Source organism: Eretmochelys imbricata, chromosome 3 (genome assembly GCF_965152235.1).
Source record: "Eretmochelys imbricata isolate rEreImb1 chromosome 3, rEreImb1.hap1, whole genome shotgun sequence".
NCBI classification, from domain to species: Eukaryota; Metazoa; Chordata; order Testudines; family Cheloniidae; genus Eretmochelys; species Eretmochelys imbricata.
This window is the reverse complement of record NC_135574.1, coordinates 21,284,635-21,529,442: the sequence shown is the minus strand read 5'-3', so window position 1 is coordinate 21,529,442 and position 244,808 is coordinate 21,284,635. Positions and strand designations below refer to the sequence as shown.

Genomic DNA, 244,808 nt, shown 5'->3' with positions numbered 1-244,808 from the left:
AGACACAGACAGACAGAGGCACCTACCAAGTCAAAGATGAAGCAGTAAGATGAAGCTTACACGACAGCTGCCTGTGGCTAATCAAAAGACTTCAGTCTTGGGTGTGCCAGACCTTCACCACCACTATTTTTTGTTGATACAATTTGGCTGACTTTTAAGTGCTGTAGGGAGATGCCTGAGCAGATGTCTGCTGTTCTAAGATTCCAATCTGTTCTGTTTTTGCTGTCTCAGATGGCCAGGTGCCAGCTCCTTATTGATCTAAATAAATTGGATTATGTCGGAAATCAGCCAGAGATAAAAATGCCGCTAAAAGAGAGACTCAGTCAGACACGTAAATATTTGGGGTGTACTTGTGCTTTCCATAGCTCCAGCGCAGAGCTTTATAACCCTTATTACACACAGTAATTTCCAAGTGTTATACCTGGAAAATCGGTGTTCTCAGGGCTGGGAGTTGTTCACCAGTCTGTAGCATGTGGGACCATTTCAGCCAGCTGCCATTGGGCTCATGTCAAGAAGGTTCCAGGGGCAGTGTGGTGGCACTTCTCCTGTAGATAGGGAGAGCTTCTCCATTGACATAGCTATCAGCTCTCCGGGAGGTGGATTAAGTAGGCCGATGGGAGAAGCTCTTCTGTCAGCATAGGAGCGTCTTCACTTAAGTTCTACAGCAGCACAGCTACATCCATGCAGCTGCGCCGATGCCGTGTTTTTAGTGTTGACCTGCTTTGAAATATCCCTGCTGCTCCAAGAGGTTGAGTCCCTACGGGTCAGGTTGGAGAGAGGCTGGTAGAGCAATATGTGTGGAAAGGTTAGCAGGCTGCTGTCCTGCAAGTGACATTGTTCCCACTGCCTGTCAGTCTGACACTTTTCACCAGCACTAAATTCACCCACAACTTCTTTTTTTTAAATTGAGGTTTATGATTCTATACAAATATGCAGATTAGCATCACGGGTACAGGGCTAGTTGCACCTTTGACCCCTTTGTGGGTGCACCCCCTCTCGGCTTCATGCTTTTACCTCTCTGAGGTGGAATTCTGCACTTCACCCACTCCTGAACTGGACCCTGGGTTACAGTACCCTGTGTATGAACTGTTCTTGCCCAGCAGGTCCGACTGTGATGCTTCACTTCAGGAGTCTGCGACCAGTGGCGCATATAATTACCAAACAGTCTTCTTAAACCAAGTATTGTTTATTTATCAGTGCAAAGCATTTAGAGAAACAAGAACTGTAAAACAAGTCCACACACATGGCTTTAGAATCATAGAAATGTAGGACTGGAAGGGACCTTGATAGGTCATCTAGTCCAGTCTTCTTCACTGAGGTAACATTACGTGTTATCGAGACCACCCCGAAAGGTGTTTGTCTAACCAGTTCTTAAAAACATCCAGTGACAGAGATTCCAGGTAATTTGTTCCAGTGCTTTACTACCTTTATAGCTAAGAAGTTTTTCCTCACATCTAACCTATATCTCCCCTGCCGCAATTTAAGCTAATTTCTTCTCGTCCTATCCGCAGTGGTTAAGGAAAACAAAGTATCATCCCATAGGTGCAGGAAGTATGAGTGCTGCCACACCCCCGGGCTTGAAGTGGTTTCCATTATATACAAGGTTTATAGTTTGGTTCAATGGATCTCCCACTATAAAAATTGTTCCAGCACCCCATAGCATCCTCCTGTTTATAGCACCCTTTTACATATCTGAAGAGTGTTATCCTGCCCCCCCTCGATCTTCTCTTCTCCAGATTAAACAAAACCAAGTTTTTCAATCTTTCCTCATAGGTCATGTTTTCTAGACCCATGATCATTTTTGTTGCACTCCTTCAAACATTCTCCAGTTTTTCCACATCTTTCCCAAAGTGCGGTGCTCAGAACTGGTTACAGTACTCCAGCTCAGGCCTTATCAGTGCTGAGAAGAATGGAAGAATTACTTCTCGTGTCTTGCTTACAAACATTCCAGAACGATACTTGCTTTTTTTTTTTTTGCACAACAGTATTACGTATTACCTACAGTCTTCCTGATGGTAACCTAAACAGGCCTGACTTCTTCATATACCCTCGCAGGTGCTTGCATCTTAGTCTGGTTCCCCTGAACAACTACCACCATTGAGAGAGAGTCCCTTTTGAAAACTACTGTAGTCCTTTTGTTGTTCTGCATTCCCGGGACTTTTCCTGTCCTGGCAGTCTCTTAATGACCCTGTCATAAACATACACATAAGGGTAGCATAAAATCCCTCCTGGGTAGCTGTACTGAATCTTTACCTGTAAAGGGTTAAGAAGCTCAAATAGCCTGGTTGGCACCTGACCAAAAGGACCAATAAGGAAAGATACTTTCAAATTTGGGGTGGGGGAGATTTTGTTTGGGCTCTCTTTGTTTGTTCCCCCTCTGGATGGAGAGACAGACCAGGCAGGGACAACATCTCCTGAAAACATACCTGAAATGATTCATCTAAGATTACAAAAATTGTAAGTAACGCAAGGAAATGCGTTACATTATCTTTTGTTTTAGCTTGTGAATTTTCCCTATGCTAAGAAGTAGTTTTATTCCTGTTTTTGTAACTGTGAAGCTGAGTCCAGAGGACAGTCCTTTGTGTTTTAAATCTTTTTATTACCCTGTAAAGTTACTTTCCATCCTGATTTTGCAGGTGTGATTCGTTTACTTTTTCTTTATAATAAAATTCTTCTTTTAAGAACCTGATTGATTTTCAGTGTCCTAAAAACCAAAGGGTTTGGTCTGCGCTCACATTGTTAACCAATTGGTGGGTATATTATTCTCAAGCCTCCCCAGGAAAAGGGGTGAAGGGGCTTGGGGGGATATTTTGGGGGAATAGAGACTCCAAGTGACCCTTTCCTGAATTTTTGTGTAAATCACTTGGTAGTGGTAGCAATACTGTCCAAGGACAAGGACAAGGAAAGGAATTTGTGCCTTGGGGAAGTTGTTAACCTAAGGTGGTAGAATATAAACCTAGGGGGTCTTTCATGAGGTCCCCACATCTGTACCCCAAAGTACAGACCGTCAAGTGTTTGCTGAGACATGGCTAATCTCAGGCCATTCTTTTGCCTTCCTGCTTGTTTTTCCTTACAGCCACCTATTAAACTAAACCAGTACATTCATACACTAGACTCTCAATAAGCAGTGTGACAAACGCACCTCTTTTGTCACATCAGGGCTCAATGTTTCTCCCTCTGGTATTGATTTATCCAAGAACCCCTCAATCCCACTCCAGAGATTTAATATTTCACATTGGTTTATTTACAGGGTAGGCCTTAGGTTTAGCCTGAGAGCTTCTTTTAAACAAAACCAAAATAATTACTTTTCTTAACTCACACTGGAGTACTGCCTCTTCTTATGCTAATCACCAGCCACCCTCTCTGCGCCCAGCTGGGCTGGGAACTAAGGCCCCCTGCCCCAAGCAGAAATAAAAACATGATTTCCCCTTATAGAGTAAAACAACTTTTAAGCTAGAATAAGCTTTTTCCCCTAACTGCCCCCTTCTGTAGCTTGCTTCTCCCATCCCTCCTTCCTTTTCTCTCTCACTGGAAGAGGTTTTTTAAAGGTCATAGGCTTCCCTTAATTAGACTCAGGTGTCCATAATTAACCTAAGGTAACCCCTTTCACTTCATAGGAAAAAGGACATTAACCATTCTGACTGATATAGCTGCCTTCAACCACCCTTTCAGAACTGTCAGGTCTGACTTTGTCACACCGGGTAAGGGTACAGTATTCATTCATAGATTCCAAGACCAGATGGGACCATTATGATCATTTAGTCCGCCCTTCTGCATAACACAGGCCATAGAACTTCCCCAGAATAATTCCTAGAGCAGATCTTTAGAAAAACATCCAATCTTGATTTAAACATTGTCAGTGATGGAGAACCAACCATGACCCTTAGGAAGTTGTTCTAATGGTTACTCTGAAAAATTTACACCTTCTTTCCAGTCTGAATTTGTGTAGCTTCAACTTCCAGCCATTGAATCATGTTATACCTTTCTCTGCTAGATTGAAGAATCCATTATTAAATATTTGTTCCCCATGTAGGCACTTACAGACTGTAACCAAGTCACCCTTAATCTTCTCTTTGTAAGCTAAATAGATTGCCCTTCTTGAGTCTGTTGCTATAAAGCATATGATCGAATGTTTCAATCATTCTCATGGCTCTTCCCTGAACTCCCAACCCCAATTTATCAAAATGCTTCTTCGGTTGTGGACATCAGAACTAGACACAGTCTTCCAGCAGCGGTCACACCAGTGACAATACAGAGGTAAATAACTCTCTACTCCTATGTGAGGATTAGATCCTATTAATACATTATTACAGAGCAGCTCCACATCCATCACACGCTCATTAAACAATTTGCATAAAATATCTGCTCATCTAAGTGTTCCTAATTTTTTCACCACAAAGTGATACCCTAAGACGCTGCAGCCTCAAGGTTTCTTAATAGATGAGGTATAGTGTCAAAAATCCAATGGAGCCCACATAAAACACGGCCACTCCCTGCTACAATGAGCCATAATTGGTTCCATGCCCCAGAAGAAGATTTTGGGTCACATTCCATTCCCCCACCCTCTTTTAAACCGCAGCCACCTGCAACCCAGCTAGTGGGGAAGGGAAAGTGTATCGCTCTCCATATTTCAGCGTTGCCAATCTGTGCGAATCTCTAGCTATTCGGCATTTTTACGTAAAGCCCTGGTCGCTGGAGTCACACAGTTAGGTGAGAATCTCAGCTTTCATTTAAAATAAAACAGGCAAGTTTCTAGCCCTACAGGTTCAGAGAAAAGCTTGACAATATGACTCCTAAATGCTCCAATACCTGAAGGCAAATGAAAAGAACCCAAAATGTATTTTTTTTGAAAATCCCATGGATTTGGGGGGCCTGACTCATGGTTTTTGAATGCTTGAGGGTAGCAATATTGAGATTTTAAAATGCACACATCCACTGGGCAGTGGTCTCTGTGTGATAAATTACAGAGGCATGTGTGATTGACTGACGGATTTCCATCTGTGAGAATTAATTTAACGTTGAGCTGAATTTATTGTTTAAAACAGAGTACAACATGACACACAATTTTGCAAACAACAGATCTAAATATCTTGGAAAAAAAACAGAACCTTTTTTGTGTAGCATTTTATATCTACTCTTACATGTAATGGGATTCACGTAATAAAAAAGAAATCACCTTATCATAATATCCAGTGTTCTCTTAAAAAGACTCCACCTCTGGAGTCAAATGATTAGGTGAGAATTTCCACTTTCATTTAAAAAATAAAATAGCAAGTTTCTAGGCTTCATGGAGGAAGAGAAAAGTTTGAAAATCTGACTACAGTCTAAAAGCTAAAATCTCAAAACCTAAAAGGCTAATAAGAACCCCACATTTTTTATTTTTAAAAAAATCTCATAATTTGGGCAGCGGGTGAGGGGTGTCGCTCCTGATTTTTGAATAGCTGGGGTTGGCATCCGATGAAGTGAACTGTAGCTCACGAAAGCTCATGCTCAAATAAATTGGTTAATCTCTAAGGTGTCACTAGTCCTCCTTTTCTTTTTGCGAACACAGACTAACACGGCTGCTACTCTGAAACCTGAGTACCGGTAAGGTGATTCACGTGCACTGTGACACTGTCAGCAGTGACACAAACGCATGAGTACCAATCTAAGGGCAGTCAGTTAAAAACCAGGGCAGAAACCCCAAATGCACTGTGAGTGCTAAACTTAGATTTCACCAACCAAGTGCAAACTCCTCAGGCTCTTTAACAGCCTTAACACAGAGAGTTCCCTTGGGGACTCAGGCCTGTCTTGCCACCTAAGGGAGTGTATCTCTGTGATAGATTGTCCCTTACACTAAGAATCACATCAGTTTTCTGGTTACTCCTATACCAAAGACCAGTCACTTCCCCCTGGTCTCACCGCAAAGACAATGCTTGTAGCCAATCTTATAGCAAATGGTATGAAGATTTATTAAATAGGGAAAGAAAATTAGAGCGGTATTTGTATTTAAAACAAGCAAACATAGACACACGAATGAGTTACAGTCTTAGGTTTCAAAAGGTAATATAGGCTTCTATAATCAGCAAGCTCTTTGTCCTTTAGGGCTAACCCAGGCTAAGTAGCTGGGGAATCTCAGGCTTATGCCTAGAAACACATTGCCCCTCCCACCCCGAGACCAAGAAGCATAGTGATCCTTTGTTCCTTTGGTTTGTGGTTTTTATCCCCCTCCTGCCATGTGCTCTGAGCTGCAAACCCAGCTGATGGGAGGAGTCCACTTCCATGACTCATCTTCACAGAGAGAGCGGAACAGCAATAAGAGTCTTTAGTCCTTTTGTTAACAGTTTCTCAGGCCAGATGCAGGGAGTTTCCAGTTATAAGATATACCCATTGTCTGTCCAGTATTGATGGGTCTCCTTTTTTGGGAGGGGCATAACAATTTCTGTAGAAGGGCGGCTCTTCATACTAATGAGTCTCCTGTCTGGCGACTCATACAGTCACAGAGGCTCACAATACAACTGCTCAAAAACTGCATTACACTGCAAAACACAGATATGACAAGTAAGATTAATGCAGACAGCAACTCACAGGCACTCAATAGAGGCTAAACACTTTTTTATAATGCTAACACCTATTTATCAATATGAATCCACAAGTGAGCCAGAGAGATGCCAGCTATGTATCTGTCAGTGTCCAGTTGAGACATAGGTATGATGTTGACAAGCCAGCTCAGATCAAAGCCATAGACTAATTCACTTGTGGATGAATATCAAAGAAATGTTAAGTGTACTGGTATCCATGGACCAATTCATTTGTGTGTGGATATCAAAGAAATAATGGTATTGTTTTCACTTATCTATAACCTGTTGTTTACTATTGCATTACATTATGTATACCTGGTTTTTAGATATCCCAAGATTAAAGTGTGTGTTAGTGTTAAGATGTGAATGTGCTGGATGTGTAAACTTCATGAAAACTAATGAAAGATTGTTTCTGGCTATCACATTGTGTTTACCCTCACACAAGATTGGAGCCTTGGAAATGTACGAGAGATTGTTAACTTCAAAGCATGGGTCACTGTCTTCGACCACGGAAATTCACTGACTCTTTGCATATAATCAACAAAGGAAGAGCCCTTGCTGTGAATAAAAACACCTGCCAGATTGCCTTCCATGGAAAGATGGTATAAGAATCTATACAAACGGCTCCAAGGATCGATCCTGTATCTCTGAACTGTTTTGGATTCTAACAGGGTGGAATACTGAACAGACAGAGATCCCAAGAATTACTGACTCACCTGTTGAAATATTTTACCTGCTTTAACCTCTCAGTAACTCTCATTTCCTTTTCTTAGCTAATAAATCTTTAGTTAGTTTACTAGAGAAATTGGTTGCCAGCATTATCTCTGGTGTCTGCCCTGTTTGCTGACAGTCTGACCTGAAACTGGCACTCACAGTTGTGAGCCACTTCAGATAGCGTGACCAGGGCCGGCTCCAGGCACAAGCGTTCCATGCAGGTGCTCAGGGTGGCACTGCGACAGGGGCGGCTGTCCGTGTGCTGTCATGGCGGCACTCGTCTTTCCACGGCAGCGGTAATTCAGCGGCAGTTTACTCTTCTGGCTGCCGCGGGAGGCAATTTGGAGGCAGCTTCTGTCTTCAGATGTCCTACTTGGGGTGGCAAAAACAGTAGAGCCGGCCCTGAGCGTGACATGAGCTAGACTTGTCCTGCCAGGGTCATATGCACAAAGGAGGCAACTGAAGTTTACTGGAAGGCAACTTTAGCTCTGAGTTGACTGCAGTTCAGATTTTCATGCAATAAAATCTCAGCCTTAATTTTCATATTAAAGGAGTTTAAGTAACCAGGTGGGTCTGATGTTTTGAAGCTTTTTGCCATATCAACAGCACAATCTAGCCCTGAAGTTGATGTGTCTGACCCTGGAAGGATCACCCCAGTGCAAAGGGATCCTCTGGTGCCTTGTAAGTAGTGTCAAATGGAGTTACATCCTACGCAGCGGTGGGCAAACTACGGCCTGCGGCCCTGAGCCCCTGTCTGCACCTTGCACCCCTCCTGCACCCCAACCCCCTTCCCTGAGCTCCCTCCCACAGTCCGCACCCATTCTGCACCCCAACTCCCTGCTCTGAGCCCCCTGCTGCACTCTGCACCCCCGTGCACCCCAACCCCCTTCCCTGAGCCCCCTTATACATCCCTCACCCCTCCTCTTACCCAATCCCTTGCCCTGAGCCCGTTCCTGCACACCGCACCCCCTCCCATACCCCACACTCCCTCCCACACCCCAACCCCCAGCGTCAGTGCAGAGCTTCACCCACACCTTAGGAGCAGGAGCAGGGCCCCCAGCAGGGGGACAGCTGAGGCAGAGGGAATGAAGAGCTGGCCAAACTCTGATTTCAAGGGGCCATAGATAGGGGCCTGTCACTGGGGCCAGGGGCCCTGGGACCTTCTGAAGAGGGACGAAAGGGGAAATATGGCGGGGGCTCTACAATTCCCCGCCCCCCCATCTTTCTCTCCTCCTCCCACCTGGGGGAGGGAGATTGTATAAAAAGGTAAAGCTCACATGAAAGGCAGCTTTATGCCACTCGGTCATCCCTGTGCTGTATGCAGGTCAGCTGGCCCCCAGAATTTAGCCATCCTGAATAGCACGTAGATAGTACAGACATTAGAAATGCAGCTAAGATAGTGGATCGGTTGGCTTAGGTAAAATGGACATTAACAGAGCTTTCCACTTGATTCCTTTTACTGTCCACTAGAGAGCACCCAAATACAGCCTACATGAGGGACACATACTTTAGAAGGAACTCAAGATATTTCCATGGCATCCTTGCAGCTAACCTTTTCGGAGTAGGTTGAGCAACCCTCCCTCATGTCAGTGAGCATTTTCTCGCAGAAGTAATTCCACTGACTTCAGTCTCATCCTTAGTTAACATTCAAAGACTGATTCTGGTTTGGCCTGAGGAGTGAACTATGTGCTTGCTTGACGTTTACAATCTATCCCTCGGCAGCTAACCTAAAATCATTTAAATATGACGCAACCCAGCAACGTTCTCTCACCCTCCCTCCTCGCAAGCAAGAAGGTGGACCAGGGGCGTTTGGTAGGGCGGGATCTCTCTCTCTCACTAGCTCCCAGAGGGGGAATGTTGCAGAAATAGCAGCACCCAGCTCTCAAAGGAGCGTTTAACATAATTCCCGCCCTCACCATCGCCACTCTCCAACCAGCACTTGAAGCCAGGTTCACAAGCTGCAGAGCGAGTAACACCCACCCTGGGGCCCAGCAAAGGTCACAATGAAGAGAAGAAAGTCAATAGAGGAATCCTGGATAACATACCTTCTGCCTCCCAGAGTGGCACAAACAGGCTAGGATCCCACTTAGTCTTTCCCTTTCTACTTGAATGCAAGATTCAGGTTATCTAAGGACACTGGAAAAGGTTTTTCAAATTGTGACAGAGCTTGGGGCGGGAGGGATAATCAGATGGCTCTAAGGAGTGGCAGTAAATTATAGGCTTTACAGTCCTAATCCAGCAAGACCAGAAGCTGGCACCATCATTTGCCTGCCTGGTGTCCTGTAGTTTGGTGAACCAGTGTTTGCATTACAAAAGCCACCAACCATCATAATTAGCACATTGGTAGCACCTAGCACAGAGGAGCAAGGGCCGAAAAGACTGCGGTGACTATCCCCGCCTCAATAGATAGTTGAGGTACATACGGGGGAAGCTTGTATGAAAACTGCTTTTCCCATTCCTGCTAGCGGCCAGCAATCTCCAGGCCTGTCAACCTGCCGCCATACACAAGCACTGAATTCACACAAATGTGTAAAGAGAGAGAGAGAAAAAAACCCTCTCCAAGTCCCTTAAAACCATTCGGTGATTTGCAGCCAGTTCTGTTTGCTCAGTTCAGTATCAATGACTGCAGCCGCACTGCTTAATCCTCCTCTGTTCCTCAGACAGACAGTGTGGGGCAGCAGGGGGGAGAAACTCCATCAGAGCACGATTTTGACCTGGTGATCTCATTCCGAGCATTACATTTCTCTCTCTTCTGCAATGCAGGGAGTAGCTCTGCTTAGTTGCCGTGCTCACAGCAGTTGGAATTCCAGAGTTCGTCAGCAGCTGGGTGTGATTCTTGGCAGCTTTCAGGTTTGCTTTTAATCTCCCCCAAACCAACAGGCGAACAACAGTGAGTTCATAAGCCCAGGGGGAATAGTCCGCCAAATTTCAAATCCCTGGCAAACAGCTCTGCTCATAATCATGGTGGGACGTGGAGAAATCAGAGCCCTACTTAGGGTATAGTAAATAAAATGGAAAAAACCAAGAACATAGGAGCATATTTAAAAATAAAATAAATTGGCTATGAAAATACAATTGAAAAGCTGAACATAAACATTTTTTAGGCCTAGATCATATTGAGAGAAATACAATATTATTTAATTATTGGAAAAGGCTAAGCCGGGGTAATAGGATTCCAGTGAGATGACCAGTCACTCTATCATTTATACCTCTGTTTGTTTTCAGAGGACAATTACAGAACCCAGATGTGAACCTGTCGGAGATTTTATATTAGGATTGGGGTTCTCTGTGAGTTTCAAAGGCAGCTGAATTGGCAGATTTAAAGCTCACTGTTGTTATATGATGTGGTAAGGCTGTTGATAGCCTGTCAAGGCAGTCTTTTAACCTACACGCCTTCTAAACGCAGGATAGATTTATTCGGGGGAGAAGAGAGGAGAATTATATCACGTTTTCCATTATCCCTGGTATTTTTTTCCCCTTCAGACAATTAGCTTGTAATATGATGAGTGACATGTCAAGAACAATCATGGGGAAACCCTAAGTAATCCCTGTTGAAAGATAAACCTGCCACTTGCCCTGCTATAGTTCGGGAATTAAAACTCCATGTCTCTGCTAAGCATTGGGGTCCTATGTAAATCATGGACAAATTTCATAGTATCCAGCAAAGTAGAGGATATCACATTTCATGGTTTGCCCTAGTTTAATAAAGCCAGCTCTTACAATGCAGCAAATTATTTATATTACTTTCAACAGCAGCTGTGTCTGATGGAACTTTTTTGTGAAAAAATAAAAGGTGAAGAAAAAGGCTAGTTGATGGGTCTGGGGTGATTAATTCTTTGAACGAATGCAATGAAAGGTGAATCCCTCAATTCAGTGAAAGGTGAAAGAACAGTCAGCAGCTATGGAAGCTTCACAAGTGCACTCCCAGTCTGCTCCGGGGACAGCGCCTCTCGGAGTGAGAGGCACATGCAGTCCGAGCCCACCAAACTCTGGGCTTCTCTGCTGCACCCACCCATCAGAGCGTGATTTAATGCCCATTGGGGTTACAATCCGCCCCAGGTTTTCACTTGGTGAGGATTTTTTTTTTTAATTGGTACATTTTCAATGACATTTTGGAGGAATCCTCCCCTCCTCCCCCATCTTTTAACTGACTCTTGAGCTGATTGAAATTGAAATCTGAACAAAATCAAAATTTTGAAGTGGGGGGAGGGGAAATTTAAAAAATGTGAAATATTTTGCCTTATTTTTTTGAAGAGCTCTAATTATGGTGGTGTCAGGTGGACACTTGAACTAGACCAGAATCATCATCTCATTTCCCGGAGACTGCCAGTCAGGGGTAGAATTACCCATCAATTATACATGACTGGGAGAGGAGAGGTAGAAATACATATCTTCTATGTACTGATGGCAACGCAACCCACATCATCTTGTGGTCTGCCACAGACAAATACAGATCTGTCCGTGCATGGGTACATGTCTCTCTAGAGGGAAAGAGATCAACCAATGACAGTAAAATGTACATGGCATTACATACACCTTGGGCATTGCTCTTCTCAGGTTGTGCAAGCTTTCCCTGCAAAAGAGCAAACTTACTCTTCATTCTCAATGTTATTTGAGGTTACGGGAAACAACAAAAGAAGAAAGAACAAAAACAAGTATTCACAAGGAAGCACATTGGTTGTCCTTGGTCTGTAATAGCCTGGGCCTGTTCTGCCCCCTAACATGACAGCAGCCTTCTAGACTTTTATAGGTGTACATATATAGAGAAAACAAAATCATGGTGGCTACCTACATGCTGCACATTAAGGTGGATTGGCCCTCATCTGTTTTTAGATGGGAGATCTCAAAGAAAGACCCAGAGAGAAATTGGTGGCTCAGAAGGTGCTCTTCCCTGTAAGAATGCAACAGTGAATCAGCTTATGCACCTGTACAAGGGCTGTATAAGACAGTCCCTTACACCTTTATTGTGGGGAGCAGCATGGGGGAGAGCAGGGGTAGTGACTCCGTGGGTGAAGAGTAAATAGAGCCTCAACTCTGCCCCTGCCCTTCCCATGCGCCAGCCAGCCCTGGTCATGAGAGGAAGTAATCAGTAGCAGATACTGCGCTGACAGATTACTTCTGTGTTCCCCCCTCTCTCCTGGAGCAATGAGGGCAAGTCTATGACTCTCAGAGTTCCTGATTAGCCCTGAGGCAGCACAGATATACACGGTCCCTCGCTTAAGGCTCATGGCAAAGCTACAGTTGAGCCTTACATCAGTACTGAACCAATGTCCCAGCATATTGGTAGGGCGTGGGATATGCCTCCTTCTTTCCACCCCACCTCAAAACCTAGGGAACATGTTGATAAGTAACCCTGGTGACCTGCTGAGTTATTCACTAATGTGGAACTGTCCTGATCTGAAGGCAACAAAGCCTGATCAGCTCAGTCTTTCAGAACAGATTTTTGGACTGAGTCATTAAGAATGTGAAATATTTGGCTGCGCCTCTATTCCTGAAAGTCACCTTATTTACTGGAAAACTTTCTCCTAGGCACCTTGTTTCGTATTCAACATGTTAGGCCGAATACTGAGTTCCCGGGAGCGGCACACATCACTGCTGCACCTTGAAAAGTCCTCTCTGAACCTCACCCATGTGCATCCAACCACGCAGGCTGGTTTTCTCTCCCAAGATGCACGCCATCGCTCACCAGACATCTCAGACTCCAGCCCAACCTTTAAAATAAGCCTCTAAAAGAACTGATGGAATACCATTTTACTTGCATGGATGACCGTTGGAAATCTAAGGCCTGTTTTAGGTCAACACCACTGCATTTGTGTTGGCAAATGGCATTAAAATACTTTGGTGTGGATTGAATTCATACCAGCTGGAGAGTTACTGTGCAGGAATAGAGTAAAGGGGTCTTTTCTTAAGGAAACACTGTCTACTGCAGTATCCAGGAGACATAGAGTCAGATTCACTTGCAGTTTGCACCTCCCTAAACCAGCAGGGATGAATCTGGCCTGCAGTCAGGGTTTTAATTGGCTTTGGTATCTGACTATTCCTTTCAGTTGTTATTATTAAAACTGGAAACCCAGAGACAGGAGAGTCTAAATCTGGACTGCAGCGTTAGGGCCCGAACCATTAATAAAGGCAGTATACGTCCCTTCTCCAAGAAGTATAAACCACTTGTTAAAGAATTAAAATCATAGAAATGTAGGGCTGGAAGGGACCTTAAGTGGCAACTAATTTCCAGTCAATAGCTGAGTTTTATATGTGGACTGATAAGATCAGTTATTCTCAGTGTTTCACTTGGATAACATGCATGGAGTGTGAATCTTTAAATGCATTGTTTTATTTCCCACCTAGTTTGTTAGATCTTTGCATTAGTGGAACTGCAACAACACACTGCAAACTTGAAGGGCTAACGATGAGGGGTTTTTTTCAAAGAGAGCAAGTGCTTTTTTAGCATAGACCAATGTTCAGTTTAGAGTGTTCGTTTTCCCTCCTCATTACCTTAACAATTCCCAGTTTGTAACTGTGTGCCAAATGCTTCTGACCTTACCCACAAAAGCAATCCTATTGACTCCAGTAGAACTATTCATGTGAGTAAGGTGGGTAGATACTGAAAAGGCAAAGTAAATACATCACTTGTGTCACAAAGGCACAAGAGGTGGGAACTGTGTCATCTACATACTGATGGCCAGGCAACCCCCTCAGCTTGCAGCCACTCCCCGTATCCAGAAGTGTGTACATGTATGGATATATTTCTAAAAGGAGAGAGATCAGCCATTGTTAATAAAGCATCACATACCCAAATGCATGTCTGTATGTATGAGTATATATGTCTGTCCAGATATATCAGCCATTGGCTCGTGCATGGGAGCTCTGCACGTGCAAGGAACGCAGAACTGGGCCTGTTTTATATATCAGTGTTTCACACACACTATGTCTCCAGACAGAGACAGAAAGAGAGATAAAGAGCCTGATTCTGATTTACACTAAGGCAACTTTATACAGTTCTGACAATGCATCAGAGCCTTGAAGTGGGTGTAAATTACATTTATATCCACTTTACGATCCCTTTACATTGCCATAGAGTGTAATGCAGGATTGGGACCATTTTATATATCTATATTTGGGCCAGGGCCTGCATTCCCTGTACACTCAAAACTCCCATTGACAGTCTGACAAGAATGGAAAAAACGTGCCCACACGACACATTAAAGATCAATCTTTGCTGTCTATTCATTTTATGACCCAATCACTGATCTCTCTCTCGCATATACCACTGAACTGGTTAAGCAGTTTCACAAAAGAAATAAGGCCAGTGAAACAAGAGTACATTTTGCATCCTGCTTGGACCTTCCATATTCATGAATCTGCAAAACAGCTGAAGGAAGATACCCTGTCCTTGAAAGTTTAACCACTATAAATTCATTGACCAGCAGGTGGTGCTATTTTCCTGTGTATGAGCTAAGGTTATGCTCCAGTAAAGGAAACCTACAGCTAAATGGCAACCATTCCTCTAATAATATTCCAGATGTTATTTCTTTGGGGGCAGAGTGGGGGGATGCTTCTTCATCTTATGTGGAGAAGGGATCTTTTCCCGTTCCTCATCCTCTCCTGTAACTCACCCTTTGAAACAGGCAGAGGCCCAGGGCATGAGACAGATAATATGGGCAGTTTGCCCATGGATAAAGAAAGATACTAGGAAAGGGAAATGAGAGGTCAGGACAGAAAAGAACACTGGAAAACAGAAGTCCCCAAAGAGTGACCCTCCATATTAAAATATTGACCTGTAGGGGATCCCAAAAGATGTCCCAATGAGAAAGAAGGCAGTTTGCTACTTCAATCTGTCCTTTTCTGTTTGTTCTGTGAGCTTTTCATAGCTTCATTCAAGTCAATATCACTAGTTTTCCACAGTTAAGGGCACAACCCTAGGTTGCGTGCGGATTTGGTCTTTCTTTGAGACTGGCTACATTTCACGAGTGGGATGATGATACAGGTAATGGGTAAAATCATCCCTTTATCAAAGGATTTTCTTTTTTGTGTGGCTGCCATTAAAACCCACTCAAAAGTAGGAATTATTAGTATTGGCCTTTGGGAAAGTTGACAGGGATGTTAGAGTTTCTTTAGCAATGGGGAAAACCTGCCTAGCAAAGTGATGACATTATCTGTCTAGTTCAGGGGTTCTCAAACTTCACTGCACTGTGACCCCTTTCTGACTATAAAAATTATGACATGACCCTGGGAGTGGGGACAGAAGCCTGAGTCAACCCGACCTCCACCACCCTGGGCATGGGGGCCAGAGTCAAAGCCCAAGCCCCACCACCCCGGGAGCTCGGGTTGGGGGCAAAGCCATAGCCCAAAGGCTTCAGCCCCAGGACTGAAGTCCTCAGGCTTGGGCTTCAGCCCCAGGCAGCGGGGCTCGGGCTTAGGCCCTGGTTGGTGGAGCTTGGGCTTTGGCCCTAGACCCCAGCAAGTCTAACGCCAGCCCTGGAGACCCGATTAAAATTGGGTCATGACCCACTTTGGGGTCCCTGACCCACAGTTTGAGAACCGCTAATCTACAGGCTGAAAATTGCTGATAGGGTTGTGACCATGAGAGTGAATGAGAGCAGAAAAGCACTGCTCTTTGGCAAGGAACACAGAAGGGCCAAAGGAGGAGTGAACACATTTTTAGTGGAGGAAGTCTCAGGACTTTCCTCAGAGGGATACCCAGTGCAAGCACATAGGAACTGGATGTTAGGAGTGAGCCAGAGGTGGGGGTTAGTGGGACAGACTTTGCAATGAGGCAGGGGGGAAAGGGCTTGATAGTGGAATGGAGGGATTCATCAACTAGGTTAGCAAAGGCGACTAAGGAGAGGGCCGGGAGGAGGGAACTGAGAGTTACAGAGAAGTCATAGATGTGAAAGGAGTGGAGACCATGGGAAGACGGGGTGGAGGAGGAGTGTAAAAGGCACGTGCCATCCCTATGCACCCCGTTGTGGTACTGCAACTGAGCCCTCTCTTAGTTTGCCCAAGTGGGTCATCAGTAAGTTCACCAAGGCTTTCATGTATTGAACAGAGCCCCCTTCTGGGCGTCTGACTTATTAACAAAGTTCACCAGAAACACAGGACAGCCCTTCACCCTGGCATCTTGGCAGGGAAGCAGGCTTTATCTGTATTTATCAGTCCCACCTGACTCTATCAATCTCATGCCCAGGCCCTTACTCACCTCACACACTCAACTTTGATTCCTTCCCTAGAGCCAGGCCTTCTGCAGGGCCTTCCTACTGACTGCAGCTCTTCCCACAGCACTATGCAGCTCCTCTCTGACTGGGGCTCCTGCTGCAAGGTCTCTCCCTAAGCCCCTTTCCGTAGGAGCTCCTCTCCCTCAGCACTCCTTTCTCCAAGTGCGCTCTGGTAGCCTTTTAGCAGGCTCATTAGGCAATTGGTTGCCAACCAGCCACCTGGGCAGTTAGTTACTTACTGGTGGGCTGAAATGGGCTCACTGTCCTTAAAAAAGCCCATTGCAGGCAGACAGGGCCTTGCATTTCAGCAAGCAGCAATGATATGCTTAATGAAATATTACCGTTACCAACAGAATTGACACAATTGGGTGTAATCATAGGAACAGCATGGATCCCAGCATATGCAGGGGTAGCAGGCAATGAGCTGGCAGACAAAATGGCAAAAATGCTGTCAAACATGAGCAAATTGATGTAGAGATCCCTTTAAGTAAAGTGGAGCTTTAAAATCTAATTAATGGCAGGAAATATGGGCAAAAGAAACAACAAGAGAAAGAGTCCGTGAAATATGCCAGAGTCAAAAATGCTGATATACTCCAAGGCCCAGACAGAAAGAATGAAGTGGCTCTTTTGAAAATTTTGGCTGGCCAGTGTGGTTTAAATAGTCATTTGTTTCTAATAAACAAACATAAAGATGGATTACACGGGATGTCCAGAGTCCAAGAAACAGCAGATTATCTCCTGGGAGGTGCCAATGTATACCATTGAAAGGGGGTGTATATGAAAAATGTAAAGTTTAAACATTTTTGCTGCAATACCTAGGAAGAGCACCAGGCAAATGGGGCCTGATAAAAAAGTCATCTTGCAATTCTTTAAGAATACTGGGAAAGGTGAAAGACTCGAATTATCTACAGTGTCCAATGCTTGCGTCATAGACTCAGCAAGTGAATCTGCTTCATCATAAAACACAAGAAGAAAAAGAAGATGGGGCCTTAACTCCTCCTAAAGGGGGCAGCCCCCCTGTGACAGAGAAGTAGGGTATCCGAAGGAGATGAGATGGTGGTTGGAGAGTAGGAACTCAGATTTTGAAAGACCAGAGAAGGACTTAGTGGAGCCATAGCAGTGCTGTGCTGCCTGCTACTGCTAAGTAACATAAATGAGTCAGCAATAGCTTGTGGTTGATTGTGTCAAAGGTGCCAACTAGTATAAGCATTGAGCTATGTCCTATGTCAGTTGCCATGAGGAGTTAATTCTGCCCCGGACTGAAGGATGCTGGTGAGGGACCCAGGACATCAGCAGGTGTCACATGCTGGAGCTTGGTTGCATTGCATTCCCAGTGGTTATATCTAGCAACGGGAGGTTGAAGATGGGAGGATAGCTGAATAAGTTTTCTGTGTTACACTAGCTTCTAGAGGATGGAGCAGACTATTGTGCTGTCAATGGAGTTGGCAGGGTAACCTCCCTGGAAGAGGGGTTGATAATTTCCATTAGCAGTGGGCACAGTTATTCTTTGCTGACTTTCCCGAACCAGGAGAGGTATAGGTCTGCTTCACAGGTGATGGTTCATATATTCCTCAGAGCTGCTTGAACTTCATTATAGACCCACTCAATTATATTTGAAATGGTGAGATCTCTCTCTCTGTTTCTTATGAATAATCTTCAAAAGGTTAAGTTGCCTGTAAAAGGACTTAAGGCCAATAAAGTATATTTGAAACGAATGCAGTCATCAATATGTGAGCTAAACTTAGTTAGAGTGAGTTTTCTGATGGTGCCTCTGTGCTTCAGAGTATGTTACAGCAAAGCCTTTTGCCAAGACCTTGAAAAGCAGATGCTGCCAGTCAGTTTAGAGGACTGCAGCAGAGTACAGTAGCGGCTTCTTCCGGCCAACAGAGTATGATTGTTCCCTCCCTCAGATCCATGCGTTAATGTTTTGGTGCTCACTTCCAAGGTTCACAGTGAGCTGAAGTATAACAAACATTGTTAGGGAAAGGAGGATTTTTTGGGATGATAACTCAAGTTATCTGATTTCTAACATGATTATAATGTAGACACTCTCCGACATCTGTACCTTGTCATGGCTGAGTCCTAGGGTGAGCCATGGCAAGAAAAAAAATATTTGTGAATAAAGATTTGCAGGTGTCTATATTAACATTTGCAAGCGTATTACTTACGATCTTACCAGCTTATTTGTCCCCTTCAATTGAGTGTTGAGAGACACTCTAGCTGGCACAGAACAGCAATCATGAGTGAAAGAAGAAAATGCCCCTCTGGGGCAGCATTCAGAAAAAGAAAGAAAGCAAAGGAAGCTTTTCTATCTAAGCAGGAAGGAGCTCTCCTGAGATACATAGACACAAATATTCATGGTGAGCCTTCCGGCCCCAGTGAGGATGTGAGTGGTGAGGAGATGCCTGATCTTCCAGTTAGTCAGAGTGCAGGTGACCTGGCAGCTACTGCAGCAACCATATCTCCATCTCAAATGGATGTAACCATGCACGTTCCTGAAGAAAAGTGTAGATCAGAGAAGAGTGTGGTGGAGGTGCAAGAAACAGCTGCTGCTGAGTTTAGTTCCTTAAGTCTAGATGATCCAGGACTGTGGACCCACGTGAGCAGTAGCCTGAGGGACTTCCTTCTACTGCATGGGCCACAGCAAGTGAAAAACTTTATGTTCCCCAAAGACAATGAAAATAGACGTTTCCATCCAACACATTACTGGTGTGATATCACCAATGGTGACAAAGAGGAGAGGCCATGGCTTATGTACTCAAAAACCCAGAATGCTGCATACTATTTTTGTTGCAAACTCTTCCAGTCTAATGTTTCAGCCACATTGGGTTTTACAGGAACAAACGACTGGAAAAATCTGGCTAGAAATCTGGCATGCCATGAGAAGGCGGCAAATCACCAGAGAGCATTCCTTAGGTGGAAAGAGCTTGAGATGAGACTAAGGTTCAAGGCCACTGTCAAGGTTCCTCCCCCACTCTGAACTCTAGGGTACAGATGTGGGGACCTGCATGAAAAACCTCCTAAGCTTATCTTTACCAGCTTAGGTCAAAACTTCCCCAAGGTACAAAATATTCCACCCGTTGTCCTTGGACTGGCCGCTACCACCACCAAACTAATACTGGTTACTGGGGAAGAGCTGTTTGGACGCGTCCTTCCCCCCAAAATACTTCCCAAAACCTTGCACCCCACTTCCTGGACAAGGTTTGGTAAAAAGCCTCACCAATTTGCCTAGGTGACTACAGACCCAGACCCTTGGATCTTAAGAACAATGAACAATCCTCCCAACACTTGCACCCCCCCTTTCCTGGGAAATGTTGGATAAAAAGCCTCACCAATTTGCATAGGTGACCACAGACCCAAACCCTTGGATCTGAGAACAATGAAAAAGCATTCAGTTTTTTACAAGAAGATTTTTAATAAAAAATAGAAGTAAATAGAAATAAAGAAATCCCCCCTGTAAAATCAGGATGGTAGATATCTTACAGGGTAATTAGATTCAAAAACATAGAGAACCCCTCTAGGCAAAACCTTAAGTTACAAAAAAGATACACAGACAGAAATAGTTATTCTATTCAGCACAATTCTTTTCTCAGCCATTTAAAGAAATCATAATCTAACCATACCTAGCTAGATTACTTACTAAAAGTTCTAAGACTCCATTCCTGGTCTATCCCCGGCAAAGACCCAGCATACAGACAGACACAGACCCTTTGTTTCTCTCCCTCCTCCCAGCTTTTGAAAGTATCTTGTCTCCTTATTGGTCATTTTGGTCAGGTGCCAGCGAGGTTACCTTTAGCTTCTTAACCCTTTACAGGTGAGAGGAGCTTTCCCCTGGCCAGGAGGGATTTCAAAGGGGTTTACCCTTCCCTTTATATTTATGACAGCCATCATAGATGATCAGCACCAAGAGAAGATTGCATCAGAGTCTCTTTACTGGCAAAATGTTCTGAAAAGGCTCATTGCCATTGTGAGAATGCTTGCTACCCAAAACCTAGCACTGCGTGGCACTTCAGATCAGCTGTATGTGGCAGACAATGGAAACTTCCTTAAAATTGTGGAGCTGATGGCTGAGTTTGATGCTGTACTCCAGGAGCATCTAAGAAGAGTCACCACCCAAGCAATGTACACACACCACTACCTTGGAAAAACAATTCAAAATGGGATCATACAATTACTGGCAACAAAAGTCAAACAGAAGATTGTGGCAGATCTGAAGTCAGCAAGATATTAGTCTATTTTTCTGGACTGCACACCTGACATCAGCCATATGGAACAAATGACTTTAATGGTGCGTTTTGTAACAACAACAGAACTTAGTGAAAATGTCCCTGCAATGGTGACTGTCAGAGAGCATTTTCTAGAATTTATTGACATTGATGATTCTACAGGAGCTGGTATGACAAATGTGCTTCTTAAAAGGCTGGAAGATACGGAAATTGCGATAGCTGACATGAGAGGTCAGGGCTACGTTAATGGTGCCAACATGAGAGGAAAGAACAGAGGAGTGCAAACACAGATCTGAGAGTTAAACCCTCGAGCTTTTTTTGTCCCATGCAGTTCATTTATTGACATTGGTGGTCAGTGATGCAGCATCAGCTTCTAGTGAGGCTGCTGAATTTTTTAATGTAATTCAAAGCATCTATGTATTTTTCTCTGCATCAACTCATCGATAGCAATTTTGAAGCAACATCTGGGAACATCCTCTCTGACACTGAAACCACTGAGTGCCACACGATGGGAAAGTCGAGTAGAGGCGATAAAGCCTATCAAACACTAAACTGGGAAGATAGATGATGCCATAGTTGCCATTATGGAGGATAATGTTATGACAGGAACTGTTCATGGGAGAACAATGGCAGAGGGAAATGGAATCACTAGAAACATACATAACTTCAAATTTCTGTGTGGCTTAGTGTTGTGGCATGACATACTGTTTGAAAAGCAGGAAGCAAGAGACTCCAAGCAAGAGACTCCAAGGTGTTGACCTTGATATATGTGGAGCAATGGAACAACTGGACAAAGCAAAGTCATACCTACAGTCTCACCAGTCAGATGAGGGATTTCAAAACGTTCTGAAGAGTGCACAGAAGTTGGCAGAGGAACTTCACACTGAAGCTATTTTCCCACCCATTCAAGAATACAAGAGTCGCTGAAGAAGACATTTTGATTACGAGGCACGGGATAATCTCATAAGAGACCCCAAACAAGAATTCAAAGTTGAATTCTTTAACCAGGTGCTAGATTGTGCAGTACAGTCAGTTGAAGAACGTTTCATGCAGCTCAAGGAACACAGCAGTATATTTGGGATGTTGTATGATATTCCAAAACTCCTCTGAAGAAGACCTACACCAGAAATGCAGGGCACTAGAGACAGTGTTGACACATGATGACATGCGCAATATTGATGCGAGTGATTTAGGTGATGAACTGAAAGCCCTTTCAAGCTACATTTCAGCAGGATCAACTCCAAAGGCTGTTCTGGAATATATCTGCACAAATAAGATGACCACCCTCTTTCCAAACGCTTTTGTTGCTCTGCGCATACTTCTAACACTTCCTGTAACAGTTGCCAGTGGAGAACGCAGCTTCTCCAAGCTGTTTAAGTTAATAAAAATACATCTACGCTCCACAGTGACACAGGAGAGGCTGGTCGGCCTTGCTACCATCTCAATAGAGCATGAGCTGGCCCAGACTGTGGACCTTCAGCAGGAAGCAGTTCAAATCTTTGCAACCAAGAAGGCACGGAAAGCACCATTTTGATTATTGAAACAGATAAAAATGCCAGTGTTTACTATGCAGACAGAAAAGTTACATTAGCTGTTCAGGCATTTGAAAGTTAAGTGTTACTTAAAATTTTTGAACAAGGCATTTTAAGTTGTTAGTTCTCCTTTATTGGGGTAGGTAGCAGAGCAGTATCATGAGAGGAGAACAGGAAGAAGGCAGAATGGAGACCTTTCAAAGTTTTGGCCCAAGCGAGGGGGCATGGGGGTGTCATTTGAGCTCCCCACCTCAGGTACCAAAATGTTGTGGCCTGGCCCTGCTGTATCCCTACCTGGGGTTTACCTTGACTAGCTGCACCGAGGTAAAAATGACACCGCCTTGTCTCCATCAGGAATTTATATGGAGACAGCTACCTTGAGTTCACCAGCTTGATGTAAAAACATTTTTTCCCCATGAAGACATGGCTTTATTCGGATTGCTCTGTGAACGAAGGTTTTGTAAATTGGCGGCCTGAACCAAGAAGTTTACTTGTGATGTTTTATTGGGGCTATTCAACATGCTCACAGGGGGGACACGATGCCTTGTGCAATCTAGCCAGGTGTTCAGCCCTCAGTTTATTTTTATCTAGTAATCAGCAGCTAATTGGAAGGTCTGTTTTTTTCCCTCGGAGAGCAGCTCAGCTCAGCTGTTAGTTGAAACAAGTGACGAAAAGAGGCACTGGCAGATTTTTGACACAAAATGATGATGCTGCTCCATTGCCAGCAGAGCTGCCCAGGCGGTAGTACAGAAGTAGATGATTAGCTGGTGGTAATCAACTTGGCTTATGAGGTTTGAAGGGTAATGTCAATGCTGTTTGTGTTTATTGCATTAATAGCGGCTAATGGCAGGAAATCTCAACATGTGTGGCGATAAAGGGCTGTGGGGATGTGGCTTACCACTCCGGCATCAGACGTGCTGCTGCTGGCTTGCAGTTTCTCCTGGGCGCCTCAGTTTCTCTCCTTGGGAGATGGTCTTCCTTGGGCTGGTAGGGTGATTTTATTATTTGGCCCTGTTGTCAAATCAAAAGACCTCCTTTCCTGGGGTTAACCAAAAACCAAGCTTTCTCCCCTTGGGACAGTGCCTCTACAGACAACTCTTCCATCAGTGCAGCCCTCTCACTGGGATCTGCAAATAATCCTCCACTCTGTGCCTCAGGGTTGTCCCCATCCAGGAAATCCTGTGGTATAGGGGAGACAATGCCTTTTCCCTCCTCTGGGCTCCAGTCCTAAGGCCCTAAGTAATGGAGCAGCCATCTGCTCCAGCCTCAAACATCTGCTTCACTACAGTGTGTGTGTTGATAGGGGCAAATTGATTAAAGGCGGGGACCAGAGTAGCATTTTTGGGATCAAGACAGAGGGTTGTGGGAGCTGAGTCAGCAAAGGAGGGCTCAAATCAATCAAGTGGGGTGGAGGTGCTAGAGAGCGCAGTGAGATTGTGATGGAGTGGTTGAGAGAATGTTCAATCAGTTGGAGAGTTGCCAGCACAGGTGAGAGTGAGGTCAGAACAGGAGATGTTTCCTCTGAGGAATGACTGTGGGTTTGGGTGGGAGAGGCTGCAGATTGGCCAAATCTATGGGAAACGAGGACAGTGAGGGAGTTAGAAGAAAGAGAATCAATTGCATATAATGAATAAATCCAGGCTTAATAAGAATTCCTTACCCTCGCTCCAGCTAAATCACTTGGTAGCTTGATGAAGAGAGGAGGGGTTACCCAGTTAGGCAGGAGGCAATACCTCAGAACATCTTCGTTTATGCACTCCAGATTGTGGCCATTTACTGAAGCTAAATAATGATGCGATCATTCTGACTTCATCTAGTTTGCATCAGGGTAGGATTTGGCCCATTATCTTTAACTTTGATCGGCGAAGGGCTAAGGGGAGGGACAGATCTTTGTATGATTGGCAATTGAGAGTGCCCTCAAGTGGAAAGAGATGTTATTCTCTATTGGAACAGATCTGTTTGCTGGCAAGGTCCAATGGATATAAAATCTCTCCTGGTTGTAAGGGTGTTTTCTCTGTATAAACTCACTAATTGAGTTGTAAAATAAAACTGTGGCCTTTCCTCTCCAATTTCTGCTGCTGCCGTGTGTTAATTTGGGCTTTGGAAGGGGGCTGGTGGGGGTGGCCACCTGCCAGCATGAAGTTATGCGCAAAAAGTTTGCACTCCTAGCAAAGGAAGGAAAGCAGATCTGTCCAAGGAGCAGGAAAGAGCTAGAGGGTGAGAGGCTGCACTTCAGGAACCTCTGGGCCACTGCAGCTCTGGAAGGTCCTGCAGCTGGACTGGGCTAGGCTGATGGAAATTCAAGAAAGCCCAAAAGGATTTAGCCAACGCTGCAATGCAGAACAGATGGGAAACTCTGCACTTTTGTTCCTCTGATAGATGCAAATTGATAGAGAGGACAGAATGTTGGATTTATAATGTGCATCCCTTAGCGTTGGGCAGTCAGGATTTGTCCCTGTATGTGTGTGTGGGGGGAGGGGAGGGTTGATTCTTATTTTCACTGGCTTCATAGCAGTACAGTACAGTTCCATCAAACTCAGTGGAGTCACTCCAAATTTACATTGCAGTTGTGAGCGGAGAATTAAACTGCTGGGGTCAGATCTCCAGCTGGCGCATATCAGCATAGGTCCCTTGTGCAGCCATGCAGATTTACACCATCTGGGGAACTGACCCTACCTGTTTGTTGCTCAAATCGCTCCCCCACCCCCCACCCCCCACACAAAGAGCAAAGCTGGCTTCCTTTGTTTTTATTTACTATGATGATGATAAACAAACCATGAGCCACACAGCCTGGTTAAAGCATGAGATGTCTGTGGCTCTTAGGTGGGAGGGATAGCTCTGTGGTTTGAGCACTGGCCTGCTAAACCCAGCGTTGTGAGTTCAATCCTTGAGGAGGGCTGTTTGGGGATCTGGGACAAAAATCGGGGATGGATCCTGCTTTGAGCAGGGGGTTGGACTAGATGACCTCCTGAGGTCCCTTCCAACCTTGATATTCTATGATTCTTTGGCTACTGTAATGTAGCAGCAACACAGCAATTCAGATGATGAACTCAGGCAAATAAACACTCAAATCTCTCAATAAACCTTGCCAGAGCAAGTTACTCAATGGCAGGGAGTGAGGGTTAATATTGTTTCTGTTTTAACCCTGAGACTTCAAACGGATTAGAAACATCCCCCCTCTCCCCCCCCCTTTTTTTTTTTTTTTTTTTAACAAAACACATCAGTTAACTGGGTTTGGCCGAGTGCGGGTTTTGTACTGTGGCTCTTTTCTGAAGAAGGGTGGGTTTTCATGCAGTTCTCACGTGATTCCTTCCAGCAATTAGACAGCCTCTGACGTCGATCCTTAGAACTTTGCTAACATCAGGCAGTGGGAACTGTTGAATGGGGGGGGGGGGCGGTTACTCGCAAGAATGGAGGAAAAGCGCTAAGTTCCCACCCATGGTGAGTCCCGCTCCCTCACCTTGGGGCTGAAAGGACAAGGAGCAGCTTTGTCCCCCTGGAAGTAGGTCCCTTAGAACTAGCTGGGCGCCCTCTGCAGCCCAGGGAGCAAAAGGAGAGAGGAGGATCCTGCCTCCTAGAGGAGAGGGGTTGTCTCTGGAGCCAGGAGAGAATCCCTTGGACTGAATGCCTGGAGCTGTGATCCCTGCTTTCCTTGGATCAGAAACCAGCCCTAGGGGTCCCACCTCACCACCACCCGTCCCCAAACTCCGACCCAGCGCGATTTGCCTGCGTGGCCTTCGGACCTCGGCGTCCGGGCTCTCTCTGTGCCAGAGTTAGGCGTGTGATCCGCTGCCCAGCCAAGGCAGGCGCACGAGTGCGAGCGAGCGCACTGGAAGGTGGGAGGTGGGATCGTACCGAAAGCCAGAAGCGCTGGGATAATAAAACACCTTGGGGGGGAGGGCGGAAAGCATGTGCGAGGCTGGGCGCGGACACCCGGGGATTGCACTCAGAGGAGGGGCTTGGATTGAAACGAGCTTCCCCTGGCACCCCGGGCCACCCAGAGCACCGATCGCTCAGCCCAGCCTCTAACCTCCTGCTGGGGAGACACTAAACGCCGAAGTTACTCAGGGATTTAACCACGGGCTCCGCCGTGTATTAAATGCACATTGTTCTAACGCAATGAATGCCCGCGATGGTTGCCGCCTTCCTGAGCTGAGCTAGGAGGATTTTAATACATCGCAATATTTTAGCAGTCCCCCCCCCCCCGAAAAAAAACCCCAACAACAACAAAACTTCTCTCCCCACCGACACACAATCCTCTTCATGTTAGGGAAGAGCCGATGCAATCCTCTTGGCAGATCCAGAAATACTGAACCAAAGCTATGTACTGCTCTGAGGCATTTCTGTCCTGTTGGGCTGGACAAAGAACACCCTGGCATTGCAACAGGCGGGCACATCCTCGCAGGACTCGGCAGAGCTGGAGACCTCGAGAGAGATGGATGGGGGGGGGGGGAGGGAAGACACTTTCTCCCGACTTCCAAATCAACCGTTTATCCTGACTTTGTAAATTACAGCAAGACAAAGTATAACAAACCGAGGGGGAGGGGGAGACACAAAGCTTTCGATCCAAACCCCAGAGAGATTATGCCAACCGATGAAGGATGTTGACAGATGCTTTTTAAAGTGACCTTTCGCTTTTGAAACCGCGGCAGTCCCGTTATAATAAGTGTCTCACAGAAGAAAAACAGTTAACCAAGTCTCCCCCTCCCCCCCCGGACTATTATTCTCAGTGGCTGTCGAATTACACAGCGAGAGACGCAGAGAGCAATGCAGAATCAAAGTAGTGTATAAATAGTCCCGTTTTAAGGAGATTTTGTACTTTATTTAGCACGGACTATAATTTCATCAGGAGGTTGTCACTGGAACTGTTTCTATTGCATCATGCTACTTGTAAGTACAGAACAAATCTAGCTGCCTGACATAAAAATTTGCTTTTAATTTAGTGACAAAGCACCTGTAATTTTTTTCTAAATCCTAAATACTTTAGTGACAAATGCTCTTGATAAACGATTGTTTGGGGGGAGAAAAATGTTTGGTTTGGCTAAACACCTACATTCCTTAAATAAATCTTTGCAGCTCTTGTTTTTGTATTTGTTGAGAAATCGCAACAGACATAACCAGAAAGCCGCTGAAGAAAACTTGAAATAACATCCTAGTAAATATCGCAGTTTGTTATTTTAATCAGGATCCAAGGAAACATCTGAATTTTACCAAGGAAACCCTCAGTGCAAGGGAAAACATTCACACTCATGCAGACTTAAGTTTTGTTTTGCTTTATTTTTGTCTTTCAAGAAAGAATTAGAAACGAAGATAAACTATCTCCACTTTAAATAATCACAACCTCCACTTTGCATTTGGGCCAGTTTCAAGTCTAACGCTAAATGAAAACGGCAAGATGCTTCTTTAATGATCCCCTTCTCCTGTTGTTTAAAGTGGTTTCTAAACAACTATACAATCCCCAATATTAGGAAAAAGAAAAAGAAATGAATTACACTGTGTTGCCACGCAGCAGTCTAACAAATCTCTCTGCATTTAGGACACGGCATTGCTCTGCTTTTCAGTTTGTAAAAACTCGATTATTGTCAAGAGTTTCTGCTGCTTTATTTCCCATTCTTTCATAGGCTGGGTTTTTCAATAGGACATTTCTGCTTCTCTTCTAAACACTCAGCCCGTTTGCTGCTATTGTAACATTTCTATCTCCAGTTATATTGTCTTATTTTTTTTAAAAAAATAGACTTTTCCAACATCAGAATTAAAGTCGAAAAGAAAAATAAGAACCCACTTTAAAAGCAGATTAAAATCAATTACTCCACGGTTTATAACTCAAGTCAATACTAGGTTTCTCCTGCCCTTGGTTAATGCGTGTCACCCTTTTGGGGGACCATGGGTTTCTCCAGAGCCGGGGTGAAACCCCTTCTTCCCATGTCTGTTCATCGCACAGTCCACTCTCCTGAGTTTTCGGGATCTGGCTAGTTTTAAGGATTAATGCCAACTGGGGCGGGGGGGGGGAAGTTGCCTACCTGGAAACAAAGCATTAGCATTCGTGCAAAGCCTGGGGCATAACAGAATCGCCTTATTTCCGACGGATTCCAAAGGAAAAGGGTGGGGGGGGGGAAGGGGAGGAATTTTAAAAGAAAAATAAATGATTCAGTGTTTGGGTCTCCCTTTTGGCGTTTGCCAATATACTGTGGAGCAGCAGGGTGGGCGGTAGGAGAGCTGGAAGGTGCGTGTGTGTGTTGGGGGGAGGGGAGGGGGATGCGCTAACCCCAGAGAGCTCGGCAGGGGGCGCTGTGCAGGGGCTGCGGATCTCACTCGCTGATTAACACAATGTTAAAAAGCAACCGGGGAGTTTCCAAAGCCATCAAAGCCCCTGCACAACGCTCTCCTCGCCGAGCGGAGCCCACTGACAGCATGGATCTGAGGGCGGCCGCGGCCCTTTGCCTGTGGGTGCTGAGCGCCTGCCGCCCCCGGGACGGGCTGGAGGCGGCTGCGGTGAGGGGCTCGCCGGGAGCCGGCAGCTCAGGGCCACTTGCCGCCGCCTCTGCCTCCTCCTCGCAGGGGAGGCTCCCGAGGCAGAGGGAGGCTGGACGCCGCGGCGGAGGGGCTCTGCGGAACGGCACGGTGGTGCCCCACCAGTACATGGTGTCCCTCTACCGGAGCCTGTCCGCCCCCGAGCCGCCGGGGGCAGCCGCCAGCAGCGGCGGGGGCCGGGCCGATACGGTCACGGGCTTCGCGGACCTGGCGGCCGGAGGTGAGTAGCGGAGGAACAGCTGGAGCAGCGACGCAGGCACCTGTGCGCTTGGCCCGGGCAGAGGCAGGGTCCCTGGGGGAGCGGGGGGAGCAGGGCGGGCTCCCCTGGCCCGGGGCAGCTCCTCTGCTCACCAAGCAAGCGAATGAAACTCCGGGTGTGCGCAGTGGGACATCTGAGGTCTCACAGAAGAGGGGAGGGCAAGGGACGTGGCTGTGTCAGGCCATGGAACGGGTTCATCCACATATTTAATCCGGAGCCTTGTAATCCTAATCTAACAGCTCGAACTACTGCTGAGCTCTCTGCTCCGAATCTAATAGATCCAGCTACTCCCGAGCTCTCTGCTCCTAATCTGATATATCCAGATAATTCCGAGCTCTCTGCTTTCAATCTAATAGACCCAGCTAACCCCGAGCTCTCTGCTCCAAATCTAATAGACCCAGCTACTTCCGAGCTCTCTGCTCTCAATCTAACAGATCGAGATAATCCTGGGATCGCTCACCCTAGTCTAATAGCGCGCGCTAATCCCGAGCTCTCTGATCCTAATCTGAGCGATCTAATGGCATCCTGATCTAACCGACCCTAATCTAATACATTTATGTAACCCTAATCTTAAACCAATCTATCTCATCCTAGTGAGTCTAACAGATGTATCTGCCTGCCTAGATCTGTTTCCTTTCACGCTTTATTTCCAGGGCAAGGTGTTTCAAACACAACCTCCAGAATAACCAGCAGGGCTCTTTAAACAGCTATTGAAATGAAAAGATTTCAGGGTTTCCTGTGTCCCACCGATTGCCCCCCACCCCCACTGTCCACACTCTGGATCGGTTAAGGGGGGGGGAGGGAGTGAAGAGAAACTCAATCCTCCGCCCTTCTCCCTCATCCACCCACTGCCTCACTTTCCCAGAGCATCCGTGTAAACCGGCGAGTGGACACGGCTTCTAGAGGGAAGGGACCGTGCGGTGTCGCGGGGTGGGCACACGGGAGGGCCGCTGACGTGCTGCCAGCCCGGGAAGGAGAGTGGGAGAACTGCAGGGTGGCCGGCTCCTGGGCTGGAGGAGGCAGGTGTGCCGGAGGAAGAGGCGGAGGCAGAAAGGAGAGGCGTCAAAGATCCCGGGGGACCCTGTCTGGCTGCTCTCCTTCTGGGAGGAAGGCGGGGGGCCGCGGGAGGGGAGTAAAAGGGGACACAGCCTCCCCTGCTCCGGGCTGTGCGGGGAAAGGGCCAGGGTCTCCCCGACTCCCCCGTGGCTAAGCAAGGAGGAAACTAGGGAGACGCAAGCTGCCCCCCCACCCCACCCCGAGACTGACCTGCTACCCAGCTCCAGACACGGCCTTCCCGGGTGGGACACCTCCTCCAGCACCACGCAGAGCCACAGACCGCTCAGCGCCTTCCGCAGCGACTCGCCCCGCTTTGCCATCCACCCCTCGCTTGGGGCTGGCGCTCAGGCAGCCCCGGTGTACGGATGTCTGGCCCCCGGTCTCTCCAGCGGGCGGCCAGTTGGCCCGTGGGTGAGTATCTGGCCGATTGTTGCTCTTTCCCCTTGATTATTAATTATTCTTATTCTTATTGGCATCTCTGATTCCAGGGGCGAGCTCGGAAAGGCAGGGACCTCTGCAGACCTTTGGGTTGCTGGGTTTGGTGCATTTGTCATCTGGTTTGTGTTAATCTCCGCTGCCGTCACCGCAGCGGAGATGGAGACAAATGTAACACGCTGAAGCTGGAAAGGCAAGCCGTTTGAATCGTCATGCCCTGGGCAGGGGCATGGGGGTGGTGCCGGGGCAGAGCCGGGGTGCTCTTTAACAAAGCACCCACGTGGTTGGGGACTGAAATCGACAAGTCACAACCGATTGCAATCGGTGATGCTTCGGGCTCGAATGAGCAGCTCCCCAGGAAACAAAAGTTGGCCGCTAAATGCCGCAGAAAGCGTTGTCAAATGATCGATGTTCGCCCAAAACGGCAGTACAGTTTTTGCCCAGGTGTATCGCAAGCGAATTTATTGCCCTGGGGTGGGCTCAGTAAACAGCGAGTAAGGCAGCTAAACGCCTTCCACTTGGAATAAAAAAGAGAGCGCTTTAATTTTTATTTATGATGTAACGAAATTACGGTTTTGACTGGTCTGGGAAGTTTGAAACGGACAATCTGGGCTGTAAAAAGATATTTAGATCAGGATGAAAGCTTTTATATATATATTAAATATATTTAATTATATATTAAAATCGTGGCAAGTTAAAGCGCTCCACACAGCAAATCTCTAAAGATAGCTCAGGAATCGCTGTCTGGACTTAGCTGGTATCTAGCAAATGCAATTTTCCCTAACGAAGACAGATCTGCTGGAGGGTGAGTGTCAAATGAAAACTGTCAAATGAAAGAAGCTTAATCGCCTGGTTTTATTCTGACATACAGATACAAAACTGTACAACCCTTGTATTCTGAGGGGGCCAAGTCTCCTTAGGGAAGCCTCAAATGTACACATTAGCTCCTGTTAAATAGTAATCAGGATGTGTATCTAGTATTACTTATTACTGGACAAGATAGTGCCATTGATTTCCCATTTATATTGTCGTGAGTTCTGCTTGGGAAAAAAGACACAATCTGGTATATTTATATGTATAAAATATAACTATATTAATATAATCTTGAATATTATTTAACATGAACTAAAATACGCATTTTAGGCTTCCGTAGATATAGGACCAGAAGGCACTTGAATACGCATAAATAGACATCCCTGGTTTTGGGTCTGTTTGGGTAAAGTCATTGGGAGGTTTGGCTTAAATATAAATGTCATCGTTCTGTTCTTAATTCTTAATTATTATTATTATTATTATTGAAATACGTATGTCAATAGGCCATGCCGCGCAATCAGCTTTTAAACGGAAATCAGGATTTTCTACTTAAAACCCGATGGCTCAACCTTTTGAAACGCTCAACGAGCGGATTTAAATGGACAAGCCGTCCCCGTATCACGCGCAACAAAGACCCCTTAAGCCTCCGATCTGATATTTATCGAGGAAACTTTTCTGCGGCTCAGCCGGGCTGTGAGCGCAAACCGCTTAATGCTGCGAAAAGTCTGCACAGTATCTGGGAGTTTCAGAGCAAAACGAAACCAGATGAGCGCTTCAAAGGGCTCTCCTTATCTGCCTCTCGCAGGAATTTTAAATCTGTTTTTAAAATGACGATAAGAAAAAAAATACGGTATCAGAGAACGCACCAAAATGGGTTGGTTTCCCTCTTTGGAGAAAAGATCCAGGGGTTCTCCTCCTCTCCAATGGTGAATCAAAACAATACTCAGATTTTCTGTCCGCTACCGGGGCACTGGTTTCGAAATCAGTCGTCCTCAGTTTAAGAGAAGATATAAAAGTGCAAATACTTTACACAATTAACCTCGTTGCTAGGACCATATTCACTACCCCAGCAAGTGGCTGCTGCGTGAGGCGAGGTTCAGAACTTGCAACATTTGAGGATCAGATTTCGGGGGGGAGCTCTTAGGGGTTCACTGCCATCTCCTTCTTTTTCTCCCCCTTCCTTTTAATTTTGTTTTCTTCACATCTAGGTCCTTTAATTATACCCAGTAAACGTTCAAGTGTGGCATGGAACAGGAGTTTGGGTTTCAATCTGATTTACAAGGGATACACACACACACAATTCAAGGTTTCAGAGTAGCAGCCGTGTTAGTCTGTATTCGCAAAAAGAAAAGAAGGACTTGTGGCACCTTAGAGACTAACCAATTTATTTGAGCATAAGCTTTCCTGAGCTACAGCTCACTTCATCGGATGCATACCGTGGAAAATACACCATTCAAGTTATCGCCTTTTTTCTAGCTAGTAGATATGAGTTAAATTGTCCTGACAGATTTCAAAATGTTTAACTTGGGGAGGGGGGGACACGGGGACACACACTTTAAATCCTTGAGAATCTGCTAAATGGGCATCGAATTACAGATTGTGGCTTTCGCTCCAGGCTTTTTATGGGGATTGCAGTGCCTGCTGGTTTCACAGCCAGTGTCCCACCCTCGGGAGGGGAGGCTGCTGGGGGCTCCCCCGGGGCTCTGCAGCACCCGGGAAGCCCGGTAGATTGCTAAAGGCGTTCTCAAAAAACCCACCCTCGCGCAAGGACTCCGCGGTCGCGGAAGGGCCCTTCGCGGTCGCAGGAAAGGAGCCGCGTGGAAGGACGATGCAAACCCTCCTTCGAAAGCAGGCGGCTCCATCCGCCCCGTGCCCAGCCGGGGTGGCCATTGCGGCAGCGAGGGGTCGTTTGCCTGCCCCATGTCCCTGGCAGGCCCTTGCTGGAGCTAACCCCCGCTGCCTCTGTCATCCAGGATCTCCCTCCCGCCCTAGCCCTGCCTCAGTTTGCCTTTGCTTTCTCTCTTCCAGATGACTCCCCGGCAGAGGCCGGCCAGACGTTCCTCTTCGATGTCTCCAGCCTGCCGGAGACGGACGAGGTGGTGGGCGCTGAGCTCCGGATCCTCCGGAAGCCCCCCGCGAACCGGAGTTTAGCCCTGTCCAGACAGGGAGCCCTCCACCACCTGCTGCTCTCCGCCTGCCCCAGCGCAGACCGGCCGCCCCGGCTGTGGGACTCCCGGGCTGCGGACATTCTGGACTCAGGCTCGCCCCGCTGGGAGGTGTTTGACGTGTGGGAAGCCATGAGGGACGGGAGAGAGAAACCCGGCTCGGGCCAGCGGCTCTGCTTCATGCTGAGGATCGTGTCGGATCAGTCCGGGAGGCCTCTGCCCCCGGGGCAGCTGGGCTTCGGCAAACCCCAGCCCCAGCCCCACGAGAGAGCCCTCCTGGTGGCGTTTTCGCACAGCAAGAGGAAGGAGAATCTCTTCAAGGAGATCAGGGATCAGGTGAAAGCCCTGGGCAGCCCCCCGTTCTTGGAGCCCCCAGATCCTGGCCAGGAAACGCCCACTAAACCCAGGAGGAGGCGCAGGACCACAATCGCCGCCCGGGCTGGGGGAAAAGGGCAGGGCAAGAAGGCAAAGACACGGTGCAGCAGGAAGGCCCTGCATGTTAATTTCAAGGAGCTGGGCTGGGATGACTGGATAATCGCCCCTCTGGATTACGAGGCGTACCACTGCGAGGGGATCTGCGATTTCCCCTTGAGGTCCCACCTGGAGCCTACCAACCACGCCATCATCCAAACGCTGATGAACTCCATGGACCCCGAGTCCACTCCTCCCAGCTGCTGCGTGCCTTCCAAACTCAGCCCCATCAGCATCCTCTACATAGACTCCGGAAACAACGTGGTTTACAAACAATACGAGGACATGGTGGTCGAAACGTGTGGCTGCAGGTAGCAATTTCTGCAGCCCCGTTACCCCAGCAGCCAGCCCTATATATATAGATATATATATATATATGGTGTCTAAGCAGCCTGGGTCTGCTACTTAACACTCTGCATACAGTATCCAACGTGCATGGAAAAGATGGGACATTGGAAGCAGGATCATTGCCTGGGTGCTGCTGGCTGTCCCCAGAGACAGTATATGTGCATCCCAACTTGATCCTAAATATTGTGCTGAAACATCACACAAATGGGCACTTTAAAAGGGGAAAAAAATCCGTGACTGTTTTTCCTGGAATTACAATCAAGCTCTAATATACTTACCCAAACATTTGCTGTCCCGCCCAGTCTAGAAGGTCAGCTGAGGAGAATCCGTTGTGGTAATAATACAGGGTTTCTTTCTTTCTTTCCTTTCTTTCTTGTTCAAACTGCCCCAGCGTCTGTTCAGGTTGCTTGCCGACATTAGGTTTTGACACTTCTCTGTTGACACAAACGACAGTGTTTGCCCCCCCTTCCACCCAGATTATACCAACATCTAGGGACAGCCCCCCTCCCCCAGGATTCGCTTTGATTAGTCAGTTTGAATTTAAACTCCATTCTTCAAGATTTTGTAACGTGGCTGTACAAAATTACCTTGGGGAAAAGGAGCGTCAGTTTTTACCCTCGAAGCATTTTTCTATATACTCTGTTATGAGGTTTAGATCATTTTAACCCCTGCAGGGCACTGTATGCACACCAATGTACAATGTCTGTTGAACAAGTGATAATATGGAGTCATTCCATGGAAGTGGATGGAGTTCCTCCAGATTTTCACCCATTTAAACGAGAGCAGATTTTAGTCCCAAATTTCTGTCATATGGTGCTATAGAATGGAGAAAGGCTAGTAGTACTTTGCTCTCACTCCAGTGTACAATAGGAGTAATTTAATGGAGTTAAACTGGTGTAAAGTTGATGTAAGTGATAGGTGAATCATGCCCATACATCTTACTGACCTATTCAAACAATGGTGCAGGTGAGGTGGAACTGACACAAGTGTTATGAACATAAGAGAAATAGACATTGACTGGCCTGAGATGCTTTCTATAATCTCTTAAAATTGCAACAATTTCCAAACTATGTAACTTTGCAAATGATTTGTCCGCAATGGGACAAAACTTACCCAGTCTCTTCAGTTGAAATGGGGCTACTCACATCAGTAAGCACCTTTTTGCCATTATAACATTCATTCTCAATTATGTGCTGAACAGTGGACACATAATCAGAAGCAAAAATGATAAATTGTTGAGGAGCCCCTGAAGAATTTTAACTATTGAGAACCTGCTTGTTGGGTTAAGGGGATAGAAACTAGACTTCAGGCCTCATCCTGCTGCCCTTTTGCAGGCAAAACTCCCATTAAGCTTCAATCACATCTTGAATTTATAGGGCACTGGTGGGGCTAAGGATACATTCCCAGGGTTTGATTCTGGTTTTACATTAGTGTAAATTACACTTGTTGAAAAAATTGGAGAGGATTCAGAAAAAAGCTACAAGAATGATTCAAGGTTTGGAAAGCCTCCCTTAAGTCTCTCACTGTAAGAGCTCAATCTATTTAGTTCATTCAAGAGAAAGTTAAGAAGTAACTTCATCATGGGTTACAAGTACCTACAAGGGGAAGAGATTTCCCAAAGGAGAAGGCTCTTTAAACTAGCAGAAAAAGGCATAATGAGATCCAATGTTTGGAAGCTGAAGCTAGACAAATGCAGAATGCAGACTAGAAAGAAGGTGCACATTTTTAACAGTGAAGGTAATTAACCACTGGAACAATTTACCTAGTGAAGTGATGGTTTCTACATAGATTGAAGTATTTAAATCAAGACTGAGTATCTTTCTAAAAATCTGCTATAACACAGGAGGTATGGGCTAGATGGAGACATTAGTGCATGATGTTCTCTGGTCTGTTACACAGGAATTCTGACTAGATTGGTTCTTAACATATATCAATAATGGTTCTTAACATATATGAATCTATGAAACTTTAATGAGTTGCTTCTGATTGACACCAACATGAGTGCACAATCAGGGCCAAAGACTTAAAATACCTGTTTTTAATTTTTTTTGACAGAGTTAAAACAAATGAATGGCTCCTGGAGTTCCTCAGAGAAAATCCAACCATTTAATTAGACTTTTAGTTTTTCTAGCCAGTGCCTTTATAATGATTTATAAACAGTTTGAGTCCCATTTTGGCATACTCACACAGGGGCCAAAAAGCACTTGAATGAAACATTCACTAATATTTACACTCTGACCATAAAAGGTGAACAGTTTGCTTGTGGCTACATATAGGTTTGTAGGAGACTAAACTACAACCTAATCCCCCCCACCCCACCTCTTTATATATAGTTAAATAGAAGTGCTTTGTACTACTCCAAAGTAATGTAAGCAATCCAGGACCTGAATAGCACTTATGCTCTTAAATCTGAGAAACTCATGCCTCAGTGAAAGGGCAGAAATGGACACCATGGACCTGACATTGGCCTCTGTTACATCTATGCAAAAGAGGGCAGCAGTTGGCCACAAATTCTGGATTTCTTAGCTCTGTTGGCTGAGATTAGAATCTTGTTTGCACATCTTTGTGGCAATTTAATAGGTCTTTGAGAAAATACGATATATTTTCTAGTACTAGCTAAAATATTGCCAAATGAATACCAATGCCTGGTAGCTACAGTCATTTGCTTTTGTAGGAGTTAAATCAATTTTGTAACTATATATGGGTCTAAGTGGCAAAGTTTGGGTCTAGATCTGAAGCCAAACTTTTCCAAAGATCAGGAGTGTTTGGACCTGATTTGATTTGTGCTATTGTAGAGAGAGGGAGTAACCTCAAAGAACTAGGTTGGGATCCAAACTATTTCAAAGTTCAGAAGAGTTTGGATCTACAAGGTTGGTTTGGGTTCAACTCTAATTATAACAAATACCCTGAGAAGATAATACAGTTACAGAGAATAAACTAGGCAATATTAATAATGACAAAACAGACTCTGGGCTAGATCCTCAGCTGGTATAAGTTTGCATAGGTCTGTCATTATATCACCTGGGGATCTGGTCCTTTAAGTCTGCAAAGCTAAGATTCAGTGGGGCAAATTCTGCTCCATGTAAATTTAGTTTAACTCCATTGACTTCAATGGAGCTACTCTGGATTTACACCAGCATAACAAAGGACAGTTTGGCTCCATATATCAGAATGAATGTAAACAAGTGCTAAATATGGCATATTCTTACATTGGGATTACTTCAAGACACAGAGGTTAACAGTGTAAAGGAAGACTTGACTCCTTGCCAGTGGTGTGTGGTGTGTGTTTTCTATTTTGGATTTCATGATTTTTTCAGCTGGACCTGACTCTCAGTGGTTTGAGGCTTGTAAATAACGCTAGCCAGGTGAAATGCATTTCATGAGGGTAAGCCTTAGCAAGTGCTTCAGTAAAGGTCAGCTGGAGAGTTCACAGGTTTGTTTCAAGTTTCAGTGTTATTAACGATAAAAGTTAGAAGAAGTTATTAAAAACAAGGAGGCTGACATGAACTTCTCTGAAGCAATTTGTCCTGGAAATATCATGTAATTTACAATGTTGCTGAGACTTTTAAGTGCCTAATTTTTCAAACACTACTGGCTGCTTGATAATTTTCTCACTGCTCAAACACTCTCCCCCCCCACCCCACCCCAGTTCTCTATTTTCCAAAAATATTAGTAGTGGCAGTTCATAGCTGGTTCAAACCTAGCTGAGCTCTATATACAGGAAGTCATTGCCAGCTGATGGCTACCTTGTCAAAGAAGTTGGTAGCCTCTAGCCAATTTCTAAACAGACAAGGGTCTGTATTGCCAAAGGCCACTGCCACAAGTGACATTAATTGACATTTCCTGTTGGCAAAGAAAGAATAGGCCCAGGAAACTGAACTCACTTCTCAATACTACAGATGGTACCTCCAGACAAGGTTAGACACTATGGCGACAAGTGTAGAAAAACCTAAGGATATGGATACACTGCACACTAAGGCTGGGTCTGTGGGACTTGGTCTTGAGGACTTAGTATTCCCAAGCCCATGCTTGAGCATCCACACTGCATTATAAACCTGGGTTTACAATTGCTGGACTTAGGTCTCACAGCCATGCTAGCACGTCCATACTGCACAACTCAGACCCTCTGACTCGGGTCTGTGGCTTTTCTTGTGCCCACACTGCAAAATGGTAGGACTTGGACTTGAGTCACAGTGGGACTTGGCCTCTGCTGACCTGAGCTGGACTGATTTGTGTATGAACAGAAGGAGGGCTTGGGCTCAAACCCGAGTCAAAGCCCAGGCTTGCTGTGCAGCGTAGACGTACCCTAAAATAGACTGAAATGCATTGGCAGGACAGTGTAGTGAAAACCTGCATTGCTTTGCCCGTAGTGAATACTTTGCTGAGCCTGTGGATAAACTGTAGAATTTAGGCTCTTGAGTTCTGCCTGGTATCTTTCATGATTGCTACATTTAAAAAAATGGGCCAAGTTTAAGGCACAGTGAGAGTCTGTGATGACACCCGTTGTTTGTTTATATTAGAACCAGTCACCAATCTGCTGCCTGTGGCTGCCTCTCTGTTAGGTAGGGGCGTTAGGGTTTTAGACAGAGAAAACTACAGCTGCCCACCCTTCAGAAAAGCAGCTTTTCTGCCCTCTCGGAGAATTTCACCAGAATAGCAATATCTGGGCGAGAAAAAGTGGGGAACAAAAACACATTTATCTTTTCATTTTAAAATGTTGCTGCTCTGGAAGAATCCAATTCCCCTTGGCTTTCTGCAGCGGCAGAAGAGCTGTCAGTGTGTTTTGGCCACAAGAAATTTGTTGTTGTGTTCCTCACTGAAGGCCAGGACTTGATCTGTTCATTAGAACAAGATCTGCAAAAATGCTCATGTTCTAAGCATGGAGCAAGCAAAGAGAATTAATCTGTTTGTTCAACGGGCCTAGAGGTGGTTCTCTGTTGTACCGGAGTAAATCCCAAGTGACTTCACTGCAGGTAATGGCATTACTCTGCATTGGCACCCAGCTGTTTTGAACAGGGTAATTATTTCTGTTCTCAACAGGAATATCTCTTATTGCAACACAGAGGTGTAAAGAGAGAGTGAAATACGTATTTGTGCAAATTACAGTAAGAGCTGCAAGTACATGAGGCCACAGCTTCTTGTGATTGTTCTTCATATGCCTGCCCTATAGATGCAGGATTTAAACACCAAGGGTGAAATCCTGGCTCTATTGAAGTCAATTGCAAAACTCTCACTGACTTTGAGGGGACCAGGATTTTACCTTTGGGGACTAATATTGCTTTCACTCACATGAGTATAAGCCAGGATGAACTTCATTGCAGTTAATCAGCAAAAGATGGGTGTAAGTGAGATAGAAATGTATCTATCTGGGGTCAAATGTATCCCAGGTGTAAGTCCATAAAGAAGGCATGGAAGGCAGAAACAGGATAAACTGGAGCTGTGTGTATAAATGCACTACTGTCTTCTAGTGGAGGGAGCATTGCTCAACATTATTCCTGTAGATGCAGATTTTGGAGCCAAAGGTCATGAGTTCTCTTCCCTTAGTTCACCTGTTTGCAACCTGTTGCCAACCGTCTCTCTGTGTAGAGTTTTACAACATCACTCCAAAGCAGCTGCAAAATACTGGAAGGAGCCAGGGAAAATCTGCTGATCGCCTCTGGAAAATAGGGACCTAAAATCCTTTTATCCCCAGAGCCCTAATAATCCTTCCCTGGCAATATTTGAAGATAAAATGACATGCCCATGCTGATCCTGCAGTCCCGCGCTCTCCATCACTCTAAAGGGGTGGGTGAAATTCCCCTGGTGCAGAGAGACTGCACAAGGCCTCTGTGTTACTTATGTCCCACCCAAGTCCTGAGGTTTCAATTTCCTCAGGCCTTTAGTGGGACATAAATACCGTACGGCCTGGCTTTCACTCAGTGTTTATAGATACAACAGCTAATGACATACATCAAGGCAAGCTGTGTGCTAGGAAGAATCACTATCTGTGGTATGATGTGGTCCTTATCACTGTAGTATCTGAGCACCTCACAGTCGTTAATGTATTTATTCTCCCAATACGCCTGCCTGGTAGGGCAGTGATATTATCCCCATTGTACAGGTGGAGAACTGGTGCACAGAAAGAGACTACTTGCCTTGCCCATGGTCCCGGAGGAAGTCTGTGGCAGAGCCAGGAATTGAAACCATGTCTCCCAAGTCTGAGGCCAATGCGCTAACCACTCTCATTTTCCTTTTAATCAAAGCCACAACAATAACATTTGAAGGAATAAAAACAGTCAACTAAGAATGTCTTTTTGATCAGATACTTCTTGCCTGGGCTAACTTTTTGGGCACGTCTAAGCATTATAAATAGGATAGTGGAGTATGAACATGAACAAATGTGAATTCAGTAGGGTTAGAGTGATTTCAATGGATAATTACAGGTTCTCAATCTGCAGTGTTTATACAACCTTTCCAATAAAAAAGCCACAGTTTCCATGCAGAGAATATTCTACAGCAGGATTTATTTGACCTTCAGCACTGTTTTTATCTGCAGGATATAATTACAGCTAAGCTAGAAATATTAAGCATTTGAAAAGAACTGTGTATTTACAATTTGTTGGCTCCGTTCTCCCCTCCATGGGATATAATTCACAAAGGAAGAGGAAACTTGCAAATTGTTACCATTTGATTTGGAGGCACTAATGCTTGAATTCAGGGAAGCCTCTGCATTCAGGAAAATGCTAATTCATGTGCCTAACTTTAAGCACATTGAAGCCAACGGAACTTAAGCATGCGCTTAAGCACGTTCCTGAATGGGGTCCTAAAACCTCATGAGTATCGTTGTGTACACAGGCACAAGTGTTCTATGGAATGGCAGGGTAGGAATAGTTGAAGGCAAAATGGGTTTGTGCCAAAGTTAACTTGCTAATCATTATGATGTCTAAGCTGATTACTGGCAAAAATCACTTTTTCCAGAACATTTAAACCTTTTTTCTTCCTCTCACAGATTTTTTTTTTAAATGTTCTTAAAGAAACAAGACTATCATAAAAACTTTTTACGTGAAATAGAAAAGACAAGCATAGAAGGAAAAAGTGTAATCACTGACACAGACAAAGATTTAGTGGAAAAATCTATAGTAACGGATTATCTTACAGCAGTTTTACACTGTTAGAGCTGTATGGACTTCAGCGAAATTATTACTAGTTGACAGTGGGGTAGGTGGATCAGATTCAGGCCCAAAATGTATTCTTTGGCTAGATCTATGATGCCTGGAATTCTCTCAATGACTTGAACCAGAACTGGATAGATGCACCGTCATAACAAACCACAGAGGCTCTGACTACACTACAGAGCTTGCAGCCGACGGGAGAGAGCTCTCCTGTCGACCTAGTTACTCCAGCCCCTGTGAGCGTCAGGAGCTACGTCCACACTGGTGCTTAGGTCAGTGTAACTTACATCGCCCAAGGGGGTGGCTTATTCACACCCCTGAGTGACATAAGTTATCCTGACATAAGTGGTAGTGTGTACACAGTCTAAGCTCCTCAAAGCCTGTCTAATACTGAAATGTGACATTGAGACAAAAATACTGTGGATATTTGCACACTATCAGCTTGATTATGTCATTCTCTCTCTCTCCCTACAGTGTTACTAAAAAGATAATTGGATACTCTGTAATGTTCATATTTTGCTGTATTCTTCACTTTCACTTTCCCTTTCCAAAGCAAACCAATCATCTTTCCATTTACAGCTTTAGGCCCCAAGCCTGCAAGCTCTTGGGCACATGCTTAAGTTTTGTACCTGAGTGGTTCCACTGAGATCCTCATGCATAAAGTTTGGCACATGCATAAGTATTTGCAGAACTGACGCCTTACAGGAAATCAGAGATAAGGGGGTCTGATTCACCATTCTCTTGCTCCAGTTGCTTGCCATTTCATGGAGTTACAATTGGACTAACATAGTGGTGAATCAGTCCTGAGAACTGATGTGATGAATTAGGGGTTGCTTCTGCCAGCTGAAGCTAATGGGAGTTTTACCACTCAGTTCAATAGAAGCAGGATCGGTTTCACACTTTCACGTGTAATATTGAAAGAGGAGAGGCATCTACCTTTCATTTAAAATCAGAATACAGAACTCCACTTCTAATATGCCTCTCTGACACAGGCATCATAAATGCTAATCGCTGTGGCATTAATGAAGGGTCTGTACCTACTTTGGAGCGAGTCCATCTGGAAACATGGTGGTTTCCTGTTGTCCTTGTAGCTAGCACTGTAATAACAGTGGCTATTCTTTTATTTCCATAGGGGCAATGTGGCTGTGTTGAGGAGAAAAAAAGTCTGAGCAAAGGAGAAAACAATGACCATCTGAATACTGTACTTTTCAAACCTCCCTGTTCTTCAAAACAGGGTTGGTGTTCCCCAGCTCCCACTAGCTACACAGGGGTCCAATCTGAAAGCCCATGGAAGGACTCCATTTGACTTCCATTGGGTTTGACTCAGACCCCCAAAGGCCAAATATACCAAATTACCCATTATCCCCATGACATTTGTATAACTGAGGTTGGAATGGGTTTAATTTTTTGCTTTGCAATAGCACCTCGAGTTGTAATAATGGCTGAGCGCTCCCAAAGCTTGCCTTTGTAAAATGCCAAGTTCTGCCTTTCCAGTCTGCCAGCGTGACTGTACAGATCTCTCTTTAATCCCCAGTACTGAAAAAGTGACCATTCAACCCTTTGGGCCAAACGCTTTGCTTGTGTAAATCAGCATAGCTCTATTGAAGTCAAAGGAACCACTCTGGCTACAGCAGCTGAGGATCTGGCCCCAGTGATTTACCTGAAGAGGAAACAGCTGCCAAGGGCCCCAACCTGCAGAGCATGTCATCATATTACTAGCGAATGATCAAGTAAACTATGAAAAAATACATGGTGGGAGGGGAAAAAACAAATATTCCGCTGATGGGATGTTACTGACCGTTCAGAGCCAATGAAATGGGGCAGGAAGAATTTTTTTCGGCTTCCCTCTCTTCAAATAAATCACTGATAAAAACCGAGGATATTACAAAAGGATTGACATGTTACATGTTATACTGTAGCCTAAGCAGTTTTATGTTTTCTATGACAAATAATCTGAATTCAATCTCTTTTATCCATAATATGGTGCATTACTAAGCACAAGTCAATGCACATTATGCAAAGCTATCTATGTCCTATGCCAGTCTGCCTGTTCGGGACCTTAAAAAAAATTAAGAGTCAGATCTTCCACTGGTGTAAATCACCAGTTGAGGATCTAGCTCTACATCTCTAAAGGTATTTTTACAGCCTAATACTTAAAGACTATTCACAGGTACTAGGGTTGATTTGCTCCTTACCTGCAGTGATTTTACACCAGTATAAATTTACTTACTTTATTGGAGACAGGCCTGACTCAGACTGGTGCAAAGGAGATCAGAATCAAGCTCACAAGTATACTGAAACTATGACCAGATGGAACAGGGTAGAAATTTGGGAATTAAAAATAGTATTGCAAATCTAGATGGCCTTTAAATAGTTTGGTTTTGAATGGTGTAAACCAAACCTTGATCTCAGTAATGGCCCAAAGTCATGAACGGCATTTTATTCTCAACATCTTGGCTTTGCTCCTTGTCTTTCTTCATCATTACTTTCTAGTATCTTTTTATATTTTGGGGGCCTGATTTTTCAAGGCGTGGAAGGCTTCTCATAACCAAAGAGAGAGGGTGGGTTAGAACTCACAGAGCATGCTAAACAGGAACACTATGACCCTGAGCAGCAAGGCACTTAAGCACATGCTTAACTTTGAAAAAATCTGACATCAGTGGGATTTAAACGTGTTCTGAAAATTAATCATTTGCTTAACTGCTTTGCTGAATAGGGATGCTCTGCTGAACTGATTCTGATCTGACATCAGTTGTACCGTGGTGTACCTCCATTAACCTCAGCAGGGTTACACTGATTTATACCAATGTAAGAATGATCCGACTCAGATCATGGGTTAAAATCCTGGCCCTACTGGGAGTTTTGACATTAACTTCAAGAAAGCTCATATGCCCTATACGGTTGGAAAGTCAGGTGGGATTCTCCAATGCATCATTCATTTTCTCTCTCTTAACTTAAAAAGAATAAAGGTCAACATTTCTAAGCATACACTTAGGGCTGGTTTATTCACAAGCCTTCCCCCATTTAACTAAATCTGTTTCGTAAAACCAATTTAGCTATTTTTGGTGTGGGTCTGTGTGTGGACACTCTTATTTTGAAATAAAAGTGGCTGAAGTCTGTTTGTTACCAACTTCAGCTGAAAATGTTGGGGCAAATTTCATGCTGTTACCTCTTTGAAATTCTGGACTTTTTCCCTTAGCAAGAATTTGATGCATTTTTCTTTGCAGAAAACACCCCTCCACCTGCTCCATATTTCTAATGACCCCAAGAGAAATGTTCACAAAACGTGTTCACCCAAGCCTGTTCCATTACTGACTTTACTATCATTGCAATTGCATTCTTTCAAGTACGAACACAATATTTGCAGCTCCAACAACAAAATAAGACTCTGTCTTGATCAGCCATAGTTTTATTTATTTGTTTTTTTTTTCTCTGAATAAAGAAGGCCTAAAAAACAACCTGGGAGGTCCTTGTTCCAGTATGTACTCATGTATGAAAAAAATACTTTCTTACATATCCCTGTACATGCCTACAAAACTATACATTAATTTTGCTCACCTTTTCCAGGTCTATGTGACATGTTTCTACCGAAGATAGTTCTGTAACTGATGGTGTAAATGCATTGTGTGTATGTATTCTAAAGTTTAAATAGAATTGTACATATTGAATTGTAAATGAACTGTAAACAGCAATCTATATTTTCTTGAATATATTTTATAGCAGTATATATTTGTTAAATAAGCATTCTTGTATACTCCTCATTAACCTTTTTAATATTTTGTACAGCTAAGTTTATTAAATATTTTATGGATATGTTTTTCTGAAAATTTTTCGTCCTTCTGAGGATTTTTGCGTGTTGAAAAATGGAATATGTTTGGTTACGAACATCCTTCACTGGTCTAGTCATATCGCTAAAGCGTCTGCACTTCCTGGTTTATTTAGGATATTAAAAGAAAAAACAAATGCAGTGTAAAATTAACTACTTTTTCCTTTCTAATCCAAACTCTGTTCTGTATAAATCTGCAGAGTATGTGTCACATCCCTGCTGTCTGGTCTGCGACTAATAAGGGCCCACCTACTTTGGCTACTAGACAAGCAACTCCCAGAATCAATGGGAGCTTTTCCACTGACTTTAGTGGGAAGTGGCTCAGGGTCTCAAGGGATTACTCCTTTAGTTCAAACAGTAGATGGTTGTGCTGTGGTGCTGACTGTCACCTGTTCAACTCTGATGACCCATGTGAGGGTTCATCTTGTGTGCTCTGGGGGGTGTAGTTACACCCCATCTCTTATTCAGGGCAGATTGGAGAGCTCACGCTAGCCAGCTATGAGAAAGGGTGGCAAAAAAGGAGTTAACGGCCCAACTCCATTGTCTTTCAATGGGAGTTGGGCATCTAATGCTCTGAGGCACTTTGGAAAATCCCACCCTTGAACTGGACTCTACGCACCTGGATACTCCTCCCACTTACAGGAGTTTTCCACCAAAGTAACTCTTGTGATTTCCTTGCGGTTACTGTTGATTTACACAAGTGTCAGTGAAAATAAGGCCCTGAGAGTAAAAATGAGTTTTTCCCTGTCACCCATTACCAACCTTAGGCCAAGTCATGCTCTCACTGAAGGCTTGATCCTGCAAGGTGCCAATCACATTGACTCCTATGGAGCAAATGACCAAGTACGTCATTTAATTTAAGCATGAATAGTCCCCCTGGTATGAAGTTATGTGCCTAGATCTATTAGGCCCAGGATGACTATCACTTCACAGAAAGAAAAGGAGTACTTGTGGCATCTTAGAGACTAACCAATTTATTTGAGCATAAGCTTTCGTGAGCTACAGCTCACTTCATCGGATGCATACTGTGGAAAGTGTAGAAGATCTTTTTATATACACCCAAAGCATGAAAAATACCTCCCCCCACCCCACTCTCCTGCTGGTAATAGCTTATGTAAAGTGATCACTCTCCTTACAATGTGTATGATAATCAAGTTGGGCCATTTCCAGCACAAATTCAGGGTTTAACAAGAACGTCTGGGGGTGGTGGGGTAGGAAAAAACAAGGGGAAATAGGCTACCTTGCATAATGACTTAATAAAGGATCTACAACCTATCCTGAAGGATGACCCAACACTCTCACAAATCTTGGGAGACAGGCCAGTCCTTGCCTACAGACAGCCCACCAACCTGAAGCAAATACTCACCAGCAACCACATACCACACAACGGAACCACTAACCCAGGAACCTATCCTTGCAACAAAGCCCGTTGCCAACTGTGCCCACATATCTATTCAGGGGACACCATCACAGGGCCTAATAACACCAGCCACACTATCAGAGGCTCGTTCACCTGCACATCCACCAATGTGAAATATGCCATCATGTGCCAGCAATGCCCCTCTGCCATGTACATTGGTCAAACTGGACAGTCTCTACGTAAAAGAATAAATGGACACAAATCAGATGTCAAGAATTATAACCTTCATAAACCAGTCAGAGAACACTTCAATCTCTCTGGTCACATGATTACAGACATGAAAGTTGCGATATTACAACAAAAAAACTTCAAATCCAGACTCCAGCGAGAAACTGTTGAATTGGAATTCATTTGCAAATTTGATACAATTAATTTAGGCTTGAATAGAGACTGGGAGTGGCTAAGTCATTATGCAAGGTAGCCTATTTCCCCTTGTTTCCCCCCCCCCCCAGACGTTCTTGTTAAACCCTGGATTTGTGCTGGAAATGGCCCACCTTGATTATCATACACATTGCAAGGAGAAAAGGAGTACTTGTGGCACCTTAGAGACTAATCAATTTATTTGAGCATAAGCTTTCGTGAGCTACAGCTCACTTCATCGAAAGCTTATGCTCAAATAAATTGGTTAGTCTCTAAGGTGCCACAAGTACTTCTTTTCTTTTTGCGAATACAGACTAACACGGCTGTTACTCTGAAACCTGTCATTGTAAGGAGAGTGGTCACTTTAGATAAGCTATTACCAGCAGGAGAGTGGGTTTGTGTGTGTGTGTGGGGAGGGGGAGGGGGGTGAGAAAACCTGGATTTGTGCTGGAAATGGCCCAACTTGATTATCATACACATTATAAGGAGAGTGATCACTTTAGATAAGCTATTACCAGCAGGAGAGTGGGGTGGGAGGAGGTATTTTTTCATGCTTTGTGTGTATATAGAAAGATCTTCTACACTTTCCATAGTATGCTTCCGATGAAGTGGGCTGTAGCTCACGAAAGCTTATGCTCAAATAAATTGGTTAGTCTCTAAGGTGCCACAAGTCCTCCTTTTCTTTTTGCGAATACAGACTAACACGGCTGCTACTCTGAAACCTATCACTTCACAGTATCAAACCTTAACACCTGTTAAAGTAGGAAAGGGGAAAGAAAGAAATGTTTTTACGGCTGATTGACAAAAGCAACTCTCTGAGACTGCTCAGAGTCTAGTAATGTTAGTAGCTGTCCCAAAGGAGGGGGCAGAGTGCAGGTGACACAGTAAAAAGTGACTGACAACTGCATCCATCACATAGCTCTGCAATTTATTTTTCACACATACAATGCCAATGATATCCAGGTGACAAATATGCATGATTTAAATATCTGATCAAAACAAACTGAATTTGAAAATGTTGATGAAATTTTGAATTCAAAATTTGGAGGAAAAAAAGGAAACATTTTGGAAAAAAAAATAATGAATTGCTTTGGGATTTTTTTGACCAGCTCTAGTGATAGTTGGTAGACATTAGATCACATGGTATTTAGGCAGCAAATTTTGTATTAAGTAATTTGTATAACTAAGCATCCTTTGGTTTTTGGTCTTCCTTCATTATTTCTTCTTTCTTCATTTTTATTTTTTGAAAAGTCAGCCTCCTTTTATACATAATAAAAAAGCTATTTTGGTAAAGCTCTTTAAAAAATCCTTTTTAGGTTAACTTTTAATGTCAAGGGATGCATGAATTAGGAAAGGTTTTTGTAGGATTTCTTTCCGTTTATGGGGACTACATTCATTAAGGGATTGTCCAATATCTATGGGAGAATCTTTGCTGCATGTGTTTTCACTGGGACATTTGTATTTGGTGAAACAGTCACATAAACACAATTGCCAGAAAAATCAAGGTGTAGAGAATGAATTGTTCTAACCTGTGTTCATAAGATGACCACCAGCTAAGTGATTTACACAAGATGAAAGAGTGGTGTATGACTAAGAATGCCCCCTGTTAGAACTCTACCATCTACAATATTGTAAGCGTGTTTATCTGGAGAAGGCACATTTGGGAGCATGGAAAAATCCTGAAAGGCATCAGATACGTGTTTCATTCACAACAGACCAACATCACTTTTCAAAGCCAGAGAGAAACATATGCAGATCAGACACTAGAAGTTTGCCTGAAGTATTTAACTCTTACAATGCTGGCATTTTCCAGACTGCAGCTAATTTTAATGGGCTTTGGATCAGGCTCTTATACCCATCTAGAGACTTACCTGGAGTGTTTCCTGTCAGACCCCATGCAGCTCTATATATTTTAGTAAACTCCAAGAGATATTTGGGGAGATGATTTGGGAGTGCTTTTGTACAAAGCACAGCATAGGAGGTACGGCTCAGTCTATGTTCACTAGTTAAATATTACCTGGGCATTGTTTCATTTATGCAAGTACTTCAATTTTCTCTCCCACAAAGTGGAAATTTCCAAAGGAATGTCGCTGTGTTTGGCTCTGTCCTGTTTTGGAAATTGCCTGGTGCAAGCCCATAGGGTTATGATAACAGAAGGAAACCCCCATCTGGTGAGCCACATCACTTGTTTTCCTTTTCTCTTAAAATCTTCACTCATGTCTGCTGTAAGTTAGAGATAAGAAAGATTAGCATGTAAAAGGACTTTTACACGGTGCCACCTATCCTGGGCCCCACTTCAGGAAAGCACTTAAGCACATGTGTAACTTTAAGCACTTGAATGATCCCATTGACTTCCAGGGGGCTATTCATATGCTTAAAGTTAGGCACATGCTTAAGTGATTTGCTGTATTGGGTCGTTGACCAAGAATCTGCACTGGAAATCCCTCTGACTTTCACACTTGTCTGATCTCTTATGTGTAGACTCACCTGTTTTGCTAGTGAAAAGGGACCCATACAGAAGGAACAACAGATAAAGTAAACATTTATATAAGACAGCCCAAACGGTGAACATTATTCCTCCTAATAACAAGCGTAGTTGGCACAAAAACACGGTTGGCAATTTTAAAAGGTTTCTCCCTTCAATAAAAATGAGAAACTGAGCACTGGCATTGGGAATGCCTCTACTCCCCCTCCCCCTGCCAAACTCCATTCCATGTGGCCTGCATACGGAAGGATTTTTGTGAAGATTGGGTATAGTGTAGTGTATTTGAGAGGTTGGGGGCTTTAAAGGACGTTAGATTGAGATTTTAGTGAATCGGAAAAACAAGGGGCATTCCCCAGCTGTCATTTACACTCTGAGTTTCTTCACAGAGGGTAGTGGAGAACTTTTCAGCAAGGATTTGAACAACAAACCTCACACTGAAAAATGAGTCATGTTTTAAACAACATGCTATATTTATTAGCCTCTGCAAACTGGTAGGAAACCACAGCACAATTATTTTCTTGCAAGTACTTTTGTGCAATATACGAAATGGAAAAATCCAGTTCACTTAGCATCAGCTTGAACACTTGAAAATAATCTCTAATTGAGACTCTCTCAGGGCAAAGGCAGTGGCTTTTTCTTACTGTGTCCCACTTGTGCACGAGCATTGTCCTGTTTCATAACTTCTGCGTGATGCTGCCCTGAGCAACAATCACTTCTGGCAAGTGGATTGTATTTACTGCTGCTACAGTTTTTGCTTTTACCAAAATCCCATCAGTTGTTCTAGCAATAGATGCTGCTTTTAATGGTGCCTGGTCACTCGCAAACTCTCCCTGGATTCTTATTTTGTCTAAACGCTGAGAAAGAGAACGGTTTGCTGAGAGCGAAGAGCCCCAGAACCTCACTGTAACTGTGAGCCTGAGTGTGACCTGTGACACTGAGAGTAACACGACAGTCTCCTGGGTCCAGCAGGTTTACACAAATCCAATAATGTTTTGAGCAACTGTGCTAACAATAAAACTTTATCTCTTGTTCAGAGTGTTTGTTCACAGGCTAGCTAGGCTTTGGGGGCGGAACCTCACTAAACCACAGACCCTATAACTCATACAAAGAGGTGGTTTCGGCAGCAAAGATTAAATAGTTTAGGTGATTCAGGAGCTTAAATCCATTGATGTTCACTGAGATGTAGACTCCTATGTGCCTAAGTCACTTCTAAAAATGGGACTTCGGCTCCTAAGTCAGGTAGTAGTTTTTGAAAATTCTGCAGGCACTAGGTTATGAAGTAGGATAATTAAAACCAAATAATTGATGTCAAAATACAAGCAAGTACATTTTGCTAGAAATGTTTGTACTTTTCTCACTGTGTTTGCTCACTTGCTCCAAAAGACCGCAACTGAGCAAAACACTTATCTTGAGTTTAACGTTAGATATGCAACATCTCCTACTTACTCAGCAAAGCACTTAAGCATCAGCTGAAGTCCCATTGAAGTCAATGGGGCTATTGACGAGTGAAACATGAGCTTTAGTGCTTGATTGGATCAGGGCCTAATTCACAAAATTAATTAATTTACAATTGGTCACCAGTCATTACTGCAAATTAGCAAGGTTTTACTGTATTCTTACAGTAAACTGGCATGTTTGGCCCATGGTCTCTTTTGAAGTTCTGTGCTTTGGATCTTGGCTAACCCCTTAGCACCAGAAGAGTTGGATTTTCCTGGTGAAAAGCCTGTTGCACTCAGCGTGAAAAGAATAATATTTCTCATACTGCAGATGAGATCTGTCAGCACAGTACATAGAGCTTGATTTTCAGAGGTGCTGATTAGTTCCCATCGGCTTCAACAAGAGGTGCGGGGCGGAGTGGGGGGGGGTGGGTCAGCACTTCTGACAACTAGGCCCCTTCTTGTTAGCACTGAACAGAGTAGCATATTTCTAGACTTCAACCATGCGGAATCAGCTCCCAAGAGGAAGGAATTGATTGATTCATAAAATTCTCATTAGCCTTAGAGCAAACAGATTTAATAAAGTCATAAGGGATTATTTAGCAGCAGATCTGGCTGTTACTGACCATCTCTACCCACATGATAGGTCTCAGTGCATTCAGTGCGATTTACTATCATTGTTTAACAGGGCACAAGAGAGGAACAATATAAAAAGAACACACAAAGTTCATGTATTGTGAAGTCAGTTCCCCATCTTCTGTATATGAATAATACACTGTGAACAAGAGTACACCATAGGTTTTCAGTTTCCAGGCTTCAATGGTTGCTTGTAGTCTCTTATTACTGCAAGATTTTCTACCTCTGGAAGGACCACTTAACACAGCCGAATGTTTACAAACTGATTCCATACCCAGCTATTCAATTCAAGGAACTGCAAGGAATGAACAGTTTATTCAATCATATCAACAGGTAATTACAGAAGAATCTACTGAACTCAGTGCTGACATTTGTTGCTAACATACATATATATGCTTCACCCTGCACATGAGTTCAGAAGCCGTAGCAGAAAGAACATCTAAAATGACTGCATATCAGCATCTGGGGGCTGTTTCACCGCACATAACTGTAGATTTCAAAACTGAGCACAGTGATTTTTGTTGTTGCAGTTGTTATGACCATATAAGGCAACAACATATATTCTATTGCCACTATGGTCCTGCTGAGGGAAGGCAGCTTCTATGAGCTTGTAATAACCACGACCAGGTTAGTTTCACAGAACAGTCTGGGACAATTGCCTCACACACATTCATCTTATGCCACCACAGATTGCCTAACATTTCAACCTTAAGCATCATCTTCTGTTTCATTAACATCATCCACAAACATCATCCACAAATTCATTGGTGTACCAGCTGTTTTACAATCCTGGAGTTCTGAAGACAAGTCCACAAAAACCTGGAAATTGGATTCCGCTACAGTTTGCCTTTAAATACCAGAAAGTAACAAAGGAACTTAAACAGAAATGACCGTGTGCGTAACCATATAAAGGAACAGCAAGAAGAGAATTATGGGGTTATCCAGTCTGACCTCCTGCATCATACAGGACTTCTCTATCATCTCCCATAGTGCCTTATTTAAATTCTTAATGGATCATACAAGTCAGAGATGAAAAAGACATATTAGGTCATTATCTCCCTGCCAGGAAAGGACTGCTCCTTACGCTATATTATCAAGTGCTTTTTCTATTTTTAAGTGTCTCTGGGGATTGGGCTTATATCTTTTCCTTTGAGAGACTATTTCACAATCTCACTGTTAAGACGTTTTTCCTGATTCCACTTGTCTCTCTTGGCAATTTCTGCTCCCAATGCCTATAGAGTTTTCATTCTTAGCTTTGAGTCATTTTCACAAATGACAGATTTTTTTTTTTGCACTGTTTGCAATCTAGATTGAAGTGAAATAAAAGGGCGAAGGAGTGCGCATGATGATGATGAAGTGTATTTATTAGTAATGTATTAGAGTAAGGACCAGATCCTCAGCTGGTACAAACTGATGGAGCTATGCATATTTACACCAGCTGAGGATTTGGCCCTATATGTTTTAAAATGGTTCATGAAATTTCATATGCACATCCAGTTGCGACAGAAATGTTGGCCATTTTCTTATTGCGAATTCATTCAACTTGAGCATTTGGGTCAAAAGTTTTAATCTTGCATCCCTCTAGACTTAGGGACTTAAATCTATATTTAGGCACATGACAAAAGTGGCTTGATTTTTTAAAGACGCTGAACACATGCAGTTCCCATTGACTGCAGTGGGTGTGCAGTACCTCTGAGAACCACGCCACTTATGTAAGTGGATGAATATAGATTTAGGTATTTAACTTGAGACATTCCACTTTGACACTTCTGACCTTGGGCCTGTCCTTTTTCTGCTCTCATTTTGAACTTCTAGCTCTTCTAGCACTTACCAGCCATGTGTCCAGAGAGAGGTCTTGGTGGTTCTCATACCAATTTGTGGACAGTACTATCAGCTGATAAATATTTCATACTCTGCAAAGTCCTGCTCTATATTTGATAGAATCCCTGAAATGCCTTGTAGAGCACTGCTGGAACAGCATGGGGATCCAAAATTATTGTGTGGATGGAGCTATACTTTAGACCAGTCAGTGGGACTTTATCCTTCTGTAAGATGTCTCAGTAGAAAACAAGCCATAATCTATAACGCACAAAAAAATTAGGGTCAGAATCTGAAAGAGAATTACACATTCACCAAAGGGTAACTTTTTTTTCCTTGTCATTATTCACTGAATGAGTGTTTATAATCTGGTCAGAATGTCTTGTACCCAGTCTGTAATCATGGCCGCCATCTCTCTGCTGGCATCTAGGACAAAAGCATGGCGGATTCCCTTCTCACAGAGCCGAATGTCCCCATCTGGAAAATCCATCCTGATCTCTTCAAAATACTGTTGTGGGCACCAGTTGTCTGCAACTCCATAATAAAAAATCAGCTAGAAATCAAAGCATAGAGAAAACATTCATTTGAAAAGGGAAGGGGGGAGCAATAGTCAAATAAAAGAGCAATACAGAATCCTAGAACTTAGGGGAAGTGGCATGATCCAGCAGTCCTGCTACTAATCATGATAAAATCACTTCACTTCGCTATGCCTGTTTCCCCATCTGCAAAACTAGGGATGATGATACTTTGTAAAGTGTTGTGAAATCAAGTGGACGAGTGCTCAGTAAGGGAGAGGATTTTCTTTATTATTTGAGATTGAAAACCCTGTTAAACCCGCTAGATCATCAAGTCCATGCCTCACCAGGGCAGACTGTAGGCTTCTTAACAGCATCTAGTTAGCGTTTTCTACGTTATTAAGGGAGAGTTTTCCAATGATTCTGTCTAGTAAGAAATGACCAGTTAGGTTGGGACTGGATACACATATTAAATATTCTTTAACACTACTGTATATAAAGAAAAATTAAATCTAAAGGCCAGATCCTCCGCTGGCACAGCTCCATTGAAATCAATTTACACCAGCTCAGGATCTGGCTTGATACAATTTACATATAAACATACCACCTTCTTTCTCCCATACACCAAGAAAGATGTTGAACCACCAGAAATGTTGTTCCAGTCATCACATTGGTGATGAAAGCAAAATGACCGCTAATCAGACACTGTACAGGTTCTTCATTATTTAAAAGGAAGTGTAAGAAGGAAAAGGAATTAAAAAAGGCCTATTTTTTCATCCTACCATTTTATATTTAAATATACAGTGGGATCATCAAAGGACAATGTCCACAAGTCAACAACTACGACATGTTACCAGAGGTAGATGCTTATACATTTGGTAGAGAAAATGAGCTACACTCTGTTAGGAAAATAAAAATGGCAGCCCCCATTATTTTATCCTCCTGTCTTCTCTTTGTGCTCTTAACGGAGGGAACTACGAGGATGGATTCTAAAAAAATACCGGAGCTGATCTAGAAAAGCTCGATTGCCGGGATTCTTTGCTAAAATGCTTCAGCAACTGTCAAGATGCCGTTATCCAACCTCTGCTGCAACTGTCAGGGCAACTGCATATGGAAAGAACTGACCAGAAAAGTTCCCCCAATTATGAGATCTCTAGCAGAAGAAAACAGTTGGTTAGACTTTTCTGGGTCCCATCACTCACTCATGCTGCAACAGCTACATACCAAAAACATCAACGTAATTTAAGTCCTGAATAGCAAACACCGAGGCCCGTGCAATTTCAGTTGCACGAGTTATCCCTTTACAGGATCGAGCCTTAGAAAGCATTACATTTTTAAAGTGTACAGTAAGACAACACTAAAATGGCAGGGTCTGTTCATCACTTACCTAGCCCAATATGGATGGGAAAAAAAATAGGTATATTGGATTCAATCTCACTTAATCTGCATGTTAAGCACACCAGACTGTTGTGTAGCAACCAGTTGTGTGTCTGGAGTTAATTCATTTCTAGCTTAGAAGTTTCTGCTTATAGAGGTCCAGAAATCAAAGAATGTATCCTATTCTATTTAATTTAGGTATTTAGAGGGTACCAATCACTGTACTGCACAGGTACTGGCATATCTCTGTGTGGTACATATATACTGACTTGGCAGCTCATCCCAGCTGCCTTGCAGCCCAGGGTTTTACCTAAAATGACAGGAGATTTTGCTTTTAGCTACTATGCGTTGCTGGTAAACACTACCTCATCATCATCATCCAGTTGGAACTAGACCTTGTAATTGGTGCAAACCATGCTACATGTTGTCTGTCTATTTTATCTACTTATTCCATACCTATTATCATAGTATCTGAGCACCTCAAAATCTTTAAGGTATTTATCTTCATAACACCCCTGTGAGGTATTATCCCCATTTACCGATGGGTAACCTAGGCTAAGAGATGGTAAATGAGTCGTCCAAGGTCACACAGGATGTCTCTGGCAGAGCAGGAATCTGAAGCCAGGGCTCCGAAGTCCAAAGTTAATGCCGTAACCAATGGACCATCTTCCGCTCTACCAGGAAAGTGAAAATGTCTCTTTCTTAGAAATAATTTCATAACTCTTCTGGTAATGTCTCAAATTTTCATAACCAGCTTTTTGAAGGGGTTATGGACGGCAAAGTCGTAAGATTTTGAAAATGTGCAAGAATGGGTCCAAAAATGATGCTTTGTGCTAAAATGCCTCAATGCAAGTACGAAAAATATGCTGATTTCTCAATGGGTCACATGTACAGCTTGGTCCAATTACATTAATTACATTTGTTGCATATTTCATTTCTGAGCTTCAGCGCATAACTGAGCAACACAAACAAATCAGGAGACAAACAAGATTGTTTTTAATCACAAAAAAGCTTCAATTGTTTTAATTTTAAACCATTCTGCAACAATTTGAAGTAGAAATAAATGCACCTCATTGTATACTGGAGTAGAGGTGGGCAAGGGGCCAAAATTTCATTATGGATGACATTTTACAAAATGTTACATGTTTGTGTCTCATTTGTTTTTCTGACATTGAAGCTCACCAACTCAATTTTTGGATACAGTGGAATACTGGCTGTATCAGAACGGTATGTCTTTAGTGGACACATAACTAATACAAGTTATACATCTCGGCGCACACGACATGTGTTTAACATAAACACAACTTAGCAACTGAACACAGAGTCTCGCAATGGGCAGTGTTATGTAATCTTAATAATAGGTGGGATTAGCAGCCATGCCACTTTAATATAAATAAAACTTATATTCACATATATTCTAATTAGAAATTCCTGAACTTTGTTAGAATCCAACTTTGTTTTCTGATAGTCAGTTCTGCTACCTGCATCCAGGTGTTGAATGGATTGTGCCATACAATCTAAAATGTGGGTCACAATTAGGGGGCGAGATTTTCAAAGGCATACATGGAATTAAGGCACCAACAAAAGTCAATGGGGGGTCGGTATCTAACTGTCATTTTCAGCTTTGAAATTCTCTCCGTAAAGGGTAAAACAGTGGAACTCTTCACCTACACACTACATGGCCAAGAAAACTGTAGATGAACTTTGCCATTAATCCCAACTCATTCAAACCTTATTTAAACAACAATAGTTTTCTCCGCAATTCAAACTTGCCCTCCTTTTAAGATCAATCGCCTGGCTCTGGCCCACTTTGTGGCCTTTTACTCCTTTCCCCAATTCTTTTGCCTATCGGGCCTGCTGCTACTCTGTCCCTCCATACAATTTGGTGACTGTTTGAGAATGAACATTCTCCATTGCAGCAGCTAGCACTTTATGGAAAAGACTTTCTTTACCTCCAGGCTGCATACAGTAAAACCTGCCAAGAGCGACACTTCATGGGAGTTAGCAAAAGTGGTGACTTGTAAGAGGTGGTCTCTCTTCAAAGGTCTGCTGTAAAACGGGCACTTTTACGATGTAGAAAAAGGCTACTATTGTTACCCATGTTTCATGTTTAATTTGAATCGCCTTCTGAATGAAGATTACATATAGTATACAATACAGTACTGTACTGTATTTGAAATCTCTTGGTGGGTTTATTAATACAGTAGTACAGCAGAGTATACAAAAGTACACAGCATTTCTCAAATTGGGGGTCCAGACCCAAAAGGGGGTGGTAAGGCTATTGTAGGGGGTTTGTGGTATCGCCACCCTTCTGTGCTGCCTTCAGAGCTGGGCGGCTGCAGAGCAGGGGCTGCTGGCCGGGTGCCCAGCTCTGAAGGCCGCACCAGTGCCAGCAGCAGCAGCAAAGAAGGGTGGCAATACCATGGCAGTGGTACTGCCTTCAGAGCTGGGCATCCAGCCAGCAACTGCTGCTCTCTGTTCTGCATTCAAAGCTGGGTGGCCAGAGAGCAGCAGCTGCTAGCCAAGCACCTAGCTCTGAAGGCAATGCCGCCGTCAGCGGCAGCATAGAAGTACGGAAGATTGTTCCTCCTACAGGTGTGTTATTACAGAAGGGAGTAAGGAAATGTGGTTAGTAGTCACAGATGATAGGTTGTTACTCTTCACAGATTCTTCACAGTTAAATTATAGGGGGAAAATGTTCCATGGCCTCTGCAAGTAGTCACTCATGACAGGTGGTCTCTTTTCAGAGGTGGTCGCTAAGACAGGTTTTACTGCATTTACATTAAGTAGCTCTGTAATTAATGAAACATAAGTAGCTGGAGGCACATGGACTCTTCTTCATCAAGAGTGGGGAACGTTGGCCTTCAGTATGCTATTTGTGTAACTGGGAATCTGTAAAATACATCTTTTCCTCTGGCCCATGTGTGGCTGTAGAGTTGACCTGAGTCAGTACAATCACTATACCATTATGAGTACACTATTGCTAACCCAAGCATTCAAAAAACATGAGTCAGGCCCCAATAGTCACAAGACTGGCTTAAAAAAATCATGAGATTTAAGGGGAAAAACAATACATTTGGGATTCTTATTATTTTCCTTCTGGTCTTGGAACATGTAGGATTCCCATTTTGTAGCTGACACCATGAGAGCTAGAAACGTACTTTGTGAGAGCTGGTAATCTTGTGGGTAAGGCATTTTAGCTTATGTGATCCCTCATGAGAGGCACCTGTTGCTTGTGAATGAACAAAGTGGTCTGTTTTTTCTCAGAATTTCTCTACACAGACAGACTTAAGATTTTAACTGTGTATTTCAATATTTTTAAGTTTTGGGGGTTAAGTTTAATCTTAATGCTGAATTTTTTGAGTTTCATATAGTAGTAACTACAATGTTCTTGTAAGTTGTTTTACTCTGAAGTTATTATAAGTATTTTTAACTTTAACTCCTTAAATGTTGTCTGCATACAGTATTATCAGCTCCTCTGCCAGACCCGGCACAATGATAGCAGCTGCTGTGTAAACACGAGGAGAATCTGAGATTGATATCAACAGGATGTTTACATTTTAAAGAGTTTCTAAGAAAACAGTAAAGATTTCCTGCAGTCGACTCTATTGGCATTTATTTTAGTATGTATGACAGTTCAAAAAAAGTATTAATGATTGAGGGTGGAATTTCCTTATGGCTCTCATAGGTCAATACCGAAAACAAACAAACAAACAAAAATAGTTAAAAATATCCATTGGGTTAAGCACAATTTCCTTTATCTTTTTGGAATTCGGTACACAACACAGGGTACAACTTTAGACCCCTGCTCCTGGGGCAAGCACAACTCCAACCGATGGCACAGAACAAAGGACTGGCGCTGAGTTGATATAAACTGGTTGCACACGTGCCACTGCAATCAAGCTAGTATCAGTATCCTCACTGAAAAATCCTGATGTCAGAAATGCTAACTCTATTATTACGCCCGCATGAATTCACCGGATAAGGCAGCAGCGTTCCTCCCTGAAGGGTCGCGCCACAGTAACGAGTCAATAGTCTAATTTGCTCTTGGGTGGAACTTGGTTTAAAAGACTTCAGGCCAGGATTCATTTTTGTCTCCGTCAAGATGTGTAAAAACTGATTTGTGGAAGTGCCTCCTTCTCCTGCCAAGAGCATAATGTAAATGAGACAGAAATGGATTGGTCTGGGATGCTCTTTTCCAGTTTTGGATTTGCCTCAGCAGTGCCTTGGCTTCACCAATCCGTTTCTGGGTGGAATTCAAAGTGTTGGCTTTAACGTATAATACTCGAAACGCTTTGGGACCTGGTTCTTTGAGACATCGCCTCTCTCCCCCTGCGGTATTGCTGCAGTCGAGATCAACGGGTGTGATGGCAAAGCCTTTGGACCTTGCTCCCTAGCTAGCTTTGCCAGACCCCAGATTTGTTCACTTCCCAGGCACACTGTAAAGCAATTTTTGTTTGTTTGCTGCGACTTTGCAAATGGGCGGGTTGTCGATCTGCAGAGCAGGACATTATTTTTAATAGTTACTTGTCTGGCTTGTGGTAATGTTGTAAGGGGACAGGTCAATTAAGATCTTAATTATTTGTATGGGTTTAAAAAAAAAACAACATTAAGGAAAGCGCGAGGGTTTGTGAAACCTAAGTAAATAAAATCAGCTTCTCTGTAAAAACTGAGAGCTGAAAGGCAACTGAAACCCAGCTTTCAATGTGAGGAAGGTGCTGAGTTCTGAAAAGTGGGTTCTGTACAAGTTGGCTACATGATTCTGTAGGCCGTGTGTTTCCTCTGCATTCTGCGATATGTTTCATGCTACGGAATACACTGCATATAGTAGACTCCTTGGTGTTCATGCCTAATCCCCACCAGGGTTTATGGAAAGTATATGTCTGGACAACAGGGAAGTTTGTTCACTCTCTCTTTGCTTCAGTGCAACCTCATGCAAAAATATCTGTTAATAATGCTAAAGGCAGCTATGCATGTGGACCAAAGATTACACAGAGAACTATTTACTTACAGTGCCTGAGACTCAAAGACTATGGGGTAAAAATATGCTTTTAATAAAGGATGTATAGGATTTGTTCATAAATAACAGCCCTTTACATAATACAGATTATTTGTAAAATCTTAATTAAAGTGCTTTGCAATATATATTTAGCCATGTCAGTAACGTGCAATCTCATACGGAAAGTCTGGCTAAACATCAAAATATAAAACCAAGGATTTGAAAACCACTGTTGAAGTTTTAGAAATATATGATCAGATTCTGCAGCCCTTGCTCACTCCAGACCAGATTCTGACACCCTTACTAACATTCAACAGGACCTCACCTCCCCTAGGTCATTGGGATTGCCATGGAGTAGGGTGCTACTCAACTTGAGTAAGGCTATCAAAGTCTGGTCCTTGGTGAGCAGTTCCATTGACTTCAACATGACAACTGAAGGGGAAAAATGAGCGAGGGCAGCAGCATCTAGCCCACTGTGACCCACAGTGAAAAAGGCCAGGCCAGGTAGAGCAAAGCTGAAACCGACCTAGTTCTCAGCTCCTAACACTGGGCTCTATTTTTCTTCATCTATGACTATGGGTACATCTACACAGCAAGCAGGATCCTATGGCAGTTAGTCTCAGAGCCCGGGTCTACATACTATGGTGCTAAAAATAGCTCTGTAGATGTTCAGGCTTGGGCTGGAGCTCAGGATCTGAAGCCTAGGTCCGGGGGTGGGCTCTGGATCAGGTCCAACAGGAAAAAACAGCCATGAACCACTGCACATGGGGTGTGATGAAATGGGACAAAAATTGGGAGAATTTCTATAAAACCAGAGTGCAAGTATTTACTAAATGCATCCTCTTGGAAGCCCTAGAAGCAGAGATATTAGTCCTTTTTTAAGAGTACATTCCCACTGAGGTCACAGGACTGCTCCTGTGAATAAAGATACGTCACAAGTAAGACTTACAAGATCAGGCCTTAAAAAAAGCCCAGGAGTATACTTAAAGGAGTTAAACATAATTTGGGGATATTATGCAGTAATGTTACTGCTTATCACATCTACCTTGTGGAAAATCTGCTACAGCCATTTACCCTTTCTTTTGTCTTTTCCTTACACTTGCAAAGATTGCGATGTTCAGTGTTGATTCGTCTTTTACCAATATTGAATTACAGCACACTTCCTTTTTTGTAAAAATCACAATAAACTTCCTCTAGTACAGTATCTGTGCTTCCAGTTTCTGTTAGGAAAGGGAGTAGGTGTTATTACAGTGAAGGAACTCAGTTCAGCTGGCTCAAGAATAATCAGCTAACAATAATTAACCCCCATAGCTAAGTTAGTCTTGCATCACTAAACCCTACCTTATTTGTCTGGATTTTCTAATTTAACATAACTCTTGATGGTGCTGCAATACCGAGCCTATTGGACATTCACTCACTGCTTGGTTTTCATTAACAATGTTCATGCCCCAATTTTAAAAAATCCACCATAATTATATGGGAAAAAGGAACTCTCCATTTTCTGCACACAATTCCATTGCCACTGCCATTGAATGTGCATATTTTCCCTCTTTAGAAGTCTGCAAGTGAAATGCCTCAACTAATGACCCAAATAATGTTCCAACCCCCACAAAACACACATCTGATCAATTAGCATTGTTAGACTGGGAACCTTAGGTCTGAAGAGAAACATATTTTCTATTGCTCCCCAACTACTAAGAATTACAATTAAATCTGGATGGAGAGAGACTGGAATAATTTAGTGTCTCTTCTCCCCTCTCCTTCAGAACACAACATGAAAATATGATCCAGAAATAACTTTTCTATTTCACAGCAGCTGGCACAGTCAGGTGTTAAGGTTGGCTTTTAACTTATGATCACACTGACTACTAAACAGTATAAATTTTTTGAAGCAACAACTTGCCAACTCTATAGCAACTTGGACTATAGTTCCTATTTTTATAAACTTCCAACCTTTATAAATTAAACCCATTTTTACTGTCAATATACTTCCAATTCAACTTAAGGCCAACTCAGATTTTTCCCCTAATTCTCACATTCCCAGAAATTACTAGAAGGAAGAATAAAAAAAGAAAGGCATTTAACCTCACATTTGTTTCTGCTTCTTCTTCAGCTTGCCAGCTGCCTATAACCTCGCCTCAGCGTTTCACTTTCTTGGGTACATTTGTCATTTTAGAAGTGTGACGACACAGAGGAATCAATAAAACAAAGTTAATACAGGGTTTCAAAGGTTCCTGCATGCCAAGGCATTGCATAGATTGACAGTGTCAAGAAAACACTTACTAAAGCAGACAAAGGCACCTGCAAACAGTTATCATAGGTTCTGATGCCGCAAGGGAAAGAAGCATGTGTGTAACCTGAAGCATGTGAGCAGTCCCACTGAACTCAATGGAACTACATAGCTATAAGTAGGGCCCTACCAAATTCACGGCCACGAAAACGCATCACGGACTGTGAAATCTGGTCTGCCCCTGTGAAATCGGGTCTTTTGTGTGCTTTTACCTTATACTATAAAGATTTCATGGGGGAGACCAGCATTTCTCAAATTGGGGTCCTGACCCAAAAGGGAGTTGCAAGGGGGGGGGGTTGCAATGTTATTTTAGGGGGTCACTGTATTGCCACCTTTACTTCTGCACTGCCTTCAGAGTTGGGTGGCTGGAGAGCGGTGGCTGCTGATTGAGGGCCCAGCTCTGCAGGCAGCAGCACAGCAGAAAGGGTGGCAATACCATACCCTGCCATTCTTACTTCTGCTCTGCTGCTGGCGGCCGCTCTGCCTTCAGAGCTGGGCTTCCTGCCAACAGCCGCTGCTCTCCAGCTGCCCAGCTCTGAAGACAGTGTCGCTGCCCGCAGCAGTGCAGAAGTAAGGGTAGCAGTACCGCAACTCCCCCCCCCAATAGCCTTGTGACCCTTTTTTACCCCTACAATTACAACAGTCAAATTTCAGATTTAAATAGCTGAAATCATGAAATTTATGAATTTTAAAATCCTAGGACTGTGAATTGACCAAAATGGACAGTGAATTTGGTAGGGCCCTAGCTATGAGCACTGTGGCTCTGACCCAGCAAAGCACGTAATGCACATTGATAGTCTCATTGAAGTCTATGGGCTACTCATGTGCTTAAAGTTAAGCATGTGATTAAGTTCAAATTTTCAAAAGTGCCTAAGGTCCGATCTTGCAAATCATTGCTTTACTTTATTACTGTGAGCAGTCCCCTTGTAATCTGCAAAGCTTTACTTATATGGGGTGTGATCCAAAGTACACTGAAATGAGTGGGAGTCTCCAATGGCTTTAATGACCTTTGGATCAAGCGCACGATTAGTTCTCTTTAAGTCAAGTCAATGAGACTACTTGCAAGGATCAGGCCTTTGGTTTCTTCTTTAAGAATCTCTCCAAGGGAGACAGGACAATTGTCCTTCCCCCAGAGGCAGAGTTAAATAAAATCAAATCATACAAGCCCAGTGCTCCGTGATGAGAATGTCATGGCAACTTTTTGGAACATCAGAACTGGAGCATACCCTTTTGCAGGATTGGTTGAGAGAGATTGCATCTTGTACTTTTTCTGTCTGCATCCAGGCCAAAACTGTCTGGGCATCTGAAGGGAATAATTGTGTTGAAAGGAATGACAGACAACATTGATAATGGCACTGTTGACTGTACGTGGAGATTTTTGGTTACCCAGCCCAACTAGCAGTATTTTATTTCCAGTGCTCAAAATATTAAAATGCATTTAGAAGCGCGCAGCAGAAAAGTGACACATAAAATCAAAATCTAACCTTAACCAACTGACAGAAAATACATATGGTTGGATTCTATGATGTGTCAAGTTCACCTTGCCCCGCTTACATTGCATGGCACAGGGTGAGCTACAGTAGCTGAAGATTTACACTGGAGAATCCCATCCTGTGGAGAGGCAATCTCTGCCACTGTCAAGTGCTGGAAACCACTCTTGCAGGTGCAGGGAGGGAGAGTGTGAAAAGCATGGGGAAGGGAGGAGGCGTGGCTGAGCGAGTCTTTGCCATTCCTGATTTCCCATTGGTATAAGGTCCCCTCAGTAGAGTAAGTCAAAGTTGCCCCTCTCTGGCCTTAACTTATACCAGAGCCAAGCAGCTGAAGATCAGGGAGTCACTATTGTCTCCCTGACCCCTCTGCACTGTGCCTGGGCTGTTTCAGGTGCAGTGGAAAATCAAGCCCACAGAATCTGATTCTGTACAATAAGTTTCCAGGATTGGCACTCTGAAGCCTACTGTGTCTGTGGAGTCAGCGTGAAGCACTGGAAACAGCTACAAACAAGGCTGAGAGCTCTTTTTATTCAGAATATCACCAGGTTCAATCATCATTGGATTTTGCAGTCTGTCACTATCCAATTTTTAAGTTCTCTGCCATTTTGATTTTACAAATTACACCTAAGGGCAGAGGTGCTGGAACTAGGGGGCTGCTGCACCCCCTGGCTTGAAGTAGTAATAACAACCCGCATAGATTTGGTTTCTGCCTTCGGCACCCCCACTCTAAAAATTGTTCCAGCACCACTGCCTGAGGGACAGCAGGGCATGTATATATGCCATGCCAAGAGTTCAAGACCATTGTGATGTCAGAGGTAACTCAACCAATCATCACACTTACTCTGCAGCTTATTTGCATGGAAAAAATTCATTGGTTCTGTGAGGGAGACTGCTCAGATGGTGGATTACTTGGCCTAACTGCCCACACCCATGCACCAAACTGCAACCCACACAAATCAACATAAATCCTCCAGCACAATCCCTCAGACACAAATCAGCACAACCACCTATACTCACAAACACCACCACAACCAGTACACACAATAACCCAAATATGTAGCTCCTCACCACACACCCCTCGCTTTGTCACCCACACAAATCTACACAATTCTCCCAGCACAATGCAACTGACATACAAATCAACACAACCACTGACGCAACAACCCCAAACATCACTCTGAAGCCTAGAATGTCTCTTGAGTTACTGTGAAGTGACAAATACAGCTACAAGTATGTTTGAGAGCTCTTTTTGTTTAGCATATCACTAGGTTCAATTATCACCGGGATTTGTGGTCTGTTACTGTCCAATTTTTAAGTTCTCAGACATTTTCAGCTTTTTTACCCACAACTTTACGCATTACACCTATGCAATAGCATGGGTTTTCAGCTACTAGTCTAATAATAATAGTTGATCTTACGTAGAAAATATCACAGGCCAGATTCTGCTCTCAGATACAGTGGGGTAAAGCCAGACTAAGTAAACAGGTCTGAGTCTTCTTTTACATTGGTGTCCATCAGGAATAACCCCTCTGAAGTCAATGGAGTTACACTGGTGTAAAAGTGGTCTGAAATCAAAATCAGATCCAGTGGAATTCCTCTGGATTTACATTGGTGTAACTGAACGCAGAAGTTGTCCCCAAGTGATTAGGCATCTCACAAAACTCTGAAGATTAAATGGTTACCTTCTTTAAATTTTGTTTTATAGTTGTACTGTCTCTCTCCACAACCTTCATCATTTCTTGGCTTGCCATATATAGGACATTCGCTGAAGAAAAAGAAATGCACAGTAATGGAATTAGAAAGCAAATCTCTTACACTTACAGCAAGCTATGGGTGCAATCTTGCAAACAAATACTTCCGGCTGTGCACTTATTATCCTGCACAATTCACGGAAAGCAACACAGCTGATAGAAAGTGTTCGCAGGACTGGGCTTTGGGCCCTAAAATATCATGCAACATATCAGATAATTTTCAGTGAAATTCACTTATCACTATTCAGACGACGCAGCCACTTTGCTACTGACTTTCTGAGAGGGCTACCTGACCCAAAGTACTAGTGAAGAAAAAGGTGCAATGTATTAATTAATTATTCTTATATTACTTGGTGTGATCTTTAGTATGCTCTTTGGGAATAATCAGAAGTAATGGATGGAATTCTCAGCACTCAAAGAGCATTTTTTCTTTTTCAAAGCACTTTGCAAATACACAGAGTAATTTATTTTCTCAATACTCCTGTAGATTAGGTAATTCTGAGTTAATGTTAATTAATTATTAATTATTCTTATTCTATGGATTGTGATAGTGCCTAGAGGTTCCAATCACAACCCAGGACCCCTTTGAGCTAGGTACTGCATAAACACAGACTCTAAATGGAGCTGCCTGGCTGTCAGAAGCAATCCTCACCAGAGGAGGGAATGGTCAGATATCCATGATGGCTAATACTGTGCTGGCTGCTGGTTTTTCAGGAAAGACTTCCTAAAAACAGGGTCCTGTCTGCTCAGTATGGACATAAAAGACCCCATGAAGCCCTCTGTGGATTTAGCATGGTGTACCTGGCCATGGCCCCTCCTCCCAACCATGTCTTCTTGGCTGCCACCCCCAGGGTGGTTGGTTGCTAGCAGTGCTTTGTGTCTAGTCTGATCTGGCTCCAGTTGAAGTCCATGAATTTGCAAGAGCACCAGAAGCCGCCTGCTGGGATTGGGATGAATGGGGCTGTATACATTAAAAAATTACTGACCACCAATGTGGAACTTGACAATCTTGCTAGCGATACTGCACGCAATTTCCTGTTCTCAGCTCAGCCCAACAGTGAGAGCAAAACTGAGTTAGGGCAAGGACAGACATCTAAAACGTCTTCTGCCTGCAGCCTATTTAGAGTCTCCTGTCTCCCCTCTTCCCACCTTAGCCAATCCTCTCTCCCATCTCTGCTTTAGGAGGTGACAAATTGCTCACTGATGGGTTTTGTTGAGACATACTGGGTTGCTGTTGCGGTTCTTGCCTACAAGGTGTGTTTTTCCTCTTCAGGGAGCACAGAAACAACCTCTTGCACAACAAAAAGAAAAGAGTCAGGGGCTGCCCAATTCCTACTGAAATTCAGTGGGACTTAGGAACCAAACTCCCTTAGGCGCCTGCAAAAATCCTAGCCATGGGCTGCAACTTTCATGTGCTACTGATGATTTTGGGTGCACAAAATGAGACACCTTTAGGGTTACCATATTTCAGGTTCCCAAAAAGAGGATACTGCTGGGGCAGAGGGTGCAGGTGGGGGAGCTGGAGGGATGTGTGTATGTACTGGGAGGGATATTTGGGGGTGCTGGAGGGGTGTGTGTACTGGGAGTGGGTTTGAGGGGTGCTGGAGGGATGTGTGTACTGGGAGGGATATTTCAGGGGCTGCTGCAGAGGTGAGAGAGTACTGAGAAGGGTATCATGGTGGTACTGAAGTGGGTACCTGCGGCCTCACTCTGGAGGTGAGGGGGCAGTGTTCACTCCCTGTCACAGTGATAAGGTGGCTGGCGCAGGCCTGGGGTGCAGTGTCAGCCGTCAGTCAGCGCCTCCCTGCCTCTCCCTCTCCCCAGGGCTGGGGGACAGGGCCTGAGTGGGCAGGATCTGGCAGCTGTGGCTGCAAGGAAGGAACCAATCATCTACAACTGCAGGAAAGGGACCAGTTGGAACATGGAGACAGCTCTTTCTGAGCTGCCAACATCTGCTTGCAAAAATTCCAGACACTGCCTCTTATCTGAAAAGTCCCCCCGGACAGAGGACCAAAAAAGAGGTCATATCTGGGAAAACCAGGATGTGTTTAGACACATTGAGCACGACTTTCAGAAGTGCTGAGCACCTGCAGATTCGGCTGGCTCCCAGTGGAGCGGTGGCTGCTCAGCACCTCTGAAAATCAGGCAGAAGGCACCTCAGATCAGAGGCCATTTTTGAAAACACTGGCTTTAAAGTGCACTGAAAATTAGGAAATGTAGTAGAATTGATATGGGTACAAACCCCGAGCTGTGAGAATGTCTATATAGCACTAGGGCTACACTACCGGCCTCTGGATAAAGAAAAAGAAACTGAGTGCACTGTGGTGAAGGATTACAAAGTGGCAGCAAAATCTAGCAAAATGGTAATGAAGGTGGAAGTCAACTATCTGCATAAACGGGTTAAACAGCATAACAGGACAAAGTTTAGAAAAACAATTTCTTGCCACTTTAACACTAGACACTTTCAGTGACTGCTTGGAATAGCCAGTTCTAGAGCACACGAAAGGAGAGATTATTCTTGATGTCTTAGGAAACACATAGGAGCTAATCAAGAAGTGAAAATGGCTGTGCCACTAAGTAACAGTGACCACAACATAATTAGCTCAAGATGTAAAAACAAAGAACAAGAAATTCTTTAAGTATATCAGCGGAATGAAGCCTGCAATAGACTTGGGAAGCCTGCGGGAGCATCAGGGCTAACGGGAACAAAGAAGGAAGATAAGGGCATTGCTGAGAAGCCAAATGATTTCTTTGCCTGGTCTTTATCAATTAGAATGTTGGGGAGATTCTTACTTCCAACGTGCTCTTTTCTGGTAATATGGATGAGATGCGCTCAGAGTCTGAGGTGCCAGAAAAATTACTGCTGAAGCAAACTGAACATTTAGAAAGCATGTCACCAGGCCCAGATGGTGTATCCAAGATTTCTGAAGGAGCTTAAAAAAGAAGTGGCTGAACTGCTAACAAAAAAATTGCAAGCTCATTAAACATAGCCATCCAGAGATTCAGAGACTAGCAAGTGTTGTATCTATATTTTAAAAAGACCCTGGGGTAAACCAGGGAATTATTGACTGGTAAGTCTTGCATCTGCACGGTAAATTGATTGACATAATAACTGAAAACTGAATAACAAAACACCTGGAAGGTGTCTAACTAACATGGAGTCTGAAAAGGAAAATCGTGTTTTACTAATCTCTTATAATTCTTGAATGTGTCAATGAAGTAGTGGATAAAGGAGAACCAGCTGACATAATTTATTTAGACTTCCAAAAGGCTTTTGACAAAGTTCCACAGAAAAGGCTAATAAAGAAAATAAGTAGTAACAACATGAGAGGCAAAGTGTTGCCTGGATCAAAAACTGGAGACGAGACAGAAAACAAAGGGTAAGATTAAATGGCAAAAGGTTAACAGCAGTTGCCTCAAGGTTCCATACTAGGTCCTGTGTTGTTTATAAATTTATTAATGACCTGGAAAGGGGACTGAGTAGTGAGAAGTAGCAATGTTTACAGATGACACAAAGTTATTTAGGTTAGTCTGGATCAGACAAAACCTAAACAAGTTAGGTGAAAGGGCAACACAATGGCAAATGAAATTCAGTGTCAATAAATACAGTAATCCATGTGGGGAGGAAAATATTTACCTATTTGGACACCTTACAGGGTTCTAACTGAACAGTATCAGCTCAAAGAAGGCCTGGATGTCACTGTAGACAGTTCAATGAAAACATCTGCTCAGTGTACAGCTGCAGTTAAAAAAGCAAACGATATTAGGTTGCCTAAGGAATGGGATGGTGAATAATACAGAGACTACTAAAATGTCTTTATATAAATCAATGGTGCAGCCTCATTTGGAATACTGTGTGCAGCATTGGTCACCCCATCTGCTATAGGATATTGCAGAACTAGGTGGATTCAGAGAAAGGTGGCGAGAATAATCTAAGACATAAAAAAAAATCACACAAAGAGAGACTGAGAAGATTGGGATTGTTCACTTAAATAAGGCGATAAAAGAGAGAGGATATGATACAAATCTATGAAATATGGTATAGAGAAGATAGACTGGGAACTTCTGTTTTCGCTATCTCATAACAAGAACAAGAGGGCAGTCAGTGTAATTAAAAGGTGCAAAATTTAAAAAAAAACACACTTTTTCCACACACAGTGTGATTAAACCTTAGAACTCAGTGCTACAGGAAGTTGTTGAGGCGAAGAACTTAACAAGATTCAAAATGGGATTGGACATTTATATGGAAAACATATAACCATTTTTTTGGTGCAAGGGATGTTAAACCTCGTGCTTAAGGGCTTATCCTGGTCTCTAACTATTAGAGATCTGGAAGAGACCTCATATAGAGGGCAGATCACCCTACATCTGTATACTGAGGGGTTCTTACATCTTAATCTGAAACATCTGGTACTGGCCAATGTCAGAGACAGAAGGGTGGACAAGATGGGCCTCAGGTCTGATCTAATCTGGCAATTCCTAAATACAATGCTTTTGGAGTACATCGTGAAATTTACTCCTCTTCCTAATTATTATTTTATCAGGGCCAGTGGTGATATTTTAAAAAGCAACTTCTCCAGATTTTTATGTAAAAATCGAACCTGAAAATAACTCAAATGCTCAACCGAAAAGGAAAGGGTTCAGAAAACATCCATGTACTGGGTGAATGACAAATATTCATCTTTTATTTAAAAACACCGCACCCCCACCCCTATCCCAACCCACCCCTCTCTACAAGGGACCAACCAAGTAAAAATGCCTGCAGCTTGGGCTTTCAAAGATACTGAATAGCCACAGCGCCCACTGATTTCAATAGGAACTGTAGGTGCTCAGCACTTGTGAAAATCCGCCCCTTAATTTCTTGTGATAGTAAAAACTGATAACACCTTCCTACTGCTATTTCTCCGGTGACCAAAACAACAACAGAATAGAAAGGGTTTTTTTTATATTTGTATAATTAATATTCTTTTTTGTAGTTTAAACGCAGTTTAAATGCAGTAGTGCAGGTATAAATATATACAACAGCAATAAAATACATGCACAGCGCAGATGTACAACAGACACGGACATCTTTCATAACAGCTTACTACTCTGGAACAATCTAAGGCCTGATCCTGCAAAGACTTATGCATGCAAGCAGTCCCATTGAAGTGAACTTGTCCACACGTGGACATAAAATTAAGATGTGCTCATACAAAGGGAAGAATCGAAGCCTTAAAGAATGTTGTGAGCTAGATCATACTTCCATTAACAGGTTAAATCAAATGGAAAATCCCAACGTTTTAAAACAATGTACAGTCAATACTGCACTCTGTTTATTTATTAGATATTTATATTGTGAAGTGGCTAGTGAATGCATAACATTGGCTGCACAGACATACTCTTTTATGGCAGGATCAGTGGCTTTCTCTCCCCTTTGCTGTTACAATACAACAAATTGGGCTCCTTCACAGTGATTAATTTTTTCAAAAACAAAATCATAAAGTTCAGGGAGAAATCTCTCTCTGCCACCGCTTCCTAGTTCTGTACTCTGCTAACCTTGACATGTTGTCCTGTTTCCTTACTAGGAGAACACTGAGCTTTGTTGTCAAAGAAAATTATTCAGAAGTATCCACTAAATTTTGTGCCCGACTTTAGGCCTGATTTTCAACAGGTTCTGAGACTATCCAGCTCTAACCAACGTCTATGGTAGCAGAGTGCTTGGCCCTTCTGAAAAACTTACTGCGAGTTGGACACCCAGAATCTGAGGCACACAAAATTAACAAACGCTTCTGAAATCTTCTGTCAAATTGGTCAGTGGGAGGCTCCCCACTGCGGTCATATGCTAGGTGCTTATTGTCACTCATTTCTGCAGGTAGGACGGTGTGAGACAAGAGCCAAATGACTTATTCTGTCTGAAAATTTCTATGAAACTGCCTAGAATCATTATTGGAGTCCTGTAATCTGGAACAATACTTATTGTTTGTCTTGACTTCTGGTATGATGTAAACAAGCACTTTGTAGTGTACCTCTCTTGTTCAAAGCAGGGCCCATATCATGTGGACATATGCACATGCTTAACTTTACGCACTGTGAGTAATTTCATAGAAATCAATGGGATTACTCACACTGTGCAAAGGTAAGCACGTGCATAAGTCTTTGCAGGATCGGAGCCTGGGGTAATCACCTGAAGTATGCCGCTAATTTAGGACTGTGTCCAAGTTACATCGGGGTTGTGACTTTAACACCCAACTTGCAGTTTGAAACCCTGAGCGAGCAGTGCCACTCAGAAATAAATTGCATGTCTCAGTTCAGGGAAATTTGGTTTATTAAAGGCAAACCAAAGTTAAAAAACAACATTTTTTTTTAAAAAACCCTTACATCTTTAGTAGTGTGAAGGAATAATTATCTTTTAGATAAAGAGTTGGATGAGGAATCAAGAGGTCTGGATTATCTCCCCATCTCGGCCACAGAATTCCTCTGTGGCCTCAGAGCGGTCACAAAATCCTTGCGCCGCAGTTCCCGCATTTGTAAAAACCTGATAATAATACAGGGTTGCCTGACGGGGGTGATGTGAGAATTAATTAGTGAATGTTTGTAAAAAGCCTTGAAACAGTTGGAAGGAAAGCATTATATAAGCACAGATTACCATCAATTAGGATTTATAAAAGATAATTTAAAAAACAGTAATAAAGTTTGTGAACTTGACCACGTCCCTTTAAAAATTTCCACTACTGCCTCACATACGGCATGTTACAGAGACCAAGTACAAGCGGACTGAAAGTAAACAGCTGTCCTGAATACTAAAAAGCCCTGCAATAGCAGGTCTAAGGGCCAAATTTGCAAGTGCTCAACAGCACCCAAAGTCTGGGCTCATCTACATGGAAAAGTTGCATTGGTTTAACTTAAAGTGCAATTTTAAATGGATTTAGTGAAACTGGTGCAAATAGACTGTGTGGATACTGTTAGGCCCTGCTTCCTGCATATCCTTGTACATGTGCTTAACTCCGCTGTCATTAGAAGCCTTAGGACCGCTCACAGTCGTTACGTTAAGAACTTGTGTGTTTTCAAGATCAGGGCCTCATTTTGGTTTAATTCAGGATTAGTTTGGTTTATCTTAAATCAATTAGAAATTGGTGTAAGTTGAACTGAAATAAGCCACTTTTACTCTGAAATAAAGGTGTCTACACAGGGGTTTCACCAGCATAACTCAACTGGTTAAAAAACAGATGTAAGTTTAACTGGCGCAACTTTCTCATGTGGACAAGGTCTCGGCTGAGATTTAGGGACCTAAACAAAGTACCAAAGTACTCAGCAGCTCCCGTTGTGGCACCTGTACAATCAGATTTTTCAAAACAAGATCAACATGAAACATACCAGGCTCTTTCGAAACTCTGACCACTTATTTTGGTGCCTAAATGGGAGGTAAGCTCTTTTGAAATTGAGGCCCTTGGTCCCCTACGTATTTTACAGACATTAAAGAGGGGTGCACTGTAAAATTAAAAAACACACTTATGTCTGACATTTGCTTTACCTACGCTTGTTATAAGTAACATCCAACAGTACTAAAAAAGAAAAAAGATAGCAATCCCTCCGACATCCTCCCCCAAACTATATTTCTACTTGTCCAGTTTGTTTATTTTGTGTACATGACAGTGATTTGTGCATAGCCAGCTTCACTGTTTCCTCTGCATAATCGGTTAGGCCATGATCCTACAAAAATGTGCGCACACATTTGTCTTGACACACTGTAAGTAGTCCGGCCTCAATGAGACAACTCACAGAGTATAAAGTTAAGAATACATCAGTCTTTGCAGGATCAGGACCTCTGTCAATTTCCTCTGATTATGTAGGTTTTTCACATAGCAATCAGAGCGAAAAACATTTTTAAAAACAGGACAACGTAGTTATAAACTCACAGAAATTGGCAGGAGTGATCAGAGACAGCTGTAGCAGTACCTGAAACAATTTTAATATATTTTATTAAATTTATTACTTTGCCACAGTTGTTGGTGTCCCTTTATATTCAGAACCAAAACTTTAGGTTTTAATTACGCCCCCCCCACAAAGCTAATAATAAAGTTATCATTAAAAATTACATTTCACTTTTAAAATGTAAAGCCATTTTGAACTGGTAAATCCTGTCTATTTTCTTAAAAAAAAAAAGTTTGATATATATATCCTTTATATACATCATACTGCAAAGGTGAAGGCACCGGCAGGAGTGAAAATGGAAGTCCTTCGTTTATTCACAGGTCAGGTATAGTGCAGTTAACTGCAGTGAAATTTTCTCCACATGATCCTGCCAATGACCTTTCTCCTGACCTGGAAGGATCACTCTCTCTCCATGAATTAGAGGTGATTAAGCATCAGTGTCAATTTAGTCTCAGGCCTTTGCTAAGCAAAGACGGCTAACTGTGCCAAAATGTGTCTGATTTATTCACGGTGGTTTTGTGACAGAGGAACACTGATTAGACTCAAATCAAGGACCCAGAAAAGACTGCTTTATATCATTGGTAGTTCTTTAACCCAAAGTGTCACAGCAAGGGCTTAATATCCATCGGCTAAATTAATAGTTTTCACCAACCACAGTGACTGAAATCAATCAAGCTTTTCAGTCTTTTGGGCTATTTAATGCTGATTCAATTAACCAATTGTCAGATGAATATCTGTATCTACTGAGCTGTAACTACTGAGCTGAAATTCAAACTCCCCTCATTTATCCCAATATACAGTAAGGCAAGTAAAGTACAAAATAAAAGATTTCCCCTGCTTTGATGGCACGAGAAGTCCAGTAGCCTTATTTATTTCTCAGGTTTAAGAGCCAGATCCTCTGCTGGTATATCTGTAGTGCAGCTCTATAGTAGTCAATGGAGCTACACTGAAGATATGGCCCTAAAACTTTAAAACCTGTACTAGTTTTCAGCCAGGACACATGATTTAGGGGTCTCGAACACATGACTTATGAGGAGAGGCTGAGGGCACTGGGATTGTTTAGTCTGCAGAAGAGAAGAATGAGGGGGGATTTGATAGCTGCTTTCAACTACCTGAGAGATGGTTCCAAAGAGGATGGTTCTAGACTATTCTCAGTGGTAGAAGAGGACAGGACAAGGAGTAATGGTCTCAAGTTGCAGTGGGGGAGGTTTAGGTTGGATATTAGGAAAAACTTTTTCACTAGGAGGGTGGTGAAACACTGGAATGCGTTACCTAGGGAGGTGGTAGAATCTCCTTCCTTAGAAGTTTTTAAGGTCAAGCTTGACAAAGCCCTGGCTGGGATGATTTAATTGGGGATTGGTCCTGCTTTGAGCAGGGGGTTGGACTAGATGACCTCCTGAGGTCCCTTCCAACCCTGATATTCTATGATCCTATGATTCTATGCTACTCAGCTCGGCTAAGTTTACATGTGACATATCTGACATCAGGAATCATAACATTCAAAAACCGGTCGGAGAACACTTCACCCTCTCTAACCACTCAGTAAAAGACTTAAGGGTGGCAATTTTGCAATAGAAAAGCTTCAAAAACAGACTCCAGCGAGAAACTGCTGAGCTTGAATTAATATGCAAACTAGATACCATTAACTTGGGTTTGAAGAGAGACTAGGAGTAGCTGGGTCATTACACATATTGAATCCATTTTCCTAAGTTAAGTATCCTCACACCTTCTCGTCAACTGTCTAAATGGACCATCTTGATCATCACTACAAAAGTTTTTTTCTCCTGCTGATAATAGCTCATCTTAATTAATTAGCCTCTTACAGTTTGTATGGTAACTTCCACCTTCTCTGTATGTGTGTATATATATATATATCTTCTTACTATGTGTTCCATTCTATGCATCCAATGAAGTGGGCTGTAGTCCACGAAAGCTTATGCTCTAATAAATTTGTTAGTCTCTAAGGTGCCACAAATACTCCTGTTCTTTAAGCAATTTAGTGATTTCCTTTGACTTCACTTCCATAGTTTGAACAGAATGTGCGTGTTTTCTTGAAATTCCCTAGCTTTTTGCTTGATGACTGAATGTTGCAATCTGTAAATACCACTAGGTTACTGATTTGCAACAGGAAAATTGTATTAGCAGGAATAGTTAATTGCAAACTCCAGTTGGAAATTGAAGAGCCACATTGTGTTACTTGTGGTGATGGATGGCAAGTTGGAAACATGTCTGTTGAGAAAAAACAAGTCTAAACAAATGTGGTCTAGCCACGTCAAACCAATTTATGAATACAAAAGTGCAACTTGGTTACATTTTGAGATGGACGTGAGCCCTGAATTAGGTAAAAAACAATAGCACTTTGAGATGCCATGACTTTAGCTCTTGTCCCCATTGTCTAAACACTTAGCAACGTAAATAAAGTAATGTAAAAACAATACTGTGTTCTCTTAGTTTCCCAAGCATCTGGGCTCTTCTGTAACATAAAAACTAGATACAAAGCAATGCCACACTAGTGGAACAATAGAGAAGATCCAAAGAAAAATTGTTTTCCACTTTTTTGACCAAGCAATTAAGGAAATAAATATGAAGACTCCTTTTCCAACAAAAAATGAGCGGCCATGAAGACAGCCCTGGCCTTCTTCATGGCCATTTGTTCTTCAGGCTACAGCAAATGTGGGAATACACAGAGCTACCCACGCTCTAGAGAGCACTTAATTCCCCTCATGCTTGTTGGCTCTGCTCAGACTATCCTCCCGCCTACAGGACTGACTGAGCCTATAAATTCTGCTCATTAAAGATGTCTCAAAGTTATGTTATAGGTCAGTAATGAGGGAGAATAAAGCAACTTTGATAGGCAATTTACTGGTGCCTGGGAAGCAAACGCTGCTCACAAATGCGGAGGTGTCTCAGAAAGAAAGCTTGAGGAAAGGCCTAATCTGCTCAGCCACTCCTCTTGGAAGTTCCTTAGTTTGATCTTCTGCTTGTACTAACCAATAGCAAGAGTGAGGGGACAGCCCACACTATGCATGAAAGTTTTTTTTGTTTTTAATGGGGCACATGCAATCTTTGGATCCAACTGTGTGTGTGAGCTCCTGGCTGCATTTGGCAGGAGCCGGGTAAGGGAGTACAAGAAGGAGCATCAGGGAAAATGTTGTCGGACTCAGACAAACTTCCTCCTCAGGGTGTGCGTGGCAGCACTCCCCCCACAGCAGCGGTTCTACCACCCACACAAGGGCCAGATCCACAGGGCAAGGGGCCACCGCCCTCCCCCCACCATGCTCCTTGCTGGGAGGTTAGTGCCACTGCTCGCCAGACAGGTTCAGACACACTACGTGTGCAGAGGAGCAGAGGTGAGGGAAGGCTTCTTGCGCCACTTCATCCCCGACCCTTCTCATTTACACACCTGCCCAAGCCAGGCACAATCCAACCCATGGAAATTGGCACACAGAGTTCTTGCTCCCTGTGCTATACTCTCCAGTCTTTCGTCTGCTCCATGACATGGTGTCTTTGCATTGCGTATTTTGACACAATATCACATGGCAACCTCCTGTCAGATTGCTGCCCACTATCACTCCCAGTCACTTCTGGCACTCCTGCTTTCCAGATACCCGCCTCCTTCCACTAAGTATATGTGTTTAGGCTTTTTTTCCCTCTTCCACAGATGTACTTTATTAGCTTGCATTTTTCCAGGCTGAATCGTATTTCATTGTTTGCTGCCTGCATTTCCAGCCTTTTCTATTACGTCACTGTCCTCACTGGCATTTGCAGTGCCTTCCCTTTCAGTATCATCTCTACTTCTGGATAACGATCTGAAATACCACCAGGCCTTAGCAGAGCTTCCTTCAGTACACTCTAGTGATCATCTGCCAACCCATTTCCAACACAAAACAAGGGGACGTTCAATGACATTAAACGGTGGAAAATTCAAAACCAATCAAAGGAAATATTTTTCACACAATGTGTGATTAAACTGTAGAACTCGTTGCCACAGGAAGTTGTTGAGGCCAAGAATTTAACAAGCTTCAAAAAGGATTGGATGTTTCTATGGATATCAAGAACATCCAGTGATATCGTAATTAACGGCAACAACAATTTTGGAAGGGATATTAAAACCGGTGCTTCAGGGCGCAAGCCAGTCTCTAACTATTAGGGTATGTCTATGCAGGGAGCGTCTCAGAGCCTGGCTCAACAGATGTGGGCTTGCGAAGCGCTGAAGACAGCTGTGTAGACGCTACAGCTCGGGCCACTCAGGGTCTGAAGCCCACCTCTGGCTTCAGAGTCCCAGCTCCAGCCCAAACATCTACACAGCTATTTTTAGCACCGTAGTGTGAGTCCAAGTCTGCCGACCCAGGCTCCAAGGCTCGCCACTGCGGGCTATGTAGACAAACCCTTTGAGATCTATGCTGAGGGGAGGATTATCCCACACCTGCCTTCCATGGCCTTCTTGCAGCTTCCTCAGATGCACCTGACCTTTGCTAAAGGCAAGATACTCGACTAGATGGACCCTTGGTCTGATCCAGTCTGGCAATTTCCCTGTTCCTAGCAACTCAATGCTGTACCAGTCAGCATGAGAAATTTACATTCATCCATGACCAATCCACTCTGAACTAATTTGTCAGCAATATCTTGTGAGGCATTGTATGTTCCACCAACCTAGACAAAATGAGAGTCCCCGTCTTTCCTGGGCCAGTCTATGGAGTTACAAGAGACCCAACTTGGGTGGGTAGGGGGAAATAATATAGTTTCTATCCCACCAGGTAAAGATTTACAAGAGTGGCTAGACCTAGTTTTCTGGGTCTAAACCTATTGGGTCAATATGATCACTTCTTGATGTTTAGCAGCTGTTCTCTGCAGCTTAGCACAGTTTGTACATCGCTTAGCACAATGGGGTCCTGGCCCATAACTGGGGCTCCCAGGCACTACAGTAATAGATGTATGGTATCACCTTAGAGACAGATAGTGATCAGTACTGACTGAACGGCCTTCTGCAGAAGCCAGTAGGAACTAGGGAGAGGGAAAGGGCTGACATGAAGTGGAGGATAATTGATTGTGTATGGTGGGAGGAGCTCCTTCATTCATATGTATTATTTTTTGTATTAAAGTAGTGTACAAGGGCACCAATCACGATCAGGGCCCCATAGTCCTAGGTGCTGGCAGTACTACGAACATGGAAGTCTGCAATGATACATTCTTATTCAAGTCTAATGTCATAAAGGGGATGCCCGCAGAGCCTCTCAAAAGTTCTTAGCCTCCCTTACTAAGGTTGACTGACCACGTGATCATTTCATAATACCAGATTGTTGCAAACTCTACAAGAAATATGTTTCAATAACTAAGTTCTTGAAAGTGTACTTCCCAACATCTGGCATATTTAAAGGTAGAATGAACAATATGCTAGAAAATGTACAAAAGGGGAAAATCCTGCAATGGCTTGGAGATGGACTGGGTCTTATTGTAATTATGAATTCTTTGTATTCAGAGTTTGTGCAGAGGCACCAACCAGGATTCTGGCCCCACTGTGCTAAATCCAATCTCTGCCCCAAAGAGTTTACAGTTTGTCTCTGGATTCCATAACTGTGTAACACCAAGTTGCTCATAAGCACTGGATTGTTGGCCACACTTTCCCTGAGAAAGAAAAAAAAAGATTAGAGTCCGAAGTATGAAAATTATTTCCAAAGGGGTGGAAACAAAAGACCCCTCACTCATTTGTACTTTGCAGCTTATCTGCATATTACCGTTTGCCTGTCTCTTAAACGTCCTCTCACTACTGAGACAGTATTAGCCAAATTACAATGTAATTAATCAAATTTAGGTTGAGTTTCCATGTCAAATTGAAATGACCTGCAAGGAGTAGATTTAGCCTTTGAAAATATGTTTTCCTCGGGGAATGTACTACCATCTGGTCACATTTTTTCCTGGTAAGTTGCCCATCTTATTGTAAGGTTCTTCAGAGGAGTGTAACACTAGTTTCCTTTCCAGTTTATCCTTTGCTCCCAAGGAAGCAATCTCTGTCATTCCTTAGAAAAGCTCAGAACACAGTGGTAAGAAATAATAATACCAAACAGCAGTGTAATTTCCTAAGGGGAAAACATATTTTCTATCTGTAATTATTGCCAACAGCAATCTTGGAAATTTTGTATAATTTACTGTTTAAAGCATCAAACAGAAGGAACTGTTTAGTACCAGGGATGACTGAAGTAGGAATGTGAGAAAAAAATAAAAGTAAAAACAAAATGTTGATGTTTGGAGATTTACATGATGTAAACGTTTGCTTTGGCTTCCTTGCTGGTTTACACATGGGTCTCAAATGAAACCAGTTTAATTAGTGCAGAATAATAATAATAATAACCCCCCCAACCCGCATAATAACTGCATTTAATATAAACGTCTTCTCCAATCTGCTCGATATTAAAGTTACAGCAAGACCACAACTGTACCCGAAAGTTAGCCGGGAGCACTCGAAAAAAGCACAGCAGGGCTGAAGGCAACAACAAACAAAACATTATTCAACAACTATATCCAGGTGCTTTAACAAACAATGGATGCCTTGTCAGGGAGCGAGAAAAAAAATTCATTTGCTTTGTGCATTGTGGCATGTACCGCCTATGTGGGGTGTGTGACGGAAATTGAAATATCTCTGCTCTTATGCCTACTCTGAGTTACTTGGATTCAACTCCCATTGACTTCAACTGATGGAGAGATCTGAGTCTTAACCAATCAAACTCACCTCCAGTTCAAACTCTCGCATACTCTGCAAGACGGCCCTGATGATGGAAATTCTGGTAGAGGGTCCAGGTTTTAATAGTGGAAAGTAACTGCAACCTCACTTTCTGTGTAGGAAGGTCACATAAAGGACCTCAAAAGGATGTAGGGCTGGCTACAAAGTAGGATGGGCAGAGTGTGTTCTAATTTAGCAGCTCCATGCAGAGGCTCCTGCCAGCACTCTGATGGGAATCAAGGCCCCATTCTAGCCAACTATTTCAGCATGTGAGTAGCTCCATTGAAGTTAATCTCAATGCTTTTGTGGATCAGGGCCTAAAGTTGATCCTTCCTCATGATGAACCATGATGGAGGGCAGCACTTGGACCACCATTTGCTTTCAAAGGAGGTGAATTCCCACTCAGGCACAGTGGATTTAATTAGCATGGGAAAGTGAACCTATACCTCCCTGAGTCAGCTTGGGCTGATTTCACTCCCATGTTCTGTAGCGTTGAACCCCCACCCCCGATTGCCTTACATACAACACAATTCTAGTGACGGCTTGGTACTGCTGTCTTCGAATACCTGTTCACCTGATTGTTGCAATTAGCAGTAACTGAAATCACCCTTCCAAAACTATACTCATGACATATGGCAAGGCTGGCTTAAATACTCTTTTAACGTGTCACTAGAGGTACATCTAGACTAGAATCTGGGGACCTGTTGCAATTAACCAGTATTTAACTCGAGTAAGGTAGCGCCTTTATAAATGCTCATCTAGATACTTCCACAAATGTTTACTCCAGGACACAGGCCTTTGTGGTTTACCCCTGAGTGTTGTTAGCTTTGTTGGAACCATTTTACCCTAAAATAAGCGGTACATGTTTGTGCCCTGGAGAAAACATTTGTGGAGTGTCTACTGTCAAAGCCGTTACCTAAAGCTGTTACAAAGCCATTATCTAAATCAAGTTAATTGCCAATTAATTAACTCAAGTTACAACATGACCACAAACTCTATTCTAGACGTACCCTCGTGGAACTGAGAGAGAGGCACAGGAAAAGGCCTGTTCCAAAGCCTGTTGAAATCAATGCGAGTTTCTCCACTGAATTCAGTGGGCTTTGGGTCAGGTTCAAAATGAACAAAGCCCCACTATGCAGATGACTGTCACTACTGCTACTGTCTAACATACAAAGTGACCACAGCTGCTAGCATTTAACCAGCAGATACCTATTTTCAACACCACCTCCATGCTGCAGGTTTTTCTTCTCCCACTTCCAGTCTGTTAGCAATGTATCGCCTGACTCATCACAAGTTTGTCAAATTAACTCAGCTCCCAGGGATGACACCCAAGCAAGGGTGAATACACAAACCCCCAAACAAATCCCAAACTGTGCTGTGTACTTCTTGGACATTATCAACAGGCCCATTCTCAAAACATTCAAGACCTATGAGTAATATTTATGATGGGAATAAAACTGACAGTATTTTATATATATATATATGCACAGGACATCTGTTGGAAAATAAAAGCTTTTACAAGTAATAAAATGCCCTTGTTAAACTTTTATCTCTCTTTCTTTTGGAAGTGGGGTACATTTAGAAAGCAGAGTGACTTAAAAAAATAAATAGGACTGTAAATATATAAAAGTCATTCACCTTCCTCCAATAATTTAATATGAGCATCCTATTCCTAAATTGGGGAAACTTTAGTTCACTCACAGAGAGAATAAAGCAGATGTGGGATTTTTCCGTCCGTGTTTAAGTGCTGTCTTGGGAAGGTGAGTTGTCTGACAACATTAAGCAAACATTTTAGTCAGGCATCGCACAGGAAAATAAACAGTAGCAGAGGAAGCATGAAAATATGAAAGGCTGTTATTCTTTGGCCCCTTTTCCTGGAAGGCAGGTGATAAAATATTACCGTATTTCCACAGGTAAGGAAACACTCTCTTAAGTGCCTCGCAAAAATACATATTACAATAATAATTTAAAATGTCATGCTGTATGAGACTCAGCTGTGGTAGCACAGAAGGGCTGGTGGAAGCTCTGTGACTGCAGGAGCAAAGGAGAATAGGATTTGCCATTCTGGGTGAGCCCAGTGGACCACCTAGTCCAGTGTCCTGTCTCTTGACAGTATTCGGTAGCAGCAGATTTAGGGGAAAAGTTTAAGACACCTTGCAGTAGGCAGGTATGGAATAACCTGCTCCTAAGGAAAGTTCTTTCCTAACTCCCATTAGTCAGAAGGTAAGAAGAGAGGGAGATCAGATGCTGTGCCACTTTGTCTAGCATCAGCTCCAACACTACAGTAAGATCTGTGGCATGCAGAGTACATGTAGCTATATACAGAAGCAAAAGGCAGGCTGCGTCCACACTGTGGTGTGTGCTACACACAGCAGTGAAAGACTGGCAGGTCCCCACTGCCAGAGCCTTTCCCTAATTGCCTCCCCTCTACCAGGGCCTTTCCCTACGCTAGCTGGATGTGCAGTGTCTGTACTCTACACACCATCGTAAGTGTAGACCTGCCCTTAGAGAAGCCTGAGGGTTGCCACGGTGGCTAGCACTTGCGTGAGTGCACTAGGATGGAAGGGAAAGAGGGAGGAGACCTCTCTCCATGGCCACACTGGTTCCCACTGTACAGCTGTAATAATCTGGTTCATGCTATACAGATGTAACTTTCTAATCATGCAGGCAAGATGCTGATTTCACTGACTTGACTTGCAACTAAATTTTACCTTTAAAATTCAGAATCTCTAGCTATCAAGGCAAATGCAAATTTTGGAAAGGTTTCTCCATTATAATACTGGAATGGGTTATTTAAGGCTTACAGTATTATCCGAAGAAACTGCCCTGCTGTGTGACCTTGGGTGACTCACTGTACTTCTCTGTGCTTCTGATTCCCCTCCTTATTCTTTGTCTTGTCTGTTTGTGGCCAGGATGGTTTCTTATTATGTGTCTGTACAGAGCCTAGCACAATCAGACCTTGATCGTGATCGGGGCTCTAGGCCCTAATGTAATGAATAATAACACCATCACCACCACCACCACCACCATCATCACAGGAAAACTATTTCCTTGAATCAAGGTGAAAGGCATTAGCAGAACACTGCAGGCAACACCCTTGTAACTGTACAGAGGATTTTAGTTTCCAGACTGTTACGGGCAGATCAGTGCACTTCAGTGTAGCGGTGCCCATTTACAAGCTAATGATTTTGCCCGTAACCTTTTAGGAGTTAAGACTGTCATTTCAATGCAAGCAAATACATTCTGTAAATGCTACTGTCTTCATTTTAAAGCAAAGGTAAAGCTTAAAAGTAATATAATTTAGGTGCCTAATTTTAGGTTCCTGAGTCTGAAAACTGTCATTGAGAATTGAAGGGGAAAGTATTTGTATTTCATCACGTAAAATGACAGACTTGTAAATGAACGGCCTAATATACTTTCTAAAACATTTAAAATTAATAAAAGGTCTGGGGAAGGTGGGTGTTAAATCGTTTTGAATAGTTTTCACAATGCTCTTGTGTGGTAGGCTGAACTGGATGCTGTCATACAATTAGCACTTCTGTAATGTTTTAATTTCAAAGTGCTCCAACATTATCAGCAAGGAAGCTTCCCATTTTATATATAAGGAAACTGAGGCAGAGAGGGGAAATGACTCCTTCAGATAAGACAGCAAGTCAGTGGCAAAGCTGCAGTTAGAACCCAGGAGTCCTGACAGCTAATCCTCTCTAACCACTAAATGTTCTGCTTTCCTAACTGGCAATAAAGGTAAAGCTTTCCCAAATAATCACAACATGTTGTTTTCTGCTGAATGCAACAAAATGAACCATCTGTAGATAATATGCCATTATTTAATGTCTCTTGGTTTTAAAGAGAGAGATGGATCAAAAACAAAACCTGGGATCTGAGCATTCCCAAACTTTCCCAGATCCAGACTCAAACGTCCCAATTGCCCCCAGGGGTAAAATTCTCAAAATGACCTAATTGCCTAACTACCTTCAAGTGCCTAAGGGCATGGCTACACTGGAAACTTCAAAGTGCTGTCACAGGAGCGCTCCTGTGGGAGCGCTTTGAAGTGCGAGCGTGGTCGCGCTTGAGCGCTGGGAGAGAGCTCTCCCAGCGCTCCTGTTCATCCACCTCCACGAGGGGATTAGCTCCGAGCGCTGGGAGCGCGGCTCCCAGGGCTTGGATACTGTCTACACTAGCGCTTTAAAGCGCACTGACGTGCTGCACTCAGGGGGGTGATTTTTCACCCCCCTCAGCCAGCCAGCAAGTTAGAGCGCTATAAAATATAAGTGTAGCCAAGCCCTACAACACTTTTGACAAATTTTACCTTCTAATGAGCCAAACCCAAATCCTGGATCCAGAAAGCTCCAAACTTCGGAGAAGTTTTGATTTGGATCTAAATTCTGTGGCTCAACATATTTCGATGTCATTTTATATCCTCTCACAGCCCTCTAGAATATAGTGAAAGGAGGATTATTGTCTCCACTCTTCATTTTTATGATGTTTTAAAACAATTTCAAATGCTGTTTTCCCAGTTATGATTTTTTCACTCCTCCCCATCCTTTCCAAACCCCATAAAGCAAACTATCCCCTCCCCAGATTTTAGCTACTCCCCTGGCCTGTAAACAGGTTAAACAAACAGGGAGATTCCTCAAGAGAAGTCACAGGTTCAAGATCACAAAGGATGACCGGGCATATGGGCCATTTGGAGGTTTTTCTTCCTATTGTGCTTATCTGTATCTTTGCTGTCATCCAGACGTTAACCTCTGACCTACAAGCCTGCCTCTCTAAAAAGCCTTGCAGTGTTTATCCATTATGTAATGTCTGTGCTTTTGTGGAAATTTTACAGAAACAAATGGAGGAAGTTTGCCAGTCAAACTAGTGGACAATAAATCCTGTCCCATGTAGATAGAGTGGTTTACTGTCACCATAAACCCCATACTTCCATGTCACAGAAGAAATGTTTTCAGATTTCAAAACATTAAAGTGACATAAATGTTCCAGTACTGAAGAACAAGGCAAGTTTTATATTATCATTATTTTTATTAGATAGGAGAATTTACAAATTAATTTTTACTTGCTAACCTAATGATTGTCTATGTTTCAGATAATGGCAAGGCCAATAAAGTCCCATACTTAGTACTGTAACATTTTTTCTGTCTCTTCATTAGTGCAGGTCTGAAACACTTGGTTCCAAATCCTAAAATGAGTTTGCAGTTTATAACATTTTCACTTCAAATGCCTTTCCTCAAAAATACTTCATTGTAAGTCTCTGATTATTTGGAGTCAGTCTTTAGCAAACTGCTTTCAGGATTGTAGATTGCATCTTTATAGGTACATTATTTTGTTATCTTGTTCTCCCACCCTCCCTCTGCCCATTTGTCTGTTTGTCCTCTTGCTGCCTCCTGTCTGCACGTACATTGTAAGCGCCCTGGGGCAGGGACTATCGTTTTGTTATCCCTATTTGTCAATACAATGCCTAACACAATGGGGTCCTGATCTTTGAGTGGGGTTCCTAAATAATAAATAAATAAATAGTAACAACAACAGCAACAACGTGTTGTTTTAGATCACATGTAGAAGCAAATACATTTTCAATCAGTAGTGGGGTGGGCAAAAAGAAACGCAATCTTCCTGTCTTCATATACTCCTCTTTTTGGTTGACTCTCCTCATTAAGGACCTCTTTCTGCTCCCTCTGAAAGGAGATTTACTCTTGACGTTAGTGAAAACAGGATCGGAACTCAAAGTCTTGTTATAATTAAGTTTTATAAATCTCATTTCCTTTCAGCGGAGAGAAAACACATTGTTGTGACTAAGCTTTGGATGTGGTAACAAATCCCTGGCAGGTTAGTTTGTTTTAATGGACACATTACTTTTAAGGAAACTTTTACCATTTTTTCTTGCCCTTAATCATAGCTTTTATTGCAATTGCAGTAATTCAACAGATGTATGTGCCAAAGGTAATATGTGTATTTTTAATGAGTCGACACAAACTTCCTGGAGAGGAGAAACAAATTCATTTTCAGAACATTTTTGAATCATATTTAATAGCTATTAAAAGGACAGGGGAGTTGATCAGAACAACATTTATGACAGCTTCATATGCTACACTAGTTTACAGATGAGTAGGTACATACAACAGGATTTAAATAGGCCAGATTGCTGAGCTAAATATTTTTTTTGCTGAACTGATGACCAAGCTATGGTCCTTTTTTCTTTCCTGCTTGTGAACCTACAAAAAAGACCTACAGGTTTGATCCTGTAAAACCGAACTTGTTCGGGTAGCGGTAACCTATGCATGTAGTTCCTTTGAAGTCAGTGGGCCACATAGTGCCATCAGTTTCCAAACTGCTGAAATCAATGGGGAATTCTGCTTAAAAACGGATGGCGTGATGCAGCCCACTGAACAGTCACATGAGTAAGACCCACTTACGTAAGGGCTTGCAAGACTGCCTTCAGAGGACCACACCCACAGCTGGTTTAAATCAATAAAGTGAATGGAGTAACACCAATTTTACACCAGCTGACGAGCATGTCTTAAAGCTATAAGGTTGGACATCCTTGGCTGCTTATATCTAAATCGTCTCTTTGCATGGGAAGATGTTAGATAAATTAAAGCAACTAGTGCACTTAGCACGATATAAACTACTGTAATACAGAGATGTTCGCATCCTAGAATTGAGTTCTTGCCACTGCTGGAGTACTGAGGGAAGGAACACAAAAATATACTGTGACCTTATATTTACTTCCTATGTTGATAATAACTCCTGTAAAAGATGACATGCCCCTTACCTAGAGAACAATGTTTAGTAACTCTGAGCCTAATTCTGTGAGGTTCCAAGTACTCCCATTCCCCTATAACTTGATTTATTTAACTGCTTACTTGGGACTATATATTACAATTTGTTGTTGAGGACAATGCATTCAGCACTGTCCAGAACAGACAACAAAGACATTCCCTGTCCAAACACTTTACGATCTAAGGCCGTGATCCTGCGAATGATGATCGAGTGCAGACTCTTCCACCTGCACAGAGTTGCACTGCAGTGGGACTCGGTCTATCCTGGTACAGCTCTTTGCAGCACTGGGGTCTAAACAATCTCTTAGAAGGCAGGCCACACTGGGAAGTCTAGGTGTCAGATAAGAATGTCTCTAAAAGATTACTATAAAAAATCAGAATTCACTTCTTTTGATCACCGCATGTCAGCTTCTATATCAAAGTGTTTTCAAGCGTTAATGTATTGAAATAATGTGGGAAACACCACAATATGCTTTGATTTTCATTTTGGAATTCTCAGCAGAATTTGGGTGAATAATTCCCTACCTGAAATCTGCTTTTGTCCATAGAAGATGTATAAAGTTTATATATGCATTTTATTTTATTTTATAGTATGCCACAACATATGAAGAATTTTGATTTTCTATCTTTCTTTGGAGAATTTTAAAATTCATATGTGTAAAGCATCAAAGAAATTCCTCATGGGTGTAAAGTTACTTATGTGTGTAAATGTCAGCAGGATTTTCTTTTCTGCATTTAATAGCACCCCGTTAAGGACTTTGTAATGTTAATTACAGCCAGAAAGAAAAAAATTGACCATCAGTGTCAAATGTCCAAATTTTCATTGTCCAAACTGCGTGAAGTGAAAAAAGTAAACAAAAACTCAAAAGGTGTAAAGTAAATTATATTTTAAAATGCATTCTTTTTAATAATGTATGGTGTTAATAGTACAGGTAAAGATATTCTTTTAAAATATATTTTGGGGAAAATATAATGTTTAACCTAACAGTCTCCGTTTAAGAAAATAATTTTTCAAGACATCCAACCACTTCATTCACTCCCCGGTTCTGAAAAGGTCCTTAAAACTCCAAATATTGTGGATCATTTTATGGATCAATTCAGAGCACTGTTTTATGACCAGCTTCAAATTTCCCTGTATCCTGTCCAGAATTCTTAACTTGAGAAGAGAAAAGGACTTCAGGACACATACAAATCGTGCCTCTCTTTAAAATTTGTTCAGAGATTTGTTCCTGTTTTAACATCAAGTTCATTTGATGCCCTATACAGCATGCTAGGTTTGTTGAAGCAGTTGGATAAAAAGTAGATATAGTAAAAAAAATATTCTGCTCACCAACACAATCCACACTGAAGAGATTTAGGGAGGTAACTATTGAAGCTTCATCAGGACATTTCAATCCTCGCAGCACAAACCGCACCATGGAAGTTTTGACTCTTTCCGGGAGAAATGACAGCAGGTAGACTGGCATGTACAGAATGTACCGAAGCTTGCACAGCACAGGTGTCAGGAGCTTGCCTTGCGGGGACTGAGCCATGCGCTCTATTGTTGGAAACAGCAGCACAGAGCGGAGAACCTGTACAGAAAGAGACTGTCAGGAAAGTCCTCTAAGCACCGTATCAAATTCTGGAAGAGAGATTTTTTTTTTTAATGAGGCTTATTTTTAAGTAAAGTGAAGTTTGTCAGATGCACTATTAACTTGCAAAGATATTTATGTGCTACATGAAATGCCAGTTTTTTTGGAGGGAGCAAATAAGGGCCTGATTCTGCAAGATACTGAGAGGTCTCAACTCCCATTGACTTTAGTGGGACTTGGAGGTACTCAGCATGGTGCCAGATCGGGCTCGAAGTACAATTTAGAAGCGAGTGCCCAATGCTTTGAATGTAGTCAATTGTTACGTAGAGATGACGGTGATACCACAAGAGGGCAGTACACAGGAAAAGTCTTTTTTTGTGTGTCTATGCAGGTTTTTTATTCTCATAATTTTATTTGATTGTTTCCTATGGGAGAGAACTGATTTTTCAAAATCATAGCTATCACATCATGGTCTTTTCAGTGGGTAGTGCAACTACAGAAAGGTTGATCAAACCATAGTAAAGTGGGGCTATGACTACAGTTAAAACAAGATTATTATAGTTATTTATTAGTTTTACCAATAAATAGCACCTAACAGCCATGGTCATGGCCCAGGACTCCACTGAAGAATGTTGCATAATACAGGCCACAATATTGTACTGTAACATATGTATCTTTAAGCTGCATGGTGATTTGAGCTCATAGGGACTGAAAACACTCTGATCTCAAACTAAAGAGAAAAAACAATATGAACCAACCATTAAGTGGAAACATTTAACTTATGCCTATTTTTAAATTCTATTTTATTGAGGAGATTGTACAAATATTCTTAGAGAATATATGATAGAAATCTATTATGAGATGTTACTCCCTCTACAAGTGCTTTGGACTATCACATAAGCTTTCATTTAGGAAATACCTGTAAAGATACACAGTTGCAATAGCTGGTAGTAGTATGAACAAGGCAGACTAAGACAAAGATGTTATGGCCATTAAAGTGCTAGGTAATTATGGGAGACTTGCTGTGTTTCACAACATACTCTGCATAAATGCAGAAGAGGCAAACAGTTACTTCTGCCCAGTTATCAGACTGTCCAGCTTTCCAAGGATTCTTTTAATTATTCCACATATTGTATGATTTAGGCTGGGATTTTGCTTTTAAATTAATTATCTTCCCAGTCTATTAGACCTAGATCCTGCAAACTGCTCTGTAAGGGCGGATGCCTAGCCTACGTGGAGACCCACTGACTTCAGTTATGGCTTGATGGTCCAGCCATGCAGAGTAACTTGCAGGATCAGGGCCTTATAAGGTAACAAAAGAAATATGGAAAATGCCAGTAATAGCCTACAATATATTTTCTATACTATATTTAAGATAGGACTTTGAAAGGGTTATTTATGTCGAAGGCACAAACATTTTAAGACTCCCTACACTTTTTCAGCTGAGACTACCTTGATTTCAGACAAAGGAAAATATAGTCTCAGTGAAAAATCAATCCTGGGCCTCTTTTTATTAAAGGCAACCAACAGCTGGCGTATAGGAATGCAACTTGTACTAAATTATGTGGTAGTTTTGTGATATTTCAGCTAGGCGCTGAACTCAAACTCTTGTGATCTAAAGCAGATTTGACCCATGTTCTCAGCCACACATTAATCCTATGCCATTACAGTTTATAGATACAGGATTAGCTGCTTTGAGAGAAGTTGCTAAAGCTTAGACACAAGAGAAGGAAAAACCTAGAAAGCAGTTATGTCCCTTTCTCTCCTGTACTGTGCTGCTACTGATATATATATATATATTTAAAAAATTGTACTGTATCAAGTTTAAAAGATGGAGCTATGAGGTATTTAAGGGCACATTTCTTTTTCTTTTTGTGTGTGTTCTGCACATAATATAAAGAGAGCTTTAAAATATATGTATTTCTCAACCACTCATCAACTGTTCATTAGCTCTCTGCTAGCATCCAGAATCCCAGATTTGTTTAAAGGCACAGTTCAATTTTAACTTACTTGCAGATAACATGAGGATAAAAATGACAAAAATATAAATGATGATTTAAATTCTTATTGTGTTGGTACAAATATTCATAGGAGTAATATGCTGCTTCTGTTCCATGCAGAATCTGCATTGGAGTATACATTTACCTTTATTTTGAATGTATACTTACTGCAACTAATCAGAATGCAAATATCTAATATCTACCGTGCTTATGATATTTTAAAGTGTCAAGAACACATCTCACACTATATACAGAATACTACATTTACACAAGTAGAATCTACTAAGAAGAAAAGATATAAATACTTTTTATGCTACTAAAATAACTAAAACTTACAGAGCCAGCTTTTAAATGTCAACCAGGCATTTTGACGATATAAAGCACTGTATAAGTGCTAAGTATTATAATTACTATTATCAGTATTAACTAAAGCATATAGGTTAACTTGTCTCTCAGTGTAAGGAAATCATTCTGCATACTTTGGGAAACAGATTTCTCATGGTACCAAATCAACCAAGACACACAGAAAATATTATTACATAAATAGGCAGTAAGTCTAGTGGTTAGAGCAGGGGACAAACATTCAGGACTCCTATGTTCTATTCTAGACTCTGCTGGTGACTCTGTGAATCTCCTTGGTCAAGTCACTTAACCCTTCATGCCTCTGTTTGCCTATATGTAAAACGGTCATTATACTCTCACACTTTATTGGAGTGTCATGATAATAAAATATAAAGTGTTTTATGGTCCTCTGTTGAAAGATCCTGTGAAGGTGCACTGTTTCAACACTAGAAATGACACATGCACTTGCAAATTAAAAGTAAGTTATGTGAAATTTTAAATACAGATTTTTCTATCTGGTTTTGCTCCCAGCCAGCCTGCTGTATGCGTTCACCATCAACTTCTCACTTAAATAGCTAAGGCTCAAAGACCTGGATGGTTCAACGGATTGGTAATAGGATGCAGATCCTTTCACCTTCTGGTGTCCAATATAAATCTTGATAGCAACTGCAAGTTTTTGCCATCTGTCAGCTCTTTCATGGTATATATGAAATGGACTGATTTCCTAGTCCAGTTCCTAATTGAGTGGTGTGCATATCACTAATAGAAGCAACTGGCAACCTTGCTGGTAGCATGAACTGGGAGGCCAAGGAATGAACTGGCATAGAACCTGATTATATTTCACCATATGTCCCTCCAAAACAGATTGACATTAGCAGGGAAGTGTGGGGAGGTTTCTACTGCCACTGCCTATGAGATCTGGTGTTTAATACTATCAGTTCATAGCTTTTCAAGTACATGTATGTCACATTCCAGGAAGCAATCCAGACCAGTGAGAGGTTGTGTTACCACCTGTCCTGTAACCCTGGGTGCCTGATAATGCTTTGCTGTGGTATATCCCAAGCTGGGACACTCACAAACAGCCAGACTGCATGCTGGTCACACCCTGAGTGTCTGTGTATAGCTACAGTCCTGGCCCAGCAGTTCTGACCCCAGAACCTGTTAGCAACACTCCAGTCATACTCTTACTTCCACCAGCCTGGGTTACTACTTACAGGGTGGCCACAACACACCCCCAGTCCCGAATTTTCTCCAAAAATATGTGTTCTTCACTATCCAGCCTTCTTCTGGGCTGTTCAGATATTAAAGGTCTGTTGTCTCTCTAAAGGGTCAATATTCAACAGCTTGCTACTTTAACTGGAGTTCCCAAACAGTTCAGTTTAAACACAACACAGGATTGGTTTAGATTAAAATATGAAACAAGTTTATTAACAAAAGAAGATAGGATGTTAAGTGAATTCAAGTATCAGATATTAAAGTCAGAAAGAGTAACAAGAGAAATAAAAATAAGTTTTAGCTACTACAAAGCACTTTAACAAGCTAGACTTGGTTCAAGGTAAAATCCTTACCACAGGTTCCCAGCAATACAATACGGCTGACCAAATTCTGAGGTCAGGATTTGCCCCCAAAGTCAAAGGGCTGGTTCCTTTATCTTCTCAGGTCAGTGAGTCAGAGTGAGAGATTGGGGTGTTTTTGCCCCTTCAGTTTTATAGTCCACTCACCCTTTTGAAATGCATTTTCCTGGGGTTTACCCCTAAATAAAGTTCATTCCAGCTGTGAGGACAGAGACATGGAGTCTTGTGGTGAAAGAGGTTCCATGTTGTTTGCTAGAATGCAGAACAATCTGTTCCTGCCCAGCTTTGTTGCCAAAGAATGGACACTTGACAGGTTATTGCCAATCAACTTTGATGGCACCAGGCTAGAGCAGTGGTTCCCAAACTGGGATTTGTGAACCCTTGGGGGTTCGTGAAACGTTACAGGGTGTTCTCAGGAAAAAATTCCCTAATGGCGGACAGAGGTGTCCCTTGGGACCCCGGGCAGCATGGGGCCAGAAGCCTGAAGCCCCTGGACTTCCAAGAGCTAAGCATATCAAAGCAAGCATATCTATCACACTGAGGAGATTTAAACTTCAAGACTTCTTATAAGAAATGGAAAGGGAGGTGGATATTTTTTGTGGTTTTTAAAATTAAGTAGGCAGCTAGTACTGTTTTTAAAATTATCATGAAGAACAAGTTTAAGTTTTGCTGTAACCTGCGTTGTTTGCCCGGACTGCTCAAGACCTGAATGCTTGTGTAGGAGGAACTCTTTGATTTGGCTTCTTAAATAGCTTCATGCTGTTTCACATCTGATACTCCTTGATGAAACATAGGAGCCTTGTCTTATAACAGGCTTATTCAAAGTGATACAGTACAAGCTATGAAAGTGAGATCTTGGAAGACTGCTGCCATTCTCATAATGTAATAAAAATACTGTAATGATTAATAATAGTGTGTAATAAGCATGTCATAAAACAAATTTTATATTTCCAAGATCACTGCTTTTATAATTTATACTCAGGTAAAGGAGAAAATCCCTGAAAATATTCATTTTTAGGAGGGGGTTTGTGAGACTTGACATTTTAGTGAAAGGAGTTCACAGGCTGTTAAAGTTTGGGAACCACTGGGCTAGAGGCATCAGCTTGTCTTTTGTCTTTGGGAAACCGGTTTACCCCCCTTCCCAATTGTCTGGTAAACACTTTTTAGTTATCATTTCAGCTTATGTTCATAACTCTTAATACACATATCGTACATACATTATGCAAGGATATTGATGATCAGTGAGTTATTCATTTTAAATGATACCTCACGAGGCATGTTTTGCACAAAGAGTATTACAATAATGTGAATACAGGTGTGTGATAGAGAGTGAGTACAGTGATGCTATCGGTCACAATGTAATCCCTGAGCTCAGACACATGGTCAATAGGAGATTTTATAAAACAGATTATAGGGAAACTAGATATGTAAGGGCAAGAGTGACTCCTCAGGGCAGAGAACAGTAAATCTCTTTTTGATATCACACAGACAGGTTAATTTCAAGGGTTTTTTTCAGGCAGGGTCTATAAATGCCTGACTTTGAATGGTACAACTGGCTTCATGTGATCATTCAGTATAAATTGCTATCCTCAGCGTTTGGGTACTGGTCTAAAACAATGAAAACTGATCCTGCCTGTAAACTACGTATAAACAAAAACATGCTTCTCTATTTCTGTAGCTTGACTTTCCGAGAGAGTAAAATGCAAACAGTACAATCTACCTGGGAGAGGGTAAAGTGCAAACAGCTTCAAAAATTACCAGGGATGATGCCAACTTAAAAAATAAATAGAGCTGGTTGGAACTTTCATTTCACTAAGCCAAAATGTTTTATGGAGTTTCCTTACTGACAGAATTTTATCTAAAAGGTTTTTGGTCGAGAGAGAGAAACAGACAGACTCTGGGCTTGTCTTCAGTGCTAAAGAAGGTGTATTTTTTACTTTTGGGTATCTAACATGCATGAGCTATCCTGAGATAAAAACCACAGTGAAAACAAGGCACTCTAGTTTTATTACAGTGTAAACTAGGCGAGGTCAATAATACCCTGCTTGGTGTTGCAATTACACTACAGTTACACTAGCTGGGTTAGTATCATACATGCATGCACATGCAAGGGCTTATTTTACTGATGTTTCTACAATTTCTAGAGGTCTGGTGAGGAGATCAGAAGTTGAGGTTGATTTTTTTTTTTAAACAGAGGGGTAAGTTGCACTACTGATAGGTTAACACCAGTGTTTTAAAACTTGAGTGCCACTTAACTTTAGGCACCAAAACAAGTGACATGGTCTTCAGAGGTGCACATTCCCCACACGTCCCATGGGAGCCAATGGGAACTAGGGATGCTCAGCTCATCTAAAATCAGGCCACTTATTTAGGTGGCAAATTCAGTCACCCAGGTAAAAATTGTACGTGTGTGTGTGTGTTTTTATACATATATAAAGAAGGGAGGGCAGGGAGAAGAGTGTGAGAGCACATACACGGATACTGAAGAGATAAAAAGGGTTGTGATACTTTTTTTTTTTCCAAGGAAGAAACCTGACTTGCCAGAGTAGGTGAATTCTGTTCTAAGCCCATCCGGATTCATCTGTTATGTATCTTGGCTGTAAATGGACAAGTTATCTCTGTGTATATCATTTCACAGAGTTGCTGCAGTTTTAAAACAGCAATGTTCTAGTCCATTGACAAAACTGTGGTTCCCATACTGTCAGAAATTGGAACTGGCTCGGAAATGACTTGCTCTCTCTATGTTAGTGACAGAATCAATGGCGGTTGCGGTTCACTTCCACTTCTAAGGCAGAAATATTCTGAAGCTTGTCTGGCTCTGGCTGAAGAACCTGTTTTAAATTATTTGGGGTGTACAAACAGTTAATGTAATCACCGTTAACCATAAGAATGTAGGATGCAGATTCCATACCAGTTATGTAACTCACAGTTTACAATGAACTTAGAGATCAAATCAGCTGGCAGAAACAGGAAGCAATCCATTACTCTTTATAACTGATCCATTACAGTGACCCATGTTCAGTAAAGCGGTATCCAAGTACGATACTAAAACTCACATGCAGAATCTGCAGCCACACACCATCGATCCATATAAAAAAACATTAGCATGTAGAAATAAGGCATACTTTGAAATCACAAGACTGGAAAGAAATACAGTAAGGAAGTTTCAGAAAGCATTCTTAATAGATCACTGACTCCTTCAAGAATTTGTGGAAACCTAAGGCTGTTTGTCTGTCAAAAATAACACTTATTTTGATATATTTTAGTTCATCCCATGTATTAGTTTATTATTCCTCTGTTGCCTTGGCAGAGGAAAAGCCATTATATGTCAGGTGAAACCCACTACATTTTTCAAAGATAACATAATGATGTACTTAACGGTAATCTACGGTCCACATTTGACTTGAGAGTGTCACATTAATCAACATTTCTTTTACTCAGCATGCAGGAACCTGCAGGCAAAATCCCTAGGGTCACGGAAATATACCCTACTTTATTAACACAGCTGTGCAGAGAAGGTATCCAAGTTAAAGCACATGACAAAACAGACATTTTCTTATGTTTCTCTCTCATCAAAGCAAGATTTTCTAGACTCACCAATTCCGTTTGCTCTCTCTGTCCATATTTTAAACACTTGCACTCTCATTTGAAATCGACACACGAGAACTGCTGAGATACTGTCTTTTTCTCTGAATATAAAAAGATTTTTTATGCTCTAAATGAGTTTTCCTTGCACTGTATATTTAAAGTCAGTATTTTGTTAGTTATATTAGCTAGCCATTTACCTTCACATTAGATAAATACAACCACAGTATTATGTGACAGGGAACAATAGAATTAGGACAAAAAAAGATGCCAGGAAAGTTTGTGAACAAAGATACAAATATTTAAAAAATATTTCACTACAAGGGCTCCACCGCTGCTCCTGTGGCAGGGGCTGAGAGCTGCTGCTCCAGCCCTTAGGAGGCTGACTCAACCCCAGCCACTTTCCTGGCGGCCTGGGGTTGGCCACTGGTTGCTGCTCTAGTGGCCCCAGGGCTGACCGCTGGCTGCTGCTCTGGTGGCTCCTGCTCCAACAGCAACAGGCTGACCCCCGGCAGCTGATTCAGACCTGCCACGGCTCCAACCCCAGCGGTGCTGACCTAACTCTGCTGATGCTTCAGCCCTGGGACTGCTTCTCTGGCAGCCCCGGGGCTGACTGTCGGTAGCTGCTCTGGTGGCCCCAGGGCTGACCGTTGGCCAGCTGTTCTGGCAGCTTGGGGGCTGCTCCTCCGGCAGCCCCGGTGCTGACAGCTGCTCCTGTCCTGCCCCAGAAGTAGTCCCGGAAGTCCTGGAAAGTCACAGAAACCATGACCTCCGTGACAGAATCATATCCTTACTCATTATACCTATTTTACAGACGGATAAACCGAAGTACAGGGGAGCTTAGTAACTTGCTCGAGGGTAGTTTCTGTATACATGAAAGAGCCAGGAATACAGACACAGGCATGCTAGCTCCCGGTCCCCTGCTGTAACCACCAGATCACACTCCTGAAGAAGTGGAACTGATAGAGTACAAAGTCAGCAAACAATTTGAAGGAGAAAAAGCATGTTTGTGTAATTAATCCAAACTTTGGAGGGAAAGAGGGTTGTACTGTTCAGGAGTGCCAGTGTGTATTCTTGTAGTTGGTTAGTTCAAATAGATTCTTATGTTACCAAATGTAACCCGCCTGTACGTGCTGTTACATGGGTCAAGACGATCTCCCACTTAGGACATATGTTTTTTATACATCCAATTTTAATTTTCTATATTTTGCATTTAATAATAGCCCAGTTTCCATCTTGGTACTGGATCCTCCTCATTTTCATTATTCTCCCCTTCCCAAATCTCTCATTGTACAGCATGCAACCTATGTTAATGAGTAACGGTTTAGTGTAAGTGACAGAAAGAGGCACATTGCACGAATTTTCCATGGAAGTCACTGGCACATGAATAGCGACCTCATGCAGAGCATAAATTGTTTCACAAGTGAGCTTAACTAGTTGGACTATGCAATTCTCAGGAAATGCACTGTTAGGAAGTAAGTGTCAAAACTGTAAATTATACACTTGACTCTCTTCTAATGGGATTAAGGAATATTTGCTCCCCAGAAAATGTAAACTTCTTTGTGTGTATTTAACTGGCTGATGGCAATGCTTGTCAGTGCCACTTGAGTAAAGAGTCTGTCCCCGTTACTCAGTTTTCAGAACTCAGAGACTAATCCACGACTCATCACAGGGCCTCCTGGCGTGATTAGTTATAGGAATTCTCAGGATAGTGATCCCTGTGCTCAGCGTTAACTATTGGCAGGATCAGAGTGAAAATGTACTCATGCGTGGCTCTGAGCCCTGCAAGTCACCCATACACAACTCCAGCGGGAGAGACACAAACACTCTCAAAAGCAGAATTTATCTCCTAGCATCTGGGGAGTTTAGGAAAAGACAACAATTAATTGTCTGGATGCATTTTTAAGAAACTCCCTCCCTGCAAGCAAATCAGTACTCTGCTTGGGAGCAGTGGTGTGAAGACAGCAGTATAGCAGCATACAGTAAAGTGCTTAGACAAAGATGAAAATGTATTTACAAGTTCTGGACAGTAATTTTTTTTAAATGTACATATATACACTAATTCAAACAACTGTGCCCCAGGTACAACACCAAGGCATAAAAGCAAACCATCCTTAGATGAGGATAAAGAGTGGTTGACACACAAATTGCTCATAATCCCAGTTTACCAGGTAAGTTTTGGATGTAAAAACACTTGATAATTTCTGAGATGTCTGCTATATGGTATTAGGCCTAGGGATGCTCCTGGGCCCCAGCCAATTCACCCCCAACCCAGATGCAAACCTACAATTCTTTGCTGGCTAGATTTAGTAAGGGCAACAGATCCCAATGCAGAGCTGTGTTGGATTCAACCTTGGATTCAAGGTTCAGCGTGTGGGTGAACCTCAGCCCCTATATGTGAATGAGTGGGCATGTGCTAAGGTTTTCTGTGAAACGTGGAAACCCGTGAGTCCCCTTCCCTGCATTCCCCTCAAAAGGCCCAAGACCATCCTTCTAACCGTAGACATTATCAGGAAGAGAGTCCACCTCAACTGCTTTCTCCAAGACCCTGGTTGACCTCCTCCAATGCCAGTTCAGCTACTCTATCCTCAAGAGTCTGTACTTGGTCTCTCAGGCCTATGAGCTGTTTGCACTGTGTGCATTCATACACCACCTGCCCAAAAGGAAGGTAACTGCACATGCAGCATTCAGTGCAATAAACTGGGTAGCCCCCATCCTGCTGCCGGACTTCTGCCTGCATTATTTTTACTCTTGCAGGGGTTTTTGTGGGGGAAGGACCAAAAAAAATTCCACCATGGCTAAACAGCAGAGTAAAAGAGGTGGTTAGAGGCAGAAAGGCATCCTTTAAAAATTGGAAGTCAGATCCTAGTTAAGAAAATAGAAAGGAGTATGAACTCTGGCAAGTCAAGTGTAAAAGTATAAGACAGGCCAAGAAAGAATCTAAAGAGTACCTAGATAAAAACACACAAACTAACAGCATTTTTTTAAAATACATCAGAAACAGGACGTCTACCAAACACTCAGTGTGGTATTGGCAATTGAGGTGCTAAGGGAGCACTCAAGGAAGACAAGGCCATTGAGAAGAAACTAAATTAATTCTTGTCAGGGTTCCCTCCCCACTCTGAACTTTGGGGTACAGATGTGGGCACCCGCATGAAAGACCCCCTAAGCTTATTTCTACCAGCTTAGGTTAAAACTTCCCCAAGGCACAAATCCTTTCCTTGTCCTTGGATGGTATTGCTGCCACCACCAAGTGATTTAGACTAAGATTCAGGAAAAGGGTCACTTGGAGTCCCTGTTTTCCCAAAATATTCCCCCAAGTCCCTTCACCCCCTTTTCTGGGGAGGCTTGAGAATAATATCCTCACCAATTGGTACAATGTGAGCACAGACCAAACCCCTTGGGTTTTAGGACACTGAAAATTAATCAGGTTCTTAAAAGAAGAATTTTATTAAAAAAAAAAAGTAAAAGAATCACACTTGCAAAAATCAGGATGGAAGGTACTTTTTACAGGGTAATAAAAAGATTTTAAATACAGAGGATTCCCCTCTAGGATCAGCTTCAAAGTTACAAAAAAAAAAAAACAAAACCAAAAACAAACCCAAAAACCCAGGAATAAAACTCACTCTTAGCATAGGGAAAATTCACAAGCTAAAAGAAAAGATAATTTAATGCATTTCCTTGCCATTACTCACAATTTTTGTAATCTTAGATGCTCATTTCAGGTATGTTTTCAGGAGATATATTTCCTGCCTGGTCTCTCTCCCCCCATCCAGAGAGGGAACAAAGAGAGCACAAACAAACCCTCCCCCCTCAGATTTGAAAATATCTTCTTTCCTCATTGGCCCTTTTGGTCAGGTGCCAACTAGGTTTTTCGAGCTTCTTACCGCTTACAGGTAAAGATTCAGTACAGCTACCCAGGAGGGATTTTATGCTACCCTTAGCTGTATGTTTATGACAATTCTTTACATTGATCTTCACTGCAGAGATGTGGGAGAGATCCCACACCCGATCCATTCTTTTCAGGTGATAAATCTGAGGAATTGTCCCAGACTGAGGTGTCAATAGAGGAGATTTTGGAACAAGTTGCTCAATTAAACAGTAATAGGTCACCAGGACCAGTTGGTATTTACCGAAGAGTTCAGAAGGAACTCAGATATGAAACTGCAGAACTACTAACTGTGGTATGTAACCTATTGCTTTAATTAGCCTCCGGGCCAGATGACTGGAGGATAGCTAATTTAACACTTATTTTTTAAAAAGGCTCCGGACGTGATCCTGGCAATTGCATGTTGGTACGCCTAACTTCAGTACCAGGCAAATTAGTTGAAACTACAATAAAGAACAGAATTATCATATGTGCAAACACAGTATGTTGGGGGAAGAGTCAACACGGCTTTTGTGAAGGGAAATCATGCCTCATCAATCTAAAATCCACCAGAAAATATAATGATGTTATATAATCCCATGGTATGTCTATACCTTGAATACTGAGTTCAGTACTGGTCATCTCATCTCAAAAAAGATATATTAGAATTGGAAAAGGCATAGAGAAATGCAACAAAAACGATTAGGGGTATGGAACAGCTTCCATAGGAGGAGAGATTAAAAAGACTGGGACTGTTAAGGGCGGAAAAGAGATGACTAACAGGGATATGATAGAGGTCTATAAAATCAGGAATGGTTTTGAGATAGTGAATAGGGAAGTGTTATTTACCCCTTTACACAACACAAGAATGAGGGGTCACTCAATGACATTAATAGGCAGAAGATTTAAAACAAACAAAAGAAGTAATTCTTCACACAACACACAGCCAATCTCTGGGACTCATTGCCATAAGATGTTGTGAAGGACAAAATTACAACTGGGTTCAAAAAAGAATTAGATAAGTTCATGGAGGATAGGTCCATGAATGGCAATTAGCCAAGGTGGTCAGGGACACAACCACATGCTCCAGGTATCCCTAAACCTCTGACAGTCAGAAGTGGGGACTAGATGACAGGGAATGGATCATTTGAAATTGCCCTATTCTATTCATTCCCTCTGAAGCATCTGGCCACTGTCAGGCAGCGGGATACAGGGTTAGATAGACAACTAGTCTGACCAAGCATGGCTGTTCTTATATATAGCTTAATTTATATTTAGGGCTGTCAATTAATCAGTTAACTCAAGTAATTAAAGTAAAACAAATTAACTAGATTAAAAAAAATCACAATTAATCGCAGTTTTAATCACACTGTTGAACAACAGAATACCAATTTAAAGTCGTTATAAATATTTTTGGATGTTTTTCTACATTTTCAAATATATTGATTTCAATTACAATATAGAATACAAAGTATACAGTGGTCATTTTATATTATTTTTGATTACAAATATTTGCATTGTAAAAAAGATAAACAAAAGAAACAGTATTTTTCAATTCACCCCACACAAGTACTGTATTGCAACCCCCTTATCGTGAAAGTACAACTTCCAAATGTAGAATTATTTTGGTTTTTAGGGAAGTCATTAATTGCAGTCAACACACGATTAACACAAAACAAATTAACGCTTTTTTTTTTAAAAAAGTGTTAATCGCACGCCTCTGTTTTGATCATCTTCACTTGCTGTACTTCATTGCTTCACAGATATTGGCACCGTTCTACTGTGTTCTAATGATCTAGAGTGATTAAATATCAGAAAAAGTTAATGGAGCAAAGCAGCAAAAGTTCAGGTCTTTTGAATGGGAAACGTATTTTTAAAAAACTTCCAGAAGGTTCTCTGGATAAAAAGACGGTTATCGTTAGCTGAGTTCCAATACTATCGAAGTACTTCAAGTCTGCAGTACCACCTATGTGCTAAATATGCTTTTGCCTCCAGTTCTTGTGCTACAAAAAACCCACTGACAGCAAATGAATCCCACCAATCGTGACAGAGTAGGCTTACAGAGTTTCAGGATTGCTGCACACCCATGGATCAAACGAAGTACAACACCGTAACCAATGCTACTGCAAAGTGGATAGCTATGGACTGCAGACCACTTAACATTGTAAATGACAGAGGGCTAAGAGATATTATTCAAATTGCATCTTCCAATCAGTCATACACCTTGCCTTCCCAAGGACCCGTTGCAACACAAATACATGACCTATATCACAATGAGCACACTACAAATTTGGAGCTTCAGAAAATGCACTAGCTGTTGCTTTGACTGGTGATCATTGGACATCCTTGAGCAAGCAACGCGATCTTGGATCACGGCACACCTGACTGACACTGCAGTTTGTTTAACAAAAAGAAAAGGAGTACTTGTGGCACCTTAGAGACTAACCAATTTATTTGAGCATGAGCTTTCGTGAGCTACAGCTCACTTCATCGGATGCATACCGTGGAAACTGCAGAAGACATTATATACACACAGAGACCATGAAACAATACCTCCTCCCACCCCACTGTCCTGCTGGTAATAGCTTATCTAAAGTGATCATCAAGTTGGGCCATTTCCAGCACAAATCCAGGTTTTCTCACCCTCCGCCCCCGCCCCCCCACAAACTCACTCTCCTGCTGGTAATAGCCCATCCAAAGTGACCACTCTCTTCACAATGTGTATGATAATCAAGGTGGGCCATTTCCTGCACAAATCCAGGTTCTCTCACCCCCTCACCCCCCTCCAAAAATCACACACACAAACTCATTCTCCTGCTGGTAATAGCTCATCCAAAGTGACCACTCTCCCTATAATGTGCATGATAATCAAGGTGGGCCATTTCCAGCACAAATCCAGGTTTTCTCACCCCCCCACCCCCATAAACACACAAACTCACTCTCCTGCTGGTAATAGTTAGGTAATAGACCATCCAAAGTGACCACTCTCCTTACAATGTGCATGGTAATCAAGGTGGGCCATTTCCAGCACAAATCCAGGCTTTCTCAACCCCCCGGGAACACACACACACACAAACTCACTCCTGAAGAGAGACATTATAGCTCAGTGATACTGATTTTGAAAATGTGCTGGCAAAATTTAGACAACATGTGGGTCATTTCAAACACAGTCCAGCTAACAGTACAGAGTTAGAAATACAACAAGCTGCAAATAGGCAGAAACAAGAACCTCTTGGACAACTGATTTCAACCAGATGGAACTCCGCATTGGGTATGGTTCAGCGCCTGCTTAGAAATAAAGTCGTTATCAGGGCTACATTCGCTCTTCAAAAGCACCATCTACCAGTGCCAACAGGTAGAGACTTTGAAAACCTGCAAAAGCTAGAAACGCTACTTGAACCCCGCAGATTTGTGGCTGAACAACTTGGGGAAGAATTGGATGTCTGCGGCTGCATGGTTTTACCCGCATTCTGCCATATATTTTGTGTTACGGCAGTCTCGGATGGCAACCCAGCATATGTTATTTGATTTAAAGAACACTTTCACTGCAGATTTGACAAAACACAAAGAGGGCACCAATATCAGATTTCTAAAGATAGTTACAGCACTTAGGGTGGTTTAAGACTCTGAAGTGCCTTCCAAAATCGGAGAGGGACGAGGTGTGGAACATGCTGTCGAAAGTCTTAAAAGAGCAACACTATGATGCGGAAACTACAGAACGTAAAGCTCCAAAAAAGAAAATCAACCTTCTGTTGGTAGCATCTGACTCAGATGATGAAAATTAAGGTGCGTCGAAGCCCACCTCTTGGTGCCAGCTGGTAGAGGGCACAGCGTTATAGGGATCTCCTGGCTCTGGTCTCTACATAATGGTCATCAAAGAGTGTCCTGTAAGAATGTGTCACGCTGGTCATCATAATCATTGCAAAACTCATATGGATAATATTTAAGGAGTTGTGTACATATATACTGAAAATTATGCTCTTAAGGAAGAAGTCCCCAACTTTCTCCATCATATCCACCGTTACCGGTAATGAAATCTATTCATACCCCCAAGGAGCTGCAGGCGGGAGCTGGGGTGGGCATGGAGCTAGGGCCAGGAGCCGAGGCCGGCGCTGCATCTGGGGCCACGGCAGGGAGTGGGGACTGGGGCCCGGAGGCGAGAGCCGAGCTTGGCCTGGGGCTTGGCCTGACTTGGCAGAGCTGGACTGGGTGGCTCTTCTTCCCCACCCCTCCCTCTGGGCCCCACTCGGGGGGGTGCGCCCCACAGTTTGGTGACCACTGTTTTAAGGTCCGTGAATTGGGTCTGGTTACCAGAACGTGACAAAAAAGTTTCTTTCAGGCAAGGGACACTTATCTACCTGTCTGGCTACATGTAGACTGAGTATTGTATATTCACAATGAACTCCTGTTTAAATCTAAGCAAAATGCTAATCAAGTGATTGCAAAGACTCTAGGTCAGGTCTATACAGGAAAAAACAAGTGAAGACTGTGGCTGGTCAGATCTACATCTGGGTGAGCACAGGTACACCCTGTGCACACCCAGTTATCCTTCACTGAGAGGACAAGTTGCCAGCTGACATGTCTTATGAACAGAGGATTACAGCTGGGCTGGCTGTTTAATGCTGGGAGAGACACTTCGGGTGAGCCAATCTTTATAAGTCAGGGGAATGTCAAGTGAGTTAAATTTAGGCTCTACAAACCATATATAAACGTTTCCATTAATTCTACTTGCTTCTTTTCAAATCTCTTCTCTTTATTCAATAAACTTTTACTTGTTTTCACTATAAATACATCTAAGTGCTGTGAGTGGGGTGAAGCGCTGCTCCTAAGGTGAAACTGGTCAGCTGGTGTGTAGTGTCCCATTGGGGAACAGCAAATCTGTGAAGTCTATGAGTGTCCAGTGGAACAGGAGCTGGAAACTCCAGGGGGATGCTCTGAGGACTTGGGGGTTGGAGTGTGCTTATCCCTGCAGAGGGACAGCGGAGCCTGTGCTGACTGAGAGAGGAGTGCTTGGGTTGCCTGCGGCTGGTGGAGTCAAGGAGCTGATCCTGGAAGGCCTAGACAACTTTTCCTCACACTAAGGGCAGGTAGTAGCAAGGTTCCTAACAACTCTGGGTACCCTTGGGATGGGTGGCAATGTGTAATGCTTCCCAATTCCTCACTGCACTGCATTCCAAAGCAGGCTGCTTTCCTCCTCCTCCTCGCTGCCCAGGAGAGAGCAGGAGTTGGGGAAACAGAGCACAAGAGAGACGGTCTTGCTGATATCAGTTCTGAGCGACAATAGCCTAGAGCAGCAATTGCAGGTAAAGTCCTGCTCGGTCCCTGAAGTCCCAGGATGGAGCCTCAGTTTCTCCATGCAGATGGTACACATACAGACTGATATACATAGCAAAGGACATGAGCATGCTCAGTGCAGATGGAATCTTCAGAGAATTTAGCTGCTAGACTAACAATTCTCTAATATTGTGGGACCAACATGGCTACAAGAATACTGCATACAAGCCTCTACTGAGCATGTACGAACTGAGATTTTTTTTTAAAGGCTCATAATTTGGCCAAATCCACATAATTTTTCATGGGAAGAGCAAAAGACATGTCTCTGACAATAGGGCAACCCCACAGCCAAATTTCAAGTCCCTGCTAGAAAGCTAGAAAGTTTAAAAAATTCTTACAACCAATTTTTAACATTTATGTTAAACATGTTAAAACTATGTTTCCTCTAATCTCATTCTCAGAAATGGCTGAAGCATTTTCGCGGAAATAAAAAATCAGCCTCAGATAGACACCCAGTCGGGAAAATTTCAGTCTGAATGATTAAAGTTAGCGGTCGTTATGAGCAAATGAAAACAGTTCATATAATGGGAAGTGTAGGGCAAACTGTGTGTTGCTACTTGTGCCACTCTTAATAATAACCAACACCATAAGAGTGCAATGAAAGCTAATTAATGTTTGTAATGAATTTTAAAATGTAAACACTAGTCAAATACTGAGTATTATTAGTATTTGGCACCTCAGGCCCAATCCTCCAAATATTTATGCATGTTCTATAAGTAAGTAGTCTAGTTGAAGTCAATGAGATTACTTGTATGAATAACATTAAGCATGTCTGTTTGCAAGATGGGAGCCCAAATTATCTGGACTGCAAATTCTTTTTGCAGGGGCCTTCTTTTATATGTGTTTGATTATATGATGGGATTGTCTGCAATAGAAGAGGACTGAACTCTATGACCCAGGAGATCCCTTCCAGTATACGTCTACCACTGTGCAAATAAATAAAAGCACCAGCATCCTACAATCATATTTGGCTATCACTACGTGGTACTAGATCAACAAAACTGCACTCTTATGACAACTGATCCAAAAGTAAATCTGTTCAGACCATTTTCATCCAACTACAGGCATTTTTTGTTTGTTTTTCAAATCAATCAGGAAAGGTTTCTGTAAAACAAAAAACATTTACTACTGTTAAATAATCCAAGCGGGTTACAAAACTATCAAAATGTATTGCGCTTAAATACTTTGGCGTAATTCTGGTCGTTGGCTTTAGCGAGCAGGTGCTGGGTGGTGTCAGTGGCCTGTGACATACCGGCCATCTGAGCAAATGATCTGGTGGTCTCTTCCTGCCTTAAACTCTATGACTCTATAAAATGTACTCATTCCCAGTCGTACACCCAGTCTCTCTTCTTGTTCCTCTGGAAGGTAATACTGTTTGGTTTCATTTCAACTTTCCTCTTTGTACAGAAGGGAGACCATGGATTGTATCTCTTGGGATATCCTTGGGGTATCGGGTATATACACATCTGCGATGAAGTGGTCTCCTAACATTACTACAACTGCTCTACACTACTGCAGCTGTACTTTAGCACAACTCTCTACTTCTCCCCTACACCCAACTCTCAAAGACAACCGTATAAGATAGCTAAGATTTATAACACAGAGGTAAGAGGCAAGTCTCTCAATTGGAAAAGGTCTCCAAATAAGTTTTCTATCAAGATGAACCATATATACCATCTTTCTTATTGTATACAGTTATTCATTGTGTAAGGTACTGAGGCTCTCGCAGTCAGCACTCCTGTCGCTGATGAGAATATTTGAATCCAGTTGGGCTGAGGCTAAGGTACATCGTTCAAGGCAGAGTCACGGTCAGATGTTGGTCACATCTGAACTGGAACCAGAAAATAGGCTCTTCCTGATTTTGGATTGGACCTAGACATTACATTGTAAACAATTATACAGATCTATGAATTTATTAATATAAATAAAATAAATTAACAGGTGGTTTGGAATTGAAGCTCTGATTTGGGTCCATCTCTAATTATAAACTTAAATAAAAATAGTTTCCTCGTATCCATAGAATGCTTTCAGACATTTTGCTTTGGAACTTTGGGATCTGTTATTGACAAATACAGGGGATCAGACTAGTGACTCATCTTGTCCAGTCTCCTATCTCAGACACTGGCCAGTACCAAAAGCTTCAGAGAAAGGTACAAGAAGGTTCACAATGGACAATGATGGAATAGTTTGCTTCCAGGTGAAGTTTCTTCTTAACTTCTGTCAATTATTCATTGTCTTCTGGCCTGAGACATGAGAGTTTACATCCCTATTTTTTAAACTTGTCTGCTGTAACTGTGGTGTTCTCATTAGCCACATCAATCTGTGTAATCCTTTTTTGAACACTACTAAGCTCTCAGCCTCAATGACACAAAGAAACATAAGACAGGGTTTTTCATCATACTAGGAATTATCTTGTGACTAAGCAATGAAACAGGCTGCTCAGTTTACAAGCTTCCTTTGGGTTGACTCACATTTATTTGTAGTTTTCAAGAAAACAGGAGCAAGACAAATCCTGGACAGCATGAGGCTAAAACAAAGCCATTTGATTCAAGAAATTTACAATGGGAATCTTGAGATCTATCCTTGCGTCCATTGACCCAGGGGATTTTCTGGCACTAGCAGAACTAAGAGACCTATTTACCTGAAAAACTGCAACTCTCCCCTTGTCATATTGCCACAGTTAAGATCAGGACTCAAAGAGATGGTTTTGTACACTTAAAACAGGTCTGTCAACTCCTTATTTTAAGTCTCTTCTTTTGAAAAAGCAAAAGTATTTGAAAGACAATTATACACATTTGTGGTAACAGTGTAAAACAACAAACTCTGGAAGTTAAAAATGCTGTTTATCCTTTACCGTTATTATAGTTTAGCTTCAATAAGGAGGGCTTTTTCCCTCAGAGAGAAAATTATTGCTTGTTATTCTCTTCTCCAGAGAATCCACATCATTGGCATGTCAGAGAAAAGAACAGACAATTCATTGGATGATGAAAGCTCAAGGTAAAGCGCCAATTAAACACTTAATCTCAGTAAATTTTGCTCATTTGCACAGGATTAAGGTGATGGCCAAAACTGGGGTACAGGAAGACATTTTCCTTATGACATATTGTTGAATACATAGCACAGATTTTTCCATGCGCTGGAGCGCTCATTAGGGACTGTTCTTTAACACTTGGGTGGGTGTTTCCCACACTATTATATACAATTGCAAGGATGTGGAAGTGTTGGACCATGTTGCTTTCCATCTGCTAAATCCATGGTTCTCAGTTTGCACTGTAGCCTCAGTGAGATCTGGCCATAGTATATCCAAGAGTCTTACCTTTAGAAATAGCCTCTATTTTGATAGCTTTATTAGCCACTGGAGACAATACTCAGCAACACAGCCCTATCACGTTATTGCACTATGAAGAATTCTGAAAGCTCTGAATAATGCATTGCAGCTACTGTACATGTATAAAGAAATAAGTTCAGAAATTGAGCACTTGTCTGGGTTCTGGCCATGAGTGACTAAGATTTTTATAAACGTCACTTTATGAACACAGTTGTAAACTATTTAATGCATACCAACAAGAAACTGAAGGTTAGCACTATTATCTCTGGGACAGGGTGTCTGCTCATCTATTATATTTAATTTTTAATTTCTATATATTTTCTCAATAATTTTAGGCTATTTCTGACATTAGAACAGATTAACAATGTTGTCATTTTATTGGCAAATGTGGAATATTATCCTTAATAACCACAGGAAAAAATCATCCAAAACACAAATGGGTGGGAGAAACCTAGGAAGTGATTTTGCTGAAAAAAGAATCGAGGTGATGGTGGACAGCAACCGAAACATACATATGTAACAGGATGTAAAAGAAAATAAAAACTGTCAAAAGGAGTTCTCAGTACAAGCAACAAAATTGATAAAGGGGCTGAATGGACTTATTAATGAGGAAAGATTCAGAGAGAGAAAAATGAATAATTTGACTAAGAAACAGATAAGAGGGATACATTGGAGAATAACTAGAAAAATATTTTCAGGATGTAAAGGCACCAAGTTCTAATAGTCTAGAAGTAGTTTGTGAACTCTAGTATATTTCAGTGTACAATTCAAGAGACAACCTCCCTGCCATTAACATGGGTTTTACTGGTATAACTCCACTGACATGCACTGGCAATAAAACCAAGGTAGTGGAGTGAAGAATTAGTGTCCACTTCTTTTGAGACCATGCTACACACACACAGTCAAAATGCCTTATAACTTTATTTTCAGCCTCCATTTATGTGCATGTAAAATTGTCATCCACATATCTACACATATACTTTACAGGTGTAAACACCATCATTCCTGATTGTACAGTTCTGTCACCTACACAAGTGATAGATTTTGCACCCACAAAACCCACAATTATTTGCACAAAGTACAAGCATACATATGTAATTTCACAGTTTTGCACACACAGATGTGGAGGCCTGGCAGAAAACTCAAACAGGGTATTTAATACATAATGATAATAGCTACTATGACTACGTACAAATATTTGTTCTTACTCAGCGTTCATTCTTCCTCTATGGTCTTCAAGCCATACTTGTTACCTTACTGAAAAGGAGCAACATTTTGCTTCAGTTAAGACGCACAGAAGAAAGAGATGGATTCAGTTTTGGCATCAACTTTTACCATCAACAAAACTCTCAGGTTTTGAATATGGAATCTTGGTGGTTCTGGTAGAAAAAAAAGACAGTTACCTGTTCCGTAGCTGATATTCTTCGAGATGTGTTGCTCAGGTCCATTCCACATTAGGTGTGTGTGGTTGCCACCTGCACTGGTGCCGGAAGTTTTTCCCTCAGCAGTATCCGTAGGGGAGCGGCTCTGGTGTCCTGTGGAGTGGCGCTCGCATAGCTCCCCTCAACCCTCAGTTCCTTCTTGCCGGAAACTCTGACAGTGGGGAAGGAGGGCAGGTTGTGGAACGGACATGAGCAACACATCTCGAAAAACACCAGTTACGGAAAGGTAACTGTCTTTTTTTCTTCAAGTGCTTGCTCATGTCCATTCCACATTAGGTGACTACAAGCAGTTCCCGGGGAGTTCACAGCTGTAATTGGATTGCAATACAGTTCCGCCGAACCAGTGTCGTCTCTAGCCTGCTGAGTGGCGGCATAATGAGACATGAACGTGTGGACCGAGGACCACGTCGCAGCTCTGCAGACGTCCTGGATGGGACGTGTGCCAAGAAGGCTGCTGAAGATGCCCGCACTCTAGTCGAATGGGCCCTGACGACTGGTGGCAGTGGGACCTTTGCTAGCTCCTAACAGGTCTTTATGCAAGAAGTGATCCAGCTGAAAATCCTCTGCAAAGAAACTGGAAGGCCCTTCATCCTATCCACTGTAGCGATGAAGGGCTGGGTCAATTTATGGAAAGGCTTGGTACGCTCCAAGTAAAAAGCCCAGGCCTTCCGGATGCCCAAGGTGTGCAGACGCCTCTCCTCAGCAGTCTTGTGTGGCTTGGAACAGAATACCGGCAGGAATATGTCCTGGATCATGTAGAAGAAAAATACCACCTTTGGTAGGAAGGCCGGGTGGGGCCACAGCTGGACCCTGTCCTTATAAAACACTGTGAAAGGCGGTTCTGAGGTCAAAGCCTTAATCTCTGAGACTCGTCTCGCTGACATGACCACCACCAGGAAAGCGACCTTCCAGGACAAGTAGGAAAGGGAGCAAGAGCCCAGCGTCTTGAAAGACGGCCCGGTGAGCCTGGAGAGGACCAAGTTAAGGTGTCCCCCCCAAAAAAAAGCCTCTCGAGGCCCCTCAGGAACCTGACAGTCATGTCATGAGTCATGTCTGACCTTAGATCAGCTGATGGAACGCGGAGATGGCCACAAGGTGCACTCTGATGGAAGAATGCACCAGACCCTGGGTCCTGAACTGCAGTAAGTAGTCCAAGATGGACTGCACTGAAGAATGTGAGGGAGAAATGCTGCGTTCCAACACCCAGTGGGAAAACCTCATCCACTTGGCCAGGTAAGTAGGTCTTGTAGATGGCTTCCCACTTCCCAGGAGGACCTGCTGGACCTCCTCTGAGCAGGTACGCTCCTCTGGGTTCAGTCACAGAACATCCACACCAAGAGGGGTAGAGACTCGATGTGGGGGTATAGGAGCCGACTGTGATCCTGTGACAGAAAGGGAGGAAGGGACTAGGGAGGGGCCATTGCCATGTGCATAAGTGCGCTGAACCAGTGCTGGCGAGGCCATGCAGGGGTGATCATGATAACCTGTGCTTTGTCCCTCTTGATCTTCACTAGGACCCAGCTGACCTGGGGGATCAGAGGGAACACGTACATCAGACCCTCGGCCCATGACAGGAGGAAGGCTTCGGAGAGGGAGCCCTTGCTCAGGCCCTGCTGGCAGCAAAACTGATGGCACCTTCTGTTTTGCCTGGTGGCAAACAGATCTACTTGGGGAGTTCCCTACCTCTGGAAGATCATGCGGGCCACCTCTGGGTAGAGTAACCACTCGTGGTGAGAGAAGTCCCTGCTGAGGTGATCTGCTAGGGCATTCCTGATGTCAGGGATCTGACCTGCTTCCAGATGGATACTGTGGCTGATGCAGAAGTCCCAGAGATGGAGAGCCTCTTGGCAGAGAGCCAACGAGTGCGCTCCTCCTTGCCTGTTGATGTAGAACATTGAGGTCATATTGTCCGTCAGGACTCTCACCACTTTGCCCAGCAGGTGTGGCAGGAAGACCACGCAGGCCAGCCGGACCACTCTGAGCTCCTTGATGTTTATGTGTAATGTTGCCTACTCTGGGGTCCACATCCCCTAAGTCCAGAGATGTCCGAGGTGCACCCACCAACCGAGGTCTGACGCGTCAGACACCAGCTTGACAGATGGGGCGGGACTGTTAAATGGGGCTCCTTCCAGGACCTTCTCACGATCAGTCCACCACTGCAGCGAGGTGAGAAGCACTGGGGGAATGGTGTTGATCTTCTCCGGGTGGTCCCTGGATTTGTAATAGGTCGACGCCAGCCATTGCTGCAGGGGCCTCATGCGGAGCCCGGCATGGTGGACCACGTATGTGCAAGCTGCCATGTGGCCTAGCAGGCACAGGCACACCCTGGCCATTGTCAGGGGAAATGCGGACACTTCCACAATGAGGTCCATCAGGGCCTGAAACCTGACTAATGGCAGGAATGCTCTCGCCCGGGTCGAGTCGAGCACGGCCTTGATGAATTCTATCCTTTGAACTGGAACTAACGTGGACTTTTTGTGGTTGACCAGTAGTTCCAAGGAGCGGCACATGGCTTGTAGTACATCATCATCATGTTGGACCTGAGCCTTGGAGCTGCCTTTGACCAGCCAGTCATCGAGGTACGAGTAAATCTGGATACCCCGACACCTGAAGTAGGCCACGACTACCGCCGTGCACTTGGTAAACACCCTTGGTGCTGCAGCTAGGCCAAATGGAAGGACTGCAAACTGGTAGTGGGCCGAACCTGCCGTAAAACGGAGAAAGCGTCTGTGTCCTGGGATGACTGCTCCCCTATGGATATTGCAGATGGAAAAACTTCCAGCACCAGTGCATGTGGTGAGCACACCTAACGTGGAGTGGGCATGAACAAGCACTCAAAAAAGAAACCACCTTTTCACATGCCACATGGAGATGTCAGAATAATTTTTTTTTTTGATTTGCAAACAGTACATTTTAGCAGGAAGCTGCAGAGAGAGAAGCAGTATGGAAACCCATAATGTCTTCAATATACTCACTTTTTTGATTATAACTGCACTGTACTGAGATATAAGAACTTAAGAATGGCCCTACTGGGTCAGACCAAAGGTCCATCTAGCCCAGTATCCTGTCTTCCCACAGTGGCCATTGCCAGGTGCTTCAGAGGGAATGAATAGAACAGATAATCATCAAGTGATCCATCATAAAGATGTATAATAAATTAATAAATTAAGAAACTGGAATAAAGGCATAGCAGCCCGGTTAATTGAACCTGGTAGCATTTTTCCTTCATTTCATTTTAGCTTGTGTTCACTATTACCACACTAACTGCACTCTGAAAACACCTTTGGGATTTACAGTAAGATGACAGAATCTTTGCAGTGTGGTTATGCCCAGAAGAGAGAGACCATGAATGACATCTCAGTAGACTATGTTTACCGTTGGTTACTTTCCTGCCACATTTTCTCAGTTGACAGCACAGTAAGGTCAGTCTGCTGTCTGAGGTGCTCAGATTATGGTGATGAGGGTCAGATAAGCCCCAAAAATAGACAGACAGAAAACCTGGTGCTGTATTTTCTACTTTATACGTTCTGCAAAACTTAACCTGCAACATTTTTGCTGCATAAAGCAGAATACATGCAGCTCCAGGGACGCTTCTAAGTCAGATTTTTGGGTGGAAAACTGTAATTTGCCTTAGTTATAGGGACTAATTGATATGCACTTTTGCAATTATCCTCATTGCTTTGCTATGGTTGCCAAGCTGTTCAATGAAGTGTTGCTCCTACAATTGCTTTAGAGCCCTTGTTGAAACGTGCACTACACAGTCTCTACACATATCCCTTACGTAGGTAGAGAAATTCAGGGGCAGTAACAGCAGTGACTGTTGCATAAAACTGGGATGACGATAATTTTACTTTACTTTGATATTATTTCTTCATTTTTCCAAGTTGGGTCAGCGCCCCAGCTGCCTGGAAAGCCTCAATCCTCTACTGTGATTATTCCCCACCCATCAATAAACTAAGAATAAACTCAGATACTGTATACACTGTACCAAACAGGGAGCAGATACAGGCAATAACAAGACATTATATTTTTTTCAGTCACTCTCTTGACTCTTATCTATGCTTAGAAAGCACACACCTAGCCTGACACACAAGAGGCGTCTGACTCCTTAAAGTGCTACACTGACATGGCTGTCTTCACAAACTTCTCTGTGTTCAACAGGACTGTCACTTATGGGGCAAACTAGAGAACAGTCAGCGAGAGCTGAGGCAGAAGGCAGGCGGTAGCCAGGGCTCCCGTCAATGTCGCCTCTAGAGATTTGCAAAGCAAAGCAATTTGGAATTCATAACGTTCTTTAACAAAACAATATTACCTTCATATTGTGTTGCATATGCATTCTAAGCTCAGGCTGGCTGTGTGACAAGGGCTGTTTCCTGCTGGAGTGCTGCCTTCCGTTTACCTTTGTCCCGTGTCAGGGATGTCTCTGCTTTTTAGCATCTTATGCATTCTCTTTTGCTCATACTTAGCTTCATGGTTTTATATTTAAAAGATACTTGCGTCATATTCTTGCCTACTAGTTTGGAGTCAGTTCAACTTCAACGAGGCTTTATTGGCATAAAGAGTGGTGCAAGTGTTGCCAAAGTGTGAGAAAGAGATGGATCCTTCAGGTATCTCTCAGAGGCAGGCACTACCCACCTGGGACAGACTCTCAGCTGCTGTAAATCTGCATAACTCCACAGACTTCAAAGGGGCTACATTATTTTACATCAGTTAAGGATCTGGCCCCATTACTCTGAGTTAGAGAAAGATCCAAATACCTCAGAACTTTGGGGAAGTTCGTATCCATACCTAAACTTAGCAGCTCATCCTATTCATATAATGGGCTGGACCAAAACAATGGACTCAAACATCTCTGTATTCAAATTTTTAGGTCAGGCCCATTTCAATTTTTAATTGGGCATGCTTACAAGGGATCTTTAGCCAGGTGTGTTGCTTAGTTCCAATGTACACTGTGGGAGATGGTATTCATAAAATTTTGTTGGAAGACCTACACGTTATCCTCTTCAAATGGGTTCCAAGAGCACAAATTGTCTTCTAGAGATATGCTTATGTACCTGCCTAAAATTACTACCCCCTCTGTGAGACTGCACCACTCTGTGTTGCCCTACATCCCTTCTCCCTTTTCTTAACAGTACTTTCAAACTACAAACAGGCAGCAACACTCTCCACCTGTGGAACTTATTGCCGCAATATATTCCTGGCAGCCACATTTCAGACATGCATGAGTGCTAGATACTAGGCTAATACTTTTTAGAGGCAGGGAAGCAAGCTGGAGACTCAAGAGCAGATCCTCAGCTGATGTAAATAGTCATTGCTCCATTGAAGCCAATGAAGTGATGACAATTTACATCAGCATAGCATCTGCACCTCAGTCTGGCAGGGTATCCAGGATGGCTTAACTTATAAACTATGGGGTAGGAAGAAAGGAATTTAGCAGGAAGAGCAACTAACAGGAGGCTTGAAGAAGTTGTAAGTTAAAGTACCCATTCCACACCCATTTTAATTTACACACTCCTCAAGTACATTAGGCATGCTAATTTACACTGCCTTACATAGGGTTGCCAACCCTCCTGGATTGGCCGGAAGTCTCCTGGAATCGATCTCCTGGTGGCTACTGAAACCAATCTGGGAGATTTTAATAGGCAGCCAAAAGTCCAGTCGGTGGTGCAGCAGGTCTAGCCCTAGCTCCGTGTGACTCCTGGAAGCAACTAGCACGTCCCTCTGGCTCCTAGGTGCAGGGGCAGCCAGGGGGTCTCTGTGCACTGCTCCCACCCAGAGCACCGACTCCACAGCTCCCATTGGCTGGGAACTGCAGCCAGTGGGTGTTGTGGGGGCGGTGCCTGCAGGCAGAAGCAGCACACAGAGCCACCTGGCCACCCCTGAGCTTAGGAGCTGGACATGCCAGTTACTTCTGGGAGCTGCCCGAGGTAAGTGCCACCCGGCTGGAGCCCGTACCACTCACCCCCTCCTAACCTCCTGCCCCAGCCCTGTAAAACTTCCTTGTCAAATTTTGCATCAGTTTCCAAATCTAAACAGTAGAGTTTAGTGAAAGTGTGGACTGAACTCCACCCTGCTGCTCTGCATACCTCTATTAAAGGAATAAGTCTAGAAAAAGCAATAGAGGCTGCTTTTGATCTAGTAGAATATGCCCTAATTCCCTCAGGGTGAGGTAAACCTAGCAATTTATAAAATTCACTAATACATAAACTCTATCTAGATGGGTTAGATTATGTGAAAATCTGAAACCATCTTTGGTAAAAACACTGGATGTATACAAAGAATTAGTTTATGAAAAACAGTAAATGGTAGATCAGCCATGCAATCCATTTATGTGTCTTGCTTAATAGACCAGATGGAACAATGTATAGGTTTACCTAGGCTCAAAGTGAGGTTTCATCAATCTTGAAAGCACTATGTTCAAATCCCAAAATGCTGTAGGATGCCTGACTGAGATTATTAAGACTGTTTATGAACCTCTTAACTACATCAGGAGTAAAGACTAATTTACCATCTGAAGATAACAAAATACCCGCTCTCAAGATACAATAAGTATCCTGTATGTAACTAACTGGTGTCATAAAAGGATCTATATTATACATGGACACCCCCAATAAAAATTTTTTCCATTTATGATGATCATATTTTTATGTGGATTCTTCCCTTGAATTTATCAGCACATTTTCCACCTCTAAGAGCAAGACTTTTCTAACAATCCCAGAGTTTTATTCCCCATGCTATTAAATGAAGAGATTTAAGATCCAGGTGATAGATCTCCCTCTGTTATGTCAACAAGTACGGATGGTAGGGGTTTGATTAACCCTCTGGACATGTAAAGCAAGTCCAGGTACCACTGTTATCTGGCCTAGGCTGTTGCTATTCAAAAACCCTGGCTCTGTCTTGGTTATTTCTCCCTGACTGAGGGGAAATGCATACATGAGGGCTTGACCTCAACTTCTTAGAAACACATCTGATATTAGGTCTCTGTCTTTGCCTGCCCTTGAGCAAAATTTCTGACACTTTCATTGCTGCTGGATACAAAAAGATCCATTACAGGCTTCCCTCACCACCTGAACAGGTGTGTTACCACTTTGTTTTTTAAAGACCATTTGTGTATTTGAGAAGTTGATCTGCTCAGATGATCTGCAAAGGTTTTTTCTCCTCCTGATATGCAGATCACTATTGGGTGAACACTTTGTTCTACACACCAATCCCAAAGATACCTTGCCTCTTTGGACACTTATAGAGAATGAGCCCCAGCTGGTTTGTTTGGATTATATAATGCTGTCATATGGTCTATTGGCACCCAGCCAACTCATTGTCTGACCTGAAGTAGGAATGATTTGAGAGCCAGACTGTTTACTCTCAGTTCTAACCCACTGATAAGTTTATTTTCTCCTGGTGACCAGTGCTGCGTGACCATAAGATTGCTGTTTAAATTGGCCCCTCATCCCAGAGCAGATGCATCAGAGGTATGACTGGTGGCATAGGCAAATTGAATGGCATACCCTTCATCACATTTAGACAATGTCCACCACATCAGTGTTGTTAACACATGCTGTTGAATTACCAATTTACAATGCATATTGTCTATACCTGGTTTGTAATTTCTTGCTAATTAATGTTGCAGACTTCACAATTAAAGACTGATGCGAAGAGACTCATTAGCCAGAGAGGGGAATGGGGAGGAAGATTATTGACTGCTGAGAAAACTGTAAAGACTATTTTGTTTTTATAATTCTTTTTCCAGAAGAAAGACATTTGCTACAGTTAAGTCCAATTTGGCCCCTATGAAAGGGAACCTTTGAGTTGGATTTAAGAGTGATTTTTCCAAATTTATGCATAATCCCATTTTGGCAAAAATTAAACATATTTGTTTTATACGTAACAGGATCTCTTCCTTAAATGACATTTTTATTAACTAGTCGTCTATGCAAGGATATACATAAATCTCATGTTTTCTCAAATACGCTGCTATGACAGAGAGGCATTTTGTAAATACTCTTAGGGTTACAGATACATCAAAAGGGAGGAACTTGTACTGAAAATGGTTTTCTCCTACCATGAAAGAGATATTTTCAATGATGTGGCCATAATTAAATGCAGAAATGTGCATCTTTTAAATCCAGAGCTGCAAACCAATCTGAAGGGAAAGAGAAGGAATTATAGAAGTTAGAGATGACATGAGGGAACAAAAATGTTTTGTAAAGGTGTTTAATCTCCAGAGATCCAAAAAAGGGTAACAGCCACCATTTTTTTTGAATTAGAAAATAACATGAGTGGAAATCCCTCCCTGTGTATTTGTGATGTACTTCCTCTATCACCCTAATTATAACAGGGGCTGAACTTCCTCTCTGAGTAAACCCAAATGAACCAGGTCCTTGCTTGATGATAAAATGGGGATGGTTGGAAGGAAGGGATCTGAACTCTAGTGAATAACCACACGCAATAATTACTTTTCCTATGTGATTAATTCCCATTCATGGCAAAAATAGGCAGGTGGTTCCCAAACAGAGGGATAACAAGACTGGTTTGTAGCTCTTTGTCCTTATGTTGAACCTGAGATCTTTCAGGAGTGAGATTTTCCCTTTATTACTGTGAGGTTTAAATGACCTCTTCTGGTGTTCTAGGGAGGAATGTTGCTGAGGCTGGTGATAAGAGCAAGGAAACAACAACGAAGAAGGTGGGTATTGTCTCTGGTACAGGAAAAATGGAACTGAAGGTGATCTTCTCATTGGATTAAATTCCCCCAAAGATCTAGCTGTCGATCTGATATTCTTCTCTAGCATATCGTCTGCCTGTATGTTAAACAAACCGTTTCCTTCAAAAGGAAGTCCCTCAATTCTCATCCTTGTCTCCTAAGACCCACTGATCTCAGCCAAGCATGTTGTCTTAATGCAATAGCTGAAGCTATTGCTCTAGCTGATGCATCTGAAGAGTTAAATGCTGCGCTCAATTAGTATTTGGCCTCATTTTGCCCCTCTTCTAAAAGAGCATTTGCTAATCTTTTCTGTTCCTCCGGTAGAGCAATCAGGAATGTTACCATTCCCCCCCATAAATGATATTGATATCTAGCCATGACAGCTTAATTTGCTATTCACATGCTTAATAAAGTAGCTGAAGAAAATATTTTCCTCACAAAGACATTCAGTCTTTTTCCTTCTTTACCAGAAGGAGTAGAGTGAACTTGCCTATCCTCTGACATATGTACTGCAGCCCCTTCTACTAATGAAGTAGAGGGATGGTATGTAAGACCTTCGTGAGGAAACTGGTACAATCTGTTAGTCTTTTTGGATGTAGGCTGAAAGGCTGAGGGGGCATTCCAGGTTGTCCCAACCAGCAACAGCAATCCTTCCAATAAAGGGAGCATGACCCCTCTCAGTACTGCATCAGGGAAATTCTATTCCCGTACATAGGAACATCTTCATAAGAAGCAGGAGATGGCCAAAGAGACCATTGAACCCAAGGAGCCAAAAGCCCATATTTGAAGCCAGATGGAAATATCTTTGTCCATACAGATCTGAAGCAAATGTATGAGATTGCTTGTAACAGTCTTTTTCCAGATCTGATCTCTGATTCGCACCCATTCTGCGATCTGAGCCAGATGGGTTCGGATGGACCTGGAGATATCAATCTTCCACGCAATAAAGTAGAATGGAGAAAAATTCTTTTCTGGAGATCCAGGAGTGTCGGATGGTGGGCGTAATGGAGAAATCCTGACTTCCTCAACACTCCTTCTCTTCCCTGGGAAAGCATGCAATTGAGATGCTCAATCACAATGCCTGGTTAATCACCAACAGAGTCTGAGACAGAGCCAATCGAAGTACCTGTGCCGTAACTACTATTTCTTGCAGTGTCATGTCAATATCTGTTATTGGATCTTTATCTTTCCCTCACACCATTAATTCCTTAGCTTTAATTTTCAGAAACTGGATCCAACATGAAGAAGAATGTTTCCTGCCTCTACCATGAGAAACTGTTCTCACCATGGGTTCCCTGAAGATCCTCTATCCAGGTAGATCCTCCTCTTGTGGATTGTCTCTTTTCAAATCCAACAAGAATGGAGCATTCATGCTCCCATAATATCTGAGTCTATGAGAAAAGGATTGGTGCTAGAAACAGGCTGACACAACAGTAGGAAAGGCTTTCCTCTTTGAAACCTTCCTGCTACTGGACCCTTTGGTGCTGCATATCAAGGGAGAGACTTTATATTTCCAGCATATCTTTTCAGGCCTGACATACTCACTACACCTGACACATTGTTGTCATAATATATACCCCAATGGTAGCATGTAACATAGCACTGAAAAACTAATAACCCACTAATCATTAATATTCTTAAGTAATTTATCTTCAGGGTGTGTACAAAGAACTATGAATATGTGCCAGAATTATATTCTTAAAATGTGTTTGGTTCCAAGGCATAGGCACAGTCTCCCCTAGACAAAGGAAATGGGTATTTGCTTGTTGACCACCTTGGTCATCAGGTAGAAACAATGAAGGTACATTTCATAGAATCATAGAATATCAGAGTGGGAAGGGACCTCAGGAGGTCATCCAGTCCAACCCCCTGCTCAAAGCAGGACCAATCCCGAACTAAATCATCCCAGCCAGGGCTTTGTCAAGCCTGACCTTAAAAATATCTAAGGAAGGAGATTTCACCACCTCCCTAGGTAACTTATTCCAGTGTTTCACCACCCTCCTAGTGAAAAAGTGTTTCCTCATATCCAACTTAAACTTCCCCCACTGCAACTTGAGACCATTACTCCTTGTTCTGTCATCTGCTACCACTGAGAACAGTCTAGATCCATCCTCTTTGGAACCCCCTTTCAGGTAGTTGAAAGCAGCTATCAAATCCCCCCTCATTCTTCTCTTCCGCAGACTAAACAATCCCAGTTTCCTCAGCCTCTCCTCATAAGTCATGTGTTCCAGTCCCCTAATCATTTTTGTTGCCCTCTGCTGGACTCTTTCCAATTTTTCCACATCCTTCTTGTAGTGTGGGGCCCATAACTAGACACACTACTCCAGATGAGGCCTCACCAATGTCGAATAGAGGGGAATGATCACGTCCCTCGATCTGCTGGCAATGCCCCTACATATACATCCCAAAATGCCATTGGCCTTCTTGGCAACAAGGGCACACTGTTGACTCATATCCAGCTTCTCGTCCACTGTAACCCCTAGGTCCTTTTCTGCTGAACTGCTGCTGAGCCATTCCATCCCTAGTCTGTAGCGGTGCATGGGATTCTTCTGTCCTAAGTGCAGGACTCTGCACTTGTCCTTGTTGAACTTCATCAGATTTCTTTTGGTCCAATCCTCTAATTTGTCTAGGGCCCTTTGTATGTTATCCCTACCCTCCAGCGTATCTACCTCTCCTCCCAGTTTAGTGTCATCTGCAAACTTTCTGAGGGTGCAATCCACACCATCCTCCAGATCATTTATGAAGATATTGAACAAAACCGGCCCCAGGACCGACCCTTGGGGCACTCTGCTTGATACTGGCTGCCAACTAGACATGGAGCCATTGATCACTACCCGTTGAGCCCGACAATCTAGCCAGCTTTCTATCCACCTTATAGTCCATTCATCCAGCCCATACTTCTTTAACTTGCTGGCAAGAATACTGTGGGAGACCGTGTCAAAAGCTTTGCTAAAGTCAAGGGACAACACATCCACTGCTTTCCCCTCATCCACTGAGCCAGTTATCTCATCATAGAAGACAATTAGATTAGTCAGGCATGACTTGCCCTCGGTGAATCCATGCTGACTGTACATTTACATAAATGGTAAACAAAGCCATCAATCTAGTAAGTGGGGGAGATCAGACCTCTGCAAGAGGCTAACTGCTTATGCAAAACAAATGAATAAGCTGATTGTATGCAATATTACTGTATTATAAAAGTGTATTGAGTAACATCTTCTATGAAAGCCTCTGACACATTGGTGATGAATATCATTGGGAAATGTATGCATTAACACTATGTGAGGAATTATGGATACTCGCTAATATTATGCTTTAAAGTTTGTGACCAAAACCACAGGAAAACAGATTTTCCACCAGACAAGAGGGAAGGGAGTTATCTACCTGTCTCTACTGTAAAGCAAGCATTATGGAATCAAAACATTGGAAGCCCCATTTACATACAAATCAGCGGGGGGGCTTGGAAGTCCACAGGAAGGGAAAAACAGCATGAGATCACCCTGCCTATTGAAGATTTACTTGACTACAAAGAGAGGGGCAGCATGCCCCTAAAAGATCCTTCACCTAGGAAGAAAAGGGAAACTAGCACCTTGTACTTCTGTGGAAGGTCCTGACTGAGAGAACGTGAGCCATGACTGGAAAGAAGGCAAATTTCTCACCGACCTACCTTGAACACAGACAGTAGCTTGTTAAGTCCCAGACACTACAAAGCAATTTACTTTTATTTGCTTGTAACCATTTTTGTCATTATCCATTTTACTTGAAGTCACTTAAAACCTCTCTCTTTTTGTTAATAAACTTGTTCTACATTTACTCTAAACCATGCAGTGCTGTGTTTGAACTGAAGAGATTATGAACTGCAGTTAAAATAATGAGCTGCACTTTTGTCTCTTTAAAGGAGCAACAAACCTTATTAATTCTCTGAATATCTGAGGAGAGGGCTGGACATTTCATGGAAGATGGTTGTGGGGAAATTTGGGATTGGGAGTGTGTTGGGGTCATCCCTCAAGTAGTAACCCAGATTGTTGTGGTGCTGGGGTCAGAGCGTTAAACCAGGGCTGCACAGCACACGGACACTCTGGAACTGCATACTTGTCTTCTGGCTATTGGTATCTGGTCTGTGAGCCACAGCAGCAGAGCCATTTAACACACCCAGGGTTACAGGTCAGGTGATAACACAGCCCCTTACTGGTCTGAGTTGAACCCTAAAACTTCACAGAGCTGAAGCTAGTCTCTGAAATTTTTCTGAACTTTGCACTCCTTCGGTTCGACTGAGCCTCTTGTGGTAAAATTGCTTGAAGCCTGTTCTGCCTCTCCTGATTTGCTCATATTGTGAAGGTTGAGCAAATTAAGCATTTCAGCCGTGAGAGTCCCTCACTCAAACATGCCAGGCATCTGGCTTGTGTGTCAGACACTGGGAACACAGACAGGCATGACATGCACCTTTTAAATCTAGGCTTTATTCTTTGGTTCTGCCCTCCTTTCACTGAATAACTTATAATTACTCCGATCTAATACTAATATTAAAACTATTTAACTATCAAACTATGACCTAGCTCCAAAACCAAACCAGCTATGGGTCCAGGAACATCCCAGAGTGGTTCCTAATCCATTCAGATGGTTGTAGCTGGAAGAAACTGAGCTGGCTGGAGCTCCATACTCTTTTTATACTCTCACCCTGGAACATTCGATGCTCACTGAGGGGAGGGAAGAAGGAGGCATGTGAGCTAGCTAGAATTCGATTGTTCAGAATGAACCGGTTGGCGCAACACCAAGACTGGGACTATACAGAGGACACACACAGAAGATCACCACCAAATTATTCAGCTTTATTTCAAGTATGTCTTTAATGCCTTATGCCTACAGTACTTCCTGGCAGTTCCACCTGGATAGAAACAAACCTCAAGAGCAAACATTGTTTTTAAAAGGTATTTGTATTTTAGACTGCTGCTTTTCAGTATAATGATGAATATTGTGCAGCGCACAATGACTACATGCTAAGGCAGAATACCAGTTCTTAATTCTGTGGGTCTGATTCTCATTTCCGCTAAGATGAGATAAAAAATTTATGTCCATTTTAAGGTTGCTTTCTGCTGCCTTAGTGTAAATGTGAATCTGGTCAGGAAGGTTGGAAGCCTGGGTCCTGATTCTAATTTACTGCTCTGACAGTGTTAAGAGGCCTGAGTGTAAATATGAATCAGGCCTCTGGAGTTTTAGTTCTTATGCTGTTTTTCAAACCATTATTAAAAACATACCACAATATCCACACTACCTGCCCCAAACACCAGGGTAATACTTTTGTACAGTGGTGTTTTGCACCAAATCTGTTGAATACCATCGGACTTTTCTGTTTACATTATCATGGAATTTCTAATACTTTATGAAACATCCATTTTGTGTAGCTCAGTCATCTCACAGAAGATCCAAGCTTAAATGAGCGAGCATCAGTATCCATGTGCCTTTCGAGACAAGAAAGCGGGACGCAGAGAAATCTTACGCTATGTCTCATTTTGGCTTCTGACAGCAGAGAATTACTTGTTGCCAGTATTTCTAATCACAACAGAATAACAGTAAGTATTCATATTTATTGACTTTACATGGCCAAGTTGTAGTCAGAACACTAAAGACTTTATGGTTCTGTGGGGTGCTTCCAATGTTACACAACTCTTTGTATGGCGGTTATGGGTGTGATCCTGCTCCCATTGAAATCAGCAGCAAAACTCCCATTGACTCCAGTGGGTCAGAATCAAGACCAATATGAATAAAATATATTTGAAAGAATAATTTACCAGGATAATACAGGACTTACCATCTAGGATATTTTATAGTCAATATAGAGCTCACCCAAGTCAAGAGGCTGACTGCACCAGAGGCAAAGATCTTCTCTTTATCCACAGAACCAGTATAGAAGGGGCAGCAGCAAACCAGGTTTTGCCCATGCTCAATTACCACCTCTTGTAGAGGTGTGAGTACTTTAGTCTATGCTGATGTCAGTGGACTTTGAATCAGTTTCCGAGTCCATGGGCTCTCAGATGCAGCTCCCGACAAGGCTGTCAGTGCCAACTATGGCAATGGTTTTGCAATGTGGACATCTGTCTAATGGAAAGTGAACTGCGACCATCAACTCATTTCACATGGGTCATCATATGACATCACAGGACAAAGACTTTGGTTACAATGGATGAGGGCTGGATTCTGTAGCCCCAGGGAAAGAACTTGTACCCCAATACCAGTCACCTGAGGGTAGGAAATTGCACTGACTAAGAGTGAAAACCTACTTATGTACATGAGAAACCTAACTCAAATGATTAGTCCTCACTGACTTCAATCTGATTTGTTGTCAATCTGGAGGGAAAGCATATGATTTAATTAGAATATTCTGTGTGGGAAATTTAAGAGGAAAAAAATGGTCATCTGTATTTTGAAATTGGTTGATTTCCCCCCCCCCAAAAGCACGTACTCATAACAAGAACTTTGCCATATGGAATGTGGAATTGCACTATGCAATTTTGAGTTCTAGCCCTAATGCAATTTATAGACAGTACAAAATATTTCTCCTTTGGTTAATACTCTATGGGCTAACACTATATACAGAACTATTTGTGAATTATTAAAGTATGTATTTTACAAATATTAAACTCACAGACTGTACGTTACATTTAGAAGTCTCGCAGGGCTGAAATGCAAATTATTCTGTACTATAAATATTTGGGTAACTGAAGACTCGCCTAAATACATTTAAAAAAAGCTTTTTATGTGTTTTGGTAATAATGAGAAAACTGTTCTCCCAAAAATCTGTATCTTATTGTTGGACTGAAAAGTTTAATGTAGAAAATATTCACTGACAGAGCAGTATTTTACCCTCAGAATTAAGTCCCATCAAAGCGGGCAATATCATCCTGACTCTGAGGAAAGTGCCAGAGGTGACAGCCAAAATTTGTAACGGTATGATAATGCCGGCAGGGAAGGATTTGTTGCTATTATGATTAAAACACATAAACAGCAGAAGTTTAGGAGGGGAGAGAGTGAAAAGGGAGGAAGATTGGTTGGAAGAAGGACAGGGAGAAGCTTATGTTGGAATGCAGTGTCACAGTTACACACCATAAAGCTTTCACTTCTCCCATTACATGAATGTCAAAAAGCAGCTGCCACTTTCCAGGAGACATTCTTTCCATTTCATTTTGAAAATGTGGGGTGGGATAGTGTAGCACTCCCACAAGATCACTTCATTGTGTTTGCAAGGCACCCATAAGGTATATGCACTGGTAAATTCAATCCTTGCAACCCATATTCTGGTAAACTTCCTGTTTGGGATGAACCTACAGTGTGTCCTTAATGCTCACAATAGAGAGAGGGCTCTAAATGAAGAAAACATGAAGGGTCAGATTCTTTGTTGCCCAGTACCAGGTGTAGTGCAGAGTGTAAAACACTAATAAATCACAATGGTAATGTATTTACTTTATACTGGTGTAAATGAATACACAAAAATTAAGGACGATGGAGAATACACAAAAATTAAGGACGATGGAGAACCTGACCCTATAACAGTGTTCCCCAAATTGTGGGGCCTAGAGGAATGTTTGTGGGGCGGGGAAATGGGGGGGGATGGCGGGTTACAGGTCAGCCCCACCAAGGGGTGAGGAGGGAGCACCACCCAGCCCCCAGCTCTGCCCCGGCCATGGCCATGGCTCCACTCCCAGCCCCAACCCCTCTGCCAGCCGCAGTCCTGGCTCCCGGCCTAGTCATGGCTCCAGCCCCAGCCTCAGTCCCAACTGTGGCACCCCTCCTAGCTGCAGTTCCTGGGGGGGTGGGGGGAGGGGAGGGGATGGAGAGCATGGACAGGGATAAGGGGGGGTGCAATGTAAAACGTTTGGGGACCACTGCCCTATAATTTGAATCTCCTGAAGCAGCTAAGAAATGGAGGCCAAGATTTTCCATAAATGAGCAGTGATTCTAATGCCTCAGTTTTTAGATGCCCAAACTGATACATCTTGAAAGGACCTGATTTCCAGTGAGCAGGTGCTCAGCACTTCCTGAAGATCAGGCCCAGCTGAGGTTGGTCACCCAAAATCACTAGTTTCTTTCAGCCATAAAGTTTAGCAAGCTGATGAGAAAACATTAGCTGAGAGCTTACAGAAGAACGAGCTTAGTACATTAAGATATTTTTTAAATTTAACTGACATGGGGTTTTATCCTCCAGTCAAAGGGCAAAACAAATCCTGACTAGTGAAATCTGTGATATGATCAGATGAGAGAGAGAGTGAAGTGTACATTGAGAATTAAAGGAGGGTAAAAACCAGAACTTTGTGTCATTTTCTGTTTTTCAAGCAGTTTGTTCTAGGGAGAATGAAAACAAGAGCATGGACTGCAGCCTAAGACAAAGTTTACGCCCTAAACATTGCCAGCACCTGAAAGAGAAAAAGGAGGGACTGCATTGAGGAGCTCTTTTAAGTTGCTTTTTCCACCCCTCCATTGACTTTCCCAGGACTGCAAGCATTGCACGCATGAGAGAGGAAAATATAAGCTTGTTTCCTAAGCAAGTTTACAGACTACTCAAATCTTCAATTATTAGGTTAAATGGAAAAGGGGCAGCACAGGCTAAAACAGCACATCTAAATTCACTGTTTGAATTAAAATCACAGTCAGTCATACAAAGGTTTTGTGCCGAATTCACTTTTTGCTACCCAAGCTAGGAAAACAGGAATAACCTACAAAAAGGTTTGAGCTCTATATGTTCCAATTTAAAAATCCACTGTTTAACTTTTAAGATTTATCAAAACCTTGATTTTGTACTTCCTTTTTCAGGAAAATATCTACTTTGACTAGTCACCAGAAGGCTCTTTAAATTCTATTAAAGGGGAGGCATTCATGCTAATGCTTTCAAGAACAATTAGGATTTAGTGCATTCCACTTCTATAAAGGGTGATGCTTCATTGCAGAAGCTGAAATTAAATGGAGTGTGCTTAGAAATTTTCCAGTGACTAGAAATGCTATGACTGTTATTAGAAGCATATTTTCATTAGCGTTAATTGAACTTTCACACATGATTCCAAAGTTAACAAGTTCATTAAATACATTTGTGGTTTCTGGATTTCCACTTAAAAGAATATTTCAAGCTGTATTACACATTAAGGGAAAATGCTAGCGTTTTTCAAAATGTCAGAGTTAACTAGACTTGTGTCCGAAAAATAGGAATTGTCATTTGAAACAAAGCAAAACAAAGTAATAGCACACTTAAAGAGAAAAAAAATAAGCACTTACTCAACAGAGGCTTCTATTTTCCTGCTACCAGGCAGGAATTAAAGAGAAGTTGGTAGAGGAGGAAATGCACTGCATTGTGCATTGACATTCTGTTTTCATATGACAGTACCATTGGAACCCTGACCGAAAGAGCTTACAGTTAAGTACCTAGCAAACCACTGGGTGTTAAAAATTAAATAATAATACATTGGAATCAAAGGGAAAAACATAGGACTTATATTGCCATTTTTGTGGCAAGGTTCAACATGTATTTTAAATTATTTTGAAGGTAAATACATTTCTCTTTTAATTTAACTTATATTTTCTTATTTTATGGCTAAATATGGAAGTGGCACCAGATCCTCCCTGGTGCAAAACCTGTAGACATATCTTCACTGCTACAATGATCAAGTGGTGTTACCACATCCAGGGCACTATATGTTCCAACAACTACTATGTGGGCTAAACCAGACAATCACTATACTCTTGAATGAACCCACAAAGGAAAACGATAAAAGACAAAAACACCCTATCATCTGTGGGTGAACATTTTTCACAAAGTGCTCAATGTCTGATCCATTAGTCATCATCCTCAAAGGAAACCTGCACAACATTTTCAAACAACAAGCCTGGGAGCTTAAATTCATAACTCTGCTAGACACTAAAGTCTTGTTTACACTGTACAGTATTGTCAACAAAAGTCAGGTTTCATCGACAAAACAGTGGAAGTGTATGCACTGCCATGCTCCTTCTGCCGACAAAACTCTCCTGCTTCACCGACAAAATAAAACCACCTTGACGAGAGGCGTAGAGCTTTTTGCAGCAAAGTTATATCAACAAAGTGTCAGTGTAGACACCGCACTTGGTTATGTCGCTATATATGGCCTCCAGGAGGTGTCCCACAATGCCCATCCTGACCACTCTGGTCAGTGGTTTGAACTCCGCTGCCTTGCACCAAGCTCTATAGGCTTCTGTCCCTTTAAAGGACCAGGAATTTTTGAAATTCCACTTCCTGTTTGCTTGGCATGGAGAGCTCATATCGCATCTTCCCAGCTGATCATGGTGGCTCCATGCAGCAAACGCTCCCTCGCTTGGAGCATACCTGAGTTGTTAGATCTGCTAGCACTGTGGGGAGAGGAGGCTGTGCAATCCCAGCTCCATTCCAGCCGTAGGAACTTCAATATCTATGGTCAGATGTCTCATGGTATGTCGGATAAAGGCTACTTATGGGACATTCATCAGTGCCATTCGAAGATAAAGAATATGAGGCAGGTGTACCAGAAGGCAAGGGAGTCAAACCACTACTCTGGTGCTGCGCTGAAAACCTGCCAGTTCTATAAGGAGCTGGATGCCATCCTCGGCCATGACCCCTCCTCCACCACCAAGAGCCCTGTGGATACTTCTGCGGGGCTGGAGGTGGCAGACAGACAGTGGACTCCCCCGAGGATGAAGTCATGGACGAGGAGGTCGAGTTGGAGGATGATGTGGAGCCCACAGCAGGTTTGTCTGGTGGCACAGCGAGTCAGGACCTCATTTCCACTCTAAATAGGTCTAGAGCCAGTCCCAGCATTCCATCTCTGGTGCGCATGATGTGGAAGAGGAGAGCCCAGGTAAGTGATCTTTTTTGAGTTGTTTCTGCTCAATTATATGAGGTAGAGCTGTCCTTTGCTTTGTATATTTTAGAAGTGGGTGATGGGCTAGAAATGTACAAGACTAGCTGTGTTTGCCTGCGCTTCACATTCCCCTGTGCAGCTAAACAGTGCAGTGGAACAGTGTGTTAACGCACATCAAGATTTCACGGGAATCCTCCAGAGAGATCTTTAGGAAACTTTCCTGGACGTACTTGCCAATCCTCTGCCAAAGGTTCCTTGGCACAGCTGTTTTCTTCCTTACCCTGTTGTAGGAAACTTTCTTGTGCCAGTCAACAATCACTTGCGCAGGGACCAAAGTGTCACACAGGCGAGGAGCATAGGGACCAGGTCTGAAGCTGCACACATGCAGGAGATGCACACTTGCTTACCCTCAGTAGTGAGATATTGGCTTCAATGACCCCTGCCTGTGGAAATCCTGCCTGTGGCAGAATTTACAACATTGTCCCTAGTCACCTGCAGTGACCCCCTTAAAAAAACACCTGGACCCTTTGCCCCATCTTGATCGTCCAGCCCTGGCCCTGGTTCCAAACTCACCCTAGTTTAGGGTGTTCACTGAGATGTGTGCTTACCAAGGAACAATGAGAAAATGATCCGTATGTAAAAAGAGGTGTATTTTATAATAATGATTCAATGCTATGTGTGAACTAATAATCATACTTCTGTTTATTGTTTATTGCGCTTCTGCAGATGTGGCCTTCAGAGGAACCCCCTACACGCTGGCGGAGCACCTCTACCAGATAAGGAAGCGACCAAGTCGGAACAAGGAGGACATGTTCCGAGAGGTGCTCCAATCCTCTGAGGCTGAAAAAAAGAGAACGCAGAGAGTGGGGAGAGACTTTAAAGAAAAAAATTAAAACAGACAGGCAGGACAGAAAGCAGAGCGAGGAGCAAACTGTGAAGAACAAGGAGCAGATGATAAAAGTGATGGAGAAGCAAACAGAGATGCTGAAGTCCCTAATCATGCTCCAGGCAGAACACAATGTGGGCGCACGGTAAACAGGGGCTGTTGAAAATGCCGCAGAAATGAAGTTGGAAGCCCATGGAATGATGGAATAGAAGAAATTGCATCATGGGACATTGAGCCCACACCCATGATGCACTGTGATCCATTCCACCTTCCCACAACTCCTAACTGCAGAAGGTGGTGAGTAGCACCGTGGGATAGCTACCCACAGTGCACTCCTCTCTCTGTCGAAGCTACAGCACCAACTGTGGAGACACTCTGCCGACAAAATCAGTGTTGTGTGAACATGCACAAATGATATAATTATACCGGTTTTTGTTCGTCGGTTTAACTTGCGTTGACAAAACTCTGTAGTGTAGATAAGCTCTAAAAATCATGGACTGAAGAGAGACACTGGATTTATGGATTACAGCAATCTGTAACCCACTCATCCCTTCTTTTGCTCTATGACTGCAGGGGTGTTAACAGGCTGCTCTACCTTGAACTGTCCCTTAGAATGTGTGCTAACTACTTATGCTAAACAATCTGCTCTATCTTGCATTTAGTTGTGACACTTGGGAGTACCTTTCCCAGACATGAGAAAGAGCTCTGTATGGCTGGAAAGCTTGATTCTCTCACCACCAGAAGCTGGTCCAATAAAAGATATTATTTCATCCACCTTGTCTCAGAAATTTCAGAGAAAGGTAATCAACTTGCACCCCTTCCCAAGAAACAGCATTCCTTTGATGTGTTTCCCCTACTGTCTCTGCAGTGCAGTAGGCCTAACTGCTCTCACAGACCAAACTCCCCCTAACAGCCTAAATTCAACACTCCACCCATCCTCAGCACTAGATTTTGCCTACTCTGCTCACTCTCTCAAGTCCAACATTAGTACTCTCTCCTCCCACTTACCCTTAGAGAATACTGAGCTGAAGATTCAGGGACAGAAGAGGTCAGAATCCAAAACATAAAGACAGGATAGCGTTCTAAAACGTGTGTGACGGGTTCGGTCACAGAGACCCCCTTGGGACTGTCACCTGATGTACTGAGATTACCTCTCAGCCTGTTTTCCCTGCCATCTTGGGACTATAGAATCCTGCCTTGTTGAGCCAGACACACTAGCCTGCTGCGACACAGACACAGGTCTGGTCCACGCCCTCAAAGCTGCAGGCTTTAACCAAAAACTGCTCAGTAGGTCACCTACCTCCAGCACCCAGACACCCAGTTCCCAATGGGATCCAAACCCCAAATAAATTTGTTTTACTTTGTATAAAGCTTATATAGTGGGGAAATCCCCACTCCTTCATCTGAGGAAGAGAAGGGATTTGAACTGGGATCAGCCACCTCTCAGGTGAGTGCCCTAACCACTGAACCATGAGATATTCTGATGCACTTCTCCCTCAGTCTATCTTGTTGAACCTGCTCCATTGTGGCTAAACAATGAAAGAGTCATTGAAGCTGGGGGAGTAAATCCTGGGTCTCCCACATTCTAGGTGCATGTTCTCATCAGCAGACTACAGAGTCATTCTCATACTTGTGCTCTCGCTGTCTCTCTTCGCCCCCTCAGATGACTCCCACATTGCAGGTGAATACCCTCACCACGGGGGGGGTAAAAGATCTGACGGAGATGGTCCTCCTCCGAAAAACAACATGGGCGCCTAATTCCAAAGACAGATTTCAGAGTAGCAGCCGTGTTAGTCTGTATCCGCAAAAAGAAGAGGAGGACTTGTGGCACCTTAGAGACTAACAAATTTATTTGAGCATAAGCTTTTGTGAGCTACAGCTCACTTCATCGGACGCATCTAAGTCTTTAAGGTGCCACAAGTCCTCCTTTTCTAATTCCAAAGAGGGATTCTGGCTAACAGAGATAGGCATCTCCGTGCAGCCTGGATTTAGGCACCTAACTCAGAGAGAGGGGTGGGGCAGACTAGCATGCTGGCTTTTGTGAATTGCAGTCTCTCTCTCCCCATTCATTGCATAGGAGCCTGAGTGCCTAACCAAAGCTTTGTGAATTGCAGTATGTTCCCATGATTCTCTATGGGCCCTAGTACTTTTTGTGCCTGAGGATCACATGTGTTAATAGGGATAATGGTATTCCCCTACCTCACAGGAGTTAAGTGTAGGGTTACCAGATAGCAACTGTGAAAAAACAGGACAGGGGGTGGTGGGTAATAGGTGTCTATATAAGAAAAAGTCCCAAATGGGACTGTCCCTTTAAAAACGGGACATCTGGTCACCCTAGTTATGTGAAAACTCACATAACTCCTGTGAGGTATTCAGATACTGTGGGGGCCATGTTAGTATCATAGATAAACACGTACAGGAATTACTGGGTGAAATTCTATGGCCTGGATTACGCAGACTGTCAGATTACAGAGTCCTAATTATCCCCGTGGCTTTAAGATCTATAAGAGAAAGAGGTAAAGGTCATCCAAAATTCCTGGAAATCAGGTAGCAATAAAGGAAAGAAATACAAGTTAGTTTAAAAGAAAATGACATTTGCCTGAAAAATTTCAGTAACATTAAAATTTGCCTAAATGCAACATTCAAAGTCCAGAGCTTTTCTCACTGATTTCTATGAAGAATAAGTTTGTTCCCGAGTTTCCCTTGCTTCCTACTGGTAAGTGGGAACATGCCAGCCTCCGTGGCAGAACCTCAGAAACATTCACAGAAAACTCTTTAAACATGAGGAAATGTTTCTTCAATAATACAGAGATTAATACAATTGAATGTGTCCTGACAATTCATATAATTCAATCTTGGAATCAATTCTTTGTGTTCTTCGCTATGCCATGCTTGTTTTCTTCCTAATGAATGAAGCATGTTCAGTAATAAGCAGATGTGAACAATCTTCATATTTTTTTCTCAGATTCCTGGCTTACAGTACTATTAGTGCAACATCCTACCACACCTTGAGAGAATTATCTACAGTACTATGCCCATCCTAAAGATCCCTACCGGCCAGCAGATCCTGGACAGGTCCCTGTGCACAGCTTAAGTAAATGGGTTGTCTGAAATGGAACTCAAGGCTGAGCATGAAGCACCGGTGCCACCTTTTTGGTGCTGACTCAGGGCTGCAGAAGCAATCATGGTTTCATGTGTGGCTTCTAGGCACAGGTTCTGGCCTGGGGATTCACTGGCCACAACGCTTACGCTCAGAGGCTACGCTCCAGGAGCATTAAAATGAAGAGAGAGAGAGAGAGAACAGAGAGAGAGTGTGTGTGTGTGTTCAGTGTCTGGGAGAATTTTGTCTTAATTGCCTTTTCCCCCTTCTCTTTAAATCAATTTGAATTTCATATAAAAAGTGCAGAATGCTGGCGCTATCCGATTTCTGTGAAAACATATTAAATGCAGAAAAACAACAATTCCCAGACATACATAGCATGCCTCAACACTGAATTTTGGGCATTTACTAGATATAGGGCCAGATTTTCAAAAGAGCTCAACACCCAGCAGTACCTGTAGTGACACTTCTCAAAAATGCTCAGTACCCAGCATAAGCGGTAAATCTGGCTGCAATTCTGGGGGCTGTACTCTTGAAAATCTTGGCCATAAAGTTCTAATTGTTTGTCACATTTACTCACCTCGTGCTCTGCGTTTAGGATACCTTCATTTTTTTGTGGAACTATTTGATTTAGTTATTAAAATATGGATCCAAATATTTGGAGATCAAAGACAACAAGGTTTGATGAACAAATCTGTAAAAATCTACAGGCCTTAATAAATCCTGTTTTACCATTTGCCATTCTAGACCTCTTTTTATTTTCAGGTCTTCATTTCCCCTTCAATACATAAGAATGGCCATACTGGGTCAAACCAAAGGTCCATCGAGCCCAGTATCCTGTCTACCGACAGTGGCCAATGCCAGGTGCCCCAGAGGGGGTGAACCTAACAGGTAATGATCAAGTGATCTCTTTCCTGCCATCCATCTCCACTCTCTGACAAACAGAGGCTAGGGACACCATTCCTTACTCATCCTGGCTAACAGCCATTAATAGACTTAACCTCCATGAATTTATCCAGTTCTCTTTTAAACCCTTTTATAGTCCTAGCCTTCACAACCTCCTCAGGCAAGGAGTTCCACAGGTTGACTGTACACTGTGTGAAGAAGAACTTCCTTTTATTTATTTTAAACCTGCTACCCATTAATTTCATTTGGTGACCCCTAGTTCTTATATTATGGGAACAAGTAAATAACTTTTCCTTATTCATTTTCTCCACACCCCTCATGATTTTATATACTTCTATCATATCCCCCCCTTTAGTCTCTTCTTTTTCCAAGCCGAAAGTCCTAGCCTCTTTAATCTCTCCTCATATGGGACCCGTTCCAAACTCCTAATCATTTTAGTTGCCCTTTTCTGAACCTTTTCTAATGCCAGTATATCTTTTTTGAGATGAGGGGACCACATCTGTATGCAGTATTCAAGATGTGGGTGTACCATGGATTTATATAAGGACAATAAGATATTCTCCGTCTTAACTATCCATGATGTCCAAGATCTTTCTCCTGATTAGTTGTAGCTAAATTAGCCCCCATCATATGTATTGTATGTATAATTGGGGTTATTTGTTCCAATGTGCATTACTTTACATTTGTCCACATTAAATTTCATTTGCCATTTTGTTGCCCAATTACTTAGTTTTGTAAGATCTTTTTGAACTTGTTCACTGTCTGCTTTGGTTTTAACTACCTTGAGCAGTTTAGTATCATCTACAAACTTTGCCACCTCACCGTTTACCCCTTTCTCCAGATCATTTATGAATAGGCTGAATAGGATTGGTTTAAGCTGGATTTTTCATTATTAGGTTTCAGGTGGATTTTTGATGGATGATCACAGATTCTGGTTTTCAGTTCCTATTTTACTCCTTTTCTGTTTTTCTGTTTGGTTATTTCAGTGTCTTGTAACATTCCAGAATTATTTTTTTGAGATTTATTTGAAATCAGAGGTTTCCCGTAGCAATGCAACAAACATAAATGTTTTCAAAAATTAGATTTTAAGAGGCTCTTAACAGTATTTTTCCTATTTTTCTACACTGTGTGTAAGCACACACACACAAATATCTTGCTTATCACATTGCTTCTACACACAAATAAATGAACCATAGCCATGATTACAGGAAGTATACAGGTTGTAATTTAAAGTGGGCAGGGTGAAGAGAGGGGGAGGGCTCTGAGTTACTACAGAGAATTCTTTCCCAGGTGTCCGGCTGGTGGGTCTTGCCCACGTGCTCAGGGTCTAACTGATCACTATATTTGGGGTCGGGAAGGAATTTTCCCCCAGGTGAGATTGGCAGAGAGCGTGGGGGGAGGGTTCGCATTCCTCTGCAGTATGGGGCATGGGTCACTTGCAGGTTTAGGTGGATTCTCTGTAACTTGAAGTCTTTAAACCATGATTTGAGAACTTCAGTAACTCAGCCAGAGTCTATTATAGGAGTGGATAGGTGAGGTTCTGTGGCCTACAATGTATAGGAGATCAGTCTAAATGATCATGATGGTCCTTTCTGACCTTAAAGTCCATGAATCTAAGACAATTCCCACAAAGTCCTTTTAAATAAACCTCTCTTTCTGTTTTTTCCAGGGTTTCTTACCAAAGGCAGCCTGATGTAAATTAATGAACAGATTACTACTCTTGACCTTGCACATTATCTCTTAAACATGTTATCAATCAGGGATAAAACAAAACCTTGTACTCCCATGCTAGCTATCTTCTAATGGATACAACTGTAGCTTTCTGTTAATGTTTTACACATTTATCCCTAACATTCAGCATCACCTTTATATAACACATCAAGCATTGTCTTCTATTACCGCCCTGTCAGATATCAGTTTGTTAGCAATAAGCTTTCCTAATTTGGGATCTGATCATGCAAGGTTCTAAGAGTACTCACTGGGAGTCGAGGACACTCAACACTATAGGAGGTGTTCACTACCTTGGCAGGATAGGGTACAGGTTGAATGGCTGTTTCACCAATGTAAAAATCATTCAAGAAGAGACATTTGGCAGCGTAGGTTAGAAAGCAGTTACTGTCTTCAACTGTAGGCCCAGAGCAATATCTAGGAACTAGTCATTTAACATTTCAAAATTTATTTAAAACACCCATATCCTTTTAATCCTGATTCCACATTATTGTAACCTTCTCCTGGACTACCTTCTTGGTGTTCAACAGAGGTGGGCAGGAGCTAGGTGATAAGACATATAGTTGTGGTTCTTGATCTGCTTCTCTCAGAGCATTGCAAGAGGAATGGATTTAACATGAGGGGTCTCTAGTTTACTTTTAAAAATATCTATATCTATATATATATTTTCTGTCCACTCATTTACAATCATTTTGCAGTCTTCATCCTCATTGCTTTTCTATCTAATTTTTTTTTTGTTCTGGTGCTAAACGCAACCAGGCAAATACAGGACTAAATTGCTCACCTCAAGTGTTGACGACATGATGAACTGCAGCTTCCATTTGGACAGCATAATCAGAGCAATTGTGTTCAGGTGATGTGTAATGGAAACATAGCTTGAAACATTAGTGAGGAGAATAAAACAAATCATTCTGAGTCAAGATTAATTTTAAGAAAACTGTCTTTGGAACACAGCATCAGGAAGGAACTCCTGACAAGTAGCCTGAAGAACTCCAAATATTACCCAACTCTTTACTTTATGTTTAGGGGGACAGTGAGATTTGGGTTAGTAGTTTAAGATCTTGTCAGCCAAGACTCAGAGGGTGTACAACAAAGGCACAGTTGAAGCAGGTAATCCCTTCTTAATATGAAGCTTTAAGAGTTCTACATACTCCTAGTCTTAATGGTTTGTATTTCCAAACTACACTGAAATTTATTACAATGGTCACCTGACCCTTACGTTCCACCGCTTCTAGCCAACTACCCAGTTCCAGGCAAGAACAGATTTAGGTCGTAGATACCTATGCCTACTAGGGTCTCTACAGAGAACTGTTTGAACCTAAGAACACAGAAAGTACTACTGCCACTCAACAAACAGCCACTGAGTTCCAGTCAGCTGCATGGATAGCATGAACAACAAATCCGCTGCCTAGTGCCCAGTCTGAGTAACCTGACTGTGAGCTGGGCAAACTTAGCGCAGGTATACAGGGAAACATTCTCTTGCTGGGTTTTAGAGCTACCCTGTGGAGGATACTCCAGCCATTCCATGACGCAGCAGTCCCTTCACCATGGGAAGGAGGGAAAGGTGGAAAATCCAAAGACTGAAGGAAACTCCAACCCTGTAGAAGCAGCTTAAAGCAGGAAGCCTGGGAGTTGGGCTGACAAAACTGGGTTTTACCAGGCTAAAATCTGTGTATTCCCGCCTCCAGAAGCATGTGGATGGAACTACACAGTAGTTCTCTTTGCACTGGCAGAGCACCACTTACTGAGAATAAGCCCCAAATTAGCATTTTAAGCAGTACTCAAATAGAAAGGAGACCTGTGCCTCTAAAGCTCTCTGAGCTACAGTTTGCCACAGCAGAAAGTGCAAACCTTTAGGCAACAGCATTGGTTTAAATTCTTTAGAAATTTTAAAGCCAACAGCCTCCTGTACCATTTTAGAAGAAATCAGATAATATACCAGTGTGCATAATTGAAATAATAGGGAGTTAAATACAACTGGCCACAGTTTATTTGTGAACTCTTGCCTGTGCTATGTTTAGTGACTAGTGCTTGCATTATATATCAGCATGAAGTCTTCTCTCCCCACCCAGAGATAGAATTTGTGAGCATTAAGGACACCAGTGAGCTGCTATGCAATGTTCTTACACCTCCATAGAGAACAGGTGGGAACTGTTCTCAATAGGCTTAATTTCCTGACTGACAATGGATCGTGTGACTCAGGTTTTGAGGACAGAAATTTCAACTCTGGATGTTATTCTTCGGAGTCTCAGGAGTTGGAGCCACACCTATCCCTAATGAAAGCACTAGGGATAGATTTGGCTCTCTAACTCCATCCTTAGGCATATTACATTGGTAAAATATAGTATCAGTATGTATTCGTTTCTCTTCTAAACAGGTCTGTCTATCTCTTGCCACATTTGGAGTCCTCTGAAATTATTTCATGTACTTGAAGGAGTTCACTGACTTCACATTCTTTTGTCATCTGACTGCAATTTTTTCATTCCTTTGTAAGGGAGAAAGTCTTTTCATGGAGAGAACTATATAGAGAATGTGGTAATTTGGATGAGTTCAGACTATGCATATTCACCCAGAGAGAGAATCTGTAGTCACTGACGCTTACATAACCAGCCCTGCATGACTGCTGATTGTGAAATATGAGAAAACACAGCAAATTCCTTGACACATTTTTTAGTTCAAGGGAGTAGGATTGAGGCCTTCAAGGTTGCAGGATCTACCATTTAGTACTATTGAAAGTGTCCGGCTGTAGGAGTCTGTTGAAGGTACTGATAATCTCATCCATGATATTGCTGTTTGCCTTTCACTTATAAAGGTCTCTTAGTTCTTGTGGGATTTTAATTTAGCTTTGAGAGATCTCATAAATTTATCTGTTTTGGTCAACAGGTGGTCTCTCTCTAAGAAGTCTTTGCTCGCTGTGAGCTCTCGAAAGCTTGTTCTTGCTTTCTGCCTTTTCCCCAAATAGGATAGCTTTATGTTTGTCCTGGATTTTCGTATGCAGGTTGTTTTCCCTCATCTTCCATAATATTTGCCCAAATTCCTCCACAAACCTTTGCAGGAGCTTTTACTCCGTAGATGCTTCAAGGATCTTAACATTTTATTTGTTATATTTGGGCAGATTTAATAAATCACCTAACATTAGTTCTTGCTATTTCCAGATAGATGAAGGATTGCACTAGGATCTCGCAGCTTGGTTGAATGTCTGTTCCTCTCAGCACCTACTCTGCTGCTTATGGGCAAAATAAACAAACTGAAGTCTGTGGGAGAATATACTCCTCATACCTTTGTCAAAGTAGATTTTGCAGCATCTGCAGATGTGATAGTTGGTCACCAACTGCGCTAAGTTTTAGTGTAATGACAGGCTCAGTCCACCTGCACCTACTTTCAAGGATTCTCAAAGATTTGTCATTTACCCAGACTTGATAACGGGTATTGCTGAAAAGTGACAGATATAAAGTTTCCAATTCAGCAACATTCTTAAGCATGTGCCTAAGTCTCTGCTCAAGTGCTTTGTTGAATCAGGGTGAAATTGTGTTAGTTTCTGTAACCTCCCCTTTTCCTCATTCAATTTCCTACTGGCTGCTGATAATGGGAAGGGGATGGGTATATAGCAGCCCAACATTAAAGTTTTAAAATATGCTGAATTTATCTGGCATGATGGAGAGAAGGATTATAAAAATGCTCCTTTCCTTTCTCTAGCTTTACACTATGTTTTGTTATGGTTTTTCCAATTGCAATTTTATTTGCTATTTTATGCAATCCCCTCTCTTGAACTGTTTGTTAAATATTATTTCTACTTTGATCTGTGAAACAATTCTGTGCCTGCTGTCACTGGGTTTACGTTAAACTATTCCTTATTGTTTTCTGTTTTTCCCTTTCATTTAGTGCTTTCTTTCCCCCCCTGTTCATTTCCTTAATTTTTTTTTAACATTGCAGTAACATAAATTCGATATGAAACTACAGTCTCCTTATCTATTTGCCCTATATTTTCAGACCATGGCTTTCACTATAGTATCTGAGCACCTATGGTCAAGTCTCTTTCTTACCTATCAGCTATGGTCCTTGGTTAGGAGTCTCTCACTTCTCATTTCGGTATAAATCAAATATAACAAGTCTGTGTAAGCCAAGAAAATCTATTAATTTATTTCTCCCATGTCAGTGTTCCAGCACATGATGCACAGATCTACACAGTACAGCCGGCATGTTCCCCCAGCATAAGAAGAGATGCTTCTTTTGAGGAAATGCTTACCCAGAACTCTTTGCCATGCTTTAAGTCTGAGACAGGCCTACTCCTGCAGAGACACCGTTCAAAAGGCAGTAAAAAGGGCAGAGATAAATGTGTTTTGTGAGTGCAATAGAAGCTTTGTAACCATCAATCAAAAGCAAACCTGTCAATGAAGTCTAAGTTTCCTGAAAGTGATCATTACAACTGACTATGGTAAATGTTGATCACCATAACTGAATTAGACTCTATGCAGTGACTACAAACCCCTTGTACGAAGTGAAAACCTCAGAAGTGGGATCAAAACCTGTGTTCGTGTTTTCTGTCAGTCATGAGCTTGCTTTGCCTCTTTTGCAGCTTTTCAGCTGCTGTCTGGTTCTCAAACTATATGATTCATTCAGAGAACTCTTACACTGGCTAAGCTAAAGTTTCCTTTCAGAAAATGTTTTCTATAATGATGGCACCACGTGCCTGTTGGCTTATGTTCACAGGTCATAATCTCATCAGAAAAATAAAAACCCCATGACCCTTACACTCTTTCCGCCTATCCTTCCATGTTGCTGATAACATTCTGTCATTATTTCGAAGGTCAGACACTCACATAAGGATAATTCTAGCAGTTCACGTATTGTTAATAAATTTCCCTCTTTTGATCCTGTAGTCCCTCTTGGATTTCCAGCAATTCTATACTAAAGAATTTTGTTTTCTCATAAGAGGCCCTTATTTAATATTGTGGTGACTTCTTTCTTTCCTGTCATTATGAAAATACTTCCCAACTTCATAATCAGGCTTTCAACACAATTGAGTCTAAATTATTAACTCAAGGGGTCAGTGGATTGAATTTTGTATCATAATACATCACTTGGCAAAGGAATTCTGACTAACTTTTTATTTACCTCTGTTATGACCCAATCCTGCTCCCACTGAAGTCAATGGGAAATTTGCCACTGACTTCAATGGAAGAAGGTTCAGGCTGTTACTGAGGAACAAAAGGAGCAGTTCTGTGTGTAGAGACAGAAGTAGGTCTGTCAATTCACCTCTCAATCTTCTTTTTGAGAAATTAAACAGCATGAGCTCTCTCACTGCAAGGCATTTTCTGCAGCTCTGGAATAATTTTGTGGCTCTTTCCTGCATCCTCTCCAGTTTTTCAACATCTTTTTTAAAATGTGGATACTCAAACAGTACACAGTCGTCCTGTATTGTTTCATCAGTGACATATGCAGAATTAAAATCATCTCCCTTTTACTCATTATTCCCCTTTTTTACATCCAGGGATCACATTATTCCTTTTTGCCACAGCACAACTGTGGGAGCTCATGTTGAGTTAATGTCTACCATATCACCTACACTCTTTCAAGACTCACTGCTTCCCAGGATACAGTCCTCCTGTGGGTATGACCTCCCCTGTAACAGAGGCCATAGAACATCCCCAAAATAATTCCTAGGACCTATCTTTTAGAAAAACATCCAATCTTGATTTAAAAATGGTCAGCAATGGAGAATCACCATGACCCAGAGTAAATTGTTCCAATAGTTAATTATTCTCACCGTTAAAAATTTACATCTTAATTCGAGCCTAAATTTGTCTAGCTTCAATTTCCAGCCACTGCATTATCTTACACCTTTGTTTGCTAGACTGAAGAGCCCATTTTTAAATATTTGTTCCCAGTATAGGTACTTACAGACTGTAATCAACTCCCCCTACAACCTTCTCTTTGTTATACTATCCTTGAATCTATAACGATAAGACAAGTTTTCTAATCCATTAATTATTCTCATGGCTCTTCTCTGAACCTGCTCCAATTTATCAACATCCTTTTCGAATTGTGGATACCATGTCTGGACACAGTATTTCAGCAGTGGTTACACCAATGCCAAATACAGAGGTAACCTCTCTACTCCTACTTGTATTAAACAATGACCACCTGGGCCTGAAAAAAGGCCACCAGGGCTCAGTTGCAGGGAGGGTGCTCAGAGAGAAGGACAAGCTCTCCAGGGAGAGAACCCTTCCCAGAGACCACAGGCCTCAAGGAAGAGGGCTGTGCGATCCCTGAGCCCAAGGGTGGGGAAGACTTTATTTCAAGGTTATTTTGGCATTTAATGAAGTAGAACCCCAGCAGGAAACTTTTGTTTCACACCCATCTGGATTGTGTGGAGTTCTTAAAGGGCTCTGTGAGAAGGGAAACCAAGGCAGGGAGTGCTTGCAGCACCCCAGTAGGTAAAAAAGGGGACTCTACAGGACAGGCACACCCCACAACAATCCTCATTTGATGATGACTTTGCACACTGACGGCTGCTTTTTGAGAACTGTCAGTTAACCAGTTCTTAATTCATTTAATGTGTGCCGTGATACTGTGGAGTGCTAAATCTTAAAATCAGAATCTCATGCAGTATTAAGTCAAATGCCTTACAAAAATGCAAGCATAGTACATTTAAGTCGTTACCTTTATCAGTCCAACTTGTAATCCTGTAAAAAATGAAATCAGGTTTGTATGACAAGACCTATTTTTCATGAAACCATGTTGACAGGCATTAATTATATTCCTATCCTCTAATTTATTATAGGGCTGTCAAGCGATTAAAAAAATTAACCGCGATTAATCGCACTCTTAAACAATAGAATACCATTTATTTAAATATCTTTGGATGTTTTCTTCATTTTCAAATATATTGATTTCAGTTACAACACAGAATACAAAGTGTACAGTGCTTACTTTATATTTTGATTACAATTATTTGCACTGTAAAAAAACAAAAAGAAATCATATTTTTCAATTCACCTAATACAAGTATTATAGTGCAATCTCTTTATCATGAAAGTTGAACTTACAAATGTAGAATTATGTACAAAAAAAACTACATTCAAAAATAAAACTACGCAACATTTTAGAGCCTGCAAGTCCACTCAATCCTACTTAATGTTCAGCCAATTGCTCAGACAAACAAGTTAGTTTACATTTACAGGAGATATTGCTGCCCGCTTCTTATTTACAATGTCTCCAAAAAGTGAGAACAGGTATTTGCATGATGCTTTTGTAGCCGGTGTCGCAAGATATTTACGTGCCAGATGCTCTAAAGAGAGTTCATGCTTCATCCACCATTCCAGAGGACATGCATCCATGCTGATGATGGGTTCTGCTCGATAACAATCCAAAGCAGAGCGGATCGACACAGGTTCATTTTCATTATCTGAGTCAGATGCCACCAGCAGAAGATTGACTTTTTTTTTTTTGGTGGTTCAGGTTCTGTAGTTTCCGCATCAAAGTGTTGCTCTTTTAAGATTTATGAAAGCATGCTCCACACCCTGTCCCTCTCAGATTTTGGAAGGCACTTCAGATTCTTAAACCTTGGGTTGAGTGCTGTAGCTATTTTTACAAATCTCACACTGGTATCTTCTTTGCATTTTGTCAAATTTCCAGTAAAAGTGTTCTTAAAATGAACATGCACTGGGTCACCATCCGAGACTGCTATGACATGAAATATATGGCAGAATGTGGGTAAAACGGAGCAGGAGACATAGAATTCTCCCCACAAGGAGTTCAGTCACAAATTTAATTAACACATTTTTTCTAAATGAGCATCACCAGCATGGAAGCATGTTCTTTGGAATGGTGGCTGAAGCATGAAGGGGCATACAAATGAAAATGAACAGGTGTCGGTCCGCGCTGCTTTGGATCGTTATCAAACACTTGTATGAATGAATTGAAAAATACTATTTATTTTATCATTTTACAGTGCAAATATTTGTAATAAAAAATAATATACACTTTGATTTCAATTACAACACCGAATACAATATATAAACGAAAAAGTGGAAAAACATCCAAAATATTCAATAAATTTCAATTGATATTCTATTGTTTAGCAGTGAAATTAAAACTGTGATTGTGATTCATTTTTTAATCGCAATTAATTTTTTTAGTTAATCACATGAGTTAACTGCAATTAATCGACAGCCAATTTTTTATTAATAAAACCGTGTATTGCCTGGAAATGATTTCACACCCAGATCATCCTACTTGCCCCTTTTTAAATATTGATTTAACATTAGCACTCTTCCAGTCTTCTGGAATTTACTTGTTATTCCAAGATTTATTAAAAAATTAATATCAGCAGATAAGAAATCCTAAGCCAGCTCTTTTAAGATTCTTGAGTGAAAGTTACTGGGGCCCTCAGATTTTAAAATATTTATCCTTAGTAGATTATGTTTAGCATCCTTCTTGGTTACTGATGGACTAGAAAGTACTTCATCATCTTCACGTGATACAAGCACATCATTCTGCTTTTCCAAATACAAAACAGAAATATTTACTGAACATTTCTGCCTTTTCTGCATCTTTTTACCATCTCCATCCAAAAACAGGCCTAAACCATTGCTAAGATTTCTGTTGTTTCTAATACACTAAAACTCCTCTTTATTGGCCTTAGCCTTCCCAGCCATTCATTTTTCTCTATCTTCAGCTTCCCAATTTTCTATACTTTATAGATTCTAATTTAAATTCATTGAATTCTAATTTAAATTAATTGCTGTTTCCCCCTTTTTCCCCATCTGCTTCTTTTATTTCTAATTGATGCTTTCACTTAGCTGATGAGTGCAAATCTATACATATTGTTATGCAAACCATTTATTTTCTTTTACTATAATTTTCTCCATATTTTTTAATAAAGTCTGTTGTACAGGCAATTTGCTACAGTCTGCCCTAAGAGAGTGTAAAACCCTACACCACTAAAGAGAGTGGCAAAGGCTAAGGAGGTTCTGGAGGTCTCATCAGAAGGGGCATGGGCAAAGGTGTCGTCTTCCAATGAAATGTGTCACAAAATGGCCGTGAGCAGGCACATACAAGAGGAAAAGATATATCGAGGAGGGACTGAGATTTGAAGGGAATGTAGGTGACACCGGGCATTCTGTCTTACATGGCAGCTGGACTGGCCAATCTTTGGATACAGAAGATTTCACTTGAAAGAATTCATTTTGGTTGCCCAAGTTTGATTTTAATCCTAAATGCTCTCAAGAACTTTAAGAACTTCTGGATTCCTTGGGCTTAAAGGCAGATTCTAAACTGGAAGAATGGACAGTAATATATATCCCGTTATTAGAAAAAGAAAAAAGAAGATAGTAGCAACCTTGGAATTGTAGACCAATAAGCCTTCTTTCAGTACCAGGTAAATTAAAGGGAATGAAAAAATATCTATATGAGCATAATATGATCATGAATAATCAGAGAGTGACTTTTGTAAAGGAAAATTGTGCCTCTCTTATCTACTCGATTTTTCTGGATGCACTAAAAATAAATAAAATACATACATAAATAATGGACACAGGAGATTTGGTTGAAATGATGCATATGGATTTTCAAAGTCTTAGATACAATCCCTCCCTCTGTGACTATTAAGTCCCCAAGACTGTGAAGAAAAGTAACTAATAATGGGGTGAGAGGCAAAGTTCACTCATGCACTAGAAACTAGTTAAGAGACAGAAAACAAAGAATGGGCATAAAGGATCAATTTTCAACATTGCAAAAGGTAACAGTGAGGTGCTCAACAATCCATATTAGCTATGTTTGATATTTTATTAATGATCTGAAAAAGGGGATGAACTGCAACAAAATTTGCATATGGCACAAAATTACTTAAGTTAGTCAAGACTGGAGAAACGTCAGAGAGACTCAACAAAACAGGGTTATTGGACTGCATCAGGGTGGGTGAATTCATTGTTGACTACTGTAATGGAAGATACATTGGAAGAAACAATTTGAACTACTCAGACATGCTGCTGGATTCTAAATGAGCTGTAACCACTCAGGATAAAGAGCGGGGTGTACTTTGCACATGGAATGGGATAACAGTGTTTTCAATCAATGATGCCCTCAAACTTGAGTTCAGTTCTGGTCATCATCATCATCTCCTCTCTCTCTCTCTCTCTCTCTCACACACACACACACACACACACACACACGAGAGAAAAGACTGGGTCTGTTTTGTCTGGAGAAGACTACCAAGAAGGGTCATGGTAAAGGCATTTGTTCTAGTTCAAAGAGAAGTTCTATTGTCTGTGTCACGCAGAAGGTCAGAATAAATTATCACAGTGGTTTCCTTCTGGCCCTATAATCTATGAACACCAAGGAATGACTGGCACAGTGAGGGTAAATTAGCTTGTCCCATTTTCTCTCTCCCCCCCAATACAAGAATATAGGGCCATCCAAATAAAAAAAAAAGAGGCAGCAGAACAAACTGCTAAAAGGAATCACATTTTTCTTTTTACCCAGTGCACAATTAACCTGTGGAACTCACCACCACAAGGTATCACTGAGGCCAAGAGATTAGCAGAATTCAAAACAATATTTATTTGTTTAGACTTATACGTACATCCATTAACAAGGAAAGCCTATTCCTTGCTTTGGGTACTCTTTGACTATTCTTAAATACATACCCATAAACCAGGCCATTCATTTAACTGTCTATCCATTTATACTGATACTCAGCATCTAGAGAAAAGGGAAAAATGCAGTCATTTGGAGGGTTATTCCCACCCCTGCAATGCCCCTTTTCTCATTGGAGATACCATTGGCAGAGTCTCCCGTACTACACAGTAGCAGTCACACAGAGGACACAGAGAGAAACTCCTACTTGGAATTCTGACAAGAGGACTGAGGCCAGCAGGGGATGCAGCTGTGGCGATAGGGTGATCCCTGACAATATCCCCATACCATTCCTAGCTCTGATGTCAAACTCTAGCACAGCTCAAAGCCTCCAGAGTTCTGGCTGAGGGGCAACCATGGAGTGCAAGAGAGGCTGCAGGACAATGCTACTGAGATTTCACTTCTTCCCTTTCATGCCTGCCAGCATATTCTATCAGGTTTCTCCCATCACTGTTCACAAAGAGGACAATATTTGATTAGATTATGACAGTGTTTTAAACTAAGTACCAAAAATTAAACCTGCTAAATATTCACTAAGGATATAAAAACTAGTGAACTGCTAGAATATATACAACACATTAAGCTCCAGATCAGAACAGTAAAACATGAGCAATGAAAGGTTCATAAAAAGCAGTGAATTTAAGACCAAACCAAAAACTTATACAATAAAGGAATATCACAAAAGAACTATACAAAAATAAAACCAAATGATCTAGCTACTAAACTACACATATGTGCTTGAAATCTTGTGGGAATCAAATATTCCAATAAAAATAAAAAGGGAGATGGAAACACAAGTTTCTTATTATCACACTTCATACATTATAAAACATAAGTTAACTTATTTTTGGCAAAAGGACAAAGGTTGCACAACACTCTGGCTTACACAAATATTTTTTTTATTGTTAAATGCATCTTAAATGTAGCATGTCATAGATTAACTTCAAGCACACATTGTACAGTGCAGTTTCAGTGTCCTAAAGATACCTACGTTTCAACACATTGACAAATATCATGCTGCCAGTATCCACCGGGCCAGGTGTAACAAAAATTACTCAACAATTCATAGTTAATGGAAACCAGATAAAACAATTTGAGTAATAAAATCATACATATGGAGAGCAAAGAAAAGTTGATATTTTTGGACAAATTACTGCACTTGATATTTTCTAGAACACTCCCTTCTTGCAAAACAAACAAACAAACAAAAAAACAGTTACACAAGTTCCTTCAGAAAACTTTGTTTATAATCACAGAATGAGTTATGCCTGTGGAACTAGATTGGGTTAAGTTAAGGTTTCAGTTTTTGAAAAAATTGCTGTTTCTTTTAGAGGGGGGGAAAAGCTTGAATGGGAGGGGACATGGTTACGAAGAAGTGAATGGATATATATATATATGAGCATTGCATTCCTGCTCCCGTCCTGGTAGGGAGTTAATATAAAAGAAGAGGTGAATATTTGGGAGGAGGGGGAAGTGAAGAATCTCACTATTATTAATTCTTGTGATTTATTGCTAAGAGTTGACAGTGTGCTAGGCACTCACATTCAAAGGAATGTCCCTGCCTGAAGTCACTTGCTGTCTAGAAAACATTAGACACAAAGGAGCTCACTGAAAATGTTGAGATATAAAGGAAATGTGAACACCAGATATGAGATCTTCCCCCTCTCACACATCCAAACTTCTCTGCTTAAACTAGGTCTATGCCAGAAAAGCAAGAATTTTAGTACATTTGCATTTCATTTAAAAAGAAAGACTGTCCTAACTCTACTACTACTGACACTTTATATAATTAAAAATGTTTAAATCTCCAATTCATTTTTCACAATTTATGCTTTTTTTCATTTATATTTAGCATTTTATTCATCTTCAGACAATAAGAGCAGATTGACCCATAACACTTCCCTTAAAAAATGTCAATTTTTGTTATTAGTTAGTTTGAGTTTTGGGTTCTCATGCAATAACACAATGCAGATATCAAATATCTAGTGGTCTCAGCACAGGGTTATTAGCAAGGAACTCTGGAATTTCAGTCCGAGTACCATCACTACCTCCTTCTAACCTTGTGCAAATCAGTAACTATTCTGCCTTTGTTTCTCTTTCTGTAAAATGGAAATATTTACTTTTCTGGTTTACTAGGATTTTGTGAGGTTTAATGTTTGCAGATTGCTCTGACGTTATGAAAGCACTATGGAAGCCCTAAGTATTCTTATTCTTAAACATTTATATTACAGTAGCAATTTGAGACTGAATCAGGCCCTCATTTTACTAGGCTATTATTCTATTGGTTATTATTTGAATTCATGGCACTGGTAGTGGATGTTTAAATAATAAATAAATATTCAAGGAAATTTTGAAAAATTATGCAAACATTTTGACACATATTACCATAGGCTTTTCAAAACACATTAATTAGGTGCATGTTGATCCTGAAACTAGCTAGTAGTATCCCTCTTAATGAAAAAAAAAACACCTTATCCATGACATGCAGCAGCATATATGTTATGTGATCTTCCATTCAAATTATATATTGCATAATATTATTAAAATGTAAACATATCAAACGGCATCACTGCCAATAATGACATTTACTACTGAATTACCAAACCAGATTACTCAAGTTAATTAACATTCATAGCATCCTTTGAGATAGATCAGTCCTGCACAAATACCTACCTCATCTCACAAATAGGGAATTCCTACTATTCTGAGTTGGCAGCAGTTCCCTATACCTCTTTTGCAGGGGTGTAAATTGCTACGCATGGTGCTTTACAGTGGAAAAATCAGAGCATATATTTCTGTATCACTCTCTTCTTTTCTGGAGTCAGACACTCACGAAAAGTAACTGAATGTCATTTACTTTAATAAGACTTGGTCTGAAAGTAGGGGGGATGCGGAATCATATTATTGTCTTTGTTGATTAATCAAATGCAAAGCGTGGGGGATGCTCTGCTTAGCAACACCACTTCCCTTCCCCAAGGCTGACATACCTGGAGTTCCGATGCCCGCTTCATCATTTCAAGGGTGATGTAGCAACCGATTGAATGACCAATCAGCACAAGCTTCATATCTTTTGGCACGTTCTTTCTGAGGAAGTCCAACTTGTGCTCAATTTGTCCGTGAAGTCCAAAGACATCCTCTAGCTCTTTAATATCCGTGTCTGAAAAATAAAACAAATACACATTCTTTTATTTAAGGGCATTTCCACGAACTCATCTCTCCCCACTTCTCTAGGAAACTCTCTGAAATGAAAATAATTTGTAATTTTGAGTGATCACCCACTGATAAACATAGACCTTCATTATGACCTGCACAGGATGTGAAATGTTGCGTCTAACTGAGGAAAGGGAAGGACTCAGCAACCCAGGGAGCTGGGAGCACAACACCCCAGAACGATGCTCTCTCTTCAATGGCTTTTCATTCAATTCAAGATCAAATTCAAGGCTTTGGTCCTGATCTTCAAAGTCCTCTATGGACTGACTCAGGTTCCTCAGGGACAATTTACCCTGTGTGATCATGACCTACCACAACAGCGGTGTACCACATGAACAATGGAACCAGAAACCTAAGGATCAAAACTAACACACTCAAGATAGAACTTTTTCTCCAAACAGACCACAGTTGTGGAACTTGTTTCCAGAAAAGGTCAGAAGAATCACGAACCTTCGGGCCTTCAGTGCATAATATAAAATCCACTTCTTCAACATCACGCTCTCCACCTTCAAAATAACCCTACCAAAATCTCACATTTAAAAACACAGAGGTGCTTGCGCACACACCAAGAGAGAGGTATACACAGATTGTTTTGAGTCCACTTTAATAAACTTGTAAATATATTTACACAAGTTCTTAGAGTTCACCAATCACTGCATCCGATGAAGTGAGCTGTAGCTCACGAAAGCTCATGCTCAAATAAATTGGTTAGTCTCTAAGGTGCCACAAGTCCTCCTTTTCTTTTTGCGAATACAGACTAACACGGCTGTTACTCTGAAACCAATCACTGCTAATTCTCTGCTCCACCAAAGACTTTGTGTAAGCCCAGGCAAGCGTCTCAGTGCCTCAGTTCCCATCTGTAAAATTGGGACAGTAGCATCTCTCTACCATGAATACATAAATACATTAAAGACTGTGAGGCACTCAGATATATTTAAGTACCAAAGAGAGAGAGAGAGAAACGTAGACAGGGCCAAATTCTCATTTACAATACTATACATAGAATAAATGACATTTATACCCTCTCTTTAAAGGCCCTTTCCACAATATAAAGGGGGTTGAGCATAAATGAGAATCTAGTCCACAATACTGCTAATGCTGACATCAAAGTTTTAAATCCATGTACAGTAAATTTCTTGCCAATCACAGTCAGCAGTTTTAAATACTAAAATTTTTTCACATTAATGCAGTAGCCACTTTCCTAGATGGAATGAGCTGGTACTGTACTAGACGACCTTTTTGGTTGCCTATATAAAATGACCTTTTGATGCAAAATGATAATTGTTAAAAGAAAATAATGTATCCGAATATCTCTCCCCCCCCCCCGCCCCCACCACACCTCAAGCAAATTACCACAGAGTTTGCCACAGAAAGGGCTTTGTTCAACCAAACTAATACTCCTAGTAAAACTGTTATTGGTCACGTCCTGGTATGATTTATATTAGGTTGCTTTAAATGAAAAAAGAAAAAAGGTTTTATTAAAACACATGTGAGGGACAGAAAATTAGATGAGAAGCAATGTTTTGCCTATGAGGCTTTCTGCAGGTAATGGAAAATGAAAAAGCTTGTTCTGTTTTCCAAAACTTCAAATAAGGGCCTAAGGCCAAAACATTGTTTTTCATCTTAATTTCTGTTTTTAGCAAAAATTGTCTTTACTACTTTTTATTTGTTTATTTGGCAGCCTAACTTCATGCAGGAGATAGCTGGCCACCTCACTCATCTCAGTAAAAGTACACAGAGGACATGTCAAATTCAGAATAGCAGTATGGTTCGGGCATGACACTTCACTAGAACTCAGTAGAGTGGAGTTCTATTCTAGGCTCTTCCACTAACCTACTGTGGGACCTTAGGTGAATCAGTTTCCCTCTCTAAGCCTGTTTCTGATCCCATCCTTTATTTGTCTTGTGTTGCTAACTCTCTGGATTTTATTGAGAGTCTTGTAATATTGGACGTTTTACTTAAAGCCCCGGTACCTAGAAAGAAGTGATTTTATGGGAATCTCAGCTTTCATTTTAAAAAATAGAATACAATAAAAATAAATCTGTAACTCTCATTATTGTAGAGAAAAGCTCAAAAATATGTACCACAAAGTTAAAAAAACAGATGGCAAATAGAAAACATGCATAAATAATAACAACAATAAATTTATCTCATGATTTTCTGTGGGGCAGGAGTCATGGTTTTTGAGCATTTGGGGTTCAGATACTGTGTCTTTCTACATTACAAACTTCAGGTTAGGGAAAGTTGCTCACCATGCGTATGTACATTACCTGACACAATGGACATACTAAAAACTCTTGTGTAATACATCAACAACTATGGGCAAACATAGTGCCAACATTTTCAAGCTAGTCTTCCTGAAGATAGGCACCTAAATCCATATTTAGTCACCCAAATAAGTGACCTATAAGCTTCTAAGGTACCCACAGCTCTTATTAATTTCAGTAGGAGCTGTGGCTGCTCAGAACCACTGAAAGGATGGCCACTTATTTAGATGCCTAATTGTAGACGGCAAGCATGTTCTTTTCTTTTCTAACACTGGTATATTGTGAGGCCAAATGACACAAGTATGACAAACACTGCATGGGAAGATAAGCATGTATTTGAGTTTTGTAGGATCCATATGCTAACTTTCAATAAATTATAGATTATGCTTTGATCCTGCACTCTTTACTCAGGTAAAACACCTATTAATTGCAATAGAAAATTGAACTGTGACCTATAGAACAATCCAGTTTGAAACTATGAGATTTTCTTCCCTTGTTTAACAGCAGTGATTATTCTAGTAACTTTCATCTCTAAACATAATAGTACAAGAGAGAAATATGAAACTGCTTTCATCGTGGAAAATAACTATGGCCCTGATCCCACAAGCAGATGTGCGCCAGTATGGAATCCTGCTGATTTCAATAGCTGTTTTCACAGATGAATAAGAATGGCCGCAAATCAATGGTTAATAGCATTTGAATAAATAAGAGATTTACTGGATTGGACCCATAAAACCCCTACTGGCAGATGCTGAAATCACTTGCGGCTTTGCCAATCATGAATAATCCACACATTCCAAACTCCAAGACTTCTACACCATCCCACATCATCATGTATCCCCATATATATTGACTTTTTTTTTTGTCCCCATATAAAATTGTCCTTATCTCATGTTATCTCAAAGTGTCTCTCCAGTGCAAACGTTACCTTTATAATGGAAAGAAATCTATGGGAGCAGGCTTGTGTCACTGGTTTATATGATTATTTATTTATTTTTATGGAATAAAATCGTCCAGGGATTCTCCAAAATCAACATGAGTTTCTTGGGTGGAGATGTTTAAATGGGATCTTTATATAAGCAAATAGATTTGCACAAACACATTGGCAGTTCCCTCTCTAATGGCTCTACATCAGAGAAGAGAGCAAAGGACGAGCTACTTCACCTCAGGTGTGGAATAAATTGCACGGCTGAAATGGAGCTCATTTAAGCTGAATTTTTAGATAGCAGAAGTTACATGAGTTGTACCTTATGCTGAATACACCCTATCTGAGCCAAGCCATGTAGTCTTAAGACTTTATTTAGCTGAAATGTATTAAAAGAAATACTGTATTTCTTATTTTCTTTGGCAAAATGTTAATCTACTGATGTGCTTTTGGAAAAATAAGCTTGTGATCGCTTTAAAGAATCACTTTTTCTGACCTCTATTAAACCCAGAGTCAGAAAACAATGATAGATGAAATTCAAGTGTTTGTTCAGAGATTAGTTGTCTGGTTAACCTTGCTAAGAAGAATGGGACTCTGGGTGTGAGAGAAATAGCCTTTTTGGAAGGGGAAAGGGGGTAGTATTGTATGTGAGTGAAAGTAGATGAGAAGAAAATCAATGGAAGGAACAGATGGATGGGTATCTCCAGCCAGGAGGCTGTGCACCCTCAAGATGGGGGCAGGAGACAGATAGCTCAGTGGTTTGAGCATTGGCCTGCTAAACCCAGGGTTGTAAGCTCAATCCCTGAGGGGGCCATTTAGGGATCTGGGGCAAAAATTGGGGATTGGTGCCCCTTTGAGCAGGGGGTTGGACTAGATGACCTCCTGAGTTCCCTTCCAACCCTGATATTCTATGATTCTAATACAACCATATGAGCAGACAGTAACAACTCCCATGAGACTAACAGGGACATATCATTACAAAGTCTACAAAATCCCGGATCTCTTTTAAACTAGTTGCTCATAAAAGACACCAAAGGTGAGATTTTCAGGGATGAAATCGTACACTTACCTTTGTACATGCCTAATTTCTGCATGTAAATCCCTGAAGTGTGCATGCAAATAAGGGACTTTCATGCACACATGGACAGTTAGGCAACAAGATTTTGAACACTTAAGTTGGGTACCTATGAATATTTCTGTGCAGTTGCCAGGGTCAAACTTTGAAATCTGGCCCAGGATATTTAATCCTAGTGGAAGACTTCATAAAGTAATTCCATAACCCCCAAATTTTAGTCATGGTCTGCTAAGACACAATATAGACTTTCCTTTGAAATAAAGGGAAGATAATCTGGTGGAGTGCTAGAGGCAGCCATTAGCGAGAAAAGTAATTGTTTCATTTTTTTTAAATAGAAGAGTAAAGAGTGTCAGCTATCAGTTACCTTATTTTTAAGATAATAGACCAGTTCAGCCACCCATTCAGTTATGAGTCTATGTATATGGCCTTTGTCATTGAGCACTTCCCATTTTTCCAAAGATGACTATATTCCCTCGTTTCCTTCCCTCCTATCAAGCAGGCTTTGGTTTTATTTTTGCTTTGGCTTTTGTTTAAAGAATGACTCTGTAGAAATGGAGGATACCAATGTGGGCAAATAGGTGGAGTTTACATTTGGCTCTGAACACACTAAGGTGTTTCAACTAACAGTGACTCCCATATTCTTTGTCTGGCTCTGGTGAAGGGTCTATTTCCCATGATCACAAGCCTACCCCTATAGGTCAATGGTAGTATGGATCCAGAAGAATGTAGCTGTGATGGAGGGCTGGCAAATCAGGGAGGAAAAAATGTACTACTTTTGAAAGGTGAAAAAGGGTTAATTCATCACTGTGAGAAGGGAAACAAGAACTTGGAAATAGGTCGTCCTATAGCATAAGTATAGTATATTCACATCTATTTGCAAATATACTAAAGTAATAGAGGGCTGTGTTACAACGTGTGGGAGGAGCTAAAGTTGCTCCAAGAGCCACTGAGTTTCAGAGAGGGACAGTTTCTCTAGAAGTTCAGAGGGATGTATGTCAACTCCACTCTCTTTGAATATTATGGTGTGTTCCCCTTTCCATGCTTTATTAACCAGTCCAGTGTGAGGAGAATATAACCTTGGGCCTGCCTTTTCTTTGCTCCTGTTGGGATAATTTGAAACCCGAGGTTGCTAAGAGGGCAGGGATTGTGATGATGACTGGCTACGGAACAGAAATGTACGTGGGGTTAAGTTTTGCCCCCCCTAGTCCCCGAGTAGCCCTAAATATGAATTACATGGAGAAATACATCAGCACTGTTTGACTGCATAATTAGATGCCCCGTTCAATGACCCTAACCCTTTCCCTTCTGATCAACCCACCACACAGCTCTTGCTCTTATTTAGTCATACAATTATTACAATTTACCAAGGGTCATGGTGGCTTCCCCATCACTGACAATTTTTAAATCCAGATTGCATGTTTTCCTAAAAGATGTGCTCGAGGAATTATTTTGGGAAAGATGTGTAGTCTCTTATACAGGAGGTCAGACAAGATGATCACAATGATCCCTTCTGGCTTTGGAATCTAGGAATTTTTTTTTTTGCCACTGAGAAACCCAAAATAAAAATGTTAAAAGCCATGGAACTGTGCACTCAGAAACTGAACTGCAAGTTTTTGCTTTGCACATGAAATACAGGTAAATTTTTGGAAAATGTACCCCCAGAGATCTACTGCTTAAAGCCTGCATGCTTTACCCAGCCCAATTCGATTATTGAACCCTAGCTAATTTATATTAGCAAACTCCAAAATGGGGGGAGAGGGGAGAGGAAGCATGTAAGAATGTTCAATAAATATTTTAAAAACCCCCATTGACACTAGGAACAAGTTCTTAAAGCACTGTGTTTTAGATTAACCTTTAGACCTTAATTTGGGCCCTCCTCCCCTAGGGAACTGTTCATGAGACATTTAAGATAAATATACTATTCATTAGTGTTTATTGGAGTAATTACTTTTTGTAAAAGTATCCTCCACAAATAAATTGCCATTTTCTCAGGCTGCTGGAGTAATTCATGTGCATTATTTTCTTTATTAGAAAAATAACACAAATCTTAATTTATAAAAGACTATCTATATTTTGTTCTCAAATATTTGCTTTCCATATCTGCAATAATATTCTTTAATGCCTAATTTGTTTTTCAACAGGTCTTGTGTTAAAAATAAATCATATATGCATGATCACAACAAATGCAGTAAAAAACAAGATTTGCTTTTAAAATAAAAATTAATTACAGAAAACAAATTAACTAGACATACACATTAGTGTCTATTTTGTTCTGCATACCCAAAACTTCTCTAAGCAATAATCAGCAGAGATCTACTTCTGCTGAGATGAACATCAAGACCTAAGAGATAAAGACACAGACCTTTGGAGCACTAAATCTTCATGAGTGCCCAAATGGGAAGTTAATACAGGTATTGTTACATATGTTTGGATGGTCCAATTCTGAGCTTCCCTACACCTTGCATACTCACTTACCTGCATGTAAATTAAGTGTGATGTGGGTATAAAATGTTACCACCCACACAAGAGTTATAGGACTACATACAAGCAGGAAAGTGCTTGTTTAAAGATGTAACCAAGTCAGTGAGGAAGGCTGGCAGCAAGACCATCAAGATGGGAACTGTCTCTTACTATGTGTACACAGCACCCAACACAATAGGGCTCTGACCTCAGGACTACCCACAATACAAATAATATATTACAATTATAATAATAATAATAATGAGGAAGTCACATGGTGGAAATCTTGCAATTTTCTGGCATCACTAACTCGCTGAGTCTACTCCATGTGATGAGGAGGATCCGCCTGCTTGGCAGAAGTCATCTTCATTTGGTTTCTCACAGAGAAAGTCAATGTTTCAGCTGAGCAATCTGTTTGTGCTGTAAAAGGCCCTTCCCAAAAGTTCTCCCAGCCCTAGCTCCTGAGTTGGACTCTGGCAGGCAGCAATCTAGTACATTTCTTACCTTATGCATTTCCTTTAGGAACTGTCTTATTTTTATTGTGTATTTGGACAACGTGAGTACTGTTCAGTTTTAGAGAGAGAAAACTGTTTCACTGATATCTGAATTCTGTTGTGTCACCAGCCTGAGGTGTGTAACGTAGCATTCCTGGACAGAGGCTTACAATATGGTGTGTTCATTCTTTAATTCTTTAGACATATAGTGGAATAATCATCATTTAATATTTGACCAGACATAAATATCTTCCCATTTTACAAAGGGAAATTTGTGCCATCAGATTCAGGCAAAGTTTGACTGGGGGAAAGGCAGAAAAACTTCAACTCACAGTCCATTTTAATAACACCTTGTACTGTATTTCCATAGTGACTTCCATCCAAGAGCTATTATTAATTCTAATACTTTGTGCACTGTTTTTATAAAACCGAGGCTATCCCTGCACCCAAGGGATTTGTAATCTAAATTAGGCAGACAGTATATGATGACAACACATAAAGGAAAGAGGCGGGTAATCGGATAAAGGTTAAAACAAAAAAAAAGTAACATGAGTGGCATTACTCAGGACAGAGTCAATGGGGTAACTCAGTCAATAAGGTACTAGGCAAACAAACACGATTAGCAGAATCTGACCATAAAGAACAAAGCTTATAAGCTTTGATATGTTTGAATAGATGGAAATAGGGAAGAGGGGTAGAGAGCCCAAGAGCAGAAAGCAAAGTGAAAAGTGTGAGTATGCAGGTTGGATTTGAATGAGGAAAACAAGACAGCAGGAGAGGTGAGAAAAAAGACGAGTCTCCACCACAAGGGAGTGGAATAAGAGGAGTCATGGCGAGAATGGGAAAAGGCGGCAAGGACAGCAACACTGTGAGAAGATAAGAGCACAGGGGTAAAGGCAGGGATGAAGGAGAGGAGATTCAGGTAGAGCTGAACTGTGCAGTGCCTATAAAGGGAAGACACAGAATTTGAACTTTAAACAAGACAGACAGGAAACTAGCAACGGACTGAGAGGAAGTCGATTCAAGGCCAGCATAGCTACTGCTGACACCTCTTTTATTAGTGTTTCACAGAACTCTAACACTATACTCATCTTTGGACCTGTGACATGGACTACAAAGATCCGAGTCAGTAATGCTCTGTCTATATAATAGACTGTGATTCTGCAAGACCACAGGGAATGCCTAGGAGTTTGCAGTGAACCATGACCATGGAAGTGTGTGCTTATGTGAATGAATAAAACAGTCTGCATTTGCACAAACACAAACCTGTTCAGATTTACAGCTTGTGATTCATAGGTGAATTCAACTGAGCTCTGTGTAGCACACCTCACCTGGGTAGAATGAAAACAAAAATAAGCCTTTATTTAAGTATAACAAAAGATCAACTTTGCAACAGTAGCACTTAGGTCTCTCTTTCAGCCATAATGCAGAATTCCAAGAAAAATAAATCCATCCTAATGTCTTTGGCGCATTGCCATACCTGCAGCATTATAGCTCAGATAGAGGACGAAGAATCTTTGCAGACACTTGAAAGTCACCAGCTCTTTCTCCATGAATGATGAAAGAAGAACGGAATTCTTGATAACAGGATGGCAATCTTCTCAATTACACTGCCACCTTATTTTAAAACTATTGGCAGTAGAAGAATGTATATTGCACTGTCCTGATTGTTAACATAAATTGCTCTGTTTCCCAAAGCTACATAATAATTTGAAGGTTGGAATGCTTCCTTGTTTTAAATGGCATAAACAGAAGGCTGATAAAACATCAATAAATAAGCCTACATTGTTTAAATAAGTTACAGGGTGGAACCTGAGCCCCACTGATGTAAATCGGAATTCTGACTTCGATTTTGAGGGAGCCAGGATTTCACTCATAGACTCCAATTCTCCACTGCCTTGCAATATGTGTAGCCATTTAAACCCTGAAAAGTGATCACAAAGTGAGTGTAAAATGCTACCAAATCAAAACAGGGGTTGTTCCACTCACTTTGCACAAGTATCAATGACTACACAAAGTATAAAGCAGAGATTGGACCCTGAGAGCCAGATTCTGTAGTCTGCTCAATTCACTTTGTGCCACTTTTGCCAAAAGTGAGCATTAGAGCAGGCACCTTAGGGGAGCAGTGGCCAGGAATCAGGGAGTCCCAGCTGTCTGACATGCTGCGCTCTCTGTCAACATCAGTTTACATGAGCTGAGGATCTGAGCTATGGCATTTAGAGACTCTGTTCCCATCCCACCAGTACTGAATAATAGCAAAGGGGGGGGGGGAATGCATCACCTGCAAGAGCACATGATGGTCCCCTGATAAAAAAGGAACTGATACAATACTGTATAACTAAATAATTTTTGCATGATCCATTATTATTACTGGAGGCATCTTCTTAAAAGATAGGATTATCAAACTAGTGTCTAAATACCAAATACATGTAGATGAATGAGGGAACTATACCACTAACCTTTTTTCTGTATGATTTTATTAATATAATATTGTCCAAGATTAGTATTTAAAGGAATTAAACATATACTTAACTAAATTAGGTACCATACTAACTGTATTAAAGTAGCTAGTTAGCTACGCTTAGTTTCATTTACATCACTTCAGGGTTTTCACAGCTAATTTAAAAATTCAATTAAGTCCGCTATTCAGTTGTCTGCAATTTTAAACAGGTAAAGTTTCAGGTAGGATTTTCAAAAGGGCTCAGCATAGGCCCAACTAACTGGGAGTTTTACCATTGCTTCACTGGGAGCAAAAAATTAGGTGACTATTGAGCATCTTTGAAAATGCCTCCCATTTAGCTGACACCCCCAGCCCCCAATACTGTAACATAGGGGTCGGCAACCTGCGGCACGCAAGCCGATTTTTACTGGCATGTTGCTGCCAGCCGGGGTCCTGGCCGCCGCCCCAGCTCAGCCCGCTGCCGGCCTGGGTGAACGGAACCCCGGCCCGGCAGCGGGCTGAGCGGGGCCGGCGGCCAGGACCCTGGCTGGCAGGAGCCAGCGGACGGAACCCCAGACTGGCAGCAGACTGAACCGCTCGGCCTGCCGCCAGTCTGGGGTTCTGCCCGCCGGTGCAGTGTATTGAATGTCTCCCTGTAAGATTGTGCTGCTTGTGGGGCACCAGGACCGGCAGTCATAAGTAGCACATTCCTACGGGGAGACATTTAATGTCCTACACAGGGGTAGGGAAGGCTGTGCCTCCGCAAACAGCTGGCCACTTCCGGCTCCCTGACTGCCCCCCTCATAACTCCTGACCCATCCAACCACCCTCCCCCTGCTCCTTGTACCCTGACCACCCCCTCCCCGGGACCCCCTGCCCCCTGACTGCCCTCCTCAGAACCCTCCACCCATCCAACCCCCCACCTCCCCCTGCTCCTTGTCTCCTGACAGCCCCCTCCTGGGACCCCCCTATCCACCCCCCCAGGCCCCACTCCCCCATACAAGCCCCCCTGCTCCCTGTCCCAACTCCTATCCACACCCCTGACAGGCCCCCCAGAACTCCCACGCCTATCCAACCACCCCTGTTCCCCGTCCCCTTACCATGCCACTCAGAGCATCAGGACTGGCCGCCATAAGTAAGTAGCACATTCCTATGGGGAGCAATTTAATACACTCCACCTGGCCCCGCACAGCCTGCTGATGGTCTGGAATTCTCAAAATATGTTCTCGCACCCCTTTTCAAAAATTACACTACAAGTAGCTTAAAAACTTGAAAACTTTGTTTGTATATTACAGTGATCATTAAAAAATGTAGAATGTTAACAGACACATCCGTTTGATGAAACAAAGTAGTTGTACTTATGTCCCTGTGCTTAATTTGTGTTTTCAATGATTTACCTCCTAAAAAAAATCTCGCATGTCTCACACCCCCAGAAAGGGCATCTCACGCCCCCAAGCAGTACGTGCACCCCAGGTTAAGAACCACAGCATGAAATTGATAAGATCTGCATTTTAATTTAATTTTAAATGAAGCTTCTTAAACATTTTAAAAACCTTGTTTACTTTACATACGACAATAGGTTAGTTACATAATATAGACTTATAGAGAGAGACCTTCTAAAAACGTTAAAATGTATTACTGGCACGTGAAACCTTAAATTAGAGTGAATAAATGAAGACTCGGCACACCACATCTGAAAAGTTGCTGACCCCTGCTGTAGCATATGAGCACCTCACAATCTTTAAAGATTCTGAGGTGCTTCTAGTACATTAATCATAGCACTGGAAGGGACCTTGAGAGGTCATTTAGTCCAGTCTCATGGCAGGACTAACTATTATCTAGACCATCCCTGACAATTTATTACAGTGCTTAACCACCCTGAGAGTTAGGAAGTCTTTCCTAATGTCCAACCTAAATCACCCCTGCTGCTATTTAAGTCTATTGCTCCTTCTCCTACCCTCAGAGGTTAAAGAGAACAATATTTCTCCCTCCTCCTTGTAACAACTTTTTATGTACTTGAAAACTATTATCATGTGCCCTCTCTGTCTTCACTTCTCTAGACTAAACACCCAATTTTTTCAATCTTCCTTCATAGGTCATGTTTTCTAGACCTTTAATCATTTTTGTTGCTCTTCTCTGGACTTTCTTCAATTTTTCCACATCTTTCCTGAAATGTGGCTCCCAGAACTGTACACAATACTCCAGTTGAGGCTTAATCAGTGCAGAATAGAGCCGAATTACTTCTTGTGTCTTGCTTACAACATTCCTGCTAATACATCCCAGAATGATGTTTGCTTTTTTTTGCAACAGTGTTACACTGTTGACTCATGATTAGTTGTGATCTACTATGACCCCAGACCTCTCTCTTCAGTACTCCTTCCTAGGTAGGCATTTACCATTATGTATGTGGTGAGCAACTGATTGTTCCTTCCTAAGTGGAATATTTTGCATTTGTCTTTATGGTCCTTCCCTTCCTTGATGGACCCCATCTCTGCTTAACAGTCCTTCCTCCCAGAACAGCATCTCTTGGTTAAGGAAGCTAAAGCCCTCCTGGTGACACCATCCTCGCAGCCAGGTATTCACCTCCAGGATGCATCTGTCTGTGACTGGGCCCCTACCATTGACTGAAAGGATCGAAGAGAACACCACCTGCGCTCCCAATTCCCTCACCCTTACTCCCAGAGCCCTGTAGTAATTTCTGATCTGCTGAGGGTCATACCGCAGAGTATCATTAGTGCCCATATGGATGAGTAGCACAGGGTAAAAGTCAGAGGGCCAGATGATCATCGACAACTCCACCATAAGATCTCAGATACGGGCCCCTGGCAGGCAGTATACTTCCCAGGATGCCATGTCAGGCTGACAGATGGGTGTCTCCATCTGCCTCCAAAAATGGTCACCAACCACCACTACCCTACATTTCCACCTGGGAGTGGTGGCTGCGATCCTCCCAGCCTTGGGACTATATGGCTTCTCCGCCTCCATCTTTTGGGGATGATTCCTCATCACTCATTGCCAGGGCAACATAACGTATCCTCACAGTATCTCTCTGAGGTAGGGAAGTGCTGTGATCCCCATTTTCCTGGGCGGGGACACCAACGCACAGAGAGGCTAAGTAACTTGCCGATAGTCACATAGGAAGTTAGTGCCAGAGCAAATAAATGAAGGCATGTTTCCCACGTCTCTGCCTAGTGCTCTAACCACTGCGATATCCTCCTTCCATCTCCAAACTCTCTGCACGTTATGGAGATGTTTGTGGAGACAGACAACATAGCTTCAACAGAAACACTTCTGAAGTACAGTTTCACTATGAAAAGTGGCTAGAATAATGGCATTTCCAGATTCAATTTGCTATGCATGTAATGGATGTTTGTTTGTTAAATGCCAGTCATGCAAAGTTATCTGACCCAGGAAGTCAAGCTCTGGGTTTTTTTCTGATCATGCAGTACCACAACTCAGATGAAGTTTATTCTAGGCTCTAATGCACAACTGAAGTGTACGCCTTAAAAACTCTATGTAAACCGAAGCCCTGATTCAGCAAAGCACATAAGCAAGTAACTTCATGCATGTTAGTCGCTCTGTCAAGCATCGGAAAAAAAAAAAAAAAAAAAAAGCGCCCAGGCAGAACAGCAACAATATCAACCTGCTCAGTCTGAGCCTGGGACATGGTTTCCATTTGTCTTCCTGCATCCTCTGACAGCAGCCCTGCTGCCAATATGTCACGACTCTGCTCCAAAGGAATCCCCTTTCGTAGTTTATCTGATTAGTTTTTAGTAGTAAGAGTAATTAATAATTGGAAGAGACGACCAAGGGATGCGATAAACTCTCTGTTACTCGGAGTTACTCCTTCAAGCGTGCTTTGCTTTGCATTGGTCCACATTTGAATTTAATTTGCAACTCCATGACCTCCAACACACATATGCATACACCCCAAACAGGTTATGGATTTATATTCATAGACATAACTACCAAACAATTAGATCAAGCAATGTTTCTTGCACTAACAGATGGAGATTTCCAAAATTCATATTGTAATGGTTCTTGACACCATCGATCAGGTGGAATAAAAAGAAAACCACCATTAGCAGTCGTTGAACTGATGCCATCAAAGCTCTATAACATTATTTATTCCCAGTGCCAACCTACCAGGTAACAGGAAAAAAAATTCTAAATGTCCTAGTCACGAAGTGGAAACTTTACGCTAATAAGTTAGAGTTCTTGGTGAATGATTCTTATCTTAAACCTAGACTGTGTAAGGAATGAAGAGCCAATGGTTATAACAAAAGCAGTGTATTTCAGGCACATGGAATGATTCTGAGTAATGGGGATAGTCCAAGCTCATTCTGCTTACAGATGGAAAATATATTGTACAAATTGCCTTGGATTTCTGGTAGAAAGTCCTCCAAATCAAAATGAAACAACATGGTTTCTCACCAACCCCAATCTCTTGTTTACTATATTTAAACCAAATTTCATCCTTAATCCAAACAACAAGAAGACAGTAAAGGCACAAACAAAATATACTGAAACATCACACTGTTGCTCAACTCAGTGAACTGAGGCATATTTTCTAAGGCAGGACACCACAGACACAAATGTTACCTTTTCATGGGGTTCCTTAGGGTTCAAACTGTTTTGTGTGTGTGCAAAGAGCCATCTGCATCTAATTAAAGATGATGGTATCAGCTGGAGAACATACCTATGTCATGGGGTGAAAGGCTGAAAACAATCCATAAACAATCCTAAAACTTAGCTCCAAAGCTCCGTGGAATGCAATCAGTGAAGGGTTTAAACTCCGCAATGGGTGGATATCAACAAATTTTAACATGTCTCTTATTTTCTACACAAGAATCTAAAAGGATATTTTAGGGATCCAGCAATTGTCACTTTCAAACAATTCTTTAAAAATATAAACTTACTAAGCTCATTTGTAATTTGGGATGGATAGTGCAGGTTTATTTTAACAAGAAGTATTAGTGAAACATTGAATAATGAATTAGAAATGTACCAGTGGACGTTCTTTAAGAAATAAGCCCTAAGATACTATGGTGATGGACACTGTAGAAAACCTTGACATAGACAGCTCAAGAATGCAAAGAAACTATCATGGCAACAATACAAGTGAAGACAGTCAGATTCTTTTCTCACACCAGTACAAATTGGGCATAACTTCACTGAAGTCCACAGAATATCAAATAATATCTGAATCAAGTCTGTAGCCTTTCAATTCAAGTAAGTAAATAACTGCATACACAACATTGTAAGATCTGGCTTTATCATTAAAGTTACTAAACGTTTGGATGGGATGCTAAGAAAATAAACAGGAAAACGTAGATACACATTTCCTTAATGCATGCTGCAAAATTCTATTTCATTCATTTTGACCATTATTGAGCAAGGTTCTTGAGCACTTGCCTAGCTTTAAGCATCTAAGGGGTCCTGTGGAAGTCAATGGGAGTTTTGCCATTGACTTTAATTGAGTGCCAGGAATCACCTTTAGGTCTACTCACATGATTATAGTTCAGCATGCGCTTAAGTATCTTGCTCAATCAGGGCTTTTAATAATAATTTACTGCATGCGGCTCAAAGGAAAAAAAATGTCACAGTAAATAAAACATTGTAGCATCTCTAGGGCTATTTGCTTTTCACACATTTCAATTTAATACATTCCAGTGGGTCCATAAAATGAAATGTACATTTGTTTCCCTAAAATAAGCATCCAGTAATAAAACCATAATGTGAAATATAAGTATTGCCAAGCAATGACAAAAATGTCAACATTTATATCAATACTAATGATTCATGATGTACATTTAGGATTTAAACAGTCCTCAAAAGGCTGAGATGTACACGCTTTTTGAGCAACAGAGATTGCAGCATCAAGATAGGCAGCATGACTAGTCTGTGTTGAAGCAGTTCCTGCCCTGTCCTGAGAAAACAACCAGTTCCTCTGCACAGGAATTGATGTGGGATAGCTTACTGGTGACGAATCCTATGTGAGGGACTCAAAGTGAATCATCACTTGCAGTAGCTAGCTACATAAACAGGAAGCTCAGCGTCTACCTATATTTAAAATCCATGCTTACAAATGAAGCCTGCCTAACTCTGCCTGGATAATAGGTTCATGATTTGGTTCTTTCTTTAACATAGCCAAAAGTTGCCAATATTCAAGAATTGGGTCCTGACTGCATTTCTTTGTACACGATGCTACTCACAATTCTAAGAATAAGCAGCTTTCATGATGACCAACATCAGAAAAGAAAAAACTGTCCTAATATAAACTCGGGGGACAAATTTTGCAAGCTAAATCGAGCAATAAATTAAGTTGCAGATATATAACTTGGTGTAAGGGAGTCTATCTGGGTCTCAACTGTTGTAATTCGTATGCGAGGGGGCAGAAGTTGTTGTAAATAGGCATAAATTAAGTGTGTGTGTCAGGCACTGTAGTTTAACTCAGGCCATGTCTACACTACAGAGTTAAGTTGACTTAAGTTATGTTGAAGATCATAAGACGCTTTAGTAACATTGGTTGTGCACGTCCACGCAACAGTCCTTGTGTTGGTGGACAGAGTCCACAGTTGGTGCTCTAGCATCGAGAGAGAGAGAGTGTTGCATTATGGGTAGCTACCCCTCGGTGCAGCTCAGCACCCTGTGTCGCAGTAAATCATAGAGACGTGCTCGCTGTCCTGTGATGCAGTTCTTCCCATCCCATCACTCCACAGGCTTCCTACTTCGTTTTGTGTCATTTTTCAGCTGTCCTTGTGAACTATGTGCCCACCATCTCTGCCTGACAGCATGGATCCTGAGAACACAACGTGGCTGGTCCTGCAGTACTTCATGAGCTGTGAAACAAGAGTGTGAATGGAAACAAATAATTCAAGATTGTGTACCATGGAAACACATAATTCAAGATTACTGCTGGCATTCACGGAGCAGCTTGCCACAGTGGACTGTTGGTACTGGGCTAGGGAAACAAGCACTGAACGGTGGGACTCCATCGTGATGCAGGTATGGGATGACGAGCAGTAGCTGCAAAACTTTCAGATGCACAAATCCACCTTCATGGAGCTGTGTGCTGAGCTCGACCCAGCACTGCTGCACAAGGACACCAGAATAACAGCTGCCGTCACTGCTGAAAAGCAAGTTGCGATTGGCGTGTGGAAACTGGCAACTCCACACTGCCGCCGGTCAGTCACAAATCAGTTTGGGGTGGAAAAGTTCACCGTGGGGGTTGCGATGATGCAAATGTGCAGGGCCATTAATTGCCTCCTGCTATGAAGAATGTGACTGTTGGTAATGCACAGGAAATAATTGATGGCTTTGCGGCAATGGGATTCCCTAACTATAGAGGGGTGATAGATGGCACGCATATCCCAATTTTGGTCCCCAACCATCTTGCCGTGGAGTACATCAACCAAAAAGACTACTTCTCCATGATCTTACAGATGCTGGTGGATCACCAGGGCCATTTCACTGACATCAATGCAGGGTCGTCAGGGAAGGGCATGATGCATGCATCTTTCAGAACACTGCATGCTGGAACTTTCTTTCCAGACTTGAAGAGCCCAGTGCAGGCTGTGCACATGCCCACAGTGACCTTTGGAGACCCCGCTTACCCCTTGCTCCAGTGGCCCATGAAGCCTTACACTGGGAACCTAGACAGCAGCAAGGAGAACTTCAACATCAGGCTTAGCAAGTGCCAAACAACCGCTGAATGTGCCTTTGGCCAATTAAAAAGTCGCTGGTGGTGTCTTTTTGGCCGGTTAAACCTCAATGAGGAAAATATTCCAATGGTCATTGTGGCCTGCTGTACTCTACATAATATTTGGGGTAGACTGCTGAGGCTGATCAGCTGGCTGCTGATTTTGAAGAGCCAGATACAAGGGCAATTCGAGGGCTGCAGCAAGAGGCTATTCGAATCAGGGAGGCTTTGAAGGAGCATTTTGACAATGATTCTCAGTAATGTGTCTTTATGTGATGCATTAGGCCAGGCAATGATTACTTGCCGCCTTGAATTACCCCTGCTTCCTGAGAGTTAATTGTATAGCCAGCGTGTTTCAAAGTTAGCACTAATGGATGTGTGTTTGTCACAAATACTCATTTTAATAACAGGACAAAACACAAATTTTTGGTAAACTAGGGGACACGACAATGAAGAACAGTCTCATGGTTAGGGTTTTCACAGCTGTAACTCCAGCTTTCTATGGGAAACCAGTCCCTAGGTGTGAAGTGCATGGGCGGTACTGTGAGGGCCTGGGAACACACGAGGACTGCGGTGGAGGAGTTTGGGGAGTGTACAGATTGGAGTTCTATAATAGCTGCAGGGGGAGTCACACACAGATGGGCTCAGATTGCAGGGTAGTGAGGGATTCCATTGTCTCTGTCCGGCCTTCCAAAAGCTTTATCATCTGCTCCTACCCCCGCGGCCTTTCCAAGCTATCCCGCCTCAGTCTTTCATTAATTTGAGGTCTCCCTCTTGTTTCACTATGTGCTGCATCTGTTGATTGCAGCACTTCATGAAATATATCCTCTTTACTCCCCTGGTTCGCTGCCTTATCTGACGGAAGCGCTCTGCGGGTGTGGAGGAGGGGGACCTCAAGGGCACATCTGCAGAAGCCAAAGAAACAATGAACAGAGACAGTATTGTGAGTGTGGTCACAGCCGTTAATCACTATAGTTACACACAACTATTTTTCACCATCGCTGGGCTAGCATACAGGTCGGCTCGAGTCCCCAGTACGGTGAGTTTGGCAGGGGTGGGAAAGAGGCGGGCAAGAGGGTAGAAGGGACAAAGGGTAGTTTGCGAAGGGGGTTACTACAAGCAGCTAGGGAGACTATTCTGAATATTACGAGGAGTACTTGTGGCACCTTACAGACTAACAAATTTCTTTGGGCATAAGCTTTCATGGGCTAAAACCCACTTCAACACTTCCTGGGTTAGTGTTTTTGTTGTGTGGTGTGTAGTTGCTGGTAAGTCTTTGCTTCAGGTTGGGGGGTTATCTATAAGCGAGAACTGGCCTGTCTCCCAAGGTCTGTGAGAGTGAGAGATCATTTTTCAGGATAGGTTGTAGATCCTTGATGATGCGTTGGAGAGGTTTTAGTTGGGGGCTGAAGGTGATGGCTAGTGGCGTTCTGTTATTTTCTTTGTTGGGACTGTCCTGTAGTAGGTGACTTCTGGGTACCCTTCTGGGCTCTGTCAATCTGTTTCTTCACTTCAGCAGGTGGGTATTGTAGTTTTAAGAATGCTTGATAGAGATCCTGTAGGTGTTTGTCAGAGAACACCTCAACCTCCCTGGACATTAAATAACAGACTTAAAAGTGGCAATTCTTCAATGAAAATACTTCAAAAACAGAGTCCAACGAGAAACTGCAGAACTAGAATTAATTTGCAAACCAGACACCATCAAATTAGGCCTGAATAAAGACGGAGTGGATGAGTCACTACTAGAACTAAAAAAAAAAAAACCACTAGGTTTCAGAGTAGCAGCCGTGTTAGTCTGTATCCGCAAAAAGAAAAGGAGGACTTGTGGCACCTTAGAGACTAACAAATTTACTTGAGCATAAGCTTTTGTGAGCTACAGCTCACTTCATCGGATGCATGCAGTGGAAAATACAGTGGGGAGATTTTATATACACAGAGAACATGAAACAATGGGTGTTATCATACACACTGTAACAAGAGTGATCAGGTAAGGTGAGCTATTATCAGCAGGAGAGTGGGGGGTTGGGGGAGGAACCTTCTGTAGTGATAATCAAGGTGGGCCATTTCCAGCACTTTACAAGAACGTGTGAGGAACAGTGTGGGGGGGGGCGGGTAAACATGGGGAAATAGTTTTACTTTGTGTAATGACCCATCCACTCCCAGTTTTTATTCAAGCCTAAAACTAAAAAAAAAAAAACTTCCCCATGCTAATTTGCCCCAACTGTTACTCACACCTTCTTGTTAACTGTTGATAATAGCCCACTTTAAGTGAACTGTCTCAACCCCTTACTTGGTAAGGCAACTCCCATCTTTTCATGTACTGCTATATATATATCTTCCTACTGTATTTTCCACTCCATGCATCTGACAAAGTGGGTTTTAGCCCATGAAAGCTTATGCCCAAATAAATTCGTTAGTCTATAAGGTGCCACAAGGACTCCTCACTGTTTTTGATGATACAGACTAACAGGGCTACCCCTCTGAAACCTATTCGGAACATTGGTACCCTTTTCCACAAGCTAGGGTAATCAAACCCAATATCTCAGTCCTAAGGGTAACCCTATATGCAAGGGTACATATCCTGCATGCGTGTGGCTTCAGACTGGCTTCGTATGCTGCTCGCCTGTGTGCTGCGCTGCTCCCTGCAGAAATAATTGACGGGTGGCGCAGCAAAGTTTCCTACAGTGGGGGGAGAAACAAGGCTGCTCTACCAATGAACCTTCTTCAGCAGAGGATTGTAGAATACCTACAGGAAAGTTTCCTAGAGATCCCTATGGAGGATTCCAGGGACATCCCTGTGTACATTAACAAACTTTTCCCCCATGGACCCACTGCATAGATGCACAGGCTCTGTTGTTAATTTCTGTCCCTTATTCCTCTTCTACCATACAACAAAGTACACGAGAGCTCAATCTCCTTTCACCATTCAGTATCAAAACAAAATGAGCACTTACTGGAGCTCCCCATCCTGCGTGCCAGAGCCAGAGTGTTGGGACTGGCTAGACCCCTCTGGAGTGGAAAAGAGGTCCTGACTTGCCACGCACCGGAGGACCCTGCCGTTTGCTCCACATTGTCCTCCAGCTTCACTCTCATCCACCACTTCGTCATCAGGGGGTTCAGTCTGCTGGTCACTGCCTCCAGTCCCCCTGAAGTATCCACAGGGCTCTTGGGGGTGGAGGTGGGGTCACTGCCGAGGACGGTATCCAGCTTCTTATAGAAGCGGGATGTCTTCTGCGCTGCATCACAGTGATGGTTGGCCTCCCTTGCCTTCTGGTACAGCAGCTTCAGCTCCGTGATCTTAGCACGGCACTGCTGCGCGTCCCTCTCATGCCCCATCTCCTGCATGGCACGAGCAATCAGCCTGTAGGCATCAAATTTCCTACAGCTGGAGCGAAGTGTGACTGCACAGCCTCCTCTCCCCATAGACTCAGCAGATCCAACAGCTGTGGTATGCTCTACGCAGGAGAGCATCTGCTGCAGAAAGCCAGCATGGTCAGCTGGGGAGATGCTATGAGAATTGTGCACACCGAGCAAACAGGAAGAGGAATTCCAAGGCCTTTAAACGGGGGAGGGACACATCCTTGTGTATCTTCAGGGCAGCAGAGTTCAAACTGCTGACCAGAGCAGTCAGGATGGGCATTGCGGGATACCTCCTGGAGACCGATTAGGGCAACATAACTAAGCGCAGCATCTACACTGATGTTGCGTCACTCTAACTACAAAAAGCTCTATGCCGCTCATCGAGGTGGTTTTATGATGTTGGCTTAGCAGGGGAGTTACATGGCTGGGAGGAACATTTCAGTGTGTACACCTCCACTGTTTTGTTGATGAAAGCTGACTTTTGCTGACAAAACAGTGTAGTATACACAAGGCCCTACAATTTTACACTCTTTAGTTGCTTCTTCTGCTACTTCCCTGTCTTCTGCCCACTAAATATACAAATCATCCTCCTACAACTCTTTTACACCTACCTACCACCTTATATTTAGCCTTTGAATCTGGCCATGTGTTTTTAATACTGCACCTGCTATCCAACATCTCAAATATACTCTTTGCTGAAGCACAGGAGGGGAGTTACTAAATTTTCAGGAGCTGTCTAGAAAAATGCCATAGACAGAAACCTGGAGCTGACTTATTTCAACACTGGACCCACAATTTGTCAATAGCTCCCAGTTACCCCAAAGAGATGGTATAAAGTACTTTTCAAAACAAGCAAGCATTAAAAACATTTGACATGCTTCTAAATAAGTTAAAAACCATCAGGTCGCCAATGTACTCTGACTTCATACACTTTTACATAAACTCCCTCCTTGTTGCTTATACGGAGACAATAATGAGAGTGAAGTCAGTCAGTTCGTATTACAACTGAGTTACCATTTAGATTTCCCTGTAAGATGACATTTCCATTGGATTACTTCCCTTAACATTTGCAGGCCACAATCCCATTAGCGGTGGCACAGTGACCACCATGGTAATTGCTTACACACACAAAAATATTATTAGAAAAGTACTGCATGTATTCTTAGCTATCATTACTACATCTCAGCAAGTAGAAACAAGTGTGAGAGCCAACACTGCCTGATCTACCAGCTCTCCACAGACCGCCAGCAAGTGCCTGGGAACCACCAGTGGCCCACAGACCACAGTTTGAGAATCACTGTCCTAAAATAATATGCAACCCTCTTATTATAGCACACAGTGTTCCTTGTCTTCTTCAGACTACTATTTTAGCCACTTTCCTAGCAGAATAGTTAATCATAGGATTATACAAATGAATGGCCCTTCTCTGGCATTCATGCAGACCCTCATATTGTGTCATCTGGCAGACAAACAATGATCCAACATATTACACAATAGGCCAGATTCTGCCCCGATTTACTCTAGTGTAAATCCAGAGTAACTCTGTTGACTTCATTTAGGGTTAATCTGGATTTATATAATTGTAACTAAAGGCAGAATCTGTCCCAATGTTAGTTACACAGAGAGGATTTGCAAATGAAACCATAAACTCCATTTTGTCAGGTAGTAAATCCTAAAACAGAGCCAAGAGGCAATTAACAAAAGAAACAACATAGCATAGAGTTTCCAAATGTCCCCACAGAGTGAGAGAGAACATACATAGCCATTTCACCATCAATGTTTTACACTGATAAGAACGTTACCATTTTGGATGATGTAACCTGAAGCTCTCCGTGCCTTCACATGCTGTTTGTCTGCTTCTCCCACTACCCTTTCCTGGGGCTTCTTCCATGCTGCCACTTAAGCATGCAACCTACTTTCCGAATGTGTTGCACGGCCACTACCCTCTCTGTATTAAGGGCCTGACCCAAAGCCCACTGAAATCAATGAAGAGATGAGATTTCTAGTAACCTTCAAGGGCTTTGGCTCAGCCCTTAACATGCTTGTGAATACTCTCTTCCACCATGATGTCTAAATGAAATTAACTGCCTGATCATGACTTCATAGATTGTAAGGCCAGAAGGAACCATCATGATCATTTTCTCTGTCTTCCTGCATAACAGAGGCCATAGAATTTCATCCAGTAATTCCTGCATCAAGAATTTCACCCATAACATCTGGATGAATTAGAGCCTATCGTTTACAAAGTCAATCAGTCTTGATTCATAGCTATCTAGTGATAGATAATACAGCACATCTCTAGGTAAATTGTTCTAATAGTTAATTACACTCTGTTAAAAATAAACATTATTTGTAGTCTGAATTTGCCTAGCTTCATCTTTCAATAGAATAGTTGACTGGAGATAGCCTATATATAAAACCATTATGTTATCAGACATTGTTTTACCAATAACCATTTTGCCTATTTTACCTCCTTGGTGTACCACCTGTCCATCTGTCTACTTTATGTCTTATAAACTCGTTAAGGCAGGGATCATAACTTACTTTATATTTCTATAGCGCCTAACACAGTATGGGTACTACCATAAATTAATAAACCAATAATAAAAAGCTAAAGATTTAAAATTCAAATAGAAGTTTTCTGACCTTATAATGCAACATAGAAAAGTATCTGTAGAAGACAATTTCATTTAGGGTTTTTTGAGGAAGAAACACTGGATTTTTATTCATATTCTGGCCTGGGACACTGTAATCCTTATTGTTGACTGAGTCATCAAAAACCTTTGTGGAACGTAATTGTAATGCATGGCTGCTTATGTGCGTCTAGTTTATTTATACAAATGTATCTGGAGATAAAGACAGAGTTAAAATCCAAGCGGTGGAGTGTTTCAAAAGAATGAACAAGCACTTCGTTTGAATGGTTTAGAAGAGACTTTTTTTCCCACCAACCCTGATACTGTCTGCACCTTTTGTTATTACTTATGTAGCACTATGGGCACTTTGCATGCAGGAGAAAGGATGTTCTGTGGCAGAGGCAGTGGGTTGGGACTCTTGAGATCTGGTTCAATTCCCAGCTCTTCCACAGATGTCCAGTGTGACCTTGGACAGGACTCAGTGCCCCAGTTCCTCACCTGTAAAATGGGGATGGTAATTATCACAAAAGACCACTAAACTACTTAATACGGCATGTATTCAATTTCTAAATAAATGAATTCATCTCTCATTTTCCAAACAATATGAGTTCATCTGAAGAAAAATAATGGAGGAGGAATTTGACTGCTAAGACTATTTTAAGCCAGACTGTCATCTCAAATAGCTTTTACACTATGGAGATGCTCCTGAGTTACAATGTTCTGCGATCAGAATCAGACTGTATTTCTTGGTAGTAGCATGGACATTTCAAGATATAAATACAGAGCCAGTTTCTGCCACAACTTACTCATACGCAGTGGTACCTCATTCCTCAAGCAATCCCCATTTGCATCTCTGGTGAATTTTTGGAATTTTTTTAAAAGGAAGTTATTTGAAAATAATTACATGTCTACAAAGTTACACTAAAGTATCTCTACTATTCTCTTTCAGTAATTAACTGTTTCCTGGAGAAACATTTCCCTCCATTCTTTTCTTAATTACCCACCGCTCCTTTTCAGAATACACATTTTCCATATACCAAGCACTGCACATTTTTACTCTATTTGCTCCCTAAATGCCAGTCATACACCATCATTACCCGCATTTAGTCTTGCTAATAACTCAAAGGCCCACCTATTTAATCCCTATGAAAATACAAACTGACATCCATTCTCAGGCAGTAGCCTCTGTTTTGACAGCCAGGGCACTGAGCTGCAATGTATTTTTAAAAGCCTCTTATAGGAAAAGCACTAACTTGTAGTTTAAATAAACTTTCTCAATGCCTAACATGTTACTCTGTGAGCTGTAGAAGATTACATTTCTCATCAACATGTGACCGGAAATCTCAAAGAAAAGTAATGCAAATCCCTTTTAATAGTGATATGCTAAAAGAAGCCCTACAAATTGGACAAATAAACTAATTATGGGTATACTTTCACTGTTTATTTTAAATTAAAGGCAGACATTGCTATATTGGAATTATGATCTGTTTGGGTTCATACTTTTCCCCCCTTTGTTTCTTACAAACCTGTATTTTAAATTGAAATTAACCAACTGATGTCCAAATACTCACAGCTCATAAAGGCAGTCACCAATAAAATCATAATACATTTCACGTAGCAGACAAAACTGCCAGGATAAATAAGTAGTCAGTGTTTATGACATTATAAAAGAAGCCGTTCATAGGTAGCATCTGTGTGACTGACTCAAGCACATTAACCATTAGGAAAACTATGAGTCAAAGTGTCAATATTAGGCACTGCAAAGGAAAAAGCAACACCTTTAAGATTCTGCAAACGTTTATACAGCATATATAGATTATGTTGATTTTTAAACAGAGTGTCCAAGAAAGTGTTCATAAGCTGCTCTCCTTTTTGCAATTTTAAACACGTCAGCATCAGGTGTTATATATAGTGAACAATCACAGCAGTGTTCAGCCTACAAGGATTTTTATAACAGTTGAGCCGGAAGATGAGCCACTCTTTTTGACTAAGGGGCAAGACTGATTTTTGGCTAAGTGAAGGTCAAAATTATGAATAATTTATGCACAGCTGGTTGCTAAAAGTAGAATTATAATACTGAACTGCTGATAAATCAGTTAAAACTCAACATATCTACCTCCGAACAGGGGGCAACATGCAAATTGGTGAGTGCTAAGCCTCTTTGCTTCAATCCATATCAGGAGACAAGGATGACAGGAGAAAATTCCTTTACCAGATGCCATATGATTACTTCTTTACATGAAGCCACAGCAGCAAATGGTGAGTTATTTAACATCCCATTCACAATCAAATTGCTAAGCAACATACACTGCTAACAACAATTTTGTTACCATCGGTGTCTCTTATTCAAAAGCACAGAATACTCGTGCATCCCTCAGCTCTCCTTAGACGATTAGGAAAACAAACACAGAGAATGAAACTTACAGAAGGGAAGAGAAAGTTCCTTACCTTATATAGCAACCGGAGGTTCTTCGAGATGTGTGGGCCCCCCCATCTGTATTCCACTGGGTATATGCAGGTGCTCTACATGCCAGGAGCCACAGAATTTTGAAAGCTGTGTCCAGTGGTCCGCATATGCATCCTCACTCACCTTGTGCCTCCAACCTAGGAGATACAGGAAGGGGCAGACTGACAGCCTCTTCAGTTCCTTCTCAGTCACGAACCAAAAGATGGTCCAAAGCAGAGGGGAAGGAGGATAGATAGCAGAACACAGACAAGGACCACACATCTCAAAGAACCTTCAGTTGCTATAAGGTCTCTTCTTCTTCAAGTACTGGTCCCTGTGGGTGACCAACAAGCAGTGCTCAAGTAGGAGGAGGGTGTGAGGACACAAGCGGCAGAGCTGAAGGAAGGACCACCATTCCAACGGATACATCAGCGGAGGAATCTTACACCAAAGCATAAAGTCTTACAAACATGTAAGATATCAAGTAGATGAACTTCTTGAAGCAATATCATAGATGTTGCTTCCACTCTTGTGGAATGGGGCCTTGCCCCATGAAGGGGAGAAAGATTAGACAGCTGACGACAGAGCAAAATACAGCCTTAGATCCTTTAAGAGGATACAGCCTGACCATAATCTCTTACCGCTAAGGCAACAAATACTCTGGTAGACTTTGTTCTCTACATGTAAAAGGCCAAGGCTCATGGAGCAACAAGGGGATGGAGCCTCCTTTCTTCTGAGGATGCATGAGGTTTTGGAAAGAACATATTTTTTGTACTACCCTAAGGCTCAGATTTGAAAGACTCTGGAATCATAGGTTTAATTACTAGCATAATCAGTTTATCCCTTCAACCTTCCCAACTATTAAAATTGGGTTTCCTGAAATTCTTTGTATGGGTCTTTCAAATGAGACCTTAAAACCACAGGATGTTGGTGCTTATTGGGGACGTGAAAGAGTCCATGGAAGAAAAAGATTTGAGCCTCAGTATTCTTGGGCAAACTCTCCTTTTCCTCCATTGTTGTGTAGTGTGCCAGTTATCCACCTGGTTTCCATCCTCCTGCAGCATTCACATAGCCTCAAATTCTGTTTCTAGCACTTCACCCTCCAGAAACTCAGGGCCCAATAAGTACGAGCAACAGAGAGCAGGATCCTTTCCCCCGTGCCTACAGATTTGTGTTCCTCAGGGGTTTTATCATCCAGAATGCTGCAGGATGTATGTTGGGGGCTGACATAGGAGGCATAGAAAATGGGTCCATCACCTGTACCCACCAGCCAAACTTCTTTGTGAGGGGCAGAGAAGATTTAGACACTATATAGGCGACTGCAGCCACTTTGACCCACAGTCTACGGAGAGCCTTCCATTCCACTGGGCCAAACAAGGCACCTTGCTACTTGAGCCTTACATGGGAAGTCAGGATTTGCCCCATAATTTGTAATGGGCTTTTAGACCCCTTTGGAAAAGAGAAAACTTAATATAAAATATTGTTTTCTGCAAACTGAATGAAGACAATGAAGAAATAGCAGGGATGTTTAAGTCAAACTCAGTATCAACTGGAAAAGTCACCCATATCCTAGTGTTGAGAGAGGAATGCGTTTGCAGATGTGTGTTGCAGTGAAGACACTTTTTTCTTTTCGCATCCTGACAAATGAATAGGAAACTTCATTCTTCTGAGGTTTCCCACCTCCCTCAGTTTTCAACTGTATTGTGTAACATGAGTGTACTGTGTAACATGAGTGTTTTATATTTTTGCACTATACACTTGCAGGTGTGATCTGACTGCATTTTCCTTGTGCTGACTCTTTAAGGCACTTTGGTGGGTTATTCACACTGCAGCACCTCATAGATACACTTCACAAATAATTTTTTTAGAGAATCATTCTGGTTTTCTCTTTTCTTATTCCATCTTTTGAGGCTTTAGTTTGCAGTTTTCAGATAAAGCATTTGCAATTAATTCATGCTTTTGTTCATTGCATTTGTTGCAATGAACATATGCAGGAAAGGGGATCAGCTTCTAATAACTCAAAATTTACTTTTTTGTTATTTCCTCTTCTCCTCCTTTCTCCCAACACTGACCAACATCTGTTCCCTCAATTGCACTCAATTTATTATTATGATAATGAGATATAACTCGAGGACTTCTATCTGTTTAGCATTTTCCCATGGGTTAATAAGAAATTAACTGAATTCTTAACGTGTTATCACAGAGTGTAGCTTGCTGCCCTACTCAAGAAATCAGTTTAGTAATACTAAATTTTTAAAAATTATTAAATTTTTTGGATTTCCTAGAAGACTAGTTTGAAAAGCTGCCTGAGGAATATTTTTAAATAAATTCTAAATTCACACTGACAGGACTTCAACTTCCTGCTCCTAATAAAATAAACAAAAAGTTACACCAAAGCCTTGCATCGTTTCACTAATTTTTTTCTGTAGCTGTCCCTCAACAGTTTTCTATGTTTTTATTAACTCCATGGTGCTGCAGACTTACCAGCAAGTGCAGATCCTAACATATATTATGGTATGGCTAGTAGTTGGAAGCATGGGGACTTCTCATCTCCCATGGCCAAAGTGTTAATGTTTGCCTCAGAGTTTGACATTTGACCAGAATGATTTGTAGCAATTTGACAAAAACACCATTAGATTTCAGATTTCACTTTCAACCTTATACTAAGGCTCAAAAGCTCAGGTGCTAATGCTATGGTAAGGAAAGTGACCTTAAACATTTCTGCTCTTAAGCCCCCCTTATCCTGAAAACTGCTTCGTGTAGGTGTAAATGCAAAGAGCAAATGCTTAGGTTTGTCTAAGAGTTAAGAAAGTAATTTAAGACCAGAGAAGTACCATTTAATGGTCAGGGTATAGGCCTGGAAGCCAGGAAACCTTGTCCTGGGTTTTGGATATGGCCACACTACTTCCATGGCTTTGGACTGTGTCACTGTGCTCCTTCTCCCTGGCCCCTCCCTGCATCTATAAGACAAAGGTCTTGTCTACACACAAGTTGCACTGATCGATTTAAAAACAGTTTTAAGATAAATCTAGTTACACCGGTGCAAATCAACATATAGACATTTTAATTTTGGTTTAAGACCAAAATATTTCCAGTTACCTTAAATCTATCCCTAACTGATTTATGCTAAACCAAAATAAATCTGCTAAAAATCAGTTAAAATCAGTTCCAGTGAACCCACAGCAACTCTCTCATGTAGAGGAGCCTACAGATGATAATAAGAACACTCACAGTACTTTCTGCCTCACAAGGTTGTTCTGAGGGAATGTCTGAGGGCATTCCAAAGATGAATAGTACCATGGAAGTGTTAAGTGATATTATTAATAAACATAGGTTTTGCAGGACAAATCATTGCTATGGTAAAATCTGTGTATGTTACAAATTACAGTACAGTACCTTCTGTCATTCCCATGCCACTAGGGGGCTTGCAGTGCCCAGCATGGCTCACAACCCAAACTGGATATTGCCCGTTTAGTCCATGGTATAATGCCCGTATGAAGGTCCTGTAATAGCCTGCCAGTCCTGGGTTACCTGACAAGAGAAACACACAAGTGTGTTCATGTTGATCTTACAACAACTGACAAACTACAACACAGTTCTGTATGAAACAAACATTTGTTGTGTCTTCTTATGTCTCGTACCTCTGATATTTTTACAGATATGTACACCTTATTTCACTACAGTATCAAACTGCTTCAATTCTACTGACCCTGGGTACTGTGTATCTTGACAAGCTGAGAGTAACCACAGTGAAAAGTGCACTGCTACCCAAATGGAAAGCAATAACTCTTTTTCCATTGAAGGTCAAGCTGCTTTCCCTGTCCATCCTCTTGATTTCTGTTAACTGTGTCTGAAAACTCATACAAATTATACCTACCTTATGTATTAACAAATATCAATGACAATATAAAGTTAGCTCTGGGAAAACCCACTGATGAGTGCAGAATGAAAATATCACAAGGATTTCTCCATATCACACTGATGTAGATACTAGAAGTTCTGCTACTCCATTCTCTGAAACTTCATAATATTCCTTTATCTCTTCAAAAGCTGATTTGTGTCACATTGGGAATGTGAAGGTATTGCTTGGTCCAGCAAAAGAATGAGACATTTTTCTACCATGTCCACACTGGCAGCTCATTAGATTGCATGAAATCTGTTGTGCATGCAATCTCAACTCTGGTATTTCCTGCCTTTTCAGTGATTAATTTTCCAACCTTCGTGTTAAATTAACATAATCATTTCACACGAAGGGTTATGCTATTTGGATGAATGTAGCTGCATGATGATGGCAATGCAGCATCACAATGCCTACAACTTAGAAGCAGCTTTCAAGAATATTTCAAGATGAAGCACTGTAATATATTTTTTTTAATTATCACCAATATTTATTTAAAAAATACAGGCTAGTATTTTCAAATACTCCAAGAGACTAACTCCCATTGACACTGAATGTGATTTAGATGCCTAACTCCCTGAGGTGCCTTTGAAAATTCCATTCATAATATGTATTGTTTTTAGGGACATATCATGAAACCCACACTCAACATTCACTAATTCCATTTCTCAGGCTAAACTCCCAGACTTTGGAAACTGACTGAGGAATTCAGAATATGGCCCATTAAAAAGGCGCAGAGAACACCATTACATTAAGTGTATATCAGCAAATCTTCCTTCAGTAGCACTTGAAGTGTGGATGCTATCCGTAGAACACCACTTGGAGCTCCTCTGCACACAAAAATTGTACAGCAGTAACTATACCATACAGCACTATTTTCGTAGATGCAGTCATGCTAGTATAAAGGCGCCAGAAGGGAAATAATCCTGGTATATGGCTCCTTTAGATCAGCATAACGGTGTCCACACTAAGGGTTGTGCCAATTATTCTGATAAAAATACCCAGACCCCTAAGCAAAATAGTTATACAGGTACAAAAATTGTGTGTAGATCACATCTAAGTTTATTCCACCTCCTTCTCTTTCTGTGCCGCATATTTTCATTTATTTTAAATCTCTCACTTTAGCCCTTTTATTCTTCAGGTATTATACAGTAAATACAGTGCCCTGCAAAGAGGTGTTCTCTAGAAAATATGTCGAACGTGCACTTTCTTCTTCACTTATCTATAAGCTAATTGCTTGTGCTAGGCCTGACTGTTTGAGGTTTAATAGAAGTACTATTCTAAAAATAAGTGTATTGTTACTAAACTGTACAGATCTAACCAGACTTCCCTCAACACTATTTTCTGTATTTCAAGCCCATTATGTACATTAGCAAAATTACAATGCAAACAGATAAAAATATTGTGTATATAATCAAAGGAGCACTACAAGGTTTATATTAGCACCTGGGAAAAAATTAATTAGGAAAAGTTAAAAATGTGTCCATTTCTCAATGTCTAGATTCTATACAACTGAGCTATATTGTACGTGTCAAATAAAACAAAAAAAATTGGATTTTTGATGAAACAATTATTTATGAGAAAATAAAAACAGATGCAAAAATATATACCACAAAAATGCTTTAATTATACAGCACTCCTTAAAAATGCTTCATGTAGAGAGGTAGAAAGATATTGAAAAGGACTCTAGGCACCACTTGACAAACATCTTGAACTCACGTTACAAAAAAGGAAGTCTGTCTTTCAGCAAGATGGAAGATGAAAGTAGCTACCCAAAGATATAGTGTATCTGGTCACTGAGAAATGTTCCTGCATTATACTTCAACTCTGAAATACAATGCATTAAGGTGTTTTATGGTCAAGGAATCCAGTTAACCTCAAAGCAGATATTTTCCTCTCTGAATGCTTCCAATATCCATTTTCAACCAGTTTCTATTTTCTTTATTAACTCAAAAGCAACCAAAGAGGAAAAAAAAAAATCTGACAATGTCCAGAGCTTTTACACATTCTCTCCCATCATCAACTAGGGCAGCTAGTATGAAAGTATTCTCATGCTTCAGTCACCCGCTGAAGAATAGTGAAAGTTTGAAGTGTTTATAGGGTACTTGTCAGGCTTTGTGTTAAATCCTCTATATAGCTCACGGCACCTGTGACTAATGCCTTTCTGAGACAAAGGAGATTTCTATCCTCTGATAAATGGAGTTGCTACCTGAAGTTTATTTTAGACAGGGAAGAGAGATAAGATCCATAAAAAGCAGGCAACTGCGCCCCATGCCGAACCCTCATTATAAGCACCTGCTTAGGATAAAAGAAATACTGTGCAGTCAATTATTAAAACAGCTACTGATACTTAAAAATGTCTTGGAAGGGTAGAAATGAGAACCGTTGCCACAAAGTGACCTTCTTAATAAGAGAAATTAATAGCATGTCAAGGTTTTAACCAACAAAAAGCAGTGGAGAGAAATTCCATAGCGAACGGAAGAATAGTTATAAACAAATTGTTTATTGAGCTTTCAGTTCCACTGGAGTTACTCCAGATTTGCAGCTGTGTAACTGACAGCAGAGTATAGCACCTCACTCACCATCGAAAAGCCACGAGGCCGAAGCCTTAGAAGTGCAAAATGGAAGCTTCTCAGGGTATGTCTACAATGCAGCTGGGACACACACGGGGTATGCCTATAATCTGAGCATGGGTAGATAGAGACACAATAGCTCTACTCAAGCTAGCATGCTTGAATACAGCAGTATAACTGGGGTAGGGTATGCAGTAACTTGAGCTAGCTGCTCAAGTGCACAACCAGGGGGTCCGGGTGGGCTTGTACTCAGATGGCTAGCCTCAGCTACCACCGATGATACCCCAGCTACACAGTTATATTTAGCATGCTAGCTCAAGCAGAGCTAACATGTGTCTGTCTACCCACACCGGGAAGCACACCCCCAGCTGCGCTGTAGACAAATTTAAGCATCCACTTGAGGGTAACATTTGCAATCCCCAAGCCCAGTGGAGTTTACTACCTATTGCATTTCTGCACGCCAGCATAATGTTCAGCAGCTTTACATGGTCAGTCTGAAAGACACAAAAGGTGTCTGTCAATAAAGGAGACAAGGGGGTGGGTTGTTGTTTTTAGTGCAAAGGGAATCTAAGCAAAGCATTTCCATGCATTACAATTACAAGGTAACAAATGTTTCCTAGGCAGGAGTATCGTATCAATGAAAGACAATGGGTTTTAGTCTGTGCATTGGTTTGGGACCAAAATACGTAGTTTTAGGAGCTCTTCTGTTGCAACAAAAATATTACCTAATTAAACAATTTAAATTGTATCTACCTTGTGGGATGAACTGCCAAGTTTATCACAATGGTAAATGCCCCTGGAGCAATGCACTACTGCTCATTTGTCCATTCTACAGATTTCCCAATAGCATCAAAACAAAAACCATGCAGCATATCTCCATTTCTTTATCTCAGCAAGTAACTGTTGAAAAATGGAAACCCTGAGTGAATGCAATACGCTGTATCAACTTTCACCCTTTGCAGGGTACTCAAGTTTATTGGAGCAACACATCATTTCTCAGCCACCTCAGGGCAACTGAATCATTCATGTATGGTAACAGTTTCAAGTTCCAAAGATTAATCAATACGAAGAAGCACATATTAAGCAGATGTCCCCAACTGTGCTTTCTTTGTTATGGTTTTTATATTTTCAAAAATATCAAATCAATTATTGATAAGGAGTGAACACAACAGAAACAAATATTTTGATTTTGTTTTCTTGGATTAGACTACAAATTTGATTGATAAAGGTAATCCTGTTCATGGGAATACTTAGACTTCCATAAGGTGTTTGATTGGGTACAGCACAACATTTTGATTAATAAATAGAATGATATAAAATTGACACACATTAAATGAATAAAGAGCTGGCTAACTGATAGATCTCAGAATGTAATTGAAAATGGGCAATCATCATCTAATGGGTGTTTCCAGTGGGGTCCTGCAGGGATGAGTTCTTGGCCCTGCGCTATTGAACATTTTTATTAGTGACCTGGAAGAAAACAAAACCATTGATAAAGTCTGCAGATGGCACAAAAGCTGGGTGAATGGTAATAAACTCACAGTTTCACAGGATTTATGGCCAGAAGGAACTATTTGATCATCTAATCTGACCTTCTGAATAAAACAGACCAGAGAATTCCACTCATTTACACTTCCATTTAACTCAATAAACTTTTGCATGGCTAAAGCGTATCATCCAGACACACATCCAATCTTGATTTAAAGATCTCAAGAGTTGGAGAATCCATCAAGTCCCTGGGTAATTTGTTCCAAATTGTTAATCACTCGCGTTGTTAGAAATGTGTGCTTTATTTTTAATTTAAATTTGTCTGGCTTTAACTTTCAGACATGGGTTCTTGTTATGCCATTCTCCACCAGATTAAAGAGCCCTTTGGTATCTGGTATTTTCTCCCCATGAAGGTACGTAGCTGTGAGGTATGACAATTTACACCAGCTGGAGTTCTGCCCCAATGTTTCATTGATAAACAACAGCAATGCTGCAACACAACTTGACATTTCCTCTAGAAAGCTACACAGAGGCAAACTGCAGGTTTTTTCCAACACACATGCACGCACACACACACTTTCAAAAGAACAAGCTATATATATAGTGAGTAAGTATGGAACTGGATATAGTATCACCATCCAAGTTAATTACGTGGTTGAAGTTTTTGTGCTTAAAATATAAGTAAATAATAATGTTCATTTTAAAATCACCGTATCCCCTGCACACAGTGAAGCAAAGACAGGTAGCTTTTCGGCCTACAAGACTCAATCATTTTGAATTTTTCTGCAATTTTTTTTTTTTAATATGTAGCCTGAACTTTAGTCAGGAAAACAGTGGTAGCAGATAGCTCTGCATACTTTGAAATAATCCCCAGATTTACTGCAGGACTCACAACATCCTCAAAATCAAGGTACCAATAAATATAAAAGTGAAATGTTTAGGTTTGTAAAAAAATGAGTGTACCATTAAATATAGCAGTATGGACATGACACAAAAACAGCACACAGAGGGCTTGCCTTTGAAACAGGAATAGATTAAAGCGCACTGTGGAATTTTTAGTGCATGGCAGCAGGGTCCACACAGACACTTAGTGTGTGACACACTAGGGAGGGGTCGATTTACACCCATTTGCCAAGAACTAGGCATTCGTATAGACAAGCCCACATACCGCAAAATCCAGTTCCCACCAAAAAAAGGGGTAACTCAGGAACACATCTCGTTTCACAGCCATGTTTCCCAACCTAGGGAAACCTGACTACTCCAGAGGGAGCACAGAGTAAAAAAAAAACGGAACAAAACAACTCAAACAGTTTTGGAAGGGATATAAATACCTCTGCATCAAGGCATAAGCCACCCTCTAATTTATGGAAGTTAGGAAAGAAATTTTCACCATGTGTACATTTATTCTTCAGTTCCCAAGCAAAACAGAACGTGACACAAAGATACAGCAGGAGGAGACTTACACCCAGCCCTCTCTCTCCTCCAGCAGCTCATCCTCTGAGCTCCCCATAACTTCCTTTTCCTCCCAAATGTGTGTGTGTATATATATATATATATATATATAAAACCACCTAGCTACTGAGCCAAATGTCTCATTAGCCCAGCAATTACAACCCAGGTGTCAGTCATCCCCCCCTCCCCCCCAACAGAAACTGGTTATTTGCTCCCAGCTGACCCGCAACTTTCTTTGTGCTGCAGCATGCTCAGTGCCAACGGTGCTATCCTAGCACCCTGTCCCAGCAGGTTATTCCATTACTGCCAACTATAAGGTTTCTTTCACCTTTTTCTTAAGCAGCTGGTATTGGCCACAGTTGGAGACAGGACACTGAGGTAGCCAGACCACTGGTCCAATTTAGTTAGGAGATTCCTATAGACACACGAGGTCTCAATCTGACCCACGGGGTAGTAAGGAACTGTGAAGAGAGCAGAGAATGAGAGAAGCTCTCTGAATAAATGAGGGGAGAAACACAGGCAGCAGGGGATTTACAAAGAGCTTTAGAATTGCTAGATATAATCAACAATTGCCAGAGATTTAATTTTAGAAACATTCCAGTTTCAGAACTCAGAACTTTTGCAACAAGGTTCACATGACAATTTGTTTCGACAAAATCAAAATGCTGAACGGTATTTTGAAATGAGCAACCATAAATGAAAGTTTAAATCCGAGGTGCACAGCAGGACCCCACAGATTTCATTTCTGTCGCATGGATTCCAGTTGCCCCCTTCCAGGGCTGCCATGGCTCCCAGTTCTGACTTGAGGAATCACAACGACAAGTTTCTTGCTCACAGAAACTTAATCTGCCCTTGGCTGCAGTCCAGCAACCAAGGAAGGCAGAGATGTAACTCGCCCATGTTCATGCATGGAAAGCAGCCCACATAGATGTCAGACAGATTTAAATGGAGCATATACAGAACACAGTGATGTTCTCACGCATGGGAAAGGCTTAAGGAGGCTGACACACACACACACATATCAAACAAACTGAAGATCAGGTCTTAAAGGGAAACATAGGTTTCCGTGACACGCTGGGCAAAGGACTTCCAAATAAGATATATCGAATGTATATTAAAGTTATACAAATGATCATCATAATTAGCTCCTGTCACTTAACTTTCATTTCTTACTTGTGTGCACATTCAAGGGCACAATGATATCTCTCCTTTATTCTTTCCCTTAAACATAGCCAAAGTGCAGGCAACTGCAAGTATCTTAAGCAGAAACACATAAAGCGGGCTTCACTTTGACACATCATAACTACGGCGCTCTGAACTCGGCTGAAGAGCACCTTATAGTTTTTGCCCCCATTATGTAAACAGAGGACCGAATCTGCATTTTGCACTTATAGTCACTTGTCCACATTTACAGACTAGTGGAAAACTCAGAAGAATTCTGTGAGGCACCTGCTGTAAACAGCTTATTATGTCCCTGAGGTTCCCCAAGCCTCGCTTCTTCCCCTCCTGAACCCTTAACATATTGAATTTTTGCCCAGATAGCTATAAGAATCAGGCTATTTTGTGTGTGAAGAGGCATGTGGAACCCACATGGCAAAGTAATCAAAGAACAATGGGCAGTCTTAGGGTTTCCAACTTTCTACTTGCACAAAACCAAACACCCCTGTCCTGCCCCTCCTCCAAGACCCCACCCATGCCCCGCCCCTTCTCTGAGGCCCCGCCCCCACTCACTCCAGCCTCCCTCCCTCTATTGCTCGCTTTTCCCACCCTCACTCACTCGCTCATTTTCACTGGGCTGGCTCAGAGGGCTGGGGTGAGGGCTCTGGCTGGGGGCAAGGGGTTCGGAGGACAGGAGGAGGATCAGGGCTGGGGCAGGGGATAGGAGTGTGTGTGGGGGGGGAAATGAGGGCTCTGGTTGGGGGTGCGGGCTCTGGAGTAGGGCTGGGGATGAGGGGTTTGGGGTGTAGGAGGGTGCTCTGGGCTGGGATTGAGGGATTCAGAGGGTGGGAGGGGGATCGGGGCTGGGGCGGGGGATTGGGGCACCAGGGGGGGAAAATGAGGGCTCTACCTGGGGGTGTGGGCTCTGGGGTGGGGTTGGGAATGAGGGACTTGAGGTACAGGAGGATGTTCGGGGCAGGGATTGAGGGATTCAGTGGGCAGGAGGGGGATCAGGACTGGGGCAGGGGGTTGGGGCCCAGGAGGGGGTCAGGAGTGCAGGCTCCTGTCGGCGCTTACCTCAAGCAGCTCTGAGAAGCAGTGATATGTCCCCCCTCCAGCTCCTACACAGAGGTGCAGCCAGGTGGCTCTGCCCACTGCCCTGTCCACAGGTGCCACCCCTGACAGCTCCCACTGGCCACAGTTCCCGGCCAATGGGAGCTGCAGGGATGCCACTTGGGGCAGGGGCAGCGCTGAGGAGCCCCCTGGCTGCCCCTATGCATAGGAGCCAGAGGAGGGACATGCCAGCAGCTGCACGGCACGGAAGCTAGCAGGAAGCCTGCCAGCCCCACTGTGCGGTGCCATCAACTTGACGGTCAATGGCCCGGTCAGCGGTGCTGACCAGAGCCGCCATTATCCCTTTTCAAGCGGATGTTCCTGTCAAAAACCAGACACCTGGTCACCCTACATATTTAAATTCCATCTGTAGGATGAATCAGGTCTGTACCGTCCTGTGAGAGATCTCATTGCCAGCCTAACTAACATGCCTGAATTTAACCAGCTAACCAATTGTGCCCATGAATCAATTCCACGGACTGAGGGCTAGAAATCACAACAGGACAGCGCATCCTCATTTTCCATGTATGAGTAAGAGAATATGCCAGTGTAGGCTACAGATAATTAAAGTTTGAAATCCCAGATGTGCCTCTGGATGTAGACATTAGTAAGCAGTACTGCAGAGGTGCATTACATTTATCAAGTGCAATGTCATATTTCAATAATTACCTCCAATTCACCCAGATTTTAAATGTACATAAGCATGGCAGGTCATGGGATGTAAATTTATTAATAAATTGATTCCCTATGAAACTTTTGCAATATTCCTAATTCATATTTATTAGAGGCAGAAAAAAGTTAAGAGGAACCTTTTGAAAAAAGTTAAGAGGAATCAGATTGACAAACAGACAGCATAAAAGTTTAGCAGGATGCAGTAGTCTCTTAAGGTGGTCCCCACAACTTCACATGGGTTAAGCTTTATTAACTTTTTTTCCTTTTCCCTCCAGAGCAAATAAACAATTTATAACCTTTAATTATGTTTCTTGGTACAGCAAAAGGTTTGTTAAGCAAGACTGCAGAAACGACAATGTCAAAAAGGGCCACTGAATGACTTAATATGTAAACACTCAAAAGTCAGATGGTGACACTAAATAGTACTATGTATTTTAAGTAAAAAGATATAGGACCAGATCCTCATGAGGTGTAAATGCAACATTCAATATGGAGCTACACTGATTTATACCAGCTGAAGACCTGGCCCAGGATGAATGCTCTTTTATGGACACAAGAATAAGGGGAAAATAGTTTAATAAATCCTAGTATAAACTTTCTTTTCCTTGAAATTAATGAACTTGAAATCTAAAACCATGTCAAATTCAAGTCTTGTTTTCATATAAGCAAAGCACCATGCTGAATGACCACGGTATTTTTAATATCAGTTTCTGCATTACTTTTTGAGTCAAATAATATACAAAGATAATGAAAGAGAAAAAGAACACATAACCCAAAAAACCAACAAAACAACCCAGATATTTGATAAAAAATATATACAAAATAAATATTAGTCAATCTGTATTGAGGTCTGTTTTGAGGTAATCCAATTACTTTTCTATTTTATTCTCTGAAGGACAATGATCAGCCCATGATCTTATGAAATTTATCTTCCTTATACAGTAGAACCTCAGTTACAAACACTTCGGGAATGGAAGTTATTCGTAACTCTGAGATGTTTGTAATTCTGAACAAAACATTATGGTTGTTCTTTCCAAAGTTTACAACTGAATATTGACTTAATACAGCTTTGAAGCTTTACTATACAGAGGAAAAATGCTGCTTTCCCTTAATTTTTAAGTAGTTTACATTTAACACAGTACTGTATTTGCTTTTTTTTTTTTTTGGGTTTCTGCTGCTGCCTGATTGCACTTCTGGTTCCAAATGATGTGTGTGGTTGACTGGTCAGTTCGTAACTCTGGTGTTCGTGACTCTGAGGTTCTACTGTAGCATTCTGGAAAAATATTCCAAATGGCCAATTGTGAATGCCCTTTAAACATTTCCAAATAATCTTTTCTAGGTTTACTAGTCCTCGACCAAAAAGCACAGGAACTGACTTCAAAGCTAGAACTCAGTTTGATTTATCTGTTTGTTTTTTAAAATAATATAATCACACAAAAGATAAAATTAGGAGGCCAGTAAACGTGATGTAGGATGTTACTTAGGATGTGGCTAGATTCTACTCCTTTCAAACAGCCTGATCCAAAATCCACTGAGGCCAATGACAGTCTTCCCAAACTTGGTTGGGTCCTAGGCCAATGGGAGCATTGCCAGTGGCAGAATCAAACCTAAGGGGAAATCAATCTTCTTGGGAATGAAAGGTATGAAATGAAGAAAAGAGACTCACAAATGGCACAAAAATTAATATTGGGCAGAATCCGGTTATACAGTATATCAATAATTTGTAATAAAGTGTATGGAGCAAGTTGGAAAAAAATAACCCAGTGAAACAAAACTGGTAGCAGCCAACACAAGGAAAGATGGCAACAGAAATCCAAATGGAGATGGACAGACTACAAATGGGCAGACAAACTCTTATGCAATTCAATGGAGAGAAATATAAGGCAATGAAGTTATGGCTAAAAAACATTAAAAAAACCAATCTACTCACAATATTATTTGAATATGATACATTGCATACCAAGTGATTCTATGATTTTATCCACCACTCATGTGGAATTCATGGTTAAGTGGAGGTGGGGGAGAAAGCAATTAATTTTTTTGCATCTTTGAACTTAAAAGTTTTCAAATGTAAACTGAAGGTCTCCCAACCTTGTACCAAGGGCCTGAATGACAAAAACTGGAAAGTGTGTGTGTTTTTTATAGCTTCAGTATAAACCACTTTATAGACATAAAATAAGCATATGCATAGAAGAACGAACTTTAATAATGGAAGAGAATTAGAAAAATTTTGTCTGCATTTCTTAAAAAAAGAGAAGATTCCTTTAGTATATTCAAAGCTTTCAAGGGACCATGGCACTTTACAGAGATGTTAAAAGGCAATTTGACATCCTTTCTCACTCCTGAGTCCTAAAGAAAAGATAATACCTTAGGCTTTGCTCCCTAAAGTCTAATAACGGACTCACACCTGTATTCCTTACTGACTCTCAACTCAGTCAAAACTCCCACTGACATCAGTGGTTCAGGCAAAGGACTGGGGGAAGGATGGTTTCTATTAGTGGCTCTGCCACAGACTTCCTGAGTGATCTTTTTCATCTCAATCAACTTCTCTGTGCCTCGGTTTTTCCATCTGTAAAATGGGGGTGATAATACTGCCCTACCATGCAAGAGTGTTGCAAACCTAAACTCTTCAGTGCTTGTGAACTCATTAGTGCTTTGACCTGATGAAGCCTGGGTACTAGAAATGGGCACTAAAACTTAAAACTGAGAGATGGAAACACATGATGAAAATGCAAGTTATTCTTTATTTATTATGAGAGTTTTTACTTCTTTAGGAATGACTAAGGAGTGGCTGTCCATTATATATACTAGCATACTCATTGGAGAGCACTGCAACACTCCGGTACAGGAGAAGGAAAGAACAGATTGGCAGCCTTGACTTTGAATTTTTGGCTTGGTCAGTTTTTCACAATTTGAACATTTAAAAAAAAAATAACGGGTCAGATTTATCCCAGACTCCTACAGGCTTATACCAGGGGATGAATGAGGCCTGACCTATGCGTTAATTAGATTCAGAGAGTGGAAGACATGTTTACTTTCTGTGACTTAAAGAGATCAGCAGGTCAAAGTATTAAATGTCACTTCAGATCTATATCAGGCTCAGGCACTTCCAGCAGCAGTGACCAGGAAGGAAGAACTACATTATATACTGATGCTGCAGTTACTAACATTTTAAACTTCTTATGTATGCAAGATGTTGATTCCACCAAAACTGAATTCCCTCCACAGCCAGATCTAACAGCAGGTAGTTTCCTCTTTCCTTCTGCTTCATGGGCCACCTGATGAGAAACATACCATTATTTTAAAAACATCTCCCTGGGATGGCTCGAAAATTCTTAACGTTTTATATTATAATAAACGGGCTTTTCCCACTCCTGTCTCTGCTGTGTTGCCCAGCCAATCCTGCGGGAGCTATCCTTCTAAAAGGTTCCCCACAATCAAGGATCCTCTCCATTGGCGGAGGCAATCCAAACCGCAGAGAGAGAAAGTGCATTAAGTTTTCAATGCAAAATGTCTATCCCTCTGATTTGGTAGCAGGAGAACCTGGCAAAGCACAGATGTCACTCCCCTTCCGGTCCCTGCCCTGCCCTCTCAAACTTGACAAAGCCCACTCCCTGCAGGGCCCCATCAGAAGGATTTCTGCAGCACTGGGGAAGGAAACAAAAGTAGCATCCCAAACTCAGATTTGACATAGGCCTCTCTCTGCCCGAGGAAGAAGAAAGCATGGAATATGCATAGTCTATTTTTAATGAAAGATTTTTTTCTTCTTCTCTTGAAACGCAGTGAAAGCCGGTGTAATGACTCAGCTGGAACAAAGCACAGCAACAGTCAGATTGTACAGTATTACTCAAATATTTAGCGCTCTTAGGACCTGATCCAAAAGCCAATGAACTCAATGGGAGTCTTTCCACTGAAGCCCATACGGTGCTTATCATGTGTAGATCTCAAAGCACTTGATATAGGAGGATAAGTGTAATTATTCCCACTTTACTTACCTGTCCACCACATCACAAAGCTTAATAAGTTTCAGCAAAGCGAGTACTGTCTCATTATAATTATGCAAGTTATGTTTACCTACAGTTGTACTGTGGAAGTGCCGATCAGAGAAAGCACACTGTTTTGATTAAAAATATTATAAATTGGCCCAGAAAATAGGTACAAGATCATGAACTGCTCTCCTAATGACTCAAAAAAGTCTAGAAATTAATAGAACCCAAGGCCAGAAGGGACCATTGTTATAATCTAGTCTGATCTTCTGTATAACATAGATGAGAGAACTTCCCCAAAATAATTTCTCGTGCAGATCCTTTAGAAAAACATCCAATCTTGATTTAAAAATTGTCACTGATTGGGAATCCATCATGACCTTCGGTAAATTGTTCCGATGGTTAGTTACTTTCACTGTTAAAAATTTAAACCTTATTTCCAGTCTGAATTTGTCTAGCCTCAACTTCCAGCCCTTGGATCATGTTATAGCTTTTCTTTGCTAGACTGAAAAGCCCATTATTATATATTTGTTCCCAATGTAAGGACTTGGGGGCTGTGATCAGGACTCCCCAAAACCTCCTCTTTGCTAAGCTAAATAGATTCAGCTCCTCTCTGAACCCTTTCCAAGTTATCAACATCCTTACTGAATTGTGGACACCAGAACTGGACACGGTATTCCTGCAGCAATTGCAACAGTGCCAGATATAGAGGTAAAATAACCTCTCTAATTCTACTCAAGATTCCTCTGTTTATGCATCCTATGATTGCATTAGCTCTTTAGGCCACAGCATCAGTCTGGGAGCTCATGTTCAGCTCATTATCCACCATGACCCCCAAATCTTTTTCGGAGTCACTGCTTCCCAGGATAGAGTCCCTCATCCCGTAAGTATGGCCTACATTCCTTTTTCCTAGAGATATACATTTAACATTTAGCCATATTAAAAGGCATATTATTTGCTTGAGCCCAGCTTACCAAGTGATCCAGATTGCTCTGAATTAGTGACCTGTCCTCTTCATTATTTATCACCTCCCAAATGTTTGTGTCATCTGCAAACTTTAGCAGTGATGATTTTATGGTTTTTTTTTAGGTAAGTAATAAAAATGTTAAATAGCACAGGACCAAGAACCACTGTGGGACCCCACTAGAAACACACCCATTCGATGGGGATTCCTCGTCCACAATTACATTTTGAGAGCTATCAGTTAGCCAGCTTTAATATGCACCATGTTAGTGATGTATATTTATAAAAGATGAAGCGTTGCTGCTTGGGGGCAGACGGAAGACTTACACTGGCTTTTTGTTGTTGTTGTCGTCTGTTTCCCTTCATTTATAAGTTTGCAAAATTCAGTCATTTGCAATGCATCTCAGTTAGCATGGGAATCAGCAGGATGCTACCTGTACGGTATCTCTCACAGGAGCAGAGAATTGTGTTCTTAATAACTTAACTATCTATTTCCCTCAACTTGTAATTCTGGGAAGGCGGGGGGAGTTATTTTGCTCTCCAGGGAGGTATTTTCCCTGCATGAATACGCTGGTCATTAACTTGAAGCTGAACTGCGCGGACTCATCTGTTCCCTTTGGTTCTTTCATTTAAGTACAAATATCAAAATTGCCAGAAAACAGTAGGGGTTCTTTTCCCGTTGTCAATCAGTCCCTTCCTCTCGCTGCTCCACAGTACAAGTTATGGCACGTTATGTTTAAAGTACACAAGAAGAGCCACATTCTGATATCAGCAAAGCCACTAAAGCCAATGGACTAAATTTACCCCAACTTTCTTAAGGTCCACAAACATCAGGAAGTCTGCTAAGGGGCAATTGGGGCTGCATAATATGGTCTCAACCTCTCTGGTGCCCCACAGTGCGTCATGTACTAAGTTCAGCATCCACTAGCAAAACTGCTCTGGAGCCCTGGATGGAAACCAAACCGAAGCTGACCTTCTCTGGCAGAAGCCATGAGGGATGGTGGAACTGGAGCAATCACTGCCTTCCTGTGGGATGCTGGAGTGCTATTGTGCCCCCCCATACCTTCTAGATGTCTGGTAGTGTGCTCTTTGCACCACAAGCGCCAAGGCAAGCACTGTAGGTGCTCCAAGTGCTAGGATCTAGCATCAGCTTGGCCCCACTATGCCAACTACTTCCAAATGCCACATTCCTCCCAGGGCCACCAGACCCTTTGTGACCCACTCCTCCCCACCTGGCATGGAACCTCCTTGCTTCTGAAGAGTATCATCCATCCCCGCACAGCAGAAGAGATTAATTCTTAGCAGGTTCACCACACTGCCCTCAGCCGATCTATGACTTCTCAACAGATTAATCACAGCGGAAATACTAACTGCCCTGAACTCTACAGTGTGGAGAATCCCCTCGCCAATCCCTAACATAATTCTCTGGGTATGCAGTAACCACCAAAAAAGTACCATAAGAACAGCCATACTGGGTCAGACCAAAGATCCATCTAGCCCAGTATCCTGTCTTCCAACAGTGGCCAATGCCAGATGCTTCAGAGGGATATTAAAAGAACTGAGGTTTAGGAGCTGAGTCAGCCATGTTTAATGATGGAATATCTATGCGGCAGTCTCAGCGGTATAGCCAGTCAGGAAGGATGAACCAGCAGCTAGGGTGCTCATCTGAGAGACCTGGGTTAAATTCCTTTCTCTGCCACAGATTTCCCTGAGTAACAGTCGGCAAGTCATTTAGTCTCTCTGTGCCTCAGTTCCTCCAGTGTAAAATGGGGATAATAGCACTTCCCTTCCTCAGAGGGCTGTTGTGAGGATAAATACATTAAAGATTGTGAGGCACTTGGATATGACAGTAAGAGGGGTCAGTACTTAGGGTAAATACAGAGAGCATGGTGCTGAGACATCAGATAGCACATGTCCATACAGAAACAAGCTGGGTCCTTTGGCCTCACGTTTTACTCAGCCAAAGATATAAAAATCTGAACAGAACAGGACATTATTTTTACCCTGTAAACACAAAGCATCCGTAAGTTATTTAAACATCAACAGCAACTGCACTGATCTAGATTTCATCAGAGAATCTCAGCATCACCTTACAAACATTATTTAACTCAGCCACACAGATGAATTATTATCCCTATTTTACACATAGAGTAGTTGAAGCACAAAGGACTGTGATTACTGCTATTTTACTGAATGCCTTTAGTGTATCTGGTGTTGTTCAAGGATCTTCTGCTACTACAACAAAAAAGTCAGACAATACACTACAGCTTCATGAGAACTTGGGTGATGGTCCAATCTTGGGATCAGCAGTGCAGATGCCTTTGGAGGAGGGAAGAGATGTGTTACTGTTATATTTTACTGGGGGAATTGTTTTTATTTTTAATTTGTTACTTAATAGTCACTGAATATTATTATTTACAACTTAGATACCACACTTGAGAATTGGGCAATAGATTAGATATGCTTTGCAAAAAAGCATTTTTTAAGGCACAATATGAATAAAGGAAGGAGTCCGTTTGGCATGATGAAATAGCCTGAAGCCAATCAACCATTCTGCTAATTCAGCCTCCTTACACTCCACTGATAATGTCTGAAAACAGATTTTCATGAAGTACAGCTATTACCAAAAGAGTTTGATTAAGTTTATATATGCCTTCAATGACTGCTTGCACCCCATGTAGTGCACTCTGGAGACGATTTTCCCTTTGTTTGCAGCAAAAAAGTTTTCCAAAACGATAAAACATATTTATGCTAATCTTTCAAACAGCTCCATCTTCTGGCATATCCATTCAACACTACATTCAAAAATCATGACTCACTTATTATCAGTTGTTAATTCTGTTTGATTTGTAATAAACGGTGTCTGCAAAACATATGGTGAGAACTGTGAACAATAAACATCTGACTGTGAGCACTTTTTGTAGCAATCTCTGAAGGGAAGGAAAGAGAAACTTCACTTTCATCGCTCAACACCGAGGGTTGATTGTACAGACAGTTGTCAGAACAACAAACGCACAAGAAAAAAATATTGATATAACTTTTGAATAGCACGAAGGGGCGATTCTGCCACCCTTACCCTGATTATTATTCACTTTTCTATGGCCCTGACTGATGAAAATACTTAAGCACATGCTTAACTTTAATCAAGTGATAAAACAATTTTAACGTCAATTGAGCTTAAGTGCCTTGCTGAATCAGGGACGACAGGGCCCTGATTCAAAGTGCACTAAAGACAACTGGAGTCTTTCTATTGACTACAATGGGCTCTGGATCACGCCCCAAGTGAGTTGTCCAAGTGAAATCCAGAGGACTAGCATAGAGAGGTACTACTCAGCAATGGGTAATGGTGGTAGAACCTAGCCCTAAACTATTAAAATTAGAAAAGATATAATAAAGAAGCTGCTACAAAGCTTTACATACCAATTTAAAGATCTAAACTGCTGATTTCCAATGCCACTTGCATGACTATGACGAAGAATAAACTGAAATAGCAGACAGAATTACCTCCTAAAGAGACTGTACAAAACACATAGCTAGAACAACAGATTCTTAACAGAGGAAGATTATAAAGGCCATGTTCTGGCCTCCAGTTCTGACTTTAATAAGAGTATGACCATTCACATCCAAAGTTGCAAGATCAGAGAGATCTTTCAAATACTTCCCTCTGGACTTCACTGTGACTATTCACAGCAGAAAGCACTATGTCTGATAGGTAGGATTCAGCCCACATGCTAGAGAGCAGGATTCAGCCCAGCTTCAGCAAAGCACTTAAGTATATGCTTAAAATTTAAGCACATCATTTAAACACATCTTTAAGGCCTACTAAAGAACAAAAAAGATTTAAACAGGTTTAAGCTCTTTGCTGAACCAGGAAATAGAACTTAATTCATTAACGGTCAGACTACAAAGTGTCTGCTCACACTGGTGAATAGTTACTTGAAAAAGCAGCTCCTTCAGTAGACTTCAGTTAAACTACTCATTCAAGTAACTGCTCACCAGTGTCAGGGGCTCACATTCCAGACCTAGCCTTCCTGTATCTTAATAGGAGTGAAAAAACAAGAAATCATGTTTTCGAGTCCATGGGTCCAACAAATTAATTTATAATACAAAAATCTATTTATGTAGTCATTTCAAAAAAACTGTAATAAGCCCTTCATATAATGACTAATTTGTGAAAGCAGCTGACTGGATTTTATCCAGCAATCTCTGATATTCCTTACGCTTTCCTCTTTGACAAGTTGAAATCCAGAGCGAGCAAAAATAAAAGGTTATTCAAATTTTATTGAAATATATTTCCATTTTTGTACATTATTGAATGGAAGTGAAGGCTTTAAAAAGTACTTCACTTTACATTAGAATTTACTAAAATTAAAAACATTTTATTTTGAGGATGACAAGTGACTAAGGCCCTCAATCCTGCAAACACCTAAATTCTACTCACATGAATATTCCCACTGACTACTCATACGAGTAGAATTACACACATCCCTAAGTGCTGGCAGAATGAGGATCTAAGCCCCCAAAACATCTTTGCAGTGCATGTCAATCTTTTGTTGTACAGAAAACCATAAGCAGCTGCCATGTGACAGTCTTAAAGTAAGAAGAGCTCCCTAAAAGGCTAAATCTTACAATGAAAAAAGAAATCTAATACTACCAAATCACTGCATGTACTGGTAAAACAATATGATGATCCAATAACCTAGAAACAATCCAACTGCAAACAAGCAGATCAGGAAACTTGGCCAGTAAGAGAGTATTCTACATGGATAAAAGAATAAAAATCTGAAAAGATTCTTGTATATTAATGCATTAAACTTGTGCAAGCACACCTTACCACAAAAAATGTTATGATTTACATTACGCGTTATCAACCATGAACTAAACTTCCTGGTATAAAACCACAAAGATGACAAAACTGCCCTATTTACATCAATGAAATCAAGAGTTAGGATGTTTGGAATGGAGCTATTACAAAGTACTCCTGCAATGAGCTAAACAGCATAGAGGTTATATAAGTCTGTACTCTATTTATTTACTAAGTTGCGTGTTTTATAAATACACAGACATAAATAGACAGATTTTCTTAAAACAGAACAAGAAATTTCCATCAAACTCTGTGGGCCCCAGTTCAATGAAGCCAAATGATGTTAAATATTGCTATTGTAGATTGTACACGCCACTGCTAATTTTACACTAAACCAACACCGCAAAATAAAAAATAAATTTTCATGACTTTGTCTGATGCTATTCCCTAGAATGAGGTATAGCCCTGATCCTGCAAATATACATAACTTTACTACTGTGAATCTCACAGATTTTAATGGGACAGGTATATGGTAGTAAAATTGAGCATATGCTCTAATTGGGTCTTTTTTCAGAAGAGTATATGGCAGTAAAAGTGTTAATACTAAAACAGTCCGGGCTTTGCCTACAGTGGGGAAAAGTAATGAGTTAGAGAATGCATTAACTAACCTATTCTAACTAACATGATGTTAAACAAATTTTGCACCAAACGTGGATAAGCACAATTCTATTTAAAAATGCATCCGCTGGTCATGGTTACATTAGGATTCACTCCACTAAAGTCTATGCATTTTAACAGCTGTAAGACACTGCCCATGGGCTTAATCCTGCACCACTGAAGTCAATGAAACCTTTGCCATCAACCTCAATGAGTGCAGGATCAGGCAGTATTTTTGAATCACCTTCCATATTTACAAGTCAAAGCTGGGAGCAATTTGACCCTTTATGTATGGTTTTGATTAAACAATGAAAAGGAAATAAATATACAGGACATATTCCCAAATCCCCTGCAAAGCTTGGGCCTGTTGCCATTGACTCTGGTGGGAGCAGGAGCAGGGTCCTTAGCATTTTGGTATCTTTCCTTTCTGTACTCTAAAAACAGTTTGATTTGATTACACATAAAACAAGTCATATGCTTGAAATTTATTAGACTGGAAAAGTATGCACCAGATCACTCTAATAAGCAGAACAATGAATCATCATCTACATTAAAACTAACTATAGTCGGTTCAGACCAGTGAGTGCCTGGCTCCACGTCCTCTGCTTCTGGGGCAAGACTCACCCTTCAGCTCTTGCCTGGATTTTCCTTTCATCAACCCACTACTCAGCCACCCTTTTGCCCTTTCTTGCACTGCCTCGCCCTATAAAAGGAACAGAACTATAAATACAAACCTTTCAAGTGTGAAAATTCCAGCGCTCAGAAATAATTATTTATCATTTTGTGACTCAAACAGTTTACAAAAGCTAGAGGGAGAATGGGCTGGAGGGGGGAATCCACCTAATTCTGAATGTTTGTGTCTGGGAATATATTGCAAGGTGATCAGAGATCCCAGATTTTCTCAATGCCTGCTCCATTATCTTAGATGTTCCACAGTTAATAGAGTTTTTGTTGAATTATATACATAGGCCAACACCAAAGCAGAAAACTTACAGTGACAGAAAGGTTGAGTTATGAAAAATAAAACTGATATTACTTTAAATCAGTTAAACTACATTAAACAGGTGGTCAGAGCAAGGGGTGTGTGTCCTGTTCTTGGCTTTGCCACTGACTTACCCCTCCATGTCTCAGTTTACCCATCTATGATATGGATATAATACCATTTTATAAACTTCCCACAGGAAATTTGTGATGTTAATTTATGTTTTTAAAACCTTGGCTGACAGGCATTATAGAGATTGAAAATTAATGCTACTAGAGCATTATAAACAACAAAGTAAAGAAAATAATTCAGGGAGGAAAAGTTATAAGTAGAGCTGGTCAGAACAAAAAATTAGATTACAAATGTTTTTCAATAAATTGGAAATGAAAAATTTAGCCATTCCCTCACACACACTTTTTTCTTTCCTCCTGTCCCTTCTCCTCTTACCCCTCTTCCAGCCCCACCCCTACCCCCTGTTTTCCTGCTGAATTCAACAGAATGAATGATGGTGGGAAATTTTTTTTGTTTCTTTTTCTTTCTTCCTTTGCAGCTTTTGAAAGTTTCCTCAACTTTGGACAACTTGCAGTTTGTTAAAAGAAGAAAAAAGAAAAAAGCCCTGGACATCGTTTATTCTATTGCATCCAACACTAAAATGAAAAAGAAGGAAAGAGGAAAAGCAGTGGGAAGTGGAAAAAAACAAAACAAAACAAAACTGAAAGACCAAAAGATCTAAATATTTTGAGAAAAATCTTCAAGAAAAGTTGCAGGACCCAAAACATCATTCCATTTCTAAATCCATGGAACAAAGATGACTCCAATATATTCTGCCAAGTTTTTTTCATTTTTCTACCTGCTCCAGTCTGTAGCTAATGGAAATGAAGAATGAAAACCATCCTAAAAATAAATCATAGATAGGACCACATGCTATATTTCAGATTCAAAGTAAAGCTTTCCAAACTTTTGGGGTATTCTAATCTCTCACAGATATGCATATGACCCCAATACTGTAGCATCTCAGCACTTCTCAGCCTTCAGTATATGTTCAGAGCAGCCCTGTGAGGCAGTGAAATGCCTTTATCGCCATTTTACAGCTGGTAAATGGAGGCACAAATTATTAATTACTATTATTAGTGTACTATGAACTATAAGAAAAAGTTATAAGTAAGACTAATGCCCAAATCCTCATGCTCAAATAAATTGGTTAGTCTCTAAGGTGCCACAAGTACTCCTTTTCTTTTTGCAAATCCTCAAAGGTATTTAGGTGCCTAATGCCCATTGAAATCTATGGAAATTAGGCCCATAACTACCTTCTGAAGATCTCAGTTTAAGTGACTTGGCCAAAATCACGCAGAGCAGGGAACTGAATCCAGGTCTCCAAAACCCCAGGTAAATGACTTAAAAGCAGACTACCCTTCCTGATCCAATTTGCATGTTTAGCAGTGCAGACATCAGCTACCAAGAAAATGTTACTAGATACACTTCCAATTTTTAGAACATGACTTTTCCAAAGGTAAGTTAAAACCAGTAAATGAAACATCTACTTTGCAGAGTAGTAATAAATGAAGATATAAGAAGCTAATATCCAACATTAAACATTCTAAGTAGACATTAAAACTTGGTTTTATATACATTTCAATTTACATTTTCAACAGCGTTAACCCATTCTCTCTTCACCATTACTTCTCTGCCACATGGATCCCACCTAAAAAGAGTCCATGGATTTAAGGCTTTTCCCTAATATTCTCCATTAATTTATCATCATCATCATCATTGCAGTTGTGCTCAAAATCCCCAACGTGGATCAAGTTCCATTGTGTTAAACAGCATACAAACATCTAGAAAGATGCAGAATCTGCCGTAAAGAGTTTACAATCTAACTTGTAATAAGACACAGCTACAGATCACAACAAACTATAATAGGTGGAAAGAAGAAGAGAGGATAAGAGCTCTCCTTTGGAATAAAGTGTGGGCAAGTACCCCAAGCACTCCTTTCCTGGGGTTTTGCTTTATTAAACAAAAACAATAAATGCTCTTCCCAGGGATCCTCTCGCAGGACTGCTCAAACCATACCCTAGATCCTCCTTCCCCTAGAGAGAAACATCTGCCTAACAATTCACATGCCTCAGTAGGTCAGTGTGCTCACTTAGCCCTGTATCAACCGCTGCTACCAGACTGGGACATTTCATGCTAAAAATGCCAGTTTGTTACTGTTAATTACAAAGGGAAAACTGTTAAATTTCTTAAAAGTTTACAGCCATAATGGAAAGATTTCTAGCTATTTCAGATTATTATTTCTGCAGTGCTACCAATTCTCATTGCTTTACTATGTCTCTCACAACGTTTGGTGTTCGATCCTGAAGGGATGAATCTCAGCTCATTAAAAAAAAAAAAAAAATCTTATGGTTGCAGAGAAATGCTTGACAGCATGAAATCTCAAGGCCCAAGAATCAGAAGGCAAATCAAAAGAACCCATTAAAAATAAATTATTAATGATTTTTAAGTTGAGCTCGTGATTTGGGGTGGGGGAGGGTCTGCGGGAAGGGCTGACTCATGTTTTTTGAATACTGGGGATTGGCAAGTCTGGTATTGCAGCAAGCCATGGATCAAGGGTCACTGTGCTAGTGGAGCTACAAACAAGAGTCAACAGGTAGACATTCAGAACGTAAAATCATCCATATAATACGGAGTCCCATTACAGGCACTGCACGCAGCAATATCTATCGTTAAAGTTGCCTGATACTTTCAATTATAAGACCGTTTTCAGTTGCATACATATAAAATTTTGCCAAACTGTTTGGGCTGAAATTTTTCATGTCAGTCTTCGGCCTAAGGCACTTTCCAGACTTTTTGGAAACTTTCAGCTAAAACAGTTCAGCTGCTTCCGAGAACGAGGTGAGGGGAAAAATGTGTTGTTTTGCCCATGTTAAAAACCTTTACAACTACAATTGTTTTGGCAAGAAACTCTAGAGCCTCCATGCTTTGCAGCAGGGACTTGAAATTTGGCAGGGGGGTCATGCTGGTGTTAGCGATGTGCCTTTTTCTGTCTTTTTTTTTTTTTTTTTTAAAAAGAGCCCAAATCATTCCTAGTTATAAACCTCTGAAAAAACTGCACTTTACATATGCTCAGTATTAAGAATCTGGAGGACAGTTTCTCTAAAGATTCTGTTCACACCAAGCACGCGCTCTCCCCCTCACAGCCTCTACATGCTAACCAAATGGTACATGCACCATCCCCACTGACCAAACGGACATGTACCATCCCAGGACTGAGCAGGGCTTCTCCTGCAATTGCTCCTCTCCGCTGCTGTGTGCCAGAGTGGGGCTAGGTGCCAGAACTGAGAGCAGGCGGATTGTCTCCTCTGTGCACTCAGTGCTCCCCCTGCCAGTGCCCAGGCAGAGAAGAAGAAACACCTTGACTCGTATGCACAGGGGTGAGGGAACGGCACAGGAGAATTGAACTGGTGGAAAAGGGGTCGAGAATAGAGCTGATTGGAAATTTTCAGACAAAACTTTTTTGGGAGGGGGTGGGGTCACAAAATGCTAATTTGTCAAAACCCCAAACTCTTCATGGGACTGTACTGGAAAAACTTCCATTGGGAAAGGCTTTCCAGGTCCAGGTCCTAATTGCTGGTTAAAGCCCACCCCAGAATAGGCTGGGATAGAGGAAAGCAGCACAGAGTGAGTGTCCCACATCCCAGGTGAGTGCCCTAACCCCTGGCTATTGGCTATTTTAGGGCAGATCTCTCTCTGTTTTTTTCACAAAAACCTTTGAAAGGTCTTGGTTTCATTCTGATGTGGAATGGGAACATTTTTGAAAAATCCGAAAGTTTCATGGGAGGGGAAAACTATTTCTTGATCTAGCTAGGAGCTGGGAAAAGGAAAGGAACACGGACGGGAACAAGAGAGGCAGGAGACGGGCTAAGGCTAGTGCTGAAGGGGAAGGCAGTAGCAGGGGTGAAAAGGGGCTTGGAAAAAATAGCATATAATCACGTAATTAAAGACTACCATAATACTACTCACAAGAGGGCCGAAAGAAGGTTGCACAGGAAACCTTACTCCTGGCATTTCCTAGCTTTTGAGTGCTTGGAGGAAAAACTTGACATCTGCTTTGCTTCAGTCAATATTTAACATCTCAGGTAAAAAAAAAATATTAACTATCACCTGAACAGAAATTAATACATACATACTTAATCAGAATCAAGTCTTGGTTGGTTACTCTACAGCTGCTAACTGCTAGAGCAAAGATTAGCCCTGTAAACAGATCACTGTATCCATGGTAAAGTGTCATTCAATGTTTAACTTGTTAACAAATAAGAAGGTACTTTGTTAACTGCTAGGAACCAGGAGGTCATTATAGCTACTATAAACTGTGAAAACGGAAAAAACAATCATCTGGTTATAGGACTGCGGGAGAGCCAAGGGCTCTCAGCTCCTCCAGCTGGATACTGACTGCCAGGAAATGCCCTCACCATCATTCATTATTCCTTAGTCCAACATTTTGTTTAGCAACCTGTTTCTTTTTAAAAAAGTTATTTTCACAGTCAGGGGAACTTCCAATTTGTACTGAAAATAAACGGCAAAAACGTGAATCAGCTGTTAGTAAAGCCTCCCAGACCGCAGGACAAATGTTGCTATGAACATTTCACTTTTGCTCCTTCTGGGTGCTTGTTTGGCCAAAAGATGTTTACAAAGTTTTTGCAGAATGGTTTTCTCGGAAATTATATCTATGTAGTGCTGCCACTCCACTGCCTCACACATAACAATTCTTTCCCTGTCTTCATCACTTCAACGCAGAAGCAATGTTCAGGAAAGCATCTACAATATGGGAGAACACTTGTTTAATTCAGCAGGTCTCTTCTGGCCTTCCAGAAGTACATCCATTGAAAGCAGACTGCATGCTACAGACTTTGGTCCCAATCCTGCTCCTCTGAAGAGCTCTGCTGACTTCAGCGGGGGTCTGCCCATACAGCGGTCACTGCAGGAACAGATTCTGCCACCCCTATTTGTGTTACCTGGTGCTTACTTCACCAGATGTTCCCTTGAAAAGGTGGCCACAGCTGATTTTTATTTATTAGGAGCAGTATTTCTCAACTATCGGTTAAACAGTGATAGGTTTAACATTAGCTGATGTGTTAAAATGACACGATCATCCAACTCCAGTAGGTATCGCACAAAATGTAGGGCCCAAGTCCCAAAGAGAGATGCCCAGAAATATCAGATATACAGAACTTTTGGGGAGGCTTCCAAAACCTTGCATAAGAATCCAACAACGGAATCTGCATGCTTTTTTGCTATAGAAATGGACACAACATTTTTAAGGCATTGGGTGTTTTTTTAATATACAATATGATTTTCACCAATCACAGTCCAGAAGTAATGCATATTTAATGTATTTTGACACAATTAACATTTACAGGCCTGATGCTAAGAGGCCAACTACCACTGAAGTAAGATCAGGGTATTTATTTTTAATGATGGAACTAGTGTCCAAATACACCATACCCCCAAACAATTATTAATTTTTTGGACTTGCCCCTGAGTAGTTATTTATAGCACCAGAGTATACTTACAAATAAAGAGATTTTTTAGTCAAACACATGAAAAGGAACTGGAAAACCAGAAGGGTCATTCATTGCCTCACTGTTTCTCAGTCAATTAACATTATCTCTAAAGTACAGTACTGTGATGGAGAGAAGAAAGTTAAAAGTACCAAAATAGTTGGCCCCTAAGCCCAATATAAGCAATCACTATTGAAGTCACTCAACATAATTATAATTGTTGTGCTATACTGGATCATTGAAGGACAACTCCTGCTTCCACTAAAGTCAATGGCAAAACTCCCGTTGATTTCAATGAAGCTAGATTTTGGCTCTTAAATCTTAACTCTATTTAATCAGGCAAGTGTTAACAGTTTTGTATGTATAAAATGTAAATAATTTAAGTAATAATCTTGGATATTTGTTAGATTAGTTGATTTAAAGGGTAATTTAGGCTCAAAATCTACGATTTTTTTAAAGAAGTCTATTACAAAGCTCACATTAAAAGAAAATAATTGATAAAAATAATTTCTTCTTAATTGCAACTGAAACTCTTCCCTGTGAATTTAATCATTCAGGGGACATGTATGCAGGGCTGATGAGGCAGCATTACCCTAAAGGACAACAGCTGCAAAGTGAAACTGACGAGGAAGAGAAGCAAAACTGCCCTGCCTGCTTCAACTGTTCAAGATAAATAGGATGCAGAAAGCAAGTGAACAGCATAAGGAGAACATCAGACTTTGTAAATTTTCAGTTTTATGCATGTAAAGCACAACTTGTAATGCAGATTATAAAAAACCAAATGAAGGATGATTTTGTGATTAAAGTATCAGGAGTTTGGGTTCTATTCCTGCCTCTACCTCAAACTCCCTGTGTGACAAACTGGGTAATTTTGTCATATTTAATTTAAACCTGCCAGTGTTCTTTTAATTAGAGCTTTGCATTTTTTCCAAACTTACCTGGAATAATCAGAAATAAGAGCCCGGGGAGAGTTTTACTTTCAGTTTCCAAGAGGTCTTTCCAGGGCCCACACTTTAAGACCTGAGTAGCTGCTCCACAACAGTAAATAAATTCTTCATACAGAGGGATCTGCTCTTCTGATCCTGGTCTCGTGCTCTCTGCTAAACAGAACAAGAGGCTGTTATAACATATCAGTAAATATCTATGTACAATTAGCACCACAGCACTAAACACCCCATCAGTAAACAATAAATAACCAAAGAAACCCAGTTCCCATGTCCAGTGTTCAACTAAACAACGACCTGATTCAGTAACTACTGCTTTAGTATATTGTAGACATTGGTATAAAGATACAGAGGCCACTAAATTGGGGGCACATGACTCTGACATATACATTGATCAATCAGGCCATAACACAGTACAATCGTTACACCTGCTACACCTCTGGGCCCATCCATCTTGCAATACATCTCATATTGCAAAGCTGCTAGTGCAAAGACTGACTGGGGTTTTCTGGACAAGGAGAAATCACCCCCAGAGCTATATATTTACAGTTTTTACTTTTGGTCCAATAGCAGGAAACAGATAACAGAGAAGGATTACTTTATATTTACTAAAACAGGACAAGGAGGTCCTCATTCAACAAGGTAAACGTTCAACAATGTGAGTAACCCCACTGACTCAGATGCTTAAAACTAGGCATGTGTTTAAGTACCTTGCTGAACTGTGGTCACAGTAAGACAAAATGGGTTCTACACTAATGCACAGAAGATGCTTTGCTCCAAACTTCCTATGTGACTTCTTGCGCAAATCATGCAATAACTTATCCGTGCCTCAGTTTCTCACACCATAAAATGGTGATAAGGAAAGTTAAGGAGAGCTGTGACAAATGACAATGTTTATAAAGTGCTTTGAGAGCCACAAGTGGAAGACTCTAATACTGAAGATGCTACATGCTGTATAACAAGACAAGACATGACTGCAAGTGGACACTATTGACAAAGGAACAGAGCATCACCATTAAAGTGAAGCTGTCAGCATCAAATCTGATATTAAGTACTTTAAGTTACTGCTTCTGTCTCCGAGTTCCCTTTGTCAGTTATTATGATTTTTACATGATATATTCCTAACTTTTTAAAGAAAGTTTTCCTCTCCCCTGAAACTGAATGAAAAGACCCAAAACAAAACTAACAGGGGAAAACTGACTAGCTAAAAACCAGATCCTGCATTCAGATCCGAGAAAGCAGGCCATGGAACTCCAGGGAGCAAGGTTCTACCCAGGTGGCTGTAATGGGCAGATCCTTGTCTAAAAGGAAAGAAACAGTTCACTGATTAGGCACAACTGCACATTAAAAACAAACTGAAAAAAAGAAAAGAAAAGAGAATATTTTCCCCCTTAGGCATTATAGTACATGCAACAATGGTAGAGTAATAAAAATTGTGTTCCCGCTTTAATCTCAATAGGAATAACAATGACTCTCAGCAGCTCTGAGATGGGATGTTCACCCCACACTTACCCTGAAGAGGTTAATGGAAGCCAGTTAGGCCAATTAACCTATTAAGCTACAAACTGGAAGAATTAAGGCTGAGAAAAAATGCCCTAATTAGGGGAAGTTCACCTGTGCAGGAACAGTCAGGGCTTCTATAAAGCCAGCGAGCTGATAGCAGAGAGGGGCCTCAGGGAAGTATTCTGCAATCGCTCCACGGGAGAAGGGTGGTCTGTTTGGGGCTAGAGAAGCAAGTAGCCTACAGGGAGGACGGAATTCTGGGTCTGGCAAACCTAGGGAAGGAGGGAAGCCAGAAGGGTGGGAAAGGCTCAGGTGAAAGGCAGCAAGGTCCAGAATGGGACAGACCTCAGTTGCTCATTAGAGGGTCTTTGAGCTGGAACCCGGAACAGAGGGTGCGCCTAGGTTCCCCTACCAGCCGCTGGGGAAGCGGTACCATGGGGCAGTGAATGGGAAGACTGCTCAAGACTGCTGGTAAGGAAGGCCTTAGTTACCCCGGAAGGGGGAAACATACATAGTGAGAAGAAAAGGAGTACTTGTGGCACCTCAGAGACTAACCAATTTATTTGAGCATAAAAGCTTATGCTCAAATAAATTGGTTAGTCTCTAAGGTGCCACAAGTACTCCTTTTCTTTTTGCGAATACAGACTAACACGGCTGCTACTCTGAAACCATACATAGTGAGGTGACTGGAGGACCAAGTCACAAAGAGGGAGCACACAACCTCAGAGAGTGAAAGAGAAAGCAGCAGCCAGGCATGCAGTGAGCAGCAGAAGGGGGCCTCACATCTGTAAAGCGCTAATCCCCAGAGCTCCACCTGAAGCGAGTGGACCCCATGACAGGCTCAACAAGACTAACATACCAGCCTCACTAAACACAGAATGGGAGGTGGTATCAGCATGGCATACTGATGTGTGTTACCACCATCGTCTATAATTTGTATTCAGATAAGGCCCAACTGAGATCAGAGCCCTCATTGTGGTAGGTGATGTCCAAACAGATAGTAAAAGACAGTCGCTACCCTGAAGACCTTATGATCTAAATAGACAAGTCAGATAAAGGGTGGCAGAGGAAAGCACTGGAGAAGTTACTTGCCCAACATCACAGCCAGTCAATGGTCAAACTGGAAATAGAATTCACATTTCTTAGGCCACAGTCCAGTACCCTGCCTCCCAGCCTTGTTTGTACTCTCAACCTCACTTCCACTATAATGTCGTTTTTGTTTGGGAATATTTATAGGATGCAAGGAAAGGTCTTCATCGTCTAAAGCTACGTTGGCTTGTTCAAATTATATATCTGTGTCAAAATTTAATTTCAGTGTGTTTTCTTAACTCTTTAACCATCTGAATACAGCAATGAAAAAGAAAACAATGCACTATAATATGAAAATATAAGGGCCACACAAATATAACAACAAATACGTATATTCATCATTTAGAAACTTTCTAGTATCCAAGTGGAGGTCACCTGGGAACTGAATAATTTTGCCAACCAGGAGCTTTTGTTCACCTCTAGACACATCTGTAATATTAGTCAAAAAGGTGTGCATGTTCATCAACTCACTAGTTATGAATAAAAATGTCATCAACGTGAACTATGACACACATGTGAATGTTTGCCAAAAGGATCATTTATCAAGAAGTGGCAGGTGCATTTGTCAAACCAGAAGACTTGCAAAGTCATAAGCGTTGGCCTTGTTTCAATGTTATTTTATACATATATCATCTCTTGGGGCTGTGACCCAAGAAACCCTTACTACCAACTGGCAAAGAGGTTACAGGAATGTCCTGATTCTGTTATGTACATTCTGCTTCAAAGAATGCCATGTGAGGTCTTAAATGTATCAAGGTACGAGTCACCACAAGAATTAAAAAAAAAACAAAACAGGTTTTCTCTCAGACAAGAGATCTTTATTCTCCTCTCTCTGTGTCAGATGTAAACCAAACACTGAAAACTAACGTAATGGATACCCATTTACATATGAAATCAATGGAGAAGGAGCGCTCGGGAAAAAGAAGCCCTGGGTGGTTATACTGTCTCTATGTAAAGACAAACTTTTTCCAACACTTATGAAGTAAATGGGCAATGCATTTACATTGATGAAAATGGGAGATCAGCCACCCTTGGTCGAAATGCTGCAGAGGACTTTTGGAGGTGAGATAAACTTATTGAGATCAGAAGTTAACCTGTTAAAGTTTGGTCTCTAGAAAGCAAGTTATGATTTTGTTTTATATGCAAGCCTTTGTTGCCAATATTCTGACTCATTAACATTTAAATCTTTGATAATAAACATTCTTATTCATATATCTACATGCTGTAACATTAAGCAAGGTGATGATCCTGAGTTGAATTCTACAAGCTGGTGTGCACAGTGGTCCTTTAGGGACAACAGACCTGGTATTTGTGTCTAGTGGAGAAGGGGATGAACACTACAGGGAAACACTTCAAAAGGACTCAGGGACTGGAGTGCACCTACTGTTAACCCACAAGGCAAAGAAAGAGCTGGCATAGCCCAGAAGAGTGTGTTTGGGTGATTAACACGCTGGAGGTGTCAAGGAGCCAACACCAAGGTAAACACAAGCAAGACCCTCTCATGCCATAGGCAGCGGGTAACAAGGTGACAACCCTCAGTCTTGGGTACCCTGAGAACCATCACAGGGGCTACTGTAATAAATAGGCCTACATGTTTACCCTAAACATAAGCTCAACTGTGAAGAACAAGTGAAAGTTCATAAAGTGTCACAATTACTTATAACAATGAATGTTAATGGAAATAGGTGCAAAAACGAGACAAAGACTGAATTAATCAAAATGAAAAGGCATACTGAGATAATTCAAGGACTGTGTTAAGATGATGTCTGGTAAACAAAAGAAGTGTGGAACTGGAAATCCAGGAACCAAATATGGTGAGTCGGAAATGAGGCCTAACTGGTGAACAAAATAATGAAGGGATGGGAAATTCCAGCCGTCACTCCCTTTTGGGGTCCTTTAAAAAAAGAGAGACTTTGGAAGGCAAATGCAACCATTAGCAAAGCTTTTTACATGGTCTCCCACAGTATTCTTGTCAGCAAGTTCAAGAAGTATGGGCTGGATGAATGGACTATAAAGGTGGATAGAAAGTTGGCTAGATTGTCGGGCTCAACGGGTAGTGATCAATGGCTCCATGTCTAGTTGGCAGCCAGTATCAAGTGGAGTGCCCCAAGGGTCGGTCCTCGGGCCGGTTTTGTTCAATATCTTCATAAATGATCTGGAGGATGGTGTGGACTGCACCCTCAGCAAGTTTGCAGATGACACTAAACTGGGAGGAGAGATAGATACGCTGGAGGGTAGGGATAGGATACAGAGGGTTCTAGACAAATTGGAGGATTGGGCCAAAAGAAATCTGATGAGGTTCAACAAGGACAAGTGCAGAGTCCTGCTCTTAGGACGGAGGAACCCCATACACCGCTACAGACTAGGGACCGAATGGCTCGGCAGTAGTTCTGCAGAAAAGGACCTAGGGGTGACAGTGGATGAGAAGCTGGATATGAGTCAACAGTGTGCCCTTGTTGCCAAGAAGGCCAATGGCATTTTGGGATGTATAAGTAGGGGCATTGCCAGCAGATCGAGGGACATGATCGTTCCCCTCTATTCAACATTGGTGAGGCCTCATTTGGAGTACTGTGTCCAGTTTTGGGCCCACACTACAAGAAGGATGTGGAAAAGTTGGAAAGATTCCAGCGGAGGGCAACAAAAAATGATTAGGGGACTGGAACACATGACTTATGAGGAGAGGCTGAGGGAACTGGGATTGTTCAGTCTGCGGAAGAGAAGAATGAGGGGGGATTTGATAGCTGCTTTCAACTACCTGAAAGGGGGTTCCAAAGAGGATGGATCTAGACTGTTCTCAGTGGTAGCAGATGACAGAACAAGGAGTAATGGTCTCAAGTTGCAGTGGGGGAGGTTTAGGTTGGATATTAGGAAAAACTTTTTCACTAGGAGGGTGGTGAAACACTGGAATGCGTTACCTAGGGAGGTGGTGGAATCTCCTTCCTTAGATATTTTTAAGGTCAGGCTTGACAAAGCCCTGGCTGGGATGATTTAGTTGGGGATTGGTCCTGCTTTGAGCAGGGGGTTGGACTAGATGACCTTCTGCGGTCCCTTCCAACCCTGATATTCTATGATTCTATGATTATCAACAGAAAGAATAGAAAGGAGTGAATTTTCCATTATGACTGCCCACCTCATCCCCCAACATCTCCTGTGACCACAGGATCCAGCATAACATCACTGGGCCTTCATCATTCTAATCCCAGGAGATGTCCTGACCAGATCGGAATAAAGAGAGAACTCATTTGACATCACCAGCTCTGGCTAAATCCCAAACACCATCTCGCATGTGAGGTTTAGTCGCTCTCCCCACCTTCACACCTTGTGTGTCCTTTTCCTTCCTCATCTTATTTTTTCCTCTTTCCTATCTCTCTCCTTTTGCCTCCTGTTTAACAGAAGTCCGGTTTAGCCAAAAACACCTGTATATTTTGCAACATTGCTGTAAGCCTATGACCAAAGAGGCAGTTAAAAGCAATGTCTTAAATAGCTTGATAATGGCACAAGTTTGCCAGGTCTCAGAATGGCTGATAAAACCATGCACTGTGCCGGTATTTTACTAGATCTTCGCTGCTTCAAAGAGTCAACACCAGGGGCAGAAGCTGCATTTTCTATCTGTGCTGTTCTGCTTTTTTCTCTCCCCTCTTATGTGTGTTTGCCTCGTTCTATCTTCTAGGAAACGGAATCAGACTTTAATCAACAACCGTGATAACAATAGTTTCGGCCCATCTCAGCTAACTTTTTCTCTTTTCCCCCCAAAAAGGACAGTTATTACTACCTAAGGGTTTTTTCCCCATCTGAAGACTCTCTCCAGCTAAAGAGAAAGGGAACAAGGGATGTTGTTAAAATAAAAGCCTTACTTTTAATACTCTATATTTCAAATGCTTAACCTTTTCTCTCCCCTCCCTCTTTTTTCTGTATCCTTAATAAAGGGTTTTAAATATTTTTAAGGGCATATTTGCCATGACACTGAGTAGGCTGAGGTCTCTGTATACCAAATGCTGAACCTTGGTTAAAACTGTTTAATGTTGGACAGTTACAGAATTGTGTTAATACCTTTAATACTGGTCCTATACATTCCACTGAAATACAACAGAGCTCAGTCAAGGGCTCACTGAAATCAATGAGCAAACTATCATAAGCTTCAATGGACATTAGTTTAGGCCTTACACTCTTCCAATCTAAAATCCAGACCTCAGGCCTTTCTTAAACCATTAAGGACGGGTCTAAATACAGTTGGAGTACTAAATCAATGTATGTGAAATTGGTGGAGCCACCCTTTGTGTGGGCACTTTTAATCTGAAATACGAATATCTATACCAAGGGGCATTGCATCAATTTAACTACATCCATTTCTAAACTGGATTTTAATTGAATCAGAGTTCAAACTGTGTGTAGAGAAGACCAAGATCTGGACAGAGGAAAAAAAATACTTTTTTTCTACTTTCAGGTATATGTGATACAGAAATCATGAAGTGCTTTTTCAGAGTACCAAATTACTGTATATAAAGCATAATATCAAAAGAAAATGAGGGTAATAAATAGACAAACAGATTGTAGGCTGCAATTTAAATTGAAACAATGAGTCAGCAATACAGATTATATGAGGTCCAGAGTTCCACCAGAGCTAGACTGTAAACAAATTAAATTTTCATTGCAATGAATGGGGCGGGGGGGGGGAGGAGGAGGGAGGGAAGGCAGTGTTTTCTTTTAAATAGCATTAATGAAGAGTTTCTGGTAGCTCAAGGGGTATGGGTGGCCTGCATACTTTTGCTGCAACGGCATCTCAGCTCTATTCCCCACTGCTGTCCTAAATTTCTATGTGGGTGTGTTCAGCAGCACAGCGATAAGCATGAAGTCCCAAGGGGTTACAGATTTATTGTATATTTCACTCTCATACATCTTCTACATTAGGATCTCAACGCATTCCACAAATATGAATGAATTAAGCCTCACAGCACCCATAGGAGGAAGTGGTGTTAGTTTCTCTCTCTCTAAAATAGAAGACAGACATGACTTTCTAAAGGGCGGAAGAATCCTATATTAAAAGACACACATAGAACCCAGGGTTCCCAACACCAGGCCCTGATTTACCCACAAAAGATAATTGAGTTGATTTTAAGTATCCAAGGTGCAGGGAAAGGCACAGTCAACTCTTTTTCGCTTTTGTTTCACTGTTTACTTTAAGGAACCCTAACAGATTTGGTAGGACCAAAACCTGATTTGCCCAGTCATTTTCTTACATCTCCTCTATAGTTTGAGTGCAATGCTTTGCACATACTTATTTTAAAATGAACAACTGTGTCAACACACATTTTTCTAAAATAAAGTTGCAAGACACAATAAGCAACTGCATAAGACCAAAAGAAAGAGTTTGAGTGAAGAAAAACAATTTCAGTTTTAAAAAACAGTTCAGTTTAAAACTTCTGGGTTTGACTTAATCATTAAGAATTAAAACAGATCTTACGAATTCATTGTAATGATTGGAAGTCCCTTTGCAAATTACTGAATTTTGCAAAATCTGTGAAAAAATGGGGGAAGTGGAACAAGGATACTGCACTATAACTTTGCTCATTTATTTTGACAAATATACTTATGTTTTAATTACAGCAGACCCTTGCTAATCAACATTTGGCAAATATGCAAATAGAAATAGTAATTCCTCCCCATTCCTCAAAGATTCTTCAATAGCAGAGTAACTCAAGTAAGGTCTTATTCTTCTGCATTATTTTCAAATATTCTGCAACTGAGTGACATAAATAATTAAACCTAATGATTGTCAAAATAAAGGATGCATTACCCTTGCTTTGTTAAATTGCTCAATATTCAAAAAAATCTACAAACTTCAGTAAATTGTATTTGCTTTGTTAGAAAGTCAGTGGTATTAGCTGGGATTTACACTTGAGCAACAGAGTTCAAAATCTGGTCTAACTACCTTGTTCTGAAGAGTTTACATATAATCTGATCCTACAATATCTTATTCACAGAAGCAAGTCTCGTAGGAGCAGTGAAATTCTGGCCACAGTGAAGTCAATTGCAAGACTCCTTTTGACTTCACTGGGGCCAGGATTTCACTTGAGAACTCCAGAGGGACATGAATGAGGACTACTGACATGAATAGGATTTGAAGGATCAGTTCATAAATCAGACAAAAAATGAAGGAATGCAACAAATTTAGTTTGGATTCATAGGCCAGAAACATGTCTTGTTGGTTAAGGTGCCTTTTCTTCCTATAGTTTCAATACAGCAGGACTTTGATTTTATAGCACATGTATGCTGTAGTGTCAACTTGGAAGCACGAATGGATGCTAGAAGGAAAGACAATTAAGCAGATAAGAATTTATACCAAACACTTGTAATTAGTATCTAATAAAAACTGCCTGTGAAAAAATCCTCAGTAATAATATTGCATGAGCCCAGGGGTTTTAGCTCCAGGCTGCTGAATTTTTCCCCCCTATGATAAATCATAACATAAACTGCTGAAAAATATTATCAGCAAAGAAGTTTGGGTGATTTTTTTAAAACCTGGTCTGTAAAACAAAACAAAATCAAAAACTCAGGGCTACATGTTCAGCTGGCATAAATCAGGATTGCTCCATTGACTCCACTGTCTCTAGATGTCAGATTATAGTATTTAGGGGAATCAGTGCATCCAGTTATTCACCAGGAGGAGATTGTCAATTCTATTATCTATGCAGTTCTCCTCTCATTTACACTGATGTACCTTCAGTCTCGTCCAAATTACAATACCGTAAGTGAAATAAGAATTATGCCCTAACAATCTCCCTTTCCACGTACAGTCACTGCCCGTCTATCTGGCGATATTTCTGATATAACAGTCAAGCTGCTATGTGATGCCATTACTTGGCTGCAGGCTTAACTTGCAAGAATCACTCAGAGGATTTTCAACCAAATACAAATTCTTCAACTTTCAATTATTGGTTCACATCCAACCAAGATCAGTGGTGAATGAAATGAAGCCATTATTATCAGGGCCATAACGACTAGCTGGTCTCACTCCAGTTCTTGTAAACAAATGTCCATGTGAAAAAAACTACTAGTGACTCCCTTTGAACAGCAGAGGCCAATGTGTGAGTGGGCACAAAAGCACTTTGGCAAAGCAGCATGGGGAAGCTCGCATTGTTGCTGCCTGTGGACAAATAGGGGATTTCTTTCTGCACAGCTTTCAGTCCCGCAACTACAACAAGAGGACCGGTACTTATGAAGAAAGACTTAAAAGTTAATCATTTTTATTTTATTTTTATTTGTGTGTGGGATACAACATAATTTGACACCAAATGTCAACCAAACACCATGAAAAGCAAAGAAATAAGCTGCAAATGCATCCAACACTCCCCTCATAAACCTCAAATAACTCCCCTTCCACCACCCACAGCCCACATATTTCCACTCTCATCCCAAACACGGGCATATTCTTGCTGCTTACCATGCCCCTCCTACTTCCCTCCCAGCCTCAGTACGTACTAGAGTCGATTGGTTTAAACGTTTAAGAGCTAAACATAGGAGAAGAGTGTGACTGAACAGCCCCATCTGGAGCACCCTTCTGTGGCAGGACACAGCATGATACGCATCAATGCCTCGGTTTCCCCTCTCAGGGAACCCAATAACTCCATGCAAGCTTATCCACTAGTCCATCAGCACAGTTTATTACCAGACACAGTTCATTTAATCCTGAATGAAGTCTCAACACATACAGTTCATTTCTCACCCCAGTGCAGTCATTAAGATCACCCAACATCTCATCCAGTAACACCCCATATATCACACACCGGCATCTTCAAACATGCTCACACTAGAGTCAATCCTCCCCTGTCCTTGTACCAGAACAGCCACCCTTATACTTATAACTGGAGTGCAACCACACTTTTCCCAATGAGAACCCACACAGCCTCCTTGCCAGGGGAGCATCTCTTACCTCCCCTGCTCTCTCACAGTTCCTCTGGATTCAGCTCTCCGCCCCTGGAGAGGTCAGCAGGTGAACTCTTCTGCTGCTGCCCTGCATTCAGCCCTCTCTGGCCCTTGGTTCCAGCTCTCTGGCTTAGAACCACAGGCATATCCCTCTGCTACTGGTCCTCCTGCCTTCATCCCTCTATCTCTATGACTTCATAGAATCATGGAATATCAGGATTGGAAGGGAACGCAGGAGGTCATCTAGTCCAACCCCTGCTCAAAGCAGGACCAATCCCCAACTAAATCATCCCAGCCAGGGCTTTGTCAAGCCTGACCTTAAAAACCTCAAAGGAAGGAGATTCCACCATCTCACTAGGTAACGCATTCCAGTGCTTCACCACCCTCCTAGTAAAAAAGTTTTTCTTAATATCCAACCTAAATCTCCCCCACTGCAACTTGAGACCATTACTCCTTGTTCTGTCATCTGCTACCACTGAGAATAGTCTAGATCCATCCTCTTTGGAACCCCCTTTCAGGTAGTTGAAAGTAGCTATCAAATCCCCCCTCATTCTTCTCTTCCACAGACTAAACAATCCCAGTTCCCTCAGCCTCTCCTCATAAGTCATGTGTTCCAGTCCCCTAATGGTTTTTGTTGCCCTCCGCTGGATGCTGGACTTGGGGACCACCACCCAGCAAATGCCTCTTGCTGCTCTCCTACCTTCAGCCTTCTCCTGGGTCCCAAACATACAGTCTCTGGAAGCCCTCAGCTGCCCTTTCCTTACTGATTCCGATTCACTAGCTGTGTCTCTGTTCCTCCATAGACCACAGGTGCTGCCCGCCCTCTTAGCTGGCCAAATGGGAGAACTATTCTGGTACAGGGATGCTGGACCTACTTTATAGAGAGGGGCCAGCCACCCTGTGACAGGGAGCATGATGAGTAGCAGGGATCCTGTGGGGTGGCTGTGGGCCCTGAGAGAAGTATGATCATAGAATCATAGAATATCAGGGTTGGAAGGGACCTCAGGAGGTCATCTAGTCCAAACCCTTGCTCAAAGCAGGACCAATCCCCAATTTTTTTTTTTTTTGGGGGGGGGGGGGGTCATCTGCTTGGAATTATGGAAAGAGGAAGCACGATGTGCAAGTGAAGCGGTGAGGGAGCACAGCACCTAGCCCAATGGGGTATTGGTCCATGACTGCAGCTTTTAGGTACTACCAATATACAGATAACAAATAGGGCTGTGTTTGATAGAAATGTGAGAAAAATGAGATATGAGATGAAGAGGGTGGTGTACATGAGAGATGGAGGAGAGAAGTTATTTGATGATCCATAGGTGAGGGCAAAGGGAGACTGTATGTGGCAATACTGTGGCTGAGCAGGTGGCCTGAAGTAGGGAGTAATTCAGTGCTTCTGTACTAAGCTACTGTTGCTTGAAGGGTTTCCTTGGCATTTCAAGGCAGTAATGTCACTGGGAGTTGTTGACATGCCACTACTTTGGCAACAAGACTCTCAACTCCTACGACTTTGCTCCTGGGTGCGATATAGTCAAGCCCAGGTATCCATGCTTGAAGCTGATGACTCAGCTCCCTAGCACACCAAGCCAGCTGTACTGATGGAGAGCCCTTTAAGTACCAATATCTTGGCACAACCACTGGGCTCCTCCCATTACAGGGACAAAGCTCTGGCCACCCCAGTTCAGTCTCCAGCGCGCACATACCTCTACCTCTTCAGCCTCGGCCCCAAAAATGCCCCAATCACGTAATACGATGGTCACATCTCAAGACAGTGAATGTTTTTCATTTAAGATAACACTTTTTCTACAGGGAAATAGAAATGAAAGTTTCTATCAGAGAAAAGTGTGTTTGATGGAGAGATCTGAGTGAAAGAGTGGTCAATGCTTTCAGAGAGGGAGGAAATTCGGAGCACAAAGGACAGAAGACAATTCTTCTCTCACTCTGTCTCAAGAGGGGATGGTGGTTTACAAGGAGTAGCAGGAGAGGAAACAATTATCATACTGAAGAGTTATAGACACTTCAATTTAACTCTTACTTTTGGCCTAACTTCCATCCCTCTTCATTAGCAATTATTTTCCTGGTAGCAAATCAATCTCTCCTATCTCAGGAAAAGAGAATGTGTCCCTCATTCTCAACCTTAGTTTTCATTCCTCCTTTCTCAATTATCCTCTATTTGAAGCATTCTTCCCTCTCTACTACATGTTCCACTCCCCGCCCTTCCCTTTGAGCACAAACCCGCCCCCGCTTCAAGACTCATGCACTAATTCAGGGATCGGCAACCTTTGGCATGTGACCCGTCAGGGAAATCTGCTGCCGGCCAGGATGGTTTGTCTACCTGCAGCGCCCGCAGGTTCGGCCGATCACAGCTCCCACTGGCCACAGTTAGTCATTCCAGGCCAATGGGGACTGCGGGAAGCAGCATGGGCCAAGGGATATCATCTTAGCTATGCTTTTTATGTAGCCTGTTGTAAAAGTAGGCAAATATCTAGAGAAGTTAATATACCCCGTGGAAGACTTCTGAGTAGCCCCAGGGGAACACATACCCCTGGTTGAGAACTACTGGCTTAGGACACATCCCTGTTATTGGTGTCTCCCATTGGCTAGTTTAGGGAGTTCCATATCTAGTGAGCAAGATTTTGTGCATTGCATTCTAAGTTGCCTATCTCTCCCTGAGCACTGTATATGGAGTGTAGACTCCTGACTTGGCTTAGAGGATCTCAGAGCTGATCCTGTGATTTTCTAGGCATCTAAAAGTATAATGCTGTGTGATGCTCAGCATTGCAATGCCTAAGTCCCTTTGTCAGTCCCACCTTTTGTATATAAAAAGAACAGGAGTACTTGTGACACCTTAGAGACTAACACATTTATTAGAGCATAAGCTTTCATGGGCTACAGCCCGAAGCTTATGCTCTAATAAATTTGTTAGTCTCTAAGGTGCCACTAATACTCCTGTTCTTTTTGCAGATACAGACTAACAGGGCTGCTACTCTGAAACCTTTTGTTTATAGGGACTTGGGCCATGGAGTTTTTCTTCTTACTTGTATTATAGAGTCATCATGTAAATTTAAGAGACTACTTACATAACAAATATTCTGAGAGATTTTACCTGAGAATTAGTAATATCACAGAAAAAACATTACGACTGGTAACATTATTACTATATCGATTTTACTGAATGCATAACTGCATAAACTTACTTCTTGCAATATTGTTATAGCGTGAGAAATTTAATGCAGTATTATTCCACAATTAGTATAACTGCATCATCATTGCGTCAGAATTACTGTACACAATATTACCTATAATGTATTATTCCAGCACTATTATAGTACGCAACACTGTGCTACAATTAGTATTTTTTCTTGCGCTATTGGTGCACGAGAATACACTGCATGCAACATCATTCGGCAAGGCAGTGCTGTTTCTTGCGCTATGATAACCGCCTACATGCAGCACCAGCCTGCAAAGAAGCGCCGCTCTTTGCACGAGCAGCGCTTGGCGTGCGAGGTTCTTTGGGCATGATCTTGGACAGGAACTGATCTGATACCGGGAGACCAGCAGCAGCGTTATCCCTTGCACAGCTGCGGAGCCCTGCACTGACAAACCCTGCAAGCAGCAAGGTCCCCTGCCCGGCAGCTCCCGGGCGGGCAGGCGGCAGTCCCATTGCCTCACCCCCCTGCACGGCACTGAGGGCCGCCGCCGGGAGGCCGGGCCCCGCCCTAGCAGGAAAGCGCCGGGCCGCAGCTCCGGAGCAGGGATGGAAATGCCCGGGCCGGGCCCCCGCGGCACGTACCTGCCCCGGCGCCCAGCATGTCCGCGGTCATTGGGCTGCACGCGCCGGCTGCCGAGCAGCGTCTGCCAGGCCGGGCGGAAGGAGGGCGCGTCCCGGCTTCTTCCGCCCGGCAGCGGAGGCCCGGAGACCAGGGCGGGGCGGGGGAAGCCTGGCGCGCCCTTGTGTCGCGGCCGCGCGGCGCGTCTCTCCCGCGGCGCTGGGCGGGATCGGCGTCCCGGGCCGTGATGGCGCCTGCGCATCCCCCCCCCTCCCCGCCCCGGGCGCCCTGGAGACCGCTGGAATTCGGTCTCCGGGGTGGGGTCCCCATGGTGGCAGCCTGCTGGCTGGCGCAGTCCTGGGGGACCGCAGCAGGCACCTGGCACCCTCCTGCATACCGCACACAGGGGCACGGGCACCCCCCTGCGAGGAGCCCTTGGCAGCATGGCCTGACTGCCTGCATGTGGGGGGGAGGAACCCTGCTGCTTGTCCCTTTCCAGTAGGGTGACAGCTAGCAAGTGTGAAAAATCAGGATTGGGGGCAGGGGGAAAGAGAACAGGTGCCTATAAAAAACAAAGCCCCAAATATTGGGATTGTCCAATCTGGGTGCAGGCAGCTCAGTGGGAGATCTGGGTATGGGGGGAATTTGGATGCAGAGGGGTTTGTTGGGGGGGTTCTGGGTGCAACAGTAATGGGACTCTGCAGGGGGGTCCAGGTGAAGGTGGTTGGAGCTCAGCGAGGAAGGGCGTCTGGCTGTGGAGGGGGGAATAGAGCTTGGAAGGGGGGTCTGGGTGTGGCAGGTTCAGTGGGGTGGGGATCCAGGTGCAGCTGGTTGGGGGTCAGTGGGATGGGGACCCAGGCAACTCATTGGGGTGGTCCAGGTGCAGGGGAAGTGTGGCTTGGCAGGGGAGGTTCTGGATATGGAAGGGTGAGGCTCGGCAGGAGGGTCTGGGTATGAGTATGAGGGGGTCTGGATGCGCAGGGGTTGGTCGGATGGAGGAACAGCTCCCTGTACAGTGATCCCCCTCCCTGCAGCTGTGGAGTGATGGGTGCAGGAAGTGGGGGGAGTTTGCAGAGCTTCCTGGAGCCAGGGGAGAAATCTGGGGGTGGGTCTGACACAGCCCTGGATGCTGTGCAGGGGAAGAGGAAGTCCCTTCTTCCCCAGTCCAGCTGTGACTAGCAGCTGAGGATGGGAGCCGCCAGCTGAGTCTTCCCCAGTCCCGACCCCAACTCCACAGTGATTTACATCTCTGCTGGCTGCCCTAGGCACCCAAAACATTCTGCTGGGAAGGGTCACATGACCGCTCTTGTGGCTTCCCTCTGCTTCCCTGTCAGAAAGTCATTTTTCTGTAGGGAAGCAAAGAAATCTGCGGGGACAAATTCTGCACACTTGTAGTGGCGCAGAATTCCCCCAGGAGTAATAGAATATCTAACACATACAGAGAATAAAATAGTTTCAATGTAACATGCCTATAAAGATCCCACATACACAAAGGCTTTTAATCTTAGGGTTTCAATCTAACCCCATACTTAATACAATGTGGTATACGTGGCCTCCACATATACATGAGAAAACATTATCATATTCACAGCTTAAAAATAAAACATTTACTTAAACACTAACCATTTAACAAACATTTAATATTTAACATCTTGTGAGTGGTGATCAGCCAGTCACAGGATGGGTAGGGGAGATCTCATCCAGAGGCAGGCATCCACTTTATTAACAGACACACCCAGGCTCTCTTAAATAACAGGTAGAAAGAAGATCAGACTTACACTTCTGCTCTGTCAGTGTTAAGGATGATGACGTCAACGCCTGGAGATGATGGATGTTACTGCTTTCCTGGAGCTACTGCTGCTGCCTTAGAAGCTACTGCCTGTGTAGCAGCGGTTGCTGCTGGCCGCTGCTGCTGGCAGGTAGCTGCTCTGAGGGCCATTGCCAAGGCAACCTCAGAGTTGTGTTGCTGCTCTCAGGAAAGTTCCACCTTTGCTGCTGCTTTTCTTCTTTGTTTTTTTCCAGGTAGCATTCTCCTCCTCGGGTGTCTCGCCGTCTCTGCTCACCCAGGAACCACAAATCCACTACAACTCACCCTGCTAGCTGTCGACCATATAGGCTGCTTGCTCTGTCAATGTCAGCTCATCTCAGCCAATCAGCTTCCAGATATTAGCAAAATTCTAGATCTTTCCTATTACATCATTCCTATTTTTAGATAGCTAAGCTCCTCCTTCTGATGCCATCTTGGGTAGAACTCCTTCCTCTCACCTATTTTTAGATAACAGAGCTCCTCCCTCTGAATTGTTGGAACCTTCCGCAATTTTCTCCTCTAAATTTAAACTACATCATCCCTGTCTCTGCTGTTTTGACATAGTGAATGCCAGTGAAAATGAGGTAGGATCAGAGGCTAAAATAGGAAAAGAACAAGTTAAAAATTACTTAGACAAGTTAGATGTCCTCACGTCACCAGGGCCTGTGAAATGAATCCTAGAATACTCAAGGAGCTGACTGAGGAGATATCTGAGCCATTGTCAATTATCTTTGAAAAGCCATGGAAGATGGGAGAGATTCCAGAAGACTGGAAAAGGGCAAATATAGTGCCAATCTACAAAAAGGGAAATAAAGGCAACCACGGGAATTACAGACCAGTCAGCTTAACTTCTGTACACAGAAAGAAAATGGAGCTAATAATTAAGCAATCAATTTGCAAACATCTAGAAGATAATAAGATGATAAGTAACAGTCAGCCTGAATTTGTCAAGAACAAATCGTGTCAAAGCAACCTTATAGCTTTCTTTGACAGGGTAACGAGCCTTGTGGATGGGGGGAAGCGGTAGACATGGTATATATTGACTTTAGTAAAGCTTTTGATACTGTCTCACATGACCTTCTCATAAACAAACTAAGGAAATGCAACATAGATGAAGCTTCTATAAGGTGGGTACAAAACTGGTTGGAAAACCGTTCTGAGCGCGTAGTTGTCAGTGGTTCTCAGTCATGCTGGAAGGGCATAATGAGTGGGGTCCTGCAGGGATCAGTTCTGGGTCCGGTTCTGTTCAATATCTTCACTAATGATTTAGATAAGGGTTCGGCAATCTTTTAGAAGTGGTGTGCCGAGTCTTCATTTATTCACTTTAATTTAAGGTTTCGCATGCCAATAATACATTTTAACGTTTTTTAGAAGGTCTCTGTCTATAAGTCTATATATTATATAACTAAACTGTTGTCATATGTAAACAAGGTTTTCAAAACGTTTAAGAAGCTTCATATAAAATTAAATTAAAATGCTGATCTTACACGGTCGGCCCGCTCAGCCTGCTGCCAGCTTGGGGTTCCGTTCACCTAGGCCGGCAGCGGGACCCCAGCTGGCAAGGGGCCAGCAGCCAGAACCCCAGACCAGCAGCGGGCTGAGCGGGGCTGGCAGCCAGGACCCCAGACCAGCAGTGGGCTGAGCAGCTCAGCCCGCTGCCGGTCTGGAGCTCCATCCGCGGGCTCCTGCCAGCCAGGGTCCCGGCTGCCAGCCCCACTCAGCCTGCTGCCGGTCGGGGGTCCCGGTCCTGTCCACATAGAGTAGGTACCTACCTTCTCCCTTGTTCTAGCCATTCTCTTCCTTTCTCTGCACTGAGATGAGGGTGGGAGTGCTCTGAGAACAGGGCTGGTGGTGAAGGAGCAGACTGGGGGTTGGGGTGCAGGGTCTGGCCAGGAGCTAGAATGAGGGAGGGGGCTCAGGGTTGGGGCAGGAGGTTTGGATGTGGAGCGCTTACCTGGGCAGCTCTCATTTGGTGCAGGTGGGAATGTGTGTGGGGGGTGTGTGTGCAGGAGCTCCCGTTTTGTGCTCAGGGTGGGGATGTGAGGGGTGAAAGAGTCAGGGCATGGGGTGTGGGGGGGCTGGGTATGTTTGGGGGTGCAGGAGTCAGGGCTGGGGTTGTGTGGGGGTTCAGGGCAGAGGGCTGGGGTGTGTGAGGGGGTGCAGGGGTCAAGGCGGTGGGCAGGGGTTGTGGGGGTGCTCCCAGCCCCCTGCCCTGAGCGGCTCATGGCAGGGGGCTGGAGGGGATATGCTGATTCCACCCCCTTCCCCAAGGTGCCCAGAGCAGAGAGCACACTGCTGCTCCGCTTTTCCCTCTCCCCTCCTTAGCAAGGGCCGTCAGCTGATCGGCCACAGGGAGGGAGAGGAGGAGAAGCAGGAACATAGCATGCTGGGGGAAGAGGCGGGGTGAGGGGAAAGCTTGTCTGCCCTGCAAGGAGAGAGTAGTGGGTGGGCCGCGCAGGGCAGGATTTTTAATGGCAGGCTGCTGTCTGCCAGGGTAGGCAGATAGCAGCGTGCCATTAAAAACTGGCTTGCGTGCCGTCGGTTGCCGACCCTTGATTTAGATAATGTCATAGATAGTACACTTATAAAGTTTGCAGATGATATGAATCTGGGAGGGGTTGCAAGTACTTTGGAGGATAGGATTATAATTCAAAATTATCTGGACAAACTGGAGAAATGGTCTGAAGTAAATAGGATGAAATTCAATAAGGACAAATACAAAGTACTCCATTTAGGAAGGAACAATCAGTTGCACACATACAAAATGGGAAACGACTGCCTAGGAAGGAGTAGTGTGGAAAGGGATCTGGGGATCACAGTGGACCACAAACTAAATATGAGTCAACAATGTAACACTGTTGCAAAAAAAGTGAAGATCATTCTGAGATGTATTAGCAGGAGTGGTGTAAGCAAGACACGAGAAGTAATTCTTCCTCTCTACTGTGTGCTGATTAGGCCTCAAGTGGAGTATTGTGTCCAGTTCTGGGTGCCACATTTCAGGAAAGATGTGGACAAATTGGAGAAAGTCCAGGATAGGACAAGAAGCAATGACCTTAAATTGCAGCAAGGGGTATTTAGGTTGGACATTAGAAAAAACTTCCTAACTGTCAGGTGGTTAAGCACTGGAATAAATTGCCTGGAGGTTGTGGAATCTCCATCACTGGAGATTTTAAAGAGCAGGTTAGACAAACACCTGTCGGGGATGGTCTAGATACTACTTAGTCCAGCCATGAGTACAGAGGACTGGACTAGATGACCTCTTGAGATCCCTTCCAGTCCTATGATTTTGATCTGACATGTTGGATTCTCTATTTTTAAACTATCATTAATTTCTACTTATTTAGAGCCTTAATCTTAAAATTAATTATCGTTTTATGCAACTCAAAGTGTCCTGATACTGTCACCATCTTAAATATGTCAATTTGGAGAAGTGAATTTTATGGTGTTTTTAAACCCCCCTCTGAGGTTTTCCTGCAAGCCTCTGTTAAGGTGCTGCAAGATAGCTCAGAACATTCAAAGCAAATATCTCTTGTTACAGTCCCCTTCTTGCTTGGTTTGCACCCACTTGTTTATAAATCCAACATTTCATAATTTTATGAGTCCGATAAGTGTGTGGTCTTGTCCAGTGTTGGTTCAAGAGTTTCCTTTATAGGAAACCGCACCAACATGTCTTCGTACTGGCATGATTCCTCACCACTCTTGATTCTCACTTGATTCTCACTCACCTATGTGCCACAGTAATTTCTTTTAAGACTGAGGGTCTGCATATGCTTTAGCTCCCTGAAATTCTGTTTGATCCAGCCCACCAAAATAAGGAGCATAATAACCATTATAATTTGAAATGCCAATATTATCACACTGGGATGTGGAATTATTTTCAAAAATCCTATAGTTGTTGGATATCATCCCCAAAACACTTCCCATCAGCTGTGTTTAGCACTTCTTAGATACTCAATTATCTGGTCAATTTTCTTAGTGGATTGGTGAACAGTAATCATAACTATGCATTTTCTTGAGCTTTTTGTAATTATTTTTGCAATTCAGGATGACTTATCAATTGCTTAACTAAAATCATATTTAATCCTAATTCAGTTCTTTCATATAGCTTGTATTGATCTTTAATTTCTTCATTTTCAATTTTGGGTAATGTGATCTTGAAATTGCAACCAATAACTGAGGTAATGTTACACAAGCATTTGTTCTCATAAGGATTATGAATTATATTGTATATATGATTTACTTAAAACAATGTACACCAACTTCTGATACATACACATTTTCTTCTGATGTATACAACAATTGATCATTAAACAGAAAAGGATCTAACTGATAATGGCATTTTCCTCTCTCTTTATTTAAACATACATCATAAGGTTGGATTGCATCACTATTGCAAACATATCCAATTCCACGTTCCTCCATACAAGCCTCAAGTTCAACAATCCATGTCTGATTTTGTTTTATGGCCCACAATTTGTATTTTATTGGTTGCATTAATATTTAACCCCAGTGTTACGATAGGAAATATCCATTAAATTTGGGCACTAAGCACCATAATTATATATGTAGTAACTTGATTTAATTGAGGATTGTATGTGGAGTTCACCATCTTCCATCAGGAACAGAACCTCTTCTCAGCCTCAGTGGCATATTTCCACATTATACTTCTTATTTCTAGAGGTAAACTTCCACTCATTACATCTTGTATAATGTATTTACAATGCCATTTTCCATTTCCACTGACTACACCATAAAAAAAAAAAATGTAAGCAAGGCTTCTCAAAAACATTCATAATCAAAACCCTCATTCAGACCTTCACATTCCAAAGGAAAAATAACATCACTGCAAAAGCCCATTATAATATCATTCTTTCCATTCTGGCCATCAGTGTTGCATACTGGAACCACACAAATTAAATTTTGATATCATAAGCCCAAAAGTGGGACATAGAACAGAGTCAATATCAAAATATTTTAAAGTATGAATATTTTTGCTTATTAGCCAACATGACTTTCAATTGCTAAAAGCAGACAGAAGGTGAAATATGTTGTCATAAATATAAAGGGAAGGGTAAACCCCTTTGAAATCCCTCCTGGCCAGGGGAAAGCTCCTCTCACCTGTAAAGGGTTAAGAAGCTAAAGGTAACCTCGCTGGCACCTGACCAAAATGACCAATGAGGAGACAAGATACTTTCAAAAGCTGGGAGGAGGGAGAGAAACAAAGGGTCTGTGTCAGTCTGTATGCTGGTCTTTGCTAGGGATAGACCAGGAATGGAGTCTTAGAACTTTTAGTAAGTAATCTAGCTAGGTATGTGTTAGATTATGACTTCTTTAAATGGCTGAGAAAAGAATTGTGCTGAATAGAATAACTATTTCTGTCTGTGTATCTTTTTTGTAACTTAAGGTTTTGCCTAGAGGGGTTCTCTATGTTTGAATCTAATTACCCTGTAAGATATCTACCATCCTGATTTTACAGGGGGGATTTCTTTATTTCTATTTACTTCTATTTTTATTAAAAGTCTTCTTGTAAGAAAACTGAATGCTTTTTCATTGTTCTCAGATCCAAGGGTTTGGGTCTGTGGTCACCTATGCAAATTGGTGAGGCTTTTTATCCAACATTTCCCAGGAAAGGGGGGGTGCAAGTGTTGGGAAGATTGTTCATTGTTCTTAAGATCCAAGGGTCTGGGTCTGTAGTCACCTAGGCAAATTGGTGAGGCTTTTTACCAAACCTTGTCCAGGAAGTGGGGTGCAAGGTTTTGGGAAGTATTTTGGGGGGAAGGACGCGTCCAAACAGCTCTTCCCCAGTAACCAGTATTAGTTTGGTGGTGGTAGCGGCCAGTCCAAGGACAACGGGGGGAATATTTTGTACCTTGGGGAAGTTTTTGACCTAAGCTGGTAAAGATAAGCTTAGGAGGTTTTTCATGCAGGTCCCCACATCTGTTCCCTAGAGTTCAGAGTGGGGGAGGAACCTTGACATATGTATTAAGATATAAAGTTAAGTGTCTGGTCTTAAAAGTAGCCATTGCCCACTGGTCAAGTTAACAATGGGAATTACGAATACTGGATCAGGATTTTTGATCTGTTTGACTAATTAAGCTTATAAATCAGAAAATCCTATATTAGCTTTCATTAGAATTTTAGATCATGAATTTGACGGGTACAATTGACCAATAAATATTGAAAAAGCTGGTTACATCTTTGTTCACCAAAAATTAGGTGAAATTCTGCCTTGTATTTTTGCAATTCATATTCTCTGTTCATGCTGTTGTACTGGGCCCTATAGATCCCAGATTCATTTGTTAACTTAGATAAGAACAATGTTGGCACCAGTAAGTGAATTAAAATTGGACTTGACACCATAAAGTGTAAATTTTGGAGTAGCTATTTCAAAAGTTTGAAGGTCATGGTATATTTTATAGAGAGAAATTCTATTATTATTTTCTTCCTGTCCATCTTTTACCAAGAATATTATGCTAATGCCAGAGATATATTGCTTTGTAACACCTTCACTGTGTTTAAGATGACTAAATGATGTGCCTTCTGTAATTTTTCCCAGCCAGGTAGTAAAAGTGGCTATAAGGTGATGGCTAGTACTTATATCATTTAAAAAGGTGTTGTTAAAGGTTTGGACACTCATGGCGATTGGGGGAGGTCCCGGACGGTTGGAAAAAGGCAAATATAGTGCCCATCTTAAAAAAAGGTAAGAAGGAGAATCCGGGGAACCCACCTCAATCCCTGGAAAAATCACAGAGCAGGTCCTCAAGGAATCCATTTTGAAGCACTTGGAGGAGAGGAAGGTGATCATAGAATATCAGGGTCGGAAGGGACCTCAGGAGGTCATCTAGTCCAACCCCCTGCTCAAAGCAGGACCAATCCCCAACTAAATCATCCTAGCCAGGGCTTTGTCAAGCCTGACCTTAAAAATATCTAAGGAAGGAGATTCCACCACCTCCCTAGGTAACGCATTCCAGTGTTACACCACCCTCCTAGTGAAAAAGCTTTTCCTAATACCCAACCTAAACCTCCCCCACTGCAACTTGAGACCATTACTCCTTGTTCTATCTTCAGCTACCACTGAGAACAGTCTAGATCCATCCTCTTTGGAACCCCCTTTCAGGTAGTTGAAAGCAGCTGTCAAATCCCCCCTCATTCTTCTCTTCCTCAGACTAAACAATCCCAGTTTCCTCAGCCTCTCCTCATAAGTCATGTGTTCCAGTCCCCTAATCATTTTTGTTGCCCTCCGCTGGACTCTTTCCAATTTTTCCACATGCTTCTTCTGGTGTGGGGCCCAAAACTGACACAGTACTCCAGATGAGGCCTCACCAATGTTGAATAGAGGGGAACGATCACGTCCCTCGATCTGCTGGCAATGCCCCTACTTATACATCCCAAAATGCCATTGGCCTTCTTGGCAACAAGGGCACACTGTTGGCTCATATCCAGCTTCTCGTCCACTGTAACCCTAGGTCCTTTTCTGCAGAACTGCTGCCGAGCCATTCGGTCCCTAGTCTGTAGCGGTGCATGGGGTTCTTCTGTCCTAAGTGCAGGACTCTGCACTTGTCCTTGTTGAACCTCATCAGATTTCTTTTGGCTCAATCCTCCAATTTGTCTAGGGCCCTCTGTAGCCTATCCCTACCCTCCAGTGTATCTACCTCTCCTCCCTTTAGTGTCATCTGCAAACTTTCTGAGGGTGCAATCCACACCATCCTCCAGATCATTTATGAAAATATTGAACAAAACCGGCCCCAGGACCGACCCTTGGGGCACTCCACTTGATACTGGCTGCCAACTAGACATGGAGCCATTGATCACTACCCATTGAGCCCGACAATCTAGCCAACTTTCTATCCATCTTATAGTCCATTCATCCAGCCCATACGTCTTTAACTTGCTGACAAGAATACTGTGGGAGACCGTGTCAAAAGCTTTGCTGAAGTCAAGTAACAACACGTCCACCGCTTTCCCCTTATCCACAGAGCCAGTTATCTTGTCATAGAAGGCAATTAGATTAGTCAGGCATAACTTGCCCTTGGTGAATCCATGCTGACTGTTCCTGATCACTTTCCTCTCCTCTAAGTGCTTCAGAATTGATTCCTTGAGGACCTGCTCCATGATTTTTCCAGGGACTGAGGTGAGGCTGACTGGCCTGTAGTTCCCAGGATCCTCCTTCTTCCCTTTTTTAAAGATGGGCACTACATTAGCCTTTTTCCAGTCGTCCGGGACTTCCCCGATTGCCATGAGTTTTCAAAGATAATGGCCAATGGTTCTGCAATCACATCTGCCAACTCCTTTAGCACTCTCGGATGCAGCGCATCCGGCCCCATGGACTTGTGCTCGTCCAGCTTTTCTAAATAGTCCCGAACCAGTTCTTTCTCTTCAGAGGGCTTGTCACCTCCTCCCCATGCTGTGCTGCCCAGTGCAGTAGTCTGGGAGCTGACCTTGTTCGTGAAGACAGAGGCAAAAAAAGCATTGAGTACATTAGCTTTATCCACATCCTCTGTCACTGGGTTACCTCCCTCATTCAGTAAGGGGCCCACACTTTCCTTGACTTTCTTCTTTTTGCTAACATACCTGAAGAAACCCTTCTTGTTACTCTTAACATCTCTTGCTAGCTGCAACTCCAGGTGTGATTTGGCCTTCCTGATTTCACTCCTGCATCCCCGAGCAATATTTTTATACTCTTCCCTGGTCATTTGTCCAATCTTCCACTTCTTGTAAGCTTCTTGTGTTCAAGAACAGTAAGGATTTCACTGTTAAGCCAAGCTGGTCGCCTGCCATATTTACTATTCTTTCTATACATCAGGATGGTTTGTCCCTGTAACCTCAATAAGGATTCTTTAAAATATGGCCAGCTCTCCTGGACTCCTTTCCCCCTCATGTTATTCTCCCAGGGGATCCTGCCCATCAATTGCCTGAGGGAGTCAGTCTGCTTTTCTGAAGTCCAGGGTCCATATTCTGCTGCTCTCCTTTCTTCCCTGTGTCAGGATCCTGAACTCAACCATCTCATGGTCACTGCCTCCCAGGTTCCCATCCACTTTTGCTTCCCCTACTAATTCTTCCCAGTTTGTGAGCAGCAGGTCAAGAAGAGCTCTGCCCCTAGTTGGTTCCTCCAGCACTTGCACCAGGAAATTGTCCCCTACCCTTTCCAAAAACTTCTTGGATTGTCTGTGCACCGCTGTATTGCTCTCCCAGCAGATATCAGGGTGATTGAAGTCTCCCAGGAGAACCAGGGCCTGCGATCTAGTCACTTCCGTGAGTTGCCGGAAGAAAGCCTCGTCCACTTCATCCCCCTGGTCCGGTGGTCTATAGCAGATTCCCACCATGACATCACCCTTGTTGCTCACACTTCTAAACTTAATCCAGAGACACTCAGGTTTTTGTGCAGTTTCATACTTGAGCTCTGAGCTCTGTTTCATGTCAGAAACAATCAACATGGATTCACCAAGGGCAAGTCATGCCTGATCAGCCTGACTGCCTTCTATGATGAGATAACTGGCACTGTGGATATGGGGAAAGTGGTGGATGAGATATACCTTGACTTTAGCAAAGATTTTGATGCGGTCTCCCACAGTATTCTTGCCAGCAAGTTAAAAAAGTATGGATTGGATGAATGGACTATAAGGTGGATAGAAAGCTGGCTAGATCGTCGGGCTCAACAGGTAGTGATCAATGGCTCGATGTCTAGTTGGCAGCCAGTATCAAGTGGAGTGCCCCAGGGGTCAGTCCTGGGGCCAGTTTTGTTCAACATCTTCATTAATGATCTGGATGATGGGATGGATTGCACCCTCAGCAAGTTCACAGATGACACTAAGGCAGGGGTCTCAAAGTCCTGGCTCCTGGGCCATCTGCGGCCCGAGAACCTCTCCACTGTGGCCCGCGGAGGAGAGACGCAGGCAGACAGGCGCCGCCCCCCGCAGCTCCCATTGGCTGCAGGGGAGAGGGACAGAGGTACCATCACTAGTTGCTAGGCAGAGTCAGCCATGGAGGCAGCATCATTAGTTGCCGGGCGGACACAGCATCACTATTTTCCATAATGAATATAATTTAACAAGTCAAAATACCGAACACAACTGTCTGATGCACACCTTGCTGCAATCCTGAAGGTTTCAGCTGCTCAGTCACTTTGGCCAAACATCAACAAACTGACAGAACTGAAGTGTTGCCAGGTGTCTGGCAAACACTAAAAACTCTCTGGGAGGTGAAGAATTGTATAAAGTTGTATGACAGTTTTATTATTTCTAAGAAATTCAAAATAAAAAATACAATATAGATGTTTCTTTTCTGAACACCATCTTCAGTGACATTATTGGTTTGCTGGGAGGATTTGAGGATGGGCACTGGCCCTAAGGTAAATTGAATTGGAGACTCCTGCACTAACGCCTGGTCTACGCTACAGAGTTAGGTCGAAGGAAGCTGCCTTAAGTCAACCTGTTAACGTATGTGTCTACACTACAGGGTCCTTTACGCTGACCTAAGTCGCCTCTAATGTCGACTTCTGTAATCCACCTCTGCGAGAGGTGTAGCGCTTGTTGATTTTCATGTGTCGACTGCGAGGTTGTGCAGATGCAGTCTTGTGTAATTTTACTTAACTGGCCTCCAGGTGGTGTCCCACAATGCTATTTGGTGACCGCTCTGGAGATCATTCTGAACTCTGCTGCACGGCAGCCAAGTACATAGGAAACAGCCCCTCCCCTGCTAAAGCCCTGGGAATTTTTGATTTCCCATTTCTTGTTTGATCAGCATTGGGAGCGTGCCAACTTGAGCACAGCTGATCATGGAGACTACACACCCCAAATGCGCTCCACCCTGGTCTGCACAGGAGGTGGTGGATCTTATCGCTCTGTGGGGAGAAGAGTCTGTGCAGGCAAAGCTCTAATCCAGGAGAAGAAACTCTGACATCTATGCAAAGATCACTCGTGGAATGGGGGAGAATGGCTACATGACGGTCACACAGCAGTGCTGTGTGAAAATAAAAACTTCACCAAGTGTACCAGAAGGCAAGGGAGGCGAACGGTCATTCTGGTGCTGAATCCCACACATGCTGGTTCTACAACGAGCTGCATGCGATTCTCAAGAGTGACCCTACCAGTACCCCCACAAGAAACGTGGGCATCTCACAGGTGTGTGAGTCTAGGGATGACAGAGAGGATGATATGGTGGATGAGGAAGAGGAGAAGGAGAATGGGAGATAGGCGAGTGGTGGATCCATTCTCCCTGAGACCCAGGAAATATTTTTAACCCTGGAGCTCTGTGGGTCGCAGGACATCATGATGGCCGACCATGATGCCGGAGAAGGTACCTCTGGTGAGTATACAGTTACAATCGAAGTCCAGTTAAAACTTTAGTGGGCACAAACATTCGGTGGTATTGCACGTTTACTGTGAAGAATAAACGAGGTGCTGAGGTTCTTTGCTTACAAGAGGCTGTTCCAGCTACACAGAGGGTGGCCCCCAGAAACTACTGTTTATTAGGACTGGGATAGCCCAGGAATCCTCCATGGATATTTCTAGGAAACTTTCATGGAGGTACTCTGCCATCCTTTGCAGAAGGTTTCTGGGCAGGGCAGTCTTATTTCTTCAACCATGGTAGGGCACTTTCCCACGCAACTTCTGAATTAATTCTGCTGGCATCATTGCGGTACACAGGATAGCAGCATACGGACTGGGTCTATACCCAGACGCTTGCAGCATCTCCTTCCTATCTGCCTCTGTTACCCTCAGGAGACTGATATCACACAGGGTCGCCTCGGGGAAATGGGGGACACTCCCATTAAAAGTGCTCTTACAAGGGGGGGAAAAGAAAAAAGCGCATGGCATGTCGACCCACCCCACCCCTCCACATTCCAGATCGCCAAACTATGCGGCCGATAATGTGCCTTTAGTGTTCTCGGCATGGGTCAGCAAGTAGTTTAAGTGGCTGACAGGGGACTGGGGCTCCACATGGGAGATTCCGCAATTTGGGAGTGAAAACATTTCCTCCACCCCATTCGTAAACAGATTCACGTGGTGCTATGGGGAGAGGTGATTGTTTGACTAGTTACCTCTGCTCCCGACATGAGCCTGCCATAAACTTCATTGAAAGTGCAGTCACCCATGACTCGGGGCAGGGGGCGCTACTCACCATGGCTGGAACAGCAAAACGGTACAGTGAACGCTTAAGGATTCTGATTGTGTTATGGCTTGCACCTAGTGTAATAAGGGGTTTTTTTGTTTGTTTTTTTTTTATAAATGAAAACAGCCTTGCTATGGAAACCTTTTATGCATGTACAATGGTTCCTTTCTTTTTTCCCCCATGACTGACAGCTGAAATGTGTCCTTTGGCATGTCGTCAACACCTGAAAGTAGACTTTCGCTGATTAGAAGGAGGAGAAAGAGAACGCGGGAGGACATATTCACCGAGATAACGAATGCCTCCAGGACAGCTGACACAGAGCTGAGAGCATGGAGGATTTCACTGTCTGAGAAGTTAGACATGGACATGGAGAGCAGAAATGCTTCCCATAAGCATGAGTGTGCAGCGCAGGGTGAGATGATTTGGATTATGAGGAACCAATCAGACATGTTGAGATGTCTGCCCTCCTGCTTCTGTTCCTTCAGGTTGACCAGAGTCCCTCTGCAGACCCTAGTGGACAGCCAGCCAGCATTGCCTAGCGCAGAATCACCCTTCCCCAAGCGTTCCATGAGATTTGGGAGAAAAGTCCATTATCCCTTTCACTTAACTCAGTGGGAGGGTATAAGGAACAGAAGGCACCCATTCACAGACCTTTGATATATCTAGAATGCGGTGTTATGTTACACAACTTAAAATGTTTCTCCCGTTCCAACTTTACAACCCCTTTTCCCCAAGGCTAACTTTTCTTCTGTTCTCCCTCGTTACTTATGTTTGTTAAATAAAGTAAATGGATTCGAGAAATAACTGTTCTTTATTGAGTAAAAGCAGTGGGCTTAGCCTGTGGGTTGGCTTTACAGGGACAGTGATACAAGCCAGGTGCAGCTTTGGGAAAGCACAATGCAGACAGCAGCTCACATTACTGTGACTCATTATTGAAATAGATTTTCACAGGCTCGCAGATACACAGTGCTCCTTGCTGTACTCTTCTTATTGCCCTGGTGTCTGGCTGCTCAAACATGGCTGCCTTGTGATCTGCCTCAACTGACCACCCTTGTGGACAATATTCCCCCTTTTTTCCCCCACACAGATATTATGGAGCACACAGCAGGCAGCTATAACCAGGGGGATGTTCTATTCACTAAGGTCCAACCTTGTTAGTTAACTTCTCCAGCGCCCTTTTAAATGGCCAAAGGCACACTCAACCACCATTCTGCACTTGCTGACCCTATAGTTGAACCATTCCTTACTGCTGTCCAGACGGCTGGTGTGTGGCTTCATGAGCAATGGGAGCAAGAGGTAGGCTGGGTCCCTCAGGATAACTATTGGCATCTCAACATCATCAAAGCTCATTTTGTGGTCTGGAAAGAAAGTCCTGGATTGCAGCTTTTTTAACAGACCCGAGTTCCTAAAGATGCACACGTCATGAACCTTTCACTGACATCAACGTAGGATGTTTGGGAAACACCCCGTGATCCACCAGTGCTTGCAACATCATTGAAAAATATCCCTTTCAGTTTATGTACTCTTTTGCAAGGTGGTCTGGTGCCAAGATGGGGATATGTGCACCATCTATCATCCCACCATAATTAGGGTCACAGTATAACCATCCACTATGTCCTGCACATTTCCCAGACTCACTCCCCTTTGTAGCAGAAGTCGATTAATGGCCCTGCACACTTGGAGCACAGCAGCTCCCATGGTTGATTTACCTACTCCAAATTGACCGGTAACTGTCTGGCATTGCAAGCTTCCAAATAACAATCACCACTCACTTCTCCAGTGTCAGAGCAGCTTTCATTTTTGTGTTGCTGAACTGCAGATCAGGGGAAAGCTCTGCACAAAGTTCCTGGAAAGCGGTCTTCCACCTTCAAAAGTTCTGCAGCCACTGCTCGTCATCCCATATCTGCAAAACGATGCAGTCCCACCAGTCAGTGCTTGTTTCACGGGACCAGAAACGGCACTCAGAGTGCAGCTTCTCTGTGACTGCCAGCAGCAACTGTGAATTGTTTTTTTTCAATGGCTTGAAGGAGGGCTGCTTGCAGGACATCGCTATGTTCCGCAAGGCGGATCCTACTTAGGCTCTGGAAATACTGCAGGAGAAGGCGCGAGGTGTTTGAGATGCTCAAAGCAAGAGTGCACAACTGAGCAGGCTCCATGCTTCTGGGGTTATGGCATATGTGTGGCAGTTTTAAGGTGCAAAAAACACTGGGTTTTTTGTCACAGATATGAGGGAGGGAGGACAGTGCATCATGGGACGCTGATGCAAGGTTCCCATTCTCCCCTGCAACAACGATTTGGTCCCATGAGGCATTTCACAAACTTCGCAAAACACACTGCGGCAAGTTGCACTTTGGGATAGTTACCCATGATGCACTGCTTTGTGCATCGATGTAGGCACTGCTAATGAGGACATACTCCATCGAGACAACGAGCTTGGTGTGGCCACACACAACTGACTTAATTAATTTGGAGGCTCAAGGTCGAATTAGATAAAGTCAACTTAATTTTGTAGTGTAGACAAGCGACTTAGGGGGGTGGGGAGGTAAATATGCTGGAGGGTAGGGATAGGGTCCAGAATCTAGACAAATTGGAGGATGGGTCAAAAGAAATCTGATGAGGTTCAACAAGGACAAGTGCAGAATCCTGCACTTAATACAGAAGAATCACATGCACTGCTACAGGCTGTGGACCGACTGGCTAAGCGGCAGTTCTGCAGAAAAGGAGCTGGGTATTACAGTGGATGAGAAGGTGGATATGAGTCAACAGCAGGGATCTCAAACTCAAATCACCATGAGGTTCACAAGAGGACTAGTACATTGGCCCGAGGGCCACATCACTGAAACCATTTCATACAACAACACAAAAGTCAAAAATGAAAAAAAAAATGAAGAGTAATATATTATGCTATTAAAAGTCAATGTATTAACTTTTTAAAAACTGTAATGCGAAAAGTCAGTGCTAATTTTGACAGTCATTTCATTTTTGGCCACTTAGCTGGCAGCGTTTTGCATCAACATTAGGTTTGATAGCCTGAGACGAAACCAATCTCAGTGTTGCTTGCAAATTTTCATCAGTGAGCTTTGACTTTAACACAGATTTGTTAATCTTCATGGAAGAAAAAAAAGTGTTCACATAAATATGTACATGTCAGGGTTCCTTCCCCACTCTGAACTCTGGGGTACAGATGTGGGGACCCGCATGAAAGACCCCCTAAGCTTATTTTTACCAGCTTAGGTTAAAAACTTTCCCAAGGCACAAACTTTGCCTTGTCCTTGAACAGTATGCTGCCACCACCAAGTGATTTAGACAAAGAACAGGGAAAGGACCACTTGGAGTTCCTATTTCCCCAAAATATTCTCCCCAAGCCCTTACACTCCCTTTCCTGGGGAGGCTTGAGAACAAACAAGATGAGCACAAACCAGACTTGGGTTTTTAAGACCCCAAAAAACCAATCAGAATCAGAACTTTATTGGAAGAACAAAAAAAAGATGAGAACAACTCTAAGATCAGAATGGAAGGTAATCTTACAGGCAGTCAGATTCAAAAGAGAGACTCCTTCTAGGCAAAACCTTAAGTTACAAAAAGACACAAAAACAGGAATACACATTTCCTCCAGCACAACGAATTTACAAGCCAAAATAAAGAAAACCCAATGCATTTTCTAGCTAGATTACTTACTAACTTTACAGGAGTTGGAGGGCTTACATCCTTGATCTGTTCCCGGCAAAGGTATCACACAGACAAACCAAAGCCTTTCCCCCCTCCTGATTTGAAAGAATCTTGTCCCCTCATTGGTCATTTTGGGTCAGGTGCCAGCGAGGTTACCTTAGCTTCTTAACCCTTTACAGGTGAAAGGATTTTGCCTCTGGCCAGGAGGGATTTTATAGCACTGTATACAGAAAGGTGGTTACCCTTCCCTTTATATTTATGACAGTACTTCCAAACATTGCCATTATCCTTGCAGAAGCAGAGAACATGGGAAATAAGAAACTTGTGAAAGAAACTGGTAGAATTCTGGAATTCCAACATCTGTATACTTATGCTTCAAAATGGTATCACACTGAAGCTCCGCTAACTCCATCTGCGTTTCCTCTGCAACATTGTCAATTTCCACAGCAAATGGTGTGGAAACAAGTCGAAAATGTGGTTCAAGTGCCTTGAAATCTTTAAACTGTACATCAAACTGTTTGTGTAAGTTAGAAATGATATCTGGAAATTTTTTCAAGGATTCAACTTTTTCTAAGGAATTCAGAGTCAAGAAATGGACCAAATTGCCAGCAGTCAGCTGTTTCCCCTACAAAGTAAGCTTGACTTTGAATAACTTAACACTGTCATACATCCGTGTTATCACCTCTTTTCTACCCTGAAGCTTCAAGTTCAGTGCATTCAGGTGATCAGTTACATCTGTTAGAAAAGCAAGGTTGTAGATAAAAGTGAATTCAGGAAGCTGTGGAACCTCCTTGTTTTTCATTTTCATGAAGGAATCAATTTTCCTCTCTAAGTGCAAAAAAAAAGAAAGCTTCAAAACATTTCCACGACTCAGCCATCTAACTTGAGTGTGATACAGAAGTTCCCCATATTCGCTGACCATACTTGCTCGAAAAGAAGTGACCTTTTTGTGATTCAGCCCTCGTGCACATACAAAATTAACGGTTTTAACAACTACATAACTTCTTTCGTTTGTAGATTTTTACTACACAGGGCTTCTTGGTGCAAAATGCAATGTAAACTGGTGAAGCTAATTCCTGGTATATTGAGGCTGTTTGGTTTGGTCTTCAATAATCCAACCGTGCAAACATTTTCAGAGCACACTGATGGCGCACCGTCCGTGGCCAAAGATACGAGTTTGTTCCATGGCAGTGCAGCTTTTTCAATGTACTCTTCCTGTCCTTGAAATATGTCATGTCCCGTTGTGGGACTCTTCAGTGGCATTAAGTCTAGCAATTCTTCAGTTATATTCAAAAATTGCAATCTACACCTCTAATGAACACTGCACACTGTGCAGTATCTGATACATCTGTATTCTCCTCAAGAGCAATTGAAAATGCTTCGAAGTCTTTTGCCATTTGAATCAATTGTTTTTGCACATTATCTGCTAAATCTGTTATCCTGCAGGCAACTGTATTGGCAGACAAGCTTATGCCTTCAAAAATTTTCTTCCTATCAGGACATAAAATTTTGCTCTACTTCACAGGACATTCTTTTACGAATAGACCTTCTGTAAAAGGTCGCGATGATTTAGCTATCATTTTGCTTATCACAAAACTTGCTCTTACTGAATCTTTGCTTGACTTGTTAATCTCCGAAAAGAAATTTCTTTGCTTGGCAAATGCTGCTTTAAGTTGCCGAACTTTTTCCTCTCGGATTTTTCCGGTGAATGCATCATATTTTTCACGGTGCATCATGTCATAGTGCCGATGCATGTTATACTCCTTGGGAACAGCAATCGTTTGCTGACAAATAAGGCATTGAATTTTATCTTTTACCTCTGAAAAAAATATTAATTCTCCCCTTTGTCTTGGAAAACTCTTTTCATAGATACTAAGGTCAGAAGGGACCATTATGATCTAGTCCAACCTCCTGCACAATGCAGGCCACAGAATCTCACCCACCCACTCCTGCGAAAAACCTCTCACCTATGTCTGAGCTATTGAAATCCTCAAATCATGGTTTAAAGACTTCAAGGAGCAGAGAATCCTCCAGCAAGTGACTCATGCCCCATGCTACAGAGGAAGGCGAAAAACCTCCAGGGCCTCTTCCAATCTGCCCTGGAGGAAAATTCCTTCCTGACCCCAAATATGGCGATCAGCTAAACCCTGAGCATATGGGCAAGATTCACCAGCCAGATACCCAGGAAAGAATTTTCTGTAGTAACTCAGATCCCACCCCATCTAACATCCCATCACAGGCAATTGGGCCTATTTACCATGAATATTTAAAGATCAATTAAGTACCAAAATAAATGTGTTCTTTTTTTTGATGCTGAAGTCATTTCTGAGGGGTTTTAATAAAATATAAACACTCAATAATGCACCTCGCTCAAAGGACAAAACATACACTTACTTTTAGAATTATTTTGGTTAAAGCCCCTACCCCTTGTCTGCCCCCAGCCCCACCCCCAGTCCACCCCTTCCATGAGGCCCCACCCTCATTCCAACCCCTTCTCCAAAGTCCCTGCCCCAACTCCGCCCCCTCCCTGCCCCTATTCCAACCCCTTCCCCAAATCCCCAACCTGGCCCTGAGCGTGCCGCGTCCCCGCTCCTCCCTCCTGGAAAGTCCTAAGCGCCACCAAACATCTGTTTGGTGGCAGGAAGTGCTGGGAGGTAAGCAGAGGAGTGGGGACGCGGTGTGCTTGGGGGGAAAAGGGGAGGGGTGAGGGGAGCTCGGTGAGCAGCAGAAAATACATTGGGCCGCATGTTTGAGACCCCTAGTCAACAGTATGCCAAGAAGGCTAACAGCATATTGAGCTGCATTTGTAGGAGCATTGCCAGCAGATCGAGGGAAGTGATTATTCCCCTCTATTCGGCACTGGTGAGACCACATCTGGAGTATTGCATCCAATTTCTCCACCCCCCACCCCCCACTACAGAAAGGATGTGGACAAATTGGAGAGAGTCCAGCGGAGGGCAACAAAAATGATTAGGGAGCTAGGGCACATGACTTATGAACCGAGGCGGAGGGAACTTGGGTTATTTAGTTTGCAGAAGAGAAGAGTGAGGGGGGATTTGATAGCAGCCTTCAACTGCCTGAGGGGGGTTCCAAAGAGGATGGAGTTAGGCTGTTCTCAGTGGTGGCAGATGACAGAACAAGAAGCAATGGTGTAAAGTTGCAGTGGGAGAGGTCTAGATTGGATATTAGGAAAAAACTAATTTCACTAGGAGGGTGGTGAAGCACGGGAATGGGTGACCTAGGGATGTGGTGGAATCTCCATCCTTAGAAGTTTTTAAGGCCCAGCTTGACAAAGCCCTGGCTGGGATGATTTAGTCAGGGTTGGTCCTGCTGTGAGCAGGGGTTGGATGAGATGACCTCCTGAGGTCTCTTCCAACCCTAATCTTCTATGATTCTATGACAACTCCCAAATGTTGTCCTACTGTATTTAACTTATTAGCCAATACCTCTTCCTCTATACTAGGGACATCAATTTGTTAGCTCTCAAATTGGCGTGGGGCATTGCTCTAGACTTCAAAATAGTGCTTCAAGCCCTGTACCTGTTCCTTCTAAGGTTGTATTCATCAAACTTTTTTCTTCTATCAGTAGGAGCTTTCATTCAACTTTTTTTTCCTTCCATCCCACCACCCAGGAGTTCAGTATAATTAGTTTGAGGGTTAAATTGTTAACGCCTTTTTTTTTAAACCTTTATACCATTTTTATTCCAATAGATATTGTGTTACTTGCCAAATAGTTAAAGATTCCTAAAAGGTAAGTGGGGAGGTGTCATAAATATAAGGGGAAGGGTAAACCCCTTTGAAATTCCTCCTGGCCAGGGGAAAGCTCCTCTCACCTGTAAAGGGTTAAGAAGCTAAAGGTAACCTCGCTGGCACCTGACCAAAATGACCAATGAGGAGACAAGATACTTTCAAAAGCTGGGAGGAGGGAGAGAAACAAAGGGTCTGTGTCTGTCTGTGTGCTGCTTTTGCCAGGGACAGAACAGGAATGGAGTCTTAGAACTTTTAGTAAGTAATCTAGCTAGGTATGTGTTAGATTATGATTTCTTTAAATGGCTGAGAAAAGAATTGTGCTGAATAGAATAACTATTTCTGTCTGTGTATCTTTTTTGTAACTTAAGGTTTTGCCTAGAGGGGTTCTCTATGTTTTTGAATCTAATTACCCTGTAAGATATCTACCATCCTGATTTTACAGGGGGGATTTCTTCATTTCTATTTACTTCTATTTTCTATTAAAAGTCTTCTTGTAAAAAACTGAATGTTTTTTCATTGTTCTCAGATCCAAGGGTTTGGGTCTGTGGTCACCTATGCAAATTGGTGAGGCTTTTTATCCAACATTTCCCAGGAAAGGGGGGGGTGCAAGTGTTGGGAGGATTGTTCATTGTTCTTAAGATCCAAGGGTCTGGGTCTGTAGTCACCTAGGCAAATTGGTGAGGCTTTTTACCAAACCTTGTCCAGGAAGTGGGGTGCAGGGCTTTGGGAAGTATTTTGGGGGGAAAGACGCGTCCAAACAGCTCTTCCCCAGTAACCAGTATTAGTTTGGTGGTGGTAGCGGCCATTCCAAGGACCACGGGTGGAATACTTTGTACCTTGGGGAAGTTTTGACCTAAGCTGGTAAAGATAAGCTTAGGAGGTTTTTCATGCAGGTCCCCACATCTGTACCCTAGAGTTCAGAGTGGGGGAGGAACCTTGACATGGTGGCATAGTGGTGGGATTAACCTGAAATCATTTTGAGATCCAGTTGAGATTTTTTGAACTAGAAATACAGATTTTAAAAAGGAATTTTTTTTTCCTGTGGCTTTGAAGCAGCTTTGAAACTGAAAGCATCTTGGGTTTTCCCTGCTTTGTGGCCAAGCAGAGACAAAAGGGGATTATCTTGTGAATTGCAGGTTTTCTTTGCCTGGAGGCAGGGTACTTAACTCCTGCAGGGAAATTCACAGTCTTCCAACCCAGAGGTTTTTTTTTTTTTCTTTTCTTCCTAAAAGTAAATAGGGGGTGTGTGTTCTACCCATTTGCTTTTTCTTTGGGCTGGGTAAGCAGGTTTCCAAGTAGTTTGGAGGTTTTTTGCTTTAAGTTGGGCCCAGAACAGAGACAAGGGAATTGTCTTTTTCTGTAGGCTGACAATCACTATCAGAGAATAGGTATTCTATTCCAGCACAGCAAAATTTTACAGCCAAGTTTTGTTTGTTTATTTCTAAACCTCGGGTGTAAAGTTAGTTAAAAACAGAGAGGTTAGAATGACCAAATCCTCAGCTCGACTACAGCTGGAATTAGCCAAATTTCAGGCTGAGGAAAGACAAAGGGAACATGAAAGACAGATAGAACTCATGCGGCTGAAGAAGGAACAAGAAAGGGAGGCAGAACAACACCAAGCGGCTGCTCACAGGAGAGCTATGGAAGCGAGGGACAAAGAACTGGAGGAGAAGGAAAAAGAGAGGAAGTATGTGGAGGAGATGGAGAAGATAAAGGCTCAGCAGAATATCCCAACAAACCCTAGTAATCCTTCTCCAAGTACCACTTCCCATCCCAGAAAGTTCCCCACCTACAAGGCAGGCGATGATACTGAGGCCTTCCTAGAAAACTTCGAAAGGGCCTGCCTTGGATACAACCTCTCTACTGACCAGTACATGGTAGAGCTGAGGCCGCAGCTCAGTGGACCCTTAGCTGAGGTGGCAGCTGAAATGCCTAAAGAACACATGAACAAGTATGAACTGTTTAAATCCAAGGCGAGAGTCAGAATGGGGATAACACCCGAGCAGTCTCGTCGGAGGTTCAGAGCCCTAAGGTGGAAACCAAACATGTCATTTACCCGACATGCCTACCACATTGTGAAACATTGGGATGCCTGGATATCAGGAGCAAGTGTTGAATCTCCAGTAAATTTGCCCTTCCTAATGCAAATGGAACAGTTCTTAGAGGGTGTTCCTGAGGAAATAGAAAGATACATCCTAGATGGGAAACCCAAAACTGTAATCGAGGCAGGAGAGATTGGAGCCAGATGGGTGGAGGTGGCAGAGAAGAAGAAAACTGGTCGCAGTTGGAGCGGAGACCAGAAGGGACCACCCCAGACCACACCCTATTACCGGGGGCCGCCCAAGGCCCCACCTACCTCCCAAAGAACCCTCCAGACCCCTTATCGTCCTGCCACCCCGTTCTCCAGCAACCCTCCTCGCCCCAGTGACCCGTCAGCTGGACGATGTTTTAAATGTAACGAGCTGGGGCATGTAAAGGCCAACTGCCCCAAGAACCCCAACAGATTACAGTTCATTGCACCGGAATCACACCAGAGGTCCACAGGCCCAGATACTTCCCAGATACCCTTAGAGCGGAGGGAAACTGTGAGTGTGGGCGGGAAGAAGGTCACCGCGTGGAGGGACACCGGAGCACAAGTGTCAGCTATCCATGCTTCCTTAGTGGACCCCAATTTAATCAACCCAGAGATCCAAGTGACGATTCAACCCTTCAAGTCCAACTCTTTCAATTTGCCTACAGCCAAGTTGCCTGTCCAGTACAAGGGCTGGTCAGGAATGTGGACTTTTGCAG

General features: G+C 42.3%; 2 protein-coding genes and 1 pseudogene across 11 annotated transcripts; 2 read left to right on the top strand and 1 right to left on the bottom strand.

The window, feature by feature from the left end:
* Positions 1-28,655: 28,655 nt before the first annotated feature.
* On the top strand, positions 28,656-34,289 carry GDF7 (growth differentiation factor 7). Its single transcript, XM_077812468.1, has 2 exons — positions 28,656-28,995; positions 33,367-34,289. Exons 1-2 carry the CDS (start codon positions 28,656-28,658, stop codon positions 34,287-34,289), a joined length of 1,263 nt encoding a protein of 420 aa, XP_077668594.1.
* Positions 34,290-34,418: 129 nt separating this feature from the next.
* On the bottom strand, positions 34,419-220,832 carry LDAH (lipid droplet associated hydrolase). 10 transcript variants are annotated; one of them, XM_077812470.1, is made up of 9 exons: positions 220,706-220,832; positions 206,398-206,556; positions 179,552-179,686; positions 150,131-150,300; positions 88,621-88,861; positions 73,775-73,814; positions 65,808-65,890; positions 63,862-63,938; positions 51,496-54,007 (listed from the first exon to the last, which is right to left on the bottom strand). In XM_077812470.1, the coding sequence occupies exons 1-9, from the start codon at positions 220,734-220,736 to the stop codon at positions 53,816-53,818; spliced, it is 1,128 nt and encodes a 375-aa protein (XP_077668596.1). In that variant the 5' UTR covers positions 220,737-220,832; the 3' UTR covers positions 51,496-53,815. The 10 variants fall into 10 exon arrangements, with proteins under 10 accessions (XP_077668603.1, XP_077668597.1, XP_077668604.1 ...); XM_077812469.1 differs by having other exon boundaries at positions 206,398-206,559; positions 220,706-220,795; XM_077812471.1 differs by lacking the exons at positions 51,496-54,007; positions 63,862-63,938 and adding an exon at positions 48,007-49,302 and having other exon boundaries at positions 206,398-206,559; positions 220,706-220,795.
* LOC144262454 (uncharacterized) lies at positions 103,330-104,015 on the top strand (annotated as a pseudogene).
* Positions 220,833-244,808: the final 23,976 nt, after the last annotated feature.

Bases quoted from the DNA above. Each gene is read 5' to 3' on its own strand.
- LDAH (XM_077812469.1), bottom strand. From the start codon at position 220,736: ATGACCGCGGACATGCTGGGCGCCGGGGCAG. The intron at 150,301-179,551 runs GTACTGTACTGT...TTTATTTTTCAG, and splicing joins TGGCATGGGAATGACAGAAG to ACACGGATATTAAAGAGCTA. The intron at 65,891-73,774 runs GTGAGTTTATAA...CTTTTTCTTCAG, and splicing joins GATCACTCCTGCCAATTTCT to CGAATGTCCTATATATGGCA.
- GDF7 (XM_077812468.1), top strand. From the start codon at position 28,656: ATGGATCTGAGGGCGGCCGCGGCCCTTTGCCTGTGGGTGCTGAGCGCC. The intron at 28,996-33,366 runs GTGAGTAGCGGA...TCTCTCTTCCAG, and splicing joins CGCGGACCTGGCGGCCGGAG to ATGACTCCCCGGCAGAGGCC.